The sequence below is a fragment of the Phalacrocorax aristotelis genome, chromosome 1, assembly GCF_949628215.1.
Source record: "Phalacrocorax aristotelis chromosome 1, bGulAri2.1, whole genome shotgun sequence".
Lineage (NCBI taxonomy): Eukaryota > Metazoa > Chordata > Aves > Suliformes > Phalacrocoracidae > Phalacrocorax > Phalacrocorax aristotelis.
The window spans coordinates 145,836,102-146,066,623 of record NC_134276.1 but is presented as its reverse complement, the minus strand read 5'-3'; the positions used below and the strand labels follow the sequence as shown (position 1 = coordinate 146,066,623).

At 40.3% G+C, this 230,522-nt stretch overlaps 5 protein-coding genes across 11 annotated transcripts in view; 4 read left to right on the top strand and 1 right to left on the bottom strand.

Annotated features, from left to right (window-relative positions):
• The first annotated feature begins 1,462 nt into the window (after nucleotides 1–1,462).
• Nucleotides 1,463–20,678, top strand: PYROXD1 (pyridine nucleotide-disulphide oxidoreductase domain 1). 3 transcript variants are annotated; one of them, XM_075114428.1, is made up of 12 exons: nucleotides 1,463–1,726; nucleotides 5,104–5,184; nucleotides 7,698–7,817; nucleotides 9,085–9,213; nucleotides 10,999–11,072; nucleotides 12,024–12,184; nucleotides 13,163–13,263; nucleotides 14,558–14,687; nucleotides 15,607–15,719; nucleotides 17,954–18,076; nucleotides 18,368–18,505; nucleotides 19,000–20,678. In XM_075114428.1, the coding sequence occupies exons 1-12, from the start codon at nucleotides 1,646–1,648 to the stop codon at nucleotides 19,246–19,248; spliced, it is 1,500 nt and encodes a 499-aa protein (XP_074970529.1). In that variant the 5' UTR covers nucleotides 1,463–1,645; the 3' UTR covers nucleotides 19,249–20,678. The 3 variants fall into 3 exon arrangements, with proteins under 3 accessions (XP_074970529.1, XP_074970538.1, XP_074970521.1); XM_075114437.1 differs by lacking the exon at nucleotides 1,463–1,726 and adding an exon at nucleotides 1,760–1,928; XM_075114420.1 differs by lacking the exon at nucleotides 1,463–1,726 and adding an exon at nucleotides 1,784–2,100.
• Nucleotides 20,679–22,372: 1,694 nt separating this feature from the next.
• Nucleotides 22,373–43,369, bottom strand: RECQL (RecQ like helicase). 5 transcript variants are annotated; one of them, XR_012663757.1, is made up of 17 exons: nucleotides 43,341–43,369; nucleotides 41,644–41,734; nucleotides 41,252–41,324; nucleotides 39,678–39,875; nucleotides 37,665–37,844; nucleotides 36,713–36,819; nucleotides 35,546–35,744; nucleotides 34,246–34,412; nucleotides 33,588–33,669; nucleotides 32,363–32,511; nucleotides 32,161–32,278; nucleotides 30,418–30,556; nucleotides 29,499–29,590; nucleotides 27,169–27,388; nucleotides 26,117–26,246; nucleotides 25,666–25,913; nucleotides 22,373–22,961 (listed from the first exon to the last, which is right to left on the bottom strand). XR_012663757.1 is itself a non-coding variant. In XM_075114389.1 (16 exons), the coding sequence occupies exons 3-16, from the start codon at nucleotides 41,265–41,267 to the stop codon at nucleotides 25,725–25,727; spliced, it is 1,986 nt and encodes a 661-aa protein (XP_074970490.1). In that variant the 5' UTR covers nucleotides 41,268–41,324; nucleotides 41,644–41,734; nucleotides 43,341–43,359; the 3' UTR covers nucleotides 22,373–25,724. The 5 variants fall into 5 exon arrangements, 3 of the variants coding, with proteins under 3 accessions (XP_074970490.1, XP_074970483.1, XP_074970500.1); XR_012663758.1 differs by having other exon boundaries at nucleotides 22,373–22,956; nucleotides 43,341–43,359; XM_075114389.1 differs by having other exon boundaries at nucleotides 22,373–25,913; nucleotides 43,341–43,359.
• Nucleotides 43,370–43,389: 20 nt separating this feature from the next.
• GOLT1B (golgi transport 1B) lies at nucleotides 43,390–57,375 on the top strand. The gene is made up of 5 exons (XM_075114450.1): nucleotides 43,390–43,706; nucleotides 48,034–48,125; nucleotides 49,971–50,149; nucleotides 53,488–53,569; nucleotides 54,925–57,375. Exons 1-5 carry the CDS (start codon nucleotides 43,682–43,684, stop codon nucleotides 54,961–54,963), a joined length of 417 nt encoding a protein of 138 aa, XP_074970551.1. The 5' UTR covers nucleotides 43,390–43,681; the 3' UTR covers nucleotides 54,964–57,375.
• A 9,910-nt stretch (nucleotides 57,376–67,285) lies between these two features.
• On the top strand, nucleotides 67,286–131,436 carry BCAT1 (branched chain amino acid transaminase 1). Its single transcript, XM_075114370.1, has 11 exons — nucleotides 67,286–67,435; nucleotides 85,037–85,108; nucleotides 103,363–103,563; nucleotides 106,841–106,951; nucleotides 107,856–107,975; nucleotides 110,253–110,416; nucleotides 111,997–112,139; nucleotides 118,099–118,184; nucleotides 120,073–120,213; nucleotides 121,359–121,433; nucleotides 127,041–131,436. The coding sequence occupies exons 1-11, from the start codon at nucleotides 67,427–67,429 to the stop codon at nucleotides 127,080–127,082; spliced, it is 1,164 nt and encodes a 387-aa protein (XP_074970471.1). The 5' UTR covers nucleotides 67,286–67,426; the 3' UTR covers nucleotides 127,083–131,436.
• Nucleotides 131,437–166,876: 35,440 nt separating this feature from the next.
• Nucleotides 166,877–230,522, top strand: part of SOX5 (SRY-box transcription factor 5) — a 722,135-nt gene continuing 658,489 nt past the window's right edge. The window contains exon 1 of the mRNA XM_075114236.1: nucleotides 166,877–166,979. The gene's annotated coding sequence lies outside the window, so the exon portion shown is untranslated. The remainder of the gene's footprint in view (nucleotides 166,980–230,522) is intronic.

Below are 230,522 nucleotides of genomic sequence, written 5' to 3'. Positions count from 1 at the left end.
TAAAGCCAAGTTCATTATACCCCCTACTTGAATTAAACGTTATTATTCTGGAAAAGTTTTTACAGATCTGCACTTACCACCTCCTTGCTGCCAATTAGGAACTAAGAAGTGTGCTGTAATTGTGAGCAACTATTTTCATGGTCTTCATTTGCCCCATTGTGTCCAAAATGGCTTTTCATATTTTTTATGAATGGAGGCAGTAACAATTTTTCTGAGTTTGCACAAGCAAACGTTCAAAGTAAAATGAGAATTTCTCCAGTCATTTATCATATACTACTGAAAAACCCCTTGGAAGGTGTTCTTGTACTCAATGACGCAAGTCTATCCAATTCCTTGCACTGTTCAGGTCAGGTCATTTACTCAGATAATTTACAGTGGAATGGGATGTGTTCAGGCAACAGAGTTTGGTCTATGACCAAAATGGCCAGCAATTGTCTGGACTGTGAAATTACCTTCAATGCTAGGAAAAAAAAAAGTTACTTCCTGAAAAAAAGACAAAATGAAAGTATTTATAAGTAACTGCCATCAGGAAGTGACTGTTTTGAAGTGACAGTGACTGATGTCCTGATAGCAACAAGAATGTCTGAAAAGGCATCCGCCATAAAATGGTGTCATATTCTGTGGTGCACGCAATTACTAGTTTTATCCTTTATAGCTTATCCCTTCCTCCAAGAGGAAAAAAAGCACTGAAGGTCAATTTTAGAATGAAAATCATGCTTATGAATATGTCAAAAACTCCAAGGTTAAGCAGACTGCAAAAGCTTCAACTCATTTTGGGCAGATTATATCAAACTATAGGCATTGCTGGGCAGTTTATCACATGCCAATTTACTTCATTACTTTGGCACACTTCTCACGTTACAGTACCACACTTCTTATCCAAGTCTCATAAACAAAGAAGGAAAACAGCAAAGTCATTTGCTCCAATGACCAAAAAGTGAGGCTTTAGTAGCAACGGACACCCAGCCCGTGGGGAAGCGCCAGGTACCCCCCTACAGTTACACCTGGTGAAGGGAGGGTTACATGTGGGGAGAGGAGCACCTCAGAAGCAGCACCTTGATGCTCATCTTCACACCAGGGACTAAATAACACTTTTAGTATCGTGTCCGAAACTGATGGGGGGGGGGTAAGCCTGGGGAAAATGCAGTTTCTCACATTTCTGTGTTTCTTTTTCCTGATTTCTGGTTAAGTAATGAAGAAAGGCCTGAAAGTATTTTTTTCCCCTTTATTTTTTATCATGACTATTTGCTCTTTATTCTCTTTGGTCCCTTGACAACGCGACAACGCCCATCAAAATCCTCCAGCGTTCTGGCCCGCGAAGGCCTCGCCCGGGCAAGGAGAGGAAGTAACCTCCAAATTTAAAAAATTTAAAAGAAGAAACAAAAACGCGCGGGAAAAGCTGGGTTTGGCGGCGGGCGAGCGAGGGGTGACCCGCCCACCCCGCCCGGCCCTGCCCCGCCCCCGCGGGAGGGGCGCGCCGCCAGCGGGGAAAGTTTGGCTGCTACCGCGCGCCGTAGGCGGAGCGCCGCCGCCGCCGCCGCCTGCCGCGCCCTGGCGAGGCCGCAGCGGTGGGGAATCGCCGCCCCCGCGAGCGGCGGGTTTTATTTTTCTTTCGTCGCCGTCGCGCTCGGGAGCAGGCGGGGAAATGGCGGCCGCCTCCGGCGTTGCGCGGAGTCGGTTCGTGGTGGTGGGCGGAGGAATCGCAGGAGTCACCTGCGCCGAGAAGGTAATTGCACGCGCCCTTCTGTTCGCTGCGCGCATGCGCGGCCCCGCAGCCGCCCCAGACCACCACCCCGTCGCGCGGGAGCGCGAGGCGTTGCAGGCCTCCGGGGCGGCGGCGCCACGTTGGGCCCGGTGGTTGCGACCTCGAGCGGCGGCCCTGGCCACCGCTCTCGGCTCCGGCTCGGGCGGGGGATTCGCTGCAGCCGGTGAGGCCGGGGCTCTGTCCTTGGGCCCCCGGAGGAGGGTCTTCGGCTCCACAGCGATATCGCGACTTCAGCATGTCGGGGCCCGTAGGCCGGGCCGCCTGCCTGGGGGCCCTGGGCGCGGCCGGCCGTGCGCCGGGTGGGGCCGGCCTGCGCTTCCGTCGGGACCGCGCAGGTATCAGCGTATCTGCTTTTGCGTAGGGGCGGAAGAGCGTTCAGGGTCGAGTTAACGAACTGCCGTAGAAAGTTCACTAGATTTGTATAGTAATTGCATAAGTATTGTCATGTATACGGTAATTACATAGTCTACATATTATAGATAACAGTCCTACCTTCTCCCCCTCTTTTTTGCAACTATTTTGTCCCTCTGAGTACAAAAAAAGAAATTAAAACTAATTAAAAAAATTAAAACCAGCCCCAGGGAAGCAATATTGTAATATGATAATATTTATGTCTCTAAAAGTATTTCTCAAAAGGTTAAAACCGTCCTGCAAGTAACTTGATAAGGGCTTTCGACCACTTCGCAAAAAGAGATCATAACTCAACTTTTCAACCTGAGAAAGCTGGCATTCTGTATGCCACTTAAGAGGTCAGAAACTTGAAAGAGCACTGCATGTGTTACTCCTTATAGCCATAAGGGACTGTACTGCAGCTAAGGTGAAGGCTGTTATGATGGGCTCCTTTTTGTGGGGGAGAAAAAAAAGCCAAACAAAAAAACCCCCACCTGCTCTGTATTTATTGGGTCCATGTTTAGGGCTGTACATCAGTGGAGGTTGTCCAGTCTCTTCAGCTTTCCATGAGCTCAAGCTCTAAAAATGAATTTGTTTGTTTCTTGGTTTCAAGGTCTCTGGTGTTTTTAAAGTAACAGTAACTGGAGGCAATGATGTACCTAAAATGTGAGATGAAATTATGTGGATACTAAGTCAGTGAAGAATATTTTATCTTAAAACTACAAAGCAGCACAACAGCTGCGTTTCAGATGCATCTATTCTGTGGTGATGAAGTGATACCGTTTCATTTCTGGCATATAAACCACATGCAGGCTAAATTTAAAAAAGCTGTTGATGCTGTTCTCCATCTTTATGGAATTGGTTTGTTTCTACCATTTATTTGAGTTTTTTTCCTTTTATTTATGGCTAATGTAGTATGTGGGCTCTGATACTACAGACACTTAAAATGCTGTATTAGTATGAGTAGTCCCTTAAAAGTTGATTAAACTGCTCACATAATTAAGGCTCTTGCGTATGCTTATGTGCTTACAAGAACAAGATTTGGGTCAATATTTAATATTCCCAGAGACTTTGTTTTCGTGGAAGTAACTTAGAATTGTGTCTAATTGCTATGATCCTGTCTCACAGTATCGCTATTTCCAATATATATTGGATATCTGTAATCTTTAAGATTTCTATAAAAGGGACTAGAATTTATTGTTTTCTTGAAAATGCATTCTGCTGTGTTAGTGCCACAGAGTTCAGGCTTTGTTTTCTTCCAAAGCTCACAGACAGTGCCACTTACTGCTGTAATTCACACCTCTTTTCTTATTATCTTTCATTTCCCTCACCCTTTTTTTTTTTTTTTCTGGAAAACCCAAATCACATTGTTATGTGATGAGAGAGATTTGCCTCTTTTTCTCAGCTCTTAGTACTGCAGGAAGCACAGTTAGAGTTGAGTGTTAGTGGTCTTCTGGCATACATTTTAATTCACCAAGTTCATTACAAGTGGCACTGTGTTCTGGAAAGATTTCTGTGTCATACATCCATAGCTGGGGGCATGCTTTAAATAAAAGGGGAAGATTGAACACAATTTTTCTCAGTTCTGGTCTTCAGCAAGTACAGTTCTGTGGAACATAGTGGCAATAAACAACTTGTCCAGCATCTTGCATTTTGGGTATGCATTATGTGATGTCTGGTAGTTCAGACTCCTCAGGTCTGAGGATTGTCTGAGAACAGTCATGGCATGAGGCCTGTCTCAAAAACTTCACATAGCGTTAGTTACTTTTTTAGTACATTTTTGAAACATTCTGACAACATGTCTTAAAAGCAGAATTTTCCTTAAAAGCTTGAGTTAGATTTATTTTCTCTGTCACAAAATGCTTTACGTCTTACATAACTTCTGCCTTTCATGCTTACGTTGCACCATTTCCACATCTTGGATAAACCTAATAACCTGTCTGGCAGATTCCTAATTTTTGCATTTCTTTACCTTTTAAAATACTATAACTTTAATAATACTGAATGAAAGTTTCAAACAAGCATTAAATCTTAATAAGAGTACGGGGGTAAGCATTTGAGCATAAAAAAAGCAATGTACATGATGTCAGTCTTAAAATTTCAGGTTACATTGTTTATCTGATGATTATTACATAGAATCACAGAATGGTTTGGGTTGGAAGGGACCTTTTAAAGATCATCTGGTTCCAACCCCCTGCCATGGGGGGTTGCTGCTACCTGAGGTACAGGGGTTCACGCTAGTTCCTTTATAACTGAGTGGCTTGTGGTACAGGATGACACATGCTTTGTGGTGGCTGATACAACTGTTCTGTTCATCTGTAGAATGCTGGCGACAAGGAATCCTGGGTTTTGTCAGTACCTCAGGGACGAGTGGTTTGTACCCGGCAGAGCTGATTTATTTTCTGTGACAGAGCAATGCACATTTAAAATGGGAACTCTTCACTTTGGCTTGGGGCCTGTAAAAAACCTTGTATTGCTTAGTAGCACTCTGAAGATGATAATCCATTTATCAGTTTACTAAATAACATTTAAAATAGCCAACAGGAATCAGCATTTCCTCTGTCAAAATGAGGTCTGTGGACAATTAGTCACTGCTATGCAATTAAAAAAAGTACGTCCAGCAGCTGTGTGTCTCCAGAAATCCCATGATCGTAGTGTGTTCCTACTGTTGGCCTTCAGAATACTGTAAAAATAGCCTTTTGAGTAGTCATTTATACCATGGCTGCAGTTCTTGAAGATATCTTCACATGTGAATGAATTAAAGTCTTGAGTCTCTACATCTTGTTCATTTCAGTCACTATCCTTCCATAATCTTGAAGTAGTGTTTATCCAATACGGTTCTACAAGACTACAGTAATGTAGTAATACATATTACTTTTCATTAATAATTTTACTGTGTTAAAACCTACTGATGACTGTAGTCATCACGATTTCTGTTTCTTTACAAGCTGGCTGTGGAATTCCCATCAGAGGACATTTTTTTAATGACAGCTTCTCCAGTTATAAAAGCTATAACAAATTACAAACAGGTAAGAGATTTAATTTTTCTTATGGTAACACCTCTTCAGAAGTTTGTATATGTACAGATAATTTAGAACTTAATCCTGACATGTTTATGATTCTGAACTTGTTTTCGCATTAGTGTGACTGCAATGGTGTTAGTAGGACTGATGAGTTACTTTATGGTGATTCATAATAATGAGTAATGAGTGAATACATTCACAACATTCAAGCAAAGGTTAAGCTGGGTACTTGGATGGCTGAAGTATTTTCTAAGTTACTGAAGCTTTATTTCACTTTGTTAATGGGTATGCTCCATTTTAAGCACTGAAATGGTATCTTTGGATTAAATTGCTTAAGAAACTTAGTCTTAGAAATAGTTCTCATATATAGTAGCATGTTTGAATTTCAGGCAGAAACAGACTTCTGACAAGCAAGAAAAAAGCAATAGCCTTCATGAAGTTGCATCTCTAGCAGCTAGTGATTCAGCGACCTCTTCCATGCTGGTTTGAAAAGAAAATAAAATCTGTGCATGAGGTCAGATTTCTGGCTAGTAGGCTCATTAATTAAGCTAGTTCACAGAGGTACTGATATCTTGGAAAGCACTGCTCTTTTTCCCACTCTGAGGGAACTTCAAATTCTACCACAGGGCATGGAAAGAGTTGCAGACTGGATTGCACAGAACTCAGGATGCAAAGCTGCCAGCCAGTAAGAAGTTAGGTTTTACCTCTCAGGGGAAGTTACACAGCTAGAGCTGGGCTTCCACCTGGTGTTTATATTAGTGACTCACTCTCTGCAACATGGTAAACGGGGTATCTAACAGGTGAGGCACATCTCATGACAAGTAAAGACAGACCACTCTGCAGTTTATCTGACAGCCTGGTTTTAACATAATTCTTCCTGGTATGAATGCCTGATTCAAATCACTGTGGGGGAAAATAAAGCATAGAGAGATTTGAACAGTAGTTCTTCACATTTAGTGGCTGTAATTGGCTATCAGCATCTCTTCCTTTTCACACCGTGGTTTTAGTCTGGGGCTAATGGGATGCTCAGAACATAGCTGAGAGATTGAGAGCTCTGTGTGCTGACAGTAGGGTCATGAGAATCCAGGAAAGGCATTTAACATTGCAGAGATGTAAAGTCTGTAATTCACGTCAGCAGAAGTTTCAATATCTGAAGAATAAGGGAATAGCTAAACAGCATGTGAAGGCAGCATCTCTGAGTTTTGGACATGAGCATCTTAATTCCTGTCTAAATTGCAAGCATGGTGTGGCTTCTTGTGGAATAAGTGAATGTGGCCTCCTGTGACAGCACTGGAGATCTCATCGCCCTTATTGGATGCAAGCTGTGGGATAGAAAAACAACCCACAAAAACACAGAACTGAGGACTTGATATGCGGGACAGAAGGTCAGGGGCACAGCTGGAGCACTGAAGCAGGAGAGCACGCTTATCTATGTTTATGCCGTATGTGGTGCTAGTGTGACAGAACACATTCAGAGGCGGAGAGAAGGGAAAAATACTAGCTCAGGAGGCAGACTATATTAAGGCTGCTCATTTGTTAATAAAAAAATTCAGCTTTGCTTGTGCATGAACACGGAGTCCGTGTAGTGAATTGCCACAGCTTCTGGTTCCTAGCTGTGTTCAGACTCTTTGAACATTCAATCAGGTAGAAGGCCTGCAGGTTCCCACGCATTGCTCCCCTCTGGAAGAAACCCCAAATCAACATAACTTGAATGTTTTCCAAGTTGTGGTTTGCCTGATTGGTTTTTTTTTGTTTTCTGTTGCCTGCCTGCCTCCCACCCCCCTGCTCAATCTCTGAAATAGCAGATAGTGACTGTGGATGAGATGCTAACCAAGTGAATGCTTTGAGGTGGTCTTGAACATGTTTTGCCTAAACACTTGTCTTATATGTCCTGCTTATAAGCTGAATAACAGGCAGCGCTTTTCCTGACATAAGGGCCAACTACCTGCAACAAGATGTTTTTGAAGCAAATGTCATCAGATTATTTAAAAAATAGAATAAAAATATTTATTCCACACAAAAACTTGTTTCCGTAATTCTCTAAGCTATTCTGAGCAAAATTTTTTTTTTCCCAAAATACTGAGAGGAAGATGCTTGCATGGGGGAGCACCACTGAGTCATTTTATCAATGTTATAACAAACAGAAAAACAGGGTCTTAACGCTGCATCATGTAAGTTAAAAAGCAATGTTGCCAACTCTAGTAATATAGTCTATATATGGAATAAAACATTATAGCAGTTAGAGCAGCCATCAGGGTTCTCCATTTTGCTTAATCTAGCTTTACAATGAAAATTCTCTGTGCCACTATGACTCTGTGACTCTCTACCAGGAGCAGGCATGAAAAGGTTATGTAAATAAAAAGGATCTTTTAGCAGTAACATGATACATGTTTTGAGACAGTATGGGCTTTATGCTGTGACTTTTTTTGTGGAAATGAGCATAATGCATTTTGTTACAAGCTTTAGAAAAAGAGGTTAATAAATGATTCATATTTTAACTACCTCTCTTCTTCCTACAGGTCTCCAAAACACTTGAGGAATTTGATGTAGAAGAGCAACCAAGTTCTCTACTAGAACAACGATATCCAAATATTAAAGTTATACAGTCTGGAGTAAAACAGTTGAAAAGTGATGAACATGTAAGCTTATGTATTCTCTTTTGCTTTTATACGGTTTTTCAAATTACTAAAAAAAAAAATCTAAGAAACACTTGAATATTTTGGGCATTAAATTCTGTTGAAGAATTTTCTGGTTATTAAAGTGTTAAGTTACCAAAGTTACAAGAAAATACTTCCTAACTTTAATTTCACTTATCACTGACACTGTTGTTCAAGTAGGAATATGTGCAGGGGACATAACAGTTGATCAAAAATTACTTGTTAATTAAGAAACTGTATCTTTTAGATTTAAATCTTTGACACAGCAATAGTCCATTGAGCACCTGATTGGAACAGCAGGGAAACCAGTCAACGAAACCAATACTTTATATCAGTATAGGTATCAGTGCTTCTGTAACCTTTGATTGGAGATCTCTCTGATTCCTGAATTACTGCTTACTGCTACAGAGACCAAAATACTAACATCTTTATGATTAAAAAAAAAAAAATTATTGAAGGAACTAACATTTCCACCTTTTCTTCCTTCTTTTTAGCAGGAAATATGTTGCAAGTATGAGCAGTGTACAGCACATGCCGATCCTTGTAACTGTCTGTGTCGGCTCAAAATGTTATTTTTTCACTTCAGCAGTTATCAGAAACTCACATTCAGATCCAAAACCGGTTTTGCTCGTTTTGAATCACAGAGATATCATTCCAGTTAGATTATAACTCTACTAATACTCTGTATAGAATGATATTCTTGTATCATTATTATAATATTGTTTCAGTTTAGGTATGTCTCTGGACATGAATATTTCATATGAATATGAATTATGGATTGGGAGGATCTTTTGCCTCTGTTTTCCAAAAACCTTTAAAAACTCTGTGCAAACCCACCATAATCTATTTAGCTTATAGTTTGGAAAACAACAAATAAGGTCATCAAATGTTAAAATTTAAGTATTGTTTGTTGCAGAATGACACAGCTTGTTTAGTGCCTACCCTTTTTCCTTTAGCAACGAACAGAATTTGTGGTCTTTTAAACTGTATTCTAGCCTGTGTCTAGCTAATTTAACACAGGTCTACCATTGTTGAAGTGTTTTGAATGAGATCCTTAATTGCTAATACATAGTGCCTGGGTCTACATCTGTTACTGGGGTGGGAGGGCATTGTCACAGAGAAAACAGATTCTTTTAGTGCAGACAGTGAGCACAGAGTGCCACCAAGTGGTAATCTATATATCTCATCTTTCTTTGAGTGCACTGTGTACACTCCAATCATTTTTTTCTTTTCTCTTAATTTTTAACAGAAAATTTTCACTGAAGATGGGAAAGAATATATGTATGAAAAACTTTGCCTCTGTGCTGGAGCAAAACCAAAATTAATTTATGAAGGAAACCCATATGTGTTAGGCATCCGGGATACTGACAGTGCACAGGTAAATGTGTTTTGGACTTAAAAGTGTGTAAATATATTCCTGCTTCTGATGCAAAATGCTAAAAATTATTACAGAGTGAAATAGAGAAACATATGTCCTTAAATAGGAACACTTTCAGCAGCAGAGCCTTAAAATACTATTAAATAAAGTAATTGGTCATTAAATTTATTAAGTTTATGGATAGCTCATAGACAGTATTTCGGACATGGTAATTTAGACTGCATGGTATTCATTTATTGTCTGGGCAGAAGCCACTCTGAAAATATAAACAGGAAGTAGGCATCAGTAGAAACTTCCCTGAGAAGGTGTAGCTGGTACAGTATGAAGGGCTACTTCTCACAGTGAGAAGCTACCAAAGGACACTTTTTTCTAGTTCTGCTGTAGCCTCTCCTCATTGTACAGAAAAGAGTTACAGTTACAGTGAGAGACGTGGAAAAGTTGTTATATGAGGAATGACTTAAAAGATTAAAACTTCAGCTTGGAAGTGGAAAGTGAGGTCTTTAGGATTAGAGGCAGGGTGAAAGTGAACACTGCTTCTCCATAATGTAAGAACTGTAGTTCATCAAATGAAGTTTGATGCTGAGAATAAGAAAGGAGTTACTTTTTCAAGCAAACCGAAGGGAAACTATGAAATTGTTGTTTGTCTACCCGAGTTTAAAAAGGAAAGAAAAAAGAGAAGAGGGAGGGAAGGAAAATCGCACAAAAAAGACAGCCCTTGCGAAATTTATCTTGTCTAAATTAAGGAGAAAGATGCCGCCTGAGCGGCACCAGTGATGTCTGGAACCTGTGAGGGTGTTGTGGGGTAGGATTGTCCTGTGCTTGTAGTCTTTTGACGGTCTTCCCTGTGCATCCACTGTTGGCCACTGTGGGAAACGGCAGACCGGGCTATCACTTGTCAAAACTGATGTTGAACTTTGAATGAGACTGAAAATACTTGTTTCTGGGTTTGTTTGGTTTTTTTAATGGTGACTGGTTGCATTCACTAGTCCCCTCTGATTACAACTTCAGTATCCTTCTCTGAAGGGATTAAAGGGCTGCAGTTTTCATGCTCTTTTACAGTTTAGGTTCTCTGATACAATTAGTCAGGTAAACTGGAAGCATGATGAACAGATCTTTTATGTAATTGTAATAGTTGGTCTGATAGTTATGATTCTTGATTTGTTTGAAAGAAAATACTTGAAGTGGTTCTATTATGATCTAAAAAAATAGTGTGGGCTACTTTTTTTAAATTTCTCTCACCACTAAGATGTATTTGGAGACATGTTAGTTTCTGAAAGCTTTTTGCACAAATAAAATTGGTTCTTTGATTTGCTACAAAGTATTTTTTAAATTCCTGATTTTTTTTGATCAAGAATTTTAAAATTCCTAAATTTCTGTAACTTTGCCTTTTTAATGTCATGCAAATTACTGTGCAAGTTATGCCAGTTGTGATAAAACACAGGTACAGAGGTATCACAATGCTAATGGTCTTGAGGGCAGAGGAAAGTTTCCTGGATTCTGTTAAGGGCTCTGTCAAGTTGCCTTAAATTTAATTATTTAACTTCTCCTGTCTCAATTTGAGACTTGTAAGGCTGTATCAGTAATGTCATCCCTTAATGTGATGCAATTTACAGGTTTCCTTAGCTTCCCTAACAAATCTTAGCGTAAGAAAATGTCTATTGGTAGTCTGAGAAAATCAAAATGATAAGACTAAGAGAGCAAGAAAGTATTGAAAAGGATGTAATTGATCAGTATGAGGGAACATACGGCCTAAGTTGTAACTGACTCTTTTCTTCCTTAATGCAGGCTTTTCAGAAGAATTTGGCTCAATCTGAGAGAATAATAGTAGTAGGAAATGGTGGGATTGCACTTGAATTAGTGTAAGTAAACAACTAAGTTTTAAAGATATGTATACAAATAGAATCTCTAAGAATGCTGTGTTCAATCTCGTGTCCATGAGTTTGGGAAAAGACTGATTTATAAAATTGTAGCTCTTAAGGCATTTAGTAGCTAAATTTATTAAAATAACTTTTTCACAGTATACTGTGGTGCTTACTGTCACATAAAATTCAGCAAGCTTCAGAAGAAACTTTGACACAGATATCAAGAATATACAGCAGTTTTCTGATTTGGCACCAACAGAGATTTCTGTTCAGACTGTTAAGGCGAATATTTAAGTTACAAAACTTGTCCAACTTTTGGAGACAGAGATGTAACAGGAAAAGAGATGCAGCTTATCTTGCACCAGCCTAATTTAAGTTGATAGAGCTTTTGAAGTGTCTGACATGGCCTTTGTCACAGGTAGGATATTGGACCATGTGATCCTGCAGCCTGTTGGGTTACAGAAACATCTGTCTTACAGTTACATGGCCTTATTTTATGTCGCAGGGAGTCACTTTTTCACTTTCATTAGATTGTCCTCTGCATGTCTTTACCAGTTCATGTTCCAGGTAGTACAAACAAGATCCAAATGCCTGCTCTTAGCAGTGGGCAGTCTGGCAAAAAAGCATGGTTTTTTTTCTTGTGGGGAACAGGAAATTCTAAGTAGTAGTATTATTATAAATTGATTTGCCTCCCGTTGCCCTCTGCCCTGGTTCAGCTGAGGTTGTGCTGGTGAGAAAGTGAGATCTGTCAGCTTGAAGAGTTGGGGTTTTTTAAAATGCTTTAGTTATGTAACTATTTAGAAGCAGCAGTGGATTTGATGGGTTAAGGGTCTCGAATCCCTTATTTCTGGCTTCTGGAATGAAACCTGGCATGCTTCTAGTTGTGTTGCTAAGAGTCAGGTCCCTTTCAGATAGTTGTCACTTCATCCGCTGTTTAAATGTCCACAGATATGAAATTCAAGGCTGTGAAGTGATCTGGGCTATCAAAGACAAAGCCATTGGGAACACTTTTTTTGATGCAGGAGCAGCTGAATTTCTCATTCCAAAGCTAACCGCTGAAAAACGAGAGACTCCAATTGAATGTAAAAGAACTAAGTATACAATGGAAGGTATGGTGGTTTAGTCCCCTAACACTGCAGCAGCAGCATTTAATATTAAAGATAGCCCTAGGATCAGTTAATTTAGCAAGTTATGAATAAGGGTTACTGTTATCGTTGATGGCATTTACTCCTGTAAAAAAAAGATACAAAAACCCAACCGGAATTGATGTAGACATACAACAGCATGCTACCTACAAACTCTAAAAAATGCGCTTATCTTTATAGATGTGCCAAGTTTACATTTAATTTCCTGTATTCCATCTGCTGAAGAACCAGTTCTGTTTTTTGTAATATTTTAAAATTTTTGTGAATTATGTCAGCATTACGTAGGAAGGAGCTTTCCCATAATAAACTATTGGAGGACCAGATGGAACCTCACAGAATGTTATTACAGATGCAGTGAAACTGCAGTCGTTATCACAACAAATAACTAGAACTGCATGAACAAATATTATACAAATATATACATATATATGACCAAAATAATAATAAAAAGAAGAGTGTGGCTCTAGACATCAGGTTGGAAGAATAAATTGTAAAAGGGTCAGTCTAAACATGACAAAATGGCAGCCAAGGTTCTTCAAATGTATCACAGTATGTTAGAATTTGCACTTTTGTGGATGGTGCACATTTACTAGCAGATGGACATCAATTTAAATACTAGCATTGATATTAAGCAACTAAGTCTGCTGTGGGTCTCCAGAACCCTGGTGCTGTTGGGGGTCAGTCTCCATGCAGGCACCTAACAGCGGCATGGTTGTTTCAGAGATGAGTGAAGTAGTGAAAGGCTTGAAGTTGAAAGGTGTTAAAAATACTGGCTTGGAGTTTGATTTGTCTGCATATTAATGGATTTTGGGTTGTTGCACATTTTTGTCTTCCCTTCTGGCAACCGGGTCATCTTTCTTTTGGTTGAGAATCCTTGTTCTGAATTCTGCAGGCAATGAAATATGCATGCTAAATCTGATAGTCTCCATCTCTTTCCCTCAGGAAGTGAGGAAAAAGAAAGATCTGTAGCAGCATCTGACAAACTGGGCAGTGCCTTAGGCCCCGATTGGCATGAGGGCTTATGTCTTAAGGGGACTAAAGAGGTATGGTCATAATCTTGCTTACACATTTGTTTAAATGTTGCATTAAGTGGGTAAGGATGACAGAATGTGAAATGTCATATTCAGGATTGTTAGAAAAAATAAAACCAAAAATGTGTTTGAACCGATTCTCCTATCAGAATTAAAGAGGAAAATATACCAACACAAATAAATTAGTTTTCTGCTTGCAAAAGGAGGCAGCGGCTGATAGGATCCACTGGCATAGTTTCAGCAATTTGCTCTTTGGACTGAAATGTAAACGTTGGTTTGCACATTTCTGTAGGGCTGGTGTCAATCCTAGCTTTAACGAGAAGCAGTGGTTCCTTTGTTGCCCTGATTTTAGCTGCCACACATACGTTTTCTTACGTGAAAAATAGGACAGTAGGATTTGTACAGAGGTACAGGGAACATCAGGCTCCTGTCACAGCAGATACTGAACTGCGGAATTGGTAGTGGACATGAGTGTTGTGGAGTGTCATGTTTGAAATAAAGTAAAAATCCTTACATTTCATAGTTTTTAATCAGGTTTTAATTTATTAATTTCTTAACTGTTAGATGCTTGCATCTGTTACACTCACTTTTTTTTTAAAAAAAGGCCTTTCAAAGGTGATCACGTGTAGATTCTACAGAAATGGCTCTACCATTTTACCAGCTAAGGGATGTTTAGGATATTTAGCACAGTAAGCAGTGGCATTTTGGCTGTTGAAGGCTGTGGAAGTGTGTTTGTGTAGTGGAGAATAAATCCGTTCAAGGCCTGAATCCACAAAATAGTTTAGAGAAACACTTAACTTCCCAGCATCTGTCTCGAGCTCAGAATAGGAGTAAATGGTTGAAACAGGGGTTGATGGAACAGGACGTATTTTCTTTTTCTTTTTACAGCATTTAGAAAATAAACTTATTGTTATCAGAATTTAATTCATGATAGAAAAGATGAATTTACTTTTCTCCTGTTCTGATAAGTTCTGAGCTCTCTTCCTGCAGACTGAGGAGAACTTGAATGTGTTTTCTAGCATGCCAGAAAAATCTAAATTGTCGTGAAAGTTCCAGGAACATCAGGCCTCTGCTGAAAAAGCAGATAAACTGCCATTTGCTATGGTTAGATCTGTGCCAAAAAAGGAAAAAGTGTGGGAACTCTGCTAATGTGTCATGCTTTATATGGGGTATATGGGTTGTTATTTTTTATTGTTTTTTTTCCCCCCAGTTTAGTAACATGTCAATTTAGGTGAAAGTAAATGTGCTATTAAAAATATTGTTATTGCTAATTGTTATGTTTACAATTCTGTCAATCTTTCTTTAGTTTTCTCATAAAGTACATATTGAAATACTATGTGAAGTAAAGAAAATATATTTACAGCAAGAATTTATACAACTGCAACGGACTTCTTTGGCTTTTCCTAAGGAAGAGAAAAATGTAGAACCAGATGAGGGTATGTGTCAGTGCTGACTAGAAACAACATGTTGAAGATAAAGCAGTGCTGGAGCATGTTTGAGCTTGTTTGCTGTTTTAGAGCAAATAGAGATTTGGGGGGAAAAAATCCTTTATTTCTATAATTAAATGGAGCTCTAGTCATTTATAGTAGTTAAGAATTTGATTTATGGGCTACAACTGAATTACAAAATGTTATGGCCCAGACCCTTTTTCCACAAAGTCACCTGAATCCTGTATGCAGAATATTCCTTCCTTGTGACAGTCCAATAAATTTGCATATTAATAGTGGAGTTAAACAGAACCAAAAAAAAAAAGAAAACCAAAAAACATTTAGTGTCAAAACTGATGTAATCCTTCAAAGAAAGTAGAAGAAAATATCACTTGTTTCATGAATAATTCTGTCTCTAAATTCCACTGAATGAAAGTTAATATTTAAAATACTATTTCAATAGCCAGTTACTTTCAGCATAAGATTCTAGGAAGTCAAATCTCTGATGCTATCTTTGCTGTTGAGGCATTTCCTGTGCATCTGTAAATTTATCTGTAAAAGAATATTTGGCAGTTGCGTACTTCAGAGAACATCCCATGGGTCTGAGGCAGTGGCAGGACACAGTATTTTCCCCCTACAAATGAGGGCTTTGATTAGGAAAATTCCAGGGAAAGTTAAAAGTAGGGCTTGGAGCTAAGCTCCACAATCTCATTCTTCTAGTCCTGAGTGAAGGTAAGAAATGTTAGAGGTAGTCTCTGTTTTGGGGGGGGGTGGTGGGGGGTTTCTTTATTTTATTTTTTCCCCCCTACCTAATCAATTAGATATCTCAAAATATTTTTTCTTTTATTTCATGTCTTATAAGAAGACATCATTAATAAAATAACTGATGTTGGTTACATTCTCAGGGCAAAATTCTCCCCTTTTTCAGTGCTATGGCCTGTATATGTGGAATTAACTAATGGAAAAATTTATGGATGCAATTTCATTGTTAGTGCAACTGGAGTTGTGCCAAATGTTAAACCATTTCTTGATGGCAATAATGTAAGTATACTGGTTTTCTTTTGAAGTTTAAACTGTTTGTTTTTTTTTTAAAGTAAAGTGAAATAAGCTCTTGCAGCTTGTTTATGCTTCTGACGTGAAACATTGGTACAGGTTTTGAATGTGGTACAGCGTTTCAAAATACGGTGGGTATGCTGATATTGGAAATACCCAACATCATAAAACTTAATTTTATTACTGTTCTCAGCCTATTATATTGCAAGTCAAGACATGTACTGATAGAGAGTATATATACAATATACACTGTAAAGATTAAGCCTATACAAAGAGAGAAAAACATTTGTATAATTGGTTAAAATGGCAAAAGCTAAGAATAATTTTTGTGTTAATTTTGCACCATGTTCTTATCTTACAAATCTTAACATTTTCTCCTGGGATGGAAGCAGTTATTTCCAATAAGTGTCATCCAGGAAACCGAGCTATGAAGGTGCTCACATTCATCGAGGGAAGTCACGCTTCAAATCATCCGAATGTGGATGATGATTACAGAGTTTGTAGCTGCCAGGTGAATTTTCAGCTCATTCCACCTCCATGTTAGGTGTCTGATTTAACCCTGGCCGGCAGCTCATCACCACCTGGCCACTCACTCACTCCCCCAGTGGGACGAGGGAGAAAGTCAGAAGGGTAAAACTGAGAAAACTTGTGGGTTGAGATAAAAACAATTTAAGCAAAGCAAAAGTTGCGTGCACAAGCAAAGCAAAACAAGGAATTAATTCAGTGCTTCCCATCGGCAGGCAGGTGTTCAGCCATCTGCAGGAGAGTGGGATTATCACGTGTAACAGTTACTTGGGAAGACAAGCGCCATAATTATGAACGTCCCCCCTTCCTCTTCCCGCTCCAGAGCACGACATTGCACGGCTGGGGTGTCCCTTTGGTCAGTCGGGGTCAGTTGCCCCAGCTGGGTCCCTTCCCAGCTCCATGTGCGCCCCCAGCCTTTCCGCTGGCAGGGCAGCGTGAGAAATAAGACAGACCTTGATGCTGCGTAAGCGCTGCTCAGCAACAACTAAATCGTCCCTGCTTTATCCACATGATTTTCGTCAGAAATCCAAAGCACAGGCCCATACAAGCTACTGCGAGGAAAATGAACTCTACCCCAGCCAAAAGCAGGACTTTAGGGTATTCAGCATTTTTCAGTTCCTTCTGATTAGGAAGTAAAATGCTATCCTCTGGATAAAGCAGAAGAAAATTATGAAAACGTACATCTGCTGTTGAGCCATGAAATATTTCAAGGCCGACATTACAAAGTTAGATGAGGAATTAGGTGTTTGCAGTGGTGTTTTCTGGCCTTTGCAAAAATACAAAATGAACTCTTGTTCATATTGTACTCGGTGTCCCTGTACTAGACTTGGTGTCCCCGTAACAAACGTAGTGTGACTTGAAACGTGGCGAGCTCTGTTACTTCCCTGCCTGGGTATCTGTTAATAATATTTTAAAAACCTATGCTGTGTTCTAGAAATAATGCTTAATGCTTTGTATCATACCAGGGAGGTCTTGCCACTCTAGATAGTCTCATGTTAAATAATTTTATGCAGTACATGATGCTATTCTAAGCTTTTTTTAATATGTAGTTTGAGGTGTTTTAAAGGGTATGTGAAGGTCACTTGTAAAATACTACACTGCTCTGCTCTTAAACCTGGTGAGAAAAGAACGCAGAAATTGCTAGGAAATTCTACTTCTGGAGGCTAATTTTGTCTTTGCTTATTTGAGGGGTTCTAGGTCTGATAAGATTCAGGATCACTTCTGCGGGGGGCAGGGTTGCGTCATACTATGAGGAAGTAATACTTTTATATGTGACGGCTGTGAAAAATACTTCACCGTGGCACTCTTTGGGGATCTGTTTTCTTCCCTTGAAGATGAAGGAGCCTTAAGATCGTGAGGTTTGAACACCGTGTTTCTCTTGTGGTTATCAGTCTTTTCTAATTGAGTCAGATTAGGTGGGAGAAGGAATCACCATAAATTGTTTACCCTGAACAACCTTTTTTTCTGTTGCCACGTGGCACCCAGAAGAGCATCTTGCTGGGTTGCTGTAGTGTTTATTCATACAATTTTGTATCTTCAAATGTTCTGATTAAGCAGAACAGTGATTCTACCAAAGTGTTTTTTAGGAGTCTACCATTAAAAAGTAACAAATCAGACAACTGCTTAACATGGGTGAAGTCAAGTTACTTAGTTTAAATGATTATTTTTCTTACTGCTGATCTGTGCAAATACATTAGTTTGCTCTAGGTGAAGACGGAGGTCTTAAAGTAGATAAACAAATGCACACCTCCCTGCCAGATGTATATGCAGCTGGAGATATCTGCACGGCCTCGTGGGAACCTAGTCCAGTGTGGCATCAGGTAAATGAGATCATGCAGTTGTGCGCTCAGCAGCAGGCGAATCCACAAAGTAAATTACACGGTAATTCACAGATGGGGGAAAAGAAAGTTTAATTGAAGCGGAAGCCGGTGAACAAGCGGATAATCCTGGGTGTGCTGATGACAGATAATTTTCTCTGTGTGGCTGAAAGCCAAGCTGTTCAGCCTTTCCGAGCATAACGAAAATACGTAGTATGCATTAATGAGAACAGCGAGGGTCGCTTGTTGCTCGGGGACATGGTTCTGTGTTTTTAAATATATTTTTTGTTTTAGATGAGACTGTGGACTCAAGCGAGGCAGATGGGATGGTATGCAGCAAAGTGCATGGCAGCAGATACTTTAGGGGAATCTATTGACATGGATTTCAGCTTTGAACTATTTGCCCACGTTACAAAATTTTTCAATTACAAGGTAAAGTAAATCTAGTCTAATAGTCTTAAACCACTGAGTAACGCACATGTTACTTGCTTATTCACTTGCCAGCACTGAGCAGATACTTCAGTACTGACAAAACTGTTTCCTGTATATAATAATTCGACTTTCTCCGTTCACACTAGCTTCGAGTGCTGAAACTGAAGAGGGCAAAGAGCGTTACAGATCTAGATTTTAATTGGTGAATGACTACTGACCTACTTTGCATCTCTGGATATATTCCATTTCATTAGATTTCTGTTTGTGGATAAATTCAGCACAGTAAATGGTTCAATATTGGGTTTTGTGTATGGTATTTGAAGGTGAAGATCTTTAATTCTGTTTTGGATTTGAAAGCTTGCGAAGGGGGGAGGTTCCCTAGGGACAAATATTTACCTGTTTACATCAGTCTTTTGAAGCTTAACTGTTCTCAGCAGAAATATGAAAAGCCACTGTGATGATCTTATGAGTGCTTTTTCTTTTCCTCCTGTTAGGTGGTGGTTTTGGGAAAATACAATGCTCAAGGCTTGGGTGTGGACCACGAACTGATGCTGAGATGTACCAAGGGACAAGAGTATGTTAAAGTTGTGATGCAGAATGGCCGCATGATGGGAGCTGTGCTGATCGGTGAAACAGACTTGGAAGAGACCTTTGAAAACTTAATTTTAAATCAAATGGATCTTTCAGCCTATGGTGAAGATCTCCTGAATCCAGATATTGATATAGAAGATTATTTTGATTGAACAAAACCCCATTTCCATTTTGTATAAAGTTTTGACAGAGTAATGTGTCTTAAAACTGTTTCCTCAGGATTACCAGCAACGAGGGATAAATGCAATTCTGTATTAAGATTTTTGTGTTGATCTTGCCAAAATACTGACCAGCAAATTAAATTAATCTGTGTAGAAATGCAGCAACAAAAGCAAGTGGATTAGTGTTGGCAAAGAGTTTTCATCTAGATTAGATGAGCATATGAGAACAGGGCAATAACAGTCTTAAAATGTGGGCTTCCCTGTTCTGTTAAGATAGCCCCGCACTCACCTGAATGTGAGGTAGGTTCACTTTTTATAAGTAAATGTGTTAAAGTGCGTACCTGCCTTGTAGCTCCCTCCACACATGGTTCACCTGCCATGGTTACCAGAGCCCCATTTCCCCGGGGCTTGCTGCCATCCATGTTCCTCATCTCAAGCACAGAGCCGGGACACCTTGCTGCCATGCTGCTGCCACACCTGCCTAAAGCCACCTCTGGCCCTGGGCCAGTGGGAAGGTCCCACTTGCTGAGGTGCGTGTTCCCACCAGGGAGCCACGCAGTGCGTTACCAGCCCGCTACCACCCCTCCGCTGCTCTGACCTGCGAGTACTTGGCACAGGTTTTGAGACTCCTGTCCAGTTGACTGTAACATCTCTGTCAAGCTGGCTCAGATTAACAGGGGACATCTCCAGGGCACAGGGCACTTGGAGCTCTCGCTACCTGGAACGTGGTCTGCAAATACATGGCAAGATGGATGCTTTGGGTTTTTTTCTGAAATTAGATTTATTTCAGAAGTAATTTTCTATTCAGTTAAGTACAGAACACAAATCTGTGAACAATGAAAGCCAGGGTGAGATGTCAGCTGAGCACAGCTGTTTTACTGCTTGTCACTTCACTGTTGAGGTGTTGGGGCAGAGCTGGGCAGTGTGTGCCAAGGCAAGGCAAACATCACAGCGCTGGTGGCCGGCGCCCGTAGCGCTCTCCCTGGCAAGAGCTTGTGGAGCAGCTGCTGTGTGGTTGCTGGTCCCGGGTGCCATTTTGAAGGGGAGTTCCTTCAGTTTAGTTGCTAGGCATAATTTAGTGCCTAGCTGATAAATTGTTGAGCTTTAAGCTATTCTTAATGCCCTCTCTGTGTTCCGTAGTGCTGTCCACAGACACAGGTTGTCTTATACTGGCTTTTGGTTTTGTTCTACAGTTGCTGTTCTTTGTTCCCAGTTTGTTGGACTCCACTAAGTGCAAAGTTGGCGCTATATGTTGCAACTTCTCCCAGAAAATCACTGATTATTTTAAGAGAATAACTGTTCAATTAAATTAATTATTTCCACTTCTGGCAAAAGTTTCAGTTAAATGATAAGTGAAATACTCAGCTTTAGTCACTGACAGGATTCTACCAGAAAAATAAAGATGAAGAGCACATTATTAATCATGCTTGGTTTGTATTTAAGTTGATAGTACATCTGACTCTGGGGCAGGCATGGGGAGATGGCAACCAAAATGAAACCTACCAGAACTTATATTCATAATGAGTTTGAACTTGCCTTACTGATCACTAGTTGCCAAGGTCTTTTTAAAAAAAAAAAAAAAAAAAAAAAAACAACAAAACCAACCCTCTACTCCAGTATTATTCAGCCTCATGTGTGCCTAAGCAATGCCTAAAGTCAGTGGTCACTCTTGGGTCTTTACCACTGGCAGCACTGTTACTTGTTTCTGGAAACACTGATGTGCAAAGGAAGTCAACGGGTATATATTTTATTTAACTATAGAAATATGAGTCTATATAAATAGTTAAATATTCTCTTTGCTGAAATCAGAGGCAGAAAAATTCTAGCTGAAGATTTTTTTCAGTCCACAGAGGTTGTTGAGGAAAGACTGTGACCCTCAGTGTCAAGTGGCTGCAGTTCAGCCAGCAGGGCCTGGGGCCCTGTGTTACAGGCTGGGTCAGGGGCAGAAAGAAAAAGACCGTGTGGCCCTCGCTCAGTTACACAATGCAGGAAGTAGGACTGAGCAGATAAAGCAATGTTGGCCCACGTTAAATAATCAATTTCAGAGGATATTGATTGTATAACCGTAAGTACTTCATGACTGGGAGAAGTAGGAACTTATGGAAGCTTATGCCAAGCCCTCCCTTGCAAAAGAACCGAAGCTTTCACCATACCGTGACACTTGCCTGTACTGAAAACCAGCAGCTGTTTGGAGATCTTCATGCACTCCTTCAGGTTCATTTCAAGAACAAATACGAATGAATGTCAATACAGCGAGAATGATCACCGGTACAACCTCTGCAGGGCAGTGGTGGTGTCCTCATCCCGGGAGGTTTTTCAAGACACAGCTGGTCAGGGTGCTGATGATCTTGTCTAGACGCCCTTCCCTGCAAGGGGTTAGACCAGGTCTTTCAAGGTCCCCTCATGCCTGGGCTGTTCTGGGAGCCTGCGTTGTCCAAATGTGGAACAGCGCTAAGCTGCATGGTTTGCTCGTTGCTTGGAAGAGAGTATAACTTCCCTCAAGTCTGCTTATTGTCTGCAAAGGAGCCTTCCCTTATTATGAAGCTTTTCCTGGTATGCAGTTAGTCAAATGTAAATATTAAGATGACAACATGGTTCTAGCAACTTCTCAAAGTGCATGTGAGAGAAGGGAGGTCACCTGGTTCTAGGTTAAGATCAGGCTCAAAGGAGCTAATAAGGGTAATTTCCTGATTACTGAATTTATCCAGCACCATTTTACAGTCCTAGAATTAGGAGCTCAATATACATCCTCAGCTGGTTTAGAAGAAATGAGATGGGAAATCTAGAGGGGCAAGGATAGGAGGACTCCCTCCGAGTTGTAACTTTTATGTGGTTCAAAGATTCTTTTGAATAAATAGCAAAATCACGACATCGGCAGTGCTTAAAGGTTAGGCATAAACAAAACCAACGCCCAGCAGTTGTTGCCACTCAGGAACTCAATGTGGCCACAGCTGCTTTTCAGGCCCTTTCCCTCAACCCAGCTATTCTTGCTCCCAGCTCTGACCAACCCCAACAGAACTGAAAGCATCAAGTTCTCAGCAGTAACCAGGCCTTACTGGCAACGAAACACAAGGATTGCAGTAGCACTTCGTGTTTTTCCAAACTCATCAAGGCATTGTTTTGTTTTTAAACAAATTTAGGTACTTCTGAAAAGCACAGAAGTGGTAATTTTATGTTTGAATAACAAGCTAGAGAAATCCAGTTTTAAGAGCAACAGACATTTTAAAGGGATAAATACATACAATATTTCACAAAGATCTGTACAAGTCAGAAGTAGTGCAATGCTATAACAATGCCCTGTTGAAATTCTTCTCTAAAGTCCACTCAGTACTCAAACAGGCTGTGGTAGTTGTGAAGTATTGCAGAGAAGGGCCATGCCTCTGCTTAAAACTGTGGCAATGGTGAACGGCGAGCGCTCCACCCGGGCTGAGACAGCCGGCCCCGCACAGCAGAGGCTTTGACCCACACGGGGCTCCAGCGAAGGGTGCTGCTGCAGCCCGGGGCCCCGCTGCCTGATGCCTCCCCGTGGGGCTGACGGCAGCAGCCTCGCCGGTGGGAGCCACGCTCTGGTTGCAGTGCAGAGTCGCTGGGTGAAGGAGCTGCAGGAGGAGGTGAGCAGTGTGCGTAGCAGCCGGGAGGAGGAACAGGAGGTAGCAGGGTCTTCATGGAGATGCTGCAGAGCTAAGGACCACCCGAGGCCTGCACTGCCAAGGAGGGAAAACTTTGAGACAACCCTCACAGGAGCTGTGGATGGAGGCTCCCACAGGAGGGAAGGCTGGAAACCTCTTGCTTCCAGTGACACAAAAGGGCTCCTTTTCCACCCGCAGCTCTGCTGTTGCAGAGTAGGTACAGTGCCCTGAGAAAGGTGAGGATAACAACTCCCCGAAGGAATGCATTGATGCCACCTGCACCTGAGCCAGGCATTCACACAATGAAGAAAAGGAATATGAGAGTTACCACAGCATCCCTCCTGTGGGGGAGAGACCCTCATTGACTTGGAGACATCAACAGATTTGTTTCTTACTAGGTACCCAGATGCCAGATGTTACTCAGTGACTGTGTGATTCAGAATTTTAAACTCGAGAGAGAGGTGAGGAAGACATAGTAGAACCACTGCCCTGGACCTCAGGAGAGCGGATTTCAGCTTGTCCTAGGATCTGCTTGTCAGGATCCCAGGGAGACTGCCCTGGACAGCAGAGGTGCTCAAGAAGAGCTGCTTGATTTCCAAAACACAACCTCCTCAAAATGCAAATAGTCTATTCCCATGTGCATAAGGTCAAGCAAGGGTAGCAGAAGGCCAGCGTGGGTGAACAGAGAACTCCTCAGGTAGCTCAAACACTACTAGTAGTCTATAGATAATAGAAGAAGGTACATGAGACAAGTGGAGTCATTGCCTAAGCATGCAGGGAGAGAGAAATATAAGACCTCAGCTGAAGGTGGAATTAGCAAAGGATGTGAAAGGCAACAAGAACCTCTAAGTACCTCGGCAGCAAAAGGAAAGGAAAGGGAAGTATGGTGCCACTGCTCGGGGAGGTAAGGGGGCTAGTGACATAGGACATGGAAAAGACTGAGGTACTTGCAGTTTTTGCCTCGTTTTCACTGAAGAGGTTTGCCCTCACACCTCCCAGGTCCCCGAGCCTACTAACAGTCTGTGAGAGTAAAGCAGCGGATCCTCCACTGAGGATGGAGTTACAGATTACTTAAGCCAACCAGCTGTACGCAAATCCACAGGACTGGATGGGCTGTGCTGAGCAGTGCTGAGGAAGCGAGCTGAGGTCAGTGCAAGACTACCACTTCTGAGAGGACCTGGAGACTGGGGGAGGTTCCTGACCACTGGGAAAAGGCAAGTATCTCACCCATCTGCAAAAAGGAGGGCCTAAGGAGTTACATTCCAGTCAGCTTCACCTCAGCCCCCAGAAAACTTCAGGAGCAAATACTCCTGGTGATCTGGAACAGCCAGCTCGATACACCAGAAGCAAAGCGTACCCGATCAACCAGACTGACCGAGATAACTGACTGTGTGAATAAGGGGGTAGCAATGGATGTTGTATACCTTGACTTCAGCACGGCTTTTGACACGATCTATAATTTCCTTACAGCTAAAAATACCAGTGAGATATATATACTGGATAAATGTACAACAAGGTAGGTAGACAGGTATACGGACCACCTGCTCAGAGAACTGGGGTCTGTGGTACAAAGCCCAACTGATGGCCACTAACTAGCGGCAATGCGCACAGGTCAGTACCGGGGCCAATATAATTTAGGGTCTTCACTAACAACGTGGATACAGAGATGGTGTGTGTTCTGCCCAGTCTGCAGATGATACCAAGGTTGGAAGAGCTGTTGATACACTGGAGAGCAGGGCTGCTACTCAGAGGGACCTAGGCAGGCAGGACACATGGGCTGACAGGTACCTCTTAAGTTAAAGGCAAAAGCAAACTCCTGTGCCTGGGATGGAGTAACACCACACAACAGCACAGGCTGGGCCAGACCGGTTAGAAAGCAGCTTTGCAGAAAAGGACCCAGGTTCCTGGTAGATAACAAACTGAACATGATTCAGCAGTGTGCCTTTGCAGCACAGATGACAACTGCATAATAGACTGTGTTAACAAAACCTTAACCAGCAGTTTGGGGGAAATGACTCTTTCTGGGTATTCAGCACTTGCAAGACTACAGCTAGAGTGCTGTGTTAAGATTTGCACTTCCCAGTAAGGGAAACACACTGATCCTGCCTGAACATATCGAGCTGCCTAGGTGCCCAGAGAGGAGAAGCAGAGAATGGAATTTCTTCCAGATTCAAGAAGAAAGTCAGAGGGGAGGCAGAGCAATTGTGATCTTGCTGTTGTCTTCAGCTACCTACTGGAAGAGCATAGCCACAATGGGGCCAGACTCTTCTCAGAACACAGTGATAGGACAAGAGGCAACAGACACGTTGCCACACAGGAGATAATAATTAGCTCTAAGAAATAGCCTTTCTTCTTTTTTTGGTCATGAAGGTGGTCAAATACTGGAACACGTGCTGAGATGGGTTGTGGAATCTCCATCCATGGGAATGGCCAAAACTTAACTGGATCCAGCCCCAAGCACCCTGTTCCAGCTGGACCTGCTCTGAGCAGGAGGTTGGACTAGATGATCTATGCAAGTCCCTTCCAGCCCACGTGATGCTGCGGTAATGTTACTGTACACTACACTTCCAAAAGAGTTGAAAAGGCAACATGGTAATTATTTACATTTTGTAGTTGTTGCTCTATCATAATATATGCACCAGTTATTTTGATATGAAGTATTTTTCTCTTGACTACTAGACTTTTTCTAGATTTGAGGGTTTTAAAGATACTTGTTTCCCTGTTGTTTTTATTAAAAAAATGCACAAAAAATACCATTACTAAAACAAACTGGACTTACACACTGCATTGTCCGTGGAGAAGCAAACACGATTAGATCCTAAATGTAGTCTGTGAAACTCAGTCAAGCACTACTGGTTGGTCATCTCCACCTGCCTGAAGCTTAAGCTTCTTTGCTTTTAAGTTAGAACCACAGTTAGGCCGTTTATGTTCCTGTGAATTCTTCACCGCTGAATCTTGGACAGTCTTTGAAATAGTCTGAATGTTTCCTCTGCTTGCTTTCGAATTCGAAGATTGAGATGGTTTGTCCTGTAAGTTATAAACAACTCTATTAAAATTTAACATTTTTTTCCTTCTTCTTCAGTGTTCCCACATAAAAGAAGATAATGAGATCCATTTTACATCCTGTTGATTGTGTTAATGTGAAAAATATATTGAGCAGATACTAAACTATTAAAATAAACTATAATGGAAAAGATATCTATACAACAAGTCACTACAGATATAAATACCTTGTAAACACTTTTTTTGTTTGTTATCCCTTGTATAGTGATGACGTGTGCCTCATTTTTCAGCAGGCTTGCTTTTGGTCCTATCTTCAGGTAGGATATTGTAGCAAACGCTGTGAAGCTGAAGTCCTCCCTGTATAAGTTAAATCAGTGTTACAAGAGAAAGCTGGAGACAAAGACAGGCTGGACCATGCAAAGGAAAAATGGGACACATTAACCCTTCTTCAGAAGGGTTCCAAATAGCAGCTTGATTCTGCTTTAACTATTCAAGTGGATAGTCACTGAATGTACAGCGAGTCTGGCCAACACTTAACGTAGTTCAGTTTGTTGACCTTTACACACACACACACACACACACACACACAGAGAATACACATCTGTCAGAATACATGGAGGAAAATGAGGAAAAGAGATGTAAAAAGTCATCTGTCCACCCTCTTAAAAGTGTAAAGAGTCAGCTGTACAAACATATGCAAAACAAAAAATTTAAGACAAAATTAAATGGACTAGATATTTGATCAGTACTTACTCTCGGAAGTTTTAAAACTATATGAAAAGACAAACCACATACTACACAGACATCCAAGGTTACAAGAGAAGCACTGTTGTTATTTTCACTATCCTTCCTTAAAACTTCTGAGTACCACTTCCCGCATTTGTCAGCCCATCCTGATTTAGACGTCACCTGGGCAACCCCATTTGCTTTCCTTGGCCACAGAATGTAAATGAGAGTGTATAAAGAGCAGACTTCTCCAGAATGAAGCCTGCTGCAGATTTAAAGGTTCAACTTGAATACAAGAGACCTCAGCTTTTTAAAATTGCAAGAGATGCAGCATTTCAAATGTTCCTCCAACTTTTGTTTTAACACTTTGAAGTAGAAATATAGTAATCTTTTGAGGGTTTTTTAAATATGTTAAATGCATCTGAAATAAAGGCTAAAAATGAGACTACAGAATGTATCCATTAATATTTTACAGAATTAACATGAGAGTAAAGAAAAATTACTACTAGATGCTTAAAAAAAAAAAAAAAAAAGAAGTAGTTGTCTTACATACTTCAGATACTGCTGCAGCAGTAAATGCGCAATAATTCTCTCCAGTTCCTCTCGAGGGTGCTTTGGCGGAGTAACTTCAGCCACCCTGAATTTTGATGCACCTTTCCCAGACCACGCATCAATTAATTTCAGCGGGGTGAGCTTCTCACTCATGTTTTCAGCTTGCTCAAGTATCCTGATTAGATCCCTGCAGTATCCTGTTATATCAATTTTCTCAGATGCTACAAACAGAAGTGAAGTAATATTTAAAGAGCAAGTTATAGTTATTTGGATAGTATCCATATCTACACTAGGTGTACATATATATAAAAGTGCATATATGTGTAACTATAAATATATAAATGTATAAAAAACCAAAGCTGTAACTTTCAGTCAAATTAGGATATATTTGTACTCAAACTTACATTTATCTATTTCATTATTAGAACTTCAATCCTGCAAACACTTTTACATGTATTTTATGTTACAAACCACACAAATTATTTCAAAGAAGCATTTACAAAGTATAAAATTTGTAAGGTAGCTACTATGATTCTCTGTAGCTGGATTCCTTTTTCTCACCCATAATATTTATTATGGAAAGAATAGAGACCAAAGAGGAATTGAAGAATATAAGCGAGACATTGCTTCTCTCAAGATATGGACAAAATGAGACAGAAAAAAAGTATCAATTTCATTATACAAATTAGCTTCATCATGACTAATTACTCTAAACGCCAACACATCCATGTAGTACATAATGATCGTGCTTCTACTGCATGATCAGAACATGGCATAGAATTACCCCAACTGCTTGCTCCAACACTAAGAATCAAGTACTGAAAAACTAGTACTACTGCTAGGTATCCTCAGACCTTGCTTATATATCAAAAGATGCTGGGGGTATACCAGCAGTAAATAAGGTAGATTTCAACTATACTTTGTCACATGGCTCCTGTAAGTCCTGGGTACAAGGAAGCTCTGTACCCTTCTCAACCTCTGATCCCAGTATGAATTTCAACTAAGCCTCATTTCCAACTAGAAGATAGCAAGACAGTGTTACTTCCATGATTTTCAAAACAGTTTCATTATAAAACTAACTATATAAAGAACAAAAGAGGTTAAATTTCTTGGTCTACTTTACACAGACACCCCCCCCAAAAAGTGTACAGGGAAATAAAATCTAGTTATGAGAACAGCTTTGAACACAGAGTTGTTCCTAAGTTTTTCAAGTGCTGATCACTACACCAAATGCTTCGCAACAGATGTGAGGTATGAAATGTATTTTCCACATATTACAAGAATTCACCTGTTACTCAAAGAAATTTAAGGCAGTTTTCCATGTCCAAGAGAGATGCCCAAGACCAACTTTTCCTCAGCACTCTTTTCAAAGCCTTCTAGCTTTGTATGAGACTTCCTACGTCTAAACCACAGCTCTCACTTAGTACATGCAGCAAAAGATACTTCCTGCATCTTCAGAGACTTATGGCTTTCTGGACAGGTACCAAAAATAACAGTTAAAGCAGCCAATGATCACCGATGAAAGTGTAGTTTACGCCAGCTGCCCAACACTGCCTAGGGTGTTTGTAGGCAGAGCTGTAAAAGAGCTTAAGTCCCAGAACCGTGTTCTGCTGAAACCATTCTCCTTTACCATGCGACAGGTCTTGTTTCAGCCTATCTCCCACACTCCCTCTTTGTTTGTCCCACACACCTTCCCTCTTATGATCCCAACTTTCTTCCAAAGGAAGAGCAAACACTAGACAGATGTTGTGTTGTTCAGGCTACCACATGGCAAAATCCTGAATTAGTGTGCTCAGTTGTTCCACACAACTGCCATGCACAGTCCTGACACAGGTGAGCTTCATGAGCATGCAGCACTGAAATCCTCAGAAATTTTACCAGGAAAGTTGTAAAAGGACATGTGGAAACTGTGCTTTCTCAGAGCCTAATTGTGAACAGTTATGCATGCAGAGAGCAAGAAACTCCTCAAAAAAACGTTTTCATACCCAACACCCAACGTACACCAGAATCTTTTTAAAACAGCTAAGTAAGCCAATCTCACCCTTGCCGCAGCTTCACTTTTGGGAACACATGAATGGCTGAGCCTGAACAACACCAAAGTGTTTGGCCTCAGGCAAAAAGCCAAACCAGGAAGTATCCTGCTAAACACCCTGTATTTGGCAACACTAAGCCACCAAAAACTGCTGTTCATAACAAAAGTTGAACCTTGGAAACAGGCAGTATTATGAGCACACTTTACAGAAGTTGCTCACAGCTTATCTAAACCAGACACTTCTTTAAGCCAACCTTCTCCATGTTCTCTGTCCTTAGTTATAAAAACAATTTACTTACAGTTCTCTCTACAACAGTTATCACACATTCTGTTGCAGTTTGCAGAATCCCATACTTCATCAAAATGATGGGCTATGAGGACCCGGCGGCACCTGAAGGAACGGAGAGCAAAGAGGCACTATAGAACACAAATGTAAACACCTGTGGCATAAATCATAAAAGTGGCAAAAAAGGAGGTCCCCTGGTCAGCTCATATCTCAAAACAAGCAGAAGAATTACCTCAGGAAAAATCACAAAACAAACACAGTATTCCCTGTCAGTTACACTAATAGAAGTAACTAGTAGCTTTCAGCAATACTAAACGCAGCCGTAGGAACAGTTTGGTTAAAGCAGAGAAGTATAATCTCAAATTCCAATAGAATGAAAAATCATAACATGAACTAATTCTTAACTGAGGCCAACAAAGGCTATACCGAATGCACGAGTTGTCCACAACAACAGATACAAGTGCTTTCTATCAAGTATTCAACACAGCTCAGTGCAGCAGATGAAGCATTAAACATGTGCAGATTCCTGTATGGCTGTGAAACACTGGTACCTTAGAGTAAAAACCAAAGCATTCCAGTATTTGTTCTGAATGGGATGTGAAATCTAAACACTGTTTGTTGACAGGTATTTTATCTCAACATAACTGCTTCCAGAACTTCATCCTGAAGCTGGCAATCAACACACCAACATTCAGTTATGTGCAAGACCAGACATACTGAGCGGCCAAACCACAAAATCCAAACTCAAACCTGTTACAATGGAAGTGTTTCTACAGTGTAGTGGGTTTTTCTTGTTTTGTTGTTGTTGTTGTTGGTTTTGTGGAGTTGTTTGTTCAGTGCTTTTTTTTTTTTTTAAATACCCTCTAAAACACCCAACAAGAGTAACTTAACTATTTAAAAACTAAGCAACCAAGTCACCATGGTTAACTTACGTATTCATATTCTGGCAGTAAGACACCATGTCATACAGCTTCTCTTGCCCTACATTTTCCATCACTACCATTGAGCTGATTCTGAATATATCTCCAAAACCATAATACAAAATGCAGTCAGCTTTTTGGTCATCTCTACCTGCAACGCATTAAAACAAATGAGAAATTTAAGCTTCAAACTTTAGAAGAGATTTACTTTAAGTATAGTGTTTTGTGGTATAAATTCCACTCTTATCTGCATAGGCTTCAGCACCTGCTATATAGAGAGTACATGACGTGACAGAATATCAAGCGTAACTTATTAGGCAATAGAACACAGCATGGTATAGACTAGAAATAGAGTAGATTTAGAACAGTCTTCAACTACAGAATCAAGCAAGCTGAAAATACTACACAGTGAAGATTTTTACTCTTTAACAACTAAAACAAAATATTAATGTTATACAAAAAGTTAGCGAAATCACTATTTTTTCACCCTAACACCTCTTGGAAAATCCTAGCCAAATACATCTTGAGGCCTAATTCTTATTTAATTATAAGATACTGTGAGCTTCAAATACCTTATGAGGTATTAATGGTAAAAAAATAAAGAGAGAATTAGGTATGATTTAACAAAATATTCCACTTAAAACCAGCCCTCTCCTATAGCTGAACTCAGATGATCTCTTCCTTCCTGTTGCCCACCCCCCACAGTGATGTGCTGACAGGTGCCCTCCTGCTGTTTACAAGATCCAGAGAGCAGAAAAGGTCTAAAAACCCTAAACTTTTAAAAAGCTTAACATATAACAGAAAGGAACTACTTCACTTGGATGGGCAGTCAAGGGGAAAAAGGAGGGTTTCATAATATAAGTAGTATGTTCAGGCAAATAAGCAGCTTAATTGCTTAATTAACCCTTCCCCCCCTCCCCCGAAGAATATAATTTCAATCAAATTATGAGAAAGAAACACACAAAAGCTGTCTCTAATCACCCCAAGTTGATTAACATTGTGAAACAACTATTTCAGCACCTATACGGCCCTTGTCTCTAGCATAAGCAGATGCAAACTCCCACAAATTTTGATGTCTGTTGTATTTCTCAGGCCATCATTAAGGCCAGTTTCTATCATACAGGCATAGTTAAAAATCTCAACCAATTGCTCCTCAGGATCCTTAAAAAGCTTTCCTCCACACAGATTCAAATCTGTCTTTGAAAAAGTAACAATGCACAAGGTCAAAACACCCAAATCAAAACAAAACACCACATCACCTTTTATTTTTTAGCCACAACAGCTATTTAGTGCTGCTTTACATTGAGCAGTCCTTGAAATTCCCTGCTCCAGACACCCCATCCCACTCATATTTCCATGTGCACCGAAATTCATAGAGATAAAACATCATCTAGAGACAATCTGAGCAAATTGTGCATCCCAGTTGCTATGCAAAGAAAAAAAAAAATCCTTTCTGTATCGTACATTTCATCAGTCAATGTCATGTTACGAGACAAAAATAAAGTAATTTAAAAAATGCAGATTAAAGGGCTAGGTACTAAGTTATCCTTTGCTACACTGCAGTAGAGAGGCCTGAGATCATGCATGTAGTTCATATTTGTTCTAAAGCCTCTTTACCGAGGCAGAGTGGCATTATACACTTTGGAACTGGTCTCAAAGGCAAGACACTTTGCACGAACAGCTAAAATCGAAGTACAATTTTATTGGTTTAATGGATGTAAATGGCTTCTTTGCAAAAGCTATTTCCTACAATACCTGCGCGTCCACTCTCTTGGTAGTAGTTCTCCATGGATTTGCTCATAGAATGATGAATTACAAACCTCACGTCAGGTTTATCAATTCCCATGCCAAAAGCAACAGTCGCCACTACAACCTGAAATATGATTAAGAAACCATCAAGGTACCAAAACACAATTTGTTTAAAAAGGGGTAAGCCTATGAAGAGGATCTACTTAACCTGGATTTGATTCGCTGCCCATCCTTTATGAACTTTGGTCTTATATTTAGCATCCATGTTTGCATGGTAAGTCCCTGCCTTGATTCCCAGTTTCTGCAAACTCACAGTAACTTGCTCAGAATCCTTCTGAGAAAAACAGTAAACAATTCCTGCACAAAAGTGAAAGATGACTTATGGTAACACCTTAAAAAAACCAAACACACCCCAATTCTTTAAAAAAAACTTTGAAAGCTTTATTAACTTAAAAGTAAATAAAAACCAGTAAACAATGTTTGTGCCTATTCAGTCTGCAGTATTGGTAGCCATGAAGGGAACTTCAATTATCAGCTTTGACTTGTAGGCTAAAGAGAAGATATGGGTGCTGACCCACATAATCATGGAACCATTCTATTAATGTTCATGGAGGACAATGGTTATTAATTCTTATGTAAAGGAGTGCTGTTCCCTATGACATTTATGACATCTCACCTGAGGTTTCAGATGAATCTGCTTTTTGTCATTAGTTGGTTTGGGCTAAGTCATGGATTACACACAAAGCGATGTAATTTGTGATCATCTTAGCACAGTCTGTATTTGGGGAGATGCTCGTCACAGCCACAGAGTTCCACAGCAGAGACAGGGACAGTCTGCTGCTCCAGAAAACCGAGTTCTGTTGCCTTTGTAAAATGGCTCTCCTCTTTATTTGCATTACATAATTTATGGACTACACAAAGGCCAACTTTTGCAGTTCTGCTTTCATCACAAAAGCGCAATTCACCCCACCACACCCATTCTGGGCAGTAAATAATACATGAATCTTATAATCAAATATGAAAAAGAAGTGTTAAAGATAAGTATCCTGACACAAAGATACTAAATGACTATGTATGATTTAAGAACCTTTAGTTAACCTTTTTTGAGCCTGGTTATCACAATCTTAAAAATTGCTATTATTCTTATCTATGTAAACATTGTTTTACATACATCAACATTATATTTCAATACTTCAGAAGATAAAAGTAAAGACATTTCAACACTAATGAATGAAAAGAGTAATTAGTAAAGGTAACGGATCTTATTAATTTTCATTTGTTTTAATGCTGAATGTTTACTGTATGGTGAAGGCAGGATTCCTCTACATGTTTCAGGATCACTTGAGAACGTCCCTGTAACACTTAAGATTAAAAAACCAACATAATGCTTAAGATTATAAAAAATAACGTGCTTTTTTTCTTACACATTTTACCTGAGAGTCCTTTGTATCTTCCATTAATCACCTTAACTATATCCTCAATGAAATCTTCATTATTTGAAGGTTTATGGCGAACCTCAAAAACATAATAGACACATGCCAGAGAGTTCTTCACATGGGCACAGAGTCTGTCAAACAATCCTATTATTCTACTTCCTCCAGTACAATAAACACAACTCTTCTGCCATTTAACCGAAATTACTATATTCTCTTTGGATACAGTCAGATTACATCTCAAAAGCCCATAGGAAAAAAAAAAAACACCAAAAATAAAATCACAAGTTTTCCTATAAAGAACAATAAAAGAACCTGTGGCCAAACTGAAAATACAGTACAAGACAATAATTCACAACTTTCTGTAATCACATGACACGTCTTCCAACAGGTTGTAGCAGTCTGAGCCTGCTACCTGCCTCTCCCTTGTGCTCAGTCCTATCTGCTAAGCCTTGCTCACAAAGAGAGCAGCTCAAGTTCCTCTGCAGATGACACTAAGTTCAGAAAGATGAAGTCATGAAAGAACACCATCATTCAGTTGAAAAGCTATTTACTATTAAAATGTATAATTGAAAATCTATTCTAAAATTCACCAGCCGTAACTTGCAGAAGATAACATGACTGCAACACAGTCAAACAAACAGGTAATAAGACATACCTCATAGTAAAGATTGGGCCGATTGAAAGAAGCAGTAAAGGTAATGCACTTCTGAACGTGCAGAATTTTCTGAGCATCCTTTAAAACATGATTTGTAGCAGTTGCTGTCAATCCAATCAAGGGAGCATTGGGAAACTGCCTTTTCAAGATACCAAGAGACTTGTAGTCTAAGCAAGAAAACAAAAAGGGGAAAGAAAAGATTTCTCAATACCATAGACCCAAAGTTAAAAAAAGACATTGATGTAGATAGTGTTCAATGGGGTAATACTGCAATAAATATTATTACTGATCAATTTACCACAGAACTAATTTATACATCCAAATGAAGTAGTAAGAAGGTTGCACTTATCAAAACAGATGATTTCTCTTCTAATTGAATTTTACAGAAGCAGCCACAATTCAGAAGGCAAAACATGTTGAAATAGAAGTTCTTCAAAAGTTAGAAAAATATAAGTGGCATCACATTAACCAACATTCAGGGTATTTTGCAGGTCTGTTTTTACAAAGAGCTTTTCAGTAAACACAGCTTTGGTAATAAACAAGCAACGTGGAATTTGGATACATAGGCCAGACTGTGCTGGGGAAAGATTTTAAAGGCTCAGTGCTTACAGCCACTCACTGCCTTAGAACAGAAATGCAGCTAGATGTACACATCCAAATTCCATGTTGCCTGTTCAACTGGCATGGCTTTTTGCTCAGACACCACTTTTTAACAGAACTGCAAAGGTTCACTTTACAGCTACTATTGCACCAAACCAGATTTTCTTTCAATGGCAAAGAAACAGTAACGAGTAAAAGTCTTCTTCAACTGACAACATAGGAAAGAGGCTGAAGCACACTTTTTTTTTCTGCCAGTCAAGAGCATTTGTTTCTACTTGCGTTAGAAGTGATTAAGATATATCTCATGAATTTACAAAATGCTCTACCTCTGTCACCCAGAGTGTTAGGGAGCCGTGTAGAGAATGACACTTTTTCATGTAGCAGTAGATTAATTGTCCATATTAAAGATGGCAGCCAAAAACTTTCATATCATTAAGCTCCAATTAAAGTAAACTTAATTAAGAGTTTTTCAGAATACTGACAGCAAAATCTACATTGAAATCGCTCCCATTTGTATGAACTTAGCTCCTGGACAAGAATATTTTAATTTCTGAATTAAAGTCCTTGAGCTAACACAGGTACTTGCCATACGCTAAGTATTTACTTCACACATGAAGAAAGCACCTGGCTTTATTTCAGGCCTAACCATTATTTACTGATGCCTGAACAACACCAAAAAGTGGATTTCTAACAAGCATACCAGGCCTGAAGTCGTGGCCCCATTGACTACAGCAATGGACCTCATCTACAGCAATGCGAGCAAGACACCCTGCTTGATAAGCTTTCTCTAGCTTTGACATGAACATTTTGCTTTTTGCAATCTTCTCCGGGGTCACATAAATGAGCTTCAGTTGCGAATTTCTGTTTAGCATTTCGGTATGAACCCACTTCACATGTTCCTGTTAAAAACAAAAGGAGAAATCAGGGACTAACAAACTAGAACAATATACTGAAGTTGCTTAGTGCTAAGATTTTAAAATGGTTATTAACAATATATAAGGGGTAATTAACAGAGACTGATAAACTGTTACATAATATTTACCACTACTGTAAGTCTTTGCAGGTGATCATTATATATAAAAATGTTAATTTTAATACTTGGAAAAATCCATCATAGAACTTTGAAAAAGTAAACTATTGAATATTGGTCTTTGCTTCATTGCATGGTATCATTATTTTCCCAATAAACTCTAATGTACCAAACATGTCTGTGGCACAAGTGTAAAATAATTTCTTACACACAATTGTAGTCTTTATTACTGACTTTTCAAAGTGCTCTACCTCAAAGCAGGCTCCAAGTTTGTCACATTGCATCAAGCCACTAACCTATGAAATCCAGTGTCATGTGCATGTTAATGACCACAGCCTCCTGGTAGCCAGGAAAACATATTTCACTGTAAAAAGCAATTGACTAACAACAGCCTGGGAAATAAGTTGCTTCTTGGCCTCTGGATCAAACAGCTTACCATCCTAAAGTAAGATAAGCAATTATATGTAAAAGCCTGCACTGCTTAACATGTTACTAGTGGACATGAATCACCTACTCCAATCTTCTCTTAAGTCTAGAAACTTAGTAAGAATCTACAACACACATCAGCCAAAGGTACTTCATATCCTCTAAATAGCCCCACAAAATCCACTTACTCCATGAAATCTGTTGGTTTACATATGTTCTTGTCATTAAAACAAGTAGGCAGGATATTTACATTATCCATATCGTAGCACATAGCTGGCAAGACACCATTGATAGAATGGCATTAGCTGATAAAACTGTGTCATTCATTCAGTATTCACAAATAGCATACACAGAGGCAAGATGCTGGGACATACACCACAAGAACTACAAAGACTTGGCAGTTAAACATACCTTACTGCTTGAAGCATTTAATAAAGTTGCAGAAACACCAAGCTGTTCCAAAACCATGAGCTGATCTTCCATAAGTGATATCAAAGGACATATCACAAGTGTGAAACCTGTAACAATCAATCATTGCACAAACTGAACAGTTCAGATGTGACAAATATGTCCTCTAATGCTTTTTACTAACACATCAGCCCTGTTCTGAAGGAACTGCCAAACGTGAGCTTAAGCTTCATACATAGTAGCAGACTCCCCTCCTCGATAGCTGATAAGCGACTGCTAGGTCACACGGGAACACTTCTGTGTGCCTGTGACACGCACCTTTCTCTTAGAACCCAGACCACAAACAACTGAGCCACAACAAGCAGAGTATATGAACTAATATACAAAACAAAGCAAGTTGGATTCACATCCATGCCATGAGGTGCTAATTTACCACACAACTAAGCAATGCCAGGTATTGGTAAATTTGGTCTTTGTAACTAAGTGAAATTCCATGCAATTGGATACCTATTTTTTAAAAGTATATATAAAATCTCTCCCAAATAATCTGAAGCTAAAACTTTAAAGTGGAACAGACAAACAACAGACATCCATACTTCAATAATTTATAGTCTGCATATTGAATTAAAAGAGAAAGACAGAAAAAAATTAGTGACAAACTTTTTTAAAGTTCTTGCAGTGTTTAATAACATAATGTATTGAAAGCAACTAGATAAATTACTGAAATCTAAATCACATCTAAAAGGCACATGGATTGTAAAGCTGCTATTGCTCCTTCAGAGAAAATAAAGAGAGCAAAGCAAATATTTATAGGAAATATTTTTCTCAGATCTTTGCACTTTTTCCCCCCCATATCATGATATTAGACACCAATATAACATTCACTCTCCAAATACTATAAAAGGGAGAAAATAAATCCAATTCTTTACATATGACCTTTTCTTTCCTTACATACCATCAGAACAGACAGCCGGTAACTGATAGCAAAGGCTCTTCCCACCACCTGTTGGCATGACAAGAAATATATCCTTTCCTGCCATTGCAGCATTTACTGTTTCAAGTTGCAAGGACCTAAACTTCTGGAGTTTAAACTTGCTTTGCAGTGCAGTTTTTATCTTGTCATACCACGGAAAGTCTGTTAAGGAAAAAAAAAAAAAAGAAAAAACAAACCATGTTTCATAACCAAGTTTGTTAAAATTTAAGAAGGAAGGGCAATTGATGTTACAATAACTAAATCCGGAAGCAATACAATTTTAGATCGGGTAAAGCGTTCAAAGATTCAATGATGGCACACAAAAAGCTACACACAACCTGAGACTGTATAAACTAATTTCTAAGGTGCACCTTTGAAAAGTCTATGAAATGTAAATACAATCCGCCTCCAGACTAAAGGCTCTCATTGTGCATAGATGTTAACTGATGCTAAAAACTCACAAGCAGATGAAGAGCTTCAGAGTGCTAACGATCAAGTTAGTAACTGACTAGTCCAAAATTAAATGGAAATGACAAGTCCACCCTGAAAATAAATAAAACCAGACACTGAGCCCTACAACAGTCTCACTACTAAGTTGCCCATATGCCTCCCTCATACAAATGCAATTATTACAAATAGTCTAATGAAGGCAGGACTACTGGTTTTTTTGATACATTCCAGAGATAATGGGCATTTATTAAAAAAAGGGGGAGGGGAATTTAATCTTCAGATGCATCAGGAAGCATATTAACCATTTTCCTATTATTAAAATTAAAATGGAGAAAAATTGTAGGAACTCCAGGGTACACCACATGCAGTGCAAGAATTAACTCTGGGACTTGAGGTGATGTTGCTTCTTAATTTACTGAGATCACAGCCAAGATCCAAGGCTCTCTGAAACCAAGAAAAGCCTCCCACTGACTTCCATGAGCTTTGCACTCGGACCAAATTTAGCTCCTGTTCTTATTCAACACATACACAGCATCTGATTGCAAAGATGTTAGTTTTCAAAGCATAGGAGGAGAGGATAAGGCACAGAGTCACCCCCCAAAAAATCGATTAGTTCAATAGCATCAATCTGCAATTATAAAGTATCTGTATTCTTACATATGTGTAACACTTTTCTCAAATATAGACAAATATGGATTAGACTACAAAATTAATTTCATTTAAAGAAGAAAAGCCAAAAAAGAGAATACATAGACTAGATACAGGGAGAAACTAACAATGCATTTCCAAATTGTAAGTGAAGTAAAAAAGGAGTGGGGAAAAAATAATAAAAAGATCTGAATTGAGTTTGGCTAGGCACAACATGGTCAAGACCCACCAGCTATCCAGGACTTCAGTTAACATTTAACTTGAAAGGCAGCACTTCCAAAAGAACAGCAGCCCTCACAGCACCGTGGGGCATTTGCCACTTGGACTAACTCTCCCGTACTAACATATTCTGTGTTTCTTTTGGCAGTCAGCATCCATCTAATTTGCATAATTTCATAAAACGGTGAGGCTGCATAACCCATGGCAGACACACCCAATGTCCCGCCCACTCAAGCAAGAAGAAACACACAGACAGCAAGAAGTAACTTTGAGAGCCAAGATTGTTATTATAAAATCCTGAAAAGATCCAGAGTAATTATTTTTAGAATATAAATAAATAAATGGGGAATATAAGTATTGCTATATATCCAGATTTACTCTGAGATTCTTGTAACAAATCAAATCAAGTTTTGACTTTGCAATATGAAAAGAGTAAAAGCAGTTATAACAGGCCATTCTTGTGGTAATTCTGCCCAGAATAACTCTGATTAGTATTCAGGATTGTCCATGGAGTTAAGTAAGAGCATTACCCTGTGTAACTAAGATGGTAGGTCACCCAGATAAACAAAATTAAATAGGGCAATATTGTTATCGAAACAAAACTCTGTATGAACACATTTTTCCCCTAATGAATGAGTTCACTTCTATGTTAGAATATTTGAATTTGACTCCACAAACCTTTTTTGTTCCATGCCTCGGCTGAGGTTTCAGTGTCTTTACTCCCACCTGCCTCCAAGTCTCCTGAGGACTGCTTTATCAGACTCTTTACTCTCATCTTCTTTTGAAGGAGTTCCTGCTGTTTATCCACAAGCTCCTGTATCTGCATTTCCACTGCTTGCAGCTCATTTTCAATGGAAACCAGTACCTCCTCTAGCACTGAAAGGCAAAGGAAGGTTAAGGCAGAACGGAGACTACAGTAGTATGTGTATCCCAGTTTTAAATGATATTTTATTTAATTTGGATTGAGAACAATCAAACTTAAACACAAACCAGAAGCATCTAGAGAAACAGACAGTCTGACAGACCAGCTGATAAGATTATAGCATCTAATATTGTACATGCCATGTAAAAATACTTATCAAGGCTTATCAATCTATTTCTTATATTAGTAGATCACATATACCCAGGTATACCGTAGGTTGTAATCTCCGATACGGTGCATGAGAGATATGCAACACTATCATTGCCTGCATTGATTAATAGAGAAAAAATATATCACAATCCAGTTTCTCAAAAGTGGTGCCTCTCCAGAGAAACACTTGAAATTATTTTCTTTTCTTCAGATGCATGTTAAGCAGTGAGAACCATACTGCATCCACCCTGATACTAAAGCTGCAAGCGTTACAATGAAGACAAGTAATCCAGCCAATTCCAAGGTGAGCACAACATCAGAACATTTTTAACAGAAAGCAACATTAATCTCTGAAGTAAAGGTCTTCTGAAGATGGAAATAGGGACATTAGCAAAAAGTTACATTTCATGCACCCAGATCTCCCTCCCATGTAGAGCTAGAGGATCTGATGAACTTCAAGGTTTGAACACAGAAGACAAAAGCTTTTGTGAACACAAGCCATTCTTCAGATCTGAAAAAACTGAGGCAAATACTCCCTGAAAGCTTGGGTTACATAAGTTAATCTTTGGTGGGAATTTCCCTCTTCACATCCTAATATGCATCTGCGTGAATTACAGATTGTGTTCTAAAATCCGGTCCCCAGGGTTTAAAAGAATAATTAACGCATGCTACAGCAGCCAAGCCTGTATCGCTATTTCAGAGCCAGGTCAGAAAAACATAAGAAATGTCTTCCTCCTGCCCCACCCTGCAAAATAAGAGATTTTGGTCCAAGCATAGCAAATATGATAATGTGCTTATAGAAGCAAAAATTCATGATATAGAAAAAAGATACTGTCATTTTAAATGACACAGAACAGGAACATTTGCCTTCCTAAACGCCCACAGTTACTCAGCAGGAAAGAGTTGAAAGTATCTTAAAATATGAAGCATATTTTCAAAATATTGAAAACCAAGTAATTTCCTTGACAAACTTGCTTTTGCTTTAGTTTTTATTTAAGAAACGAAAAGTCATCCAGTAAAAGAATTTTTTCTTCAGATTTGATGTATAATAGCATAGACCCCACAAACTCTTTTCTGCATACAGTGCTATTTATATTAATTTAATGAATAACATCAGGTGATTGTGTCTGTTAGCTAAAAGATAGCAAAATGAACACATTGAATACTATTTTTGAATTACCTGCAACAGCTTCCATCTCTGGAGGTTAGAGAATGTTATCCTTAGGAGACCTTATTTAACCCAGCAACTGTTGCTAAAAATAAAATGAAATATATTTTAAAAAGAGAGAAATTACTTAATGATTTCATGAGTAAACCTTCTAAACTTAGAACAAGTTTACTAAAAGAGATTCTTCATTAATATAGGAAGTGTTAATAAAACAGTTTAAGTACTGGTTCATTTAATCTGCCTACATAAATATGCCAAACTAGAAGAAAACACACTTTTTTCCTTCTGCAAAAGGGACAGATACCAACTCACAATCAATTTCTAAGGCTACAGCCTTCTACATGAAACCAAGTAATAAATTTTCTACAACAGACATGGTCTAATATAGACAGCCATTCACCTACCTTCAACCTATATTTTTTTGTCTCTTCAAAGTCTGAACAAATTATATTGTGCCCCTTAGAAAAGCAGCCACCATAACATTCAGAGGATCTTCTAGGAAAAAGTAGAAAGGTAGTTTGGTTCAGAGAAGGGGGACTGGTTTTGATTAGATCATCAGTGAGATGAACTCAGAATTCTATTTATTGGCTAATTTTTTGAACAACATTATCTGACACATGATATGCTAACAACACAACACTGAAGAAACTTGATATTCTTGTTAAATTCTGAACTATTTATTATATACAAGGGAGCCAAATACGAGGGAAGGTGAAGGGGAACAAATTCAGTGGATCTTCACTACAAGCTGATCCTAACATAACAAATATTTTACTGCATTCTATAAACAGGGGGAAAATGTATATAAAAAAGAATGTGTTGATAAAACAGACTTTGCCAGAAGAGGTTACGATTAAAAATAATTTAAAGGCCCACATTTCAGAAAGAAGTTGATGATTGTATAAGGTAACAATGTCCAGAGCACCCATGCAATTCAAGTTACACAGTTCTGTCTTTATACCACCTGCCACTTGCACAAGCTTGTTCGGAAATATTACTCTCCCCAAAGCACAGAGCAAGCAGGGACATTCAGAGGAATCAGCAAGCATGGAACAGACACACAGTAAACGCAATAAACTACTTCTATTCTCCCCAGTAAACACAAACCTCACAGATACCACTAGGCTAGTAGCTCGGGAAACATAAGCCATTTTCTTCTCCAAGGAGTAGGAAGAGAATGAAAATTGCATATAAATGTTTCCCTATATGCTGCTAAAGCTCCACAAGTCTTTAATTTAGCTCCTGTCTCTAAAAGGAGGAGCTCAACATGCCCTACAATCAATTCTATACCATCGCTGCCAACAAAGACCCCTATTACCATTCCATTCCTCAAAAACGCAGCTCCTAAGAAATAAAATAATGACAAACCCGTATCTTACAAGCCACGATGGACAAAAGGCAAGTGGAAGCATCTCACCCGTTAGGGAGTTTTACCTCACTGTAAAAACAGCCGAATTCCCGTGAATTCATTTCATTACAGCCTTTTCTAAGCAGCCCACAAGTGAGGAAAAAGACGCCGGCCATGCCGAAAAGAGACAGGTTAGTAACCGGCATCGCTTTCCACCCTGTACAGATTTAAATCAGTGCCCCAACACAGGAAGCGTTCTCACCCCGCCTTCTACCAGCCTGCCAATTACAGCTCTTCAGCCCCAGCTCTGAGTGACATGAATAGAGCGTTATAAACACACAACCCTTAAAATTAGGGAGTAAAACCAAGAACAACTGCGCAAGCATGGTGTATCAGCAGTAGAAAAAAATCACCCAGTATAAGTCCAGCCATAAAGCCCTGAGAAGCCGCCTTAAGAGAAAAATAAAATCAATAAAAGGGGATAAAAAAACAAAAGCCAAACCGACAGCGGAGAGATATATTTACACCGGCCGTTTCAGCCTCGGTCACTGGAAGCCGAAGGCGAGCCAGGCGGCACCAAGGGCAAGGAGCGCCACCCTCACCGCCACCCTCACCGCCACCCTCACCGCCACCCTCACCGCCACCCTCACCGCTATTACAACCCTGGCGCACGCCACCGCCCTAACGGTCAATGCCGGGGCGCGCGCTCTCACCCCACCGCGCGCCGGTACCCCGACCGCTCCCCGTTCTCACCTGGGCGTGCGGTGCTGGGGCCCCGCCCCCTCCCACCGCTTCCGCTACCGACTTCCCTCAGCCAACCACCAACAGGCGGCGAGGGCAGGGGTAGGTACGTACACCCCCTCTCCCCCAATCAACGGCGACCCGGCGAGGCTCCTGTATGTTTTAATGAAAGCAGAGAGGCGGGCACACAGACGGGAGGGGGCGTGGCCGCGCGAACAACGTGGCTGCTGATTGGCGCTGGGCCCTCCAACCGGCGGCCCTCTTTCACCCGGCGGCCAGGAGAAGGGGGCTGCGTGTTTCCGGAAGACGTGGCCGTTGCAGCCGCTTCTCTCTGCCCCGCGCCCGCCGCCACCATGATTTCCCTCACAGACACCCAGAGTAAGCGATGGCTGTGGGGTTGGGGCGGCCGGGGCGCGGGGTGGGCGTTGGTGGGGGGACATGGGAGGGACGGCGGCGGCGACGGGCGAGGGGCCCGGGGTGGGCCCGCCTCCCAAGTCCCGGCCGGGCCCTCACCCTTCGCCGGCGCTGTCGTGGCGCCTCGGCCGCGGCTGTAGGGGCGGCTGGCGCTCGGCCTTGGGGTGGGCCGCCGCGACGGAGCGCCCCCGCGGGGAGCCGGTCTCCCGCTTCGGCGCCCTGCCTGAGTGCGGCGCGGCAGGGAGAGGCGGGTGACGGTGCTGAGGCCGGAGCCGCCGCGGGGGGAGTCTTGGCTGTGCGGGTGGGGGTGGGCCGCGGCGCGGCCTTTTGCCAGCCCTCGGCGGGCACCGGCTGGAAGCGAGCGTTGGGGCGGGGGGGGCGTAGGCGGAGTTTCCCGGGCCGGTGGAGCCGCCCCGGTTTCGGGTCTGGTGGCGGTGCCGTGGGGTGGGGAGGGACGAGGGGGTGGGGGGCTCCTCGGTGGGGCCGGCCCCCGCGCCCTCGGTAGGGCAGCACCCCAGCCCGCCTTGGGTTGGGGGCTCCTCGGTGTCGGCGGCAGGAATGAATGAGAACCGAACGATAAACAAAAGTAACAGGTCACCGAAGCCGTCTAGGGTGCCTCCGTGTGGGCGCCAGCGGTTTGGAATGGCGTAATTACACGGTAGCGGCTTCACCGTGTTCCTGGTCACTCGCTGTTCTAGGGCTGGACGTTTGCAGGAGGCGCTGGGGGGTGTCGGGGACAAGGACGGGGACCAGGTGCTCACTCTGAATTGGGAAAAAGAAGTGCTTGTATGTGACCGTAGTTTTGGTTTTGCTGACTAGAAATACTTGGGAGTACAGACGCTGAAAGGGCAAATATAAAGGAATCAAAGAATACGAAGAAAGCGAAGAGGTTGATAAGACTAAACTGCAAGGCAAAGGGGGATGTGGGGTCTTTGATTTAAATGAACCTCTTGCAAACGATGTGCTTCTGACGCGGTTGCTATGAAAGGGAGTCTGCTCGATAAGCACCGCGGTGTCAGTTATGAAGGAGGATAAGTGTGAAAAATGTAGAAAAGAAAGTTAAAAGAACTACGTTTAACTTGATAGCAGGATACTGGGAACAGAGGTGCTGGGGAGCTGGTCAAGGCCAAGGATGATGACAGGCGCAAAAGCGGTTTAGCAGCATTCAAGGTCAGGGATCTCTGGAGAAATTCTGTTACTGGCATGGGTACTAACCCTTGGGGTCCAATTTTAGACTTCTAATTAATTAATCCACTGTGGGCTTTGCTTCTGCCCATTCCCTTATCTTCCTGTCTAGAGTATTCATTGGAGAAAAAAGAAAAATCTCTTCAAAAAGAGGAGATCCAGTCAGTTTTTTCTTTTTAGTTCTTCATCTGGGACCTTCACCTAACTGCCATGCTGTCTTGGCTGGTTTTAAGAGTTAAGAGTAGTAAGTAAAATACTGTGGAGTTCAGGGGTTTTTATTTTTTTTCACTGTTTTCTTGAAGATATTTCAGCAGATATTTTTAAACACACTCCTGTTTGGAAAAATATGGAGTTAGCTGTAGAGTCACTGGGGGAGTAGTGTGATAAATACCTGGAGAGACTACTGCATTATTTGATGTTTGGAAAGTTAAGTTTATAGCTGTATTCTCAAGTATTTTCTAAGTGATTCATTGAATGGTGTTATAAATCACCAGTAATTGCAAAAAAAAAAAAAAGCACTTAGTTTTCCCAAGAAAACTTAATTTTTCAGTACTAAAAATACCGTTAGCAATAATAATTAGAAACTGCAGCTTTTCATAAGCTATAAACTGCATTAACTTTTGTCTTCTGAGAGTCTATAGTGCATGATTACATTCTCATTTTGTACATAGAAGATAGAGGATGTGCGTTGTCTTGCCTGAACTTTCACAAACAAAGTGTCTTAATTTTAAGTCTTAATATTTACTAAGCTGTTTTGACACAGTGCTCCAATACTCTTGCACAGGTTATGGGATTTCTGCAGAAACATTGAGAAAGCATTGTTCCCTCTTCTCAGTAAATCGTAATAATTTAAAAAAAAATCCAGAGTAAATGTCACATGGCTAGCTTGTGTTTCTGCATTTCTAGGTGCTGAGATGTAGTATTTGAGCAATATGGGAATTTGAGTATTTGAGTAATAGGAGAATGGTGCAGGAGAAAGGGTTCAAACTTCCTAGTTCATTGTTGCAAAGATCATGTACAAAATGTTAGTGCTTTTTTTATTTCCTCTAAGAAAGGTAGTCAAATATATTTCCAAATTCTGATATGAATCAAGTCAGTAATACCTTCTACTGAGATATTGGCCACAGAGAATAGTAGTCCTGGACTACTCATCATCTTCCAGCAGCAATTCTGGGATGATGAGAATGGTATTCCTTTTTTTTTTTTCCCTTCCCCCTCTCTTTTCCCTCCACTAACCAGAGAACATGGTTGACTTCTAAAGTGAATCTGAATCTGTTGTAGCAGTAGGTGATCACAAGCATGTTTCAAGTGAAGACAGCAGTGTCAACAGTAGTAATTGCAGCAGCTGTTGGGAGTTGCCCTCAGCCTTCTTGCTGGCTCCCTACTTTGTGCCGTGTCTGAGGGAGGAATGAAGGCTCACTTCCCACAGCTGCATATTTATCTTATTGGCAGCTGGTAAATCCTTTGGAGTCCTGCCTCCAAGTGGTTTTCTTCCAGAATACAGGTTGTTTCTGCTCTTCTGGAGTAGTGTACTAGAGAAAAGGGAGATTGCAATTTTTGTATTGCCTTCAGTCAGCAGATTCATTGAATGTAAATTTGCAGTTCCATTTCTCATTGTAAATGAGTGTTGAGAATGTCTGCAGTAAATCAGTTGTAGCAGGTTACTTAGTTTTAATTCTGGGTGGTTAAAATGCTCATAGCAGAAGTTAAAGTGGCGGGTGATACTGTAGAACTACAAATTAAATGCCATGTGGTCTGCAACCTTGCTGAAAGATGTGCCCTTACAGAAGTTAGGAAAGTTGAGTGTTGCTGTAATAAATGTCTTTACTCTGAGCTGTTCTGAAATTTTTTTTGTGATAACTAAATGGAAGTTCTGAAAGATGCAGAATGATACTCCTTTATTGCTCGGCTCTTCCAGCAACAGTAAATGATCAGCTAGAACTACTTTGCAGTCAAAGGTGCAACTAAAATACACTTAGAAAGACCTGGCTAACAGTAGCAGTGAAGCCTATGATGGTGTGGGTGGGGTGTTTTGTTAGTTTGTTTCAAGATGTACTATACAAAGCTACTGGGATCTTCAAAATATATATATACACACACAGACGCAAACTGGGCTGTCAGCCTGTCTATAGTATTACAGCTGGTTTTGCTAGCTGTTTTTATGTATCCTGTAGGTTTCTAAAGTCTCTGGTCACAGGGACAGCAATAACGTAAGGGTCAGCGCACAGATAAATGCAAAGATTTTTGTAGCCATGTTGCTGCTGTTCCTGTTATCTCCTATTCAGACTGTGTGAGAGTCAAAAGAAGTCCTTAGAGGTGTAACTTTAAAAGTAGGATATATTTCTAAGTATGGTCTTCAAGATACCTCAGAAGCTACTGTCAAATGGTAGCTATAATCATAGCCCAGTTTTTCAGACAATCAAATCTTCCATCCTACTCTTGCCTTCCTAAAATTTCTTGAGCATCCTTTACAGACAGGCAGAACACGATGATATTTAGTGTCTACTAGTTTTTCTGTGAATAATGGCATCTGGCTGGAGACCCAAGGTAGTGTTCAATAGCTGTCAGCACATGTGTAACTCGGAAGGAGCCTACAGCATTCATCTGAGTTGTGTTCACTCCAGAAGCTGGCGGATGTAGGGCTGCTATGCAAGATTATGGGTCTCAGGAGGATGGAAAGGACCAGGGTACTTGTGTTACTGTGGTAAACATAATGGGATAAAAGTTGCAAATGGAAAATGAAGTTTCATTATCTGTTCACAAACCTATCCTTTTCTCCATACATTTTGTAAATCAAAAGGGATGTCTCTGCCATATGTGTATATGCATGCATGGTTTTTTGTGGCATTTCGTTTCAGTATATAGTTCCAAACGTGTTTGGTTTTTTTGATGGCAGCTTCTAAAGATCTCTGTTATTGAAGTAATTGGTGTCTGCAAGTCTTACTGTACACTCAGGAAAGTTTTTAGGTGGTCATAATATAGGCTGAGTTTTTCCATAAATTTAAAATGTCTGTAGATTAGATGTTCTAAGTTTTTCACAATTTTTATGCACGAGTTTTTCCTGGTACTATGTTTTGTTACGTGCTTAAATTTTTTTCTTTTTCAGAGATTGGAATGGGACTAACAGGCTTTGGAGTGTTTTTCCTTTTCTTTGGAATGATACTCTTCTTTGACAAAGCTCTTTTGGCTATTGGAAATGTAAGTGCCTGCTGTTTAGTCTCAGGTTCTGCACTGCTTGGAATTAAGTAAATGATATATTAAGAATAAGCTAAATATAGAATAAGATGTTATCAGTTTGAAACAGGATCACAAAAAATAGTGTGGCAGTTTGGTGTAAAAGAGGAGTTATGCTCAGTGATACGAGTGAATAATTTTTCCTGATTAAAGTTAGAGCAGCTCACATCAATCTAAGTATCGGACCTCCAGGTCAGGCCTGCTGTATGTTGGTCAGACAAGAAGCAGCTTGCTCAACAGCTGTTATGCTGCTGCAAATAAGACTTTTAGATTGGCTCTCATTACTAATGCTTTCTTTGTGATCTTGTAAGATAACTCAAATTTTTGTATCTATTTGGATAAGAATAGTCAGGTGTTCTGTTCACGCTAGCAAATGTAGTTTTGCCATGCTTTATGAGGAAGGAAAGAAGTATGAACTGCTGATAGTCTGGGTTTAGAAGGACCAATCGCCCCTCATAGTAGAGAGGTTCTATGTCTTCCGTTTTTACCAAATCCAAGTTTTCGCTTAAAGCAGGATAGAAAATCAGTCCTAGTTCTGGTACACAAAACTGCCAATCCAAAGGAAATATAAAGTGATGGGGTGTTTTCTGAATGTGATAATCTAATAATCTCTGTGCTCTGCTGTTCTTAGTCTTGCCAGCCAGCCAAGAGAGCACAGTCTGGTAGAGGTTCATATCCTCCTTTGCTAATCACTAAAAGTCTGAGGTCAGAACTGATTAATTTCGTTCTGTGGCAGCAGAGTCAAATACTGAAATTCACTGAAGGAAAAATTAAAAATTATATTTGATTTGAGTGCATTAGTTGAAGCATTGTTCTGAACCGTCAATAAAGTGTATAGTGGAAGAGTAAAAAATATAAGAATGCTTTTTTTTTCCTTTTCCTAATGTAAGGTGGAAATACAAGATCCTATTTAGGGAAAATTATGAAAACATAAGTAGGAAGAGACAATGACAGGCTATGTGGTAATCATAGATAGTGCAAGAAAAGGTACTGTATAATTACAGAAAGTTTTGTTTTTTTTAAAAAAAAAAAACAAACAACAAAACCCAAACACCAAAAGGCAATATCAGAAAGGGGAAAAGGTGGTAAGAAAGTGGTTTATTAAGTAACATACAAAACTTAAATTTCATCTGTAATCTTGAGTAAAATCCCCCTTTCAGCAAAAATATTGCCCAGATGTATGCTTACAAGCTGAAATAATTACAAGTCCTGTTACTAAAACATAGTGTTCAGTCTATACTGGAACTGGTGAATGGTAGAAAGACTATATGCAGCGTAAAACAACAAACAAAAAACTCACAACCCACCAAGATAACTGATAATGCTCTTCAGCTGCCTTCCATTTTTGGCTTTGCACTGTTCAGGAAATCAGTACAAGCTATTGAAGACGTCCATGGTATAGAACAGAGGTGCTTTTGTAACATGCTTGTGCTCAGTTTTTAGGAACCTTAACTGTTCGTGGTACTCAGCTTCAGCACTGCTTGTGGATAACAATTGTACTTACATTACAGGACAGGTAATGGTTGTCACCAAGTCTTTTGACGTGACTGTGTGTGTCAGAGACCACAAAGGTAGATTCTTTACTTTTTAAGCAGCTGAGAGAAGAGGTTTTGAATGCTAGCTACAAATGCTTTAAGATCGACTTCATAAAGGAAAATCACTAGTAAATTTCTTCTCACGATCTATCTTTTGATATTAAAAGAAGTTGGAAAAACTGCAATTTAATTTTGTGGAATACACAGATATGTTTACATCCTAAGGAATATAATTAGCTATTTTCTTTCTTTGGTTGGTTTTTGTCTTTTCTAGGTTTTATTTGTGGCTGGCTTGTCTTTTGTTATCGGTTTAGAAAGAACATTTAGATTCTTCTTTCAAAAACACAAAATGAAAGCAACGGGCTTTTTCCTGGGTGGTGTGCTCATAGTTCTCATTGGTTGGCCTTTAATAGGAATGATCCTTGAAATTTATGGGTTCTTCCTATTATTCAGGTAAGACTTGTTTCAAAATACCTTTCTGTATTGGTGTATCTAGGAATATATGTGTTTGTTTAGGGTTGCTGCATTACAGCTGACAAAGCAGATTCCTTTATATGATTGCTTTTGATAGATTTTTAAACAAAGTTGTTGATTTACATTTGCAAGAGGTAGGAAGTTGGTAAGTATTTTTCCAAGACTCAAATCTGCCTGTGTTTGAGGCATATACCGAACTGACTTTGGTAATGTTGTTTATGTCTAACCAAAGAACTGTAAAACTTCAAAATACCTGGGAGTCCAAATTGTTAGCAGTGCAAAGTTAGATATTTCCTCATTGAAAAATGCAACTTAGATGCTTAGTATTTTTGTTTGGTGGAGAGTTTGTTCTTTTCTCTAAGAAAAGGGGCAAAGTACTTGCTTACAAACATCCTAGGTTTGTAACCTTAGCATTTCATTATTGTGGTCGCCCAGGGGAAAGACATTTTTTGTTGTTTCATTACACTTGTGCCCTAGTATAGTCATAATTGCTGGTTTTAGTTAGCATTATCTGGACTGAGTAAAGATGACAATTCCTGGTTTTTTGGACAGCAATCTTAGTACACATTATAGCTTTCACAATGTGTTGTTTACCTTCATAAATGGTGAAAGAATTTGGCTTGTTATAACCGGTATATGTATATTTAATCTTAATACCCATGGTTGAAAGTTCCATACTTCAGTATAGAACAAAGTAAAAAATATGCTAATAAGAAAGAAGAGAGGCTTTTTGTTGTTCATGGACTTGTCTTCACGTTAAGACTGTTCCATTAATGCTTATTAATATAATAAGAGACCCCCAATATATTTTTGAAGTGTTCAGCTGCTGGCTAAATAGTACAGTTCCTGTTAACTAAAGTCAAACCACTGTTCTCATGGTGCTCTTTATTTTTTCCACTTGGTAAAATTGTGTGATAATCTTGTATTTAGTTTAGATAAATGTTTAAATATTTTAGAAAAATAATCTTAACTTGGTTTTTAATATATGCTGCTATTATTCTACTCTGTATCACTCTGAACTCTATCATTGCAAGTGTTTTGAAAATAGCAGTATTTTAATGAGTGCATTGTCTCTTCCTGCATGTACCACTTGGGTTTAATCAGACAGTACAAAGCAAGCGGAGAGTGTTTCTGACCAAACACCCCTCCTTTTAAAAATTCTTGAAAGAATTATAAATTACTGTCTAACCAGATATGGTTATGGATTACCTATTGGTGCTAGCTAGGGGCTAGCAGGGAAAAATAATGTTGAAGGAATTATAGAAGGGCAGTAGTTATCCCTAAGCCACTAGGACTATCCCTTAGCCAGAAGAGTATCAACAAGGAGTAGATAATTCCAGGTGTGAATGTTTCTGATCTGTTTTAATTTAAAACATCTCTAGACTGGTTTTTGTAGTGCCTAATAGTTCTTAGAATCTAAATCCTGTGCTACAATGTTAGCTAGTTACTACTTCAAACCAAGCTTTTCGTTTTGCTTCAGTCTTGTTCATTTCAACCCTTATTGTGCTTTTGGTAACTTGCGCCTTTCTGAGGAGGTTAGAAATGGAGCCTTTCCTCAACATCATTTTATATGACTCTTCCAGATTCTGCTCTTTGGTTGCTTAATAGAAAACTTCCCTGGTTATTATTGGTCTCTGAAGTACATAATATTCTTAGGCCCAAGGAATACCAGGTCAATTTATGCACCTTTGGATTTGTTAGGGCAGCATGTTGTGAGGATGAGCATGTATGTATATCCTAATGGTTCTAGTCATATGGATAACTAGGACTTTAATATGGAAACCCCTTATATTTATTAAAAGCAATATAGCAGTTCTAGTAACTTTAATTCAACTCAAAGACAGTGCAAATGTAAACCGCTGTATAGTGCTTTTTTCAGTCTTTTTTTTTAAACCACTAGGTGTTAAGATCCCTCTAGAATCTTTACTCGTAGGTTGTCTTGCCTATCTAGACTACTTTTTACACAGTCACCTTTCATATGCTCTATAGCAGTAATTGCAGAGCCCCTGTTGTTCGCAAAGCAGTGGTTAGGGGCTGGTGACCAAGGACACTTAAACAAAACACAGGTTTGCAAAGATTTTTTTTTTTTTTTTTTTTTTAAAAAAGATGCATCTGACTGAAGTGAGAGAAGCAGGCAATTATTTTACTCTGGTCTAAACCTAGGATGTATTCCCCTTAACGTGCTGTCACAAGTTTCCCATCAGAGGTCTAGCCTTTTGCCATGGCTTCACATGCACAGATCGCGTTCACTGGAGAAGGCTATTACAGGGCAGTGTCTCTTGTACTCTAAGCTGCTTTTGGAGCCTTGTTCAGATTACAGGCATCCAAAGTGGTGGCTAACAACTATTATTCTGCCTATATTGACTCTTCCTTAGCTTGGCTACACCGTTTCCATCTTTTACAAGTGGTTTGTGTGCCCTGCATCACAATTTATTGGACCACTGAAATGATCTGATCTTTTTAAAAAAGAGAATAATAAAGAAAAACTTGCTGGTGTTGATATTATCCAGCAAATAGTTTTTACCAGTGTAGTGAAGAGGATGATGACTTGTGAAACTTAGGCTGTTTCACCATGGCTGGGGTTTTGTTACATGTTAATCCTTACTCTATGTAGGGAATGTATAGCTCAGTAAGAGAAAAATCAGAATGCCACCACCAGCTGAACTGCTGCAGTTGACTGTGAACAGCTGAGACACTGCCATAGAAAAGTTGTTTTCCTGCTGCAGAGACAAAGTGGACAGTACAGGGGGCTACCTCATAGCCGCTGTGCTAGGTCACATCCCCTGGCTCATGATTGAAATCCCTGACTTTAAATAAACTTGTCAAATAAGCGAATACACGACTCTGTTGTGCCTAATTTTCTTTAGTTAATGTAGAGAGTACCGTATATGGTGTCAAAGGGGATTACTCAGAATAAACTTCAGCTGTCTTTACATCAGGTATTGCAAGAATGTATTTCCTGTAATGTAAAAAGAAATTATCTCAAAGTATGTATGGTAATTTTTAGAAATTATTTGGGAGCATCAGTTCTGTTGACTAAGCTGGGTATTCTTTCTTTAGTTAATTTTTGAAGAGCTGACTGAGGGTTTCCAGCTATGAAGAAAATTAAGTCCATTTAAAAAGGTGTTTCTTTACTGTTTTTTCTTTCGCTGCTGAATGTGTGTTGATATAGTTGGTAAAATTAACACGTTGCTAAGAACCTACAAAATTTTATATAATCTTGGTTTAAAAAATACCTCTTATTTCTTCATTTTATAACAATATGATAATAGTTTAATTACAGAAACTAATGCAGTCTTCTGATATCTTACCTAAAGGGGGTTCTTTCCTGTGGTGGTTGGCTTTATTAGAAGAGTTCCAGTTCTTGGCTATCTCTTGAATTTACCCGGTATAAGCTCGGTAAGTGTCCCATACTTCATGCAAAATTTGCAGCTTGTACTGTTCTATTGTTAGAGCAATAGTAGAAATGCATCAGAAATAAAGCAAATATAACTTTAGAGCAGTGACTTCTAGTGTATTCCTGTATAGTTCTTGCACCATACAGATCACCTTCATTCCCAGTGAGAGACTTCTAGATGTAAAAGGAACAAAAGGAGACCTTTGCAGAAGCTGTTCCCGCTTACGTGTTGTGGAGTGGAGAGAGCCCTGGACTGTGATTCGGAACGCTGGGGTTCTGCTTCCTGCTTCACTGTTGGCACTAGGTGACTAGATAGGTGGATCATGCTGCTGTTCTGTGCCTCTCCTCCTCTCTGTATCGTGAAGAGGACACTGTTCTCTGTAGTATTTGGGTATATTTATGAAAAGTGGCCTGTAAAAGCAAACAGTTTAGTTTAGCGTTAAGTTTGCAGCTTGTACAGTGAATCCAGAAACTCTCATGATGCATAATCTTTCATAAAAGAGATTTATTAAGGTCCACTGCACCAGACTACATCTTGCTATTTACGAAGATTTGTAGTTTTTCAAATGCAGTCTTCCATTTTCTTAACCAAATAGCCAGGGATTTGAAGAATTAACAGGTGCCAGAAAGATGGTAATGTAGGGTGTTTCAGTCAACTACTTTTACTGTGCTAATTTCTGTATGTGTTTTAACACAAAAGTTTCTAACCCTAGTTTTGAAAGCAACAGTTTTAATGGCTGCTACTAAAAAATTAATGGGGGCATAACTTAGCTGTATACAGCCTGTTTTTTAAAAAATAGTGTTAAAGATCATCTGTTCCAGTCTCACAGTTAGGCCAAGTTCTGGCTCATAATTCATGATCAATTGAATGTTTCATTTGTCAATTGATCTTACTTAGCCATAATTAATTAGATCATAATGGGGTTAAATCTTGTTTTAAAAAGATAATTGTTAATGTTTTATTCAAAGCCTACGTAGGCTCAGAAGAGAATCCACAGTAATGGTCAGTTGAAATATCTTACTTGGTCTACTAATGCATGTGTGGCTGATACTGTATTGTTTTGTTTTAATCATTAAGCTAGCAGTGTTACCTGCATTCTTCTATTTCCTTTTTCATTGTGTTGCATCTTCATGTTGCACTGTTAATGTCTATATGAGAAAAACATGTCATGCAGAAGCACAATTGCAATGTAATATTTTTAATTTTCATGAACTTAAATCATGAGACCTCGGTGAGTACTACTTGACTCTCATTTTCAGTCACATACTAACTGTGCAAATAGCAAGTAATATTTGAGTAACTTCACTGTACATAAATGTCATGCAGCTTAAAACCTTCTTGTCTCCTTTTCTACAGCTCGTAGATAAAGTTGGAGAAAGCAACAACATGGTATAATGTCAAGAGGGCAGAAGACTGATTCTAAACTTACTGTACTATTTATAAAATCCTTTTGAAGAATACTCAGCACAAAGTTGTGTACAAAGGAAAAGCTTGTTACATTCTTTACATAACAGTTTAATTTAAGGTGTATAGTCAACAATGTACATTAGAAAAGAAGCTCAGCAAGTGCGCTTCTAGGAAAATAACTCCAGAGTTCAGGAAGTAAACTGAAGAGGTGAAAGTCATGGACTAACCTGTGTTACAACTGTTCAAGACTACTTTTGTTGTTTTTGGAAAACACGCTAGTGGTAATGAACCCTTGTGGAATTAACGGAGCCTGTACTTTACCTCCTTATTTTGAAGGTGCAGTAGAGCAAACAGGCCTACATTTTTAAGGGTGACCCAAACGTATCCAATCCTCTGCTTGCTATCCTCAGAGTGGGAAAAAAAAAACAAACAGAAAAATTCTTGTGTAACGAGAGATGTGTCTTTGCATGAAGGTTAAGATGACTATTCATCTTTAAGTGTATATGACAAAAAAAGGCAATCCTACACGGTTCTGTTGTAAACATTTCTGTAAATATGTGGCTGAAATAAAACATTGTTATCTTAATGTTTCAAAGCCAAATGTAAGTTGATTGTATTTGCCTTCCGTTTCGGAATATGCAAAAAGTCAATCTTTAGTAGCTTCAGTCTTAAATGTTGGTTTTGAACATGTAGAGCTCAACAGGGAACTCTGGAAACCGACCTGCGCTCCTTCCAGTTTGTTCTCCTTGAGTCCTGTTAATGCGTGCATCTAGATGAGAATGTAGCCCCTTGTCACTAACACGAAAATTTTGTGACATGCGATTAGCTCACAGAAACATGCATTTGGTTAAGGTGCTGACATGAACCCTGCGAAATGTATCTCATCAAAATTTGAACCTTTGTTTTTAAATAGTTTGAAGCTAAGGTTTCTTTGTTTACTCTGGAACTACGAATTGACTTTTATTTTTTACAGTAATAAAATGAAAACTTAAAATACTGTGTATGTGAGTCTCTGGGGAGAAGACTGAGCTAATGGGACTAACTAAAGATCAAGTGCCAATCTCCATATGTTTTGTAACTTGTTGCTTGGGTTATCTTCAAATAACTTGAAACATCTATTAGTCACAGCAACAACTTTGGTGTTGCAGTTATTCTTAGCTAACATGGAATAAATGTCCCCTACTAATGCAAGGATCACATCTCTGCTTCTACTGGAATGTTAAACAATGTGCACTTTCAGTAGATTTAGTTATGTAGTATCCTCACCTAACAAAAAGTGATCGATCAGTAAATTTTATTTGTGGAGGCTTTGGGAGTTTCTGTTGTTAACTTTCTTTTCCCTTAAATGTAATCCTAAAAAAGAATTACCGAAATGCAATGGTAGTATTTTAAGTAGTTGTGTAGTCTTAAAGGTCTAATGACCGTTTAGTGGGGCTTTTTTATTTTTCTTCATTATGCAGTTAAAATTGGTATTTTCCAAAGTAACTTTTACATTAAGAAGAATCCTCATGTACTGATCCTTTTGGAAGTTGCTACAATGTTTATTTTTACAAGACAAGTTTTATTTCTGTTAAAACTGTATAAACAGCCACACTCTACTGTCCCAACACTTACTTTGCTTCATTTTCACAGGCACAAAATGATTCAATGAAAAAATGACATTATATTTACAATTAATAGCACCTGAAAAAATCAGTGCTTTTAGTTTATAAATTACAAAAAAAGGCTATATTTGCCTGACGACATGTGTGTTGTAGTTTACAGGCAGGACTAAATATGACTTGTGGCTTCTACCTCAAGAGATGAACCAATTTTAACTGTTCCCATAGGTCTGTTGTGTGTTAAAATGCCTAGAGAACACTATAGCAGTTCAGCAAACTCATCCTATTTGCTTTGGTAGAGCACTGGTCTGTACTGTGGGAACCAAGTGCTGGTCGAAGCGGACCGTGGTCGTTGCTTACATTAGAAGCCAGCTACCTGAAGAGTTCTGTTCTTCGCTTTTGAAAAGTGATGTGATGGGAAAGGTGGATCGCACCATGTGACTGTGGAGCTCTGACTGAAGGCGAATAGCTCGGTAAGCTGAAGCACCTTCACCGACAAGGAATCTGATGATCTCTTTCAGAGGTGATGGATGTGTTGCTGTACATGATCTTTCAGCCCCCTGAAATGCCGGGATGTCGGCAGTTCGTCTCACTTCTATTTAATTCATTGTTTTAAATCAAAAGTCAATTTTGTGTCAGATGTGAACTGTTGTGAAAAGCGTCTGAGGGAAAAATTGTATGTCAAGTTTAGCATAGTCTTTATCCCTCGAGGTGATGTTGTCTTTGAGGCAGTTTTGCCCGGATAAATGTGGGTGGCAGCAAAGGTCAAAATGACTTAGCCTTAAAGTGTTTCTGTTGTTGTAAAAATATCTTTAACAGAAACATGCTTGGAACAATTCCCCTTTTAAATGTAATTTATAATTGCTGCTTTAAAAATCATAAGGATGGATCTTATTCTGAGCAAATGAATACTGTAAATATCCTTGTCATACCTTGAATAAATGGGTACCTTTTTCTATAATTTGGCTTTGTGTCTCTTTGCATGCACACATTAAGAAAGTTTTTTGACAAGTTTTCCTTTCCAAAGGTTAGGGAGTGTGTGCTGCAACTGCTTGGCTATCTTACACTGTTGTGACCTTTGTAGTAAATAGTGCCTTTGATTAATACTAAATGGAAAGGTTTCTTTTTTTTTTTCCTTACAATAAACCTCTTACATAAACATCCCCCTAGTTATTCAGGTTCCAGTTTCAAACACATCGCAATAAAAAGTGGAAATTATGGGTACGTGGGAAGTAGTTTCTTTGTTAAACTACTGCCTTTCCTTTCTGAGGAAGTAACTGAAACTTTAGGAGGAAAAGGGCACATGTCTAGAACTTGGAGCAGGTTCTAGTCCCTGTGCTTTCAGTGTAGCTCAAGGATATGAGCGCGAGTTCTCTGTATCCCAGAGAGCAGCCTGAGAGGCGGGTTCGCTATTCCATGGTGCACGGCAGGCTTGCAGCCCACTGTTGATTTTCACAGAGGGACTAGAACAGCAAAGTGGGGATTTTAATTGGTTGTTGAGGTGTTGTGTTGGTGCTATGTGCTAGTTAATGCCCTAAAAACTTTTGACTGAAGTTTCAGTCTCAACTGATGTTGGTTCGATCCTAAGAATTCCAAATTACCACTTCCTCTTTTAAAAGGAAAAAATCCCAGCTACATCTAGTTATATTTGTTGAACAGTGAGAGTTATAATGCTGATCTGTATGTAGCTCATGGCCAGTTACTTTCTGTGAGCAGGTGCCATGTGTTAACCAGGAATACTTTGACTCAGTTATTTCTCACCATACGGTATTGCTGTAGTTTAGAGTCTGTGTCAAAAACATTGTAAATAAAGGTATCTTGTCTCTGCAGTAGATGTCAAAGGCGAGGCTTTATTGGATTACTTTAAAAATGTTTGTTTCCTCATCAGATTTCAAGGTACAGGCTCATCTAATTGTTGCTCTTCTGGTTCACTTGATTATCAGGCTGGAGAGGGGAGTCCATGTCCCTAAACCAAATGTAGTATTTATCTCTCCCTGCAGTCTCCTCAGATGTCACTGCCAACCCTTGGACTCCTGTCTCTCTCTGGCTGCCGTGTCCTGGCTTGCTTTGGCTATTACTTCAACCTTTCACATTGCCATCACCATCTATGACATCACTAGCGTGCCATTAACAGACTATCTTAGCCAGCAGAATTTGGCCTTTTAATTCCATTTGTTCTAAGCTTCACCCCTCTAAAACAGGTCTTGGCATATTAAAGCATCTCTCAGAAGACTTGGATCTCATACTCAGTCCAACAAAGAGATTCTGCAGCTGCTGTAATCCCTCGCCAAGCCTAATTTCTGCACAATTATATGCTAAAGCAGCCTCCTCAAATATGTAACAATTTACAGAAAAATGACAGGACTGATGTAGAGTTATTTCATGTGGAATTAATTCTCTCAAACGAAGTGTTATGACTGATAATTTGGGACAGTGCTCAAGATCTATTTTTAGAAATGTGTCTTTTTACCAGTCATTAATGTCGTTTACCTGCTGAAGTAGCGCATGTCTGGAGGTGTAGTTGCTGAAAAGCATGTGTCTTCCTGTGTACTTTCTAGTAGATACCATTTTTCACTGAAGTAGTAGTACCGCTTTGCTGGGGAATGTAATGGATCTCCTACAAAAATACATAGGTTTGAGGTATCTTACTGCATATGATGCTGAAAGCTCGTAAAAGCATTGGGTTCCTGGCTGACTTGCCACACACAGGAATTTCTCCGCTGACAGGGCGTCGCTGTTTGGCGCAGGGGTATGGATCGCACTAACCTCCAGGAGCCGAGATGTTCATAACCGAGAACGGGCCTCCCGCACCGTTGAGCTGACAGCGTAGCTGACCACCGGCACGGCGTAGGTGGCCCACCACCTCTTCCTTGCCCTTTTTCCCGGTAGCTGGCTCTGAACCTGGGTTGGGAGGGCTGCCCGCGGCCACCAGGGGGAGCCACGAGGAAGAGAAACTCCCGTGGGGCGGCGCGGGGGGCCCCGGGGGTGCGGGGGATTCACCGTCTCCTTGCGAGGGCCAGCACGGAGCCGGTGCTGCCCCGCGTCCCCGGGGCAGCGGGCGGGCTAGCCCCTTATCGTTATTACCTTTATAATTTATATCCCTTTATAATAACGGGATATTATTATATCCCTTTCTTATTATTCCTTTCAAATCACCCACGCAATGAACCAACAGTCCAGGGTCCTATAGCCGGTAAGTGGTACCCGGACAATGTCTTGAAAGTTTCTCTCTGGTTTGTTGTGTACTTCTGGAGACTTTTTAATCTTGATTTAATTTCAACTGGGGAACCGCAACGTGGCTTTAAAATGCGAAGCAGATGCCAAGCTTTTTATAGACGGCTGTTCGTGCTGAAACACTGCACGTCGGCCCCTCTCTCAGCAGGTGGGATTTGAAGCAGTTGGGTTGTAAGCTGGAGATTGGGAAGATGGGCTTTCCACTGGCCACAGCCCAGCTGCCTCCTTTTCTCCATGCGCTCAAAAGCTAATGTCAGAATAACATCAGTAGCATCAGAGAAATTAAGATTTCACACTGATTTCTACAACTGAATTCTACTGCTTTGAAGTAAAAGGTGTTTTTGGCCCAGAATGTCTTACAACACCCAAAAAAATCACATTGAGTCAGTCTTTAAGGGTTGATTTAGTTTTCATATTGAAACCAAGTAGTTCGGCAGCAAGTGTTCCAGGTGCCCTGGCTGAGCAGCTTTTATCATTAACCATCTGACTTTGCATATCCAAAGAAGGGCAACAAGGCTGGTGAAGGGTCTTATGAGGAGCGGCTGGGGGAACTGGGGTTGTTTAGCCTGGAGAAGAGGAGGCTGAGGGGGACCTTATCACTCTCCACAACTACCTGAAAGGAGGTTGTAGCGAGGTGGGCGTTGGTCTCTTCTCCCAAGTAACAATTGATAGGATGAGAGGAAATGGCCTCAAGCTGTGTCAGGGGAAGTTTAGGTTGGATATTAGGAAAGATATCTTTACTGAAACAGTTGCCAGGGGTTTGAACAGGCTGCCCAGGGAAGTGGTTGAGTCACCATCCCCGGAGATATTTAAAAGACATGTCGATGTGGCACTTCGGCATATGGTTTTGTGGTGGACTTGGCAGTGCTGGGTTAATGGCTGGACTTGATCTTACGGGTCTTTTCCAACCTAAACAATTCTGATTCTATGAACGTATGTGGAGAATTATCCTCAACTGGCTTCCCTCCCCCCAAAAAAACAACAGCACAAAATATCAAGTGCTCCCCCTCTTATTTTTCTGCCAGTTTTTAAGCAGGCCTGAGTGGGGGAGAAAGAAGTGGCTTAGTAGTTATGAAATATAGGGAGTTACCTTGGGTGGGGAAAATGGGTTGGTGAGGAAGCACGATGCTTCCCTTAAAAAGGTGAAGGAGTGGGTTGATTTTGACAAGAACTCAGGATTCACGCAGCCCTGGTGCTAAAGCCTCAGCTGGAGCCAGGCAAAAGGGGGCCTCTGCTGCTGACTCAGCCCCTGAGGTGCTGCTGCCACCTGCAGCATCTCCCTCTGCCCCCACTCCCACCCCTGGTGTACCTAATTTAATTTTTAATGCCTTTTTAAGGCTTTGCTTCAGAAGTGTTATTGACACTGTGCCTTTTGCGATGCAAAGGATGCTAGCCCTGGTCCAGCAGGGCTGTGAGCAGGCAGCGCTGGGGCCAGGCAGGCACAGCGGCCCACAACCTTCTGGAAAAGGCCTGTGGGGAGGTGCCCTGCGCCACCCCCGCCCTGCCCCGCTGCCCCTGAGGAGGCTGTGAGGAGGCGAGGGAGAAGAGAGGAGGCGAGGGAAAACAGAAGTCTGGAAAAAATATTGGAAACAAACTCTGTTCTTGGTTAATTCCCAGAAAGAAATGTTTTCCTTGCTTCTCAGGGCAGAAATAAGTGACACATTCACAAAGTGCTTATTTAGGAAGAATGCGTAAAATGCTGTTTCTCTGAGTGGGTAGGAGTGAAAGGGCAGGCGCCGTCGTGTTTATTTGGTTCCAGTTACCCTCACACATGCAGGCCTTTTCCTTTCAGCATTTTTCTTAGTGTTTTCCCGGATGTCAGGTGTTCTGTGGCCGCTTTCCCCTTTATCTTCTCTCAGGACTCTTGTTTTTTAATGTTTCTTTCTGAGAGAATAATTATGCAGTCTACTTCTTTGTGAGGATGCCAGCTTAGATGTTTCCTGCCCTTTAGCATCTACAACAATTACTTCCTACTCCCATGCTTTTTATCTGGGTTTTTTAAACCCAGATCACTCTATTAATCCATTTTATAGCAGAGCCCGCACACAGTGGAGCTGACATGTCCAAGGAGGTGGGAAAACTGCATGAGGATGGAAATGAGCACCAGGAGAAGGTGCTGCCACAAAAGATCTTGCTTCTCTGGAAACAACATCCACCAAAACCTTGCACCTCATTTGAGCCCTTCTCTGAGGTGACATATGACTGTGACGACGAGAGAGCCCACCATGCCTTTATCTTTCTGTTCCTACAAAGAATTCTGTTTCTTCTCCTTTTCCAAAATGAAGACTAGTAATTGCAACAATCACTTTCTGTGTATAAGCCTTATTATAAGCTTCTCCTGTCATTCCGTTGTAGCCCAAAATTACAAGACTCTAAATGACCTGTCCTCCACTGAAATAAAAATAATTAAAAACAAAAATTTACCCTAATATTTTGTGCATATACAAACACATTTATACATATAATATTTACATAATACATTCTTCTCTTTTTTAATGCTAGGAAATTTCTACACCAATCTGATTCTCATCCAAAGGTTTCTCTTTCCCTCACTTACTTCAGGACTGTAAAAACTTTCCACAGCTGTATTCCCAGTTCTGTAAGGCAGCTATATGGAAATCATGTCATGCGGTTACCTTCTTAACTGTTCTGAAGAGTTTTAGTTTTGGGACTGGAATCAGTCATAGGTTTTCCCTGAAGAATATTTTAGATGAAAGTTGATGTTTTCATGTTTTAAATATTTGTGCCAATGCACTTTCATGCAGTTGCAGAAACTAAGCATGACTGAGTTTTAGTACAAAAGCTAAGTAGAAGCAAAGTATTTCAGAAAGGTCAAAACATAACATTCTGATATTTTTCAGAAAGATACATTTTTATTTTGGGGGTTTTAGTTTGTTTGGTTTTTTTAATAGCTTTGGAACACATTTCAAAAGGGCTTATATTACAAAAAGCTTGGAAAATTTTAAAATATCAAAATCAAACTGAAACACAAATTTTGTCAAAATGATACCTTCTGATTGAATTGAAATTGCTTTCCTCACATTTTACTGCAGGAAGTTTTCACTCCTTTTCAGAAGGAAAAAAATCGGAGTCACAGATTTCTCTTAAATGGAAAACCTGTTTTCTACCCACCTTCACCTCATCCTCTTTCTGCAGACTGGGGTTGTAAGAGGAAACTTTACAAAGCGTATCAAGCTATAGGCTTCTGCCCTCCATTCCTTGTAGAATTATGGAATTATACAAGGTGGCTCTTTCAAAATTCCTGATTTGGCTTTATATCATAGAGTCTTTTCATTTTCTCAGTGGTAGTTCCTCATATTTCTGTGGCTAAAATGTGACTGTATTCAGTTCCGGTTTGGATAATGTGCACGATTGAAACCCCGTTGGTCTTCTGCAACAATTCCACTCATGAGCCCACAGCAAGAAAGAAGGAACGCTGTGCTCTTCTGCACGGCTTCTGTGCAGACCAGCAAAAGGAATGGAACATCCTAATTACAGTTTTTTGCAGCCACTCTGCAAACATAATCTGCCCTCAGAGCCCCAGGTGTCAAAGCCTCTACTCAGAATCTCTAGAACTTGTGAAAACACTTTGGACTCAAAGCATATAAATTACCTAATTCTCTCACATCTGTGAAAAACTTACTCATTAAAACTTCTAAAGTTTAACAGTGCTGTCAAGCGTTCACAGAATGCTTTGCATTAATGGAAAATGTAGCATAGAAATGAACAATGGCCTGTTTTATGAAAATTAAATATTCAGAATGTAGAAAATTCATGCTGCTGTTCATGGATCAATACAGCTGACTGAATCAGTAGTGGTAAAGGTAAAGCCAATGTCCTCTGCACTGTAACTTCTGGAGTGTAACTTGATTGAGGCAATGCAAGCCAACACTGCAAAAATATGTCTGTATGGCACATTTACTAATGGCAATTTCAGTCTTTGAGGGGTTGCAGCAAGATCCAAGTTTTGAGGTAAACTCTGTAGCTTATCTGAGTTTTGCCCTCCTTTTTCTGATTTTTATTTGCAAGTTCAGGGCCAGCTTGACTGTCAATAAAGACATTTCTTTTTAATATATACCCTAGATAACTTGGTGTTTTGGCTTTGCACAAATCCTCTGCAGTTCAGATAACATTTCTGCTTTCCCTTTACTTTCCTTCTCCTGTTTCTTAATTATGCCCAGGCCATGGATTCTGCTCTGTACCTCAGTAGTTGGCAGTAGTTTGAGGATAACTTGAAATGTGTCTCTATGGGGGAGAATGACACAGAGAACTTAGAAGGAAAAAGGGCTCGCAGCATAATACTGTTCCAACTGGCAAACTGAGGTACGGAAACAGTACAACTGCATTCATGGAATCATAGAGTCATTAAGGCTGGAAAAGACCTCTAGGATCATCAAGTCCAACTGCCAACCCAACACCACCATGCCTCCTAAGCCATGCCCTGAAGTGCACTGTTTACATGTTTTTTGAACACCTCCAGGGATGGTGACCCCACCACCTCTCTGGGGAGCCTGTTCCAAAGCTTGACCACTCTTTCAGTAAAGAAATTTTTCCTAATATCCAATCTAAACCTCCCCTGATGCAGACTGGGGCCATTTCCTCTCATCCTAAATTTAAACAGCCTTTTTCTAGAGGGTTTTATGATGCTGAAGTAAGTCTGGAGAAACCGTAGAACCTGTAATAAGGAATGCAAAAAGATGTATATTTGCAAAACACCACATGGAGGGGCAGACTCAGCATGACTTTTCTGAAAGGAAATCCTCACCTGCCTATCTAGAAACTACTTTGAAGGATTCAATGAACATGCAGACAGTAGACATACAATTGATACCATCTGCTTGGATTTCCAAAGGACTTGACAAGGTCCCTTACCAAAGGCTTTTAGGAAATAAGGTCCCATAGGAAAAGTGCTTTTATGGTTGCTCTTGCTGCTAACCTGCTAATTGGTTAAAAGATAAGACACAGAAGAGAGGGAGAGTCTGTGCAGTTGAGAAAATGGTAGGGAAATGGAGGCAAACAGAGATAGGACTAAGTTTGCTGATGAGATTAAAACCTTCAGGGTAACAATGTTAAACAATTCAGCCACACTAGAGCTATCAAACTAGAGTTGCAGGAGGACCTCATGAAAATGAGTGCACAGTTGTTAAAACACCATATAATAATGTCTGCAAGCATAAAATCATGCACATGGCAAAAAAAATTGCTAAATTTATGTCAACAGTCATGGGTTATGAATGATGTATTACCTTTCAGGAGAAAAATCTTGGAATTAGATGGTTTGTAAAAATATCCGTTCAGTTTAGTGCGCAGGAGCAGTCAAATTAGGAAAAAACACAAGGCATTATTAGGAAAAGAAATGGAGGAAAAAAGGCAAATTAAAAGTAAGTATGGTGACCTGCATTTTGAGAGTTTTGTGTAGTTCATGTGGCCGTCCTAAATCAAGGATAATCGAGGGTATGGAACAGTTTTGATGTAAAGACTAGGACTCTTCATCTGGAAAAAGGAGATAGCTGACAGAGGATTCAACAGTAGTCTGTAAAATCACAAATTACATAAAAGGGATTAATAGTTTGATCTTCATTTGTGTTTAGTCTCACAATATCAGGAGAAGGGAGCATGCTGTGAAATTTTCAAGTGGCAAGTTCAAATAGAACAGAACAATGTTGTGGAACTCATTAGCACCTTAGAGATGCCAAATTTTACATGGGTTCAAGGAACAATTAAATAAATAGAGCAAAAATCCACAAAGAACTATTAAGCCTAAAGAATCTGTCTTTCAGGAGAAACCCTTGAGGCAAAAAGAGCATATCAGGAAAGTGCCCCAACATGCCTATTCTGAACTCTTCTGTGGTCATCGCTATTGTCAAATGTTCCAGAGAGCATATTGAATTAAACGGACCTCTGACCTGACCCAGCAAGGTTGTTCCTACGTTGTGGCTGTAATCTGAAGATAATTCATCTTGAATGGATTGAATTGCTCTCACGAGCACCGAGTAGTAGCTCACTGATGGTGAATTCTGTCTGTCCAATGCTGCTTTGCTGCCTTCTCTGCTTCCTGCTTTTTTCTCCATCTTTCTTCTCTCCTAAATAGCCACTAAAACATCACTGTTCAAATGAACTTTCCTTTTGGGTAGCACCGTTTACCTGCGTTCCTTTGGAATCCAAATTTTTGTAATTCCATTAAACAGCTCTTTCTTACCTGGCTGAAGAGTGGCAGGAACAGGGATCTACCTTGTTTATGTAACCAACGTCTGGCGCTACACAGGAGAGAATAATTCACATACATCATGCAAAGCAGAACCTGACACTTTTGACAGCAGCATTGAGATGAAACAACTTTCCACAACTACTCTTAAGCAGATCAGAAGGAGAAAACATTTATGGAAACAGTAGCAAGGGAAGAAAAGACTTAACCGTAAAACCAGTAAAGACGAAAGTAAGCACACTGTGAACACTACATTGTGGTTATACTGGGATTTTCTCTTTAAAAGTGACGGTTTTGTTGTACTACTGCCGTGCAGTTTCGCTGGCAGCAGTGCTGGTAGTAAGACAGTTGACTGGTGTTTATTATCTTGTCTTCAGGTGCTGGTCACCTGCCTGCCAGGCACCTATGGACAGAAAGCAGAGACACAGCAGCACCCGCCAGCCAGCTGTAAGGTGGCCAGCTGAGGTATGAAGAGCTGTGAAGGCGTAGCTACATGGACTTCAGCACGATGAGGCACTGGCTAGCAGGGGGAGGACCCAGAGCCCCACCGTGAAGCATCTGGCAACCCCAGCTGGCTCCATCTAAAATGGATTGTGTGGGCCCCTCCTGTGCTCGCTGCCAGTGCTGGAGGACTTAGCATGAGTCGTGCGTGCAGTGGTGGGAGGCGGAAGGCCTGGGAAAAGCCTGCCTTGCAGCAAGAGAGCTGAAGGGCTTGCTAGCGATGGGAGGGATAAACTGCAAGGTGTTTGGTGTGTCAGACAACTTGGACGCAAGGAGGAGGAAATGACTCAGAGACTGAAAATGGTTTCTTAAGGGTTTTTAAGGGAGAGGGCTAAGAAGAACGTGCTGTCCTCAGTATAAATTACACTAAAAGCATTTAATTGTCTCTGTCTGGTAGGCGCAGCTCATGATATGGGGCCGTTTGAGGGACGAGCCATGGGCCACGACTGACCCTGCAAGCCGACCCGCCCCTGCGGATAGGTGCGGGCGGTGGGTCAGACCCCGCCGTCCTCCCCCCCGGCTGGGGCAGCCGCTGCTTCTCCCGGGCGGGAGGAGGGAGGTGTGCGGGCCGGCCGGCCGGGAGGAGCCAGGCGGGGCGGCCCCGCAGCCCCTCGCCGCTCTCCCCAGCGGCGGCCGGCGGGCGCGCCGCCCTCGCCCGCTGATGCAATCGGAGCCCGCAAGCGGCAGCAGCGGAGGCAGCAGCAGCCCCGGCAGCGGCAGCAGCAGCAGCCCCGGCGGCACCCGCAGGCGGACCGGCCGGCCCTGAGCCCGCGCAGCCGCCGCCACACCGGCACCCGCACCCGGGGGCTCGGCGACCGGCGGGGCTCCGGCAGCAGCGCTCCCCGAAACGAGCGGCGGCCCGCCGAGAGCCCGCTCCGCCGCGGCGAGGAGACACCCGCCGTTCGCCAGCATGATGAAGGTAAGCGGAGCCGGTTTCCTGCCAAAATCCCCGCGTCCATCCTTCGGGGAATGCGGAGTAGCAGAGGGATTTTGCGTTGGCGAACAAGGAAAGCGGTAGTTTACTGATTTGTATTTACAGATTTTAATCCTCTGATTTGTTATTTGCGCTTTGCGGAGGAGATTTCTGTCCCCGAGAGATTTATTGTTTGAGATTCAGAAGCAGGATGTGTGTGATTCTACCTCTTCCCATGTTCCTTCGTTGCAGACAGCATGTGTGGAACAGAAATAATGAGTCGTGAGGGAGAAGGTGGGGGGAGGGAAGGTGTATAATTTCCTCAGGGGGTGGGGGTGGGGGCCGGGATTTTTACTGTTTATTTGTAACATGGGACTCTTAATGATTAAAAAGAAAGAAAAAAACTTTAAAGGGTATGGTCTCCTGGCAGGCATCGTGCCTTTTTATGCCTATGAGTTTATTATAGGTCTTATGCCTGCCATTGTACTAAAATAGACTATGACTATGGGTAAAACCCAGTAACATGTATTTAGAGGTTTTGAGTAATTTCAGAAATAACTTTAAATAACTGAAGAGGAGTTGTTGGTAGTGACCACTAATGTGAGAGAGATGAGCATCTGTGGGAACCATCCTTTTATAAAAGTCATGCTTATGTTCTTCTGCTTAGTGAGGCTGATCTGGGGATTAAAAAGAAGCCTTTGCTGTTGAGACAAAGGGTGTGGAGACAGCATGGGTGCTTTTCAGTTAGATTGAGGGAACTTCACAGCAACTTTATACCTTGTAGGACAGCTGCACTAAGAATAATTCTTGGGTTTTGAAGAAGGTCTGTACTGGACTGACTGAACTTCACAGCCACAGGCTGATGCCAGAGTTAACAGCTGAGGGAAAACACGACTGAATTATTTCCTCTCCTTGGGTAACTCTAACAGATGGAATATGGGTACAACGGGTATGTGACTGGTGGGTGTCTCCCCAGCTCCTCTGCGCCACTGATGACAAGTGTTACACTCATTCCATTCTAGGTCTCATCAACGTTGCTCTCTCCTGGGTGGGTCTAGCAGTGGTGCAAGTGCCACTGATGATTGCTCTCCACAGCTACCTGAAAGGAGATTGTAGCGAAGTGGGAGTTGGTCTCTTCTCCCAAGTTACTAGTGACAGAATGGGACGAAAAAGCTTCAAGCTGTGTCAGGGGAGGTTTAGACTAGATATTAGGAAAAATTTCTTCACTGAAAGAGTGGTCAAGCATTGGAACAGGCTTCCCAGAGAGGTAGTGGGGTCACCATCCCTGGAGGTGTTCAAAAAATGTGTAGAAGTGGCACTTCAGGGCATGGCTTACGAGACATGGTGGTGTTGGGTTGGCAGTTGGACTTGATGATCCTAGAGGTCTTTTCCAACCTTAATGATTCTATGATGGCAGGGCTAAAATGGGTGAGTTCTCTGGAGTAGCCTCAGAAGGCTCTGATTAGTTCTGTTTGCACTTTCTGCAGCTGGGGAGTGGCAGACCAGCCGCGGCAGAAAACAGATCTGAAACTGCTCAGGGGAAATACCCAAGCAGCTGCCTCCAGCCAGAATGCTTAGGGACAGAATGCAAGCGTGCCAAGGAGCAAGGCTGACCATCATATTTCATCACCTTTGATGTACCCATTGTGTGTCTATGCATGACCCCAGTCTCCAGGGTGTCATCCATCACCTGGCAGTGATGCTCTGGCATGCCCATGCAAAAAAAGCAAGTAGCAGGCAAGCCACAGAGCTACCTGCCTGTTTGCTCAAAGCAGCACTGACATGTCATTGCGTTCTTCAGTGATACTCAGGCACAAATCAAAGTAGTATGTGATCCTAATTTGTTATTCATAGTCACTGACATGCTTTCAAGGTGATACCTCCAATTCTTACATAGGATGAAGTGGATGGGTGGTCCCATTTACCTTGGAAATAATTTCGTTACTTTATGACTTTACACGTTAAAGGGACAAGTAATATCACCTCATAAAATAGAGCACCTGTTGTAGAAGAGCAGTTCAGCAAATATTGCCTTATGCTATTGCAGATGAAAATCCAGTGTCATGCTTATGGAAAGGCCTAATCTCACACTTTGGAGTGTATATCAAATGATCCAAAAGAGTTAACATGAACTAAATAATTGAAACTATCTTTGAAATTATCAGGAATTTTTACCCATCTGTCTTTTTTGCATCTTGGCCCATAGTTTATTACCATTTTTACAAAGTAATGTCATAATACCCTTCCAACAGTTACTCATTTACTTTCTTCCCTTGAGGTCTGCAGTTTGTTCCAAGTGTTATTTTAGAGTATACCTGATGCATTAATGAAGTGCAGCATATGACTTCTAAGTAGGTACACAACTATTGTTAATTCAGTTTGCCTAGTAGAGCATTTCACACAATATTTGACAAAAACACTCTTAGTAAGCACAGAAAATATATCGTTTTTCTTGGTATTTGTATAGGGTTTAACTTCAGAAGGTTCTGATTGTATTATTTTTCACCAGCACTCAGAGAGATCAGTGCCACACAAATCAGGTCCACTTGTTTCATTTTCTTTAGACTATTGTCTTAGGGGTCATGACTTCTATATTAAATGCTTGAATTTGCATTACCCTTACTGAGCAGGAACTTCTTTTAAACTTTGACACTGAAAGGCAGAGCGTACTGAGTTTATTTAGTCTGGAGAGGAGGAGGCTTTGGGGTGATAATAACAGCCTTCCAAAATCTAGAGGAAAATCAAGGAGATGAGGCCAGGCTCAGCAATGGTGTATGGTAGGAGAACAAGAGACAATGGCATAAATTGAAATGAAAAAGGTTCAGACTGGATATAAGGAAAAAATTCTCCCCACTAGGACAGTCAGGCAGTGGAATGGGTTGCCAAGAGAGGCTGTGCAATCTCCATCCTTGGGAGCGCTCAAGACCCAACTGGATAAAGCCTTGAGAAATCTGGTCTGAGCTCAGAGCTGACCCTACTTTGAGCAGGAGGTTGGACTAGAGACCTCATGAGGCCCCTCCCAGCCTGGATTTTCTTATGGTCCTGGAAAAAAGCTTATGAACTAAGATTTTTTTTTTCCTTCATCCACTCTTCATCTTTGACATAGTACTGTGGATCAGCACGTGTTTGTCCAAAACTCTGCTTGCTAGGCTTTCAACAGTACAAAGAACTCTGTGCAAAGATCTTTAAAGTCAACAGTACAGGCAGGTTTCTTCACAGAAGGTAATTTCTTTAACATGTCAGTATAGTAGTAAGATTTTGTTCTTCTCTATTATCTTGAGGAATTCCAAGTGCTTAACAGACAAAGTTTAAGAGTAATGTCAGTGCAAGTCTCTTCACAAGATTGCTCCTTTATTTGGACCCTTTGAAGTTATTTTGTGGGGGATTTTTGGTTTTCTTTTTGTTTCCCCACCCCAGGATCCTTGTTGCTTGAATTACCTCATTAGGATCCATGGTAAGGTTTATCAATACTCCATTCCTGTGGCTACTGCTGAGCCAGGAAAGAGGACTGTGCCTCCTTCTTACAGTCTCAGCACCTTCCCTTTAAGTACTGTACTTGCTTTCTGCATTGGAGAGCCAAGCTAGTACTTTTTCTCATAATCAGAATACACCCTGGTTTTGCTAGACTTTCTTTTTTTTTTCTTTCCATGTATTTTAGGAATAATTCTTTAAACAAGGATCATTGTACCAGTAGGCACTTGCTATAGGAAGGGAAGAGGTATGCCAAAACTCGTAGGGAAGTTAGTAATATCAAGGGAAAGTTAAGGGGATATCTCAGGCATTCAAACATCTTTTTTTTAAGGTTGGGTTTTTCATAATACTGCTGGCTTTTTAAAAAATAACAGCTTCTTGATGGTTTTGAAATGAATTCACAAGGTCGTCTTTTTACTTCTTTTCAGTGCAGCTGACAGCAAGGAATGTTCAATGCACTGTTAGAATTCTTACAGCTTTTGAAAAGGTTCTGTCTAGTAGTTTTCACTTCTGTAATATATGATGGTAAATTTTCTAAATTGTGTGATTTTTCCTTTGGTATGTAGAAAAGAGAATACTGGCAAAACTATATGGAGCATTGAAAAAAAAAGGAGGCCTCTTCATTTTTTGGAATGTCAACTTCAAATCTGTATCTTAAATATAATACATAAATATACCATACAAAGTTGCATATTCTACTCTTACAACAAAATTATTAATTCACAAGGTTTTATACAATTGCATATCATCAGGCAATTCAGTAAAAAAATCACAAAGTCCACTCAAAATTAGCAGCAATAATATAATTTCTGTTGATGCATGAAGTATCTCACCCTCCAGTAAAATAAAGAAAATTATAAATCAAAGCAATATGGGGAAGAAAACTTTATAGCAAAAGTATCCTTGACATATTTAGCAGGCTAGTTGATAAGTAAGTTTCTTACCAGATGCATGACACAGGTTTTATTTCCCTGATTTTAAGGTTTGAGGAAAAAAGTGGAAAGGTTATGCTTTTGATCCTGGATGAATAAAAGCATAAGTAATTTTTAATAGGACCTATAGTTTTAAAACATTCAGAAGTAGCATCATAATTTCTGAGAACAGAACACCAAGATTTATTATGGTCATCAAATTATCAAGGTCACAATCAGTGCTAGTGTTAAGAGTCAAAACTGTAAGTCCTTCTGAATCCTGTCCTACACTGTGTCAGTGCCCACTTACAAACTTGAGAAAAGCCCCTTCCTAATCAGTAGAAAGTATTGCCTGAAATATAGGGGGTGAAAGCTATAAAAATTAACAGTTGTGTGCTAGTATAAGGGTGTAATGTGAGCCAAGTTTATTCCTTACATGACATGAAGCTGTAGTTGTAGCATAGGGTATTATAGCATACATACAGTGCTACACAGCCACAATTTTTGCCACAGCTGTACAACTGCATATATACATGCATGCAAGCGGAAAAAAACCCAACACATATTGTATTCACACGCTCGTGTATTTGAGGAATTTATCCATTTTGAGTATATAATCTGTTATTTAAGCAGGTATGGTCATTAGATATGCTCTAACCCATTTATATGTGGATGGGAACTAAATGGCAAACTCTGCCTTAAACTGGATTAACTGTCTTTAGAAATAGAAGTGCAGTTTGGGAGACAAATGAAACAAAGTTTCCCATGCCAGGAAGTGTTTCGTTTCTGTAACCAAAAAGCAAGTGCATTGGGTTGTTTGGCTGTATTTGGTTCAGTTTAGGTTTTCTTCTTTCTACGTATTCTAACAGAGCTGTGCTTTATTCTAAATCTGATCCTGTGCTGTGGCCCAGTCTGTGGCCCAGGCTTCATCCTCAGTATTACACAGTGCTTCATAGAATACAGAGATGAGTCCTGTTGTCTATGCTTTTTTTCATGTTGACAAGGGTCTGTACCGTTAGAATTGCTTCATTTTTTAAACATTGTCCTTTGCCTTTCAACATCTTTTCAGAGGTGATTTTTGGCATTTACAGGTAGATTCTCTTCTTAACATCTGGAGATGGAAGTTCAGTAACATCAGCATCCCTTTCTGGTTTTTCACTAAGCTGAAAATGCTGCATTTACAATTGTTTCCTTTTGGATCCTCTTTTAAGTGCTTTTGCTGTAGCCAGAAATGTTTTCATCATGTCAGTTAGGCAAAATATTCATTGCAACATACTTATAAAATTAACGTTCTGTCCTGCCATTTCCAGATGAATTGGATTTCAACTGTGGACAAATCAGATCCAATTCTAAACTGTTTTAAGATGCCTAAGAGTAGCTTCATAAATTCAGAAATTACAGAGACATTCTAGACAAGAGCATTGATACTCATCTGGGTTGAAGCTGGGCAAAACCCTTGGTTCGTGGGGGTGTTATAAGTAAGTCATTTGTCAGTTTAGATTTATTGAGCTGAGCAGGGATGCTTGATCATTGATACAGATGTTGAACTGTAAGAGGACAAGCCTACATTACTTGTCACAGGCCTGTTTATTATCTTCATTACTAGTGCCATTTCTTAATATTTCAGAGTTTCTAACAGTGACTGTATCATTCTTGATTTGTGATGACCTTTTACCATGCTATAATTTTGGCAAAGGGCCTCTGTTTTGCGTGCTTAATGTGTGCTTAATGCTGACATCTCTACAAATCCCTCATCTGTGACCATACTTTTTCAAGGCCACTTTTAATGTGCTGAGCGCTATTTCACTCTCAAATTCCCTGGGCAGAATCCAGTTTGCTCTGGGCACTGTCAACAAATGATAGGGGATTTCACATGAAGGGCTTGCTCACAGGGTACTTATAAAGGACACACAGGGTACTTATAAAGGACACACAGGGTAACTTTAATGCAACTCCAAAATTTCTGAGTGTTATAATGTGTGATTTTTCCCTGTCTTAGTGTTGCTACACAGTTGAATATACTGAGTAGGTGGATTGGCTGGTTTTGTCACTAGTTTAAAATATTTTACCTATTTTGAGCAGATGTCATCAAGAAAAGCAGCTTCTTGTGGCTGTTACCTTGGTGGTTTTCCACATTCAAGGGAGTAATGTGTGACACTGTACAGTTGTGCTCTGCTTTTCTTTTCTTGGCTTGTTAGTAACCATGGGATTATTTACGTTTGCTTGGTGTGGTGGATTGTGCTTATTACCCTTCGTTGTACCCACAGAAACTCATTCTCTTGCTTTACAGTCTCTATTTCTTAGCACATCCTGAGCTGGAAGTCTTTCATGCAAATATGTTCCATCTCAGTAGTTTGTTGTTAATTTGAACAAGAACATGAACATCATTGTAGGTGCTGTCTTCAAAAACGTTCCATGGATTTTCCCTGCAGGTTAGCTCTGTTCCTAGTGCCTCTTGTGTCAAGAGGAAAGCTTCAACTTCCTTTCCACTTTGTTGAATTTTGTCCAGTTAAATCAAATTAAGACAGTGTTTGAACACATAGCAAAAGACACATCACAAGGATATAACCCAGGCTTTGATAAAAGCCAGGGAGAGATCTCCCATTGCTGCAAAGCAATGATGCCAGGCTTAAAACCCGCTGGAGCTAGTGTAGGCAGGTCTTCTGCAGCTACCACGTGTGTGCTGTTACGCAAGAAGCTTGCATAGGGCATAGTTGTGAGTAGAGTGCGCAGCCAAAAACCACATAAATCATTTACACTTTTTCTTCCTTGAGAAGAACTGTAATGGATCTGATGGGTATGCCTCTAAAAGAAAGAGGAGCTATAGATTTAGTTCCTGGGGAGCTATGCACGCCCTATTCTGGCACCTGTCTGCCTTGCAGTGAATTCTCTGAAGTAGTTGCCAACCAGCGTGAGGTATGCCTAAATTTCCTGTCTGTAGAAGAGAGAGATAGTTCTACCTTCCTTCACTTAGGTGTTGTGCCTGTAGAGACAGTATTAATTTCTAAGGCCTCCAGGTATTACAGTGAGAAGATTCATTTAAAGCTTATAAATAAAGAAGTTCTCAGTTCTTTATCTGGAACAAACAGTAAAATAACTGCAAGCATCATACAGGCCAGCCCACCATCAGAATTCAGGAGGAAGCACAGTATTTGCATCACTTCTAGACAAAGCTTGCTGTCTTTCTGTTTTCTGTTGTGGTTTCTTTTTTTTGTGTTGGTTTTTTTTTCCCCCCTACCCTGGCTTGCATCACCTGTTTAAAGAGACCTACTAGATCACTCAGTCCACCATAAGCCTTGAAAGCTTAAGCCTGGGCCCTTTTCCTGCATTGTGGCCAAATGTCCAGGCAGAACACATATCTAGGTATCTACAGTTCTGCCTGCAAGCACAAAACAGGGACTATGCTCAGCCTTTTGAGTAGAGAAGCACTTTTGTAAGGAGTGTTCCCCTGACTAGTCAGGCAGGCAGAGTGTACCTGCAGTATTGAGCCCATTCAGATCCCCAGGTTGGATACCTGCTGCCATGCTTTATCAGCTTCATCTGTTGGACATTTAACAGCTAAACAAACCACTTGGGAAGCAGGGAACAGGCAATAACTGCACTAACAGCCTAATGCAATACAGAAAGTCCTGCTTCTTATGCTTTTGCACCAGTGGCATTTCTACTCGGTGGTGAATTAAATAGGCCATGCAAAGTCATCAGGCCTAGATGTGATATCAAGCTAGCATATGTCTGCCCTTTACAGACCAGCAACCACATACACAGTTGCATAATGTTTTATTGTACTTAGTGTTATTTGAGAGCCAGCTGTGTAAGTTACTGTTTTATTATCTCTAGTGCGACTGTATACAAGACTTGTGGTGGAAAAAAGTAACTCCTTTCCCCTCCAAAAGCTTTTCTTTTTCCCACTCAGAGCTTTTGTTTTCAATGTGCGATTCATCACTGCTCAGCGTCTTATGTAAACCTTTATTCCAGTGCAAAATGGACTTAAATGGGACACGGTCTAAGCACTCTGAGAATAGCTACAAATGACCCCTTATACAGGCCCATGATTCAGGCCTGACCCTGTGTTTCTTCTGGTTCCACTGTAGTTATGAGGGAGCTTGCAAACAGGAGTACATCCTTAAATACAGGTTTTTGTCTGCTAGCTCTTTTCTTTAAGCATGTCAGTTCTCATTTTAGAATCCATGACTGTTTCTGCTGTGGTTTGTTTTTTTTTCCCCCCTCCCAGGAGTCTAAAATGATTTATTTGCAAACTACAGACGCTTTGGTCTCCCACACTAAATTGTCTGCTTCCAGTTCTGAACCCTCAGTAACTCTTCAGACAATTATTTATTTGTTTCTGCTGTATATGCATTCATGTTATTCACGTTATCCTTTAGTAATTGCATCAAGCCACTTGCCTTGGTCATCAGCTGCAGCATCTGTGTGTAGTTTCCACCATCAGGGAATTTCATAAATAATTGTAAGCTATATTTTCTGCATCTTTAAATCAGATCTGTACTTTACCCATACAGCTGTCTCAGGATAAAAAAATATAGCCAATATAACTGAATCCCTGAGGAAAATAAGCAGAATAATTTTTATTGTGCTTAGGCTGGTATAACAGTGCAGTTTAAAATGCATCCCATAGCTCTGGTCAACTTTACTGTAAAATCTTAAAATACTAATTTAGTACTTGGCATTATAGAATACATGAGCAAAGAGAAATGTTAGAGAAAAAATAATGAATACAATCGTCCTTGTGGTTAACAGCAAAGCCCTTTTACAGTGGTAGGGGAAAGTACATAATAACATTTATACCCTTTCTTGTTGCCAGTCTGATGTAAAAGATCTCATATCAATGAGAGTTGGGTCTAAACACAGTAAAACCATGATGATTTTCAGAATTTCCATTTATTTTGTTTAAGCAATAACCATATCACATAGCCGTGAGATACTACCTAGTTAGAAAACATGCAGATGAAATTATAGGTCAACTAGATCCAGCTGGTTGCTTTAACATGTTTTTCTTTACGCCATTCTAGCAAACAATGCACTTGTTAAAAACCTAATTAATGCTAGAGCAGACAAACAAACCAACAAAAGAGGCACTTAGAGGCACTGTTCATAGGAGTTAGAGATGGAAGAGCTCCATTAGGTCATCTGCCTGTTCCCCTCATAGTACGAAGCTGTTTTCCTCAATCAGAAGGGAAGAGTCAGTGAACTGAGCAAGAGGGTAAAGACAGAGGAAAAGGCACCGGGGCGTGACAGAGCAACAAGAGGGTCATAGGAAGGAAAACAAACAAGAACAGTATGAACAGAGGGCTTAGAAATCAAGGTTAAAGCACATTGCATTTGGAGGTCATTTGTGAAGGGATTTCTTTAGAGCACTTGCCTGTTTCTGTAAAGAAGATAAGAAGGAGGATTGTATGGTTGTGCAGGAAATGTATTAAGACAGAACTAACTGTTGAATAAAGGGACACCACACAGAGATGTACAGTTGCTTTGTGTCCTGTGTTGGATGGGGCTGGAGGTAGGTTCTCAATATTTTTCAGCTGGGAAGGATCAAGTTCTAAACTCCATGATGGATGAGTGTAGTTCGCAGCTCCTGTTGTAAATTTTCTGAAATGTCTGGCAAAATAATTTTAGCCCAAAGCTGAATAGATCCCTGGTCATGTTCTCCTTAGAGTTAGTTAAAACAAATTAATCTATTTTCTATTTCTGGTGAACTCTTTTCTTCCCTTTAGCCTTCTTGATAACCCAGTTTGTAGAGCACACGTTCTTTTTGGATTTCAGCAGTAGTTATCCTTGTATAGCTTTGCTACCTTTTGGGTGAACTGATACAAGCTTCCTTGTACAACAGGTTAGGCATTACTGAACTGTTGTGGTTTAGCCCCAGTCAACAACCAAGCCCTGCAGAGCCACTCGTTCGCTCCCCCCGTGGTGGGATGGGGGAGAAAATCAGAAGAGTAAAAGTGAGGAAACTTGTGGGTTGAGATAAAGACAGTTTAATAGGTAAAGCAAAAGCCATGCACACAAGCAAAGCAAAATGAGGAATTCATTCACTGCTTCCAATGGTCAGGCAGGTGTTCAGCCGCCTCCAGGAAAACAGGGCTCCATCAAGTGTAACAGTAACTTGGGAAGACAAACACCATCACTCCAAACATCTCCCACTTCCTCCTTCTTCCCTCAGCTTTATGTACCAAGCATGATGTCGTATGGTGTGGAATACCCCTTTTAGTCAGTTTGGATCAGCTGCCCCGGCTGTGCCGCCTCCCAGCTCCTTGTGCACCCGGCAGAGCATGGGGAGCTGAAAAAGTCCTTGACCAGTGTAAGCACTACTTAGCAACAACTAAAACATCTCTGCATTATCAACTCTGTTTCCAGCATAAATCCAAAACGTAGCCCCATACTAGCTACTATGAAGAAAATTAACTCTATCCCAGCTGAAACCAGGACACGAACTCCTTCAAATATTATTTTAAGCACTGAGTCAAAAAATTGGCATTATACCCTAGGGAGGTTTCTCACCTGAGTGCTGACTGCAATGGCTTGACTTTGGTAACATTGTCCTGCATTTATTTAATCTCATGTAACAACTTGGTCTGCTTTTAGAGTTGTGTTATAGCTATGTTACTAAATATGAACCTTGGGTAGACTAGCTGAATATTTCCATTTCTTTATGTTCTCTGTTTAAAGGTTTTTTTAACAAATATTTTGTGCTCATATAATCTGAATTGTCTTTTATTTAGACATAATAAAAAGTGATACTGTTTTAGGAGAAGCATATTTCAGTTTTATTCAAACTACTTAAATTGCTTTAAATTAAACCAAATAAACTGCTCAAGCCAGAAGATAAGTGCCTGCACAGTCTTCTGGACAAATTTATGATAACCTATTTAAATTCAACCTTACTTTATGCAATGCAGCTTTCTTAGATAAAGAAACTTTTGTATGTTCTATGTCCTGATGTTTTAGCTCTGATACAAAATTATCATTAAATAACGTGGAAGCTTTCTTTTTCTGCTGTGCTAGTTGCCTTGTATTTTTCTTAATAGTATACTGTTATTACACTGTCTCACTGTGTAACCAACATTAGTGCCAGCTCAAGGTTGAACAAGCAGACACAGTAAGGTGATAATGCCCAGCTGACAAGGCATCAGCGCAGATATATGTTAGGTAAGAGTAGTTTTAAAGAAATGTATTGGAAGTGTAGAAATCAGCACAAATGAGAATTCTTGACCAACAAAGTAAAAAACCTAAGCAATGAAACTGCATATGACAAATTGTCCTGTTTTTTTCTTTTGTCATCCCCACCCCACACCCCCCCACCCCCAGTGCTGATCTGCACATACATTGAGGTGAATCATCGGAGCTGCTCTAGGATTTGTGTTGTACATGTTCTTTGAATTCATTATTGAAGACTGGCAAGCCAATATGTGGAGAATGCTCCAACCTAACGAACAAAGATACCTCAAAGATCCCTGTTTGGCTTGATACATTGTTCGAAATACAATTTAAGAATTAGTCTTCTCGCTCCTTCTGTCTTGATATTGAAAAGAGTAGACTTAAAAGAAGCTGTATGGGTAAGGCGTGCCATGCTGTCATGTAAGTGACCCAGCCCAATGAACATACTCGGTGACACTTGCATGGTAATACATACATATGTGTGTGTTCACATTCACATACATACAATATAAAGACAGTATTAAAATGTTTTTATATCATGAAACTACTCCCATGACAGCTGAGGTAAATATGCCTGGCTGTTAGATTCCATAAATGAGCTTCCTGAGCTCGGGAGTTTCTCATAAATGTTGTTAAGTAAATATCATTTTAGTTTATATTAAAAATAGTATTATATGACTCAGCCCTACAGTAATATTCAGAATTTCTCTCTCAGTCTGACAGTAGGTGGATTTTTGTTTGTTTTTTTTTTTAAAGCTATGAACATCATTACTGTTGTTTTTCTGCAAATTCATCTTTTATGTGGTGTGGCTGTCAAACTGTATTAACATTTCCTAGGGGCAGATGAAAACCATTTTGAAGTGATGAAAGTGTTTTATATGACTGTAGCAATACACAAAACATATGGCATTTGTGCACATTGGACTGTATTTTATACCTGGAACAGAAAGGCAAACTCTGATTTGTATGGCTTTAAATGCTGAAGTACCTGTCATCACACACCTGATTTGGCTTGCCTATAGGCAATACCATAGTATAAGTCACGTATTGAACTTACTTATCTGCTAGATTCCTGGAATCTGTTAAGTATTCTAATTTCATTACCCTTCCAGTGTAAAATAGAGCATACAATATGGCAAGCATGGGAAAAAGTAGTAAGACACTGTTTTACCTTGGAGAAATGTCTCAGAAAGCACTTTGTTCATTGAAAACTGTTTTCATATGACTTCTGACTGAGAGGAAACTCTCACACCATCTTTGCTGGAACCTGATGACTGCTACAAGATAATCTTCATTTTCAGTTTCTCTGCACAGCAGGAAATGGGGGTGCCTCAGCAGAAGGAACTATATGCAGCCATAGCTGTGCATCTGTAGCTTATTTGCCCCTTTAGGTTCTCAAACTCCATGAATAGCCAGTGCCTGACAACAAAGCACTGTCTACAATTCTTTCATGGGGATGAAACTGGGTTTTCAGATGTTCACTGTCACAGCTAGTGTGCTAACCAGGCACTGGTGCTGTTGATTAAATCCTTACTCAGAGTGCAGACACCAGAGCTGTCTGCAGTCTGACTAACGGATAAGCATGGATTGGTGAAACCAAGAAGATGACTAAGGATTTTGTGAAACTGCAGATCCTGAGGTGTTTTGAAAAGGAGCCAATATGTTTTCCTAGCTAAAAGTGTGAATTCTGTAGAAATTATTTGCAATTTATTTCTTTACTCCTACCTTCCACTAGGGAAACTTTTACGTTCCCCAGTGGTGAGAAGAGTTATCAAACAACAGCGAAAATTAAGTGAGCACAGAACTGATTAAAGAATTAGATTTCTTTGAAAAAGTGTGACAAAGTACATGGCATATAGAGGTAACTGTAATTTTTTTTTCTTAAAACTGGTGCCTTTTTTATTATTATTATTAAATAATGTAATATACCATAGGTTAACAAAGTGCAGTTTGCAACTTAAGTTTGCAGTGATGAAGCTTCTGATAATCTTCAGTGCCTATATCATAACTGAGGATGAGTCTATAGGATAGTGGTGTAGCTAAACATAAGAACAGTAGTTTGACAAAGGATCTGGTAGAATCTCAATTTATAGAACACATAATCCCAAATGAGAACAAACACATTGGTGCTACTAGTGAGTCTCAAAAGCTATCAAGTGTGAAGGCATAGGGAAATGAAAGGCAGACTCATGTAGTCTAGGGAGTTTAGGGATGAGATGTGCCTATTTTTATAGCAGAAAGTCCTTTCAGCCAAAGGATGAGTGATCTGACTGATTAAAAGAAGTAGGTTCTCTGTTTTGAAGAAGCTGTGAGATGCAGGAGGATACCCTAAAAGATCAGCATAACTAGAGGCACAGCAAAATGGTAATAGGGAAGTTGGTTGGGCACTCTTGCAGGTCATTACTTTGCCTATAAGGTCTCATGCCTGTAACAGAACAGCAGTCGGAGAAGGCATGACAAAGATGGCAGGGAAAGGCAAGAGGCATTGACTGGAGCATCCTGATGATAAAAGATGCTGAAAATACATACATCTAATGCAATCTGAGGACAAAATGCAAGAGCTGAATGTTCAGGTTTGGGAAAGCTCTAGCAGATGTGCAGGTGACAACAATTAAGTATAAAATTTCCAAAAGCGCTAGTAAGTGTTACACACACAAAGGTCCATCACATGTTGTGAGGAGATGAACAGCCCTAAGGCTTACCTCTTCTTTATATAAGAGTTAGATTGGAATCAAGTACTAATACTAATACACTATTATCCAACTGAGTATATTGTGATTACTTTTATTGTAAATACTAAGGGATTTGCAATGATTATTATTGAGATTTTCTATAAAAGAAAAGACAGAATTACTCATCACCAGGTTTTTATTTTAGTAGTGTTTCTTAGTGACCCAATGACATATAAACCCCATTTTTAAACAAAATTTAATCTAGTGTAATGCTTTACACTTTTTCTCATACAGGTATTACAGTAATGATAAATAAATCAATGTGGAATTTCAATATTTTTGAAGGAAAACTGTGAAATACTGTCCAAGTTCCAATATAGAAAAAGCAGTTACATACACCATAAAAAAAAATGTTAGCTCTACGCACAACATGGGAAATACTGTCATGCTTGTGTAATTGCATAGCAACTTGATACAGAATTAAGTGGCTTTTGAGCAGACATTGGCCCAGTGGTTCAAATGTATTTTTAGGATAACATCAGTATTTTAATGGAAGCAATTTTAAATCTACCATGCTATTAAACACAAAGGGTAAATTTATGCTTGGCATATCTCCCTTGGCAATGTTGGCACTAAACCAGGGAGTAATTTTCCCTATTGCATTTAACAACATGTCTCAGATTTAAAAGCCATGGAGCCATTAAAATATGACTTCATCAATTAGAAAGTAATTGTGGTATGTCTTTCTAGTGCTGAGGGATTAACTCAATTTAATCTCAGTGCAGTTAACAAAGGCAGTCAGCTACTTGCTTTAAATACAAGTTAAATCTGTAAATCATAATGACTTCATGGAGAACAGGATTGGCCCCATGGCATACACCCAAAGAATGGGCTGTTGACTTCAGTGAGTTCAGTGGGAACCTTGAACTGAAGGGCAACAGATCGAGCCCCTAAGGGCTGTTCCTGTAGGTGGTCCACACTTGAAATTCTCATACAAGTTTCGTATCTTTTTGAAGATCATGAAAGAGAATATTAAACTATATCCAGCTTTCGTCCTCTCTGTGCTGATGCCAACACTTGTTTTAGGGCAACTTCATAAAGCAGAGATGGGAAGAAACTGAAGCATAATGGTTGCGTATTTGTCAGTATTTGCTGTCACTGTAATTATTATTAGAAAATCCAACTTTGCACACTAGATATTAGACAAAAGACAACAATGGAGCTGGAACTGCTTGAGAAATTCATGTTCCACAGCTGGCAGTTATCATCCTGTTAGCTGGTAACCAGCACCTCTCCATCCTAATTCACCACAGTGCAAAGAAAAAAATCAGTTGGCATAATCCATCTGCAGAATACTTATCTATTATAAACCAATGGTGTCGTGAAGGCCTTCTGGGATTTTGCCACTGAATTTGGAAAGATTTGAAGAATTACAGGGAAGGCAAGGACCTATTATACAATGCTTAGTTCAGACTATCCCTCAGTTTGGGTAACACTTTAGTCCTGCTAGGGTCTGATACTGAATGACATTGGACACTCTACCAAAAAGACTTGTCTTCCTGGAGTAAAAAACCCTAAGCTTTAAAGCAAATAAAACATATTTTTAATAAGGTTTTAAGGTAAAGCATATTGGTACATTGTCAATAGATTTGTGATTTCTCTTGGCAGGTTCTCCTTTAGTTGATAGGAAGGAGCCTGTAGCCATGATAGCATGTCTTTCTGTAGAGGGTTGGAAAAAAAAAAAAAAAGAGGAACATAAGGGTTAAAGCTGATGGTGAGAACAGGCAGAAGGGATGTTATGGCCTCCCGGGGGCATTGGTGGGGAGGGGAGAGGAAATGAGATCAGCTGTGGCTGGGAGTTTGCTTTTTCTTTTGTTGGTAGCAAGCCTGCTATCTGTTAAAGGCCCACTGAAGATACTGTGCTTTTTCCCCTGTCTGTGTCAACCGTATCCCCAAGTTCTTCAAAAAGGGAAAAAAATAATGTTATTTGCCTTGCATGTGTCATGCCTCACAGTCCATGAGCCACACAGCCCCAGTCCTGGCCCAACAGTTTGGTGGCCACTGCAAGACTGTGGTGGCTGGTGTCTCCCAGCACTGCCATCCACCCTACCCACAGCCCTCCATGTAGGGTGAGGGCTGCTCCCTGGCTGAGAGCTTGAGGCAGGGATCTCCCAGACTGACCACAGAAAACCATGGGTTTTCTGTGCACCTCCTTCCTTCAGGGGATTATACATTTGACCTGGGGCTTTCCCAGCTGGACTGGGACTTCTCACTCAAGACACAGCAAGGCTTGAGGGGTGACAAGGTGAGAGGCAGACACCAAATGGTGAGCAGCCAGTGCAGGTTCCTGCTGGCACTTTTCCCTTGCAGGGTTGAAATCCCCTTCCCTGTCAGCCCTGGCAACAGCCTCCCTTAGTGCCTCTGTCTTTCCTTCACCCACTTAGCCCCTCTGACCAGCCTGACTGTTTCCCTGTGCCCACCAATCCCTAGCCTCACCTCAGCAGCTAGTCATCCCCTCTACCATCCCCTCTATCCTGCCAGTTGTGCTTCCCTTAAGCCATCCCCTTCATGGCCCATCCCCCAGAAAGTAACGCAGTCAGGGCTGTCTTGTGTTGTCTCCACTCCATGCTGTTGGGTGTATATGCACTTACTGGCAAGGAAGGCCTAGCTAGTGCAGGAGCATCCACAAAGATGCTAGCCTGATGCTGTGGAAACTGGGGATCTTGCTTTTAGGTAGATGGCTTGCACCTGTCTGTGTTATCCCTCTGTTGCAGAACAGAAGGATGCCTAGAACTATCACTCCTTTTCTTTCAGTTCCTTTCTAGCACGGTTGGTGGCAGAACCCTTAAGTTCAACATAGAAGATAATTCAAAATACTCTGATTATACATTTATATATGTGGGCATTCCTTATCACTGTCTTCATTTGATGAAGGATTTAACAAAAACAGTTCTTTCTGTCTAGTCAGACTTCTCTGAGAAAAGGCAAAATCAAATCTGTTAGGTGGATCTTTTAGTAGAGAAACTGGGGTTTGATGGAATTGTGTAAAAACACAATTTATTTATTCAGCTTTGAATAAAAGACTTGTGATGTTGTCCATACCCTTCCACACTTCAGAGCAATAATCTTATCTAAGATGTCATCTCTCCTATAAAGCACTGAAATACAGTTGCACAAAATAATGCAACTGAAGTAAAACTAAAAACCTAGAAGGTGGAAAGTTGTGCTAAAACACTACCAGAAAGTTCTTGCTAGTATATTTACTGATGATGAAGTCTGAGTGATCATTCAATAGAATCTGTCCCTGAAGAGAATTAGCAGAATGTATATCACCTTTTCTGCAATGTGCATTGAATTTGATTTCCTGTTTTTATTTCTTCTAGGACTGTCAGAATGAGTGCACAGCTGGAGGGTGTTCGGGAGAAACATCAAAGCATATGACTGAATCTTTCAAGGTATGTTGTCTGTTAGAAGATGAGTGTCTGAAGCATTTCAGTGTAAACGGTGCCAGACAGCATCCATAACATGGTGGTGACTGCTGTGCAGATATTCGTAGCTACTGACATGCTTGAACATAGTAATTCTGTCAATAATTCTTTAAATAAATCTGTAAGTTGCATTTGCTGAAAATGTTTTCAGTGTAGAAGTTAAGAATGTTACAAGAATAACTTCAATATATTATAGTTTCAGGTACTAGCTAAAAGGTTAGTAGTCATTAAACAAAAAATAAAATGGTATAGGTGATTTTATTTTTAACTCTTATCTGCTTCAAAAGCAATAGAGATAAAGTTTGATTCCCCCATGAAGGCTTTTTCCGAGCAAAGCCTATGTAACATTCTATTATTTGTTAGAACTTCAGCATTATGAATGGTGTTCAAAAGTACGTTTTTCTATCTATTCTCAAAGTTGCAGAGCTAAGGATGTCAGGACTCCAAAGCACACCACGGCTCTGGCACATTATCAGCACTCAACAAGCAAACAGGGATATGGTAATAAGGAATGCTGAGCAGCTGCCAGGAACTGACATGAAATTGAATCCCTCTTTTTTTTTTTTAATTTTAATCTTATGCTTAGAACTAAGCTCAGTTAAGATATCACTCTTTTCCTCTGCCTCCTTCCTGAATGCAGTGCTAGTAACTAAGAACTCATTTTTAACACTGTATGGACACAGATGTCAACTTTTAATTTTCTGTTGGAAATGTAAAGCCCATCAGCACATGCTCCTTTGAGTTCTACCTTTTGTCTTCATCCCCTTTTTTTCTGCCTCTCTCTTATACTTCTTTTGCCTTTATTCCTTATGTCACACAACTGTAATTCTTTCTCACCCTCTCTTTTGATGCTCTATGATCTTTAAAAAGCCTCATCTATATTTTGCAGATGTTCAAAAAATAATACTCAGAAAACGGTGACCTCACTTGTGCTTTTTCAGCAGTTCCTTTCCTCTTGTTGCTGACTATTGTCAGCAGTACATGAGATGAAATTATAATGATACACTTTATAACTGTCATGTTCTTCCTGATTTTTTTGGGCAGTGTCACTGCTGTGCAGTATTCTGTATTTTGCTTAAGTAGTTACTTCCCTTTCAGTTGCCAGGCTTTAACCAAATATGAAAATAAATGCAGAAAATGTGTTGCATTCCTTGATAAGATTTATTCTGTTGCTGGTTTCGTTGAAAACAGCAAAAAACTCTTGAGAGACTACAGAATTTCGCCATGTAGCAGCATGACATTTCATTTCTTTTTCCCCATTCTCAGCCATTCCCAGTTCTTCTCTTCCTCATTTCTTTGCATTGCGTGTCTCTGGCAATTCTGCCCAAGAAGGAAGATTTAGGATGACTTTTCAACCAGAAAATGTTGACAAAAACAGGCATGCAACTAGTTTTGAAACCTCAAGAACTCACAAGTATGGAGTGCAGAGTTGTTTTGTGAATTCATCTTTAATAAATAGCCAATGAATCAGTAGATTCATTCAGTAGTGCATGCATGCATATTTAAAAACTAAAATTGCTTTACAGAGAGGAGAGTCTGGTGTAACTGCATTGTACTGTTTCTTTCCACTCACTGATGTAGCCCAGAAGGAAGGTAGACAGAGTGACAAGAAACTCTGATAGTGTTTGGGTTGTAGGTGAACTGGGCGTTAAGTAAAGCAGATGCAAGGCAGATTTAATTATACTGGCAGTCAAGCAGGTACCGTACCAAAGCTCCAAATATTGGGTGGCACAAAGTTGGATTTAATCCAGTTTCCTTTCCATCAATACTTGTATGTCAGCCAGAATGGCTGTGGAGACTGGAGAGTCTGTGTGAGAGGAAAAATATATTAACAGGTGGGACAGATGGTCATAAAGGGAATAATACTAGAAAAAACAGCTGGCTCAGGCTGAATTCTAATTTGTAAGTCCATTCCTGCCTTATGGCTCTCATTCTGAAGGTTAGCTGCAGTCACCAGAAAGGGGTACAGTTTTTTAGAAAATATTGTACTGGGGGGGTGTGTGTGTCTGCGTGTGATGAAATTTATGATGGGAATACAGATACTGATTGCAGTGTCACACATTATAATAATTATTTGCAGTCTCTCTAACTTTGTTGTCAAATTAAAAAGAAAAGATTATAAATGAAGGAAAAAATAACACCAGACAATGACAAATAAAATAGTCTGGATTTATTCTAGGAAACTTCATGAATGTTTATATGGAAGACAGTTATGGTTACAATTTCAAAAACGATAGCTACTAATATTTCTAAAGAATCAAGTTGACCCATGGAGCTGACTGTGCTGAAGGAATCGGCAATTTTGTGCCAGTAATCTAAGTAATACAAGATTGTGGGAATGTAGAAAACAGGGTATGGTTTTGGTTTATGCTTACATAAAACATATTGTTTAAAGAGGATGATGCCCATTGTTTGAATGCCAGATTAGCCCTCTGAAGACGTTTCTTAGAATGCGGTGCTGTGCTTTTTAGGTGGGGTGAGCTTCTTTGAATTTTGCTGCAATTTCTGCCTGACTTTGAAAGGTGGACTCGGAGAGTCCCTGTGCACTGGGAAGGAAGGAATGAATGCCACCTAAGCTTCTAGAAAGCAGTGACCCCCTCTGCTAGCTGTTCAGTTTTCAATTCTCATGGGATTCTCTGAAGTCACTAGGTCAGAATTGGCCCTTTGTTAATTTTAACTGCTACTGAACTACCTTATTTTGACTCACTTCTGCAGTTAAAAATCTCTGGTTAAAAATCTCACCCTGACAGGTCTGCAATTTACAAGATACTTAATGTATCACATTTACAGTTGACACAGGACCAGTGATCTTGGAACAGATAAGGAACATTGAAGGAAATAGTGATTATACTAGAGTTTCCTGTATTGTAGAAAATGTCAAATCTCCAGGACTGATCTACCCAGCTCTTTCTACTAGAGTGAAATATTCCTCCCTCCCCCAACTGTTGTATGCACATATCTATATACTTATTTTTTGTACGTAATTGGCTGTGGTTTGTGACCATAACCTAAGAAGTTATACCTGTAGTTTTTGCCTATTGTCAGCATTGGATCTCTAGGAGGGGAGTATGAAACTAGTAACGGAAAATGCAGTCATCTGTACCACTGAATGTATTTTGGAATGTTGAATCAACACTTGCGCATTTCTGGTTTTGCTGATGTACGTGGTTTTTTTCATTCAGTAATACGATGAAACAGCACACAGTTATGTCTAAGGCACTTAATGTATATGATTAAAAATCTGGTAATTTCTTTAATGCATTCATTCTACTTATTGTACTGTCACAAGACAGAATGAATGTTGTTTGGATAATGTAGCAGTCTATTTCTGTACATAACTATAATTTGGTTTCTTTTAATGTGTGTGTTAGCTCTGACTTTGAATTCATAATGCTTGGTCTTGAGAAACTAAAGGCATCTATGATTGCTTTTTCTTTCCTTTGTGTTATCAATCCATATCCAGAAAGATTATTTCAGTTCTTACGTAACATTTTGTCATGGAATACATTTTCTCCTTGAGAGACTGATACATGGAACACTTTAAGAAGGAATTACATACTCCTATTATGTTTCTGTGTCTTAATGATTTGAAGCTATATAAAACTAGTTGGGCATCTTAATGGTGCAAGCTCAGTTCTCTTGTTTTAATTTTTAACAGCCTATTTAATGTACCAAGATGGTGCAGACCTTCTAGGGAATACTGGCTTGTCTGCTACACCAAGGCAGAATAAAGTAGATGTAGTTAACAAGTGGATCTGGATTGACTTCCTATTATGAAGACTCGTGGTAGTGGAATAAAGAAATGTTTAAGTGGAGCTTCTCTAAATAACTGTGAGTGTTCCCGCACAGTCTTCTGCAGACAGACCCAACCTTCCCAGGCTCCGAGCCAGTGGGATGTGAGCCCATGGCAGACCTGAAGCTATATGGGCAGGTTAGTGCAGTGCTGTGCTTGAACTAATAATCCCTGTTGAGATCTTGGACTTGCTAGACTGAATACAGTGCTATGCTAATGTGTTTGCATGGCTTCCAGTTTCAAGCTAGCTCACGTCTAGCTGTGTGAGGTGCTGGATATAGTGAATTTTCTGTAATGGTGCATGGTCTAGTATTTGTTTCTTGCATTGCTATAATATTTTAGAGCCCAAGCTGTGAAGTAGCTGACATTGTGCTAGGTGTTGCACAAATCAGAAAATAAAGATTATTTCCACACTATAGGTATAAGCTACAAATAAGCAACCAAAATCTCTGACGGTTTTTCCACAGAATGTAACATGTATTCTACTTCTGGATGAAGTACGAAGAAACTGAAATTTTATTTCCAATGCAGGTGTTTGTGGTTCAAATTGAGAGATTGCCGATCAAAGTTTTACAGATGTTGATCTTGTTCTTGAAGGTCTCTTCATACAAATGTAGTTGTTCCGTGTAATAGGACCTTTAGTTGCATGTTTTAAAACGTGTAGCCTTGCTTGAAATGAACTTCATTGGCTCTATGCAAAGCTTACTGTGCTGATTCTGATTCTCTGCCTTGTTTCATGTTCTCAACAAATAATTCAATAGTATTAAAGATAAAGAACAGCTCTATATTTTACTCTGGAAACATTAAAAAAAATATGAAGTATTATTACAGGAGTCATCTATGCAGGTAAGAAGTAGGTTAGAAGTTACTAGAGTATGCAGCATTTCTTGTTAGTGTATGTTAGAAAGAGCTGGAAAATTCCTTTCTTCTGTGGAGAAAGATATGCCTAATTTCAAAACAGCCTTTCAAAGGAAAACCTGACTAATTATTGCATTTTCTATGTTTACATTAATGAAACTACATTACTGTGATTCATTTCCATTTTTATACTAATGAAACTTAAGCGCATCTATAGTTTGTGCAAATATCATGGGGTATAGCATTCCTTACTCTGGGAATTGGGAGAGGGACCAATCCATTTTGAAATATTAGACAGTTTTAAGCTTTATTTTAGAAAACTATTTTATGTGTGAAAGGGTTGCTGACAGAGATAAAGAATAAACAATTCTCCAACCCCATTTTTTTTAAGAAGAAAATTGTTTCTTCACCAAATTTTCTTCCTCCCCTTTGAATGCAAAGATTAAAGCCACATAAAATACAGAATACTCTAATTTTTTGAAACACCTTTTTAAAAATCTGAACTTATTGACTGTGTCACATTGGCACAACATTAGAGTCACATGGTGAAAGTTCCACTCCTTGTAGACTTTAGGAAGCACATAGCACTTGTTTGTGTTTTCATTTTATATGAGCAGTAGGTAAAGTTTCTGACATGCTCAGAGCATATGGATCAAGGGAACAGTGAAATATTTTTTGGAATGAGGACATATATGCATTATAGTTAGCACATTATGTACAAGGCTAACAAATAAAAAGTAATTTACATGGTTTATATATTTTCACATCTATTCTTCTCCAGCTTGTTCTCAATTTGTATTTTCTACTGACATCAATAAATTATTCACCTGCCAAAAGCATGTGGACACTCAGTGAGGGTTTTTGTCATGTTGCAGCTGTTGATTCTTCTGTGGTTTTGTGGTTGCGGGGTGTTAGGAGAATGCCTTGCATTTACATTTTAAATTCTATATTAAAACCCATTTGACATTTTTGTTGATCAGATAGAACATTTCCTTCATGTTCGTGTTAAGCTATATGGGGGGAAATTTATTACAGAAATGTATTAATATCTTGATGCTGTGATGAGCAGTAGCCCCCCAAAACATGTATGTAGGAAAGCTACCTTTACATAAACTGCCTTGAAGCAGTAAAAGAAAGACAACCAGCTGGATAGCTATATGTGTGTGTGTATAATGTAATACAATAAGGCATCTCCAGATATTTTGTACCTTAGAACCACTTGCCATCTAGTCCATCCTCCCGCTGAAAGTGGGACTCTCATCAGTACCAGACCAGGTCAGCTGTGGCTTTGTTGAATTCAGTGGTGTGATGTTCTCTTTAATAAAACGGTCATGGCTTTTTTTTTTTTCTGATGTCCAGTCTGAACCTCCAAAGCTATTCGGTAGGTCATGTCTGTATAATTTCCATGGAAATACATAACTGTAGCCACCCTTGGATCAAGATGCCAAGCTAGGGGCCAATTCTGTTGTTGTCATAACAGTATTTAGCATTTGTGGACTGGGTGTTTCTTTAGAAAAGGTCATTCTGATTTTATTTTTATTTCAGCTGAATCTATTAACTTTAGCTTTTCATCAATGGCAATAAAACAATTTGCTTTTTGTCATGTCTTGAATCAAAAAAGATTGGTGAGAAATAATATTACTAGATTGCAGTGCCTTCATATCACTCGCTTATACGTACCTCCTAACGGGGTATGTATATGCTGCAGAATTAGTTCAGGTGATTTACAATCAAATCCATTCCCTCATCTTCACCTGCTGAGAGGGAAACCAGCTACAGCACAGAGAAGATTGAGTGCTGAGTTGTTTCTGTGGTATCCTGCATCCACACAGGCATTGCACACACTCTCTTGAATATTGCTAATAATATCTGGGCAAGACTGACTTAAATATGTGCTGCTTTGATTCCAATTATTAGGAAAGTATGGGTCTAGGTCACAGTAATGATCAACAGACAGTGCTCTTGCTCTTAGAGCTGAGTGTCCTGCTTTGACGAAAGACAAAAGAAACCAAGCCCAATAAGTGTTCATTAATGTTTCGGTTGGTTGCTAGGAGAAAGGGCGTTCCTGAAGGAGATCATGCAAGTTGCGTGCACAGGTGGAGGATACACTCATGCAGCTTAGTATTCCTGATGGCTCTACTTGACACATCAGTATTTCTAAATCAAGCTCGTTTTCTCAGAGTAGTAGCATTACTGTCACAGCTTCAGGACTGTAGTAGCCGAGAAATGCTAATGAGCAACAAGAAGTTCTTAGTGCTGTGAAAATAATTCACCATGATTCTTCCATGATACACTCAGGGATAGTTTCCCAACAATCTGCAAGTGGGTTTCTCATGCCACTGGGAACCTGCCTATATTGTGGCATTCGAGATCTGTGGCAGCTCTCTTTAGTTTTAGCTTGGTGGCAAGTACTTCTGTGTTTCTCTTCAGGTGGGTAATGTCCTTCAAATAGTTGCAGGCTTTTAGCAAACAGGTTTTCTAAGCTGTAGTAGAGAAACTGACTGTCCCACTATATGAAGCTGTAGGATTTGCAAATACAGCTAATTTTCTTCAGCAAAAACAGGAGCTTTTAGCTGAGATAAAAGAAAGATGCTGGAGAAACATCCAGGGGACAGTTTGCCTGAGTTGATTTTTTTATAACACAAAGTAAGTGATGCCTTATCTTTTTTTTAACTAGGAGTTTAAGATGTATTTGGTGTCTGTAAAAGCACAGAAATTGTACTAGAACTTTGGAAATTCCACTTGGCTTGTATAATTTTCTGGATTTATTTTTACCAAGGTGAAGAATTGCTTTTAAAATGCAGGGCTTTAGCACCAGCCAATGATTCCCAAAGGAAACTATGTGTCTCCAAAATGTATAAAATCCGTGATGTCCATAACTATTTCCAAGAATCCTTAAATTTTGATGTCATTGGAATATCAAGTTCTCAGGTTTGATATTAAATGTTTTATTTGCTGAAAACACATGACTAGGAACTACAATTTAGGAAGATAATTTAGTCTTTTATTTCCATAGTTTTCTCTTGGCTTTTCTGCTTGCTTTTGAAATTAGCTCTATATCCTAACTCCTATGAATTAACAGCCTAGAGAGCTGGAAGATTTTTACCTTAATCCTGTACTTAGTCCCCATTTCTAAGAAAGTACTGAATGGAATGAATTGGCAAAATGTGGCAGTTTCAGTGACAGAGCAAGCACTGAAATATATGGCAAATTTTAAGTTTACCTTCTGTCTAACAGTATGAGAGGGAGATGGCAGAGAGAAGAGAAAAAGGCAGGTGTGGTTAACTGAATGTTTGAAATTATTCCCGTAACCTCTATGTAAGAGACTGTACCATGAAAGCAATTTATGTTCCCAAAAGTTTTTGAAATTCCATATGAAATTATAACTTCTGAATGCCTTCATTCCATGATTTCACTTCCCTGCTTGTCTGCAAGCTTATTAAAATTGGGGTAAGAAGATTTAATCCAACTGCTCAGGACTTGGACATGTGAGATTATGATTCTATTCTTGGCTCTTCCACATAACATGTTTGTGACTGGCCAGGCTACTTAGGCAAAATATTTCCAACTTGTTTGTCTAAAATTTAGGTTTGCAATTCATTTCTTCCTTCAATATGGCTACTTTTTAAAGAAAAGCTTAGATGTAAATATCTCATTTTTTGTTTCACTTTCTTTATGTGAAATAGAAATGATAGTGTTTCCTGAACCAGGAGACAATAGTGTCTTAAACCTTTGTGGGCAAAATTTTTAAGTTTTGTTTTCATACAGCATTATCTGAACAACTAAGACACTGTGCTGCTGTTCAAAACTGTGGTATCTCTGAAATGTCACAGATCTTGGTATTCTACTTTTGTATCACAGGCCAGTGTGAGCCCTCAGCTTGTGTTAGGCTCAAACCTTCTCCCAGGCAAACTGTTTCTAAAAATGGAACATCGTGTTTATGCTACAATGCAGAGCTACAGTGGTTGTAAGGCAAGGAGCAGCACAGCATCAGGAATTGCATTAACCACGCTGTCAGATCTTTTGAGAAGAAGCAGTATATATTAATAGTGAATAATATGAGTAGTGTAATTAGTTAATGTGTTTCATTTGTGAAGAATGGTCCTAGTTTTGTATTTATAAAAATGTTTGAGTATGACTCTATGAGAGGACTTTCTGTGCAAGGAATTGGGCTATTACAGGATCGCAGTCTGTGGTTTCCCTATTGTTCTATATGGAATTGGTTCTTTCTAATCAAAAGCCCAGGTATATTTACATTGCAGACATAAAGTGCAGCTGCATGGCCAAAGAGGATTTTTATATAGCTGACTTGACCAGCAGTAACAGTGGGTTACAGCAATGGGGTTTTCAGTCCAGTGCAATGACTGCATTAAAACCTGCTCATACTTCTTCCCTATTCACACTTTTTGACCACTTCGTTAACCGGAAGACCTGTTAGCAAACAGAAATAGCTGATATGGCCAAAATGTAGAATGCGTCCAGTTTCTGTTCCTATGTTTAATAGTTTCATCAGCATCTTGGTGGTTTATATTTTAAAGAGGTATTCATATTTGAAATGTTTTCTATAATTCTTTGATAGATGAAATTACTAGATAACTAGGTTTTGTAGATCTGAATATACCATTAGCTGGAGTAGAGGAGGTAGACCCCACTAAAATCAAATAGGTGTTTTCCTTAAAATTTCCTTAGTATCAGATAGAAGGTTTCCTTAGGATCTGTAGGAACCCCATTCCCTCATCTTTCTTAACTTTAAAAATATCTCCTGAAACTTGTGCCAGTGGAGAACAGACTGTTGAGTAAGGGACGAACACATACACACCCCCTGCCCCAACCCATTACGAGTCCATTTAATTTTTCTGAAGCAGTACAAATGGGTGAGGATGACATGAGTCAGGTAGTTTTGTCTCCCTTACAGTCCAAATTCCTACAAAGCTGGAGGAACGGGTCTTGATGAACTTAAATGGGCTTTGGATCAAATTAATGGGAGTTGGTGCAGGGCAATATTTTAGCACATATGGAAAAAAACCTTAAATTTTAGTTAATGCCATTGAAATAAATTATGCTATGGATTATCCTTGTGCTTGAGCGTTTTGTTGGGCAAGACTAGTTTCTTCAATGTTTTCTCTAAAGTCTAGCAAGACCGTAGCTTTCAAAAATCTTTGTTTCCCTTCTGGTGCATTTTGGGAGGTTCAGGCTGCATTTTCAGCTGTGCTGCTGCCCTAGGTGTCCTTTTAATTCCCTAAGACAAGAAGTTTCTGCTAATTCCAAACACTTCTCTTTTGTCTTGTCAGAGCAGGTTTACTCCCCTGTCTACTGCTCCAAAGCAAACATTCCTGCATCACAGTTGGAGAATTGTCAGGTCAGGAGAAAGGTTAAAGAAACCAACAGTACATTATGCCCTTCTTCTTTTCTTTCCATTGCTTGCAAAGTGTAGCAGAAGCTCAATCTTTGGTTTGACAAATATTTGATAAGTATCTGTCATGAAGAGTTTAGGTTACATGCCTTGCAGAGGAGGGGTTAGACAAAGTCCTTCCAGCCATGTTTTTTGTTGTTTCCATGATTGACTCACAACTGATTCAGAGCATTGACTCCTTTTTGCTTTGTCATTTGTTCTGTGGTTTATTTGTTCAGTGTACATTCAACCTGATGCAATGATTCCAGGCCCCAGTCCAATTACATGTGCTAACATATTCTCAGATGAAGTCTCAGGGAAACTTATGTTGAAAGACTTCTGGGTATTCTCCCGGGGGCTGCAGAAGATGTTTTGTTATATTTTGTTTCTCTTTATTTTTTCATAGTAGGAAAATGAAGGCTTTCTTCCTGCTCAAATCTTATTATACCCTGGCACACTTTCTATTCTCAAGCCTCAGGCTCTGCTGTAAAATGTAAATTTAAAATAGTAATGATGGTAAAGGGATTATAGGATAGCTTACATTAGCATTACTTTTTATAATTACAACCTAGTAATAGATATCTAAGAATTTCTTTAACTCTGTCTTATTCTGTTTTGAGTTGATAAACTCTTATTGTTCTTATTGTTTCTACCATAGACCTTATTATCATGATCAGAGCCATACAGAGCTTAGCCCTATCAGAAAGCAATGGTCTCTGCCCCAGAAAACTAGCAGTCTTTTCCAAAGAAGGTGGGCAAAACCACAGACCTTAGTTTACCCTGTAGGACATAAAGCTCCTCATTTTTTACTCAAGTAGATGCCTCATTTTTTACTCAGGTAGGTCACAGAATGGTTTGGGTTGGAAGGGACCTTTAGAGATCATCCAGTCCAACCCCACCCTGCAGTGAGCAGGGACATCTTCAACTAGGTCAGGTTGCTCAGAGCCCCGTCCAGACTGACCTTGAATCTTATCAGGGATGGGGCACGACCACCTCTCTGGGCAACCTGTGCCAGCATCTCACCACCCTCATTGTAAAAATGTTTTTCCTTATATCCAGTCTAAATGTGCCCTCCTTCAGTTTAAAACCCTTACCCCTTGTCCTATCACAACATGTTGCTGTGGTGTCAGCTAGTGATTAGTGGATAGAGCTGAGAGGTAGTAAGTCAGACAAACTAGATAAAAATAACACTTGCTAGAAGAGGTTGCAGTTGGTTTCATCTACGGGAGGAATATTCAGCATTTTTATTTCTAAGACAGGGTTTAGGAACAGGCGGAACAGGTGGTTTGTTATTTTGTCCCAATAGAGGAGAAAAGTACCAGTTTCCCTAATACCACACGCAGCCTCCATAACCTTTTCCTACTTTCTAGTTGCATAGCTTAGCACTGCTGCTGTCTGTTCTGATGCCACAGATGGAGGAGTTAGCATGTCATCCCTGATTCCTTTCAGAGTTTGGCAATACTTTGGCACAAGTCTTTTTTTATGTGTAGTAGTAGCTGTTAAGCATGATTCATGATGTCGGCCTACAGAAAACATGCCCACGTAGTGAAGGCTCTTCCTGGATCAAGCTGTAATTCCCTGTGGTCTGCTCGTAGTAACTGCTGTATGGGGCTGTTGGGCTAGAATATCTAATGGATGAGCTTCTCCAGCCATCTAGGATCACTGCTCAGGTCAGCAAGAAAATGGGGGCAAACCTCTGCCACCTGCAGCTTGCATCAAGAAACTGATGGAGCTGAATGAGTTACAGAAGAAAGGTGGCAGCTTGCCCATTGGCTGCAAGGCCAAAAAAAACTTGTTTAAAGTAGGTTTCAGTTTCCAAAGGCAAATTTACAAGCCCTTTTCTTCAGCCTAGTTAGTATCCTCAGCCTAGTTCCCAACCACTGCTTCTCTTTGGCAGTGCAAACCTTTTCCCCTCAGTCTGTTATATAGCCTCAGGTTCAGGAGGCCAGGCAGAAGGTGCTGTGAGGTGAAAGTAGCTGCCCCAGCAGAAAGAATAGCTTCCCAGGATAGAGATAAATATGCTGGGGAGGGCCCAGAAGTGACGAGGAGGGTGCCATAGCCATAAGGACTGAACTGCAGGAAAATGACACCCTCATCCCTGGAGCCCTCTTCAAAACCATTCTGTCTAGTCTCAGCCTCGTTCTTTCCAGCTCCCCCTGGCTATGGCTTGTTACCTTTCCCCTTTATAGTAATTCCTCATGCTGTCTCCTCCTCAATATTTACTGCACTACTGCAATATTTTGCTGTTCACAAGTGCAAGGGCAAAACAAGTTATTCAATTTTGCCTACGCTTCCACGTCTGTTATTGCATCAGAAGGCCCTGATCTTTCCTAGATATGCTTATAAACTCAACATAAGTAATAAAAAATAATAATTGCAGTTGCTTTGTGATCTTGAATGAATCACCTTGACTAGAAGTCAGGGAGGTTACTTATTTCATCAGAACAGATTACAGTCAGACTCACTGAATGGATGTTGATGTTTTGAGAATCTCTGCTGAAACTTGCTGTTATACTTAGGTAACTTGTAAGCTATTTTATAGCTGAGGCTGCCAGTTCTCTTTTTACTCAAGTAAGTGATAGAAACACTTGGCCCAGCAAGTGTTTAGAAAAGTTTGGGTATGTCAAATAAATTACACCTGTTAGAGCTGTTCAACCTACTGCTTGTAGTCTACTAGTTTCAGTGCAGTGAAAATAACTGCAGCCAAGGTTCATTTGGGAAGGCATTGTTAAAACTTGATGGAAAGAGTAGGACAAAATATGCACTTGCCATCTGCACTTACCCGAGACAGCTCTCAAGGGTAAGAAAGGTAGGAATGTAGTAATGAGGGTAACAGCTCTGGCCAGAGGCTGCTGTCAGCTCCAAATCCAGTTACAGCTATTGCAAAGGCTGGGTAGAATAAACATTAAACTGACATCTTGGCTAGGGGTGCCAGAATGCCTTGCTACAGCTTTGGTTAAAAATGACACCGACCAGCATGTCACTTTTAATTTGACCTAGCTCATAATTGACAAGATCTGTTTTGATCAAATGATGAATTTTAGTTTCAGGAGGTCACAATACATCTTCGTTACTTGGGCTGGGTAAAGCTTTACTCTGTAAGAAATTGAGTTGGAATCAGCAGGCCCTTTTCAGATGAGGGGCTATGCAAAAAAGGGCATCTGATCAACAACAACAGTGGTTGTTTGTAGGTGTAGCATTGCTAAACAAGCCTGAAAATCACCAGTGTCCTGCTGGCTTCCCTGACACTCCCTTTTGCCTACCATCGTCAGGGCAATCTTGTTCTTCCTATTTCTTACCAAAGTCCCCTGGGCTGGGACCTAGGCACATATATCTTGTACATACTGTAATGCCCTAACATGGAGAGTTTGGAGAGCTGTAACTATGTCTTTGCCATTTTACTTTAGGCAACAGGGGCCAAATAGCTGCACTCAGTAGACTGCATGCCACATCTGTTTCTTGCTTTATCTCCCTTATCCTTTTTGTTCCTGCATTTACCATTTTTCCTTCTGGTTTACTGGTTTTATTAGGCAGCAGTGTCAGAAGGTGCTTGAGATCACGCTGATTACAAAGCAAGCTAAACACAAACTTAGTGGAAAAATTGCCCTTTGTATTGGCAGTACAAACAGAGGAGATCTGGATGGATGTTAATGCCACTTCCTGATGCATCCTTAATATGCTGCTTTCAGGGCTGGGGGAACGTTGACAAAGGAAAGAACTAAATTGCTCTTTATAAAGGTCATAGGTGGTACCGTGGTAGAACTGTGATAATATTTAATGAGTGACAGAAAAGCAATAGGCATTGACACTTAATCAGTACTCCTGGTATTAGCCACCAGGCCTTGCTCTGCTCTCTTTGTGTGGGTTCTGGGTGTTTGGTTTCTCTCCTGCTGGTGCTGCCTGACAGTACCACAAAATACTTGGACAGGACTTTGGGGCAAGTTAAGACAAAAGGGTCTGTGGGCCAGGTGAGATTTTGTGTAATAAGGGGCCTTGTTACTCAGGGACTTAGGCTGAGGGTGCTGGAAATACTCTGTGCTGCAGACCACACTGTGGGAGATAGTACTCCAAGGATGGGTTCTCCAGTACCCCTCCATGGAAAAAAAGATTGAATGTATTGCAGTGTTTGATGGTGTCTTGACATGAAAATCATTGGGATTCTGAAAGATCCAGGTGATTTTGCACACTGTTAACTTGCATTACTCGCTGCCTGGAAAAAGAGGGAAAAAATTACAATAGAATGAATAAGGGGGAAAAGCCTTAAGAATGGATCTTAAGAAAGTAATGATGAAAGAAAATCTTAAATGCATCTCCTGAGAGCTTAATAGGATTATAAGGATCAAGAAAATTGCCCTTTTGCCTGTTTAATGATTGTTGTCTTACTGCTCTGTGCAGTTTAGATTATATTTGAGGTCTTCTGCAGGGTGTTGCTACTGTTGTTTGAAGGAAGTGTTACGGGTCAAATGTTGTACCTGATATTGTTGAGTCAGGTGTTTGCAAAATGCTTGAATGAAAGTTGGTTTCCCTAAATGCTGAAGGAGGTGAGAAAGAGCAGGTGGGCTCCTTGTTCAGAGCACGCAGCTTCCCAAAGCTCTGTGGTCCGGAAACTATTTGCTCCTTTTCTGGATAAGCATCATAGCTACCTATCTCTGTAGGCTTTCTGCCTTCAAATGACCCAACCTGAAATCCAGTCCAGTGATTTCTGTTTGTGACTGCAGAAAGTCCCCTATCCTTGGCGCTGAGAGCTTAAGCAGCGTGGGCTGCTGCTCTGCGATGCTGCTGGGTGACCGCCCATCACACAGGAGTACCCATTTTATTGAACTTGCAGGAGTGAGTGCTTGGCCTGCCCCTTAGCTCTCATGAGCCAGCACAGGGGCGACTCTGGATCTGGAACCCTCCTTGTATTAACCATTAGAAGGTAATGGTGTGCTGGTATTTGATCAGTACAGTTTTATTAAATTATCCCTCACATTACAGAGACTCTTGAACCCCAGGTCTCCAAATCTGGAGAAATACCTTTGGTGGCAAAACTGATTCAAAGAAAGCCCAAATGCTCCCGAGTGAGCATGTTTCTTCACTTGTGGCTGCAGCTTGCCACTCCCTCCACATGTGCTTGTGGGCCTGTGAGAAGAGCCATGTTAAAATCCTTCCCCATCCTTAGAATAAAAGCCATTTGTTAGCACCAATGAGCTTAGCAAACTGTTTTATAGTGCTGCCTTTCAACTAATTGTGCTACCACGACTGAGGAAGTGGCAAACTGAGGCATAAAAGCAGAAATCGGCACACTGAAGGGAGTTCTAGGGGATGAAACTCCATGTGATAATTCTGATCCCCAGGCCAGTTTATTGTAAAGATAATTACCTTAATGAAAGTGACCTGAGATGAGACAGAAGCCTTGACTTCAGGGAGAGCTGTTAATACCACTGGCAGTAGGAGTTCTTTAGAAGCTGTGATTCTGTCCAGAGATAATTCCAAGGATATAATTGTGTTCTACATCCTCTTTTAAGTCCCATTGACATCCAGCTCCTGCATAACTGTTTTCCTGAGCTGAATCTTGCATTGTGGATAATCGCAAACACTCCTTTGTGGCTTTTATTTTGGTCCATGCTATTCTGTGATATCTTTTTTTCCAAAGTGCATGATAAGAGGTTGTCAGGTAAAATTAATTTTTATTTTCAGGACATCATTAAGTAGTGCTTTTCCCATTGGAGCACTCACTGTCAGCAGGATAAAGGGTACTATAAAGAGTTAAGAATAATTGTTGTTTCATCAGATTATGTATTAGTTCAACCAGGCTAATGCACAGTAATATCTAGACAAGTCCTATAATTGGATGTAGTTTGAAACATGCTTTTAGCTATTCATGTGCTCCAGCTCTAAGTTAATTTCACATCTAAGCCATTACCAAAAAAAATACACCAAACCAAACCCCAAACCAAAACCAACCCATCAATAAAAAATAGGCCATTACTTATTAAAGACATCTTGAAAATCAGGTTGTTTACAGAGACCAGGGTGTGTGTGTTCTTTTTCAAAAGCTTTGGACTAACTTTTTCTCATTTTGCAAAATATGTGCTGAGTCTGAGAAGTCAAAGTCAGTAATATCTCTTGCAGAGCTGCCTTTTTAGTGTATGTGCAAATCATTTGAACAATAGTCTGAACTATCGGCATTCTAGTATATTCTATATGTATCCCGTGTAGAGGAGTAAGATTTCACTTGGGGGTCTGTAATAAGGGTCAATGCTGGTCATGTTAGGAAGTAAAATGGAGCTTTGAATCTAATTCTTTGTTGAATTCTTCCTTGCCTAGTTGTCAATGGCTCAATGTCCAAATGGAGACTGGTGACAAGTGGTGTCCCTCAGGGGTCTATACTGGGACCAGTACTATTTAATATCTTCATCAATTACATGGGATTGAGTGGGATTGAGTGCACCCTCAGCAAGTTTGCAGATGACACCAAGTTGAGTGGTGCAGTTGACACACCAGAATAATGGGATGACATCCAGAGAGACCTAGACACGCTGGAGAGGTGGGCCCATGTGAACCTCATAAGGTTCAACAAGGCCAAGTGCAAGGTCCTGCGCCTGGGTCAGGGCAACCCCCAGTATTAATAAAAGCTGGGGGATGAAGAGATTGAGAACAGCCCAGTAGTGAAGTACTTGGGGTACTGGTGAACGAAAAGCTAAACATAACCAACAATGTGTGCTTGCTGCCCAGAAGGCCAACACTATCCTGGGCTGCATCAAAAGAAGCATGGCCAGCAGGTCAAGGGAGGTGATTGGTGATTTTGCCCCTCTACTCCACGCTGGTGAGACCCCACCTGGAGTGCTGCGTCCAGCTCTGGGATCCTCAACACAGAAAGGACATGGAACTGTTGGAGTGGGTCCAGAGAAGGGCCACAAAAATGATCTGAGGGCTGGAGCACCTCTCCTGTGAAGACAGGCTGAGAGAGTTGGGGTTGTTCAGCCTGGAGAAGAGAAGGCTGTGGGGAAACCCTATTGCAGCCTTTTAGTACCTAAAGGGGGACTATAGGAAAGATGGGGGCAAACTCTTTGGCAAGGCCTGTTGTGACAGGACAAGGGGTAAGGGTTTTAAACTGAAGGAGGGCGCATTTAGACTGGATATAAGGAAAAACATTTTTACAATGAGGGTGGTGAGGTGCTGGCACAGGTTGCCCAGAGAGGTGGTCGTGCCCCATCCCTGATAAGATTCAAGGTCAGTCTGGACGGGGCTCTGAGCAACCTGACCTAGTTGAAGATGTCCCTGCTCACTGCAGGGTGGGGTTGGACTAGATGATCTCTAAAGGTCCCTTCCAACCCAAACCATTCTGTGATTCTATGTTATAGAAAAAGAATGGAGAGGATGGATCGAGAGGATGGATCAAGAATCTGCCCTCTTCATAGCCCTCTCCAGTTGTTTAGCCCCAACTTGTGTATAAAAGGGGAGAGTCATGCCAGAGAACCTGCTCTCCTTCTTCCCCTGCTGTTCTTTAGGATGATTCACACCATATAAGCTACTATAAATAAAATTAACTCTATCCCAGCCAAAACCAGTATAAAAAAATATGCTGCATTTCTGCAGCTAGTCATGGCTTGTAAGAGAAAGTCTTTACAGTTAATCATGCAGAGAAACATTTAACCTTCTTTGCTAATAGGATCTTTCTAGGAAAATATGAATGTGAATGAACAAGCTAGTGTGACCCAAGTAATCTGCTGACTGCTGGCTCCGACCTCTCACATTGATCTTATGCATTAAAGGAAGATCAGCATAACACATGTACTTAGTTGTGAAGGGGATTAATTTCTGATGATCAGCTTACATTCTGAGGTACAGCAACTGGGTTTTTCTGGAACTTGTACAGATGTGTTAATCTAAATGTCCAAGAAATTTTCATCTGCTAATTTTCTGGTCTTACACCTTGTATTGCTTCTTCCACTTAACATTGCTTCAAAATACACTAACTACTTCTGGTATAAGCAGGACTGTGTATATGTGTGTACACACAGTATGAATGCTTGCCAGCTGCCTAGAGGTTAGCTGCCTTTAACCATTCTGTCACTAAATGTCCCCACAGATAAAATATTGCATTTGCCCATGTTCACTGATGCAAAACCATTTTTAAATCAGTCTGACTTAATTATTTTTATACACTTCAATCTTGTCTTCATGTTTCTTCAGGCTTCAGATTTGATCATCACTCCAGCTATGACTTTCAAGGAAAAACCAGACCCCAGCGGTTTGGTATTTGGAACTGTGTTCACTGATAATATGCTGACAATTGAATGGTCCTTGGCTTCAGGATGGGAGAAACCTTATATTAAGCCACTTGAGAACCTTTCATTGCATCCAGCTTCCTCATCTCTGCATTATGCTATAGAAGTGAGTACTGAATCGATTTGGAACCTGCTATTTTGTTTCATTAGCTTTTCAAGCCACAGCTTTGTAATACAGGGACTATTACTGTCTTAAGTTTATTAGTACTGAGTTACGTTTTAACTGATGTCCTTCCAGAATAATTCCATTATTTACACCAGGGTTATGTTTATTTTAGTATAATTCAGGAGCAGCTCTGGCCTGTGGATTCCAGATCACTTAAATTTCTAGCCTAGTGAAGGTGAACCCTTTCTTGTGCGGTGACAAATTAATTTGAGAAAGCATTCTAGTTCACTGATGGCCGATCAGTCCAGTTACCATCTGTGGTATAACTTAATGAAGCACTGGATAAGACAGTGTGAGATGCCAAGAGTAGCTTTAATTTGGGGACTGAACATACACTTTGTGAAAGTTATTTTAAGCTGTTTTGAAGGTTCATAGCTTAGATTGCAAGGCAGACTAGACAGATGCTTGTTTGCAACTCTGAACAAGTCTGGAGAGCTCTGAACTAGATCTGATGCATTCAGCATATACAAGTGTATTTAAGCAGAGAATATACAGCAAGGAACTTTGGAAAATGAAATGTTAAGTCGGAAACCAGCGTGGTTAACAGTTTCCGTGCTTAGCTGCTTACTGTCTAAAGCTGCCTTTTGTGTCTTCAGAGCAGCTTTGCCTATACTCACATCTGTGTGAGAGCCTCAGTAGGGCACGTATGCTGAAATGGAAGCCTGCTTCTCCTCCCACATCTGGGTAGGTGGGAGTGTCTCCACTGAAGTTAATGGAGCTTCTTGTGCTTCTTTTGTTATTTCTTTCTTTCTTTTTTTTTTTTTAAACTACTGGTATATGGGAAGGATCAAGCTTTTCCCTGCTTGTGGTCCCTGAGATCCTGCCTTCACCATTTTTTGTTGTTGCTGTTTTTTCCCTATCTAGTCACCAAGCCTCCAAAGGTCCTGTGTAAATTACAACAGGCCCCTGTGACTAAGGTTGCAGCTTTTGATCTGCCCAAGAAGTAAGAAACCACGCTGGAGTCCCAAATCTATATTTCACTCTTAGTAGCATATTGCTTTAATGCTCGGCCTCTGGCCCAGTCTGAAATCATTGCTAATATGAACATGCTCTTATTTTTTTTCCCATTTTTTTTTTTTATTCTTTCACCCTTATTGCATCACGTTTCCTCTAGCCAAGAGGACAGACAGAGGAGAATCTGATGCCAATGCTGTGGCTCAATGAATACACAGTGGGTATAATCAAAATGATGAATTTGGCATTCCCTCCCCTTTCTCCTTGCCCTTCATGATGCAGTGTGACAGTCTGGATCTGCTGAACTCCAGATCCAGCTCCTGTGATGTACAGATGTCAGATAATATTGTTTGCACACACTGTAGCAACCAACCATCAAGCAACCACAGCAGTTGCTTTTATTCAGGTTGAGCATTTCTGGAACACATCACTGTCTCCCTTTTTAATGAGTGAAAGGTTTTACTGAGCTCTGGATGGTTAAAAGTATTTATTTTTGGACAAAAAGATTTAACAGTTTGAGAAGGCTTTGTGTTTCAGTAATGATGTGATTCTTACTTCTCTCAAACCATTGATGAAATTTCAGTAGTAACATTCCTTCCTCTTCCCTCTCATTAAAAGTTCTGTGAATGTGTTTGGGAGAAGGGGGGGGGGGAACAACTGTTCTGTGATAAGAAAGTAGCATCACAGAAATGTGGTATTAGTAACTGGCCCAATAAAAATTGTATCAAAGTATCAACCGTATCACCAGCTATGCCATCCTTTATTAAAGATAGACTTCTTCCCTTGTAAATACAATGTCTACCCTAGGAGCAGTTTCTTTTCCAAAACTCCATACAAAGCTTTTAATAAGGTTGGCATTGCCATAGAAATAAGATAAATTTCGAAGGTGAAAAGTTCTGGGTTCTAATTCTGGTTCTGCTACATAGTTGGCATCTAGCCTAAGGAAAATTGTTGGAATTCCTACAACCCAGTTACAACCCAATTAAAATATGTCATGTGGAAGGACCTGGCTCTGTCATGAGACTGCACAAAAGCTTTCTAAATATTGCATTCCACTGATCCTTATGCGAAAACATTATAGAATTTAATAATAATGAAACCTTGAGTATTCTACTAAAATTACATATACACAAATACAGGATCCTTTTTTCCAAATAAAAAAATCTGCATATGTAGAGTTCCAAACACACAGAGTGTATTTGCAGCCATTTTTTATGGAACAGTCAGGAAGAGAAGTCTGAGGAGACTGGCAGCAGTGGTGCAGTTAAATTCATAGAACTCATACTGAAATTTAATGTACAAAGAAATGCTTTAGGATATAAATCCTAAAAATCTGAAATCTTGTCTGTAAGCATAAGCGATCCTTTAATACTTAATCTAAATAATACCTGTATATATTAATGTGAGTTTATAGAATACATGTGGTTTATGTCTGTAATTGGAACTGGAAATTATCAATCTGTAACTGAAAATAACTATGGATATTTTGTGGGCATTGTTTTTTTGCTGTGGTTAGGAGATGTTGTAGAGCATACTGGTGGGATAAAGTTTTCTGGTAAATTGATTGTCAACACCAGTCATCCAGATTCTGCAGTTTGGTGGGATAATTATGACTAATTTAAGTTTCCTGTAAAGTATAGATAAAACATCTTCATGCATTCTTCCTCTAGTGTAAGGCTGATGCATCTGTCTGTCATGCTAACTAAACCCTCTTGCACAGCATGTGGGGGAAACAAGTGGCCAAGTGACTATGATTTTGCTACAACTACAGCAAGAACTGCAACAGAGTTCCCTTAATTACCTTACTCTATGCTTTCTACCAAAATGCATTTTGGACAGAGCCCTAAAAATGATTAACATGTATAATTAAATTCTACAGATCTTTTCTGTAAGGGAGAATGCTGTTTTGCTCAGCCTTAGGTATCAGTCAGGATATAAGGGAAGAGTTAAGTCAAACACATGCTACAAATATTAATTGCTGTAGTGACATTATGAAAAAAAATGTTTTTCATTAAGTCCCCTGACAGAGAAAGATATATCTGAAGCATAGGTAGGTTGTCTTTGTAGTATAAACTTCATGATACTACCTCACAGGAGTGTGTTGCAAGGATTAACTAGTTAGTGTTTATACTTTGAGTACTGTGAGCAGGAAAGTGAAGTTCTTTTATTTCCCAAGAGTGTGTTCTGCTTTTGCACAGATCATCATGGGATAGCACATCTCAATTATTGTTTGATTTCTTTTCCCTCCTTTTTGGCTTGGTAGTTGTTTGAAGGAATGAAGGCTTACCGAGGAGTAGATGGCAAAATCCGCCTGTTCCGGCCAACCCTCAACATGGACAGGATGGCGCGATCAGCAAGACGAACAACTCTGCCAGTATGTGGCAAGGCATCTTCATCTTATTCTGCTTAAGTCAGAGCCTATTTTCATACTCAGAGTGCAAATCTCTGAAACTTTGCAGTACTGCAACATTTATTGAACACTCTAATCCTTAGTTCAGTTAAACTTTGTTAAAAGACCTTATTCAGTGAAGGGAATAATTTGAAATGCATTTTTCTTTTAAATCACAACAGTGTTTTGCTTTCCTTGTTGTCCCCCTACTGCCTCAGAAGTACACAGTCTATTTCTGAGGGATGTGACTGTTCTGCACCAACTTGCATGCAGACAGCTGATGAAATTGTTTTGGTGCTAATGTTCTTCCTTTTCTTTTTTCCACTTCGATTAAGTCCTTCAGCCTCTGAGTGCCTTCATTTTTGGTCATGCCAGCAATGTAACACTGCTTTTAGCAGTTGTATATTGGCCAGTGAATTTCCTCCCATGATTATTAGCTTTATTACTGTAAGAACTTTGCAACTTTGTGACACAGGGAAACTTCGTGGGCCCCTTGGAGTGATAACCCAAAGTGCTCCTCTGCAGAAGAGGTGGTGCAGTAGCATGCAGCATGCCAAAGTGAAGGTGTTGACGGCACAGGGAGTTCTCTCCCTGTGCTTTGGAGGCAAGAAGGGTCAACGACTTGGTTTTAGTATCTTAGGAGGATACCTTGTAGCAGAGGGAGGCATTCAGGATATTGTATAAAAAGGCACAGTGGCAGAGACCAGGGGATTTTAACTTCTGTAAGAAATGAACTCAAGGAAGATGAAGTAGTCCTATGAACCTCCTTGGACTGTCACTGTTTCATATCCTGATGAAGTGTTCCCTTAGCATGTGGATCTATAAAGACCACAGAGTGTTCAGGCTGTATTTCTCCATTTGCTTTTTTCCGTCTGCTTTTCCTTCCCAGTGTTTTGACCAGAATGAGCTGTTGGAGTGCATCCGGAAGCTTGTAGAAGTGGAAAAGGAGTGGGTCCCATATTCAACCACTGCCAGCCTGTACATCCGTCCTACCTTAATCGGAACTGAGGTGTGAAACATTTTTTCCCCTCTTAACTTTTGTGTATATAAGCATGAGGAATAAGCCTTCAGCCATAAAGGGAAATACCGCAGCAGCCATTAGACAATAGTATTACAGCTCAGGGGCAATTTGGTTTTATGTTTTTGCTTTCGAGTTAATCACCTGTAGCTCTACTTCACAAATTTATGTTGACCACACCACCACCTAGTGGACACATTTATTCAGATCACAGAAAACAAACTTCGTTTAACTATTCTGAGTGGTAACGGCAAAATTTATATTCACTTTGGGTTTGTACTAAAAAGATAGTTATTTGTGACATGGTAATGTATACCTTTAAAATAGTAACAACGTGGAGAAAATGTGAGGGAACAGACATTTGCTGTGTAGATTTTGTGATTTCATCTCATACCTACATCCTAACCTTAGTGAGGAGATTTTGGAAGGTTCTACCCAGTAAACTAAAATGGGTCTTCTGAGAGAGGCTTTTAACAGAACTAAGAACAAGTTCTTGTGTCAATTTAATCCTGAACCCAGATAAACCTGACCTCATAAGAGTCTCCTTAGCAACTAGGTATTAGTGTGTACTCTGTGAGTTTTGTGTGGGTGTGAGTCAAGCCTATAGTATTTATAAAGGCAATTAGAAACAGGGAGTTTATTTTAATTAGAACTTTAAGGGCTTTTTTTTTTTTAGCAGTCACAAGAGAGAAACCGCTAATGGTAGAGCATAGGACAAGGAAGAATGTATGGTTCCCAACTAGGCGAGTTATTCTTCTGCAATACATTTCAAATGTGTTCTAGGACTCCGCTAATTTAATTCTTGTAAACTAGTTGCAGATTTTCAGAAGGAAGGATCTCCACTCACTGACTGTAGTGTATTAATATTAAAAATAGATTTTTTTCTCCCTGTTTTTATTTTTGGAAATTCTTTTGCTGTTGAGCTTTGTTTCAGGTTAGCCAACATATCTGGCCTTTCCACAATGTCGTATGTTGTTTCCAGGTTGCATGTCCTGCTATTCTTTTATGAATCAGCACAATTAGGAAACCCAGTCAGCGTGATCTTTTGAATGCTCATGTAAGAATCAGGAAAAATATCAAGATCTCAATTGGTTGATCTTGTTAGAAGTTTTGCTGAAGAAGTAAGGTAGACAGAAATCAAAAGAACCCTTTCAGCACCTGAGTAAGACTTATTTGAATTTTCCAGTTAGTTCCACTATTACAACATTATTTTCCCTCCCACCCCCCAATTTAGCATCACATGCTTTGTGCACAGTGTTTTTCTTAGACCTTTGGTCCTAAAGATTAAAGTTCAATAACTTTTTTTCAATGGAGACCTAACTGAAGAAACCAAGGATGAGCTTGTTGTTTCTGTGACACTGGTTTCTCTGCGTGGAGAGAAAAGAGTAACCCATTCAGTTGCATAGAAGATCCCAAGAATTATGGGCAACTAGCTGCATGTAGCCCTGCTTGAGCAGAAGGGTTGGGCAAGGTGATCTCCAGAGGTGCCTTCTAACCTCAATCATTCTGTGATTCTGTGGTCAGTCCTGAGCTTTGCACAGAATCATGCAGTTAAGCAGAGTCTCCTACCACAGGACTCAGACTTTGGCCAGTGCCAGATTTTTCACCTCCACCTTCAAGTATTGATGGTGATGACTTGAAGTGTGAGAAGCCATCTCTCAGAGAGGAGTCTGGGGGTAGAAGTGACATATTCTAGGTTCACAGAATCACAGGTTATTTCCTGTGCTGTTGTATGAACAATTTCCAGCAGCCAAATCATTTTAGCTTGTCACACAACTATTCACAGAGCCAGCACTCAACTCTACTGATGCCATTTCTAAGTGGCATTGGCTAATTCTCATAATTAATGCAGCTGACAGTGGTTCCTCCACTGTTGTTATTGCTAGCAGTGGTCCTTGCTGCTCCTCCCCCCAGAAGGCTTTGCAGGCTTCTTCTGTGATTAATTCATATAATTACATAGAATCTTGTTAAGCTAATTTCTGAATTCTCAAAAGCTTGAAACTATTTGAGAAGATTAGAATAATTTATAGATTATGAAACAGCTGTAGGTGAATGGTGACTGTATGTGAAATTAGGGTTGTTATGTTGCTTGGATGGGGGGAAGTTACATGAATATTTTCTCTTCATTGCAGCACTTTGCATTGTCCTTCTAAAAGTACTCTTGTGCTGCAGTTCCTCTGAAAGCAGTGTTTCAAAAGCTAATTATGCAGCATCTGATGCTTGGAGTATACCAGTAACTTTTGTTTTGTTTACATTCCATATTTTCAGCCTTCCCTTGGACTGAAGAAGCCAACTAAAGCCCTACTGTATGTCATACTGAGCCCTGTGGGCCCTTACTTTGCGAGTGGAAGTTTTAATCCGATATCCTTATGGGCAGATCCAAAATACGTAAGAGCCTGGAAAGGAGGAACGGGGGACTGCAAACTGGGAGGGTAAGAAAACATAATTCTGCATCTTCTACATAGCTCACAAAGGAAATTTGTTTTTTAGTGAAGAATCTAATCCAGCAGAAGTAGAGGTATTAAATGTAGCAGTTAAACAAACAATGTACTATAACAAAGATTTCAAAATCGTACTTTGCAAGTATTATTTGTACAATTCAGATGCATATTTTTGTTTGGACAATGCAGCCAAGTGGATTATTTGCAGAGGCAATTTTGCAGCATCTCAAGCAGAGGAACTGGACCTGGAAGGTGTCCATGTAATACTTTGGCTGTTACCCTTGCAGAAGTTGACACTAAAGATATTACTTCTGTGATGCAGCATTCAGTATAGCAGCCTGCTGCCAGCTGGGAAGTGATGCAGCAACGACTGCTGACCTCCTTCCTTGGCAGACTGTCCTGATAAGCCATCTGCAGTTAGCTAGGAGAGTATGGGTGTTTAAGGCAAAGCATGAGACAGTTACTTGCCTTGACTTGACCATACTATGGAAGCTTTCAGCTGAGCTAGGCCAAAGCACTAGTTAGGCAGAAAAAGAATTGTTAATGTCCAAGTACTTGACTTGTAGACTTAAGCTGATTAGAACTTGACTGGAGCAAGCAACTTGGATGTAGCTAAATAAATGACTCAGTGATACGTCTGGTTTAAATGAAGCTTACTTGTCCCTACCTGGGAGTTTGTTTTCTAGGAAACAAGTTAGTAGTTGTCAAGCGCAGCTCAACTGAGCTAGTAAAAAAATCAAAGGGCAAGAAAACAGCTTTCCTTCATTCAGTCTTATGTTTTGAGACCTTTAATCTTTGTTTGTGAGTTTGTGCTTAGTTTTAGAAATATATTGTTTCCTATGCATCCTTCATATGTCAGCTGTGAAAGCAGGATTAGTCTGGAGTCACTACTGACTTGATTTGAGCCCAGAGGTGAGAACTTAACAGCACTGTGGTCAGCACTTTGGAACTGCTGACTTTGGGTCTTGATGGTTGTTGAACATCAGAGGCAAAAGGGGTTTTTCCCCCTGTCAAAGCAGCTATGGAGTAAACACAGTCTTCAGTCAGGTTCACTCTGTAGGCATCATTTTAGGAAAACAGTTGCTCTTCAAGGATATGGAGTCCATCAAGGCCCATCTGCAGCTCCTAGTTTTGTGGATGTCTTTTCGCAGAAAAGAAATAACTCGCCTCTGGTGATTTTTGTGTTCCAAGAGGCTCATCTGACACATATAAGATTTTCACTCTCTCTCCAGGATGCCAACTGCTAAAGAAAGATAAATGCTTTCCTAAGGTGTTTAATTGCAATGATTAGAATGTCCAGAAAATTGAACAAGAGGTATTTTTAGGACAATTTGGATGGATATGTTTGAGCTGTTGAAGCTGTTCAGCCCTTCAAAGTTTTTGGGTTGTAGATACGAATGATCTAGTAAAATACCAGTAGAGCACTTCCAGAGAAAATATTCTGTGGACAAGCAGTGATTGTGCAGAGCACTTGCTCATAAGGTAGATGTGCACAAAAACTCATGTAGAAATGAGAAAAATACCCAACCAGATACTCATTACTGTTTTCTCTTTCTTTTTGTTTCTGAAAGGAATTATGGTTCTTCTATTTATGCCCAGCAAGAAGCCATGGAGTTAGGCTGCCAGCAGGTTTTGTGGCTCTATGGAGAAGATCACCAAATAACTGAAGCTGGAACAATGAATCTGTTTCTCTACTGGATAAATGAAGATGGAGGTATTGTAACACAAAACATGGAAACTTTAACTGAACAGACAGTTGGGACCATAACCCACAAAAGGATTATTAGAGTGCAGATCATAAAATTTTTAATGAAGATGATTTAACAAAGGAAATGTCTATTCTCTTCTGAAAACTAATAGGTGACTGCTAGTTATATGATTGTGAAAGAGGAGATTCTGGAGCAGCTGTGAGTACTGCCTACTGATAACACACTAAACTGTTGGGCCAGCCCACTTGTTCAGAAGGGTAGAGTCTAGCCGTGCACAAGGTCGCACTGCAGGTTTGGTGTTGACTCTGGCAACATGCTTGATCTTGAAGGAAGTGTTGGGTCAGAAACAATGCAGACATACACAGACTTACGGCTGTGTAACTTTTCAAACTCTGTGGCTTTGGGCATGAATGGTTTCCATCATCACTTTCTGGCAAGTCAAATGTTCCTGAAGCATAGCCAGAAGTATTTCAGCATCCAATTGATGAAGAACTTGGCTCTTTCTTTGAAGAATTTGAAGTTCTGTCCAGTGGAGGCAAAGAGAAACATCTCAGTCAGTGTTCCACAGCACTAATGCTCAAATGATGTTTTAAAGATATACCATCATTCTTGAAGCCATTTTTACCTCTTTGTACCCACAGTCATCTCTGAGCAATGTACATTCTGATTAGAAAACTGTCTAGTTAATGAGCAGCCAACTATTTAGGCCTCTCAAAAACACCCGTTGCGCATGGAAGCGTTCAGTGCTTAAGAAGTGATAGCTGTACCTGAGAACTGGTTCGGTAGACTACATGACTCTGAGTCCTTAAAGGATTGAGCCAATGTATAGGCAAGTGAAAAAAAGGACACCTCCTGACTTCCATGAGTGCTGGCCCTCTGTGAAAATTAAGTGTTGTTGAATTTTTGCATGGCAGCAGATGCAGGGTTCAGACTCTGATTTTATCATAGTGCCATAGGTACCCTTGAAAACTGACATTTTTCTGACAGCTCAGCTGCAGTACAGAGGCATATTGTGTGGGGACAGCAGTGTGCTTTGGATGGTGTAGGGTAATGGGAATCCAGCTGCCTGATTCCCATCTCCAGTTTCACTACCTGTTCTTCTGCAAAATCTTTACTGCTTTTGTGAGAAGAGGGATGATACTCCCTCAGTGTTGAATGAATCTGTGAAGTCTTGTGAATGAAACTATAAATATGAGAAATCTTGTTGTTGTTGTTGTTGTTGTTATAGAAGCAGTAGAATTGTCAGTGTAGCTAGATGGCCAAATTCACGCCTTGTGTAACTTCGCTGTAGAGACATGAAAATAGATTTTGGCTCATTCTGCCCAGGGAAAGGACACTGAAGGGGGGACATAATAAGAATTCAATGTTCTCATTGTACTTAAACCAGGAATATGCTGGAATTATCCAGCTGCAGCACTGTACTGTTCCAAAGATCTGCCAATCACTGTGTTACCAGTGCACTACTGAATAGTACTATTGTGAGGTGGCTGTAGCAAACAACTTGTAATTCATGCCACCCAAGCTAACTGTATACTGGCAAACCTGCCATTTCACATGACATGGTCATTAGCATCATTGGAGCCCTTTGCTGTGTCCCAGTGTGTTGATTAATTTATGATATCTTTGGTGGAGAATGACTCTTGCTGCCAATGTGTGTCATCACATACCTGCCTATGGCTTTACATTGTGATTTAAAAAGAGTTCGTCATTATGTTCTGTCACTTCACAAAGGGTATTTACTTAGGTTGTGGTTTTGTTTTGTTATGCAAATTCTGCAGCTGAGAGAGGGATCTAACATAAAAATACTGAGGCAGAAATTGCAGATTGTCATCAAAATGAAAATGCCTTTCTTTGTGTGTTCAGAGGTTACTGCAGAGTATTCTGAACTGCTCTGCTTACTTTATAACAAGACAAAGACCCAGCCCAGTAAAGCCTAGACTAAAGGACATATATGCTTCCAATGAGAGTAAGTTTTTCTTGCAAGCCCTTGCTATATATTTTCAGTTACAGCATTGTGACTAAACATGACATGTTTTCTTGGGCAGCAGGAGGACCCTGGAAAAACATTTCATTTGTAACATAGAGGAGGCAGCAGAGGATGAAACTACTCAGTTTCTGGTGAAATAACATGACATGTTCTATGCTGCTGTGGCATGCCCACTTGCTGCTCTGGCTGAGGTTTATAATATGTCCAAATCTGGATCCCTGCTGCTGCATAAATACAGAAGTGTGATATTCCATTCATCAAACACTGTTTATGGTTTATGTTCACAAAGTGAAAAATTTAGTCACCCTACAGTCCCTTCCACCTGCCTCTTCAGAGCCCATGACAATCCCAAGAAGCTGTTAACATTGAAACTCATTTCCTTTAATAATGTCTGTTCTTCTTCCTTGAATATAGGCTTGACTTTATGGAAAACCTTAAAATTTAAACATATGTCCAACCTGAAGGTTGCTAACTATGAAATCTGTGTGCACTTTCCAAAAATTCAGTTTCTTCAGAATGATTTGGAACCATCTGGGTCTCTGCTTCTAGCTTTAATGTTAAAGCATTGTGAATAGTGTTCAGGTATTACTTAATATTTTTGTGCTGTTATTAGGTTGGAGATTAATAGTGCCCTCTTCAAAATAGCTTACATAAACTATAAATATGTTAAAAGATTCTCTGGAACAGTCAGGTAAAATATCAGGCAGGCAAGTTTGCTTAGTGTTCTGTAGGTGGAGGACTATTTGTGCTGAAGTATCTTGTACAAGCAGACTACTAACAAAATAAGGATCGTATCTTCTGGTCTAACAGAAAGCCATGGCAGTAGCACGGAGGGGAGAGCAGCAGATGAATGAGATGGCAGACAATGAAAAGGAAAGGAAAGTAATTGAGGAAAGTAAATTGACAGAGACGCAAAGACAGAGTGATTGCATGAGGGGAGAGTAGGAGAAAAGCCTGAGGGAAAGTAAGGAAAAAGAAATAGAAAGGTCCAGAACAAACTGGGAGAGGAAGTCAGCTATTAATTATAGTGAAGTCAGGGTTTCCTGGGTTCTCCTTGACCCTGAAGTTCACTTGGTATCTATTATCATTTTGATAAAATATATTTTGGTGAATTTCTCAGCATTGTTATAGTGTGGCCAGTACTGAAGACATCCTATGTTCAGAATCTTACCTGCTATACGTTCATAAATACATGTGTGTAAAAATTGAAGCTGTGTAATATGTAAGATCTCATTTTGAAAATCCTTTTACACACACTGCTGGAATTCCATTGTTACAGCATACTTATACCATGCCTGGTGTAATGGGGCACTGGACTGACAGCGATACTACCATAACAATAAGAGCAGTCAACTGAAGAGAAACCCTGACATTTTCCTTCAAATGCCTCCCCTCCTGCTTTTTGCTACTATACATTTTAAAGCTTCTAGCCCATCAAAATAAATCAGAAGACAAACGGAGTTTGTGAGCTCACAGTCTGTTTTTCTGGAGATGGACAAACTGATGTCATATGGAGCCTGGTTTGGCATCAGTTCAGACTGAGGATGAGCTTTTTGGCATGCCATTTTGTATAACATTATCATCTCTGCCGGATACCAGGGGAGCAGGTGTTCTTTGGGTGGCCCCAGGCTGGTAAGCATCATATGTATACTTGACAAAATTCTACAGGCTGCTTGAAACATTTTGGGACTCCTATGTTCTGTCTGCTCAGTGCTGTTTGGTGGCTGGTTTGGCCTGGCACATTTTCAAACTAGCTCAAATCAATTAATATATGTTGTTGAGTTTAAAAATGTCCTGGCCAAGATCTGTGGCAACATCACCAAATAGTGAACATTATCTGATGTGTAGTCACAATCTTTGGCATTAAGGTCCACATTATTTTAAGTTTTCTGTTAGAGAAAGGGGAGCACTTGTGTATGACTGGGTCCCAAATGCAGAACATCAGGCTTTCACTGTTCAGAATTAGGTGAGCCCTGTGGTTCATGGAAATTTTTAAAGTCCTCTTCTTTTGATAGTTGTGCCAGGATTAGGACTAGGCACACATCACAATTAGGAGCGGTGCTAGACAGACTCCAGAAAAGGAAAGCTATTTTGCCTGACTGAGAAAGAAGACACCACTGCCATACCTAGGAATGTAGGATAGGTTAGGGAATGGCACTATTGGTTAGTCAAACCACAGCAGAATATACAGCCTGTTCTGGGGCAGCTTTTTTTGTACATTTTGGCATGGCAGTTCACATCTATTTCTAACGTGTGTATGGATCCTCGTAAAAGGAACATGGAAGCATAGGTAAGAAAAACTTCTAGTCCAAATGAATAAATCCAGAGGTGGTTGCATTAAAAAGTAACCGACATTTCCTAGGAGAATGGAGAGTGAGTAGGAGATTCAATGAACAGTTCGATTTATTTATCCTCCATTTCCCCTATCCCACCCTAGCTCCCAAAGCCACCTCTTGCAGAGCAGGAGAGAGCCCATGCTGTAGTCAGTCTGGAGCTGTGTATGCACTGGCTGGCAGGCAGTGTTTGTGCACAGAATTATCTAGCTGACTGTTGAAAACAGAGTATTAAGCAGCTAAGCTCAACCTGCTCTCTCAGTCCAAGGATGAATACTGTGTTTCTCTTTTCCACACAGCTGCAAGTTTTTACAGGACCTGTAGAAACATTTTTTAAGACCACTTCTCCTTTAGACTGATTCAAACAGGCCTGGATTCAGTGGTCTTCTGCAGGGAGGGAAAAAGGGGCATAATAAAAACATGAAGATACATATCTTGCTCTTTTATGTGACGTAGGTAAAAATTAATCAAAAACCTTAATGGTCTGTGGATTTAATGAGCAGAATAGTATCCTCACAAGATGAAGAAAGATAATGGGTTCTCACTGGGAAGAGGAAATGGTTAGAAAAATAGTAGGAAGAGTATTGCTGAAAGACTGTGGGTGTCTTCACTTCTCAGTGCAAATTTGAGATTGTCTTCAAAGAGCCTAGCTGTCTGAAAGAGTAAATGCTCAGTATTCACTGATAATAGAAACTACTGAGTATGCTATGTGATGGTTTAAAATGAGAGTGATGGTTTAAAATGTAAAAGATTAACTCTAATTTGCTACAAAATACAGATGGAAGACCAAAGACTACATACAAACTTCTGTATTGTAATTTAAGTGTTTACCAAGTATGGATTACCACTTATCTACCATTTCATTAGTTATGTTAGATGAACATTTATCTAATGTTCTTTTTCAAAAGAAAATAAGAAAAACAAGCTAACAACCCAAACTAGCCAAACAATTTGAATTGTTGGTGCTTTTTGGAATTTTATTAGGATCGCTCTTTTTGTGTAAAGAGAAAATTAGGGGGAAAAAGGATGTTTAGACTAAGACAAAAGATCATTAAGGAAGCCTCCCCTCAAGATGCATTTGGCAAGGTTTCCACTGCTTTGATTGTTCAGTAAATAGGCCTCAAAATTCCTGGTAGATGTTTCATACTAATGCTACAAAGTAAGTATACAGAACCCCATATTCCTAAATTAAGTAAAACAGTTCAGGGAAAGTCATGGTCTGCCCTGGGATTATTAGGCATGGCTTTCCCTTGTGCCTCTCTAGTCTGAATTTGAAGGCTGAGCCATTCAATGGTTCCCAGTAGTTATACAGTGAATCCATGATGCACTGAGGAATAAAACCTGGCTGGAATAATACTAGGCTTTAGCCATGTATTGATTAATGTATTAAATATGTTTCTTCCCCACCCACTGAGGTATGCTCAAAAGGTTCCAAACATTCAACAACAATTTATTGGAATTGAATTTATGTAACCTGTGTTCTTATAGAACTCTGATAAATGTTGCAACTTACTGGGTAAGGAATGTTTCTGATATCATTGGACTTTCTTTTAATTGTCATGTTTGGTGTAATATCAGTAAATGTTATTTTTGTTTGTTTCTTTGTTTTTCAACTGATGTTTCTATTTCTTTTGTGTTTGACAGAAGATGAACTGGCAACACCACCTTTAGATGGCATCATCCTTCCAGGAGTGACAAGACAAAGCATTTTGGATCTCGCGCGCAATTGGGTGAGTGTTTTGACCTTGACAGTAATGATTTCAACCATCATGTTATAACATCAACAAACGGAAGAATTCCTGGTGCTCGGTATCTTGAAGTTCAACTGATCTGGTCAAATCCTTTAACCTATATGGGAACTAAGGGCATGCTAATTAATAGATTCCTGGCAACATCATTAGAATACCCACACCCGTTACACAGAACAACAGCAAGCTTGTTAAAGTAGCTCCGTGTAGTATTTAACATGAAAATTCTCATTAAATCCACTCATACCAGCAACTTAAAGCAAGGAAGCAATCACCGTGCATGACCAGAGCCATACTTCAGTCATCAGCACACTATTCCTCCACTTAATTCTCATGGCTCCACCCTTATTTCCAATAACTAGCATGCAGCCTAAAATCCAGCCACAGTCTTGAAGTCATCTGTCTGCTTCCACATTCCAGCTCTGCAGTGTAGCCATCCAAATACTTACTTGGACACTTGGGACTACCTCATATCTTGAAATGCAGCAAACTTTTCACTCTGCCTGTACTGTATTGAAAGGTTTTATTGAGGCTTGAATAAGACTACTATGCAGCCAAAGGCTCATCAAGTCCAGTATCCTGTCTGGTGGTTTTGGCCAGGCTTATGTTTAAGGAGGAGTAACAGGAATCACACAGGCATGTGTGATACTTTTCCCCCTGGTATTAACTCAGCTTCCAACCACATGTAGCTGAAAGACTTCCTGAAATACAGTTCACAGTTACGTCACTTAAATCTAACTTGCAGTGAAGAGAGCTAGGTATGTACTTTGTGGTGTATGTGTCCCACTTGTTGACCTGCGCTGAACTCTTATGCATCTTTGTTCATATTGATACTTGCCTATGCATGCACTTCTCAGTCCCTTCTCCTTTACAAGACAGACAGACAGATAGATATTCCTAGTTGACAGGGCTTGTTTGTGAGATACTGGACTCTCACCTCTGTCCTCCTGAATAACTAGGTGTCTTCTGCTCTTACAAAGTTTGTTTTCTTCTTCCTGACCTCCATTCCCTAACCTAACTGAAACTCTGCTTACATGGCGTCCCTGCCTATCTCTCCAGATACTATGCTGTCCAGAGCTAATCATGTTTTCTGCTATTGTAAGCATCTCTGTTTCATGTTAAAAAGCTTGCATATAAAACACAAGCTAAGCTTTAGTTTGGTCTGATAGGACAATAAAGTCCACATAAATCCATGAAATGAAAATTTCAGTTTGATGTTTATCTATGTTTTTTAAACACATCCCCTCAATCACTTGCAATGCATTCTTCAACACTTGTAGAAGGTAAAACAATTCCTATGTTAAGACTGTCCAATGTGAATGGCTTTACTCATACCTGAAGCACAGTTAACTTTCGTTTGTGACAGCTGTGTGCAGGCTACAGTGTGAAATTTCAGCAGGGATTAAAGAAATATATCACATATACTTGACATTGCAGGTGGAACTAACAGACTGTATTTTGCTTAGGAATTGTCCAAGAGTGGGATCTCTTGACATAATTGAGTAATTTTTGGACAAACTCTACCATGCTAGGGTCCATCAGTAGTCAGATCCTGCATCACATAACCCATGACAAATTCTGCCGTGTTATTCCCTAATGCAATATTGATATTCTGTACCAAATCAGAGGGAAGTGCCTCTTAATCATCAACATTGTATCTGGCAAACCACTGACTTCCTTGAAGGTCTTTCTTTTGATTGGAGTCTTATCTTGTGTGATACTGGGTGGTTTGAGAAGATCACAGCTTCACAGCCAAAACTTGACTGATTGTCACTAGACTAACGGTTCTTTTAGAGATGTTTCAACATGAAAAAAAAATACAAACTTTTTAAACTTTTTAAAATTTTTATGGATGATGCTTCTTATGCAGGGAGAATTTAAAGTTTCTGAGCGATACATCACCATGAGTGACCTGATAGCTGCCTTGGAAGAGAACAGAGTAAAGGAGATGTTTGGTGCTGGAACAGCTTGTGTTGTATGTCCTATCTCTAAAATTTTATATAAGGGCAAGGTAAGAAAATGTCTGTCTTCTTTTTAATTATTTTTTTCTTCAGAATTTTAGCATAATTAATTGTAGCTGAAGCAAAAAAACAAGTGAGATAGAAAAAGAGTTCTGCCAGAGGCTCCTGGAAAGAGGAACAGTGTCGGTATGTTGTTTCTCAAGTGAGTTACTGCTATGTTATCAGAAGAGAACTTTCCCTTCCATCTTCTGCAGTCTTTAAATAGTTAAAAACATAAAATCTCAATTCCTGGGAAAAGGGAAAAAAATAGTTCCCAGTTTCCAGTCTGTTTGAAAAGATAGAAAAATACATTCTCCCACGTTTCTTTTATTGAATATTTTTTTCTAAAGTTAAGGCACCTGGGAAAGGTGAGGAGAGGGAAGACTTTCACAGGGAACCAAATTTCTGAGCCACTGCATTCTTTCCTTCTCAAATTTATCTCTTCTTCACCCCTCATTGCAGAGAAACCAGCTCTGATGGAAGAGCTGTTTCAAAAGGGCACATATCTGCTTCCACCTAGTTTATACCATATGGGAGGCTTGTCCTGCACCAGTGGAATTCCACAGGCATTCAGAATGTTAAGCTGACTTGATGCTATTTAGTCAGCACAAAGTTAGTTCAGAAGGCTGGGTTATTGCACCTGCGTATACGGACGTGCTTTGTTCCATTATATATGACAAGTGCAGTAAATGTCTGTTAGGTAACACTTCTTGAATTAAGAAGATGGAATAATATATTGATGTTATCAGATGCTAAGATAATATGAGAGGCATCAAGTTTGCTGGCTGATGATAAGTACTATAAATGTACTTGTGTTTCTATGTGATATACTTTGAAATGAAGCACTGTGTACAGTGTTACTACTCTTGGCTGTACAATATACCCTCCGTTTTGGACAGATCTTTTGGAAGGCTTAGATTAGCCTTTGTTTAAAAATGGCATAACAGTTCAAGTAATCTAGTCGTTCACTGGCTCAGCATGCCTTCCTACAAAAAACTTTACAACAATCCTTGCCTACTTCTAAGGTGGGCTGGAAAGCTTAATAAATATTTATTAAAATTCTTGGTGCCCCTAAGGTATTAATATGTGTATAAAGCTATTATTACATGTTACTTTCTCTCTCTCTCCTCCCCCGCTCCCCTTTATTGAATGTCAGCATTTGCACATTCCATCTATGGAGAATGGACCTCAGTTAACCACCCGTTTCCTGAATAAGCTGAGTGATATCCAGGTAAGGTGCTTCCTCTTCTTTAACCAGATGAAATAATAAAAGGTAAACATTTGAAAACACTGGAAAATAATCTTTTTAACAGTGGTGCTATAGGCACCATTATATAATTATAATAATAATATAGGCTCTTTTTTTTTGGTGTGGATAGTCTATCTTTTCTTTTTTCCGTTGAGGAAGTATGGTATGGATGGAGAGTGATATATTTTTTTGCTGTTCATCTTAGAAGCCGGATGAGAGTTCTAAGTTTTATTACTGCTATCAGTGAAATCCAGTACTGTTGTTATAGGTTCATTTTCAAGGGAAAAAATAGCATTATGAAGCATCTTAATAACAATGTTCACAAATGAATATAGGCTAATCAATAAAGAGATGGGTGAAGTAATAAGCACTCACTGGGCGCAGCCAACTGATGATCTTTTCTGTTTCTCAGCCTCTTTCCAATCACATGATCACTTCTTGTCCTTAAAACCGTTCCTTCCTCTGTGATTTGCTAAATATCAAAGTCTATTATTTACAATCTATGCTTGACCCCCACGTCTGGATGGAGAAGTCAATACTCCTTCAGGTAAAGTCAACGAGCAGCACATGACGGACCTTCTTATTTTAATTGCCTGTTTTATTCTCCTTATTTAGGATAGTTTATGGTGTGGGGGACTTGGGGATAGGAGTAGGTCTTGGCAAGTTACAACCCCCTTTATTTAAGATCTGATAGCAGCTAATTGGCAGTATTGCCATTATTTCTTCAAATCAAGTCTGATGGTGACTGTTCTACATTCTTATCTTCTGGCTCAAGATGTTCTTAGATTTGCTACTAAAATTTTTACTTTCCTGCCAGTAAGCCCTGAACTAAGAATATTCTTGAAAGACTGTGAGATGTACTGCACCACATAGCAACTCTATGCATCCCATAAAATAATCAGAACTTTAAGGAGTCCAAAAATTGATTTTTCTATTTTACAGGCCCTTTACTAGTGTGTAGAAATAATCTGACACAGAATTGTTCTGATGAGACCCCAAACAAAAACTACTACTGAATTGCAGTCTGCTGTCCTATGTTGACCCACGTAAAGTCCCATGATAATCACGTTCATTTATGTAAAGTTATTTATTCAGTGTTTTGTGCTATATTGCAGTCCAAGTTTAAATCTATTGTTACCCATTATGGGTTTTTTATTGCTTAATTCAAGTAGGGTGAAGCAGTCTTAGACAAGGTGGGAAGTCAGGCCACCTCATATCATTTTGGTGGTTCTTCTGTACTCTTGTTTCTCCACATATTTATATCTTTCACAGCTGCTGGTCTCCAGCATAATTACTGTTTATTTTTTCTTCCCTCTTGTCCTGACTTGTAGCTTAAATGATGCAGCAAGACCACTTGACCCTTTTTCACTAGAAGGATGACATGGGATCAGCATCTCTTGTTCTTTAGAATAGTATTGGACATTTCTGGCTGCAACTTGGAGGAAAGAATTCTTGATATTCTGGAACCTTTGTGTTGGTGGCTGAGCCAACTTTCATGGGAGCAAAAAGAGACACTACCCTGTCATGTTTCTGTTGTTTCAGCTGTGCCAACTGTAATGGCTTGGGATCTGGATCTTTCTCTTCAAACAGTAGTTTAAATAGTTGATAGCTAGGAATAAGCATAGGCACCCTTGGTTCTAGATTTTACTACTTGTTCAGGGGAAGGATAGGCTTAATATTCTATGCTCCCCAGCTCAGTTACATGTAACATTTTCATCATCTTACTATATTAAAAAATACAGTAGCCTTTCTACATAATCCCACTGCATACCACAGTTTTATTTCATCTTTCTCATCCCATGTGCCTAATACATCTATCTAAAATAACAGTTGGTGTCCATCACTTTATTTTTTATTGTCATATGTCCAGATTTATTATACGCTTTTCATTGTGATACATATTGATCAGTTTCCATAGTGCTCTGTTCTGATTAAAGCCATCTTGTTAGTATGTCAAGTATCTTTAATGTCTAAAAGCACTTACGTAACTCCTGTGTTACCTTCTGATGTCTAGGCAGTGCTTTTGCAATATATGTTAGGGCCTTCAACAATTTGTGATCAGTTTGAGTCTCCACTGATCACTTCTAATTGCAGTCATGAACAGCTCAGCAGCAGAAAGGGTTGAGGTCAGTTCTAGCACCTTGTTGAGTGTTATGTGTAGGAATAGGTACTGCCTTAGCAGTTTGTGTCATAAGACAGCAAGTGCCTTCTCTAGAAGAATGGCTTGTGAAATCCAGAATTCTGTTTCAGAAGCCAACACTGGAATATGTGTCTTTTTTCCTTGGCCAATAGACAGTGAACGGATTATTAAGACAAATTTATCCAGCCTGCTCCCTGAGGCTTCCTCCCATGCCTTCCCTGATCACCCTGCTTTTCCACCTCCAACCAAGGCTCAGGAGGAGGCTGAAAAAGAATGGATTGCTTCTCACCATTGTCTTTCTTGGACCTTTTCACTTTACAGCTATGCATATGGACCTTTTGGCCTTTCAGCTACGTACATACCATATGTTCATTAGTTACATGCCAAAAGGAAATCCATCACTCTTGGAAAGTGCTGGAGAATTATGTATATGTTTACTTCTGGGTTTTCTTCCTTCTTTAAAAAAACCAGAAGACTTAGAACAGTTCACTGTTAAAAACATGATTTTAAAGAGAATGATGTCTGCTTCTTTTTTAAGAGCAATCAGTGACTGCAGACTGTTTCTGCACTCTTCTGTCAGTGGAGAGATGAGCTCATATCCAAATGGACCCCAGGTTGTCATATGGAAAAAAATGCTGCCACACACAAAATGGAATATATAACGTTCTTAAAATGTCAGGGGAGTTTTCAGGATCTTTCACAAAGATCTTTTATATATTGTATCAGGAGGAAAAAAAAATATCTTTGCAGTATCATTGGGGTACTGTCATATCATATGGATGGTCTGAGGCTGTTATTCCAAACAACGTTCAAGTTTCGAAGAATAATATGGAATAGAAATTACAGCCAAACACAGCTTTGGTCTCTGTGCTGTGCTGTTGCCTGAACTAGGGCAATGTAACCATTTCATGTTGGATAACAGACATTTGTAAAAAAGTAAAAATTCTCAGTACCAACACTGTCCTGCATTTTAATCTGTGACCAAGAGGTGCAGGGCTCCATATCCAATATTATACCAATTCCCTGGTGTACAATACATGCTTTTTTAACATTTTCAGTTTATCTTCATTATTGTGTTTCCAAGTCTGCTTTCATGCTGCTCATCGTTCTTTTGCAAGTCTTGTGTTCAACAGGATTTCTTTGGATTTGAACAGCTGTTCGGTGGAACTAGAGCTAGAGTGACAAATTAGAAACTCATGGGCAGAACTGATTCCATTTCTCATGCCAATTGAGAGAGACAGTAATAGCACTGCAATATACATTTCCCTTCCTATCACTGAGTGGAAATCGTGATTACAAAAGGCTGATAAAGATTAAATAATTTATATTGTATACTGTAACGGTGTACTTATGAATGAATTAGTCATAGTACCCTATCTTCTATAACTGCTTGAGTTAGTTAGAAGATTTAGAGATTAGATCCTTTTCTCTGGGAATATACTCACTGAAATACCACTCAGATATTTTTGTGGTTTTGCATTCCATGCTTTGAGAATAAAAAGCTCTTGCAATACCCTTTAAAGTGTAGATCAGGATGCAACTTGGAAGGGGTGGATAGAAGGTAAGATATATTGTTTATACTACATGATATAAAATACATTTAAAAACTGCAGCCAAGACAGCAGTGAACAGACGTTTAGTCAAAACCCCTATCTTTCTCTAAGTTGCACAATCTAAATGGGTAGGCCAGCAGAAAACAACCACAGAAGGAGAACATATGTGTTAATTTTTGCAAAGCAGGCCCTGTGAGGGGGGAAAAAGTAGGGATGGGATTGACTAGCCTGAGGTCACGATGTCTTTGACAAAATCAGAAAAGGAAGTTAAATCTGCTTTTACTTCCGGAATGAAAATATCTTGACTGTCGTATAACACCTTCATTCCCCTTTTAATTCTGCAATCGAGTTCAAACCATAGTCAAATGGCAACTGAGGCCAGACCTTGCAATTTCTGAAGTCAGTATCAGAGCATTAGATGATACTACTACCTAAAGAAAGCAAAACTTACAAATAATGCCCTGGCCTTTGCCTGCTTTTTTATTTGGGGGAAGTGGGGGTGCCACCTTTCCCCTGAGAAGCAGTGATATGAAGGTCAGAGACATCTCCTTTTTTCTCCCTTTGCCCCCATCCTCAACAAAATTGCCTCACATGAGGGTAATCTAGCACTTTGTGGTTAAACTAATGATACATCTGCTTTTCCTTGATTAGAGTTCCCAAGGCAACCACACTGATATCTGGGAATGTAAGCTGGAAGTCCTTTGAACAAGGAATTCATCCAATGTCCTGTGTAGCACCATATCCACGTTTAGTCAATCACATTGCAGACTGAAGAACAGAAGCAGCAGAATAAGTAACGAAAAGAAAAAGTAGATGTGATGCAAGTGGAGGTCATTTAGAGGCTTTACCTGCTGGAGTAAGGAGTAAAACACAACCACACTGAACATCATTCCTTTGTGGATCTAGAATTGTGCTTTTCTCACTCATCCTGATTTGGAGCTCTCATCTTTTCCCTCCTTCAATGTCTATTTATCTCCTTTCGTGCTGATGCAGAACCTGGATTGGAGTAACTTCCTTTTATCCTCTCTGAAGAAATTATCATCAAGTGATCTTTTCAGCCTACATAAAGCCTCTAAAAACAGTCTTTATTCCTTGGTAGAAAGTATTTTCAAGCTCCCTGAACGTGGTACTGTGAGGGAAAGTGCTCCCAACTTATATCTGCTGCTAGTCTGTCCACCTCTGCTTTACATACATACTTGTGTGGTTTTGGGGCTCTCTAGAGCATTGTTTACAGGACTGGTGAAAAAGAGCCTTAGAACAAGGAGCCAGTTTAACAAACAAAAGTGCTGCCTTGGGACTGTATCTTCCTCTGGAAGGGATACAGTTCTGTGTGGTAGTTTGTGTAGTAGCTGTGTGTAGTTTCTGTAGTATTGACTGGTGATCCTGTTGGTTTGCATATGGAAAGACGGCTTGTTTTATTTGGGTTACAATTCTCTCTAATTGTACTCTGTGGTATTTCTGGTAGGTTTTATTTCACATTCAAACAGAATGCTGTAATAAAAAGCCACCTTGAAAATAAAAAGAAATAAACCCAAATGTGTTTGTTTATTGGAGCTTGAACAGGGGCATAGTTATGAATGAGTTAGTGAACTGACCTTAGGGAATATCTGTATTAAATTCATGGAAAGCTCTAGGGAAGCAGGACTATTGTGTATCATCTGTAGTGAGTAACAGTATCGCCCTTTCCTAGTCTACTTATTGGAAGATGGATAAAGCTTCAAGCTGCCTTTAGGCTTTGCTTAAATCAAAGACAGAAGTAAAGGCATAAGAAATAATGTAAACTACTATTAGGGTGGTGGATATGAATCTTTCTGAGGGTAGACCTTAGAAGTTATCATAATTAAACACTGTTACTTTCAACTTTTATTCTTAAACTCTGGTTTTGTTTCATTTCAGTATGGAAGAGAAGACAGTGATTGGGCAGTGCTGGTGTCATGAAGGTGGAATTGTTCAGACCCTCCAGACAGAACAGACCTGAATAATGACAACTTCTGTAGCTGCCTGTGCGTAGCATAGTTTCTGTATCAGTTTGCTCCCCAGGATGATTGTTTCCACAATCCAGCAAATGTGAACACAATCATTTTGATTTCTACTGTAATCCTGTTTGTAGAAGCCTGTCTCCTTGGTAGAGGTGCTAAGTGTTAGCAATAGAACTTTCCTAATGGTTTTCTTAGTGCCTCCTTGTGTCTTCTGTATAAGTCTGAAAACTTGTAAAATGTTCTTCAACTGCTCTTCAGTTTGGTTTGTTTTAACTGCCATCATTAGCAGAGCACGTTGTCATATAACACAAAGAAATTGCCTGTTAGCTGGCCACAGGGTTCTATTGACATTGTTCTGCCTTTTGCTCTGTGTTTGGGAAACAATTAAGTTTAGCCATATGCTCTTTCCTTTCAAACTCTGCTTGTATGGGAGATTCCTACATTTGCATAACCCTCTAGATCCCCTTGTGCATAGTCTGTCAAATAACAGCTTTGTCCTTTAGGCCAAAATTCTCTGAGTCGACCCATCCTGCAATATGCTCCCTGTTGGCCTGTTGCCTTTCCCTCCATGGAGATACGCAGTGGCTGCTTGGGCGGTGCATACTTCTCTAACAGTTGAATACATCCTTCCATATATGATTTACAGGGCTGGGTCAGGCCCTGCTGATACAAGAATTACCCTTTGTCTGGCCTAGCACAGAGCTAGGCACTGCGGACACAGCATTGCATTCCAGGTGAATGTCCAGAAAATAAGATTAGACAACTGTAGCTGTGAAAGTCGAACCACTCTTCACAGCAACGAAACCTTTGGATTGAGGAATTTCTTTCATCATCCAGTCACATAATTCAGATCAGCAAAACATTTTTCTTGTCCCCTTCACCACTCGCTGTGAATTGTATCCAGCCTTCTTATTAAGGAACAAGCTATGTAGTCAACAGAAAATACCTAGCACAAGAAGGAAAGAGATTTCGTTCAAACCCTGGTTTAATTCTGATTAAGCACATACTTCTTCATATACTGCTAGTCTCTCACACACATTCTTGGTACTATTTGGAAGCAATATAGAGCATGTAGCCCATAGTAAGGGAAACAACTTCTGCAAATGTTCACTAACAGTCATATGTAATATTTATTATCTTTCTCTTTTTGCACACAGCTTTGTTGAACAGCTTTAAGATATCTCTTGCCAAAAAGGGTCACCATGTTCTGTATCAATGTTCCAAAGTGCTACTTCAGTGTAAAACTTGTGGAATTTTATTGACAGTAATGGAGTCCTATAAGAAGTAAAAGTGAAACATTTGTTGCCATAGTTTGCATTAGAGATGCACCAGTATTAAGGGAAATATTTAGCACTTTATTTTTTCAAAACCCAACAGTTTCTCTCCCATGCTTTGTAAGTCCTTTGTAGTTACTAGCATTTGTTAACATAGTTTAAAAAGGCAAAATGTAATTTCTAATAGGCCACCCATGCCTTATGCAACTGCTAAAAAGTAGCCTTATGGCTTTCCTATTTGTTTTTGGTCAGATTTTAAAGATAACCCCTACTTAGCCATCACTTTCTTTTGCTCCCTCGAATTATGAGTTTACCATCTTTCTCTGCAGTCCAATCTGACATTTTAATGAAGAACAGTTGAAGGTTCTCTCTGAAAATGTAACCATTGTTAAAACTTGTGGGATAGTTTTCTCTTTAGAATACTACTGCAAGCACAAAATGTTGTTTCACTTACAGTAGCAATAGTGTCTTGTGGCTGCTTTTCTGACCATTTGAATCTGTATTGTGTGCTGGTCTTTGTTCAGTACCTTACTATGTATTATAAGCTGCTGGTAGTCTGTCTTTATTTGACTAGATGGGTGGAAAAATTAACATGGGGAATATGTCAAGAAGCAATGTGGGGTAGAGAGTTTTATCCAATGAGACAAGTATCGTAACTAAAGAGTGCCTTTAACTAGAGTGTGGCATGGAGCATGGAGCTCTCTAAAGATTATGTAAAGAGCAACCACATGTGGCTTCCTGTTACTGAACTATCTAATCTGTCCCCTTATGTTCATCTTAGAGTTAGCAGCAAAAGGAGAAGTGGAAATATCTAACTTCGGATGCATGGCAAAGTGGTAGTATGATACCTTAACATCTCAGGATGTTGATAGAGTTGACGGGTATCATATATCAAAAATCCCCATGAAGGCATCAGTATACCAGCAGTAATCTATTCACTAGTCAGAATGAATAAGGACAAGTTAGAAGATTTTTTTTTTTACTGCCGTGTAAACCTAGAAGTTGTGTAAAACACTAATTCTTAAATTGGATGCAAGTAATTTAATGTGAGGAAACCAGGTGGTTTCATTTATTATGGTTTGCACCGTTTCCTACACTGACTAGAGAGACACCTCTCCTTTTACTGTACATTTTGAGCTGATGGAGACTTCAAAATGAGGAGAGTTGAAACTGGAATAACCCACAGAAATGCATAGACTTTTCTAGCAGAGAAGAATGAAAACATGCATGTAGTGTGTGTATGTTAACTGTTGTCTTCAACATTGTGGTTAATTGCATTACTCTGGATATGTCAACTCAAAGTTGTGCTTGTTTCCAAACGGGATCCAGGTGAATAGGTTCTAGATTTTAAACTTTAAAACCTAAAAAGGGGAGCTGACAGATCAGTACAACACAGGAAATTCTTCTGATGTTGCATGCTGTCCCACACTGCATTCTGCCACTGCTTTTTTATCCTGTTAACCAAAGGAAAGAAATAATCTGTGTAAATAATAGTGAGTATTTGGTATTGCATTCTCCCTATTTTCCCCTGTAAAATTTAGGAGGGAACTGTGGTATTCCCTGAGCTAATAATAGATTGTAAAAGAACATCTGCACATCTTTTCTCCATGTGCCCTATTTGTTTAATTGCAACAGATTTACATAGAAAGAGTATGGTACATCATAACTAGGCAATTATCCATTCTTCATCACTTAGTTATGGTTCTGCTAATTGATCATTTAAGACATAAGATGGTCTAACATTAGGAGAATTTGAGATTATTCAAAAAAGATCAACAAATTAATATTGTTGTGTGATATTTGCATAATTGGCTGCAATTATTTAATGTTTAATTGGGTTGATCAAATGAGATTCAGCTTTTCACATGCTTATGTTTTACAAACACTGGTACTTTAAAATTATAATAATGAACTCTTATGAATGAATTTTTGTATTTTCTTTCTTCTCCCCTTCATTCTTTTAATTATTATTTTCAGTATTGAGCATGTCCTTCATTTTCAGTTTGGTGAGCATGATTCATGGCATAGGAAAGAAGTCCTTCAAATGAGAGAACTTATCATGAAGCTGGCATTTCGCACAAGCTATTCTGATGCCAAGAGTTATGGCTTCAGCAACTGGTATTAGTTAACTAGATTCTTAATGCCATGAGGGCAAATTTGCTGAGAATTTACAGTGAGAGACTGGTGAGAATGCTAATAAAGGTTCCTGCTTAGGGTAGATAATCTGTTCAGTCTGTAGCAGTGCAAAGCAAACATGTTTCTTCTGGGTTATAGAAGGGAAGTCTGATAAGGCAAAAGCAAGATAGTGAGAGATCTCTCTGCCCAGTCATTGTTTACACCTGTTCAACTATCTCAAGCCAAAAAGCAGTTGTCCTGCACTCCTCATCGTTCTAGATAAACTCTTGTTTAGGGTTTACCTAATTCAACAGACAGATATCATTGATCCTCTCCTGTATACTTATTTTATACTTATTTTTCTTCAGGCATGAAGAATGGTAATTTAGAAAAATGTGATCTTTGAAAGAGTCATTTGGAGTGCAAGTTATATGAAATGTCTGTCTAATGCATGGTTTTCCAAGGAGGTAGACAGAAAAACAGCTGGGACTGATCTCATAGCTGCCTAATTAGAGGAGGAACCCTCTTGAATTCAATGGCCTCTCCAAGACAATCTGCATAATCTCAACAGATTGCTTAGTGTGAACTGTCTGTTCATAGTGCCTTGCTGTGAAATAGAATAACGAGATGGCAGCACAGCCTGCCAGACTATGGCACGTTGGCTTTCTCTACATGGGATTCACTCTACGGAGGGTAAGTTTTAATATTCTAGGTGCAGGCTTATATGTGGAGAGGTGGGCAGGTGTAAATGATGGCTGAGCATGCCCTGAGATGGGCCATTCCTTGCTGTCTTTCTCTCCCTTCCACACATACTTGCAGCCCCTTTTCCCCAGCTTCCTATCATGATGCCACTTGACCTCATATCTAAAAGTGACCATATAAGCAAATCTTGCATTCTTTTTGCTTTTAGCAGTAGTGACAGTTAAAAAAAAAAAAAGGGGTTTTGTTCATCTTGCAGGTGTTCAGGGATCAGAATTGCACTTCACCACCTGCACATGTAATGCCTGAACAGCCAGCCACTGACTTGTGACCCTGGACAAGTTATCTAACAACTTTGTAAGTGTAGAGTAGTAGTAGTACCATTTATATCACTTTTAACTCTAATCCAAACTTTTGCATAAGAAGTTATTTTACTACAGATCAAATAAGCTTTCCAGAAAGCTTTTTCAGCAGCAGAGAAAGATGCCATGTAAAGTGCAGTATTTCAAGGATTGCTTTGTGGTAGAAGCATCTTGATTATGCAGGAGAAAAATGTTATTTGAATGAGAAATGTATTTAAGATTTGCTGTATGAACCCATAAACAAGCAAAATATGTAGTTCAGAATACAAAATAGAATACAGAAAGATCTTGAAGAGAATTCACCTCCACCTCTTAAATAGTGCTGTCTTATTTAAAAGCGGTGCTTGAAGGAAGCATTTTACCTCTCCATGTAAAGTCATTAGATAACAACTGTTCTAAAGGTACATTTTGTTATGTAGCACTGAGACAGATCTCTCTATCAATCTTGACTACAAATTTTCTGAACTGCAAGATTTAGCAATTGGGAAGTATCAAAGAGCTGTGTTTTACTGTATTTTGTCACTGTTCCCAAGATTTGGAAAAATAATTCATAGGTCCTAAATCATTCGAGCTAAGTAACTTCTTAAGAAGTATTTGTATTTTTAGTCATAATAGCAAAAGAGGGTATTGGTATTACACTGGTGAAAAATACTGCTGTAGCAATCCTTCTGCCCATGCCATGCTTTAAGCATGATGGTTAGTCGTGGGAATTCCAGGATATTTTCCCTGACTATGCAAAATCTGAGTGGCATCTATAGCACAGTTGGCAAATATATCCCCAATTCCATAAGCAAAACTAATTTAGGCGTTACCTTGAGCTAAAACGGTCATGTACATTAGGGCTTAGCAGGTGTGGAACAATATTGAATTAAAATAGTCAAGCCTTAGATTTGGAACAAGATTTTGGAATTAGTAGCTTAGATAGAAATAAATCTCATTAACTATACTAGCAAGGTTAACCACACCCAAATTTACTAAAAAGAATGGTATTTAAATTCACTAGTAATAACAGCATAGCTAGATCCTCTTCCTTCCCCCTGAATATGAATTTATACTCTTTGCTTATCTTAATACTTAATTTATTGTGTCTGATTTTTACCACAATCCTGAATTCTCTGGCCATGCTTTTTAAAAGAAAATCTTTAAATTTTATGTTCATAGGAAGATCTTAAGGAGTATTTAAGACCTTGATAGGGAATTTTAAAGCCTTTAAAATATCTGCTGGATAAAGTTAAGGTAGAAAAAGAGAAGACAACTTTGTGGAAGTAATTAACTACAGTGTTCTAAGTAGTATTCCAACACTGGTCATTTTTAGTTTTTACCAAAGAGGTATGCAGGGAATAGTACATAAAACAAGCATAGGGCTTTTTTTTCCCTAAGCAAGAGTTGGGAAAATTTCTAAGAGCTGGTTCTCTTTATAATGCTAATTCTATATAGGACTTGATTCTGTCAGGCTTAGAGCAGTAATTTCAGTGTGAGATGGAGGAGTTCAGAAGTTATCTCAGGCAGTACTATCTTGCAGGTACAGATTTTCTTTCATTCTGTGATCAAGATGTGAACGCGCAATCTTATATTTTGCACCTTTTAATAAAAATTTTTCCTTTTATTTTAGAATTCTGATACAGCATCATTGAACTATTTTCTTAAATATCATGTCTCAGTAGGTTATGAGAAGAAAGCAAACATTCTTGTTCTTTGCGTAATCACCTTCCTGTATGCCAAACCTCCTCTTCATTATGATTTGGTCACTGCTAGAATTGTGACCTCTTGGGGTGAAATAAGGTGGTTTTTTTCTCTACTGTACCCTACTAGTGCACTCTCGGGTTTTCAGTAAGTACTAAGTGCTTGCAGCACATGTATGCCAGAGCAACAAGTAAAGTGAAAGGTCTTCTGTTCCAGAACAGGCATGCTAACGAATTAGATTAAAATTACCCATCAAGCCAGTCAAGACAGGAGGTCAGAAGAACGTCATTACCATTCTCATTCAGTCCAAAACAGAGACTATCCAGGTACACCAAATGTCTAGCAGGATGGTAGATTGGTATTGCTATTTAAGAATGCTTTTATTTCATTGCTTAAGTACCTACATCTGTGCCTACATTTTCATAACTTGGGCCCTAGTATCTTAACTGCAACGAACCTTTATATGTCATGAAACAGTAAAATATTAGATTGAAACAGACAGGTAGCGCTCCAGATCATCTAACAGTGAGAAAAGTTTTCTACAAATCAGTGGCCTATTCTGTTCCCATGATTTATATTCTTTTCTAATGGCCCAGTAGTTGACTAGAACTGCAAGTAGGAGACAAGTATATCATTAACTCTTTCTGTAGTTGAGGATGTTGACAAAGAGTGAATCTATTCCTTCCATCTCCCGGGGAGATGGCTTGGGCTCCAGCTTGGCCACTATAGTAGAGTGACAGAATGTAAAAGGTTCTTTGCCATGATGGAGACAAGTAGGAGTTTTATCTAAAGCTACCAGCAAATAATTTCTATTGAAGGAGTGCATTTGGGAAGACAGATGTCCCAATCTACCTGACCTTTGAGGCATTTAGAAGAAGGGTGCAGTAGTAGTTATTGGAATTGTAGCATATAAGCAGTGGGAAATTAGCATCTTAAAGAGGGAGAAATAAACACCTCTGAAAGGTCTCTGTTTTCTCAAATGTTAAAGTTAACTGGGTATTTTACAAGGATCTGAGCATATAAAAGCAGTAAAGGACAGATGTGTGAAAAAAGACTGGATAAACTAAAGGAAACTCTACCTCATTCTTCTCTAAAGGTTTTGTAGAAGCACAATTAAGCACTCTTAATGGCATTGTTACATACAGACCATCTGGCATGAAAGAAACACTTTATATTTGTATGTCTATAAATCCTGTAACAACTGTATTTTGCTGGCAGTAGAAACAGTCTATACTATTTGCAAGTTTTCCTCATCAGATCTGTAATTATGCAATGTTTCTGTCTCCAATAAAGGAATTTAACGGGCACCTGTTTGTGGCGTGTTATGAAATCATCACTGTTGAGTACAGCTAAGCATAATTTTCCTGTAGATGGGAGCTGTTATGAAATACATTCTTGAAAGCTGGATTAAAAGAAAAAGGAATTACTGAATGAAGTATGGCATTTAAGAACAGCAAAGCAAGATGTGAGTGGTGAAAGATAAGCTAACTCTATAGTCAAAATGCAAAGCCTGTGTTCTGCCTTCTGGCTTCCACTGAAGCCTAAGGATATGACACTCAGAGGGAAGAATGAGGCCTTAACAATGGCAGACATGCATCTACCCTGCCAAGCCTGGAGGCTTACAGTAAAATGCTGGACAAATCAAGCAGCAAAACTACTTACCTGCTAACCATGTTGTCATGAAACACCTTTTAACATGCCAGGACTATGTAGCAGTCATCAAATACAGCCCCCATTCTAAGGGGTTTGGGGCAATGAACTCAAGGGAGAGAAGAAAGCCAGAAAACGACTTTATACTTTGAGCACTTACTTCACCGGGCACTTTTGAATAATCATTACTCTAAAGTATGTCAACTAATGGGAAGCCCTTTGAAGATAGAAAGCACTGACAAGTGAGTGTCATTAAAATCTTGACATTTGCCATGTGTAGTAGCTATATTTACCAAAATACTTGACGTATTCCCCTTTTCAGTGCAGGGAATACTGTGATTAAAGGTAGTACTGATCCATGCTGTGGTAAAGTACACATCAGGGTAAATTTTCCACCTGGTTTGGCTCTCAGTGACTTCAGAGAAAGCTGGCATGGATACAGGACACTTTAAAGAAGCTGTAGACAGGTAAGTACTACGAGTTGTTAATTGCTGCTGAGAGAATGAGCCTAACATATCAGAGTCAGACTTTATTCCTGTATTTTGGCCTCTCTACTTTCATCCTATGGGAACCTTTCTTCACTGTAACTCTAGCTTGAGCTTCAGTAAGACAGCTTTCAAAACTTCCTTACCCCAAGTGGTAATAACTTGAGGACTGATCCTACAAGGTGCTAAGTGGGCTTCAAGGACAGACAGACCTGTGTCTTTTAGCAAAACTTAAAAAGACCCCTTTTTTCTTCTCTTTTGAAACACCTCAGTAGCTGGCAATAGTTCTGTTCAATAAAGCACTTGCAGTACCAGCACTGTGTTCTTGGGGATGGAGAGTATCAATTCTGAGAACTCTGATCTGGGATACATAGTCTTGTAATGTCATTGTGGAAAAAAAAGAAGTCAGTTTTAAAATAGTACAGGGGGAGGACAAAGCAGAAGGAAAAAACTGCATTCTGTACACATAAACAGGGCAAGGAAACCAAGTTGGGGATTCCAATATAGGCAGTCAATATTAGAATTAGTAATGCCAATTTTGAGCGTATATAAACAAAACCGTTGAATTTCAGTTTGTCTTCTTCCTTTCCTTTTGCTCAGTGTTCTGATATTGTGGCATAACAGTGGTGATTTTAACAGAGCTTCTGAAGAATTACCCTGTTGCCAGGAAGAACAAAATTTTCTGCAGTAGCACCTTTGTTGTTCTGGATGATTTTCCAATGAGGAACTTGTAAAAGAAAATACAAGAATGTGGAAGGTCTCTACTTCTTTCTCTCCCAAGGGAATTATTTTTAATGCCAGGTAAGAAAATGTTTATCCTGCTTGACCTGCAGGTGGTATCATATTGTACCTGTACAAATTTAGGATATTAAATTCTAAGCAGTCCCAATGCCAGGTTATATAAGGCAAAACAGTTTATTGTAACTCATGTGTTCTTGTGGGTCATTCAAAGAAATTATATTCTTCTGAAGTGCTTTCAGACAACCTCTGTTTTATAAGGTTTTTTTTTTTACATCTTGCACATGGAGTAACCCTTTTGACAGTTCAACTTTAGTTACCTTATGCTCTTAGCAGTATATAGGCATTTATCCTTTACTTTGATGGCAGTATAGGCTAATGTTTTTTTGAAGCAAGGTAAAGAAAATTAATATACAAAGAAGGTACCCTAACCAATCTCAGTATTTGTGAGATAAATACCTAACTCTAAAGGATAAACTGAAAAACAAATGTTTAAAATGGGTCAGGTCTAACCACAGACTGTGTAAAATACACCCACACATTAATTTTAAACATTCTGCCTATTATCAAAGGGACTTAACAATGAAATATTTTAAATTGTCATCTTACTGGGTGAGATAACGATTGCATGTCTAAGGCACATATGCATATTCATAGTTTACAAAGCACATGCCTTTCAAACAAAAGGCTGATCAAGTCAATACTGACTTGATATGTAGTAATATCTATGAAGCAGGCATTTTGTAAATGCTCAGTGAGCAGGCCAGTCATCTTCAGTACACAGCATGTATTCAAGGACCCCTCTGGGTCTGCCCAAAGGCAGATGTAGGTAAAGCCCTGGGCTAGAATGGGCCTATGCAGCTGAAGCTGTGTCATGATACAGAATTGTGTGCTTTACAGAGTTGTATGTGAGAGGGAGGTGATTTTATACCCATCTGTTATAGATATACAAATTAAATACATGTTGGGAGGCTGCCACCACCAGAAACACTATCACCTGTAAAACAGCTAGGGCTGTTCTGACTCTCATTTTGACAGGGATGAAATTCACGTAGTGTACCACACCTAAGCTGAAAACAGAGACTGTGATTTACCAGCCTTGTATGTGAAGTTTACATAGATCGTTACCAAGCAGAGCCAGTGGAAACACTAATTTCAGTGGAAACTTCAAATTCAACTGGTATTATCTCAGACCCTAACTTGAGGTGACTTGCAAACTCTGAGCATGATGAAGAGAATGGCTCCACTCTTCTTATTTCCATCTGCTCTATCCCTGACCTTCCCTTTGTGGTACTGCTGGTACTAGAGCAGTTGCAGAGTGACCAGATCACTGCTTGACCGCAGGAAGGGGGAATCCTGTGCACAGATGCCACACACAGGAAGAGCAGGACTTCTCTTTTAGCCATGGCGGAGTTTTTAAGGAGCTGAAGCCAGTTAAGAAGTCATGCCCATATGAAACATTAGGATTTGAATATCTCCCCGGTGCTAGCTGCTTTTATTACGGCTTTTAAACTTTTATGCACCAGACCTTGCTTATGTCATTGCTTAAGCATTTCCCTGCTCTCGTGTACCTGCTCAAGCAGGGGGGTTGGACAAGATGCTCTCCAGAGGTCCTTTCCAACTTCTACCATTCTGTGATTCTGTGAATTCCGGGTTGGTTTTTTTGTGTGTGTTTTTCTTTTTTTTAGCTCATACAAGCCTTGTGCTTGAACAAAGACTGTAATATTTGCTTTACTGTCAGCTGCTTATATTCCTGTCTTGAAAATGCAACCTCACAAATACCAGTCTCTAAGCATAACTTGTAGCACAGGTTCCCTTGCTGTTCCTTCCTTTTGCAGGTGAAATATTTTTATGGCTCTTGAGGAAAAACAGTTGAGTCTGAGCTAAACTCAGGTTTAGAAATCCTCTCTAATCCCTGATGCCAATCAGTTTTCTACAGAGGGTTCTCCCTCTGAAGGGGTAGGGCTAGTAACTCACTGGTGGGAAGAGGCCCCATCTGTTGTCTACTTGGTGTAATCAAAATGCCTACTTATTTATCAGGTGGCAGCAATTTGTTATGGAGACTTGCAAAGTCATTATGAGGATTGTGAAGGTGAGGCAAGAGTTGGGTATCCATGATACATTACCTTACTAAGAGAAATTACAATTTCCCTTGCTCTGTTTTGGTATCTTCATCTACTGTTGCTGATGCTATTAGGCTGGGAAGTGCTAATAGCTGCTATCAGGTGAGTTATTAATCCAAAAATCTTCAGATTTGTCAATGGCTGTGCCAAGGACTTTTCAGACTGCAGAGTTGTAGCCTCTGTGTGTGTTAAGGTAGAGAGTAGAGAAAGGTAGTATTGAATATGCTTTTATGAAGGAGCAAAGAAACACAGTTTTGGGAAAGCAGGGTTTACTTGCATGGCACACTTGAGGATTCCTGAGTGAGGAACCTACTTTTTGCTGTTTGGTTGCATCATATTCCTGAAATGAGAGCTTCTTTTTAACAAATAAGCAAGTTAAAGAAATAATATTACCTAACTTCATTGCCTGTATTTTTGCTGTCATGAAAAGAATCTGGTGAGACCCCAAATGCTGGTGCACTTTCTCCATCACGCAGTATGACCTCCAAAAGAGGCAAGCACAATTATTTTTTTTTTTTTACTTTGGGGAAACCAGACTACAGCCTGTCGGCATAGGCAGATGCTTACTTAACAATATGTGCATGAAAGCCTTGTAACTAATACTGGCATGAACCATAACCAGTCAGCAGAATCCATAGGTCAGATGGCTGCTCTGGTTTTGAAAAATCAGTGTTACTGGGTTCCTATCTTGCAAATCCTTATCTCTCCTGAGGTGAATCTTAAGAGGTTGATTGTACATCCTACAGCTATTTAACTCTCAGAGTCCCTTGGAAGTATTCGTGTTGTTAGTCTACATGCTGCTACATCTAAGCAGCACAAAGGAGAACTCCTTATTCCACATTTCATTTCAAGTTCCAGCAAAAAACATACCAATATCTGTACAATTTTCCCATTTTTGCATATGTGAAATATTGGAAAGCTTTTTCAGCACTGAGATAACACCAACTCAAAAGTTAAGAGGAGATGTCAATAAGGCCAGAGTTCAGGCTGACAAAAGGGAAAATCCTCAAATTTTACAGGATAAGATCATATTTAAACACAAAATTTATTTTTGGAACATGTGCATATCTCTGCCAAACCTCACAGCTTCTTTGTGGTAACTTTTCCCTGGAAATAGAAAGTAACATGAACAAGACTTTATTTTTATTATCTGTTATTATGATTTAAGAAGCATGAGTGAGAGCCAACAGCATTTGACCCAGTAAGACTCTCATGAAGTCATATATGAAGTTCAGGGCAAAATTCATCTACTGTAGAGTTGTTTAGCCTCCTTTAACAATTTTTTTTCTTTGATAAAATATATATTGTTAAGAAAAATAATTTTGTGTTTGTGTAGAGCTTGTAGGCAGAAAAATGCATGGTTTTCATTTTAAAAAATGAGGAGTAATTTTTCAGGGAAAGAAGAAAATTATGACCCACAGATCATCAGTAATCAACCAAGAATATTTTAACAATTACTGTTTCATGCAGTCATAAGACGATAAGTTTAAGATCTTTCACAGGAAAACTGAAAATCAAACTGCAATTACAGTAAATTGCTAAAACCATGTTGGCTTGTACCAATTTATTTTTAAAAGACACTGCTTCTCTTGGTTTCCTCTGCAGTGCATAATATCAGTTTATCAGATAAGTGATTTTCATTAGGGAAAAATTGTAAGCAATCTGGAAAGGAAGAAAAGATTAGCAGTTACCTATGATCAGTTGCTTTCTGTGCCTTTGAGCAAGGCAGGTAACTCTCCTAGCTCCTATTTTCCAGCTGTAAAAGGGGGTAATAGTTCTCAGGAAACTGAGAGGCTCCTGTGGGGGTAAATGCATGACAGGCTGTATGATCAATGAGCAATGGAGGGCCATATGGACCCGAAGACAGATTCACCATGGCTGCCTTCTCCACATTAATTTGTAATAGTGTGCTTACTCTTTCAATTAAACCTTACAATCACATTTCTGCCAAGCTCAGTGTTGCCTCCAGTTTCAGTGAAACTTCGCAAGCTGGAACATTGCCTACAGCTGACAGTGACATTTAAATGAAAGAAAAATCAAGCTTTTGCATGGCCAAACCTTCTATAATTCCAGGCCTTGTCAGCCTACAGTATTCCGGTTTAAACAAATAAACACCCAGCTCATTTTCACCTAACCTTGGGAGAGTTTCCATTGCCTAAATATTCCACTCTGAATCCCAGGTGATATCTTCTGGGATTATGAATGTTCAAAAGCAAATTAATTATACCAACAACAGGCATCCAGGCACAGTGCATGTTTTTTTCCAAAAGAGTGCCTGGCCACCTGAGTTTTATGCCCTTCTGCTTTGCACGTGGGGACCAAACACAACTTGGACCTAGGAGGGAGGCAAGTTGTAAGACGAAGGACTTTGCAGACTGCACCAGAAAGTCAAGTTTCTGTGCTTTTGTGTTTAGTGGCCATATTTTCTGCATACACAGCTTTCTTAATTGAGGACCAGCTGTTTTGCAAGTACAAAGTTCTTTTATGTTACTAACCAGCACAGAGTAAAAGAATCCACACAGGTGGAATGGTGAAACTTTTACCGTGTTTATTTTTGTGATCTGGACCCAAGCCCACACAACTAGGAAACCTTACAGCCATCTGTGGAAAAAACAACACATTGGTTATTGCTTAGAAGAGAATAGATGGACTTGAGTTGCAGTTCGGTGACTTAACCAAGATCTTTCTGCTCAAAAACTGACTGGCTGCATGTGCAGTTCGTATCTGCAAGAGCCCTTTGGTGCCTGTGTGGGTGAGTGAAGAACTGAGCATTGTGGACTCTTGCCTGGCCGTGCCTGGGCAGGATGCGGTCAGGCTGGCTCTGCTCACTGTACCTGCAGGAGAGTGTTTTCCACAAGAAGGTTATTCTGCAGCCGTATTTTGGTTCCTTTGTGTAGCACCACATTTATTTAGCTGACCAGATAATCTTTGAGTGTATAAGCTGAGGTGAGGTGGCTGAGACATAGAAGGTAAGAACCATGTTTGGCCTCTTCTTGCCCATAAGTGAAGTATTTTTGCTGCTTAAATGCACTCTGTAGTGCTGGTTTAAAAGGAAAAGAAAAAAAAAAGGCAGCAAAAAGATTCTTCTGTAACCTCCACTGCAGAAGTAAGAACTGACAGCTGCCCTGGAGCCCCTGCAGTCAGTATCTATTATGTATCTTGTCCCTGCTTTGGCTTTTCCAGGTTAATGCGATTTTTGAATGCCCAAACTGCAGGAACATTCATTCCATGATAAAACACAGAGCTCCCAACTTTTCTTCATTTAGGTTGCACCTAAAACCTGTCTTGTCTCCAGCAATCCGGTTGTGACCCCTCTGATTTCCACTAGCAGAATGGCTCTAGGTTGTTTATCATAATTTTGACTTTCCAGGCAAATTATTATTCTAACCTGAGATGCATGATGAGATCTTTTTTCCTACCTGAATAAAGATGTCCATTGAGGGAAATATGCAGTTCTCCCCTCCCCTGAAAATGGTAGGGAATGCAAGAAGTGTCGTTGTTTTTCATGCACAAAAGAAAAGAAAAAAAATCCTTGCATATTTTCAGTTCGCAATAGCTTCCTCCGAGTAAACACAACGCTGCTAAAGAGAACAGTAAAGCCCCTGTGAGGTATCGATTGATTTTTAGATCTGCTATATATAATCAACCTCCAACCCTGCTTACAACCTAAGCGTGATACACTCTGCTTTTGTGTCTATGCTTAGGTGCATTTTATCAGTGCAGACATACAGCTGCAACTCTACCTGTGAAGTGGCATTTTTTGTCTATATAGTAAGACCATACCTGACCACAGCCCCACACAGGAAAAGCTGTACCAGGGAAAGCACATTTTTGCTAGAACAAAAGTCATTTGGGCTTTGGTTGGCAGAGCTCTGCTGGGGAAATCACAATTCACCATGCTCCTAGTTGGCATTGCTGTTAGCAGAAGTTTGGAATGGAGTCATAGTCTCACAGGACTCTCATAGCTCATGAAGAACAGATTGCCTTTAAACTTACTGATCCCAGGCGACTCAGGTCTTTGGTGTTTTCTTGACAGCCCTGGGAGCCTGTGTGACTTAGAACAGGCTTTTGCAGAGCTTTTGTAATGTACTGTGATTTGTTTTAAACTAGAATATCCCTCCTTCACCCATAACTGCTTCTACCACATTACGTGTAGGAGCAGCTCTGAGTATTGCCTTCTCTAGAAGATAATTTGTAACCGTTTCTTCTTTAACCCATAACCACTTCTTTACCTGATATGAGAAGTTTGCCAGTAGATTCGGAAGTTGGATCTTTTTCTAGCTTTAAATCTCATGCAGGAAAAAAATAGGTCAACCCTCTAGACAAAATAACATTCTCCCTTTCCCCTTCCATCCAGCACCCTGTCCTCAAAAAAAGAAAGCAAATATAAATATAGAGAACAGAGGTAGTGTATTTTAACATGAAACCTTTTGTATCAGTCCTGCCAAGAAACACAACAGTATTAATTAATTTTGTACTTATTTAAAAGCTTTAGTACTATGCTTCTTCCAAACCAAACAAAAACTGGAATAAAATCCCTGTTATGCTGAAATAACGGACAAAGGGGAGCATTTGGGAGAGTCTTCCTAAGAATGGACCACAATCACCATCATCATCCCATAAGCACTACCTTACAAGTTTAGTTTCTTATGTCACATTCTCTGCTTTTCCATTAATATGCCTCAAATTATTACCTGTGGTATTCAGATTCATAGTAGAGTAATTTTTAATTCTTTGATGTTTGAATTTCAGCCTGCCGTTCACTTTTCAGCTGATCTGTTCAGTTACATTCTCCTGGTGGGAGGATGCCCTCAGCAACCACAGGGCAGCATTACTGCTCCTGAACCCTCCCTGCTTGTCTCCCAGAGAGCTGATGGATTGGCCAAGTGGCTTTGTACCCTGGCTGTAACTACTGTGTGCCAGAGCTGAGTGGGTGGGTAGGTATCCTGTCAGGCTCACACTCCTCTGCTTCAGTGTGTCTTCATCCCACTGGGGGCTCCATCTAAGAACCACTGCTGTTTTGCTGCATAGAAGTAGCAGCCACTAATAGATTTGCACAAATTTTCCCCCTACTGAGTGTCTGTCTTGCCCTGTCCTTTATATTTCTCTAAGTTAGAGCTGGCCAGTGAACGGGCCAGATCTGGAGTACTGCGTCCAGTTTTGGGCCCCCCAGTTTAAGAAGGATGTGGAACTGCTTGAGCAAGTCCAGCAGAGAGCTACTGAGATGATCAGGGGGCTGGAGCATCTCTCTTATGAGGAAAGGCTGAGAGACTTGGGTTTGTTCAGCCTGGAGAAGGCTGAGGGGGGATTTCATAAATACCTATAAATATCTGAAGGGCGGGTGTCAAGAGGATGGGGCCACACTCTTTTCAGTGGTGCCCAATGACAGGACAAGGGCCATGGGCACAAGTTGGAACACAGAAAGTTCCCCCTCAATATGAGGAAAGACTTATTTCCTGTGAGGGTGCCAGAGCAGGGGCACAGGCTGCCCAGGGAGGCTGTGGAGTCTCCTTCCCTGGAAATAGTCAAAACCCACCTGGATACGTTCCTGTGGCCCCTGCTCTAGGTGTCTCTGCTCAAGCAGGGGGGCTGGACAAGATGATCTCCAGAGGTCCCTTCCGACCCCTGCCATTCTGTGATAATAAAGTTTTACTCTCCCCTTCTCTCCTCTTGGCAATGCTGGCAGGATAAGCTGATTTCTGCCACTGCTGTTGTAAGGCTCTGGGAAACAGGGAAATGAGATGGGGATAATATAGAGAGTCAGAGTCAAACCTGTCAGGACTGGCTCAGTGGCAGGGCTGTGTGAACCAGGCTCTGTTCTCTAAACACATGGTAGGAAACGAAAACAGCCTCCTAACTTCTGGGCAGCAGTGGGAAATTATCTGGGCTATTATATTAAATTAAGCTGAGGGAATGGCAAAGTCTGAAAGAGAACCCACCTGAATTTGAGTTATTTAATTTTAATTTTGATTTCTTGTCCACCCTTTTCTGTCTTTGTGAGGAAAAGGGGTTTTTATTAATTTACAAAATGCAATAAGTCATTAACATGCTGACTGCACAGTTTATGTTGATTTTTTTCTTTAGGAGCAGTAGTACAGCCTAACCCAAAATCATGAGTCAGGTCTTACAACCCCTCAAGACAACCTTAAAAATCCCAAGCATCTTTTGCAAAATAAACCAAACATTTGGATCTCTTTTTCATGGCTTTCCTGTTTTCGAACAGCATGATACACATATTCCACCTTTCCTCTCCATCAAATGTGCTAAAAAATAATGTTTAAAAATAATTTTTTTCTGTCCACAACATGCAGAGTTAAAAAAAAAAAAGCAGTACTAGGTATCACGGAGTTTGCAATAACACAGCTGTTTACACTGTATCAGGTATTTTTTCTAACAGTTTTAAGATGTCCCTACTTTATGGCTGTAGACTCTTTGAAGTAGTGTTGCTCATCTTTTTTGTCATCTCTTACCTCTCCTTTTCTCAGGAATCTTTGCAGCCATATCTGTTGGAGACATCACAGAATTAAACAGCATGCTTCTGGTCTTTGCAGGTCATGTATAGCAGCACTTTGGCTTAATAAGTGTTTTCAAATGTCTACTCATCTATCCTACTAACTTAATCATTATTACCACAAACAGCCTTTACCTTTTCAAGAAAAAGATTGCAAAACCAGTAGTTGCTTACAGTGAGCAGCAGAGATTAACAGCATTATAATCCAGCGCTAACATGTCATGCAACTAACGCACATCGCTCCAGATGTATTCAAATGCTATTTATGGAGCTGTGAAAGGACCCAGCTTTTGCTCCTGTCACATAAATCAACACACCCTGTTCTCTAGCCCTTGTCTCTTGAAAGGATTTTTTGGGGGGAGGTTCTTGTCTTATTAGAGATATGTATTTGCAAAGTATTTAATCCTGTGCAGGTAAAGACCTTTGACACTAATGTAACTTTCACCTTCATTACTGTCTCTTCATAAACATAGTCCTCTCCCACCAGCCAGCAATGCTGACCATTTAGTTTCCCTCTCAAGTTCTTGGGGTGTTCTTTGGCTGCAGCTGAGCTCGGGGGGATGCCGCTTGCCTTCAGGATTACTCGCTTCTTTCACTTAATTTGCTTACAGTCAGAAAGGGGGTACAGCCAGCGTTGCTAAGGGTTTGGGCCTACAAACTGTGAATAAAGAGACAAGCTTTATAGTTTGTCTGTAGTAGATATACAGTTTAGGGGTTGTTACCAAAATACCAGTAGGACGACAGGGAGGGAGAAGGATTAATGCCATAGTATTTCAGGACAAACTTTAATGAATAAATTTTACAAATCATATAAGAATACTGGGTCTCACAATATTTCCAGCTTGAAGAAATTTGCTAGGGTCACACCCCAGACTTCTAGATGTATTTTCTAGAAAACAGCAAGCCTTTAACCATCAGTTCAATGTAGAAGAGTTTCTGGCGGCTGCGGGGATGCTTCTGCTGGATTGCAGGAATCCTACAGCCAAGGCTCCCTTCGGGAAAGGGCCTTTCTCAGATTCTTACCAAACCAGTGTTTTATTAGTTAGCAATAGATGGCGCTAAATTTCCACCTGTCCAACGTCGTCAGCCAGAAAATGTATTTGAAGTAATTAGGCCTGCAAGATAACACTTAAAAGGGTTACTGCTGAAGTTGATGAAAGTGTGTGGGCATAGAGAGGCAGGAGCGCCAAGATGCTTCACCAGCTGGAGAAGTCTTAGGTGAGATAGTCTGGCTGCCAGAACAGGCTGCCAAGATAGTCAAAGGGAAGGAGCCAGGAACTGGAGAATGATTTGCAAATTCTTGAGAACAGCTATTGCGATCCTCTTGCTGGCTGGGTCAGGTAATGCCTGTCATTATCAGTGATTGAGGATCCCAGGCCAGACGTATTAAAACCCCAGTAGAGATTCTCAGTCAGGTCCGTGGTTTGTCACAAACCCCCCTCACCCTGGGATTAACCCATTCCCTAGCGCAGGGGAGACATTTGAGCTGTGTCATTTCGAGTAAGGCTGTGCTGGCAGGGCTGGAGAGAAAGGCTTCAGCAACTTTCTCACAGTCCTGCTGGCTCATCACCCCATGGCTCTTGGTGCTTACAGGTGTGGGGAGCAGACATAGTAATTTCTCATGTGAAGAAGAAGGGAGAGGGAAGAGGCTTCCCTACTGAATTTTTTGCTCATTTTCTAGCGGCAGCAGGGAGCATCTCCACAGCATGGGGCTCAGTGCTTGCAGTTTGCATTGCACTGGCTTTTTCTTTTGTGATAGCCCAGCATCCTGAAGGTGACAGGTATACGTGAGGAAAAGGACAGGACAGCTTATTGTAACAGCAATTTACTCTTATGCATGCTGTGGAAATTATATTAATAAGAGGAGAGGTTGTCCTGCTGGGAGCCAGAGCACAGCTGGTGCCATATGGCCTTCTCTATACTGCTCAGTTAGCTATCCTCACCTGGCCACCCCGAGCAGCTGCCTGCAGCCCCCTCATGGGTTTCTTAATGCTGCGCAGTCTGCCCTCATACAGGATCATGCCTGAGATCCCTGCATTTTGAGGAACAGACATGATGTTACTTAGAGAGGTAGGGAGTGGGGAGATGAGGCTGTTTGCCATGGTTAGCAGGGAGGAGTACGTGTTGCATGCTAACAGAAACTGCTAGGCGGTTGTGGGTACCAGTAGCCCTCAAAAAGTGAAACAAACTGTGAAGACCTCTCACAAACTTGTTTTCCTGAACAGTTTTCCCCTCACAGACACACCTATACATAACTTGTAGGGAGTTTTTTTTTTCCACAGTAGAAAATCTCTTTCTGCATTTCTCAGAAGGCTTCTCCTCATAGCTGTTTTGCACAGTGGAGTGACAAAGTTAAAGTGTCTTGTGGATGATGGCGGTATGGCATGCAGGTTTTGCAGTAGACTGGCCTCTTTATGAGGTGGGCAGGAGCTGGCACTGCTGGAGCCAACACAGGTAAGGGTGTGCAGAAAGAAAAGGAATAGCTCACAAAATAAAGTCCTGACCAAGGATGTGAATCAGGCATGGAAGATACAGAAACATAGTGTTAAAGCAAAGAACACAGACGAATTTTGCTCAGAGACGCACCTGTATTAACATTTGAAAATGAAAAGAAAAAATTGAAATTTTCTATTAACTTTGCAAAAATCATAAAAACTTGTCAATCTGACCCTAGATCCAGCTGCCCAGACTGTGACCTGCCTTGTGTGAGGAAAGGCATCCAGGTTTATGAGGCTCATCTAGACTCTCAGTCCTGCATCCTCCAAGCCAACTGAATGTTGCGGGACCTAATAATCCTCCCTCTGAATAACGCCCACTGCTTTAGAATTTGATTGTACACCAGTTCAGCACCATTAAAGTATAGCGGATTTGATGCTTGAAATGTGTAGCCCAGATGTTTAAATGTGGAAGCCAGAGTTGTGCTCTGCTCCCCTCCTTGCCCCTTGTCCCTCGAAATAGGCTTTCTCCAAGGACTTCAGTTCTCTTTCCCTGTTCCTCTATAGTACTCACCTCACAACAGTGGTGTGAAAATGATTGGCTGCATCTCTGTTCAAAGATCTAATTAGAGGAATTAGAGGTGGTATTATTATTATAACTACTACTACAATGGTATCTCTCTGCAGTACTTTGCAAAAGAAAATACTGCCATAGATCGAAGTTAAAGGAGTCCCCCTGCCACCAGCCCTCTGTTTCCTACCTGTGCTCGCAAAGCTGTCTTGTAGCAGCACACAGAAAGGGTCGCCTGTCCTCTTTGGCAAAAACTTAGAAGCCCCAATGTCAAAGGCTCTTAAAGGCTCTTCAGTGGCAGAATTTTGTTTATAAAGACACTAGGAAGGCTGTGGTGCTTATATGATGATGGTGAGACTTTCAGATACTCAGCTGGTGTTAAAAGTAGGCCGTTGCACTTCGGTTGCTGGTCTGTGGCTTCTGGAGCTCTGCTGCGGGCAGCAGGGTTTGGAAATGCTGGCCCTTGCGCTGGCAGCTCGCACTGTTCTGGGGGGAGAAGAGGTGGCTGCTGCCACTGAGCAGCAGGGCGCTCCTCTGCTTTTTCATATCGTTAGACAAAGGGTGTATAGAGCAGAGACTTAGACCCATAAATCCGGTGTAATTAAAATACTGAATGTTAACTGTTAAAAGTACTTCCAACAAAAAGACCCTGAAAGTTATTAAAAAATGCAGTTTTGAATTACTGCTAAATGAAGCAATAAATGCACATACAATTAGTGATGTATCCTAATTATTATTTTGAACTTCTGCCTTATTAGCAATGTACGCTGGCTGGTGAATGCAACAAGCTGCAAGAGGCAGAAATGATCCTCCAGTGTCTCCCTTCGTCCAGAAGGTGTTGCTATTATACAGCTCTGTTAAAGACACACAAAGTCGTGTAGAAAGCAGGGTGGAATAAAATGTGGTAAGGCTGGATTAAAAAAATGTAAACCATACTAAGTATATAGAATTCAGTCACAAGGATTTCTATTATGCACGGAAAAGAGAGCCTTTAGTGTAGTATGTGTCCACAGTATAAATAGTTCGGCAAAATGTAAACACCAAATATTTCCACCAGAGATCTTTGCAACCTCACATACAGTAGCTCTACTTTTCTTTTTCATTAAGGACTTCTTTTAATAAAGGGGCTTTTGTGGACTGAATTGGGAAAAATAGTAGCCACCTGTAATTTTTTTTTAAACCTAAAAGTACATACAGTACATCTATCAAAAGCGGAGGAATTTGAAACCTGCAGACTTTTTAAAGAAGCAAGTTCCACACATGATATAAAACAAATGCCATGTGTGCACGAAGCCAAGCAAATTAACAAAAGGGCAGGGGCATTTCCAATATTACTTAAATAACTCAGGCTTAATAATGGGCTCTTTTCACACAAGCTCACAAAAGCTAAAATGTGTTTAAGAAGAAAAACATGCATTTTCTTTGTATTGTGTGGCAAGAACCTGATATTTTTTTTTTAAAAAGAAAGCCTTTAGCCTAAGCATGTGAATTCTCTGTGGGGATTTTTGGGGGTGAATGTAGCACCTTGATGTAGAGCTGTTCTCTATGGATAAAGAGGAAAGATTGGTTTCCCTGGACCATTATGTTTTGCTTGCCTGTCAGAAGTACTCTCTTGAGGCCTTTTCCCACCAGATAGGCATCACAGACGTCCCCTGGGTGTTGCTTTGTTTGCTATCAGTATTCAGGGAGAAGCCAAGTGTTATGTGGGTATGGAGAATGATGCAGTGCAGAGTCTGGTTTTCAGAGAGACAGAACTCACTCTGTTCCTGCTAGAGCCTAGCTGGTGTCTTTGGATACTCAACAGTTCCATGTGTAAAACCGTGAAATGTTCCCAAAGGTGGCATCTTTAAGTTAGGACAAGTGTATTCAGTTAAATTATTCTTCAGAACTAGCAAGTCCCTTATTTTTCACAACCCCACATAACTTTTCAACTCATTCCTTAGTGTTACCATTCAGCTTCAGCTGTTGGTGGCTGGCATGCTAGCGGTGAACCATGGTGGTGCTTTACAATGGTCTAGATTCATTAGGATTTCCTTAAAAAGGAAAAAATATTTTTAACATGGTCATGCTTATGTTTTTCAGTCCAGTGGAAAGTGACAGAGAGACAGGACAAAAAGATACCCAAAAATGACTCATGCAGGAAATTTAAAATCATTTGTTTGTTGATATAAACAGTCCTTTGTATAGAACTGTTGCTCCCAATCTTCATTGGCATTGAATAAGCAATACAACATGTCACACTTTGCTTTTCCTGTTGGCCTCTGTTTAAACTTCTCAATTTCCTGTGGTCACAGCAACATTAAAAGGTCTTGTGAATAAAACATTTACCCTCCTTCCATATAAAAAACAAAGGACCTATGCCACAGATTCAGTAGAGATGAACTTGGACTCTTCTGTTTCTGCAATACAGAACTCTCTACAACTACAGCACTTAAAAATTAATGCCTTTTGACTCCAGCCCTGTCTGACTGCATTCAGCCTGGGTCTAAGGACTGCGATATTGCCATGCCACTGTTATACTTGCCAGGTATCTGGAGCTGTTGGTGGCTTGTTCGGTGTCTGGAGTGTTACAGAGGCCTCTGCACCAAATGCAATTGGAGGTTGAGATGTTCCAGAAATGCTCCAGAAACTCCCGAGGTGGCATTTTGTCAATGCCAGGGGCCAAAGGTGTGAACTAGAGGCACCTGCACCCATCAGAGACTTTGTCACAGTAGGGGAACCTTGAGCAGTCGGCTAGGCTTTATTATGGTCCCTTTATGTTTCCATAGTGTCAGCCAAGATTTTCCCTCTAGGTAAAAGTGTTTTGCAAACATTAACAAGTAACTGTATGATTTAAGATTTTGTTCCCCTTTGAAAAACACAGAACTATGTCAGAGAAGGTAAGATGTCCAAGAATCACAAAGGATATCAATAGACATTACTAGTTCCCAATTCCTGTTTTCCAGCCATGGGTTTTTTATTGTAATTTATTCTCAGTGCTCTCCTATTGTCTTGCCATGAAATTAGGTAGAGCTTTTTGAGTCAGGGACCTCGCCTTTCTTTTTGCCTGTTATAGGCTCACAAATTGTTACCTCTAGGGACATCATGAGTGTCATGAGCATTGTTGTTGGGTCAGACTTTCAGCTGCTTGGCTATGTGATTTCAGTGCACTCGAATTAGAGCCTGAACCTTGATTCAGCTTTGAATTCAACGGTTCAGATGCACAATCAGGTCACCCTGGATCAACAAGCTGCTGTGCATCAGCTGAGTGATGGTAGTTTGGATGCTGAGACCTGGTGCTATACCGATTCTCAGTTTTGTTGGTCATTTCATAAAGATGTAACTCCATGTATAGACTACCGTGGCATTTCCAGCCTACTTGAAGAGCTGCTGTTGCTGTTTTTCTCTGCTATCACACTAAAAAGAGACTTCTTTTTGTTAATTGTTTTGGATGTACAAATTGCATCATAATACATTGGCCTAGTGCGTGTATGAAACAATTGCCTTCAGTGGATAGATTTAGAAATGTTTAACTTTATCCTGTGCTTGTGCACATGACCTGCTGCACTGCCCCTAAATGGCTGAGCATCAACAGCCGGTCTCCAGTAGACTTTGTCCTTAAAAAGTGAGAGCTACACTCCATGCTACCAGTTGCTGTGGAGCAGTTGTTATGCACTGGATGAGACTCCTGGATGGGTGTATACTTGTTACAGTGTTCACTAGTATCGAACTAAATAGCTCAGTGTAATATATATAAGCCAATGTAACTAAAAGGAACAAGCCATTATCTTTTTCCACCATTGAAAACTTCTTCACTTTTCCCTCTTTGAATAGTATTGGGTTTTTGGATCCAGCTGTAGCAAAGAAGGTAGATTGTCACTATACAGTTCAAGAATCAAGAAACCAGACTTTGGAAAGGGGCTTCTGTCAGCTTTGAAAGAGTGTGCCTCTTTGCTGTTATGCTGATTTGTCAGTATCTCTTAAGTTGCGCTGGCTGAAATTTGGTTGTTTTCCCTACACTTATTTCTTTGTCATTTTTAAACACTTCTTAAAACAAACAAACAGCAAAGAGATATTTGTCAATTTTAACTGCCAAATATGGGTCCCCCAGCCTCTCCCTACATTCTTCTTTTTCAGTACAAAAATGAAAGAAAGAAAATGTGAAGAAAATAAAAAAAAGGGAGGAAATCAAAGAGTCAACAGAACTGCTTAAAACTGAAAAACAGAAGAATCTTTAAAGAGAACAGTTATTTGCAAAATACACATATTTTTAATTGAAAAAAAAAAAGTGGGTTTTTTTTAATACCAAAACAGCCTTCAAGACAAAATGTTGCAACCAGCTTTACAACACTGCTGTCTACATTAGTGCTGATTTCACTGACTTGTCCCTGCATTACTTGTCTACCATAATAAACTATAAAACTCTCTTTCGTGAATGCAGAGTCCTCTCACATGGCTGGCTGCATTCTTGACCTGGTGTTTGGTCTGATTAGAGATGAGGTAGCTGAAAATAATGACTGTCACAAAGTGACAGTAACCCCTTTCTGATCTGAAGCTGCCCCTCACCTCTCCTGGACAGGCAAGTTCATCGTCAAAAACCAATCGGCTGAGTATTTCAAAGGCCTCTTCTGGGCAATTGTGTCAATGGATCAGTCAGATTTCAAAACAATCTCTGATCTCTACCTGTAGCAATAAAAAGGTCCCTCTTGAATAGCCCAGTAATAGAGTAATCCCTGATCTCCAGTTTGACCAGCACAGGTCACTGTTGTCTATGTGCAGCGTGTATATGGTAAGGAAGCTTGCTGTGCCACCAGCTGTAGGAGCCAAAGGAAAACAATTGCACCACACAGGGATTTTTTTCCTCCCGTGAAGGAAAGGAGAGGTTATGTAGTAGTCATCAAGCAGCAATATGTAAGGTTTTGTTTTGTTTTTCAGTGCTGAGCACTCTGGTCAGTCATCTGCACTTAGCAATTGAACTCGGTGTGTCCTAGTGCCAGCTGCTTGTGGCCTCTGTGTCTCTCTACCGATCAGTCATTTGAGACTATGTGCTTTAACACGCTCCAGGCAATCTATATTTTAACAGGTCTCCTTTGGGGATTTTCCCCTGACAGTTTCAAACATACTCCTCTCAGACTGTAGGCGTGAACCCTATTGCTCTTCCTCCCTTACCCTACACCCTTGTGGCACCTATAGCAGGGCAGGGGCAGAAGCAGCTCCCGCTGTTGCTCTCCCTAGTACCAAAGAACATCCTGGCTTTGTGAGTCTTCCTTGTGGCAGGGAGGGAGGAAGGGAAAGCAGGAGGAAATCCATCTATGATTTTCAATAAACAGACAAATTTTGCTGGGGAAATGGCCCGTACATGGCTTGCTGGCTGGATTCAGCAGCAGGGGAGTCCACAGTTAATCAGCTCTGCTTTTGCCACTGGGTTTCACAGCAGCTGGAACTGGAGCCAGAGGAGGCACAGATGATTCAGCTACTGGACAAACAAGGAATTAACACAATAATATTAAACAAGAAATAGCACCATGAGCTCCTGCTTCTTTGCCCTCTCCCCTTCCTCCCCCATGTAAGGTTGTATTAAAAAACAAACCTTGGCTGATGGTTTAGAATTGAATGTTTGACATGATCAGATGGATAAGTGGGGTTAGCACTGGGGCTGACTTTGGCCAGGGCACAGCTGGGAAGGAGGCAGCGGAGCCCCCTCGGCAGCGCTGGGTGCTCGTGCATGGCCAGAAGCCCTGCCCATCTCTGACTTTTTGGCATGGCTGGCCAGAGAGAGCTTACTCTGTGCAGCTGTAGCAGTGTTTTGGGGGCAGGCTGTGGGGGAGCGTACATCTGATCCTTGCCTACTCTGAGAGCCAAAGCGAGCAGGTGGGTGTATGGGGGGGCAGGCCAGGATAGTCAGGTGTGCTAAAGCACCCCCTCATCCCAATGGGGAGAAAGCCTTCCTGAGCCTGAGGGAGACCCCTGCGTGAAGTAGCTCCTTCCCTCCGCCCCCCAACCCACACTCCTTCACAAGAAATGGCTGAAATCTACTCAAGGCTGAAACAGTGTTAGTGGGAAGCTGAAAAACATGCCAATGCACTGTCCCTTTGCTGGCTTTCACAATCTCAGTGCACCAAGGATCCGTACTTCTCCTCGAATTGAGCTGACCCTGAAAAACTTCTTTGGCTGGTAAATAAAGTGAAGAATATCTTGACCTATCTGCTTAGAAAAAAGGCACAAGAGGGACATCTGGCATTACTGCACTGTCCCGCTCAGCTCTCAGTCCTAACAAGTAAATGACTGGTGAGTACCCGAAGATTGTCTTCCTTTATGTGATCCAACATGCCACAGGATCTGCTTTTCACCTGGGTTATGAAATGGCCACCTGATGGAGGGGGTTTTTATGGAGGGAGCAACCTAAGATGGGGATTCCACTGACACGAGTTAGGGGTCACCCTCCAGCATTGGTCCCCTTACATTCAGGTCTGATGCTGGGCTGAAGTCCTTCCTCATTCAACTGCTGACAAGTTTTAAAGTATGTATATACTACCCCAGATCAGAGAAATGTGCAGGATATTCATACAGACAAACATAAGCCATAGAAAAATGGTCCCCAAAACAATCAAGCTATTCTTCCTACAACCAAGGTGGTAAAAAGAGAAGATAATTGCTATTATAATCCAATTAAAAATGCCTAGGCAGGTCTCAGAAACAGTCCTATGCCAGATATCAGCTGTATTTACATAGATAAGCCCACCATGTCAGTCAGGAGTGAGATGATGGGCACTTGAGGAAAATGTGTTGCCCTCACAGTTGGAAGGAAATTATCTGTGATCATAGTTGTCCTTCACTATTGCTTAGTATTATTTAATGCTCCTATTTCAATAATGCCCTGAGGCTTCGACTAAGAACTGGCAATGAACTAGAGTGCAGTCAAACTGCTCTTGCTGTTACTGCAGTTGTACATTGTTGCTGGAGGAATCGCCTTTCCCTCAAATACCCTCCTTCTGCAGGTCTTCCTCTGCTTTTCCTAGTCAGCATGCAGGCGTGCCGGCAGCTTGCCCTCTGAGCAGTGAGACATGTTTTCTGGACATTTACCCATTGCCTCTCGGATATCAGCCACAGTATTTAATTTTTATTTGTATGTGCTTTTGGAGATACAAAATACCAGGCGGTTGGTGGGGGCTATTGCTCTTATCATTTGATTTCATATGCAAGTTTGTGTACCCGGCACCCAGTTGTGGTTCTGGCATTCCTGGTAGGTGATGGGGCAAGTCACTTTCCTATCTGCTTCTTCAGTCATATGCTGAACTGGTATGGGTGGCATAAAGTAGATAGGGAAAATAATATTGTTCTTTATCTAAAACTTCACAAATATTAAAACTGCAACACATTTATTACACTTCACTCTTGTGTAATATGCTAACAACAGATATATATGTTATATATCTTGGGACTTCATACATTGTTTTGGTTAATTACCCTTATCACATCCACTTTGTTTATTACGTTTTATAGTTGTCATGTTCATTTGTTCTGCCCAGCCACTGATTTTGAGGTGAAATGTCCCAAACCTTGATGCTTACTGTTTACCCAGTAAGTGCCCTGTTAGACTGTGGGTAGCAATAATCCAGGTGACCTCGTGCAATTTCCATAAGAAAACACTTTTCTTAATCCAGTCAGTAAAGTAACCTAACAAAACCCTTACAATTAATCAGAAGGTATTTTAAAAGAAGAAAAGCTTGATGCAGCTTATCTGAAGAAAGCAAAGCTGTAACAAAAGTATCTAGATTAAGAAAGGTATGAAATATGATGAGAAGTACAGGGTAAAGAGTCTGAATTGGAAAACAAATAAGGAGATTGGGAGTATCAATTGTAAAGTCTTCATTTTGTCTTCTTATCTAAGAAAGAATTAACTGGGGGGGGTTATTATTGTTTACTCACCCCTACCAAAAATAACTATTGCACAGAAGCCCACTTGATTTGTAAAAATGGTTTGTCTAATTTACAAGACATTTCTGAAGTGTACGCTCACTATAGAATTATAATCCTTACAAACATCACCTGTTGAGGAAACTAAGTGTTACTATTTCCTAATTTCACAGAGAGAAATGGAGAAAGAGGATATTAGTCTCAGACTAGAGACTGAAAAACAACCATTTCTGCTTCCTTTATCTTTTTCTGCAGGCATTAGCTCATGGAATGAAGATGTTCTTTCCTCTACAGAAAATATAGGATGCCAAAAGACTTCCAGAGAAGTTGTTGATGACAGCTCAAAGAAAAAATATACAGATGCTGTAAGCAGTAAGTAGTTACACATTCAGTATTTTCCATATTTTGCTCTGCTCATAAATATTGATCCAATCCCATGAATGTATGTAATTATTCAATATACTATGATGTCTATTTTTAGTTTCTTGACTCATGAGAAAAGTTGGGGATCTTGGCAACCCAGGTACTTGGCAACCCTGGAACTCTTTTCCTTTGTTTTTCCTCTCATGGAAAATGCTACGGCCAACTAAATTGTTAAAAACATTTTTGAAACTCAGGAAGTCAAATGGTTAATTGAATTACGTAGGTCAAGGGTCTGCTTCTCCCTTACCTTGCACCTCAGTTAGTAACTTACAACTGCTATGAGTACATGAACAGCTCTGATCCAGTAATATTTAGATACTGAGTTTGTTCTAAGTGATTGTTCAGTGTGCATCGTGGTGAAAAATCTGGTCTCCTGTTTTCTCCCAGCATTGCTAGGATGGGTGCTGTATGGTCCTCCTCTCCCCGGTAATAATTTACCAAATTTAGAGCAATATTTAGAGTGACCAGTTTAGCTGAGTACATTCTAATCAAAGTTAGCATAAAAGTAACTATCTCTTAAGTTAGATGTCCATGACTCTCTTATTTTTTTTTTAATGGTAAATGTTGGAACAAATAGTATCCCATATTGGTTCTGTAATTAAGATATGCATATGTTGGCTCCAAAGATCCCTAATTACATCTGCTTTAGGGATGCTGTTAGAGAGAAGATAATTGTATACAGTTGCTGCAGAGACAGTAGAGAAGCTTAATCTGAAGTATCTTGTGAATTCTTACCCACAGATATTACTGCAAATGTGCATTGTCTTAAGTACTTTATTAAAAAATGATATTTATATTTTGGATGTAGTTTTTCAACTATGGGCTTCCTCTTCTTGATTAAATCAATGACAAAACTCCAACAGATTTTAATGGTGCAGTTTCAAGTCCCCAAATAATAGATGCTGCTCCTGCTGAAAATGGCTTTTGTTATGTAGTTTCTTTCATCCAAAGATTCCTGAAACATCCCAGGCTTCATGAGCCAAGTTTAGCACCACAAGCAACTCTTAAGGCCAAGTGTACATCTTTGTCAAAAAAAAAACCCAACCAAAAGCAAAAAACACACCACACAAAAAAACCCCACCCAAACCACAAAAAAGTGGGTGTGGCAGATGCACTGAAAAGTCTTCCATAGAAATTCTTACTTTGTGGTTGATGAGAAAATTCAGAACAAAAGGACCATGAAGCACATAGCATGGCGATAAAAAGGCACGATGCCATGGAGCTTCAAGCGGCAGCATACTTGAGGCTTACAGCAGACTGCAGAAAAAGAGCAGTGGTGAGCTGGATTAGAGGTACCAAGACAAAATGGCCACAGCCTGCCAGTGACTAAAAGAGTAATTTTTAAATTATCTGTGGATTGATGCTGCCTGATGATGTAGGCAGAATTTGAAATGATGCTTCCCGTCTGGGCACGGGCAACCTGGCAAACAGCAAGAGTTAAAAATTAACAATCTGAAGACAAGTCAAAATACACTCCCTGTCTGCAAAACAAAAAGTACTGCTTCAAACACAGCCAAATCTGGCTGCTCCCTTATCCCCCACAACCACCATCATAATTACAGCAGCTGATTTTCCTCACACCCACCTCAGAGATTTCTGGGGGTTTTGGCCAGGTTTGCATCCCCATATGATTCAGCCTACTTTTACTTATGTTTAGCGCATTGTGTAATAAGCAAAGCTTACATAAGCTAGGGACTGTGGCTCCAGCTTCAAAAACGTTCATCAAAAATAGGAGATCAGAAGCAGGATAGCAACTCATGTAGTTTTTTTCTTAAGTGTGGATACAGAATTAACTGTCTTTGGGCTAAACGCTCAGCTGTTTCAAATCTGTGTAGAATCATTAATTCCTACTCAACTAAGCTAATTTACACCTTGCTGAAAGTCTGGTTCTCACCAGTAGTGTCCCAGTGTTGAAACCTTGACAGTAACTAGTCAAAAAGATGTGGGATGAAATTTGGACACATTGAATTCGGGGTGAATTTTCTCATTGCCACCAGATAAGCCCTTACCTTACCCCAGAATAACCAGCTATTCCAGGAAAAAAACCAGACTCTGCTGTGTATCTCCGTTCCTGTCCTGAAACTGCTCCCACTAGAACAGCCAGCAGTTCCTGCTCCAACTCATTTAATCTGGAAAAGGTAAATAGAAACTGCTAGTTCCTCACAAGAAGATTTTTGATTGTCTTATTGAACTGATACAAATCGGAATCAGTGAGCTACAGATGCATGGAACACTTTCACATGGTCCAGACCATAATAAGATTAACAGTATTTCTCTAGCACCTTAACAGCCAAGGATGTGGGTTTCCTTGCAGTAGGTGTTGCAAAAATATGAAGTAGGAAAGCTTATGGAGAAATTAATATTATTTACATGATATCTAGTAGCCTGAATGATGTGATGTTTTCAAAAGGTTAAATTAATTCCACTGGCATCTTTGGGGGTGAAATTGCTTCTAAAGAAAATGTATTTTCAGTTGTTGGGTCAGTCTGTGATCATTGTTACATCGAGGTAGATCCAGAATTGTGCTGCTGAAATTAATAGAGCTATTGGAGACTTACGCTGTGGTGGAGATCAGTCTCGTCTTGTATTTTAAAACATCTGAGTTCTTATAAATCACATGTTTTCCCTTTATGCAAAATAAATTGATAGAGGTATCATTGGTAGTGAAGGAGTTAAAAAATACAGCCCCAAAGAGGGCTGAGCTACAACCCAGACAGTTTTTGTGTTTAAGGATTTATTTTTTCAGTGTCTCTTCACCTTCAAGTTTTTTGTTGGTTTGGGTTTCTTGGTTTTGTTTTGGTTTTTTTTTACTTTTTTTTTTCTTTTACAATTTAATCTTTCACATAATGGGACAGACACAAAGCCTTGGTTGGAAATCTCCCCCTAGCCTGTTGCAATATTTATAAAGCTGTGCTTTTAAAATATGCTGCAAGATGGGTTTAGTAAAACAAAAGACATTATAATTTATTGTTCTAAGATTATTGATTCAATAAATTAACAATAATTTCCATGGAGGGTAGGAGCCCTGGCACTATAAAAGTTTATTTATCTGCACTTTAACTAGCATTGATTAGCGTATTCAAATTGTCCCAGTGCTATATAATTGCTCTTTATAGGTGGAATGCCCTCTGCTGTGCAGGAGACAGTAAAATAAACATTCAACCAGAAGTGACAATGGCTCTTTTAAAAGCCAGGATTTTTTTTATTTTTTTTTTTTTTTTTTAAGAAGGAAGAAAGAGTTTGTGTAATGCTTTGAAAACACAGCGATCTTTGGCCAAACTACTTTGTAACACTGCAAGGACAGACAAGCAAAAGGTTGCTGTTTTTATTGTTGTGAGAGGCACAGACTTAAATATAGTAGTTATATCTTTATATTTGACTATATCCAAATGAGAAAGCCTTTTCTGTTGTTGTTTTAGAATGCTATTCTGTGTTGCGCTAAAGTGCCAGGTGGAAATTGCTGTTGCACATGCTTTTCCCTTTCTCCCTTTTGTTTCTGAAGTGCCCACTGAACCTGTTCAAGGTAACTATGAAGCTCCTGTAGATATGTTAATAATTGAAGCAAAAGAAGCCATAGTTCCACATTCACATCCACCATGCAGGGTTGCTCAAAAGGGAACATTTTGCCACCATGGAGAACAATAGTTGATTTAGTTCATAAGCAACTCTATTCCCCTTATGTAGAATACTTAGGACAGTTACATTTTTTAGACATAGAGTTATGATAGGTCTATCTTCTGATACGTATGATAACGTTGCTTTTATTTTACAACTCTGTTGATGTAAAAGATTAACAGTACCTTTTCCCTCTTTTTTGTTTTAATAAAATATCTAACTGTTAGAAATGTCACTTAGAACCACGAGTTTGCCATAATTAAAACAAATTATGCATCTTAGTAACCTAAGGTGGATGATTAATGCAGGCTTTAAATGATTGTTTGTGTTAAATTGTTTCTCCAAATGCAATTCAGGAATTTGAAGTTGTCAGATTAACTGCTGTATTTACTGGTCTGTTTGATTAGGTGAGCATAGTTTTATATTCCCTCTTGGAGACCTAAATAGCAACCATTTCCTACCAAAACAGCACACAAAACAAAGGCCCCATTCAGAAGACTATTCAAAGTGGGCAATGTTCTATAGCCCTTTGTATCCTGAAACAACACGGTTACTGAAATGCCTCTAAAAGGTACAACAAATTTTTAAAAGAAAATAATAATGGCGATTATAATCATACTTGGAATATTATATTTTTTTTCTAAAGATAAATACATTCCATCATCAATTAATGGATTAATTTCATTATTGAACTTAAAGACATCTCTCAGAGACCTTTATGATTAATACTGTAAAATAGGGTTTAATGAATGCTGTTAAAAAGATGGCTAATATTCATTTGAAATTGTAATCCACACTGCCAGAGACTGACCACTCTGTACTGTTTTCATGAACAGCCATGGAGTTAAATTTTAATAAGCATTCTTAGGAAATGAATTCTCAGCTTGGACATGTGAATTTTTAAACAAAGTGAATTTTAATTTCTTCTCCTTTGGGCCTTTTGCACCAAAAACTTGGTCATCGGAACCAATCAGGGAATGTAAATAATGTCATGGGTTGTCTTTCTCTTTTTCCAGTCAACAAGTGCATAATCAGCACAGCTTGAACTTTGATCATCACAGTTCAAATATCAAAACAAATGAGGTGTTTACAGTAGATTTTGATGAAAATTGTATTGTGCCTTTCTATGTCCAGCAGGTACTAAGCATTTTTCTCTTAGTTTGATGATAAGGTCTTTTCATATATGCAGTTTTCGAGAGCAACCAGCTAGCAGCTTTGCTAGGACAGTGGAAAAATACTGAGGAATAATAAATATTAATAATAACTTCTTGGTATTTCTGGGCAAAGCCAACCTGATTGCCACATCATTCCTGAGAAGAGAGGGAAATTGGAGGCCACAACATCCCTCACCTTCCCTTGATGCAATTTTTCTTCCTTTTGAAGGATGACTTATGGTCGGAACACCTACAAACAGCAGTGGAGGTGGGAGGGCTCTGCCTTTCAGCATCTCATGCTAATGGTCAGCAGTGAGGCTGGAGGAAAGCCAGCTATGTATCGAAAGACTTTGGTAGGGACACACTTAGATGTAGTCCCACTTAATTGCTTAAGAACTGGAAGGGCCAAAGAGTTAGGCTCAGTGTTGGCTTTACACTGTGCAGAGAGGACAGAGAGACTGGGGTTTTTTGGAAGAGGGAACATGGTTTCACCAGAGCAGGAAGTTTCTGAGTATGAAATTGTTGGAAGCTGAGAGTGTATTTTTGAGAAATATCCCTTTCTTGTTCTATTTTTGTACTCTTTCCCAGGCATCCACTTATGGCCACAGTTGGAGACAGGACAGTGAGCCAGACGATCTGACCCACTGCAGGATTTTTGCTCGTATTTTCTTGGGATTATCCTTCCTAGAGGAATGTGGTCCTTTTGTCCTTCATGTGGACGTAGGTGGAATAGAGCGACATGGGATTTAGAGAGATCAGAGAATATCTACCTTTGCAATTATTCGTTTTGCTGGTTTGAGGGAGTCAAACATTATACAGGATGAATGCCAGTGAAATTCAAAGCAGTTGTTATGGTTTTACAGCTCAGGAAGCTATAAAGTCTTCAGCAGCCCTGAATCCGAAGCATTGTTGGTGAGAAGACTTGGCTATTGCTTTTTCCTCATCCTCATGGAGAGATACATGATGTTTTGCCTGGTTAGCAGGAAAAATGTACCTCTGGGAAGTTTTTGTGGCTCTGTTCTCTGGATTGCTAAAACCAAATTAAAGCAGCAGACTACTGGAAAAAATCTAATGAACCTGTTCCCAGCTATGAGGACACATGCTCCTTCTCCGTAGATATTTGAGTTATAGGGTTAGAGATCTCTCAGACAATGCCTCTGCAGTTTCCCTTCTGGGATGCCAGGTGAACTATGATGGATGGTTGTCAAAAATGGGCATACTACTACCAAACCTGCCTCCTAGCCGTTAGCAGTAAAGGGGACATAGCTGGGATGCTGGTTGCATCATTACGTCAGGAGTGAGATGAGGATGGTATAACCAGGGGTAGCTGTAAGAGTCGGTAAACTGCTTGTTGGAGAGCATCCACAGGGTTCTCAAAGATATTCTGGACCCTGGAGGAAATGAGGCACTCAAAGAGAAACTTTTACACTGAAATCAGTAATGTGATTTGACACAGTGCTGCTCTAACAGTCTCGAGGACTAGATGGCTAATTGCAAAGGTATAAGCAAAGGGAGGAGCCTTCTTCATCAAGAATGTTAGAGCTCTGGGGGAAAAACAGGAAATCTATTCATTAAATTTATTAAATTTCAGTTAGGAATTTACACCTCATAAGGGTTCATATTCCTAATGAAGAGATGAGTATATCTCAGCTAGTGGTGAACTATTTCTCCTTCTTCTCTGCAGTGCTCAGGGGAAGCCACTTGTACCAGCCACATACAGAAAAGCAGCCTGGGAAGCTGGACTGTGATTTTAGTTTGAAGGAAATATTGATCATAGGAAACTGCTCTGGTGATACTTTCTCCTATTCACATTTAAATTTCAAGTAAAGTTCTTCAGCTCAGGTGTGTTGTTGGAAGTGCTTCAAGCTGAGAAGCTGGACATCAGTCTCTAGGAAAGCCTGGTTTGGTCCCTGGAGTTGGACTGTTGGGTGCTCTGGGGGTCAGATTCTTGCAGTGCACCCACTCACTCTCTGATTGGGCTTGCAAAGTCTGCCTGAGCTTGCCTTTAAAGATGACCCTCACCCACTTTGTTTTACTTAGCAGTTTACTGATTGGTACATTTGTTTCCCCTGTCTTCTGACTGCCAGTGAAAATGTCTTTCTCGTTGACTATTACATGTAAAACATGGTCCCTGAGTGGGGACCAGATCCTAACTCTCCTCTTTGTTAAGGAACTGCCCAGTCGCAAAGCTTCAACTTACTGAAAATGCTTTTCTCGACCAAAGCAAAACAAATCCAGTCACACTGAAGGCACTCAAACAGTTTAAGGCTGTTCCACAAGAGCAGCCGCCTCAGAATAAAGCACTCAAAGACAGCGTTCAAAGACTAGTAGAATGACTCTGCAAATATGAAGCAGAAGTTGCACAGCCAACATGTATTATGTTATTTTAACTTTATTAGCTGATTTTTATTTTATATTGAAGGAACCAAATATGACATAAGGACTTCTGATTGAAAAAAACCTACAGAGACATGTGTTACATATCTCAGTTTTCCACCAGACAGTTGTTTCTTTCACACTACCACATATCTCTGACAGGACTAAATGCCACAAAAGATGTCAGTCTCTAGGTCACAGATGACACATATCTTTTCAGTATTAGAGCTTGAGCCTGAATGCTCAGTGAGACCCACTGAAGTTAGGCACTCAGCTTCTGCTGCTCAGTGTCGTCATATTTTGGAAGCTAATTTCCTTTGAAAATCCCAGCACAAAGAAACATCAAAGAGCAATGACTGAACATCATATTATTGTCAAATGAAAGAAGGAGGGAATATATAGTGAAGGGTTTTTTTTTTTGGTTTTTTTTTTTCTGAAAGACTCCATTAGCAGTGGAAAATGTAGGGAAAAGTGGAGACTAGTAGAGGTAACCTCGAAATATTTGTGGTTAAAATACTCAAAACCTTTTTGTTTCAACGGAGTCTGGATTCTTTCTAAGGAAGGAGCATGCTATTAAAAATGGTGGCCAGCAAAGATCCATCTTCTAGCACAAGAATATCAACAGAAATCTTTCAGCTAAAGATGTACAATTGTACTGAGGCAGGGACAGGGGGCGGAGTTGTTTCTAGCTAATGTTAGAGGTGTTATCCTTCTCTGAAGGTGTTATCTGTGCCATCAGCTAGAAGAGAAGATGCTACAACTGGATATTGTGCCCCTTGCAAAAGATCCTAAGTTATGGGAGTTTATTTGTCCCTTTCACCGTGTTGGTGACAGGGCCTTGAGTGGGGCTGCCCAGACTGCCCCTCCCTCCCGTCTGCAGCCCAGGACCCCATTTGCACCCCCAGGGGCCATCAGGTGCTGCTCCAGTGGTGCTGCCGCAGGGTGGGTCTCCAGCTCCCCACAGCCCTGCCCTACCTGGCCCTGGGTCCACAGCACACTGGAAAACGCTATTGCTGGTAGCCACATACAGAGCAGCAATAACTCAGCTACCAATATGCAGCTGCTCTTTGCAGGGCTTTTTTTTTTGTTGTTTTTTTTGATCTATTATTGAGATTTAAAAACAGAAATATCTCCGTGGTCTTTAGTCTGCTTCCACTGCCTGCGGTGAAAGATTTTTTTTCCCCTCAATTTTCATGGGATCAAAAGCAGGTCAATATTGAACATTTCGAGATCTTGTCCAGTATTGTTGTAAGTTGAAAGCATTTGATACAGCAATCACTACGGGTCTGTTTTCACTGAAGTATTAACAAGAGAATTGCCCCTAACATGAATCTTACTGACACAAAAAACTCCTTAACCATTGACATGCGTTGTCTGGCTTGTTGTGGAAAAGAGGGGGATTTTGTTGTAGTTCACGCATCTCATCTGTTGCTAACCCCGCAGCAACTCTCAAGTACTATTTTTGTCATGGCTATTCTCACTTAAGCTTCCCTAGCTCTAGAGGTGAGTATGCAAGTTGAGCTAATTCTGGGGCAAATGCCTTACAGGAGATGGTTAACCGTACTGAATTATTTTGCAGCACAACGTGCAGAATTATAGCTCATGTTGTGTGAACCCAGTTTTATACACATTTACTTAAAATTCTAGAGCAAGAAGGCCCCTCTGCACAGAACTGTATTAGAGTTGACAAGGGACACAGAAATACCTTGAATAAAGAAACGGTAACTGTAATTGGTGACCTTATGCTAAGAGAGGCAGAGTTTGCATGGCTACTGGAATTTTTGTAGATAACTATAAGCAATGACTGTTGACTGGATTAACATGCTGCCTTGCCTTCTGCTGATCTGTTTACTCATGACCAAAAATGGTTTGCAGTTGTAGAGTGCTTGCACTATATACCGTCCTGGAGCTCAAAAGCATTAGACTCATGGTAACGATTGAATCAGTTGGTTAATGAGTCTGTGAGATCTGGCATTGGCATCCCTTAGTTCACAGCAGTCAGTAATATATAGACTCTGTGTGTATACATGCCGAAGCTTAATTTGCAATCCTATTTAGAGTGGAAAAAAATGCCACACTTTAAAAAAAAAAAAAAAGTGCAAACAGGGTTCTTTTCACAGTGGACAGAGAATACTGTTAAACAGAGGAAGCACAATATCCCTTTTCATAGCAGGAGATCAAATGTCTGCAGAAGAGTTTAATTTATACTTCTTCATGTGCCAGAGCTGTGTCTGAGACATTGCAGCATTTCAGTACTTTCAATCGGGTCATAGTTTCCAGCAAAGATTACTTCATCCCTTTTAAAATAGAACAAATAGAATAAATGGAATTCCACATAATCATGGTAGGAGCTGGGATTATAGGAAATTAAAACACATATTTAAAAGCAGAGGTCTGTGTGGTAAATAATCATGACACAGAGCTTGGAAAGTAGTGCTTGGGCTCTTCTAGGTAGTTAATGGGCAACGAGGGTCTTTGGCTCTGCAGCTTTCTGTAGCGTGGGGGTGTGGGTGTATCCTAGAGGACGATGATGAGAGTGATGGTGGATGATGTGCAGTGTCACATTTAATGAAGTTGCTACCATTCCAGAAGAAATATTAAAATAACGCCACTTAACACACACTCAAATGCAACCTAGACGATGATGTGAATTGGGCATGGACTGTATAGTCTGTGCACCGCCACGCAGTTTTGATTGCTTTCCCCAGTTAGGTTCTCTGTTCCCTAGCTGCACGGAATATTTCACATCTCCCAGCCACGGCTCTGCGTTGGCAGTCGGAGAAAAGGTGTTGATGAATTCTGTCTCAAATTTCTGCATGTCTGAAGAAAGCCCTTATAAAATACCAGCATATATTATACTGATATCCCCCAAACAGAAAAGTAGCTCACTGCAACCTGGAACGCTTTGAACTAGTACTGTAAGACAAGTCTTTGCAGTATTTATTACTACAGGAGAAAATGAAACTAGAAATGTGTTATTCCTTAATTATAGTATTTGCCCAACACTGCACTCATGGTGATCCATTTTTGACAATAGAAAAAAGCCCTATCAATAACTTTCTTCTGGCATGACAAAATTCCAACTCACATCCTATTTCATTAGGAAGCATATAAGCATGCAGTGAAGGCAGCCCTTGCCCCCAAAGGACTATTTTGTCTGCATAAATGAATGAGAGACTAAGATATTACATGCAATACCTCAAGTCACAGAAGAATTCAGTAGCAAGGCTGGGAATCAAATTGTTTTCCTAAGTCACAATCCTGTGTTGTTAAAGATAAGCTCACTCAGATCATGTGTGTTTTATGTATGTGTCTGTATGTGTGCATACAATCACATTTGTCTAGTTTGGCATGCAGGCTGCACTGTGGGTCTGTAACTTGCATATTTGTATCCTTTTTTTGCATCATGTCTAACTATGGTAAAGATTACACTGACAGACTAATTCCGTTTGGGAAGGTTTCTGTTTAAAAGCAAGTAAAACTCTTCCAGAGAAGGCAAATTCATCACTGGTGAGTTGGCTGAATCCAGTCACATGCTGTGTAATATAACTTATCCTTAGGAATTCATGCCTCCGTTGGGTCTGCCTACCAGATAAGCTACACCGAGATGAAAGTGAGTTGCATCAGATTCTGGTGCCCAGAGGACAGAGTTCAGGCTCTGTTTCTCCTTTGTTCAACTGGATGCTATATAAGAAACAGCATTCTCTCTCTCAGAAAAAGAAGTTAATCGAGGGGGAGAGATACAGGTAAAAGTTTTGTGCATGGCACTCTGTTAATATTTCTGAACATTTCAAAAGTGTACTTTAAAGTTACTTGTGTTGACTCGGCTTCTTTAAAGGTTTAACCTGGATTGCTTTAATCACAGAAAACAACTCTCTTGCTTGATTTTGGTAAATGCAGTATCCTACTGACATCAAAGATTACAGCAACTGCAAGGCACTAGTTTGCCTTTGTAGTTAGTTCCAAGTTGCTCAAAAACTTTTAATGTATTCTTGTAGGTGTAACCATGTGTCATAAATATACCCGCCAACAAGAGATAAACCCTAACTTGAAAGCAACTGTTAATCGATTACTGCAGCAAAACTGAAAAACTTAGAGTGAATAATGCTAAAAGGTGTTAATTTGTGGATTTCTGTGGGCTTTGAAAAGCAAAATTAAGTCTGTATGGGATTTTGGATGTGTAGCGTAAACTGTGGGCCATGTGTCTCACTTGTATAAATGAGCATCATCGCACTGAGCGCCAGGAGAGCTCAGCAGCGCTCCAGCTGAAAAAGTGGCCCATGACTCTGAACACATGGCGATCAGCATCAGTTTCTCTTTGGATTCATTTATTTGGGGAGGGAGGGAAAAGAATCTAATGGGGATTTGCTAGACTATTACTCAAGTCTGTAAACATTTTTCCTTTTGTGCATGAAGGTAGCTGCTACTGACTGGTGCAAACTGAGTGTGAACCACGGTTCATGGTTGCACTGACCTCTAGAGCCCCAAGCCTTGGGGACCCTGGAAATGATGCTAGGAGATTATATGATCCACAGCAAAATGATTCTGGGCAGGCAGCAGGCAGTACCCAAGACTGGCAATAAAGGGGGACAGCGCTGGATGTTCTAAGCATTGTCCTAGCTTGCTAAACGGCCTTTCTGTGCAAAGATGCAGGCACGCAATAAAACACCTCTCTTCAGAGCTAGGCAGATTTTTTGCAGTGAAACTTCTTACCAGCTTTGTATATTTAGCTCTAGAAGAAACAAATTCAAAAATCTGTCAAAAAGTTTTGAAATTTTGAATTTAAAAAAAGAAATGTTTTTACTTTTTTATTTGAAGTGTTTTGCTTTGTTATCTTAAATTTAACTTACACTCATCACTTAAAAAATAGTTATCTCAACAAAATAAAGGAAGGGTTCATTCAGGTAGAATAAAATTAGAGGGGAAAAATTGAATATAAAATTAGAGGAAAATATTGCATTTGGTTTGGTCAGCAAAGTAAAAGACCACTTTAGTCATAAAATTCACTGCTTGTTTTCCTTTGCTCCATCCTTCTCTGCATGATTTTGCAATGTGTACAGGAACATTTAAAGAGGAACAGATTCACGCAAAAGGCCATCAGAATATTTGTTGAGAAGGATACGAGACGACGTTTGACTCTAGTATACTGGCAATCTCATGGGAATGTGGAAAATCAGGTGAACCGTACCTTTGCCTTTGTGGTAGAATTGATGTAGGGAAAGGCAAAGGAGGGAACAAATAAGGGGAAGTCAGAACCAAGTTGTATGTATGTGCATATGTATATACATGTATGTGTATTTTTTTAGTACTTCCTTTAGCCTGCTTTTGGATTATACTTGCAAAGCTTTATGTAACTTTTTGCCCTGAGTTGGTAGAGAAGAAAAGAAGGTAGAGTTACCATCACGGATCACAGTAGCCATTGAAGTTAATGCTGGGTATGTAATTTAGCATGCTATAAATGTCAACTAACTGAAGCTCCCCCACTCACTTCTTGGTGCTGTGAAGTGATAATGAAACCAAACAAGCTTAAATATCCTTAACCAACCTTTTGTTCTACAGCATCGTGAGTGAACCAAACCTTGGCAGCTCTGGGACTCCAGAGCTCTTGTGGATGGTGGGGTGAGGCTGATGGCAGGCTGTGCTGGAAAAGGGTGGCTTTACTGGCAGGCGCTGGGCTTGGTCCTGTGGCTGCTCAGCCTCACAGGAGGGCTGTGGCACTGTTCTGCCGCAGGGCTGTAGGCAACCTAGCACTGCCACTGCGGTGGGCTCCTGTTAAACTGAGGGGGAAGCTGCCCCAGGTGGGGAGGAACATGCTCGGCCTTGCTGACTTTCTGCTGGCATGGAGTGGGACTTGGAGCTGGCAAGGAAACATTTTGAGAAATTGATGTATTTTGAAACTTGGTCAGGTTCTTCTGGGTGCAAATAGTTGTACTGCTTTAATTTTAGCCCTGGTACTGGTTTAAGGTGGTTGGCATCTAGATTAGTGATGTAAAGAATAGTGGAGGGCAGGCATGAAAAACCCGTGCCTCGAGCACTTCCGACACTATCTATGCTGCTTTAGTCTGCTCTGTGTAGGTGGGGGCACAGCCTAGAGCAGTATAAAGCACCTCCATACCAAAGCACTTGTGCCTTCTGAAAGGGTTGTGGTCATTTCTGGGGTGGGAGAAAACTACTTTTTTTGCAGCTGAAATTACTCCACAGTTACACAAACTACTCAGGTAGCTATCGAGGTATGCAGGCAGTGCCTGGCGCTTGTCTAATTAGTTGGTTTCTCAGAACAACAACAAACAAAGCAGCCCAGCCCCACTCACCCTGCACTTTTAATTTTGATATTATTTGCCTAGTGTTCAACCTCACTGGCTATGGGCGTTTTCTTCCCAGCAGGTCATGAAGTTGTCATATGAGGGGAAAAAAGCTCCTACTGCAACTGTTAGCTGATGTCAAGGTGCATCGCAAATTAAACTTTTGTAACCCAGGGTCTGTTTGGGCCTATTGTACTGAGTATCTCTTTGGCTGTGCTGACATCAGGGAGACTTTTTTCACCATCCTGCATGATCAGTACTCAGTGTTGCAAACAGTAAATTTACTTTTTGCAAATTGATATAAAAGTCAAGGTATGCGCAATGTGCTAATTGTGCAGGAGAAACATGGGGCCAGATGCACAGCAATTATCGATTGAACTGAAGCCAGAGACTCGGCCCCTTAACTTTTCAAATTTTTGACTCCCTGATGTTGCCTCTCCCTCTATCGCACTGCATTAACTCACAGCGTAGCTGGAACGTTCCACAGTTACTTACAAAAAAAGGATCTGTGTGGGAAGGTGAAGGAGGATGGTGGGGGCGACAGGCAATTCATGGGGAGGAAAAAAAAACAGAGCTGGAAAAATCAAGAAATAGAAAGAACATAAGGGGGAATTGCATCTTTCCCTATATTTGAGTGGGACACTTGGCATTTCTGCCACTATGAAGTGCTGCGTGAGGTTATATATTGGCTCAACTCTTATTCAAATATTTTAAGATGGCGTTTCAGAGCAGTCGAGCATTTCGTTATCCTGTCCCTAATTATGCATTGCTCCATCAAAAAGCAGTGGTGAGAGGAGTCCATTTAACTCCCTTGCAGTGTTGTCTGGGAGTCCTGAAATATTCTGGAATGTGGATGGCAGAGTTTTTTTATAATCAGCATCTGCCAATGTGGTAATTCAAAAACCCCTTGGTCAATTTGCCTCAGACTTTGTTTTGTTGATAGGGGCTGTAAAAACTGCATCTGAAGTTTCTAATTTTGGCCATTTTTCTTTTTTTAAATGACATTTGAAACTTACAGCAAAAGTTTTTTCCATCCTACTCTCGCAACACCAAATGTCTAAACAGACTTTTGCTCAAACTTCCTATAATATGTTACCTTCCATTGAGACCACACATGGAAAATTACAGTGCAGAATTTATTTCATAAAACTCACAATAACAAGAGATTAGAGTGGAATTTCAAGGTATGTAACTAAAGTGCCTGCTCTTCTCCAAAGCCTTTTTTCCTGTGACACACACGTGCGCGCGCGCACACGCACACACACACAAAGAGAACTATCACAACAATGCAAAAATCACCATTTGCCAACAGACAGGGCAAGTCATTGCATTTATTTCCTGTTCAAAGCAATTTAGAGGAAACAGTGGTCTATCAGACCCCACTGTGCAATAAATAATGGCTGGCAAACAGAGATCTAGTTTTTAAAATTGTGAGCGTATGTGCATGTACCCACAGAGGTGGTGTGCAGTTGCATCTGCAGTATGAATTTGGAAGCTGTTGGTGTGTCCAGACAATGTACCCATAGGTACAGCCAGGAAGGTGGCTAGTTCCCAGAGTGTGTGTGTTAGGCGGGAATGGCTTCAGAGAGAACAGCTCTGACATCCGCTGTGGATTTGCATAATAGGTGGCCACTGAGAGTGGAAGTATGGCAAGGACTGTGAGCCCAGATTTCTTGTCATAATCTCCTGAGCAACACACCCCAAAAGATCTGCCTTAGCATGTATTCCTCTACAAAATGGCTGCTTTTCTTCCTCACCAGAAACCTGTGGGTCTTAACTGATGCCTGTAAAACATCACATGCTGGGATGGCATATGCCGCAGAAATGTAAAAAATATAATCAGCGTTGCTGTCCAGTGGTAGAGTTTGATCCAAAGCCCATTGACTTCCCTAGATCTTGGCTCAGGCCAAATGATTTGTGAGTACTACAATTGCACTGCAATACTACCCTGTCTCTCTGATGTTTTGATCTTCAGTTGCACAGGTGAGATAAGGAGCAGAGGGGAGAAGAAATGCTTCAGTTTTGCTGCTGAACATCTCATAGGAAAAAATGGTATTTGGATGGGGGCAGCCTGCTATGCAGATCTCCACTGAGACACTTCTGACTAGGAACAAAATCTAAGCCGTATCACAAGGAACCTGCGTACCAAAACAGATTTGAACATAACTGTTTTGAAAGAGAGTCTTGCAAGTGAGGGAGCCAGTGTAGCACAACACATGGGACAAGGTATTTTTTAAAGAAGTAATTCAACTAAGAGTATTTTCCTGAAGCAAAGAGTGGGGGGGCTACTGCTGCATCAAACCTGCAAAAGCACCGGTCAGCAGAGCACAGGCCCTTGGCTTTCTTTTAACATTTCCCATCTTGTTCTCCACTTAACGCGGGCTCTAATGCTCCATGACAGCACCTGAGAACAAGGGCCAGCCACAAGCCGTTCTGCCGAGCTCCTCGGAGCTGCTCGCAGCCAAGGCAGCCATCGCTCCAGCAGAGCTTGCCAACCACAGGCAGCACCGGCTGGCTGCGGGGCGCCCGTGCCTGCCAGGGGCAACCTCTTTGAAGTGCAGCCACTCTTCCCGGCCCCGTTCCCTCCCTTCTGCTAGGTGTTAACACAAACATCTCCCCGTCCAAAAGAGTTTCATTATTTATTGGAGGCTACTTTTCTGCCAGCTGAGTCCCAGACTTCAGTAGCTTTGCAGGAGCCAAACAACTGGATATACGTCTCCAAAGATATTATAAAAACCTGGGTAAAATGGCTATTGAATGTGCATACGAAGCACCTTATGAAAGTAATCTCCTGTGAGTGTCAGAGCACCATGTGCCAAGAGAAACAGCAAGCGAGCCCTCGCTGGAAAGAGGTGCTTGACAGTGACAGGTATTAGCACGCTGATTACAATGGAAACATTTGTAAATTAATTGCAAACCACTCAGACTTACCCCACTGCCTGGTTTGCATTTTTTTTTTTTTTTAAAGAAAAAAGGTGGAGGAGGGAGTTTTTTATTATTGCTGATCAGGGAGTATTGCTTGCATCTCTCTCATGGCATATGTTCATACGCCTGTGGGCTCACACACACAGCGTTCTCATTTCAAAGCTGAACAGCTCTCTTAGCTATTTTTCTTTTCCCTTCTTCAGGACTTCAAGGAGTGAGTAGGATGTAATCTCAGAGTGAGGAGGCTTGGTTCTGTGCCAGGCACTACTGACTTACCACATTGTCCCTGAGTAAGTCACCTCACCTCTCTTCTCCTTCATCTTGCCACCTGTAAAAAAAAGGGAATGTGATATTTTCCTTCCTTTGTTTAATTAACTAGCGGCGCTTTAAAAATTCATAGACTGAAAGCCTTCATGTGTTTTTTTTTTTTTAATTAAAACCTAATTGACTTCAGGGCATTGTAGAAACCTCCAGAAACACGCAGTTTGAGTCTTATCCTACATGATTACTGTAGCCTTGTTGCTTTAAATAACTTCCTTCTTTTTAAATGCTAGTCTGCCTGTTGCAGGGGATGTAATAAGAAGGGAGTCCTGATCCAGCAAGACTCATCAGTGGGACAATACTTATACAGGCCTCTGCTGAGCACGAGGGAGGAAATTCTGCTTCACTGAGGGCTATGGGAAACAGATTTCGCCCTAAGTAACAAGAAATGGACATCTTCCCAAAGCAGGGATTGAATTTGTACCGTATTGTATAAGAATACAAGTTGCAGGGAATAGGTGGATACGGATACTGCTGTCACCTGCCCCAGCTCTCTGCCTGTTGCTTCTCTTACACTTTTTAATTTGTCTGTATTTATATCATTGAATATAGAGGTATCATTGAAATTAGAGGTGGAAAAGGGCACCTAAATTGTGTTTGTGAGCTGCGAAGTTGCCTCCTACAATGCATCTCCTGGTTTATGTATTGGCATGTAGGGCAGAAGGGAGCAGAGAGGTGATCAAAATAAGGGCAGTTGCCCACCCCAGAGACCCCCATTCACACTTTCCTGTAAGCCCTTCTTTCAGGTAGCAGCTGGGATCTGATTCCGTGATTCCTGCTAATTTGAATATAAGCCATTTTTGTATGCAAAGGATTGCTGACACTAGCAAGTTTCACTGTAATGATTACTATGGAAACGTTTATCTATAAATATAAAATTCTTTAAAGCTTAGCCTTTTATCTTTATAGAAAAAGGCCTGTTTATGTCACTTCTAAGCTTCCAGCTTTAATGTAGACATGAGCTGTTCTCATGCCAAACAAGATAACCTCAGTGTTAGAGCTGTGTGAGCTTTGAAACATGGGAATTTGAGCTAAAACTATTATTTTTTTAATACAATATTAATAGCTGAATGGAAAATGCCTTTCTAAGCCCAAAGCTTTAGTTACCCTGCAGTCTTCTTTTCTATAGGTTTTATTTTAATGTTGCTTGTATGGCTGCTTTCAGCTGCCAGTCAGTCCTTAAACTCTGTGTGTGTGTGTGCACGCACACGTGTGTGTGCATTTGTGTGTATGCATGGCAGTGAGGCTTGTGGAAGCAGAGCAAAAATGGAGAAGTTACTTATTCATTAACCTTTTTCCTTTAGAATGTTTTAAGATGTTGCTTTTCAAAGCCTGTGTAAAAATATGGTTTCCAAACTTAGGCCCCCAAAAGACGTTTTGGGTATTTTTTTGCTAAATGACAAAAAAGATACATGCCTTTCAGTTAATAAGTTAAAGGGTTTTGTTACTCGAAACCTACAGCAGAAAGGATGCATTAAGAAAGATGAGGACTTGTATTTTTTATTTGCATTTCTTTCTAAGAATTTTTTAAAAATATTTTTCCTTAACTTCAACATTTACAATTGAGAAATATCTATATTAACATGATATTTTTTTCAAACATACACACTAATACCACAAACACCCACATTTGCAGATACTCTAAAGCTGCTCCATTAGAGTTATTCTCAAACAAGATGGAATCATGGCGGTTAAGTAATATATATTTAGGGTCAAAACTCAAAGTGTTCCAAAATGTTTGCAGGATCAGGTCCCCACTGACTTTGGGAACAGAATTCATGACATACACAGAGTAAAGTCATAGCTGATGACGATCAGAAGGTTAATTTGTTATTCATTGCCAGGGAGCAATTGATAGCAGCAACCTTGTCTACAAGGGCACAATTCATATATATGTATTAAACTTTCTCTTTGTGTAGGTTTTGATTATTAATACTGATGATTTTTCTCCTTCTACTTTTGGGTGGAATGAGAAAATGGACAATTAAATGTTTCATTTAAAATTCAGCGCTAGCCTGATGAGCTAAAACTGAGAAGTTCAGTTCAAGGATAGAGGGGGCTTTAAGTTGCCCTTTGTTCTTCCGATTTCATAGGAGGAATAGAGAGATCGTTGGCATAATTTAGACCCTGGGGAGAGTCAGTTTTATGCTAAAATATCTTTCCTGGATTGTTCTAGGGACTGCAGTCCCATCCATAGTGCTTCCTGTGTGGGTGTTTGAGAGGGAATCCCGTGTTACAGGACTGAAGAGGCTGCTGGCGGTGAGACATGGTCTCACCTTCCTATTTGATTCTCCCTTTGTTCATTTCCCTTCGTTTTTTCTCACCAATGGACTGTTATTAAAGTTCTCTGAAATATTAAATGGAAGTGCAGCTGAAGTACAGACAAACTATCCCAGACTTCACTGGGCTGCACGTACCCCTGCCTGCCCTCACTCTGCTCTTCCAAGTTCACTTACAGTTTCATGCTCTGAGAACAGTGGCAGTCAGAGGAGTCAATTGGACACTGTTAGTAATTGAACAGATTGCCTGGAAATAAAAGATCTAAGAGCCAGCATTAAACCCTTAAATAGGACATGCAATAAAAGCACAACAATATACTGTGGCTCCCATAGGGTTGAGGGAAATTCAAATAGTAAAGATCTCATATTGGATTCAGAGAGACACTCCCAAATTTAGAAGCTTATTTGAATCCTATCCCAATAATTCAAACTTGTTAGATCTGTAAAATTAGTCTGTAAATCTCACAGGAAAGGCTGTGGGGTATTTCAGCACTTTCATTTGTGCTCCTGGCAGGAGCATGAGTATTAGTATAAAAACATAAAAATGACCATGAAAGTAACTTTTAAAGCAGTAGCAGCTTTTTATTCTCTTTCAAATCCTACAGAAAGGATTAGAGTTGTGGGAAAAGATTTAGCTTACTTTCTATTCAGTCCTAATTGGCTTGCCCAGCCTTGATATATTAAACCATACATTGTTAATGTCTTTATCGTGTCTTTATTTCTTGTCCCATTTCAAGGTTCAGATCATGGTCATCAATCCTCACCAGAAAACACTCTCCTTTCCTAGAGAGTTGTGCTGTAAACGTAGAAGTGATTAAACTGGGAGGATTGCGGGTTACCATCATGGCTGCTACGTGGAAGGAAGGGTCTGGATGAAGTTCCCTGAAGTAAAGACAGGAATGTAACTGAGAGGGACTTGCATCTATGGCATTCTTCTCAGCCTAACACTGTGGGATATTCCTCTATTCTCCTTCTCATAAGCTGTGCTCACTGTGGTGCTCCAGTAGCACCATAACCAGGACTAATGTGGCAGAGTCTTTGTGATGTGAAGTGTTTTCTACCGGATGTCTCTGTGGTATCTCACAGTACGGGACAGAGCTCCAGCAGGCATTTCTGCTATACACCTATGCATTTCCCTACTGTAGCAGTAAAATCACCATCTTCTTTCCTTTAGTAAATTGGAACCAGGCTCTTTCCAGCTATGCCCAGTGACAGGACAAGAGGCATTGGGCACAAAATGCAACACAGGAAATTCCACTTAAACATAAGAAAGCACTTTTTAACTGTGAAGGTGATTGAATACTAGGTGGGGTTGCCCAGAGAGGCTCTCACATCTCCATCCTTGGAGATATTCAAAACCCAGCAAGACATGGTACTGGACACTATGCTGTAGGTGACACTGCTTGAGCAAGGGGCTCAGGCGAGATGATCTTCAGAGGTCCCTTCCAACCTCAACCCTCCTGTGAGTCTGTTACTGTGGTGTGGCTAACTGTTGAATGTATGACTGAGACACTGCATAGGAGGGACAGTTGTGTGGGGACTACACAGAGCAATTTGCATAGCTTTGCCTGTAATAAAGCCTGCCAGACCTGATTTGAGATTGCAAGCATTCACTGCGACCCACAGAAATACCTCTAATATGTTTGGCCTGAGGACTGGCTAGCATTTTGGAAGGATAAGTAAAAGACAGTAACCCCTACTAGCAGATACACTGGTGCAAGTGGGATGCCTTCTCCCTCCTCCGGAAGATGAAGAGAAGCCTGTGAGACAGGGAAGCAAGATCCAACACATTTTGTCTTCACTGGCATAAATATGTAATTGCAAGGCAGTAGTATTGCAAGAGGTAAAATTGCAAGGCAGGTCTGCCCTGTTCAGCCATGTGGGCATATTCTAGCTTTGCATTCTGAGAAGGTTCATGTGTTTTCTGTGCACCCTGGAGACGTTCACCCCATCTTTCCAGCGCAACTGTAAATTTTATGCAGAACAAGGCATACATGTATTACATGTATTTAAATATTAGGGCTGAGGGTTTGGTGGAGAAACAGGTCAGTCACTCAGTTTAGTCAACACCTTTGTTGGGAGATATTGTTGTTACGTCATAACAAGTATCAACCTTTGTGATGTGTATGAACCTGGGGGTTTTTAGCCTTCTTAATCAGGTACACCATAGAAGTGATGATTTATCTGAGGAACTAACTCATCAGGGTAGCCAGTTTTAATAGCCAAGGGCTAGAAAGTGTTCTTTCCAAATTAAACACATTGTTGTGTTTCTTTGGGTTCTGTTTCCGTATATTTTGTGGTGGAAGTACCTGTTTCTATTCACAAATGGATAAACACAAGTATACATTTACTCTTCTGACTCTGGGAAAAAGATTGCTAGCAGGCTGACGTGGAGGGGGCCCAATGTACCTGGAATAATATGAAACACCTTTTTTGTGTGTATTAGTTTACATACTGTGTTCAGGAAACAGGGTACAGAAACTTCCTTAAAACTCCAGGAACAATAGCTATTGTTGGTTGTTGATATGGCATGAGCTCATATCCAGGATACCGAGAAAGGAACTCCTGACTCCAATAAATAATATACTTCTTAACTCCTGGTGTGAAAGAATGTATTTATTGTTTTTGCAAAGAGAGATGGAGAAATAGTGATTTAAAAGGATGGTGTTTGCATGGCAGGACAATGGTTCTGATTTTTTTTTCTCTTAAAAATTCAATTAAAGTATTTCTTATGGAAGAAAAAAGTTTTATAGTTGGGTTCCCAACAGTCTGCATTGAAATCTATTTCAAACTTGACTGCATTATATGAAAATGATAAGATTAGTGTGACAGGTCTATAAAGCTATTCTTTCTGTTTTTTTCTTGCCTACATCTATAGCGGGGTGGGAGACTATTCATCACACAGCTCGAAGCTCTTGGTCAAAGTCATACGGGAATATGTTTCTCTGGATTTTTACAAACTTGGTTAGGGTAGAGGAGACTCTTTAATGCTGCAGTCTGTCAGTCCTTTAGGAGTACAGCCTTAAGTTGTTTGGAAAAGAAATCTGCAGAACCCCGGCTGTTCTATCTCAAACTGACACTTACACTAGATTTAGTGGATACCCGTGACTAAATTGTGCACTACAAAAGGAAGGGCCTTGAAGAGAGCCTAATCTTTAAATGGTATGCGCCAGTTAAAACACAGGAGTGGGAGTTAGGGGGCTCTGCAGCATTTCTGATACTGTGGCACCAGTCACGTCACTTAGTAGAGAAAAAGGGAAAAGGCTCCTATCTGTCCTGTGGATCCTCCACGTCCTAGGAGCGTTACCTTTTTTCATCGCTTTAATGCTTCCCAAGAGAGCCATCTGGAGTACTTTGGTGAAGCAAAACTTTGTCACGTTCATCATTTTATTGAAACGTTAGCCTCTGCAGAGCTTTGCTCGGACGGCTTTTGGGTTCAGAGGGAGTGTTTTCTTGGCTTGCTGGAGGTCTGGACTGTGTAACACTGAAGCCAAATCCCCACTCCCTACTCAGTCACTTGGAGCGGACACTCATACCTGTGTACTCCCAGTATTACCATAAGCACCCAGCTAATGCCTGTGAGGTAGACTCCCCTAGAAAATTGAATTATCTTTCCTTGTTTCTAAAACAAAAGCAATGGACACTCAAAACTATTATCACTTTTTAAAAATGTCTCCTGCCCCAAAGACTAATTTTTACCTATCCAAATGGCTATTTCAGATGTTCTCTGTGTTAATGTTGCTACACAGGTGTCTTGTAAGGCCAAGTATTAAACCTTGCAGTGACACTTCTTAAATGAAATGCTAAATTTTTAAAAGATAAGCTCAATTGTTATTAAAACCTCAGTAAATTCTAAGCACCAGTGTCCAGCAGTGGGGTGTTTTTTTAATGCTATATATGGCTTGATGCACCACTTTCCTGTAGAATTATGTATTATTGGCTACTGCACTATATATATGCCACAAAAATAAAAAACCCCACATCATTATAAGCTCCAGCCTAGAGGTGAAAAAATGGAGAGTGATCTTTGACGGGTTATATTTTCTTCATTTCTTTTAGTCATTTTCCCCTACTAAACTGAACAATTCTTGGAATATCAGTGTGTGTGTGTTAACTTTTGCAGTAAATAATTCTTGGTTAGAAACAACTCAGAATATTTTTTTTAATATGTGCATTTTACATGTCCTTTGAAAAGAACATGGCATTCTTTTGGTTTCTTGGTTGCAAGTCTTTAAAAAGAAACTCAGTGCAACGCTGCATATGAGATCAGATGTATACTTTGACATTTACTTTTGTTTCTCCAAATTTTAATAAGAAATTTAAATAACTTCCTATGAAACATGCCTAGGAAGTGGTAAAGCTGTGCAGTGTGTGGCTTCAGGGCAAAAAGGGTCCAGTTCAAGCTGGTCTCCACAAACAGGCCAATATTTGCTCAGCCTGGAGTTGCTTACACACTTAGGCCAAACCCTCGATTTTCCCAGGTAAAAAGCAAGGAGTCTTGGATGAGGCTTGTTCTGTGTTTTTAGACTTTCTCATTTCAAGTACACATAGGAAAAGAGTGAAAAGCAAACCTAAATCCCTCCAGGATAAAGCTGTGAAACTGCTTCATAGCTGTTAGGTCCCAAAGCTGTGACCATGAAGGGACATTGGCAGATGCACTGTACCCATTCAAAGCCCTCTGCACACACAGAGTGGCCGAGCACTACTCTGTCAGTAGCAAAGTCAAATCCCACTCTTACAAGTCACATTAAATGTGTTCCCAAATAAACCCCAGCCAGCATTCCTCCTGTAAAAATTAATCCTTATGTGGTTAAAATAATTTACCAAAGGAACAACATCCCCTTCAAACACCCCCGATCGTGCTGGCAGAGGTGCATAAGACCCGTAATCTATCAGAAATGGGACCATGTTCTGATATCTGAACGACAGGCACTTTTAAAATTATCTTGGGTTTAAAGTGAGTGCTACCATATTTAAAGAATAAGAATATTTTTCTTCTATTGGCTAATCAATAGCCAATTCCCTATGTGATTTTCTCCTAGAAAATTAGGACCAGTTTGTCTTTTGGTGGTTGAAAATCACCCCACTCAGTGCTAAAATGATGAAGACTCTGTATCCAGTCTTATAACATTCTTCAACATTATTGTTGTTTCCTTTTATCAATTTCTGTAACTCATGTAAGATGGTGAGAGGAGTTGTTTAGTTTGAAAAAAAAAAAAAGCGCATCTTACTTGACAGAAAGAATTAAATTAAATAATCTTTAAGTATGCAGAGACGTTGCTTATATTTGAGCACCCTTTTCTCAATGTTCATATTCCAAGGCAGCCAACTGGACAGCTCAGCTAGTACAAGTCTGAGCAAGGAGCAAAGCAGGTTTAGAACTAATTTTGTAGGACTATTTTTGTTACCTTGGAAAACTACAAGGATGTTAGTTTAGGAAGTTGCAGCTTTGACTAGAAGGTTATATACTCAACACTTTCTACTGTATAATCCAGCTACAAAAGCTGCTATAAAGGCTGCCTTTTAAATGTCCAAGTGCAACCTTACCAAATTAGAATGACAAAACATTGCTTGCTGATGGGGATAAGCCTTGCTCTCACACCTTCTGATGTGTCTGTATCTCCTCGGATTATTTTACAAAAATAACAGAAGTTGCTGCACCAAAAGTACTGAAAATACTTAATCCTCCCATGCCAGCTTTTGTTGATCCTATTTGTTGATCCTGCTGCCAGTTCTGTATCAAAGTTTATAGACATTCTTCCTCTACCCCCTCTCCTGCTTAGATTCCCATTAAAGAATCACAGGGAGTGTAGTTGTTCAAGTACTCAAAAGCTGGCTGTTCTGGGATGGAAGTGAGACAAATAGCTTACAGATTTTATCTGAGTTTTTAAACAATAGATTAAGCACTTCTGTTAGTACAAACAGCATCACAGTAACTTGGACTAAAAGAGAAAGACTCCAGTCACTATACTTCTTTGCAGGGGACACTTGACACCTGGGCTGTGACTCAGTCTCTTCAGTATTAGGATGAAGGTGCTATGAAGCGCATCATGAGAAGCTTTTTTCTTCTCTTGACATACCAGACTAACTTTTTTTTACAAGCACAACACTAGAGATATATGATACTTACCCATTCTGTGTTTGCAAGTCTTACAATAGTACTCACAATCTGTCAAAATTATTTTCCTTACCTTTGCCCTCACCCTTTATCTGTGTTTGTAAATTTAAATGAGAAAGTTGAAAATTATTTCACGCTGATTCTGCAGAAGAAGCAGCAACCCGGCCTCTGGTATAGTTTTGTAAGGTTCAGAGGAAAAAGAAAGGTAGGGGAGAAATGCATAAAAAGCTAAGTAATGTTTTGTCTTCTGGGTTCTGGTCCAAAGAGAAGAGTCCAAACTTAAGGAGTTCTCCCAAAATAAATTAAAGCAGTCATGAAGGGTGCTGTGATATTAAAACACACTCGTACAGGTTGCCCAGAGTTCCCAGTCCCCCTCCACCACGCCATCTACACCAGTACCTGCAGAATAATGGCCACATAGAGCCCTTTATGTTTGTTCTAGTCTGTCTTGTATGATTAGTGGCTGTATACCACAGTTGTCATGTGAAGAAACTAGAGGCAGTCCCTCTGAATCTAGTTAAAGTAACTGCCTTTTTAGGTACATGCTAAGGATGTGTGTTACAGGAACAGAATTGTTTTTTTCAGAGGTCATTTTGAAAAGTATTCTAAGTGTCCTGGAGTAGTTAAAAGATCCCCCTTTACCCACAAGGGGACAGATCTTTTTAAATTCATTTTCCCTTTCGGTCCTCTGGTGGCTTCATTCTTGTGACTACCAAGATTCTTTTAGTAGACCTTGGATCTCTACTTGGATGAGCAATTTTTTATGCTAGCATAATTCAGCTTTTCAGACTATCTGAAGGCAAATCTATCTGTGCTACATTGCAGAATTCGGAGGAGGTAAAAACCTTTCTTTGCTTTTTAAACAAAGGCAATAGTTCAGGTCAGGAAGAATTCCTCTGGTCAACCTGCTGTACTCCAGAATAATTCAGTTGCTATGGTTATGAGCTTCAGCCTATGTAAAGGCAGAAAACATATAGTAAAAAGATAAGCATCAACATAAGATATCTCTGTTATGTGGTTTTACAAGAGCATCACCATTATGATGGCATAATGATGGAATTGCAGGACACTGCAGATAATAAGACAACATATAATCCAAAACTTCTTTGTCACAGTCAGTATAGATAAGGAAATGGAATATTGATACTAGAGGGGAGGCCTCTTCCAGCTTGCCCTGCTTTTTTTTAGTGTCTAACATTCAGAGTCATCACCAAAAGCAATTTAATGGCTTCGCTTTCATCAAAGCATTGCAATTCCTCCACAAAGTTGATGTAGACAATCCATCAAGGGGAGATGGATCCACAGAGCTCTTAAAGGGCACTGAAACCAGATCCATTTGTGGCAGCTGCCCTTCTCAAAGCCATCCCACAAAAAAAGGCATGATCTTGCTAGGACTGACCTATCCAGTTTCCTCCGGTACTCTAAGCCTTTAGCTTCATATTTGCAGCTTTGAAAAAAAATTGTATTTCTGACCTACAGAAAGGAGGCTTTATACTGCTGTGCTGTGTGGCTTATTTATTTATTTATTTATTTAATTAATGCCAAGCATTTGGAAGCTCTCCAATATTTCCAATATTTGTACTCCCTGTATTCTGCAGCCCTCTCTACTGCTGCTATTTAGAGCGGCTGCATTTCAATCCATTAAATTATAACTCCTTTCCTTAGTAACTGACTACATTCAGGTGCACTTCAGACATGTGAGACCAATTCTCCAGTATTACAAATAACTTTTTAATTATGGGAAAAAAGTGCAACAATTTCAAAAGGAAAACAAAGTATCCCTTTCCTCAGCTTTGCTCCTGCCTGTAGTTCTGCATCCATATGCCATAACAGACATGACAACACTCTATCAGGAGGTAGCTTTTTAAAATACCCCTCCAGAATGGGAGAGATCCAAATTCAAATGCCTGGATTTAATCATACAGAGGAAGGATAAAAATCCAGAACTCTTCAAATCCCAGTACGCCACTCAAATTCAGAAGCTACTGTCTGTTTTGTACGGCTGGGTTTATTTCTGGTTTTCAAAAGGAAGTTGACATTGGGAATTAGTTGAAAACTTTCAAGTTTGTCTTGGTGAAGAGGCAAATCCTGTATTCCCTGTGACTTTACTGTGAGATTTACTGAGGAATCTGCTTCAGTGCTCTTGGTGAGCTGATAATCTCCAGTCTTCGTTTCCATTTTATATGGTAGATACCTCTCACAAACAAGTGACTAGACAAGAGCAAGATGGGCAATAAGGTGTTAGTGAGGTGAAAGGGAGCTCCCTGAGTTCTGGCGGTAGTTTCTGGCATGCCCAAATGGAAAAGGGCAACTTCTCTTCATACCTGTGGGTCATGGGTTAGCTATATTGTTGGGCACCCAGGAGGAAGCTATGGCCAGGGCTTTTTTCATTAGCACTTGTCAACACCCTTCTTACCTCAAAGGCAACTTGTCCAAATGGAAGCAAAGATATTCAGCAGAGAAATAGAGTCCCGTTAGTATCAAAGGCAGAAACCACTCCAAAAATTCTCCCTTCACAGTGCCTTGCACTAGAAGCATATAAGAGCAATGATCTCAAGTCTGGTGAATAGTCATGCCCATGTGAGTGGCTGTGTGTGCTGGGTGTGGGGCAAAGCCAGTTACTAGAGATGCAGAAAGATGTTTAAAAAAAGTGTAGCATAAAGGCTTAATGGGCAATATCTGGCTTTTTTTTTGCATCCAGCTGGTATTGTTATCTGTTAAGCTAAAAGTGGCTCAGGTGGGGCTGTTCCTTTAGGGTGAACAGCTGAGCGTGGGAGGGGTGGGGAGGGAAGTTTCCAGCCCAGAGTGATCAGGTGGAGGTAAGATGAGTGTAATGAGCAGGAGCTTGGGACTGATGCTCACAGGGCAAAGAGGTTGCTGTAGAGAACAGGGTGTAAAACTCATAGCCATGTCTCTGGTGATGGGAATGAGGGGTTCCTAGGCACCAGAGGGCATTGTAGTACCTGTGCATTTGCTGCAAAGCAGAGCCATTAATTTGTTTGAATCCATGCTTGGAAGCAATGACCTACTTGCAAGACTATAGCTAACAGGGGAAGACTTGGGTATAAACCTTTTTATTTCTGTTCTGCTTTACCTCCCCTCTTTTGAGTTTTCTCCATTTAGAATCAGCTAATTAGTTTATAATCTAATTAAATTTGGCTCTTTTTTTTTAGTTTGGTCATCTTTAGGGAGCTCACTAAAAGAGAAAGCTCTGACTGATGAGGAGTCCCATCAGGCTTTCTCATGCAGGAAGGACCCAGCCTGTGTGGTTTGCTGCCAATTAACATTTGGGTGATGGTGCAGCCCCCTCCCTACCCCAATTAAGGTAAGGGAAAGGATGCAGCTGATAGAGGGTAGAAGCTCCAAGTCTGCTGAGCCAAGCCATGCTCTTGTTTCTACCTGGAGTATGAACAGTGGCCCCTGCAGTAAGGTGTGTATCTTACTTTGGTTGTTCTCATGGGTAGAAGACTTTTGTAGCAAAACTCAAGAATCATAGTCTGACCTTTTCTGGTATGTGATTATTGTGTGTGATGCTGTTATAGAACTAACTGTAACCTTCAGATGAATTGATAATTATGAAAGAATAACCAAACTATCTGCAGTACAGCTGGGCATAGGAGTGCCTGGCTGACATCTTAGAAAATGAAAAGGGAATTTTGGAGAAACACTTCCTATTAATTTGTGCTGCCAGTTGGTTCTGAAATTCCTGTGGATATTACTGGGAGTCAGTTATCTAATTATGAAGGGTCTTCAGTGACCCATCTGATTCTCTTATACAACAATGGTTAGAGTCATAAGTTTCAAGAGCATTATTTCTTAGTTCTGTCTCCCTGAAAACTTACTGCTGTCCACCAACCTCTTAGAAGGGACCATTTTTATATTAAACAAAGATGTTCATGCAAGTCTTATTGTTGGGCTTGCTGTTGTCTATTTCTGAAGTAAACTCAAGGTCAGAACTGACTGCATGTATTAAAATGGTGATTTTTTACAATAACTAGTATCCATGCAAAAAAAATCTCATTTCTACCTGCTTTTGAAAAATCTTGGCCTTCAGATTTTATTGTGAAGTTCTTACTAGGTCATCCAATTAATAGATTGACCTATATTTATTTTATTTCTCTTGCTACAGGTTAATTTTGACCTCTGGAATTCAGCAGAGAAATAAAGCACAAATAATGCTGCATCAGATAAAAGAAACTATTGCAATATAAGTTGAAAAGCCAAAACTGAAGGGCAAAGGTGGCAGGAAAGAAGGCACAGTACATAATTTCTGATGGCGATGTTCATGGCATCTCACAGTAAGTGCATTCAAATCCATTTCTAGCAGCTAACAGTTGCTTCTTCTGGATTGGGGGGATTAGCAGTAACAGGAGGTAGGACTTTAAAGTGAAAACATATTAAAATATTCTACTTACGAAAAAGCATGGTCCCTATGACCTTCTTTTCAAGGCTTGTGTCTTCGTTGATATGTACTGTATTTGCATCATTATAGTAATCTGTATTTGCAGCTTGTAGAAGTTTAACTTAGTAACTGCTACCACCTTATTTAGAAGGCTGTTATGTTTTGCTGTTGCTTGTTTGTCTTTAAAAAAAGTAGATGCAGTTCTTTAGCATGTTTTCTGTCTAGTCTCCAGAAATAATACTCCAGGTTTTAGGCTAATACCTTTCTGAGAGGAATCACCTCCTTTACTTAGCCCACAAACAGGACTAGTTAGGTATGCGGACTAGCCTGCATTGAAGCCCATTTGGGCACCACAGGATTTAGAGTTGTAGCCATTCAGAGAGCATTAGCATTTTGAAAGGTTTAACCAACAAAAGCACACTTGTGGCTTGGGGAATAAGGATGCTGAGAAAATGTTTAAATTCATGTAATGATTTGGATCTTCAGGACTGCTTGATTCACCCTTGCAACCTTGTCTCCAGACAGTGCCATAGGCTTAACTCACCTGCCAAGAAGTGTGAACATTCCTTCGAGTCTCTGTAAAATGCATCTGTGTGCAGCTTTGATAGTTTTTACAAGGCATAAAATTACTGTTCAGAGTAACTCCCTTCAGCTACTTTTAAGTCAAGTGAAGTAAGAGTAAATATTTCGCAGCAGGTTGGAATTCCAAATGCCACATCTCTCTCTGTCTTTGGAGTCTCTTTTTATTTTTGTATGCATATATTTCAGGTAGGTTCAAGCTGAGACATTCAGGGGTCAAGAGAAAGAGTCTGGAAAAATCACAGAACATTCCTGATAAATATTCACCAATATGATAAATTCCATGAAAGTGTGTTGGTTTTTTTTAAAGAAATATGAATACGTGAAGTGCTAAATCCATATGTAAAACTTTTTGTGTGATGATAAAATGAGAAAAATTTACATTTACCTTGAGATTTTGTTGGTAGTCTTAGTATATAAAATTTCAATTAAACATATCTAGTATTATTTTTCCGTATTAATGAATATGGACTTTTCTGAAAAGGAAATTGTATAATGATGTGATGGGCATTACAATAATGTGGAGTCTGATTGCTACTGTGATGAGGGGTAGGGAAACTACATATGATGAAATCAGCCTTATAAAGAGTTGTGTCTCTGGAGTAGGGCTCCTGTGTCATTGCTCAGTAGCAAGGGTTGGCTCACAAAATCATGCCAGTGGGTACTAGAGAGGGCTCCCACTGTGTTGTGCTGCTCCAAATCTTCAACAGCGAACCCAGGGCACTGTGAATGAATTCCTGCTCTGACCAGGAGTAAACACAGCCTGGATCTAAATGGTGCATAGTTTTTTGCCACGTTGCATGGAACTCTGTGCTATGTTGACTAGTGCTAGAGCTTCAGTGCCTCTGTGATGGGTACACACCTCAAGCACCTGGGTATGGCTATATATGTCTACTTTGACAAAAACTTGGGTTTAAGCCTTCTTTACCTTCTGAGGCCAAGCTGTTTGATGTGTAAAAATTTACACTTTCCTTGCTCCTTCTTTCTCATGTTAACAGGTTCCACACTTCTGATAAATAATGGTTAGTTTTGTGTTTTCTTCTTTTGTGGAACAGATTTTAACAGTGGCTATGCCCATTTATGTCAGTTCTGCATGTGTGCTTGTGCACAGGGGAGTACTGCTCTGGTCTGGGTCTGTTCTGCTCCCACAGTAAGTAAGCAAGATTTGATCTTTCTTTCGTCCAGTGGTGTTGGTTCACAGCCCTGAAAGACTATGATTAGCTCAAAGTATAATTCTTACTTTTTCAGTGCAAATCTACCTTCCAGTAAAGCAGATAGGACATTCTGCTCTGAACCAATTAGTCAGTCCCAGGTCTGAATCCTTCTTCCAAGGGGCAGGATGAAAGGGTTGAGCCTGGGCTGTCCAGACTCTAAACAGGCTCTTTTGCAGCGGCTGTCAGCATGGTGCAGGTAAGATAATGTGAAGGACAACTTCGCATGGCTTAGGTTTCTTGTATGTCCCCAGAAAAGGCCGCCTTGTTCGGAATTGACATGATCAAGGTCATGAAAGATGGATTTGTTGTTCTTTGTTCAGAAGGTGTACTGGCTTTGCCTCTTCATCCCTGTCTTAAAAGGAATCTTCGTTATCTCATTATGCTTGTTCTATTCTGGTTCACATTTCAGATTCTGCTTACTTCCTTACAGCTCCTTAGGTTTTGTTTTCATTTTTTTAAAGTCATGTTATCACCTTGTGTTAACTGATTAACGCAGAAAAGGGATGGATGAATAATTCATTATGTATGATTTAATCAAAGAATTTATGTTTCCTTTTGTTTCATAAAACGTCTGCAAATATATCAAAGCTTTCTTTCAGCTATTTGTTTTTGAAAAGTTATTTTGCCAAATAATTGCAATAAATATTCCATTGTGCTGAAAGTGAAGCATTCTTTGTGCAAGAATTTGACATACGTATCTAACACCGTTACAATAAAGTAGAGACAAAGGGGAAAGTTGTTATGGGTTGGTTGGGTTTGGTTTTTTGAGTTATGGGAGTGGAACTTTTGCCTACACCTTGCTTGAACCAGAAGAGGATAGATCTGCATTGGAAGTAGGTAGGGAGCCAGATTGCTTCCTCTCTAATTCTGTGTCTGAAGACTTAGGCAGGTGACCCTGTATTAATTACACTTTGATTTTTTTCTTTAGAGGTAAAAGGACTAGAAATTAGATGTTGTACACATCTTCAGAGTTTAGGAAGGTGAATATTGATGCTCATCTGTCTGAGAGTCAGGTTATTAGGCATGCACTTAATGTGTATGGAGCAGCACAGGTAGCCTCTCCCCAAGGAGATAGTCCCGTTATCTGTTTTGTCCTGTCATAGGTCTCCTGCATTTTGTCTAACAAAGTTAGAGAAGGAAATGGTATTTGTTATTTGCAATGTCTCAACTGCTTTTTTTGAAATCCACAGAAAAGTACTGCAGCTGGTAGAAGTAGATTTAAAATGGCAGAAGCATATTTGGTGGAGGAAAGATTTACTAGCAGTGCAGAAAAGGCATGGAATCTGGGGGCAGTGGATGGGCTCTGAGCACTTCTTTCTCTGTAAATGGCTAAACTGATAAGAAAGTATTGGTATCTGGCAGTGCCTGTTAGCTGGAGACCAAAGTGTCTTTACCAACAAATTACCACTGCAGATTTTGGGACTTACAGACACTTTTTTAAAAAAAATAAATATATAAGTTGTTGTTAATTTTTCTGGTGTTGCACGTGTGTGTTTATTTTCATAACCATTCCTAAGGAGACAGAAGGAAGATTTGCCCTCTTAAAATAAAGGCAAAGATAGCAAATCAGATGGTATTGCGGGGAGGAACAGCCTTGAGGAGACTGTTTATGAAGGCTTTCATTCCATCATGTACCTTGGACATAGCTCAAGTAAGGGAGAATCTGCTGTGCCAAATCTAAACTTGGCCCTGGTAGAGGCAGATAAGGACCTGTGCCTAGTGCAAGCCATGGGAAGAATCATATTTGGAGACAGGCACAGCTGATTGAATCAAAGATAGCGATAACCTGTGGATCAGACTATGCATCTTTTTGACAAACATCAGCTGTTCGTTCATAGCCTCTGGGTGACTCCTTTATACCAGATGCAGTATTTCAAAAAACAATTGCTAGTGATGTGGATTGGGGGGATGGGGGGGAATGTAAATTGGAAGCGACCCAAGTTCCGACTATGCATGGGTGTCCCATGGGTCAGATGAGAGAGATTGTTTCCCAGGAATCACAGGCCAGATGACATTTGCAGAAAATGTGGAGGCAAAGGCTATTAGAAATGGAACTGTCTGAATAGGGGGAGGTCACAGAAGAGGAATTAAAATTTGCTAATGCAATAAGGTCACCATTAGCAACAATTAGTATCCCCAGTGTGGGCAGCTACCCTTAAACTGATGCTATTATGTGTCTGGAGACATCAACAGATAAAAGGTTACTGTGGACAAAGGATCCAAATTTGGTGATCCCCGGAAAACGACAAGTGTGGAGGACAAGTACGCTTTTGACTGCAGGAGTTAAATAGGTGGCCGCTGCTCATCAGCTACTGCATACAGCAGGAGAAATCCAACTACTTATCTGATCAAGGCTGCTGCATAGCTACATGCTGTTTCAAGCTGGACGAAACAGAAGTAAAATCAAATGATATTATTTACTGTAAGGTGCAGTGAGTGGGAAATCAGATGTCTAGAAAAGAGTTTCAAAGCCTTTTACAAGAGAAAGAAGACATCAATAGCTTTGGGCAGAACTTGCCAGAAGTTTCTACTCAAGGCAGCTAACAGAAACATACAAGCAGTTCCTTCAATTTTTTTTTTTTTTTCCTTCCCCAGGAGCAAGGTCTTTGTAAGACTGCTCAAATAATGGAGTGCTCAGACAGCTTTCATGTCCTGTTCATCAGGAACAGCAGGTACCAGGGAGAGCCCCCAGGTGTCTAACCTGATTCTCAGGTGGGTTTTACCACTGCAGATGTGCTCTGTTCTTCTGCATCCATACTTCCAGCAACATCTGTTTAGTGAGTTCAGAGAAAACCTGAGTATATTTCACAAAACATGTTTACTGAAGTCCAGCAACATTTGTTCTTTCTCATGCTCAAATTGATCATACAATAATTAAGGTTGGAAAAGACCTCTAGGATCATCTAGGCCAACTGTCAACCCAACACCAGCATGCCTTCTAAACCATGCCCTGAATTGCCATGTCTACGTGTTTTTTAAACACCTCCAGGGATGGTGACTCCACCACCTCTCTGGGGAGCCTGTTCCAATGCTTGACCGCTCTTGCAGTAAAGAAATTTTTCCTAATATCCAATCTAAATGTCCCCTGATGCAGCTTGAAGCCATTTCCTCTTGTCCTATTGCTAGTAACTTGGGAGAACAGACCAACACGTACCTCACTACAACCTCCTTTCAGGTAGTTGTGGAGAGCAATAAGGTCCCCCCTCATCCTCTTCTCCAGACTAAACAATCCCAGCTCCTTCAACCTCCCTTCATAAGACCTGCTCTCCACACCCTACACCAGCTTCGTTGCCCTTCTCTGGACATGATCCAGCAACTCTATGTCCATCTTTTGATATTAATCTACCTGTGACTTTCCCTCCAATACAACTTCTGAGAAGTGTGAATTCCACACAGCTTAGTGCAGGGGCGGTGGCAAAAGCCTCCTATGGCCAGACATAAACATATATGATTGAGCTGAGTGTTAGACTTGAGACCCAAGGACTCTTCTCTAGAAGGCTGAGGAAAAACTATGACATGAAAAGCAGGGAAAAAGATGGGCAATGATGTGTCATGCAAGAAGAAGAGAAAGCATAGCAATGATCCGGAGAAAAAGATTTAGAATATTTGTTCCTTTCTTGTGGGACATCATAACCGGTCACTTAAAAGCAAGACTTCCTCACATGATAACGTTTCAAAAAGTGAGGAGAGCAAACACTGAGAATAGCTGAGAAGGGATCCCAAAGGTCTGCAGGCAAGGAGTTGAACGGCCCTAGCAGGTTCCTCCAGCTTGTAGTGTGAGCTCAGCTGTAGAAAAGTAATTGCTAATAAGTCCTCAGGACATGAACCTTTCATGAATTTACTGGTGCTAAAGCACATGAATGTCCCCCTACTAATCTAGAGCCAACTTTGAATGGTGCCCTATACAAGACTCATACAGTCAAGAGCATCAGAGAAACCGGTGGCAGACAATGATTACCTGGGTTTGGAGGAGCCACAGTAGCATCTGATCTTCTTTTGCTGTTTCACACTGGAAACTTGTAATTTGTACTGTTTTTTTTTTTTTTTTTTTTTTTAAAGGAGATGGGGGAAAGAAGAAAATTAAGGCCCATATGAACCAGAACAGAACTGGTAAAACAATTCAAAGCAACTAGTCATTTTTTTAATGAAAAAAAGTGGAGTTTACACTTTAATCTGCCCCAAAGTGTGCATGGTCGGATTTTGCTTTTGGCATTGTGCTGTTTATAATAAGTCCTTATGGAGAGTTTGACCATGGCCTAGCACAACTCCTACAGTAATGCAATAGGCATAAGACTTCTGTCGCCAGACCCACTCGAGTCACAAATCCTTTCCCTTAGTGTTCAATTTGGAAGAACAATAAGCAAGCCGCAAGATGACAAAGAGTTGAAATTATATGGGACAATTAACAGATTACTTTCTTGTTCTCCCTAATATTCTGTGCAAATCTACTACTTCTTTTTAAATATATTAAAAAGGAGAAAAGGAAAGGCTAATTTTAACATAACATAGCCAACTTATTGGGAGCCATTGCTGTGGGATAAGCGTAAGCCCTGAATTTTAATGGATTTTGAAAAAGAGAAGTGGGCATATTTAAAGGGATGGGAAGATTAAAAGATTTAAAACGGAACCACGGAGAGTTGCACTCAGTGTTGTGAAGATGAAGTCTAAGCTCAAATTGACAGAAACAGGCAGATGTTTCTTTTTTGGGTGAATCTTTCTGTAATTGTCCACAAGGGTTTCCTTGCCCTTTCCTCTGAAGCTTTAAAGCATGACTGCTGTCAAAGACAGCAGAAGTAGTAAAGTTGCAAGCTCTGTTATGAAGCTAAAAACCCAGCAGAATGGCTTAATACTTGAAAATAGCAGCTTGTAATGTGAGCATCAGAAAACAAAAGTTCCCAGCCATGAAGGATAAATAGGGGTAGATGTTTAAAGTGTAAAGTAAACTGGTTTTATCTGAAGGGTCTACTTAAGGCTTCTATTAGAAAGATTAGGTCTTTTCTTCTCCATCAGAGCTTATTCTCAGTTTGTACATCAGTCTGCCAGCAACATAAGACTAAAACTGTCAGTCTGAGGCAACTGAATCCACTTTGTCATGGGAGGTGAGGGCTTGTTGTTTGGAGTTTCTAAACTCCGGCACCTTGACCCAGAATTCTTCAAGGTAATAAGAAATGCACTGCTTTTAAAGAAGAGAGACTAGTAAGAACCAGGTAAAGACACTTCCCAGAGTGTCAGAACTATGACAAGGCAAATGAATGCAGTTACCCACACACAATGGAAGTTTATAAGTGTGTGTATACATGTATATGTACATATACGCATATGTATGAGTGAACCAAACTGTAGATGAGTTCTGAAGATGCCAGGCCATATAACTGAACATGAAGTGCCAGGTTCAAAGCAAAATGATACAAATTCTTTTCTTTCATTTTGTTTTCTTAGCATAGGAATAGCTGGTTTGAAACCCGCAAGCAGTTTTATGTCCATAAGAGTATTAAGTGAGAAGTTTCGATATGACATCATTATCTTCTCTCTTCTAAATCCAAATACTAATTGCAACCTTGCTGTGAGCCTACAATATTAAGGCTATCATAGCCATGGCAACCGAAAGCAACATTAAATGGAGTACATATCTGCTGCACAAGATTGGGATTTTTTTGTTTGTTTGGGAAGTAGGCATGCATTTCTTTCTAGCAGCCATGATATATAGGTCAAAAGAACTTCCAGTTCTTCAAACCTCTGAGCTATTTCGCCACATAAGCTCTGCTATCACTTTTAATATTTTGTGTATCTGTATAATTAATTTCAATGCGGAATGGTTTGTTAATCCACAGACACAAATAAAAACACAAATTAAAATTTCATCATGGATTTTACAATGGCCTATTTACATTTCAGGATGAAACCCATAAAAAAACCTTTTGTGTAGTTATAATCGGGCTGATTTTTCTTAAAACCAGGAGATAAACATCTATGTAAATAGCCTCAAAAAGATATTGTCTTTAAGAAAAGAGCACTTCAAATGAGCTGCTTAAAGTCACCTTCTATGCTTTGCATGATAATTGTAATGCAAAATAATAAACAGCACAGGGCACCAAGCACAGCACTTCAAGGATGATATTGTGCCATTTATATGAAGATAATTAGGCATTTAAAAACAACCGATATCACTTTAAAACCTTTCCAATTAAAATAAAAAGAAAGGGGGGGGAAGATACTGTAATGTAAGATTATTGAAATAAGTTTCCATTTGCTTGATTTTCCTGAGGGTATGTGTCCATAATGATCTGTCTGGCTCCAAAGCATTGGAATACACACTGAAATTAATTTCTGGGGACTTTGCAGTGCACCATAGTTCTGTAAGGCCACAGGTGGTATTTCAGATATGGATACGCTTTACGTCTTTACGGGCATATATGAATGTTACTTTTACCTGGAAAAGATGCTGCTTTGCTTAGATTGTCATGTAGCATAGAGGAAAACTTATATTAGCTAAAGAAGTTATTGCTTGGATTGCTTATTCCAGTTTTCAGAGAGGAAGCTGTATCAACACAAGCGTCTTTATGCAGGTATAATTGTGTCCATGCTAATGAGATCTCTCTACCAGAAAAAGCTCTAAAACATTGCACCCTAATTCAACACCACTCTGTCAGCAAAAATTTCAATTCTTTAATGTAATATTTATGTATGTTTATAAATGGTTAAGAAAGGGCTAATATAGTCAGACATCATTAGCATGGGCAGAAACTACTGGGAGGTGTTACAGATTAGCTGCTTACGCCCATGATTTACAGCAATTGTCCTGCTGGAACCAGTAATTATCTAGCAAATGATTATTAAAACACCCTTTAGCAAATTATTTATAAGGATGCTTTTCATGTAAATTATGCCAAAAGTTGTTCAAAGGAGAGCTTTACATTGATAAACAAATATTTTAATACAGACTATTGAAAAAGAACTTTCAAAAGTCTTGGCATGTTGCTTTTAATGGTAGAAATATGTTCAGGTAGTTTGTCTATGCAACAAGAAAAATAATGCAAGTCCATTTCATCTGAAGGAATCTCTCTGCTTTGTGGTTGTAGTTGCAGAGGGCAGCAGTGGAGGAGGCACCAGCCAGCTGTGGCTGCTCAGCTCTGCACCTTGTGCACAGTGCCATGCTCTGAACCCAGTGTCCTCCAGGTGCACGTAGGTCTTGTCTGAGAAACTCCCGCAGAGCACCTGAAATTGTAACCCTTTCCCCAGAACAGGATAAATCATAAATTGCTCTAGATTCTGTCCCCCATGCAACTCGTGTGGTTGTTGGGTGTAAACCACAATGTCATTTCAGGCCTCCATCTCCCACTTATAGAGAGAAGAAATATTCCTCTGTCCTTTAGTGGACATTATGGGGATGAAGGCACTGAGGATGCTCCTCCAGCTACATGGCACGAAAACCAGAAACCTTTGCAGCGCTCAGTGTACCCATAGCCATTAGGAAGGAGCTTAGATAGAAGTGAAATAGTATCTCTGAGCTGTGATTCTATGATTCTTTGCATGGGAGGGAATATTCATCTTTTCAGCTCTACATGGTTGTGTGGCTGCTTTTTTGTGAAAAACTCAAAAAAGGATTCTCGCGATGAGTCTGAACTGTGACGTTCACTTAGTTGAACAAAAGCTTGTAAACTTGACAGTGATATTAGTTGATCTAAAAAGACATATTATATCATCCTACAAACAGTATCTGGACTACCGCGGCTACAACTACACCATAGTTAATACTTGGAGATCAGTTTGTTTAGGGAGAAGGTGTAGCATTTTCATTAACTCTACAAGGGCTCAGTGCAGTGCTCAACTAAGTTACTACAGGTATTTTATTTACCCTTGGCATGCTCAGAACCTTAACACAAGTTTCTTTTTAGCTACTCATTGCTCTTTTCATGCTGGCTCAGTCGGTTTTTCCCCATGGTAATAGTGTGACACCTGACTTTGCATCATTGTTGTAGGAGGAAGAGTAAAGGTATCCCTCATAAATTCAAATATGCTTAAACCATTTTGACATAACTTGTAAAAATTAAAAAGCTGATTGCACTTTTAATAGCAATCTTGTCAGTAATATTCAAAGTGATAAGTCTCTAGTACTCTAAAGGCACAGATTACCCTAAGTGACTTCAAAGAATCTATAATTAAAATCAGTAATATGTACCATACATTTCAAAATCCTGAACTTTATTTGAGACATTTTCTTTATATAGTATCTAAGAACATATTCAGATATATTGATACCACTCTTGTCTTATTTAATGACTATTCCTGCTGTAGACTAGCCTCTGTGTCTGTAGGCTGAGGCCTGCATGTGGGCCGATATGCCATTGTACTGTCCCAGGAGGCATGCTGACAAAGAAACGTGTCTCAGTCACAATACCATCCCATGCTCCTCTCTCAATCCAGAGAAAACATAAAAAAGGTGCAGTTTACTTCCCCCTGCCTGTCTATGGTTCCCCTGGCAAGCATGGTATGAGCAAATTCCTCTTAGTCTCCATTCATGTGCAAAGGCACAAAAGGCGAGAACAATATCTGCATTTTCCACTGTAACCCATACAATATCTGGGTAGGCAGTGCAGCTAGACAGGGATTTGGGGAATTGTTCTCCTCCTTGGGCCTGAATGACAAACTGTTCTTGCAAGAGCAGAGTCTGCTGATGTCATTGTACTGAACTATCACTGACACACCTGGAGCCTCCTGTGGATGAAAGGCACTTTATAACCAAAATTTGTGTCCTTCAGAAGGATTTACAAACCATTTGTACAACAGTGTAAATTTAACAGTGCTGCTAACAAGCTTTTGGTGATTTCACCGTGAGTTATATATGCAGAAGAACTGAGAATTAAGCTCTTCTTAAAGGTTTTGAGATTTAGAGAATGGAAAGAGGCAAGAGGGTGGCCTTTTTCAACCAGTTGGGACCCCCTTCTTTCTTTCCTCCACAAGCTCTCTAACATAGACACTACTGTAGTAAGATCCTTAGACATGTCACCGCAAACTTCACCTGGAAAACTGGCCTCAATACTCCTAACTTACCTAAATGTTCTTTAACTCTTTCTTCCCTAGTCTGATCTTTACCCTTATTCTATTCTTAATGTTAATTTTGTGGGCACATGTTGTCATAACTAACACTTTGCATGAAGATGGGAGCAAGAAAAGTCATGAGAATGCTTCAGCCTTTTGTCACCCACCGCTTGTTGTCCTCATTAAATAATGGAATTATTCTTTTCTTTCTTTTCCCCTTATATTGTTGCACATAGCAGTAGTTGTGAGAAACATATGACTTCCTTCTTGGGAAGATGACTTTTTAAAATTAGAATGATAGTGTTCATTGTAGAGAGGCTTTTGATATTAATTTTTAAGAAAATATTTTATTTGAATAAAAAAATTTTCAGGCCTCATCGTCATCTGTTCTCACTGAGCTTTTAGAAGCCCCCCATTAGTATGGCTTTGAATATGAAAGGTCTGAAAGCAGAACGGGTTATCTCTTGAACTCTTATTACTGGGTTGTTTGAAATACAGATGTGACTAGAGAAAAAATAGGTTTTTTGGCCTGCTAGCCATTTATTTAGAGAATGAATTCTTCCTTTCTCCTGAGTATTAAAGTCCAGAGCTGGAACCAGCAGGTCTGTTAGAAATAAGGAGTAAAGGAGTAAAGCTGAATCCTCTCTTTTTTTCTTTCATTATGAGCAACGGAAGATAATTCCTTATTGCTAGAATTGTTAGCTGGAGGTAGAAGGGAAGACTATGTAAAGAGAGTGGTAAGAAAGAAGATTTGGATTTAAATATTCATGTTTTGGGGGCTATTCAATGATATCAGGAATAAATTACCAGCTAAGGACACACTTGATTGATTCTGTCTGAATTTGTTTTATAATATTTTCACATAATTTCATTTATTCTTTCTGTTAACATCCATTAGAGGAAAAGAGAAAAAATATACAGCATATGAAAAGAACATGGGGAAGTTTTTAATATAATGTTAATAATAGTTGATATTTAATTGAGATCATATCTTTAATCTTTTCTTCTTTTCCCCTGCCAGTGTTTCATCTCTATTCTTATTATCTTGTTTTCAGTACAGAATTATCACCCACTGGTTTTCAATTACAGCGATGCCCATATTGATTCTCCCCTTGATTTTAACTCGAAGCTGAAAAATTACTCACTTAAGCCAATAAAAGTAGATGATGTGGTTAGTTTTGGGTTCCTTTTTTTAGAATAATAAACGAATAAAGAAGAAAAATGATAAGCTTATAATGATTCTGAGTTACAACAGACTGGTATGGAAACACATTTAAATCATTAGAACTCAGAATGGTGTTATAAATTTATATTTATCTCTTCACGTTAAGGTAAGTGGTCCCTAAGGACACAAAACCTATGCCAGTAATTCTAAGTTGCAATTGTCTGCTAGCACTTGGACACTGAGACCACCTGGCAGATAATGGATTCTGTCTATGCTTCTCTTAGCTTCCAAAAACAGGGTGTCTGTATGCAAAGTGCCTTTTGGGAATGGTCCATGGTCCATGCTAGCTCCCAGACCATGGAATTGTCTGAGGGTGTGCCAGCTGGCGTAGGCCAAAATCACTGCTGTTTTGGTTTAATAGCAGGGATGATCACATTCCTGGGTTTGGGAAAGTTCCCAGGCACTGCTAAATTTACTAACACGGATGTAGCCAGAGAATATTGTTCCATCCAGAATAAGTTACATCATTTCTCCGAACACTTCTGTGCGTACTTATCTTCTTAACACACAGATGGTCCCAAGATGCAATGATAACAAATTACAAGCTTAAAACCGAGACTAGGTGTGAGGTTTGACTTACACAGAGGCAAATGTCAAGAGTTGTCATGGTATGGTTTCGGTGGCCATGTGCAATTAAGAACTGGTCTTTATCAATGCTTAGAAAGTACGATCCAAATGAATTCAGGAGCACAAGCTGAACAGAAGCTTTCTTGTGTGGTACGCTAAAGGATTTGATTCTGATGTTAACAGAAAACCCTCTTACTAGCCTCAGTTAGAGGAGAATGAGAGCTAGCTATAGGGAAAAATCAGTTAAAAGCCATTGATTTCACACACACATTAAAAAATACAGATAGCAGAGGGTCAAGGTTATCTAACTACGAAAAAGATGATCTTTCAGAACCTTAATCTTAAATACCACAAGTAAGTAATCTTGAATACTTTTGACAGAATGAGTGGTTTGTAAGAGAATCCACACAGATGCACACATTAAAATATTAGTTGGTATGTGTGTAGGTGGGATTTCTCCACAGAAGAAGGAAGGAAAGGCGTTATGTCTCAACTTCAGGAAGATGCTGAATATCTGTAGAAGACAATTTCCATAACTAACTGCAGCCATAGTGATCTGGGTTTCTCATACCCAGCTGCATCCAACATCTCCTATGCAACATAGTATAAAATCAATACTTATTAGCCTGACCAGGAAAGACTGAGAAGCCAAATCACATATGCTTTTGCGCTGTTGCTTAGATTGCTACATGTAATCTCTCCCTTTCCTTAAGCGTGTTCAGTATTCTTGCCCATGTTTCATTGTGAATCTAGCCTTTAAACCAAAGACTATTAATCCACAATGACGCTTACAAATATTTGAGTCAAGATTTTCAGACATGTTCTTGTAGTCCTGAAAACTCCAGAGGACCCTTGCCCAAGAGCCCTTTTTTGAAGAGCAGAGCCACCATGAAACTTTGGTGCCATGCAGCTGCTAGGCATCCATCCGGCCTTAGTCTCTGGTTGTCCTCTCCTTGTTTCAGACAGACAGTCCTACTTTCTCAGGGGCCCAGGTGTATTTGCCCCATTTCAACATCCATCTCTCATGCTTAAAATCAAATATTTGCTTTAACAAAGGCAAAGTGTTTCCTAGACTTGGCAGTGCACAGGATTCTTTTTACGTGTCTAATTTCTCTACTTTTTATGCATTGTAGCAGCATTCGTCTCTTTGGAAATGTTCCTGAAAGCACCTGTACATACTTGCTCGCTTGTGAAATGTCAGTGTGGTAGATTGCAATTTGCCAGTCCATTTCTTCTCCGAGAGTAAATTAATTGAGTTGATAGCAGCAGAGTTTATAGTTTTATACAGGCTACATATACATGCTAGGGTAATATTTTAGCATTAGGATGGGGTAAATGAGTTGTAACTGATTATGGAGCAATTCCTGTCTAGGTGATGATAGGAAACAAAAGCTTCTCTTTCCATTCTTTCTGGGATGCCTGCCCTGTGAGTAAGGTACCTTAAACAGTTACCTACCTCTCTTCCCTTTTCTTTGCACATAGTGTTACATAGTCTTAGGGCTGGGACCTTTAAAGGGTTTGCAGAACTGCAGAAGCCATACGTTTTCTGACATGGTTCACCATTAAGTGACATTGTTTTACTGCTTTTTTTCATTTGGGGCAGGCATGCTGATGAGGGCTTCAGACTTACTGGGTATTCCTGCACATCATACTTACTCTAACTTTTATCTCTCATCTGCCAATTCTCTACATGGAATTTATTTTTTTTCTTTAGGGTTAGGCCAGCAGGTCTGTGGTTCTTTCTGAACCTGCATAGAAGCTCTTCTACCACAGCCACTCCTCCCCACCCCTACCCCCCCAATCATACTAAAACATTTATTTAGACTATAGTACCCTCTATACCATCAAAAACTTGTTGTCGTTTCCTGTGAAACACCTCAGGTGCCAAACACAACCCCAGTGCGGCCTGCGGAAATGGAGTCTCCCAAAGGGGGTGCTGAGTGTGCATAAAAGTGGGCTCTGTTTTTCCAAGGCACCTGCCAGAACCTTGCTGACATTTTCAGCATAGGAAAATATTTGGCACTGGACAGCTGTTCAGAAACTTTTCCTCTTGTAGGTAGCAGAAAATGTTCCCTTTTTAAAAACATATTTATATAATTCTTTTTGGGCCTATATGTATGTGAAAGGCTTCATTTTTCTCCCTACCGTGATCTTCAGGGAATTTACCTTCTCAGTTCTTCCTATTTGCTCTATCATTCCTCACAGTGAACACATCCAGCTCTTCATTTTAGTCTCTGTCTTTCCCAGCAACCTGAGCTGAGTATGGTTGATTGCTTTTACTCTGTCTTCCAACAAGTCACCTTAGACGTCTGATTCTAGCATCTATTTATTAGTTTTAGGTTCCTCTAATAAGTGCGCCTTGTTGAATGCTTACTGTGTTTGAACACCTCCTCCCCCAGTAGTACTGAAAATTGTTTCTCCTCCAGCTTATTCACTCATGAAATTCATGGGCATAAGATTGTACCTGCAAGCTCCAAAGTTTACCACTTTCTACTTTTCTGTCAGTTGGCTTTTCCAGGTCATGATGTGCAATTGGCTTTTGTTCCTGTGTTCAGTGTGAAATGACTGAGCATCCCATTTGCTTGTAAGTTGAAACTTTAGCAAGGGGTAAGTTGATGTTTTAACTATTGTTTATACAAAGAATTCATAAGAGCTAGTGGACCTGTGTTTGTCACTTTTGCGTCCTGCACGGTTTGCTGGCTTTGGCAAAGAGAAAAGTCCAGTGCAGTTGCAAATGCCAGGCAGTATCTTGATTTGTGGTGGTAGCTTCAAAGTGTTTAGATGTATGTTGCGTTGTCCTTCCCCACCCCTCACCTTGATTTCCTTTTTCTTTTAAATCCCACTTAAGAGCTTTGCATACTTTTCCACCCAGGTCTCTTTTCTTTCAGTTGTCTGGATTTTCCATAAAGTCTACTGAATATATCGTATAAATGTCATCTGCAAGACTGTGTTGGTAGTGGCTAGATCTTCTTCTGTAAACCTTTCTATTAACCTTGTTCTACATGGTCTAATTGTTTTGTTAGAATTTTCTTTACCTCGAGGGTTTCTGACTGTCTCTCTGAAGTCAGTTGAATTTTTACAGCTTAGACCTGGTCACAGTAGGCTGTCTTCTTCCCTTCTTGACATCACCCCACTGCAGATGGGGGGGTGGGGAGTGGGGGGTGGGGTGGAACCACCCAAAGAGCAAACTGTAAGTCTACTTTTCAGCCTTGGATCATTTACAGACTTGTCTGTTACTTCTCCTCTTTTATACCTTGTTCTAAGACTTTTGTAGGTAGAAGTAGAATGCAACATTCAAATGTCTCTAATGCACTGTTTTTCAGAATGAGAAATTGTCAGATTTAAGGTAGTCTTGGAAGTTAATTATTTTCTTTTTTTTTTAAATGTGCTTGCTTTGTGAATACAACATACTGTGCAGGGAGAAACTCTGATATAGACCTTCATCACCCTTCACTTTTCTGGACACTTTTAACAAATTAGTTTTTCATCTTGTTATTAAGCAATTGATCAGAGCCCAAGATTTGCTTTCCTTCATTGCTGAATTCTCACTGACTAGCATTATGGAATCTGAGCCTTTTTACAGCACAAAAGGTGGCCTATTTTAACAAATTCATTGTGTTGGGTTGCAAATGGGAAGGCGATACTAGCAAAGTCGTGAACTGCATGGTCAGGAAACGCTCCTTCATTTTATTCTATAAAAATATAGATAGAATATGACTAGCTGCTTCTGAGGGAAAATATAGGCTGCGTTCCAGACACTGTGAGGGTGACAGATCAGTGGGACAGGCTGCCCAGAGAGGTTGTGGGGTCTCTCCTCCTCTGGAAATATTCAAAACCCACCTAGACGCGTTCCTGTGCCTCCTGCTCTAGGTGTCTCTGCTCAAGCAGGGGGGTTGGACAAGATGATCTCCAGAGGTCCCTTCCAACTCCTACCATTCTGTGAATCTGTGACAAGTATATGTAAAGTGTTAGGCCATGGGTAAGCTAATATGCAATTACTTTAGTGCGTCACAATTGAAGAATAAAGTCAGTCACATTGAGAAAATTTCCTGAAATGCCTCTCCAAAATAATTCAGGATAGTGTGTTCTTAAATGTGTGCATGGGAACAGTGTCAAATAAATGAATAAATGCCCTCCCATTGCCAACTCTAAAGATTTTGTTGTCTATTCTCAAGTCCTATGGACTGAAAGAACAACAAACAAGTAAGCTTCAGATGTAACTGTTTCTTCTGCACTCATGTTCACTAATTCTGCAACCTGACTTACGCTTTCTGCGGTCAGGAAATAACTGTACCTCTAGTTTTATAAAACTGTACAAGATAATGTACAATTGAACTACACAGTTTCCCTACTATTCCTCAAAATAGGACTCAAAACACCTGCAAGTGGTAAGCAGATCAATGCACGTTGGCAGTACCAGTTTCAACCTACTGTCCTTAGGAAAGGAAGAAATAACTACATTGTGATAGATCATTTTTAAAGGGTTTCAGGCATTTGTCTAGAAAACACAAGCTAGAAATCAAACCTGAAGTGAAATTGATACAACCATCAGACAACATGAAAGTTCCTTTTAAAGAGGGAGCTGGAAAACGGTCACACAAAGGGGTTATTTATAAAGTCCCTTCCCATAGACCAGATTAGTAGCAGACTGTGGTTAAGTAAGTGAGATGAACTAGTTGTAAATATTAATCCCTTGGTCTTCAAAGTTTTAAATCATTAGTACTCTCTTTTACAAGCTGGCCTTTTGTTTTGGGGAAAAAAAACCCTAAAGCTGTTCCTTTATAAACAGGGGAGGGAAGAGTTTGGGAGAGCAAGAATTACAGAATAAAGGTTTCTCTTAAATTATTCATTAAGGCTTCCTGGCAGGTAAAACTTGTTTAAAGGAAACACATTTTTTTCATGATCTTCTAAATTTCCATCTGTACTCAGACAGTTGTATTTACACTGTTAGATTCTTCATGAGCAAAAATTCTCTGATGTGAAACACTGAAGGAGTTGCGCGTGAATGTTGCTGAAAAATGTCTGTGCAGAGTATTTCTTGAGAATGACAGTGGTGTTCACCATGATAGCCTCATGTAATCAAACTCCCAGGGTACCATATGTACTGATCTAGTAAGTTGTTGCAGCCCTAGCTAAGGAGACAGGGCTCCTTTCATTAAGTTGTAACAGCTCTTGCTTTTAATTCAGAAGGTCCTCAGTTTCTTCCCTGATCTGTCAAGATCATGGTAGCTAAGATAACTGTGCTAAAGATATTTTATGTCTGGGATACTTAAATATAAGTATACCAAAAATAAAGCAAGCAAGGAGGAGAACTGACAGCAAGAGAGATGTCCAGGAAGTGCAATCAACAGAAACTATTTCAGATTGCTTAAGTGCTTTTAAAAAAACAAACAAAACAAACAAAAAAAAACAAACCCCAAAGCAAAACCAAACCCAAACCCTACCTCCTACCCTTCTATTTGCTGCCCCTTTGATGCTTTAAATGCCTCATTGATGTCTTGTCCCTATCCTGGGAAAGTTCAAACAGTTTTGGATTTGTCAGGTTTAAACCTGTATTGACTGTTCATTTGTCTCAGAACTAGCAAACCTTTTCTGTCCATGATCTTTGCCATGGTCTGGATTTTTCAGCATATTTAGGTATTGACTTCAATGCTGCAGTAGAGTTGCTCTCTTCAAAGAGTCCAGTCACCTTCACAGGCCAACAAATATAGGTGGTATCCAAAGTCCAAAGGAACAAGTTATTTTGAAATATCAATAAAAGAGCGGTAAACTTTCATTATGACGTTAACAGCAGTAGCAATGCAACAAAGCAATCCACTTACAGCAGTTAATTTTGTGATGTTTTCTACAAGGCAGTAAAATTGTGCTGGAGTAGAAAGCCTATTTCACAGCTTACCAGGCATGTACTTTGACTTCTTGGATGATACTGAATGCAGGTTGTCAAGATTTCAAACTCCGTGATCATCAGTATCTTTGGGTTGTAATTTTTGAAATATCAGAAAGTAAGAAGTTGTCGTTGTTTGTAGTAACCAGAGTGCGTAAGACAGTGACTTAGCCATTCCTTTGTCAGCATATGCTGAGATGTGTTCTTCCAGGATCCTTAGCAGATTAAGAAATCAGGTATTCTTTGTGGGAGATTTATACCAGTGTGTGGAATAGCTGGACTTCAAACACATAAAATAGGGTATCTACAAATGAATGAAAGGTTAAAATATGTGCATGGTAATTTGCTAGTGGAAAGCAGATAGCACAACTGCTCTGTAGGAAGCATCAAAATACGTGAGGATATGAAGCCTGATGCATTTCAAAGAAAACACAGGAACCACACTGGTGATGGACGTATATGCAAAGCTTTCTGTGTAGACATACAGAAGCAATGTAGTATAAGGGTTCACAATCACAAGCCTAGGAAATTTCTGCATAAATTCCCAGCCAGGCAACAAAGGACAGCACAGACTGCCTTGCTGTCCTTGAGTCAAGTTAGGTATTTGCTTGTTTACAAGCACTGACAAGAAACCGCGTGGTGTCTGACTCCTGTTTGGGTGACTGGGAAACAGATCCCTCACATGCAACAGCAGCCGCTCTCATTGAGAGCTCATTTGCCTGGCATGGAATTCCAGAGACTGTAATTACAGATAATATAACTCAATTTTCCTGTCAGGAATCTGCTATTTGTAGTACCAGCAGAACCAGAGTGTGTCACATCCCTGCCACACTCCAGCCAAAGCAGAAGCAGCTGTCAGGCTTGCCAAGCATACTGGGGTAAGAGGGATGCAGAAGAAGTATTTTCATATGCTATTTGGTGATCAGCAAGCCTACTAGCTCATCCTGTGCCACACCATGTGTTGATACTGTGGCGCATAAATGCTGCAACTCAGTCGAGGGAGAAAAGCCCTTCATCTGCTGTGGTCCAATCTGTAAAATAAGACTGTTAAACCAAAAGCAAATAGCCCTCTTTGAGTGAAGAGCTCTGCTCTGCTCAGTATGGTATGTCCCATACAGCAGCATCCCTCTTTCTTCCTGTACAGAATAAGAGGACTTATCTGAATAAGGATGGATGTAATTTATAGTCAATCAGGGTCTCAGGGTCAAAGATACGCACAAACTGAAAACCAAGGCTGTTACATGTAAGGCTGTTGTATTTGTTCTAATTCATGCCTTTAGCAAACTAGGCCTCTGGCTTTTTCCTCTGTTTGCGGTAAAATATTGCCTTGTTACCATTAGGGCCCACAAGAAAAGCCACAGTATGAAATTCTGGGAAGGTACAGAACTTTCATTGCCTGGGACTAAACGCTGAAGCTCAGAAGTAAAACGTCATCATCAAAGCAAGTGGAAATGACAATAGGATTTTTGTTTTAAAAGCTAGCACCGAGACACCTGCTGTTAGTGAATAACAAGTATTGAAGATTTTTTCACCAAAGGTCATCCTTTCTCTTCAGCTGACTCTTTGTTTTTGTAAAAGTAAAATCGACTTGACTCAATCAAGACTGGCTTTTCCCCGACTATGCGTAAAGGAATTTAACTTACATGAGAAAATGAAGGACATTTCCTCAAGTTCCAGAAATCCGATGGCTATTTGTGACTCTGTTTTAGTTTGATTCAGGTTAAAATAACTGGTCACTGAATCTGCTTCTGACTACCCCCTCATGCTTATACACTTTGACTATCCATCCTGCAGTTATTTAAAGCAGAGGCTTCTTCACCTGCAGTCATCTGGAAAGAGAATCTCTACTCTCCTATTCCTGTCTTCCATCTTACCTGGCAATTTTATTCTGAATGAATATTAAAATCAACTTAGAGGAACATGGGAGTTATGTTTCGATGCACGCAGATGCAGTGGCTCTGAAATAGCACTAATAATGCTGTGACAAGTACCTTGTAATTTCTAGAGATGTCACAGTTCATTTGATGTCATTCCTATGCCACGTACCAGTACAAGAGAAAGAAGCAGTGCCTAGGATCTAGAAGCTGTTGCATGCTGCTGGGGTGGAAATTGGGACAGATTTTCTTGGGGCAGATTAGAATTGGAGAATCTGAACAATTCAGGTCATAAGGGCCTTTGGAGGTCACTTAGTCTAACCTCTTGCTCAATGCAAGGCCAGCTTGATCAGGATTTCAGGGCTGTATTTAAGTTTTGAAAAATCTCCAAGGATTTCCAAGGATAAAGCTCCTTCAGCTCCTCTGCACTTTTCCCCGTTCTGCACCACCCTCAGAAAAGATTTTTCTTTTTCATTTAGTCCAGTCAGAGTTTCCTTTGCTGCAACTTGTTATCCATTGATTCTAGTTCTTTTTCTGTGCCTCTGGCTCAGTTGTCTTTGTAACCTCTCTGTAGGACCAGGCAGGCTGCTATTAAGACCCCCAGAGCCATCACTCCCCTAGGCTGAACCAACCCAGCTCCCTCAGCCTCTACTCGCAGGACAGGTGCTCCAGCCCCTGACCATCTTGGTGGCCCTCTGCTGATTCTTTCTGGTTTGTTAGTATCCAAAACCAGACCCTACACTCCAGCTGTCTCATAAATACCAAGCAGAAGGGAATAGCCACTTCCTTTGACCTGCTGGCTGCAGTCTTGCTGATGTGGCTCATGATGCAGTTAACCTGTGTTGTCAACTGATTCATTTTGCCCTCCTATTGGGCTGTGAAGCATGTGAGGGCAATATGGATAGATACCAGGTTTACGGAGGCAAGGAGGCAAAAAGAACTGTTCTTGTAGACAACTATGAGAAGCATATTTCTTCCAGTAAATTGACCATTACGCAACACTTTGAGGATAAGAGACAGGAAGTGATATAAACTGAAAAAATGACTGAAGACCAAAGACAGCTCTTAGGGCAAGCACACAAAAAGGCTTACAAACAACAGGCTCTTGTTCCCAAATGTATCCATACAGGGATCTGAATGTTTCTAGAGATGTTTAAGAGCTGTGTATTGTTGGCTTGCAAAAATACCTGTGTGTTCTGGTTGGTTTTGGTTTATAAGTTGGTTTTGGTTTTGTTTTTTTAAATTCTTGCCTCAAACCCACATATGACCTGTCTGTAATGGCAGGTTTATGTTCCTAACTGGTTAGTACCAACAATTCATTTTCAGAAACTATGTATCCAGTGTACAGTAGGTCAGACATGTTTTGGCCACTGGCCGTGCGCATTAATTGTCTAGGAGAACTAATTGCCCACAATCCTAGCAGCCCAGTGTCTGGGAAACCGGTACATCACTGCTCAAAGTTGCAGTCTCCTCCTTAAATCAGGAGAATGGGGATTTCATAGTTTACGTGCAAGATAGACAAAAGCTAGTCCTCCAGCTAAGAGAACACTCCAAAAATATATAAATGTGTTTTTAAAGGCGGCAAACAGCAGCATCTGAAAAGTTTTCATCTTTCCAAGATGTCATAAGAGTTACATAGACTCCATTTCGTAACTTCTTAAAACGGGCGTAACATTGCATGTGAAATGCACTGTTTGTGTCTAAGATTTATAGCCTGAACTAGCAGGGCAAGACAGGAAAAGACAGAAGGATACTTCTCTCTGTTTTGTCACAACATATATTTACATGAGGAAAATGTTAACGTTCTTTATCTTCTTGGGGTACCCATCAGTGTCCCAGTTCCAGCATTTGCTGTATCACTCCTCAGGGAATCCCTTGAAGCCATATGGTTCACTTGCTGTTCCTGCATTTCTCTGTCCCTAAGGAGTTGGTGGTGGTGGTGGTCCCTATTCTTTCTGCTACTTTGCTCCATGTCTCATTTACTGTTTATGCTTTTCCAAATGAAAAGTGTCTGTTGCACTCTGGCTTTCTTCTCGCTCAACCCTAGCAGCATATTGGACAGGAGTGTTGATCTGCTCAAGGGTAGGAAGGCTCTGCAGAGGGATTTGGACAGGCTGGATCAATGGGCCAAGGCCAGTTGTATGAGGTTTAACAAGGCCAAGTGAAGGGTCCTGCACTTTGGTCACAGCAACCCCATGCAACGCTACAGGATTGGGGAGGAGTGGCTGGAGAGCTGCCTGGAGGAAAAGGACCTGGGGGTGTTGGTTGACAGCTGGCTGGCTGAACATGAGGCAGCAGTGTGACCAGGTGGCCAAGAAGGCCAACAGCATCCTGGCTTGTATCAGGAATAGTGTGGCCAGCAGGAGCAGGGCAGTGATTGTGCCCCTGTACTCGGCACTGGTGAGGCCGTATCTCGAATCCTGTGTTCAGTTTTTGGCCCTTCCAAACAAGAAGGGCATTGAGTTGCTGGATTGTGTCAAGCGAAGGGCAACGAAGCTGGTGAAGGGTCTAGAGAACAAGTCTTCTGAGGAGCAGCTGAGGGAGCTGGGGTTGTTTAGCCTGGAGAAGAGAAGGCTGACGGGAGACCTTATTGCTCTCCACAACTACCTGAAAGGAGGTTGTAGTGAGGTACTTGTTGGTCTGTTCTCCCAAGTTACTAGCGATAGGACAAGAGGAAATGGCTTCAAGCTGCATCAGGGGAGGTTTAGATTGGATTTTTGGAAAAATTTCTCTACTGCAAGAGAGGTCAGGCGTTGGAACCGGCTGCCCAGAGAGGTGGTGGAGTCACCATCCCTGGAGGTGTTTAAAAGATGTGTAGGCGGTGCACTATAGGACATGGTTTAGGAGACATGGTGGTGTTGCGTTGACGGTTGGCCTAGATGATCCTAGAGGTCTTTTCCAACCTTAGTGATTCTATGATTCGTACAAATACGATCTGCCAGCACATGTATTCCTTCTCCCATATTAGAGCAGCCAGGAAGATATAACTTTTCTGTGTATGAGGGTATTAGGAAAATAAAGCTCGTTCATCTTTTAGGTATAGTTGATCCTCTCTTAGGTAAGTCAATGGACTAGATTTTGCTTCCAGTATATTCATACGTATCTCTCTGGGCCTTTTTCTCTGGGACCCTAACTCCACAGGGAGAGAAATCTGTTGTGCTTTACAAAGGCCAAAACCAAAGAAGTTGCTTTAGGAGTGTGCGTGCATGCATGTGTGCAGCATGACATAGCTGGCAAATGAATTCTGAAGTGAATGCACAGAGACTGTTACAGGAAAGGCCTTTTGATGGTTATACGGCAAAAGAGACTACACCATGATATATGAAAGCACTGTGTGTTTTCACCAGATATGGATCCCCAGAGTGTGCAAGGGATGTGTTAGTCTCAAGTAACAAAGATTTAAAGGGTGCATAATGGGCAGCTAAATTTTATCCTCTTTCAGAGCTTGCTGGGGCTCATGCTTAGACACAATGAATGAAGAAATTCCACTTATGTGTCTGTGAACTACCAGTATGCTTATTTCAAAATACATAACATTTGGTACAAAGGCTGCATGACATGTAGTCACTGCAGGCAAGGTCAGTGAAAAAATAACATGAAATGCACTATTAACAACAATTTTCCCTATCTACATGTAGAAGAATTACATACAAATGCCACAGTAAGTACTACATGATGAGAAGGTCAGTGTCATGTGCTAGAACTGAGGCTCTGTCCTCCAGGATGCAATTGCATTTATTCAGAGTGCTACACGTTCAGCAGAAGACCAGGAATGCATGGCATTATTGCAGGACAGAATATTGTCCAAACTGTTTGTCAAAAGCTCTCAAAACTGGAGCTTGCAAACATAACTGGCAGAGTACTCACAGGAGTCTACTTTAGCCTGAACCAGTGAACCAGTACACATTTTTCCAAGCAATTCAGTCCATGACAAGAGCTTAAAAAAGTGTTCTGAAGGCTAACAATTACACTGAACCTGAAGAATTAGCACTTTTAGAGGCATTAAAAAGGATAAACTGATTCACCCATTCAGAGATTTGACCATCTATCTCTCAAGGAGAAGGTATTCGTATCAGTATGGTGTCTTTGCAGCCAAGAACAGAATGGTGATTCAGACTATAAAAGAAAAAAGTTGCATTCTTCTTCTGTAATGCATTATCTTGGACATTTACATCTGAAATCTGCTTTTCTAGGAATATACTTTTCTTGAAGTTCAGGCTTGTACTTTAAAGTTTTACTGCTCTTTATCAGTAAAACAATTTAACACTTCCCCCTCCCCCCAATTTAATTTTCCCCAATTTAATTTTATTTAAATTATTTGGAGATAAAGATGCAGAGGTAAACAAGAGATTCTGCAAAGAGAACAGAGTAGTGCATCTATTCGTAAACATACTCAGCAGTAATCCCTATCCTAGTAGAGGTGGTGGGTGCATACTAAGGCACCATATCCAGTATTTCAAGGATTTGGGCACATTATACAGCATATTGGAAAAAATGTCTGTGTCATTATTTACATTGGACAGAACAAAGGAGTGTTTCAGAAAATGTTATGGATGATTAAAGTGGGAAAAAATGGGTTCCATTCCTCATACTGCTGCTAATTTTCTCAGTGTCCTCATACAAGTTCCATCATGCAAGCTGTTAAGCACATGCTTTCTGGATGACCCAACTCACTTCAGTGACAGCAGTCTAATACGTGCGAGTGTTACATATTCAATACATGCAAGTGCTTTCAGAAAGAAAGGCGGCCTTCAATTTTGCGTGCCTCATTTCCCATACCCTTAATATTGGGAGGATATATTTATTAATTTTGTGAGACTGTGAGGGACAAATTATTGTTTAAGATGTCAAAGGGAAGGTTTTAGCAAGTAAGGTGAAGAGAGATAGCAAAAATTGCTAGTGCGCATGGTACATGTGCAGCTGAAATTAAAGTCTACCCTTTTCAAGAGGGTAATATATCCACTGTCCTAGAATTCTATCTAAATGTTTCACTATCAAATGATTTTAAGGTCTGAAACAAGAGAGTGTTTTAAACAAGACTGCCTGCTAGAAGGAAAAGGACATCAGAAGAAAAATAGTTATACAACTTGAGATTACAGGCTTTTAAGGTACTTAGTTCAGCATTTACTTAAAAGGTAGCCCATCCCTAAGCATATCTGCAGATAAAAACGATTTAGTGTGACACGTTGGTATCATCCTGAATTCTTGTTTGATTTGATTCTCAGTGTATGTTGGATGGATACACAACTATGATGATTATAGCTAACTCTGTAAGGGGCATCCTTTGTCACATAAAACAGGTACAAGCTGAATGTAAAGCAAATAGCAGGTTCGCTCCACCTTGTTCATTAAAAGGAAATTTAGTCTTTTGAATGTTACGGTGTTTGGGTTTTTTCCTTTTTTAGTGGCTTATCGTTTCTGTGAGGTGTCAGCCTAACAATCCTCCAGATAGCGATCATGGTATTGGTAACAGTACAGCATGATGGCAGCAAAGAGAGTAGAAGTTTTAGTTGGAGATGGACACTACTGAAAATTGTGTTTTGTTGGTTTAAAGGACTGGAATTTTGCTTATTACTTTGCTTACCTTACCTTGTAGTTCTGTACGTTAGCAATTGCACAACAAAAAACCCCAAAACTCCCTCAAGACATTTTTAGAGGCAATAACCTACTGCAGTACCTTTGTTGTTTTACTGCAAAAAAAGAAAACAAAATTTTCAAGCAATGGCGATAAAGCCTACACATATACTGAAAAATAGAATATCTGTCTGTTTATAAATGTGAAAAAGAATTTTCCTTCTATCTGTAGGATTTCTTTTCACTGTAGCAGCATTTGTGATAAGTCTTGAGACCCAGAATTAAATCCTTGCATTTACTTCACGTTGCCCAGAAGAGGACTGTTGGACAGGTACAACATGGTCACTTGGGCCCATGGCTAACTTATAATTGAAATTGGTGTAAGTTTTAAGGATGTTGGCCATATTATCTAGCCTAGATGACTAACACAAATGCAAGAAACTCTGTATCTGGCTACTGGTTTAACTGTGTTGCTCTCAGAAAGTGTTCTATTTAGACCTCTTCTGCTGTGAAAAGCAATGTCCACCAATCACCTTGCAGTCAGGTGTGTACTGGCACACAGTAGGTACTCCCTGATGTCCTTCTCAGTTATTAAACTGCTGAAATATGGAATGCCATCAGTATTTTGGGATTCTAAAAAAATTTCAAAATAATTTTGCCTCTGAAATATTAGGATATTCTTATCCATCTGGGCCTTAATTCCAAGAAAATAGGAAGAAGATACTAGTAGATACCTGCTGAAGGTTATTTTATTCATCACTAGGTGTACTCTACTAGATGCATCTCCTTTTCTGGCCACAAAGTTGTATTCATTTTAGATCAGATTTCACCAAACAGAAGCAGGCATGAGGTGAGAGGTGTACCAGCTTTGGTTAATAGGTCAGAGCCCTGTTGCCTGAGCACCCCACCTGCTTCATAAAGAAGAGCCATCAGTCTGGTGCCAGTTGGTGGAAGGAAAACAAAGGCTTGAGCAACCTCCTTTCTGTCTTTCTGGAGGCACTAAAACTTCTCCCTTGAGGGTGTGATATTTTTTTTCCTTCCACGTGGTCCCTTTTATTTTTATAATGAAGTAGAATGAGAATAGTAAAAAAACCTTCAACCTACATACTACTTACTGTACTATGGCAACATTATTCACTATGAATGGACCCTTTGAAGGTCTCTGAAATGAGTGCTGCATTAGGATGAACTCCATCCTCTACCTGAAGGCTTTGGGAAGTTTCTTCCTTCTCCCGTCCCCCATGACAGTTTTCAAAATAATCTGTTTTGTGTAACCCTTAGCTATACTGTTAAAATGCACCTGAAAATCATAGGGCTTTTGAAAAAATTATTCTTTATTTTTAGGATTGATTTTCTTTAACTTATCAACCCCAAATGGGTACTTCATACATGTTTATTTCTCCTGGCCTTGCATAAAATCTACAATAATAAATTGGAAAAGGCAGAATCCCTAACATTTTTGTGTATGCAGACTTGGAGTCTGGCACTTGCTCTTTTGCACAGTTACCTGGCTGAAGCCAGTCAGATTTTTGAACAGGATAAACTGAATAGCCTGGCGCTTGTACTACTGTGTCATGCAGCAGGCGCAGCAGCTCCAAATTGTGCTGTTTGCGGGCTAGGCCCTCCTTCTAGATAGACTAATCAGTCCTGACTGCAGAGCTGTGGGTTGGGGGGTAAGTAGGTTAGTTCTGTGGAGGTGGACTCTGTTTTGGGGAAAAGGAGAAGTAGAATTCATCACCGATACCTCTTCTTCAACATACAGTTCATAGAGATTAAATGTTCTGTGTTATAGCTATAGATAGGGTGGGATTTGAGGCATGTCACAGCAGAGAGCCAGGAGCAGCTGCTGTTATTTTTAGTGGCAATTCCAGAGCAAACTAAATTTGAAAACCCTTATGGTAAGGGTATCTTTATGAATTTCATCCTTATGAAATCAGGGGCTACATAGATAAAACAACAGGTGAGGAATGTGTATGAACATATATATGAAATGCATGAACTGAATAAAAACCCTCTATTTTAATATAGAAAAGTAATATATTATAGATTATATAATTATATATGGAATGTATGAAAAAAATTGTGCTTTGCCTAAAATGTGGAAATTGGTGGTAGAACTAGAAATTGTACAACACCTCATGTGCTAGGCAGAAGACCATTCTTCTGTAACTGCAGCAAAATGCTGAAGATAGGTTTATATCTATATTAGCTTTCATTTTTCAGGCAGCATTGCCCTTCTAAAGATATCCCTTCAAAAGATGGACCTTTTAAGAATGTCTGCAGATCTGGACTCCTTCAGATTAACTGGGGGCACGTATTTCAAAGGGAAGTGGTGTTCATGGGGAATTCTCTGCCAGCTGCCCAGATCTCAGCTGCAGAAGTAAAGGATAAGTCGTAAAGGAGTTTAAATTTCCTCAAGCTGCCTTCTGTTGTGCTTCAGCTTTGATCTGCCAGGATTACCTCAAGAGGTGGGAAAAGTAGTTAATTTTCCACTTTTAGTTGACACTTCCCCTTTCTCTCGGGGCTGCTGAGTTAGTGCCCGCTACCTACTAGGTGAGTTGAATGCAGTACCACAACTCGCACTTTCTGGGCACTGACTGACTTCACAGGCTGTCAGACAAGGGAGGTATTTGATGTTTTTCATTGATTTCAGTGTATCTGCCAGCCAACTATAACCAACGAGGAGGACTTTCTAGTCTGGTCAGCCCATGATGTCACCATCTTCACCTTGTTTTTTCCCACATTCCCCCGGGGTCCCACAGAGCCTTAGTCCTCATGGAACACCCTTTAAATATCCTTACAATTTCTTTATCTTTCTCCAGCACCAGATTGAAACAATTTTTGTGGTGATGTCTACAAAAAGACTTGCCTGTGCTTAGGTGAATTCTGCTATGCTTTTAAAGTTAAATATGTTGTCTTACTGGGTTCTTTTACTCCCTCATCTTTTGTCTTTGGAGTTATATTTAGGCTTTTTGTTTTATTATTTATTAGACACAACCCTTTTGTTCCACTCTTGTAGCACCCCAAACAATGGATTTTCAGCCATGGCCAAGGCTCCTGACTTCTTCAGTAATACAAATATTTGGCAACGGACTACAGTGTATGTTTGTTTTTAAACAACCACCATGTTGGAAGCTCTCATGTCCTTGCACTGTTGTCAGCTGTTGAAAGGACAAAATAGCAGATGGACTAGAAAAAATGACTAACTGTGACTCGAGCTCTACTTCTGCACTAGGGGGATCAGAAATAACACTGTCCTTGCCTCCAGGCTCTATCTTTTTGCACTGGTTGGATATACCCGATATACTGGTTGGGTGCATACTCGGCACCGGATGAGGCTGGTCCTCGTGCTGTGGCTGGCTAACCAGCCAGCCTGGTGGAGCCTGTCCTGGAAGGAGACAGGTGGTGGTGGAGCATAGTGACCAGGGCGCATGTCAGCTGGTGGCACCTCACTCTCAGAGGTGCCTTGCTCTAGGGGATGCTCCTTAACTGTAGTGTACTGTGACAGCCTTTCAGGTACCGTGTGCTAGTACCATGTACCACTTATCTGTAGCCTGACATATAGCTCAGGTGTACATTGCAGACTCTGCCCCACACAGCGAAAAACAATAAAACCTGAGATTTTTTTCTTTCCTCTGTGGCAGGAAGCAGAGGAGGCCTCTGTCTGTAAACACTCTGAGCCAAGCGACTTGGATGGTCACGACTATCTTTGAGCAGATATAGGTACTGGTGGTAACCTCCAGAACTTTCAATATGCCTTAGGTCTCATGGTAATATGTTTTCAGATCACGGACAATTTTAAATCAGGTATGTAAAAAGCCAAATAACAGCTGCTTTACTGTGACCACATCACATTATAAGGGACCAGCCAGGCCTGCCACCACGGTCTGTGCTTGGGGTAAGCCTCTTCTGGCCTTCTCAGCTCTGCTCCCAAGACACAAAGGGCAGATAAAATAGCATCATGGCAATTTTTTACAAATTCAGTGAGTCAGTTCCTGTTAATGATGAGACCCCTGTGAGTCAGATCATTAGTGCTGATTTCCATTTTCATTGCTCTCGCTGTTGTTTTGTTGTTTGTGGTTTTTTTGTGTGTGTGTGTGCTTTTTTCTTTTAAAGAAAGGGGGATATTTTAATTTTCAAACTGTTTTTTAAGCTGCTTTCCTAAGGAAATAGGTCTTATAAGGTGATGATCTCTGTTTGCCCATCCTTCTTTCCTTTCTGAGGAACTTCTGTGCCCACCAACAAGAATTGGCAGAAGCGTAGCAATTTCAAAGTTGCTAAGTCCCTGCAATCTTCATGAAAACAGCTGGCCAGATAGAAGAAAAAGACCCTGTTAGTGCTGTGGTGAGAGAGGTGCCACAAAGGCAACTCACTCTATTAGTCACCAGAGAATCCACACCTCTAGATGGCAGGAAAGGCTTCAGAGTTTGCATGTTATTAGACCTCAAACAGAGACACATCTATTAGAAACTAGAAATGATCTTCACTGCTGCTCCCAGGAAAACTGATTTTTAATTGTATAAAATCCATCCTGTAAAAGAAGTGTCAGTATCTTGCTCTGTAGATTCATATGCTCCCCTCTCTCTATACGCATTAAGATTTAAGGTACTCATCAGTTGGAAATATGTATAATCTCCCACAGGACTGCAGTCTCTTCTTCAGTACTAACATATTAAAACTAGACTTCTTAAACATTCATATTAATTAGTCTGTAAGGAACCATTATCAAAATATGGTGTGAATACATAATTATGAGGGTGTGTTGTCTGGCAGGAAAATGAGGGTCTGATCCTGCCTCCTCCAAAGTAAATGGCAGCTTCACCACTAATTTTTGTATGAGCAATAGTGAGCCCTAAGGCAGCAGAAACAGGAGACAATTTTCCCCTTCCTGCCTCACTGGAAGCACCGTCCCACCCTTGCTGAGAAAGCACTTCACCCCTCCTGGGAGGGGAGGTAGAAAGAAGAGCGTTTGGCAGCTATTATCAATATTCATGTACAGCTGCAATTCACAGGCCTTATTCCCTGCTGAAATGCGCCATTAGCTTCAGCAGAGAGTGGGACGGACCCCTGCTAGCCTAGCGGCAGTCATGCAGGCCTGGCCATGCCCTAGGTGCGTCTACTGTCCTGTTCCAGGAGAGGACAGCCTGATTATTCTCCAGTGTCAGGGCTGGCTTTGTCTCCTGGTCCTGGGGCTTGTGAGATGGGGCAGCAAACTGCCCTCCCTGTGTGTAATAATGTTTCAGCATAGACTGGAGGCTTCAGATAGTGGCAGAAGTTCAGATTCTGCCATTTCACTGGCCTTAGGAGTAGGTAAAATGTTTGTTTGCCCCAGACAAATGCAGTGCCAGAGCCTACAAGATACAGCAAGCTCTGTGTTAATTTTTAAATGTCGAGCCTGAAGTTAATCTCAGATTAGGATCTTCTTTTTTTCTTTGTTTTGTTTTTTTTTTTCCCTTAAATAAAAGATAGCGTAGTCTTGGAAATGCAGAATGGAACTGGAAATCTTGAAAGAGAACTTGGATCTTGTTTTTATGCCACTGATTTGTTTGCAGCCTTGGGAGAACATGAGGATATTATTTCTTCAGCCCCAATTACTGTTGTGTTTATAATTTGGTGGAAGACCTTTCCCTGCTGTTTCCTGTCTCCAAGTTTCTCCTCTTCTTGGCTTAGCCATACGAAAGAGCAGTGGTTTTCTTGCTAGCACTAGAACATTTCCCCCCTCTCTGCCAGCATTTCCTTCTCTCCTGCAGTTCCTGTGTCTCCCGTTCACTGTATTGGGAAGAGCAAGGGTAGAATATAGGTTTGTTCCCAGCTGCCACCTCGCTGCCCTCCCCACTTGAGTGCTGTGGGGAGCAGCTGTCCTGACAGAGACCTCAACATGTTCAAAAGTCTGGGTGCTGCCCCCCCCCCCCCCCCCCCCCAACATAGCTGCCCTGCTGTTTTAGGGAATGATGCTCTGTCAAGATGTCTGCATAGGCATTGCATTTCACTTACACTCTGTGCTGTTATGACTGGATAGGTGCGCTTAAAAACACCATCAGGAGATTTTCAGTCTTGAGGCTTTACTGATTCTTACTGCAGGAGAGGCAGCCTTAGAGATGGAAACTGAATTATGCACATAACCTTGACAGTGGCAGTACGGACCTCCCTTTAGTGTCTTACTGTAACAAGTTCCCCCCCCAGTCAACATCAATGATCCTGCTGGTGGTTGGACACTAAAGGCTGGATTGAAATCCCTACTTTATTTTTACCAAATGACCGTTGTATATCAGTAATGGTGAAGGTCAGTTATTGTTGCGAGAAAACCGGATATATAACAGGGTTTTCAAAAGGGCAGGCATTCAATGGGACTTTCTCCATATATGCAACAGAGAATTTCAGAAGTCCCTTCTAGGTGCATAACTATTATCTTTTTTGCATCCAGTTACCTCTAAAAATCTGGCCTTTGGTCACTGATCACTTGAACTGAGCTGTTTTTTGTGGGCAAGTGGAGAGGAAGAGAGAACCTATATCAAGTCAGCAGCCTCTCAACACTTGAATATCACCCTTTTTTATTAGAATGTCCCCCACTTGAGCATTCTGTTGGCTTTTAGGAGAACAAGAATTTGAAATATGTCGGGAGCTGAGAGAAAAGCTTATTCTCACCCTCTGTCTAAATGTTATATATCCTTGGGATTTCAGAAGCATCCTGAGACTCCCAGTGCCAAAAGCTTGAGTTTGGTTGAGATATACTTAGCCAGAAACAAATTCCCAAATCTGGGTTATTTTCATGAAATTTCACCTCCTCCTAAGGAAAATTTTTTTCTGTAAAATTAAACAGCTAATAATCCCAGCAAAATGAACATTTGTTAATTGGTTTTAGTGAAGTCAGGACTTCACATCGATGACATGCTCAATAAAGTGCTTTAACGTGGGAACTTTAGCACAGAATTTGACCATGGCAGTAATTGTTTAACTAGAAAATGCCATCAAAACTGCAAGCAAAGCAGGCTGCTATACTGACTACCTAGCCACTAGAGAGAGACATTATCCCATGTAGTAAACTGAAATGTTTCACTTTCGAACGTCCAGGGACCTCTCCTCAGAGCAAAGTATCCTGTTCTCCTGGAGCGGATGATGGAATCCACTCACTGACTAAACCTTGGAGAGCTGTGGCCACGAGCACGTCACGTGCTGCGTGTACAAGGAGGCCATTCTAAAATGCTGTTAACGATGACATGGGGAAGGTGTTACATTTACATTTATATGTTTTCAATCAAATAAGTGCATCTGCGGTTAGACAAGGGAAGAAGCAAGTTAACTGCTGCTCTTTGATGGAGCAGGGCAGATGTTAATCAAGCGCATGCAGCTAGCTTCTTGCAGCGTGACACTCAGGCATACACTGACTTCGAGTTTTACAGACAGATCAAGAGCCAGATCTTCTAAAACGTGCGCTGAGCTGCACAAACCTATATATTTTTGTCCACACTGTTGCAGAACCTTTAGCGCCCGGGGTCCTCCATGGTGTTTGCTGAAAATAAGTCATGCCGGCCTTGTTTTGACCAGGTATGTTATAATCCCTGCTTGCTCTGAAGTGCTCCTTTACAGACTGTTACCTGCCCCCGTTCAGACGTAAGCGGGGTGGTTGGTGGCTAGCTGAGCACAGTGCCTGTTGCATCTGCAGACCTGCTTTTTCAGCTTTTCAGTGCTAACACAAGCCTTGTATGATTACCAGATTTGTAACGGGAACATGAGAGTGCTAAGGTGCACTGTGCAGTCAGTGGCTATCTTGGAGGCTGCACTGGTGTGTGAAAGGTTAATGTGGGCTGCCCAGTCCTGAGACTAACAGGTGCTCATCTGATCAGAAAGGAGAACTGGGCAGACTAGAAACTTTTGTGAATTGACAGCGGAAACGTCCATAAAACTAACAGTACACTCAGGCTGATAAATGTGTGGTGTGGACCTGGATAATGCCTGGAGGTCAAAAGCTGCCCTTCTATTTGTAAAGCCTGCCAAAACATTCCAGCTTCCAAGCACAGGAAAATCTAGTTAAAGTAACAGTGGTGGGAAACGTAGGAAGTCTGATCGTGCTAAAAATGCATCTGGATACAAAACCGGCTTGTCCTGTGAATAAGCGGGATAGGGCCCGATGTGTAAGTGGGCCTGGGTATTTAACCTTGGTGATTTTCTGCAGTCAGGTGCCAGCTTTGAGTCCCACAAGGAATTCCTTGAGAGGGGAGTAAGCACTGCCTGGCTGTCTTGATCTTTCACAGAGTACTGAGCAGGGATCTGCTATTAGGATCAAGTGGTCATTTCCTACATTAGTTTTCTTTTAATGAAGGCAGCAAATGATGCTAACATAGCATGAGTTCTTGTGTGTGCTGTTTAAGCTATTTAGGAAGTCAGGCAGTTCTCCTTTTTGCGAACACATAAACACTAGATAACAAGTATTTGATTTATGACTTCTAATTAATTATTTGATATGGGTTCTTTAACTTCAAGTTAGAATTTATATTAGTGTCTTTATTCACACCTGCACTTACTCTCAATTTCTCAAAATAGAGTACAGACTTGCATGTGAAAATCCCACTGAATTTCACAGGCTGCTTTGAAAATCTCAGTAGTAGCACTTTAATGCTCTGAAGGTACAGGTTCAGCTGTATGCAAACATGCAAAGAGAAGTCAGCCCTGGGTTTCCACTAGGACTTCACTAGGTGCATGTTGAAAGTGAGTATTCTTTTTTTTTTGTCTTGCAAATTAGCCAAGTACTCAGCTGAGGGGACTCCTCAATCATTATGCAAATAATAAACGGGTAAAATCCCCTTTTCTTTTCTTTTTATATAACAGCACACCCTTTAGCGCATCCTCGGAATTAATCAGTTTTAAGGATTGATTACTGTAAGGCATCGCAACCTGCTGTGACATTAAAACATTAAAATGAAACCTCTTAAAACCCCCTTTTTGAAAAGCTAACCAAATGTGGGTTGCAGGCAGGGGTGTTTCCTGACCAGCTGTGTTGATTCCGAGAAGCTTTTCTAGAATCTGGCATGACACTTTCTAGCATCTTACGACTGTTTCACACTTCTACTTTTACCATGTTTTCTGAATACTGGAAAATTACCTGTAAACATGAACATTTAAATGAAAAAACCTGTGTAGTACATACTCGTGCATCAGAGGATGGTGCGAAAAACACTGGAAAAGTTTGTAAATCAATAAAGAGTTTTGAGGTTATACACTGACTGAAGAATATAGAATTATATGCAGACAACTACCATCTTGATGGCTGATATTAATCTTCTAAGATAAGAAAACAGTTATAAAAGGTAAAGGAAAATGTTACCCTCAGTTTCCATGAGAAGAAAAACAAAAAATTAAAGTGCAAGAGAGAGTCACAGAATGGACAATTGCTTTCTGCTTCTCCACAGCTTTCCAAAAATGGGCAAGGACAGGGCTTTCTGCTCCTCCCGTCTAACGATTTGCCTGGCTCCAGGCCACCGTGGTATATTGCCATTGGCATTTGGAGTACGGATCCATCACCCCACCCCAAAACTCAGTAGGTCCATATTGCTGTGCAGAGGGGATAGGAAGAGGTTCAGGAACTTCATGGAGGCTTGGGCTTGGCTGTGAGGGGGCTTCGCTTTTCTCTTTCTGAAAGAAACCTGCTGTGACAAGTTTGTGGCCTTCCCTCTCTACCAGGAAATCTATATCCACCATCCAAGCCTAACTTCATTAGAGCTGTGCATAGGCACAACATGATTAACCTAACTTTGCAGTGAATGTTTTATTAAAGCTTTTCTTTCATAATTATCTTTTTCCCTAATTAAAAAAAATAAAAATTTCGTACTCTCACCCAAGTACCGATGACGTCCTTTGGAGGTTCAGAGACCCTTCTGTAATGTATCTAAAAAGTTATTGCCTGTTTTCATTTGGATATGGAGGAGACACAGTGTTGAAAGAGTGGCTGTCTTTGCAATACAAGAATTCCTGACCAGGACAAGGAGCACAGAACTAAGATGCCGTTGCTTGCTGTACCCAGGCCAGTTTTTGTCTGCCTGTAAAGGTGGGGACTCTGGGAACCCAGGAGGCCAGTGCTGTGTGCTTACACACTCGTGCTGTGTATATATACTCAATAACTTTCCTTTGCTGCTAAGTGTACACTTCAACTTTAAAGAACTCTGAAGGTAAGTATTTTCGCTGGTTTGAAGATGGGGAAACTGAGATGGGAGCAAGCCAATGGCTTGTATAAGGACAGAAGTCCTGGCTAGCTCAGGTCTTTGAGGCTTATAGTTCTGTGTTCACACCGTTGCAACCACAGCACTGTGCAACAATAACATGTTTTGGTTCATTCCCATTTAGGGAGGAAAATGGGAGCATTCGAATAACTAAATAGGCCCCTTCCCTGGAATGGGAATGCATCCCATTAAAACGCATCGTAAGAAATAAAGGTAGGCCAGGTTCACACCAGTCATCATTTTTTTTCTCTTTTTCTCTGTTAATTGCATTGTTTCACCATCCACTTTCTAAAGGACTTTGTAGTTGAAGTGGCTGTTTATTAAAAAGGAACTTCTTAGGGTGGCTCAGCTGAACTGTGTTCTCGTTGGAGTGAAACAGGATGCTTGGCCCAAACCTTATTTCCTTCATTTCACTCTGTTCTATTAGAAGCACTTTCCTGCATCCTGCAGCAAAATATCAGCAACGCTGTGTCGTTTCGAGGCCGGGGCATTTGAAGGGATGGGTGATCACGGAAATCTTCATTTGTCAATCGCAGAGGCAATGAGGGTGCCGTGTCTTACCGTGGGTCATTCTTTAGAGCCAGTTTTCCACTTTCCACTTTTCCCACTAGAGGGGGTTACATGTTCTAGTTCAAAGCGCTACAACAGCCCAAGATAAGATGGCGCTGCCTCTTGTCCACCTATATTTTTAACTGATACAGTTAATTCATAAATACAATAATGAGCTGACAGTACTAGGACTTGAGGTCTTAATAACCATTACAAAAATCATTAATTACCAGGAAATTAGAGAGGTGTCTGTTAAGTGCTTAAATATGCAACCTTCTGTCCACAAACAAGAAATCCAAACGCTTGCCTGAATCATAGCGAACTTCCCACACACTGGTTATAAGCTATATCTTGTTTATTTCTGCATATATTACTCTCGGTAAATGATTAGATTTGTCACCCATGACCCAGTATGCTGTTTGCAATTATTTCTTATATTAAATTAATCACTACATATTTACTTTGAGAAATTATTTATGATATATCGATGCACGCATGCGTATAAGTGTATGTGAGCACATGAACTTTCCCGATTGCCTTTCCTCTTGTATGGCAAATTAGAAATAACAGCATTCAAGCCAGTGGAGTCATGCTGATGGGGAAACTAGCACAGGGGGTGGGGGTGGGGGTGGGGAGGGGAATTGTTATACGAACTTATCTTTCTTTGTTATTTTAAATATTTCTCCTTATTTACTGAAGTCTAAGGATACAGACAGTCCAATCTCCGTTAGCATATACGTGAACACTTGTGGCTCTTAGTTGCAAGGCTGCTGGTGTGGACTGCACTCAGTCTCGTTTTTTCCACCTCCCACGTCTTGTGGTTGCGCCTGGGTGGGGTGATCTGCATACATATGGACTCTCACCATATCTTTGGCACTTTGTGTAGCAGTAATACTACCCAGATAACTACTTTGCAGAATCAGATCTTTTGTGAATTACTGACTGGGTGAAAGTAATTCACATGGCTCGTGACTTTTTCCTGAGTAACGTAAAGCCTCTCCTTTATAGAATGATACTTAAATTGTAGCAGCTCGTTCTCAAGCTTATGCTATGCATAGAAACAGGTCTTCCAACAGTTTGAGCTCCTGTAATGTTATGGAGGCTTTTTTTTATAAAAAGCTTTCTATCTCTGTTTAGTTTCCAGCTAAACTTTTAGATTTTTCATTCTCGCAGATTTCTGTTCTGTGTTGTTTTGTTCTTCGTTGCAATGCCTTCTCTGTCTTCTCGGAACATAATTTCTTCTCAGCAGAACTCACCCCCATCGACTTCCAAGTCTGAGCTGAATTTACAGATCCATTGTGATTGAGAGGGTTCAAAATGAGACAAATATTCCCTTTTAATCTGTTATATTTCTGAGGTGCTAATTACTTTGCCACCTCTTATTTGCCGCCCAGTTCAAACTGGCAACCCAAATACTATGAGAAAGCCTTTTAATAATCTTTCAAGAAAATGATACAGAGTAATTTACTTCTGCAACAAGTAACTTGCTTCGGGAAGGGGATCACTGGGACCCAGACAGTTGTGATAATGTGGATTTCAAATCATAAACACTTCATCTTGAAAAGAAACCAGAGTTATACCTATTAAAAACAAAGGTTTAAACAGCCTTGTACGTTTCAATACTTTTGTCTGTAAACATATAGCATTCTTTATCCAGATACAAAAGGTGGACTGGAGCCTCCAGCATGTATACATACAAAGTCCTTTCTTGACTTTTTGACGCTGTTCCTTGCTTAACTAATGCTAATAATTAATTCAGGGACACTGGATTTTATGTAACCTCAGCGGATGATCTTCTCAGTTACACCTTGTTGCAAAGCACCAAGGCAGAGACAGGCGGGAAGCGATACTGCTTTGAAAGAAATGGCCTCGTACCTTGGTGGAATGAGTATGCGTGTGAACCCTTACTGACACACAAATGAACTGTGTTTTTTTTGAAGTATTACATTATTTTGTCTTCTGGGCTGCCTGGAGTTCTTCCAAGCGCAACTAACAAAGGCTGGAAGAAAGGATTCAAAACATCATGGAGGGAAAAAAAAAAATCTTTGCTAAAGACTAGAATGGCTTTTTGGTCTGTTGCCAGGTACGCAGGGGAGGGTGCACTGAGCTCGTGCAGCGGCAGCGAGTCCCGGGCAGGTACCCAGCTGCCCGCACAGATGCCAGGCAGCCGCCACTTCTCAAGCAACAGGGGGAGACCGAGTGGGGTGTGGGGAGGAGGAGGAGGAAAGGGGCATCCTTTCTGGGAAACACATGCCAGCTGAGACTTTCTTTTAGGCTTCTTCTTGGTTGCCTGCTTGCTTCCCTTCCCTCTGCTCCCAACCAAAAATACGGTTCATCACAAATGAAAGAACCATTGGTCCAGTTAGACATTAGCGAACTGTATGAATTATAGGCAAACAGATAGATGTACTGAGTAAAAAATATTTTCTCTCTTTATACAAGCAGAAGAACCTCTAGTAGTGAACCGGCTTGCCTTCAGAAATAAAACCAACAGAGGAACCCTGCTAGCCATAGAGTCGTAGCTGGGTTTGCTATTCAGTTCAAATATTTAGTTCAAATTCTGTATGACTTTGCTTTCTCCTTTGGACTTAACGGAGGCTGCTATGGGCAGTTCTGATAGCAGGTTTCATTGTACAAACTCAAATATCCAGTGTCTGCTCACGCATGGAAACTTATCGTTTCATGGAAAATTATTTTACCAGTACCTGAGCTTAAAAGCCCCGTGGCTTCATTTGCATATAGACATTTCAGTTGCTTCTGACACTTTGCATTACCGTGCCTAGGGTAAAGCAAAATATCACATGACTATGTGTAGACTGACTTATTTTGTAGCCCTGAAACTTATGACTCTCTCATTAAAAAAGAAATCCCAAACCAAATAGCTTAACTTTGCCCCTCAGTCTGCAGTACCAGGATTTGGCCTGTGGATTCAGTTTATAGCAGGTATGATTTATCTGTGTACTGTGTTGGAGGAAGACACTGTCCATCCTGCCCGGAAGACTCCCAGTTGCACAAAGCATGTGGGATGAGTTATTAGACACAGAAGTGCGTGGGAACTCCAGCTGTCACCCTGCCAGGTAGCCCCAGCACTAGCTGTGGAAATGTAGCTCTTAAAAATGCCCACAGCACCTTCCTGCAGGGGCATCTCTGGAAAACTCCTCCCCTTCTAGGATTAAAAATACCAGTGGCTAGCAGGACACCTGAGGAAGGCCCAGTTAGCAGCTTTTAGCTGTTTCGCCTGTGCGATCGCAGATCCCATTGAACACAGCTGCCAAGATGATAATCATTTTCAGCCAGTGACATTTTTCATGAATGCTACAGTTTGCGAGAAGCATATTTTTTGATCTGCTATCCTTCCCTCCCCTATCTGTCAGAAGTTGGTTATAATCAATTGGCACTCGTACAACACGTCTTCTAACCAGCCAAGGATCTTTAAAATAGCTTCACCTACTTCTGTTCGCATTTTTCAGAGAAGGGATTTTGAAGCCAGAGGAGCTGACACGCCTCACTCCAGGTCACACAGGAATCAGTGACAGAGATACAGCTGGAACTGGGCATGAATCCTGTTGGTTGTTTTCCTACACTGGGTTTTCCTCTGTGCTTACCTTAAGTGTTTTTTTAATCCTCCCATTTCTGTCTGACATCCTTTACTAGAAATTTGCTAATCTCAGGATTATGCAAGGGAGCATATTTTCAGTCATAGGATGCTCACATGCTTCACAGACCAGGGTGAACTTGGGCTCTCTGTTGCACGCTTGTCCGATATGCACGCACACAAGCACCAGCTGGACATCGATCATTAGGGAATTGATTACGCCAGAACGGGTGAAGATGGAAGCTTGTGAAGTACAGTAACAGGATTGTGCTTAGCACCTCTGTGGAATAAATCTGTCCAATAGAAGTCATTCCTTTTGCTACAAAAATAATGTTCATCTATGTGCATTCTTCTCTGATGACCTGTGTCTCCGCAGAAATGGTAATCCTGCCACTTATCAGTAAGTTGCTTTTTAGGAAAACAGCGGGTGAGGGGGGCGAACAGGTTGTAGAGGAAGGTAACATGAAAGTTGGATGGTGATTAGGTTTCAATGCCATTCCAACTATTCAGCAACTAAATAGGTTGTAACTCTGAACAAAGGAAGTTGAAATAGGAAAAGATGGCTTTTCCAGCTCCTGAGTGCTTCAAAAGATGTTAACCATTCCTGAGTAAGATGCTGTTACCTGCTATAAACTAAATACTAAATATTTCATTATCCTGAAAGTGGTGAGCCTTTCAAGGCCTCAAAAGGCTGGGAGCAGCCTAACTACCATAAGCAGTGTGAAAGCTCGCTACTTTGTGACTGATGCTCTTCAGGGCTCCTGTGAGTCTTCCTTGGTGCCTCTTCCTCTTGTCCCATGCCTGTTGTTGACCCTTCACACCTTAAAATTCAGTCTCTGCTTCCTTATGGCTACTTCTTATCTCACAATCACTTTTGCCTTTAAAATCTCCTTACCCAAAAAGGAAATTTAATTAATCAGCTGCATGAAGGCCTTTACTATTAAAGTATCAATATGAATCTAAGAAAGAGAAAAGAATATTCCAGATAGAAACAGCTGGTGTCTGCCTAAGGAGGGCTTCAGGAATACTATAGTTGGAGAATCCTTGCTGTGAACTCTTGGGTTTGCTCTTTGTCTGCAAGCCTGGCTTCTAATCCCTTTTCTGGGTTTACAAATACCAGCCCTGCTTCTGGCTTGGAGGATGAACACAATAGAGTTTTACTGTAGATTTTTTCTGAACAGAAGTCCACACTAGAGACCTTCTGTTTTTTCTAAACTTTTCAGTTTGTTTTGAAGTCATTTAAAAGATAAAAACCACATTAAAAGTATGCCAACTAATTTAGAGCCCCCTAATCGGTCTGACAAGAGTTGTGCGTGAGATTTTTTGATATGCCTAACATATCCATTTCTGCAGTTTCCAGAGAGCCACTTGACTTTTTGTTTCTATCTTGATTTCATCTTTATTGCCTGCCATCTTCTCTTCTGGCCTCCTTTCCTGCTTTGGCTCTTCTTCACAGTGCCCTGAAACTGGTGCCAGCAGGTGGCCAAACCTTGGGATTCCCTGCCCTGGAGCTCACCCTTTATTCCAGCAAATGCTGGGACAGTCCCATGCTCAGCCATACCACAGGCCCTGGGTCCTTCACCTACAGCAGATCACCACACACAATCAGGTCTTTTGATTACATGGTCAGAAGAGAAAATAAGCCCATTTAAACCAAGGCAAAACAAAAGCTATCTTTTGCTAGCGAAATTTCAAGTTTATCAGTAACAGTTCTTCACGTAAACATTTTCAGAAATAGATCGTTGGTTTACTCATCTCTTTACCTCATTTTGTCTGGAAGGAACTAGTTCTGCAGGAATCAGAAAAGATAAAAAAAGACTTTCCTGAATGACCTTCATTTTTTTGGCAAAAGATTTGCAATCAGATCTTACGTGTCAGAATGACTAAGAGTGGCTGGATGGTGGGACACACGTGCTCCTTGAAAGCTTTTTTGTGCTGCGATGTGAACTGGGGAAGCCGAATCACCAGTCATATGGCATATGTTTAAAAATGTTGTTGAAATGAAACTCTCTTAAAAAATAGTATACAACCGGTAGCGTAAGAGGCTTTTTGTGACTGTACGCACATACGTTTTCTTTGTATTTTCTTTTTTTTTTTTTTTTTTTCTTCTGGTGACTGAAACTGAGCTCCAGAGAAGCTATTTAGGGACACGTGTAAGTGCCATTGACTTTCAGTCAGATAGCAGGTATGTAATTGCTTTTGATAGTTGCATCAGTTATGTGACAATTAGGATCAATGTATTTAACGCGTGCACTAGAAGTTTTGCTTTTCTGCAGAGAGAGGGCTTTGGATTTCCTGGATGCTGAAATCAGCATGTTGAAATGCTTTAGGAATATCTGTGCCTTTGACGTGATGAGCTGCAATCTGATTCTCACCGAGAAACCTCTGAAAGATTTGGAGAGCTTTGTGTGTTTATATTTTTTTGCTACTTCACATTGCTGATATCTGGCACTTCCTATAGCTAGGTGATATTTGCATATTGTATATAATTATTGTTTATGGAATAGTAAGTTACATTTCTGACTGAAATGGATCATTGTATAAAGCTGTAAAGTTCCACGAAATAGCTCTGCAGTGTCAAATACTGTGATGTAAATTGCAGCGTATTTACTATGTGTTTCTTATATTGTGGACTATTTTTTTGTACCACAGAAGCATATGAAAATAGTAAGAAATTAATGTGTTTGGGTGTGTTGTTTTTTTTTTTTCCCCCCATGCTATTATTTGTAATTTCTAATGCCATTTCTTACATCCTGTTTCACACCAAGAGTCAGATGCTCTTGTTTTAACTGTTAAGGAAGTCTGAACAATTTGATCGCAAATGAGGACAGTTCTGATTAGACAGACTAAAGAAAATAAAAGACAAAACCCAGCCTCCTCTCCTGGATGCAACCTGACTGCCAGAGTACTTCCCACACCACCACACAGATAGCTAGGTTCATTTTGGAGCATCCAGCTGTGAGGTGACACACTTAATGCACCAGTGATCTGATCCAGTATAGAAAATCTTTGGGGCCTGATTCTCCAGTGCTTCTCACCTTGTGCAGTCATTTGTAGTGAACAGCCTGAATACCTACACACTGTAAAAGCAGAATATAAAATATTTTGTGCTGCTTATCCTTCACTGCATACCTGTAACCGCATGAGCAGGTGTATGAGGTGAAACAGGCTTTAAGCTCCTGAGAGAATTTTGTTTGTATGGAATTGTAAGGCTCTTTGTTTCCTTTAAACGTAAAATATAAAGATGTACGAGCCCTCTAGACAGTGATCTTATAAGCATTGCCATAGGATACTTGCAGAGCAATAGGACATGCACATGTTTAAAAATGTGTAGGTCTAACAGTCAAAACACAGACTAGGGCAAGTGCTAAACCTGAGCCTTTCTTCTGAAATTCAGACATTGCTTGTTGGTTTAAAGCGCTGCTTTCCTAACCTAGCAATCATTTCGGAGAAGGAGCTCCAATGCCAATTTTAAATCAGCGATTGCTCTGTTACAAATACAAACGACATCTCCTTGCATTGCAACCTTCTCTCCTCTTTGTTTTTATGATAGTAATTTAGTGAGATTAGGAGCTTGTGTTACTCCACAAAAGATGGTAGTGCAAGAAAACAGCTTGACGTGAAAAATTTTGTATTGAAAACTGTACCGGCTCTATGATTTTTCAAACAAATGTCACAAATTAAGAGAACAAACTTTCTCGTAAGGAACAGTATATTTCACTGGGGATCTGGCTGCTTCTTAATTTTTGTTTGATTTTGTAATATTTGCTTTTCTTGAGGGTATTATTTACTGCGTACACACTAGATGATAAACCTACAGAAACTGTGCTAAATTTTAAACGGGTCACACCATTTTTTTTCCACATCTATTTTAATATTAATTACTACATCTTAATATAAAAAAATTATCTTGCGGCACAAATGTTGATTATATTCACAATTAGAGGCTTTTGGCAATGATGGGAAATTGAGTCATTTTTTCTGTCCTTTTACAGCATTTTATTCTTTTGTTTTTATTTAAGGAGCACTGCAGAGATACTAATCTTAATAAAACAGTATATACAAATCCCTGTTCCTGTGCTACTGATAAGACACTAAGTGCTCAGTCCTGCTAAAACTTACTCACAGGAACTGGCCTCTATTTTCAGAGGTCACAGGTGATTTTGATTACCTCCCTTTTTCCGTCCATCACCAGTTTTAGAAAATGGGGCTAGATTTAAAAAATGAAAGACACCTGCTCTCGGAAAACTCTGTGCCACTTGAGGCACCACAATCTCTTCAACTCGTGGAGCACCCAAAACTCCTAATCGCTTTGTAAAACTTTATGTTGCAGTCCTTGCTTGAATTTAATGTGCACGCTGTGCACAATGCCGCGCCACGCTGACATACCTGGATTACTTGGGGGTCTGGAAGTACCACACTTGCGCTGGCCTGATGGTCTGCACTGACTAATTAGTCCTCAGCGACCCCCACTGAGCCATGCAAGACACATTCCTAGTGGTCTCCGTACATAAGTAAGCATCACCACATGGTTTCTCATCCTGCAAGTGCTTCCTCCACTTCCAGTGGTGGCTCAGTGGAAAACACTATTAATTAACCTAGTGGTGGGGTGAACAGCCGAGAAAGAA

Bases quoted from the DNA above. Each gene is read 5' to 3' on its own strand.
- RECQL (XM_075114399.1), bottom strand. The intron at 33,670-34,245 runs GTATGTCTTATT...TATGTTTTTGAG, and splicing joins GGCCCAATCTTTACTATGAG to GTTCGCCATAAACCTTCAAA. The intron at 29,591-30,417 runs GTAAGTTAACCA...CCGTTCCTTCAG, and splicing joins TACTGCCAGAATATGAATAC to GTGCCGCCGGGTCCTCATAG.
- BCAT1 (XM_075114370.1), top strand. The intron at 103,564-106,840 runs GTGAGTACTGAA...TTGGCTTGGTAG, and splicing joins CTCTGCATTATGCTATAGAA to TTGTTTGAAGGAATGAAGGC. The intron at 112,140-118,098 runs GTATTGTAACAC...TGTGTTTGACAG, and splicing joins CTGGATAAATGAAGATGGAG to AAGATGAACTGGCAACACCA.
- GOLT1B (XM_075114450.1), top strand. From the start codon at position 43,682: ATGATTTCCCTCACAGACACCCAGA. The intron at 48,126-49,970 runs GTAAGTGCCTGC...TGTCTTTTCTAG, and splicing joins CTCTTTTGGCTATTGGAAAT to GTTTTATTTGTGGCTGGCTT. The intron at 53,570-54,924 runs GTAAGTGTCCCA...CCTTTTCTACAG, and splicing joins ATTTACCCGGTATAAGCTCG to CTCGTAGATAAAGTTGGAGA.
- PYROXD1 (XM_075114428.1), top strand. From the start codon at position 1,646: ATGGCGGCCGCCTCCGGCGTTGCGCGGAGTCGGTTCGTGGTGGTGGGC. The intron at 7,818-9,084 runs GTAAGCTTATGT...AATTTTTAACAG, and splicing joins AGTTGAAAAGTGATGAACAT to AAAATTTTCACTGAAGATGG. The intron at 12,185-13,162 runs GTATGGTGGTTT...TCTTTCCCTCAG, and splicing joins AACTAAGTATACAATGGAAG to GAAGTGAGGAAAAAGAAAGA.